This window comes from Mesoplodon mirus, assembly GCF_964341445.2.
Source record: "Mesoplodon mirus genome assembly, chromosome: 12".
NCBI lineage: Eukaryota > Metazoa > Chordata > Mammalia > Artiodactyla > Ziphiidae > Mesoplodon > Mesoplodon mirus.
Window position 1 is genome coordinate 78,594,820 of NC_138988.1, and position 288,358 is coordinate 78,883,177.

The 288,358-nt window shown below is 38.5% G+C and overlaps 3 protein-coding genes and 1 pseudogene across 5 annotated transcripts in view; all 4 read left to right on the forward strand.

Moving 5' to 3' along the window:
* Positions 1 to 2,782: 2,782 nt before the first annotated feature.
* On the forward strand, positions 2,783 to 3,890 carry LOC309813144 (CCA tRNA nucleotidyltransferase 1, mitochondrial-like; annotated as a pseudogene). The gene has a single exon. The product of its transcript is annotated as a CCA tRNA nucleotidyltransferase 1, mitochondrial-like (transcript).
* Positions 3,891 to 98,053: 94,163 nt separating this feature from the next.
* CD2AP (CD2 associated protein) lies at positions 98,054 to 211,438 on the forward strand. Of its 2 annotated transcripts, XM_082638836.1 has the most exons (19): positions 98,436 to 98,529; positions 130,272 to 130,334; positions 134,554 to 134,714; positions 142,810 to 142,963; positions 150,280 to 150,380; positions 153,664 to 153,784; positions 171,611 to 171,798; positions 173,958 to 174,036; positions 174,433 to 174,527; positions 177,218 to 177,322; positions 178,743 to 178,779; positions 179,931 to 179,993; positions 189,416 to 189,581; positions 190,165 to 190,307; positions 197,213 to 197,325; positions 198,062 to 198,163; positions 199,263 to 199,432; positions 201,976 to 202,039; positions 208,304 to 211,438. In XM_082638836.1, the coding sequence occupies exons 1-19, from the start codon at positions 98,526 to 98,528 to the stop codon at positions 208,343 to 208,345; spliced, it is 1,971 nt and encodes a 656-aa protein (XP_082494962.1). In that variant the 5' UTR covers positions 98,436 to 98,525; the 3' UTR covers positions 208,346 to 211,438. The 2 variants fall into 2 exon arrangements, with proteins under 2 accessions (XP_082494961.1, XP_082494962.1); XM_082638835.1 differs by lacking the exon at positions 130,272 to 130,334 and having other exon boundaries at positions 98,054 to 98,529; positions 208,304 to 211,435.
* Positions 211,439 to 230,779: 19,341 nt separating this feature from the next.
* Positions 230,780 to 241,925, forward strand: ADGRF4 (adhesion G protein-coupled receptor F4; the record flags this gene model as incomplete). Its single annotated transcript, XM_082639115.1, is given in 8 exon segments — positions 230,780 to 230,866; positions 231,772 to 231,826; positions 234,276 to 234,427; positions 235,630 to 235,881; positions 236,820 to 237,291; positions 237,294 to 238,198; positions 240,613 to 240,654; positions 241,309 to 241,925. Coding segments are annotated over 8 exon segments (2,121 nt in total). The 3' UTR covers positions 241,465 to 241,925.
* A 37,740-nt stretch (positions 241,926 to 279,665) lies between these two features.
* OPN5 (opsin 5) overlaps positions 279,666 to 288,358 on the forward strand; it is a gene marked incomplete at both ends in the record, with an annotated part of 24,413 nt that continues 15,720 nt past the window's right edge. Inside the window, 3 exons of the mRNA XM_082638944.1 lie at positions 279,666 to 279,795; positions 283,618 to 283,737; positions 287,058 to 287,228. Coding sequence (XP_082495070.1) covers positions 279,666 to 279,795; positions 283,618 to 283,737; positions 287,058 to 287,228 — 421 coding nt within the window. The remainder of the gene's footprint in view (positions 279,796 to 283,617; positions 283,738 to 287,057; positions 287,229 to 288,358) is intronic.

A 288,358-nucleotide genomic window follows, 5' to 3' on the forward strand; every position in this document is an offset into this window, starting at 1 on the left:
TTTCTAAGATGATTCTCAGTAAATTATTTTCTGCGACAGACGCCTTTCTGTTGCGTCTGGCTCAATGATTAAGGACAGCAAACGACCATAAAGCATTAGATCAACTGTATGCCATAAAGAGACCAGCAACTTGGTTCTCAAACGTAGCTGCGCTTTAGAATCAGCTGGAGAGTTTAAAACATAACGCGTTGATGCCTGGTCCTACCCCAGAGATTCTGCTTTACTTGGAACAGGATGTGGCCTGGGCATTGGGAATTTTTTTCAGTTCTCCAGGTGATTTGAGGAGATTATGGGGCAAAGTTTGAAATCCTCTGGGCTAATGAATGCAGTTAAGGAAATCCAGACTAAAGAATTCCAAACCCGGAGTCCGCGGAAGCTGGGTCCGTGGATGGTTTTCCAGGTCTTGGAGATCCTTGAAATACGTGGGCCGGTGCATTTTCCTAAATAAAGGATCCAAAGTTTTGAATCAGACTATCACAGAGATAAGAAACACCCTTCCCCTCAAAAAAAGTGTTAAAAATTTTTGAGCTGAGTTCCAAATGCCTTTGTGGGATGGGAGTGGGTAGAGAGGGAGGTAATATTCTGCCTCAGAAGTAAGAGCAACCAGAACATTCCCTTGGTTGGTTGGCATCTCCTGCATTTCTCAGTGTGAGAGAAGACCTGGCCTCCCTTTCTTTGTCTCTCCTGGGAGGAGGCAGAGTCTCCTGAGAACGGCCACCTTTTCTGGGACAGTGTCCATCTTCTAGGTTCTGCCAGCACAGGGCACACTGTACTGAAATTACCTCTTTGGCCATGTGGCTCATACCACTCATTTGTGAACCCTATGGTGCTGGGCTTCTTCTAGCTTTCCTTGACCCCTTCTACTTCAAGATAACACACTTTCTCAATTATTTGCTTCAAGACTCAATACAGTACTCCTGAAGGTAACTTAACCAAGGCAGAGGTGCCAGCTATTTATTTTCTTATTAAAATATTGTGCTTTGGCCTTTGTACTATACACACTTGGAAGATGCTAAAAATTAATCTAAGGATTAATTCCAATCTATTCTTTCAAACATCTGTCAGTAAAGAAAAGGGTTGTCCATAAGTACTGGAGCAGGCGGAGCCATAATATGTAACCGCTGGTGAAAGTCAAAGAAGTTCTAGAAAACATTACCAGTAAATATGGAGTTTGGGGGAAAGGATTATGTTTGGACTTGAATTTCTATAGCTAGTTCCAGAAGTTCAAAAGAGGGAGGGAGATGCATTGTGCCTCCATAGATAACAGCTTCAGTTATTTCTTCAAAAATTCAAATGACTGGTCAGTATCATCATAAGTCTTGTTTAGGGAATTCCCTGGCAGTCCAGTGGTTAGGATGTGGTGCTTTCACTGCAGGGGCCCGGGTTCGATCCCTGGTCAGGGAACTAAGATCCTACAAACCCCGTGGAGTGCCCCCCCAAAAAAATCTTATTGAAAAGAAGTTGCATAGGTGTAAAAAAAAAAAGAGAGAGAGAGAGCAGTTGTTTGTTAGTCCATTTAACTCCTTCCATCCAAACTTACATTTCTCAAAGTAGGTTCTGATTGATTCACTCCATGAAGTCCAGCAAATTTAGGGTTTAGAGTTTGGGTTCCTATGTAGGTAGAAGTCCTTTCTCAAGAGGTCATTTCTCAAAGAAGTCCTTTCAGAAGAGTCTGACAGAATTATCGTCAAAGAAAATCATGAACTAAGAATAGCTGGAAGAGGGCTTCCCTGGTGGCGCGGTGGTTGAGAGTCCGCCTGCCGATGCAGGGCACATGGGTTCGTGCCCTGGTCTGGGAAGATTCCACATGCCACGGAGCGGCTGGGCCCGTGAGCCATGGCCGCTGAGCCTGCGCGTCTGGAGCCTGTGCTCCGCAACCGGAGAGGCCACAGCAGTGCGAGGCCCGTGTATCGCAAAAAAAAAAAAAAAAGGATAGCAGGAAGAGCAGTGAGGGATTTATTAAGTGGAGTAAAGCCGCAGGATGCGGATTTTGTTACCCTTGCTCAAATGAAGGAGCTGTTTCAGTCGGTTGATATTCAGCATTCGTATGATCAACAGCAAAGGAAAAAAGCACAGGACGAATAGAATTACCAAACAACCCAGCAATCCCACTACTGGGCATATACCCTGAGAAAACCATAATTCAAAAAGAGTCATATACCAAAATGTTCATTGCAGTTCTATTTACAATAGCCAGGACATGGAAGCAACTTAAGTGTCCATCATTGGGTGAATGGATAAAGAAGATGTAGCACATATATACAATGGAATATTACTCAGCCATAAAAAGAAACGAAATTGAGATATTTGTAGTGAGGTGGATGGACCTAGAGTCTGTCATACAGAGTGAAGTAAGTCAGAAAGAGAGAAACAAACACGGTATGCTAACACATATATATGGAATCTAAGGAAAAAAAAAAAAAGGTCATGAAGAACCTAGGAGTAAGATGGGAATAAAGACACAGACCTACTAGAGAATGGACTTGAGGATATGGGGAGGGGGAAGGGTAAGCTGTGACAAAGTGAGAGAGTGGCATGGACATATATACACTACCGAACGTAAAATAGATAGCTAGTGGGAAGCAGCCGCATAGCACAGGGAGATCAGCTCGGTGCTCTGTGACCACCTAGAGGGGTGGAATAGGGAGGGTGGGAGGGAGGGAGATGCAAGAGGGAAGAGATATGGGAACATATGTATATGTATAACTGATAAGGAGAAACGAACACACCATTGTAAAGCAATTATACTCCAATAAAGATGTTAAAAAAAAAAAGAAATCAGATGTTCAAATTTGGAAAAAAAAAAAAAAAAGAGCACGGTACGATCACCGTCAGGCTTCATGAAGAAAATTTTAAGTTACTACGGATTGACGTTGCCACTGAGGGAAGACATGCTGAGGTCGAATTCACAACTGAGTGGCAGAAAGATGCCGAACGCAGAGATCTCACTATAAATTCTATGTTTTTAGGTTTTGATGGTACTGTATTTGACTACTTTAATGGTTATGAAGATTTAAAAAAATAAGAAAGTTAGATTTGTTGGACAAGCTAGACAGAGGATAAAAAAAGATTATCTTTGGTTTAAGATATTTCAGGTTTTATAGGAAAATTGTAGACACACCTGGTGACCACGATCCTGAGACTTTGGAAGCCACTGCAGAAAATGCAAAAGGCTTGGCTGGAATATCAGGAGAGAGGATTTGGGTGGACCTGAAAAAAATTCTTACTGGTAACCATGTAAATCATTTGATTCACCTCATCTATGATCTTGGTGTGGCTCCTTACATAGGCTTATCTGCTAATGAAAGTTTAGAAGAATTTAACAAAGTCAGTAAAAGTGTTGAAGGTTTTTCACCAAAGCCAATGACTCTCTTGACCTCACTGTTCAAAGTACAAGGTGACGTCACAAAATTGGATCGGAGGTTGAAGATTTCAAAAAAAGAGAAGAATCTTGGTTTATTTATAGTTAAAAACAGGAAAGATTTAATTAAAGCAACAGATAGTTCAGAACCATTGAAACCCTATCAAGACTTCATTATAGATTCTAGAGAATCTGATGCAACTGCTCGTGTGTGTGAACTCCTCAAATACCAAGGAGGGCACGGTCTTCTGAAGGAGATGCAGCAGTGGTCATTCCTCCATTTCCTATAAGTGGCCATGACAACAGAAAAGTGAGCATTTCTTCTGGAAAAGAAATTGGGACTCTCTTACAGCAGTTGCGAGAACAGTGGAAGAAAAGTGGTTACCAAATGGAAAAAGATAAACTGCTAAGTTACATAAAGAAGACCTAAAATTGATGAGAGCTGGCTACTAAAAAGCAGAAGATTTTTGCTAGTCATAGCATCTTTGTGTGCTACGGGCAAATAGCAATTTTGGACCTTGATAAAACAATTTTGAAAAGCATATTTGTATTAAAGCCCTGCTAAGAGAAAGTGTGACAAACAAACCCTCAGTATATTAACAGAGACTGTGTTGCAAGAAAGGGAGCCTCAGAAACGACTGCACACAGGTCAGTAATTAAATGTATTATAAAATAATCCACTGAAATATTTAAATACTATTAAGATATATATTTGGACCCAACACTGTAGAATTCCTACTATGCTATATAGGAAGTATGCAGATTTAGCTATTTGAGATCTGGTTTTGTCATGTATAAAAAGACTTTAAAAAGAAAAAAAAAAGAATGTAAGTACCCACTTTTTACAATGAAAATAACAGTTCACATTTTTAGTAGTGCCTGCTTTATGGTCAACATCCTGAGCTGATCCATGAAGGAATGAATGACAGGAATTTGATGGGAAGAGGTGTGAGCATACAAAAGGTACAAGAATCAGCTTAAAGCCACACTCACAGGGAAAAAGAGCATGAAATTCATCTAAGCAACAACAAGATTGTTTCATTTCGACACTTACTGAGTATCTCCTATGTGTCTGGCACTGTTGGGTACAGCAGAAACAATATTAAGAACTGATGATCCTGTCTGAGGAATTCACAGTCTCAGGAAAGAGAAAGGTTAAAAGATGACTAAAATAGTACAGCAGGTCTGGGTGTTAGAGATGGCTATTGTGCCCCATTATAGGTGCATACTTATTTCAACCAATCATGTGGCTGCCCAGAATAAAAGACTACTTTTCCCAGCCTCCAGTGCTCCTAGGTATGGCCATATGACTAAAATTCTGGCCAAGTAGAATTGCCATGTGTGTCTTCTGGGAAGCATTCCCATTGGCTAGACCTTAGTTATTCATCATCCCTCTCATCCAAGGTCATGAAGACCTGCTAATTCTATCTCAATTAATTCTAATCTAATTCTGTCTCTGTCATTTTTTTCCCCTTTGCTCCTCCTCTAAATCCCTTCTGCTCTGGTCAAGGCCTCTTGTCTAGACGATTACACAAACCTCATGACTGGCATCCCTGCCTCTAGTTTTGCCTGGACCTCCCAGTCCTGCAATAAATCTCTTCTTCACACCCTAAGGATAATGAACATTTTAGAACCTAAATCTGGTCATGTTCTTTCCTCACCAAAACCCCGACAAAGTTTCCTCATTATTCTCAATTTGAAGTTCAAAATCCTAACAAGACAATTCATTCTGATCTCTGTCTATGGTTCAACCCTCCCCACTGCTACAAGGTTGAGTAAACATGTACAAATATGGCACATAGAGCCTTTACTTCCTACATCTGGCTTAGTTTCATCCCCACTACCTGCCAGTCCCTACAAACCCCAGGTTCTACATACCAATCCCATTAGATCATTGTGTTTCTTAACTACCTTGTCCTTGTCATACTTCTGAGCCTTTGTTAGGTGTTGTTTTCTTTTCAATTCCCCTCCTCTGCTTATTGAATCCCTATGAATCTACCCTTTAAGACCAACCTCAAGTGGTACCTCATCTCCGAAGCCTTTCCTAATGTCCTCTCCTCACCTTCTCTACCCTCATATGGAAAGACAGTTGTTCCTCTAGTTTTATCCTACATGTCTCTGTTATAGCATGTATGACATTATACTATAGTTAGTTTACCTCTCTGTGTCACTGGCCAGATCTTGAGCTCTTTGGGTCCAAAGTTTATGTCTTAATCATCTTCTATCTCCATAGTGAAGATTCAAGATATTGACCTGGCTCAATAAATATTTGTTGAGTGAAACAAACTTGGAAAGTTTAGCAAACCATGGAACAGTTAACACACCTGATGTACCTTTTCCTTTTCCAAGCCTTAAATCAAACATCCTGAGTTGTGTTATACAAATAATAACAGGTTTAATCTTGTGTTTTGCTAAAGTGCTGTGTCGTGGACTTCGGTTAAGTGTTTTGTCCATAGCTTTGTTTCCTTAAGCTAGTTCATTTAAGAACTTGCCGTTCTCTGGCCTAAGAAGGAGTATCAGCCATTCTGCAACAGATTGCAAGATTAAGTGCATGGGCATGGTTTGATCAAGTCTCCATGATGACATTCTACAAAGAAGGCATTCTTGGATAAGATCAATTGGGAATAGGATTGCAAGGCAGGCATGGTTCTGGAAGCTTCCTTCTCTCTTGGACAGTAAAAGAGGGATGATTTGAAAAAATAAAATAGCCGATCATTTGAAGGTATGACATCTTTGTCTCACTCCCAGGAACAGTGAGGTGATTAAATTAGTTCCTTTTTCTTTTTCACCTGCAGTGCTCTGAAAAGTGGCCCTGACCTTGAATTGCCCATCATCCATATGCCTTAGGAGTTCACACCTGTAATGTTCTCATTATACCATAAGCTCTTCCATGCAGGGGAATGGACAGAGAAACAACTTCATTAGCAAGAGAAAATTGGAATTGGACCCAGAATCATTTAAGCAATGGAAATTTAGGCAGTATAATCACATACCCCCCAATTCACCATTCCACACACACCCTGCCTCACCCCATCAAGGGCCTTTAGGGTTTTTTTGATGATTGGTCTTTGGTGCCCTGCCTACATCAACTGATCTATGAAAAAAGGGATTTTTTTCTTTAGAGGGAATTTTCCCTTCTGATTCTATCTTTTTCACTTTTATTCTCCACAGCACTTACTATGTATAGTATTTGACAAAAGATGTCCCAAAGGTCTTACTGCAATTTTAAATGTTCATACTTTCAGAAGCATATACGTTACAAACTTTAAAAACCATTTGAAAGTTCAGTTTTTTTACTTCTTCATGCAATTACTACATTTTTTAATGTTTTAGGATAATTCATATTTAATTTTAATTTTTGTCTCTCTAATTGAAGTTAGCAAACATTGACCAAAACAAACAAACAAACAAAAATTAAAACATTAGTCATTCAAGGGAATTCCCTGGCTGTCCAGTGGTTAGGACTTGGCACTTTCACTCCCATGGCCCAGGTTCAACCCCTGGTCCTGGAATTAAGATCCCACAAGCCGCCTACAAGCCACATGGTACAGCCAAAAAAACAAACAAAAAACAAAGTCATTCAAAATGCACCAAAATGCATAAAGGTAAAGAAATTGAAATACTAACACTTTTAAATGATTTTGTTGTTGTTTGTAACATATATACTGTTGAAGTAATGAAAGCTTGAAACCACTTCAAGATTTTGGGGACATTCTGCTCACACTATGCCTTAAGCTCAATTGAAGTAACTTGCTTGTATCTGAAGTCACTTTTAAAGCAGCATGAACTTTGCTTGGAAAATAATCATTTTATGGAATTATCTGAAATATTCAAAAGCCTTAGAGTAAACGACAATGTGGTTGTCACTTTGTGAGATTTTCAGCCATCTCTCTTCACAGCACTAAAACTAATATTAAATAAAAGATTCATAATGATGAACACAATGGATATTTGTATCTTAATGTAGTCTTTTCTAGAACTGATTTATGAACGGGGTTGTTTGAAAACCCATCCTCCTCTTATGTCTTTTCCCAAATCAGTTAGACTCTGTTTTTAATATAGAAACATTTACTGCTTTTAAAATTAAGGATTGTAAATGAGTTGATTGGCTGCTAAAATGGTATTTTATGCAATTTTTCTCTTAGAAGTAAGTGTAAAAATGAGTTTCCTTTTAAGGCATTAAATTCTTGTTTCCCTAATAAAATAAGTATATCTGTTTACAAGCAATTTAAAAAAGTAACTGCACCCTAATTCCTATTGCTTTTTTTTTTTTGGCCGTGCCACACGGCTTGTGGGATCTTAGTTCCCCAACCAGGAATTGAATCCGAGCCCTTGGCAGTGAAAGCGCCAAGTCCTAACCACTGGACCACTAGGGAATTCCCTATTGCCTCTTTTTCCAAGTTCTCCTGTCAGGTGGGCTGAAGACAGAGGGATCTGCAAGGCAGAGAATAAAATTTAAGGATGGGGAAGCCACGGGTAGAAGGTTGAGTGTTATCTCTGTGGAACTCAGAGAAAGGTATAACTTGAAATTTCACAGGTCATAAGCTCTTAGTTTGAGTGATTACTATATGCCAGACATTTTCACAAATATCATCCTACATTAATCGTATGAGTCAAGAATCCTTAATCATATTTTACAGATGAGGAGACAAATTTTCAGAGAGGCAAGCGACTGGTCCAAGCTCACACAGCCAAGCAGTAAAGCTAGAATCCTACCCAGCTGCTTGGCGATGACTCCTGCTGGTGGCAGAAACTAAGACCCAGTTTGAGAAGTGCAACTTTATTCAGCTCAGATCAGGAAAGAACCTGAGATCCATGCTCCCTTTACCTCCGACCCTCGCTGAAGACAGATCTCTAAATTCACTATGTACACTGCCCCCAGCCATTATATATCCACACTATTGAAAGTTTTTCAAATTTGTTTGTTTGGCTTTTTTCTACCTTTTGACCCCGTTCACCCATTTCTCGCACCCCTACCTTCCACCTCTGGCAATTACCAATCTGTCCTCTGTATCTATATGCTTGTCTTTTGGGAGTTTTGTTTTGTTTTTTAATTTATTTTTGGCTGCGTTGGGTCTTTGTTGCTGCACGCAGGCTTTCTCTAGTTGCAGTGAGCGGGGGCTACTCTCCGTTGCAGTGCGCGGACTTCTCATTGCAGTGCCTTCTCTTATTGCGGAGCACGGGATCTAGGCACGCAGGCTTCAGTAGTTGTGGCGTGCAGGCTCAGTAGTTGTGGCCCACGGAGCTTAGTTGCTCTGTGGCATGTGGGATCTTCCCGGACCAGGGCTTGAACCCATGTCCCTTGCATTGGCAGGAGGATTCTTAACCACTGCGCCACCAGGGAAGTCCCTGTTTTGTTTTTTTAGATTCCATGTATAAGAGAGTCATGCGGTATTTGTCTTTTTCTGTCTGACTTATTTCACTTAGCATAATGCCCTCGAGTTCCATCCATGTTATTATATTGCAAATGGCAAGATTTCCTTCTTTTTTATGGTCCATGCATGTTACTGCAAACCACAAGCTTTACTTCGTTTTTACACACATACTAGAATTTCTTTATCCATTCATCCATTGATGGACACTTAGGCTGTTTCCATACCTTGGCTATTGTAAATAGTACTGCAGTGAACATGGGGGTGCAGATATCTTTTTGGATTAGTGTTTTCATTTTCTTTGGATAAATACCCAGAAGTGGGATTGCCAGTAGTTCTTATTTCTTATTCGTGTTTGTATTACCTCACAGCACTTGGAACAATACTCTTCAAACAGGGGTTGAGAAACATTTGCCTGCTTAATTCAAGATGAGCAGTAAATCCAAACTTTTTTCTGGGATACATTGACTTGAGCTGATATAAAAACAAGAGTATGTTTGGGAAACTTACCCCCCAGGTATTTATATTCCAAGAGAGAAAGGAAGGGGAGAAAGAGAATTATGTAGTCTTTTCCTTCCTTCCTTTTTTCCTTCCTTCTTACTTTCCTTCTCTTGTTTTTCTCCGTCTCTCTCTCCTTATTGTTTTTGGTTTGGTATGACACCTGTTATACACACTGAAACTTTTCCTTAGAAACATGTCAACATGTTTATTAAAATCTTTTTGGTATATCTGTACTTTCTAAATATCTTTAGACTGTCATAGCACTCTTTAAAAAATCAGAAGGAAGGGGTGAAGGGAGGGACCGAGGGAGGGAAAGCTAGAAAGGAAAGAGAAAGAGTGCTAACTACAGGCTAGGCAACTTGCTAGGTAGATCTCATTTGTTAATTTGTGCATTTGTGAGCTGGATAGTTTTATCCACATTTACACACGAGAAAAACTCAAGTGTGAAGAAATGTAACTTCTTACATTGTAAGAAGTAAATCTTCTTTCCCCATATAGGTCATTACTCCAACTCCTCTTTCTAAAATAGCAATCCTTGCTATTTTCCGTACTCTTCCCTGTTTTATTTTTATCAGCATTTTTCTTTACCCGGCATTGTATTTTATCTTTATGTGTTTACGTTATCGTGTTCTGTCTCCCTGATAAGAATTTAAGCCCTGTACTTACATCTTACAATGTACTTAGATACCTAAGTTACACAGGTGTGAAGTTTCAGAATCAAGACTTGAACCCAGGCTTGCCTAGCTGGCCTACTCTTTGGATTATTTTGTACAATAAACCGGAGTGGTGAGATTTGTCTCAAAAATTACATTCGGGGAGTTCCCTGGCGGTCCAGTAGTTAGGTCTCCATGCTTTCACCACCAGTGCCCAGGTTCAATCCCTTCTTGGGGAACTAAGATCCCAAAAGCTGCGCAGCAAGGCCAAAAAAAAAAAAAAATTACATTTGGTTTTTGTAATTATGTTGTTGTTAATATTGGGTTTTGCCTTTTCAGTCCTCAATTTTGACCAGTGTAATGACCAGATTTAAAACCTGTGGCCCATTTTTCATCCTCCACGTCCTCAAAGATGAGCTCCCCAACCCTCTGCCATTTCAGCTGCAAGAGCAGGCAGAGCTGAGCCACCTGGTAAGGACAGTCAAGGACGTCCCCCCTGGCCCCTGGACCAGGCAGAAGATGCGAGCAGCAGTGGTGTGGAAGCTGATTCCCAGGGGTGTCGGACTCCCCTTCTTTGCTCTGTTTTGTTTCTTTATCCTTCCTTGAATCACATGTCCTCAGCTTCACCTTCCAAGCTTTCTCCCACCTCCCCCTGACTCTACTTACCCTTTGGAGTCCTTCTTCATCCCCTATGTCCAAGATGCTAATCATGGAACAAAAGCAACAGTAGGTGAAGTAAACCAAGCCAGACAATGGAGAAGAAAGCCAAATATCTTTCCAAATATAAGAGGAAGAAGCAAATCCTCTGAAAGAGGCTGTCATGGGGTGATGACTTGGGTATCAGGGCTTGGGAAGGGATGGTTCCTTTCGACTCCCGCAGGAGGATTGAGCTGGTCCAATACAGAGGCTGGGATCTTGAGAAATAAAGACTTGCCCGAGGTGGGGACTCTCAGGACCACAGAAGGATGCAAACGGCCATGATCAGTTACACCTTCAGGGGATACAGGAGGGCTTCTCAGCAGAGATGACACATGAGGAGGGCTTTCCTGAAGGCAGCTTAGCTGTGCCATTCAGATGAGGAGAGGGGCATCTGTCTCCCCCACCAGAGGAGCAGCCAAGCAAAGACAGAAGGTCCTCTAAGACCCTCCAGGGTACAACCCCTGGAAACCTGTCCACTTTCACCTACCAGTCCTTTCCATGCTCACTCCTCTCCAGCCACACCCACCTCCCGGCAGGGTCTCAAACTCACTACCCAGATCCTGCCCCAGGGCTTTTGCACTTCCTCCCCTCCGCCCCCGCCTATCTCTTTCCTCCTCCCTCACTGCTCACATGCCCCTCCTCAGAGAAGCCCTCTCTAACTCCTCTTTCTTTTTTTTTTTTTTATTTTTATTGGAGTATAGGTGATTTACAATGTTATGTAGTTTCTGTTGTACAGCAAAGTGAATCAGTTACATGTATATATATATATCCCCTCTTTTTTTAGCTTCTTTCCCCATATAGGTCATTACTCCAACTCCTCGTTCTAAAATAACAATCCTTGTTATTTTCCGTACTCTTCCCTGCTTTATTTTTATCAGCACTTTTCTCTACCTGGCATTGTATTTTATCTTTATGTGTTTACGTTATCGTGTTCTTTCTCCCTGATAAGAATTTAAGCCCTGTACTTACACAACCTTTTCCTCTAGCTTCTTAGCAGACCTGGAAAGATTCCCCTTTTCTGCATTGGCCACATAACTTTCCCTCTGCCTTAGAATTCCATCACCCAGAGGGCTTTGCATAAAAACTCTTCCCACTCAGGGCAAATGGTTCTCACAATTCATTTGTGAATCCAAATGAGATTGCCTTATCCCCATTTAACCTTTGCTATCTTTTTTCCCTTGGACTTTATTATCTCAAAATGATACATTCTACCTCTCCCTTACCTGTCTGTGCCCTGGTCTGTGGCAAGCTGTCTGCTGTAATGCTGAGGGCCTGCTTCAGACCTGGGGCAAAAAACGTAAGGTGGAACCCGCTAGCACGGTTGTGTTTTTCTCCAGACTGGTCGAGCTGCTTGGATGCAGGCACATGGAGGCCTGGGTAAAGTTGTAGCTTACAACAGAAGGGAAAGGCAGGGTGTGGAGGGTGCCTGCCATGGGGGCCTCACAGAGATGGGTCCTGGAATCTACGCCGAGGAAGTGAGGACATGGGGACAGACGGCAGGTGATTGGAGGTAGGTGGGAGGAGCCTCTCCACCCCACCCAAAGCCACATCTTAAGTCCCAGAACCTGTGACGGTTACCTCATAAGGCAAAAGAAACTCTACAGATGTGATGAAGTTAAGGATCTTGAGATGGGGGGAGATTACTCGGGGTTGTCTGGTGAGTCATAAATGTGGTCACAAGGGTTTTTAGAAGAGGGAGGTAAAAAGGTCAAAGGATCGAGGAGGAAGTGTGACGGCAGAAGCAGAGGTTAGAGTGATGCGCTGTGAAGACGAACGAAGGCCATGAGCGCAGGAGTGTAGGTGGCTTCTAGATGCTAAAAAACACAAGGAAATGGATTCTCCCCTAGAGCTTCTAGGAGGAACCAACCATGCTGACACCTTGACTTTAGCTCAGTGAGACTGATTTAAAAATTCTGACTGCACCATTGTAAGAGAAGAAATTTGTGTCGTTTTAAGCATCCTCCCTCCAAAAAGAGTTCTGCCCTAAGGCTGTGTGAGAACTGTCAAGTCCCAGGGTGTCCCCTGAATTTAATCAGGAAGCCACTATCATTGCATCATCATCATCATCCTCATCCTCATCCTCATCCTTCTCACCATCCTCACCATTAGCATCTTCAGGCTTACCTTCACTGCCACCAACCTCAGCAACAGTTAATATTTACTGAGCTCTTGCCATATACTGGGTTCCTTGATAAGTGTTTTATATGCATTATTTAAACTTCCTATCTATAATAACCCTCCACGGAAGATACTATTATTACCCTTATTTGAGAGATGAAGAAAATGAGATTGAAAGTTAACTTATTGGACAGAGGTTTTATAGGCTGTCTACCAGGTAGAGAAATGCACATATTTCCTGTCTCATGGTTTGCCAAATTGTGCTAAACAGGGTTTGAGATTGGAAGTAGGGGAGCCAGTGGGGAAAAGAATCTGATCCCTTAGTATATCCCTTTCTTATATCTGCTTCCCTTTTGGAGATTTGGGGTGGGGGGAAAACACCCCATCCATTAGAACCAAGCTAAGATAGAGCCCTAGTCCCTGATCCATGACTCTGGCAATGGGTCCCTGGAAGACACTCCAGTAATAATAATAATCACCATTTGCAAACCTACTATGTCCTGGGCAGGCCATAAATGGAATTTCTAATCTTCACAACTATCCTGTATAGTAGGTGTTTTGACTGACATTTTATCGATGAGAAAACTAAATCTCAGCTAGGTTAAAGGACTGCCTGAGGTTACCTGGCTGTTTTACTTAGGAAGGGGCTAAGTCAAGATTCCAACCAAAGTGTAATATCACAGTCCATGTTGTTTCAATTGCATACTTTCTGTACTCAACTCCCACAAACAGGGTATATCTTGAGGTCCATTCAGGCTTACACTCACCTTTGGCTTCAGTATCTGGTCTTATCTTGGTTTACCTGGGGCCTCAGTGGGTGCTGTGACTACTGTAGTTCAGATTTCTGCTGAGTTGGACTCTGCATAGGTGGTGTTCTAGTTTTTGAACCCAGATCATAACTACCCCAACCTTGGGGTTGGTTGCTTGGCTGGCTGCTTGGCCAAGCAAACCTCAGTATTTCATTCTGAGATAGTCACATGTTCCAGGAATGCGGACATGGACATCTTTTATTAATTATTCAGCTACCACCAACGAGGGAAGGTGGGAGGGGGGTGATGAATTGGGAGACTGGGATTGACATATATACACTAATATGCATAAAATGGATAACTAATAAGAACCTGCTGTATAGCACAGGGAATTCCACTTTGCTGTACAGTAGAAACTAACACAACATTGTAACACAACTCTACCCCAATAAAAAAGAAAAAAAAAAGGAGAAAAGAAAATTATGCAGCTACCATGGCAGGTAATGCAGATCAACTCAACCTTGGACCTGGTGCCCAGGTCCCTGCTGTCCAAATGTGGCTCTGGAGTCCACATCTCATCTTACTGTACACTTTGTCCCCCTGTCACAACCGGCCAAACTCTCCAGAAATTCAACAGTAAATAGTTATAGAATGCCTACTACATGCCAGTCACTGCGAGAGGCTCCAGGGATTCCAGAGAACCTACTCTCCCATCACAGGTGGGAAGCAGAGGGTAAAAAACAAGTAAAAAGAGAATTAAGTAAAATAATTAGAAGTTTTAATAAGTTCTACAAAGTAGCAACATTCTGAGTGACATGGGCAAGAACTCTCTGAGGAGGTATGCTTAAAACTGAGTCCCAGGGCTTCTCTGGTGGCGCAGTGGTTGAGAGTCCTTCTGCCGATGCAAGGGACACGGGTTCGTGCCCCGGTCTGGGAAGATCCCACATGCCGCGGAGCGGCTGGGCCCGTGAGCCATGGCCGCTGAGCCTGCGCGTCCGGAGCCTGCGCTCCGCAATGGGAGAGGCCACAACAGTGAGAGGCCCGCGTACCACAAAACAAAACAAAACTGAGTCCCAAAGGAAGAAAAAGAGCAAGAGCACATAAAGAGTGTGGAGAAGAATATTCCAGACAGAGAGAAAAGGATGGACTAAAGCCTTTAAAGAACTTGGCCCCTTCAAGGCACAGAAGGAAGGGGAGAATGCCGAAGATGGCCAACAGGGTGGTGGGGGGCCAGATGCTGTGAGCCCCGACAGTCCACTGGACGTTATTCTCAGCAAAGTCCATTGAAAGGAGAGTACGGTTTAAGCTGAGAGAGGTTGTCAATGATTAAAGGACTTACTTGCCCTCCAAGCTCGGGCTGTACAATTCTCCAACAGGAAGATGGAGGACAAAATGCAAGCCACGCCTCAAAGCAGGCTCCCTTCCCTTGATGGAGGAAACTAAATGTTCACTCAAAGGCATTTCTCTGTACTTGGAAAGGGGTTCCTGGCCTTGTTCCCTTGTCTGACACTGCAGCTTCTTTACAACTCAGCCTCAAAGATAGCTTTTTTTGCCTTAAACATCATCATGCTCTTTCACTATTTCCCAATCTGGGAATCTATCCTAAGGAATAATCATCAATGCAAACAAGAATTTATGTAGGAGACTTATAGCATCATTGCAATAGTGAAAATTTGAAAACAACCTAAATATCCACCAGGAGGGATATATTTAAATTATACTATATATTAAAATAATGGAATAGTATGTAGTTATTACAATAAGATGTTTTGAGAATAATGTGTTTCCATATGTTTAGTTATGTAAAAATCTTTGTAATATAACATGAAATTAATGTAAATATTAGTTAAGAATATTGTACATATATGCATATACATACACACATCCTCAATTTTATTTGAGGTATTGAAACCAAGCAAGACCTTGTGGAGCCCTCCTGGGTACAAAAGCCTTCCCATGTCCCCCAGTTCTTGTTTCTGGAAAAAGGCTTTATTCCCCTAGGCCTTCCCTGGGTTCCAGAGAGCAAATTCAAGCAATTGTTAATTATAGAAGGAGTGAATGCAGAGACTGAGGAAAAGCAGTCAAGAAACAATAGTGTAACATAAAACCGATAAAACCTGAGTCCTAGTTCCTCCTCAAGGGATATCCATAACAATCTGATACTGTATCTTTGAGTTGTTCTGCAGGAACTAAGGCCCCCACCCAGGTGAAGGACACTAACTACCTGCAAAGATCCCATACCATTTGGAAGCAGAAGGTTGATGACTGAGATTCCCGGTAACCACCATTACCTCCCACCAACCAGTCAGAAGAAAGTCATGCCCCGCTGCAGCCTTCACCCCAAATGTTTCCTTTAAAAACTATTCCCAGAGCTTCCTTGGTGGTGCAGTGGTTAAGAATCTGCCTGCCAATGCAGGGGACATGGGTTTGAGCCCTGGTCCAGGAAGATCCCACATGCTGCAGAGCAACTAAGCCCATGCACCACAACTACTGAGCCTGTGCTCTAGACCCTGAGAGCCACAACTACTGAGCCCATGTGCCACAACTAATGAAGCCTGCGCACCTAGAACCCGTGCTCCACAACAAGAGAAGCCACCCCAATGAGAAGCCCATGTACCGCAACGAAGAGTAGCCCCCACTCGCCGCAACTAGAGAAAGCCCGTGCACAGCAATGATGACCCAACACAGCCAAAAATAAATAAATTTTTTTAAAAGTATTCTCTAAAAGCCATTGGGGAGTTTGTGTCTTTTGAATATGAGCCACCTGTTCTTCTGCTTGGCCCAGCAAAAAACCTTTCTCTGCCCCAAAACTCCGTTTCTGTTTGTTCGGCCTTATCATGTATCAGGCACATGGACTTGGGTTTGAAAACAATAAGGTAAAATGAATGTAAAAATAAAAATATTTACAGTGGATATGTAACTTGCATTTTAAAAATATCACCCAGTCCCTAATAGGCACTATAATAATATTTGTTGATTAAACAATAATGTTACCGAACAAAGTTCATGTCCCCGACACACAGTGAGGCCAAACAAACCAAAAAGTCAGAGTCTGGAGCAGAGAAAGGTTTAGTGCAGGGCCAAGCAAGGAGAATGGGTGACTCATGCTCAAAACCCCCAAACTCCCCACTGGTCTGGGGGAAGAGGTTTTTATAGGCAAGATTTGGGGTGAGGGCTGCAGGGTGTGTGACTTTCTTCTGATGGGTTGGTGGTGAGGTAGTGGGGAGCTGCTCCAGGAATCTTGTGCTCAGCCTAAAGTTGCCATCCTCCATCTGGGTGGGGGCCTTGGTTCTGCAGAGGGACTCAAAGATATTGTTATGTCTATTCCTTGAGGAGGAACCAGGACCCTGCCCCAAGGCTGCACTGTTGTTTCTTGACTGCTCCTCCCTTGTTTCTGCATCCCCTCTCTTCTCTGATCAGCAACTGTTCAAATCTGCCCTTTGGAACTCAGGGAAGGTCACAGAGGCTGAATGAAGCCTATTTCCTACAAACAAGAAACGGGCGACACGGAAAGGATTTGTACCCGGGAGCTGCACAGGGTCCTGCTCCGTTTCAATAACTCTACAGGAATACGAGAGAATTAACTTCAGGTCCGTGAATGACAACTTACCTCTCCCCTGCAGGAGAGTGCAATGGGTAATGGAAAGTTAGAGAATTCTTAAATTAGAAACTTTTTCCCTCATAAAAGGACCTTCCCATCCTTCACCTTGTGACTTCTGAGCCTCTTTTAGAGCATAAAATGTGCTTATTTGTGCCCATCTCAACATCCTTAATCTGGCTTATGCCCAGAAAAGTTATTCATTTCTTAATCTTCATCAGTGAAATAAAAGTGGTGACCGGGGAGATAATATATGTAAAAGAGGCTGGAAGCTATATTTACTGGCACACAGAATAAGTTGTTGTTTGTATGGTAATTGGAGTAGCCCTGGGAAATGTGCTCCCTCCCAAATCTTTCTTTCCTTCTAGCACAGTATGAAGTGCCGCATTAGAGGGTAATTTGTTCGGCTTAAGGCATCATTAAAATGTAAATACCCAGGATATAGACTAAGCCATTCTCAGTTAGAATTAGTTTATCACATCTTTTTCTATAATTCCAGGATCTGACCCTGGGTGCTGCTCTATGGGAGAGTGGATGCCACGAGGGGCGGGAGCTGGTGAGGAAGAAATACACAGGACCAGTGAGAACCAGGTGAGTTTGGCATGATGAGAAGGGCACGGAGCAAGGAGTCTGAACACCTGGATTTGAGCCCTACCTCAGCCACTAATAGTTATGGGAGAGGCTGCTTGGAGAGGGGGTTCAACACTGCCACCAGCACAGTCCTGTCTAACAAAAGCAAATTACTGTCACCCTGGGCACAGGCGATGAGTCCCAGGACAGCTGACCCCCAGGCCAGGTGGCAGTCTTCGAGAAGATCTGACACAAGAATATTGTCCACAAAGAATAACTATGAAACTAAAGGGGGACTTCCCTGGTGATGCAGTGGTTAAGAATCCGCCTGCCAATGCAGGGGACACGGGTTCCATCCCTGGTCCAGGAAGATCCCACATGCTGCGGAGCAGCTAAGCCCACGAGCCACAACTACTGAGCCCTTGTGCCACAACTACGGAAGCCCACATGCCTAGAGCCCATGCTCCGCAACAAGAGAAGCCACCACAGTGAGAAGTCTGCGCACAGCAATGGAGAGTAGCCCCCACTCGCCGCAACTAGAGAAAGCCCACACTCAGCAACAAAGACCCAACGCAGCCAAAAATAAAGGAAGGGAGGGAGGGAGGAAGGAAGGCAGGAAGGAAGGAGATAAAGGAGGAGGAAACTAAACGAACCAATCAGCCCCTCTCTCGGGAACTTTTTTTTTTTTTTTGGCAGCGCCATGCAGCTTACAGGATCTCAGTTCCTGACCAGGGACTGAACCCAGGCCACGGTAGTGAAAGCCCGGAATCCTAACAACTTGGCCACCAGGGAACTCCCTCTTGGAAACTTTAAAGGCTAGACTAAGAGGAAGACTTAGCAATGGGCAAAAGCCAATGATCCACAGAGACCCAGCAAGCAGAAACCACAATCAGGGGAGGCCAAGAGTCAGCATGAGCTATAAAGAAGACAGACGGGTTGGTTTTTTTCTTCTCAAGTTATTAACCTGTGGCAGCAGAAGTAGCAGGAATAGCAGAGGCAGAGATAAGAGGAGCGAGGCTGTCACCAGGTGTAACACTTGGGTGGAACTAAGAATTCCTTAATTCTGGGTATGTGGCCCGATGCCTGGTTTCTGTGCTGTATCAACCCCTGCAGAACCTTAGAACGTTCTAACATCCATAAAGCCTGGCTGTATGGCTGCTGGGATTGCATCTTACATTTTCCACTTGCCTGCATGGACCAGGGTCTCCTACCACACACTCTTCTCCAACACACACACGTACATACACACACACACGCACACACATGCATATCCCCCATCAGAGTAGGGAACCAAGATGTGCCTCTGTTGCTTTCAGCTCCAGAGTCTTGTTAGCTTGAGATAAATTCCCCTGATCTGTTTTTTTCTAAAATGAAGGAACTAGATTTCACTAGACGGTCTCTAAGATCCCATCCGGACCTTGCCTTTAGAATTGCATGAATCCAACAAAGATGTGAAGAGATTAGGATTGAAACATGTTTTTATTATAGTACCTTCACCCACATTAAGGGAGATGGTGTCTAAGAATTTACCCCTTCCTTGCTGTGGAAATCCAGTGACTGTCATGGCTTGCCATGACAAGAGTCAAGACAACAGGGGAGAGCCTAAGATGACTGAAGTGTGTGTGTGTGTGTGTGTGTGTGTGTGTGTGTGTTGGGGAAAAGGAGCTGACGAGTGGAGAGATGGAGAAGTAGAAATTAGTTCAGAAGACAGGCTGAGAAGCAGAGTGGGCTGAAGCAGTCAGGACTGAATTAAGAAAGCTTGAGGTTTGCTGCTTTCAAACTAGTCCTAATTACATTATTTGAGTGTATATAATGGGTCTGGTGCCTTTTCTTCAAAATAATGTTGACACATGTCTGCTCAAGTAAATCAGTGCCCCTATCTCTATGGACTCATTTGGTGGGAATGACAAGCACACATGCTGACTGGAATAGAGATGAGAAGAGGGCACAGCAGCAGGAAAAAGAAAGACAGGGACATTGTACAATTGATCAAACCTTCCCTTTGCCACCAGATAATATCCAAACTCCTAGCTGTATGCATGCCTGGCCCTGCCTCCATCTTTGCCTTCCCACTGCATATCCTATGAGCCAAGCATATTAAGTTTCCTAGTGCTTTAATTATATTTCATTTTCTTTCTTGCCTTTATGGCTTTATGTATCCTGTTCTCTCTGCTGGAAAAGTCTTGACTCCCTTACCTACGCAGTGAATGCTGCTTCTTCCTGCAAAACATGAATCAAAATTCATAGCCCCCAACTAGAATATAAACCCTGATAGGGCAGAGCCCTTGCTGTCTTGTTCATGACTATATCTCCAATGGCTAGAGCAGTATCTGGCACTTAAGCTGGCACTCAGTCAATGTTAGATGGATAGATGGATGGATGGATGGATGGATGGGTGGGAGGATGGATGGATGCATGCATGCATGCATGCAGGCATGCATGGACTATTCATAAAGCTTTCCCTTAATCCCCACAGGTCCCTTTGCATGCAAGTCTTTCCTTTCTTGATGTCCTTTCAGCACTTTGTACATATCTTTATTAGGTGTTATTCCCAAGTGATTAAAATCTCCTAAAGGGAAGATAACATGCAGTAGTAGAGACAGAGAGTAATGGGAGTCGGGGGAGGAGGAAACCTGCTATTTACAACCACAAATTTCCATTTACCAAGGCTGGATTCTGTTAAATAGAGATCCCCTACTGTGCTGTTGAGCTCTCAAATACCCCATTAGCCTGGGACCTGGGGCCTGGGTACCTTCTCAGAAAGCAAAGAGAAGAATTTAAGAGGCATGAGGAAGAGAGCAGGAAGGTGGCGTTACTGGGTGTCTGTGCTGGGACAGTGGAAAGTCACTGTTAGTGATAAGGCTGGATGACAGTAGATTTGAAGATATTGCCTTACTGCATTGTAAACCCTCCCTCTGTCCCCTTAAGTCTTCAGGAAGTCCTGTATCACATGCTTGGAGTGAAGGTTTCAGCAGGAAGAAGGGGCGGCACCTAGAATTTTGCCAGGTGATTCATCAACCTGTGAACTCAGGACAAACAGGAGCTCAGATCACAACAAACTCTAAGCTTCCTGGGAACGTGGTTATCTGAGGGTGGGCTTTGCGCTCCCATGGGGCATAGAATGGAGTTCAAGACAATCATGTCTAGATATTTGGGACCAGGGAAGATCCAGCTGATGGCTAACTTCTAGAAGGCTCTGAACAAATTTGTTGGGGGAAAAAAAAAAAGCAGGGATGAGAGGAAATGAGTATAGAGGAAAGGGAAAGATGCGAATATGTTTGCCTTGTTTTAAGAACGGAATCCCTTTTTTAGAGTCAGATCTTTATTTTAAAATCTGATCTAAAAAATAATAATTAATTAATTTTAAAAATCTGATCTGGCAATTTGACATTTTCCACCAACTCAGGAAGCAGAAACCTTCATGGGCTTCACAATATTTCTCTTAGGTGCTGCCTTTGAGGCAGGCTTAGCAGCAGCCTTTGCTATATTTTTAGATGCTTTCTTAGCCCTCTTTTGCTTCCTTGGCAGCCCTGTTAGGTTGTTCTAGTTGAGCCTTTCTGATTCCTCTTAGCCCTTATATCAGCAAGGCCACCACCACCCGTGGTGGCCTCTGGAATTTGACTATACTGTGGGTTCTTTTTAAAATTTCTTCAGCTCTCCCTTTTTGTGCTTTCTTCTGGAGAGAACAGTCCAGTTTACCTGCCAAGGATTCCTCTTGGAAAGGAATGCCAACTTGCAATTTGCATTATGAAGTTGGAAAACCTTCCAGTAGGTCCTGGTGTAGACCCTCCGGTGTCCAGGGTAGATTGTATACCCACCAAAACTGCAGAGCTCGACCCTCTTGTCTGCGGCTGCCAGGGAAGAGGAAGGATGGCAAAGAGAAGAACTGGGTCTTGATTATTTAGCGCAAATATGGAAATGAAGATAGTACCCTTGTAATAATAAGAGCTACTCAAAATTAGAATTTTCTCTCACAAACTGTCAGCAGAGTCTTTAGCAAAATTAAAAATGGGAGAACATTTGTCTTAACCTCTCATCCATTTCGTCCCAGATGTCAGGTGCTTTCCCAAAAGCATTTGCACTGCCAGAGGACAACTTTCTAACCCCAAAAGACCTCTAAAGGAAGGAGCTGAGTGTGTGGGAAAAGGGAGGGAAGGTTTTATGCATGAGAACTTTAGGATTCTCTTCCTTTTCTCTGGGTCAACAAAATTCCCCACTGAATCAAGGAGTAATTAGAGGTTCCACCTTGAGTCCTCATGCCCTTTCCCTCTATAAGTCCTCCTGCCCAGTGTTGGTGGACTTAATAACTAACTGATCACTGATCATCTTTTTGGGCTTCCCTCCAAAGGACTTTTTCTGCACTGGAAGCCTCTGCACCTACAGATCTTTATGCCACATGGGAATTTTTTTTTTTTTAAGAAAAATCTGTAGGTGAAAAATTACTAGTGAAACTGTGTGCGTATATGTGCATGCAACATGAAAGTATAGCAGCACCTAAGGAGCTCAAATCTTGGTTCCTGTAAAACTTCAAATTGATGTGGTATTAATAAAAAAAGAACACAGTGGAAAAAATGTAACTGTGTGTTTGCTGTGCCATCTGTCCCCACATTCCCTTCTCTGTGTTCACGGCTCTAACTTGGGATCCCTAGTATCTCCCATCTTGTTCCTGATTGACCTAACAATTTATCTCCTCTCCATCAATTTCCATCCTCCATCAACTTGTCTTAAAATGCTATTCTGATTCTGCTCTCACCTGTGCCCTATTATGAAGAATTAAGAATAGACTCTCTCGGGCTTCCCTGGAGGCACAGTGGTTGAGAGTCCACCTGCCGATGCAGGGGACACGGGTTCGTGCCCCAGTCCAGGAAGATCCCACATGCCGCGGAGCGGCTGGGCCCGTGAGCCATGGCTGCTGAGGCTGCGCGTCCAGAGCCTGTGCTCCACAATAGGAGAGGCCACAACAGTGAGAGGCCCGTGTACCGCAAAAAAAAAGAACTGAAATTGAAACTGTGATTTAAAATCTTCCAACGAACAAAAGCCCAGGACAAGATGGCTTCACTGGCGAATTCTATCAAACATTTACAGAAGAGCTAACACCTATCCTTCTCAAACTCTTCCAACATATAGCAGAGGGAGGAACACTCCCAAACTCATTCTATGAGGTCACCATCACCCTGATACCAAAACCAGACAAAAATGTCACAAAAAAGAAAACTACAGACCAATATCAGTGATGAACATAGATGCAAAAATCCTCAACAAAATACTAGCAAACAGAATCCAACAGCACATTAAAGGGATCATAAACCATGATCAAGTGGGGTTTATCCCAGGAATGCAAGGATTCTTCAATATATGCAAATCAATCAATGTGATACACCATATTTACAAACTGAAGGATAAAAATCATATGATCATTTCAGTAGATGAAGAAAAAGCATCTGACAAATTCAACACCCATTTATGATAAAAACCCTCCAGAAAGTAGGCATAGAGGGAACTTACCTCAAAATAATAAAGGCCATATATGACAAACCCACAGCCAGCATCGTTCTCAATGTTGAAAAACTGAAACCATTTCCACTAAGATCGGGAACAAGACAAGGTTGCCTACTCTCACCACTATTATTCAACATAGTTTTGGAAGTTTTAGCCACAGCAATCAGAGAAGAAAAAGAAATAAAAGGAATCCAAATCAGAAAAGAAGTAAAACTGTCACTGTTTGCAGATGACATGATACTATACACAGAGAATCCTAAAGATGCTACCAGAATACTACTAGAGCTAATCAATGAATTTGGTAAAGTAGCAGGATACAAAATTTATGCACAGAACTCTCTTGCATTCCTATACACTAATGACGAAAAATCCGAAAGAGAAATTAAGAAAACACTCCCATTTACTATTGCAACAAAAAGAATAAACTACCTGGGAATAAGCCTACCTAAGGAGAAAAAAAGACCTGTATGCAGAAAACTATAAGACACTGATGAAAGAAATTAAAGATGATACAAATAAATGGAGAGATATACCATGTTCTTCGATTGGAAGAATCAACATTGTGAAAATGACTATGCTAACCAAAGCAATCTACTGATTCAATGCAATCCCTATCAAACTACCAATGGCATTTTACACAGAATTAGAACAAAAAATTTCACAATTTGTATGGAAACACAAAAGACCCCGAATAGCCAAAGCAATCTTGAGAAAGAAAAATGGAGCTGGAAGAATCAGGCTCCCAGACTTCAGACTATATTACAAAGCTACAGTAATCAAGACAATATGGTACTGGCACAAAAACAGAAATATAGGTCAATGGAACAGGATAGAAAGCCCAGAGAAAAACCCACACACATATGGTCACCTATGTTTGATAAAGGAGGCAAGAATATACAATGGAGAAAAGACAACCTCTTCAATAAGTGGTGCTGGGAAAACTGGACAGCTACATGCAAAAGAATGAAATTAGAACACTCCCTAACACCATACACAAAAATAAACTCAAAATGGATTAAAGACCTACATGTAAGGCCAGACACTATCAAACTCTTAGAGGAAAATATAGGCAGAACACTCTATGCCATAAATCACAGCAAGATCCTTTTTGACCCACCTCCTAGAGAAATGGAAATAAAAATAAAAATAAACAAATGGGACCTAATGAAACTTAAAAGCTTTGCACAGCAAAGGAAACTATAAAAAGACAAAAAGACAGCCCTCACAATGGGAGAAAATATTTGCAAATGAAGCAACTGACAAAGGATTAATCTCCATAATTTACAAACAGCTCATGCAGCTCAATATCATAAAAACAAACAACCCAATCCAAAAACGGGCAGAAGAGCTAAATAGACATTTCTCCAAAGAAGACATACAGATTTCCAACAACCATTGGTACAGATTATCTTAGCTGCCCCTTTGGAAAAAGGGGAGCAGAGGCTGAGAAAGGACACCAGAAGAGACAGGGTCAGGACTTCCTTGACAGTCCAGTGGTTAAGACCCTACGCTTCCACTGCAGGGGGACATGAGTTTGATCCCTGGTTGGGGAACTAAGACCCTGCATGCCACACAGCACAGCCAAAAAAAAAAAAAAAAAAAGAGAGAGAGAGACAGGGTCGACTGTGGAAGGATGGAAGGATTGGAAGAGAGTGATATAGAATTATCTGAAAATTAAACTCTTCACAGAAAAGATAGGCAATGATGAAGCAGCTCAGTAAGGGATGACTTTATTAGTCGAGGCTCTTTAGGTCTCAAGAAACAGACACCCAAATCAAAGTAGTTTAAGAGGGGAAATAAAAAGGTAATGTATTGGCTCAGTTATCTGGGAAGGATACTGGGGCAATTCACATGACTGAGAAGGGAGCTACAGGAATCAGCTCTTAGGACAGAGGGACTCCCAGACACCAGGACTCATTATCTGTCCTTCCATCACCCATCACCCATCCCTGCTTGTTTCTCCTTGGTTTCATCCCACAAACAGGCTTGCTCCACTTAGTAGAGAAGCTGGCTTAGGGGACCCCTAACCTCAGGCCCAGACACAAAAAGGACTTCTTTTCTGTGCTCCTTATATGAATTTTAAATAGGACTCTGGTTGGCTCTGCATGGGTCATGTGACCATTACTGCATCTGGGGGGAGGGGAGCCCCATCAGAATAACAAGAAAAAAAGAGAACAATTACTCAAAGAAAAAGGGTGCTGTAACCTAAAGAAGAGGGATGAGAAAGTATGACAAGCAGATAAAACAATCAATAGCTGTCACCAGCCTCCCAAGGGGCCCTAGATGGTCTGAGAGCAGGAGGTACCCAGGAAGAGGGAGTGCTGACAGTGAGGCAGGGAAGGATGTACCCAAATCTTCGTTCACAGCTCTCTTTGGCTACAAATAATACTAAACATTTCTGAGAACAAAAAGCAACCACTAAAAGCAGATGATATCCGGCAGAGAGCAACATAAGCTCCTAAGGAGAGGGATAAGCAGGTTATGTAACCTAAAAGAGAGATGTCACTTAGGCCAGAGGGATGTCGTGTCTCAGTTCATCTTTGAATCTTTCAACTGCCTCAATGAAGGCACTCAATAGACAATTTTTGAATACGTGAATGACATCATATTTAATATTTTCACATGTAGCTCTCGAAGATGGATTACCCCAACCACTTCTGCCATGAATGTGAACCAAGAGATACGACTTGGAAAAGCCAATCCTTGTCTCACTGCAGATTTGTGCCTCTGTATACCTACCCAACTAACAACAAAACTTCAAATATTAATACTATATTTTCTGAATTTTTTAAAAATTACAAAACACTGGACAAAATTATCTTTTAAAGCAGTCTAATTTTTCATTATTTTAATCACACCATAGATGGATAGCTCTCTTTCTCTTTTCTTTTTATGACTATTCTCAAGCCCCAAATCATTCCAAGCTAAAATTGCAGGAAAATGCACTGGCTCCAAGAACCTTGTGAAAAAGTCTCCTAGAAACTCACTGGAAACTTCCCTGATGGCGCAGTAGTTAAGAATCTGCCTGCCAATGCAGGGGACCTGGGTTCGAGCCCTGTTCCGGGAAGATCCCACATGCTGTGGAACAACTAAGCCCGTGTGCCTGCGCTCTAGAGCCCGCGAGCCACAACTACTGAGCCCGCGCACCACAACTACAGAAGCCCGCACACCTAGAACCCGAGCTCTGCCACAAGAGAAGCCACCGCAACGAGAAGCTCGTGCACCGCAACGCAAGAGTAGTCCCCACTCACCACAACTAGAGAAAGTCCACACACAGCAACAAAAACCCAACGCAGCCAAAAATAAAAATAAATAGATAAATAAATAAATTTATTAAAAAGAAAAAGAAACTCATTGGTATGGAAAGGACAGATATTGAATGCCATGAAAGGAGTCACTTTGTGGAGTCCCAGGGGGTATAAATGCATAAACATAAGCCTTCTGATATGTTTGGGAACTACAACAGCCAGTATAAACAAATCATCTTTAAAACGGTAACTTGAAAAAAAAATACAAAAGGAGATAGGAAAATGAAGAAATTACTTTTGCCAAAATGCCTCTCAAACAATAAGAGGGAGGATGAGGGGATAAATAATAGATTGGATGGTTTTAAGAGGCCTTAGTAACCATTTAAGTACATTATTTGAAATTTCTGAATATTTACCACAGACAGCCTGTGGTAAACACAATCCATGTTGATTATTTGCCTACCATTAAAATTCACACACACACACACACACACACACACACACAAAATTTTTTCAGGCCAGGTCTTTTTAAAATATCCTCTTGAGAAGACTTACTCTATGGAAAACAACATTCATTATTGGATTACTTCATCCAAGCAATGGAAACCATGCAAAACACTCAACTTTTTGGTGCAGTCGTATTTCTGGAGTCATGCCCTCAACTTTGGATGCAATGACATTGATGCAGTTCTGTACACAAAATTGGAAACGCAGCCTAGGTGGTAGTATTTAACGAGCTGACTGCCTTTAACAGCAGCCTCAGAAATGGAGTAACATGGATATCATATCTATGATTTAAAAGTGAGATCATTGCTGTGTTTTCCAGTTTGGGAGAGAAATAGAAAAGTAGGAACCTGAATGCAGGAGGAGTATCCACGGAAGCTAAGAGGGCCATATTAACTTTTGGTTCTAAAGGGATACAGGTCAGGTGACGTTTTCTTCCTTCTTTCCTTCCTTCCCGTCTTCCCTCCTCCTTCCTCCCCTTCTCCTTCTTTCCATCTCACAAATTCCCTGTTTGTAAAGTTCAGGCAAGCTTTTAATTGTTTTCATGTAAAGTACCAGGAAGTTCCCCGTCTTTGAAACCTAGAGCAGTTAACCAATTTGAGGGAAGAATGGAATTCAACTTATTCCAAAGCCATCTGGAAAATCAGCAGTGTCCTTACACTGCTGTCCATACTGCTTTATGAGAAAATGAGACATGGTAATCAAATGGCCTTTTATTAAGCAGTCTATCTGTTTCCAAAATATTATCCTGATGGCTCAAGAAACCACTGAGAATAAGAAATGTCTTGCTTGAATCAAATGTAAGGGATATGAAAGCCACGTGCATCCTTCTCCTCTGGGATTGGTCCATGTGGCACATTAGAAGGGTATATTTTTTCTTGCCCTTTTAACTCATGTAGAGCTGCAGTGTCAGAACTGGTTGTAAGGGGTGTAATCCTGAAGAATCTATGCAGAAAAACAAGATGCTGAAGGGTCCGAAGGGTCAGACATCGTCTGGGATGCTCCAGAGATGCTTTTCTTTCCCTGTGATTCCCTTAGCTCTCAAAGTCAGTTTTTTTTTAACCAGTTTTAATCCAATTCCTTCTTTCCTTGTTCAAATTTACTATTTTTTTTCCTTTTTTTCTTTTTGGCTATTGGGTCTTCGTTGCTGAGTGTGAGCTTTCTCCAGTTGAGGCGAGCGGGGGCTACTCTTCATGGCGGTACACAGGTTTCTCGTCGCAGTGGCTTCCCTTGCTGTGGAGCACGGGCTCTAGGTGCATGGACTTCAGTAGTTGTGGCGTGCGGACTCAGTAGTTATGGCACACGGGCTTAGTTGCTTCGCGGCATGTGGGATCTTAGTTCCCTGACCAGGGATCGAACCCGTGTCCCCTGCATTGGCAGGCGGATTCTTAACCACTGCGCCACCAGGGACGTTCCCAAATTTACTCTTGACTAGGGTAGCCAGGCGCTTTAATTTCTTTCTCAAATTACCTCATGCTTTAAGAGTGTCTATAAAATCTCAAAAGATCTGCATGAACATCTAAATGTCTCTATTTCTATTTTGCAAACCTAGTAACAATGAGTCTCGATCAATGGCTCTGATCTTACAATGATCAATGTGGTCAGCAGAAGCAAAACCCAAATGCTTGACTAAGTGTTCCTAATAACATGAAATGTCACAGGACAGTGAGTCAGCGTGTAAGGCCACTCATACTTTGCACTTGGAAAGTATACTTAGTATCCTTAGTGCCTGCTTTTTTTTTTTTTTTTTTTTTTTGCGGTACGCGGGCCTCTCACCGTCGTGGCCTCTCCCGTTGCAGAGCACAGGCTCCGGACGCGCAGGCCCAGCGGCCATGGCTCACGGGCCCAGCCGCTCCGCGGCATGTGGGATCTTCCCGGACCGGAGCACGAACCCGCGTCCCCTGCATCAGCAGGCGGACTCTCAACCACTGCGCCACCAGGGAAGCCCAGTGCCTGCTTTTATTAACTAGATTTTTAATTACAAATGTGCTCTCATTTTAACAAGTAAAAGCATAGTGAAAGTACACTCTAAAAGTATAGTAAATGTTAGTAATCTCTCCCCTCATCACCTCATCCCCACTCCCCAAACTACACTCCCCACTTTCAGGTGAACCTTTTGAATGCCAATCAAGTCAAGGGCTCATGAGTACCTGCAAGCATCCTTTAGTGCAGGCTGCAACTCAGGGAAGAAAGGAAGTAATCACAGCGGTCCCTTCTCTTCTGTGGATGGAAAGATTGGGCTATAGATGCCACCAGACATACCATGGGGCTGTGCTCCAGAAGAAGGATCCCACCTCTCTGTGACTCTTCCTTTTTATGGGGCACGTATTGGGATGTGCTTGCAAGTAGGGAAAAAGAGCTTTGCGCTTGAGTACCAAAAGGGTGAACATGGGTGCCAGCTGTTCCCAGGCTTCTAGGACCATTATCTGCTAGCACCTGATAGCCTTGTGAGAAACTGAGTTGGAGTCTCACCTCCCCGACCCCAGGGAGGAGCAGTCCCTGACCCAGCCCACTTACTGCTACTGACGCTAAATGAGACTCAGGGGCCAAATATCCAAGCATTCTGCTTATCTCTTTAGAATAACTTATGTTAAAAGCTTTCTTTGTGTTTATCCATGTGTGCATATCTATATCTCTATGTAGATGTAGACATATATATTGTATGTATCAATGTATGTATATATATGCATCCTCCACGTATATCTATACAGTATATGTATGTTATGTATGTGACACATAATACATATATAAAGGGGGATTTTGTTATAAAGCAGAAACTAATAAAAAAAATTTTTTTAATAAAATAAAAAAAGAAAACCCTCCTTAAAAAAATAAATAAATAAAGGGGGATTTTTTGGTTAGGTTTTGTTTGTTTGTTTGTTTGTTTTTGGGCCGCATCGTGCAGCTTGTGAGATCTTAGTTCCCTGACCAGGGATTGAACCCGGGCCACTGCAGTGAAAGCACTGATTCCTAACTATTGGACCACCAGGGAATTCCCATAAAGGGTTTTTTAGTATCAAAACAGAAAAGGAAATGAAATCTTACTAGACACATTATTCTGCAACTTGTTTTTTGTTTTTTATTTTAATTCCGTGATTAAAGTTGAGGAAATTGAGGGCCAGAAAGGTTAAATGATTACAGTCCAGGACTAGGAACCATTTAGTGACTGAACAGAATTGAAATCTTTATGTCTTCATCCCCTACACTGCCTGGTCTCGATGCTACCCTCAAAGCAACACAGACCTTGCCTGAGATGGGATTGGTAGATGCAAGACCATTTGCTGGTGCAAAGCTGCACAATTTCTGCTCCTCTACAGAAGTGCAATTCATTCCAGATCCTGCAGAGCTGAAGCATCTGACTAGGCGAGTCTTCCTTTTTGTTCCTGTCTAATAAAGAGACAACAAGTCTCAGGGATGGTCCCCTGGGCCTGAAAGTGGCAGATGCCCTAGAGGCAGAGTAAATAAGTGACACAGAGAGATCAACACTAAAAATTCTGTCCCCTCTAATCCTTGTCACAAAGTCTGTTTGTATCTAATATATATTTATCTTGGTGGAAGATGGCAGCTTTGTTTCATTATGAGGACAATAAATTTGTCTCTTCTTGGCTCAATGCCATTTCTCAATTTAGGGGAGTGTTTTCTAAGTGTCTTTGTCTTGTTATTCTGTGTTATTTAGATGAAAAATTCCAGGGACCATTGTCAGATATTACATTGTATTTTTCGGGATTGTTTAAGAATAGAGAATGTGTATACCCGTAACACACTCCAGGTACATAACAGTAAATGGATAAATGATATTAATGTGTATACAAGCTCTTCTAAATGAACTGTCAAATATTATACTGTAACAATTGAGACGGTATTCATGGCAGTACACCATTTGATATAAGGGACTTGAGCATCCTCGGATTTTGGTACCCACAGGGTCTCCAATCCCCCAGGGGATACTGGGAACCTCTGTATAATGCTGGTAACGTTAAGTACTTGGAAGAAAAACAAAACTAGGATGGGGACAAGAGAGCAGTGGGATGTGGCATTTCAGGTAGAATCGTCAAAGAAGGCCTCGCTGGTAGATGACTTTGGAACTAAGCCTGAATCAAGTGAGGGAGTGAGATGGTGGATATATTAGGGCAGAAGGAAAGGCAGGATTTGAATACATAGCAGATAAATATCACTACCTCAATGACCTCCTTATAGAAATGTTCTTCTACGTAAATGAGCACAAAGTATTTTCACTTTCTAGACATTTAGCTATACCACTGTACCCTTCCTATCTGCTCATCAAATTTTTTATTAAATAAAAATGCCTATGTAACAGATGCCATGGACCCTCCATCTCCTTCAGAGTTAAGTGTCAAAGTATCATCCATGGCCCCAAAGTTCTACCTACTCTGACCTGCCTGTAACCTTCCCCCTCCCCTCTCCAATTCCCTTTCGGACCCTATTTCCTACTACTGTGCCTCTCCCTCCCTCAATTCAGCCACTCTGGCCTCCTTTGTGGCCTTGGAACTTTCCAGTCATACTTCAGCTTCAGGACTTTGGTACTTGCTTTTTTATTTGGCCAGGATGCTCTCCACCCACATGGCTTTTATGAATCACTCCCTCACCACTCCCTGGTCCTGACCCACATGCTGCCTCCTCGTGCGTCCTTTCTTGACTAGCCTTTCTACAATTGCAGCCTCACCCCACAAACAAATTCCTTATCCCTCTTCCCTGCCTTATTTTCTCCTTAGGGTTTAACATCAGCTAACACACTATAGTCTAAGGTCTTATCTAATTTTCTTGTGTGTCCATGAGGTCAAGGATTTGCGGGGGCTTGATTTGGGGGGAGGGGTTTTTGGGGGGGTTCTCACTGTTGTATTGCCAGCACCCAGGACAGAGCCAAGCAACCTGGTAGGCACTCAATAAATACTTGCTGAATGAATGAATGATTGACAACTTACTTGACAAAATGATCAGCTATTTCACACTGTTTAGCATTTCAAGAGGTCACATCAGAACCATAAAGACATAGTTAAACCTGGGCTTAATCTAGGACAGGTCAAACTCACTGTGCATTTCCTGTATCAGGGATAGTCAGGATCCAGGATTGAGATATGAAGCAAGCCAAATACTACCAGGGGAGCCAAGGTCAGCATAGACAAAGCCCTTGCACTGGGAGCTGTCTAGATGAAGGGCTGTTGTGATGCTGTGATTTATAAGAAGAAATATATATAATAAGAATATGTATATATATTCAAACTTCTTCCTGGCCCAGAGCTCCTAAAACCCTTGGAATTTCCCAAGTGAAGAGAGCAACAAAGGTGTCTTGTTATGTTGGTGGGTGACTTTTGGAAGGAACCTAAGGAGGCTAACTTGCCAGGAGAACCAACCACTTAATTAGAGGGTTGGAACATTCAGTCCCAATTTACACCTCCCTCCAACCTCTGGAAAGGGGGAGGGGCTGGAAGTTTAATCAATGACCAATGGCCAATGGTTTAATCAGTCATGCCTGTGTAATGAAGTCTCCATAAAACCCTAAAAAGACAGGGTTTGGAGAGCTTCCAGGCTGGTGAACATGTGGAGATTCAGGGAAAATTGTGTACTTGGGAACCATTGGTGCACATGGAAGCTCTGTGCCCTTTCCCCATATCTTGCCCTATGCATCTCTTCCACCTGGTTGTTCTTGAGTTATATCATTTTTTTTCAAAAATTGGTAATCTAGTAAGTAAAACGTTCTGAGTTCTGTGCGCTGGCAAATTAATCAACCCCCCAAGTAGGGGGTTGTGGGAATCTCTGATCTATAGCCTGTTGGTCAGAAGCCCAAGTGACTGCCTGGACTTGTAATTGGCATCTGAAGTAGGAGGGGAGACAGTCTTGTAGGACTGAGTCCTTAGCCTGTGGGATCTGATGCTATCTCCAAGTCATCCCTCTGTATCTGCAGGGGGATTGGTTCCAGGACCCCCTCGGATACCAAAATCTGAGGATATTCAAGTCTCCTGTATAAAATGGCATAGTATAGCAGGCCCTCCACATCCACGGATGCAGAAACCGAAGACAGAAAGGACCAACTGCAGCGTTAGAATTGGGTTGAATTGTAGGACATGCAGCTGGAGTCAGAGAATTACTTGGATGTACGGGATCCCCCTGCCCCCCCATGAACACACACATATATGTTGGAAAATCACTCCAGAACTTTAAGCTGTGTGACTCTCAGGACGGAGAAGCTGCCTCCAGCTACTCAATGGAAACTTGTTGGAGGAAGAACTGGACACTGTTTATGGCTTAGCTCCCCATGCATATAGCTGGTCTTTAAGCTGCCCATCCAAGAACTCCCATACCCGCTCTTTTCCCTTCTCTTCCATACCTGACAACCAGCATCCTCTCAACTCAGGGAACATGCTGCTGTCCCTCCAGTGGAAGGGTAGATAAGACCTATTTGTCTTCACTGAAATGTGAGCTAATCCTTATGGCTTCATCACTACTGGATGGGAAATGGACCCCACCAAGCCGCTGGGGGAATCCCTTGAGAAGTTTCACCACTTAGTTACCATCATGTGGTGTATCTAACACTCAGTAATGTTCAATGTGCTCAATAAATGCTGGCTCATGAATTAATTATCTATTATTTCTGTCTCTGGTCAATATAGAGCATTTACTCTAGAGTTCTCTACAAGACTGTGGGCATTGTGTACCTTGTTGGTAATTAGATGATGCCCTAGGGATCAGTAGATGAAAGTAAGCCTGTCCCAAATGTCATATTTCAGAGTCCTAAGTATAAAAATCCATCATCGGCTGCCTCTTTAAGAACAAAGAGACTGATGGCTTGTCTGCCCCGAGAAGGATATGCAAGATGGACACAAACAAAAGGTCGTTGCTGTAGGGACATGAGATTTTTAAATGACCTGGGAAAACCCGGTGGTATGGTGCCCTGGAGTAAACCCTGTGAATATAAAAACCAAGCTGGGAACAAGGCTCTCATCAGCACTTACGCAAATGCTCTCAGGAGAGAATGCTACGACTGATGTTGGGTCCCCCAGGATGCTGCGGAAGGTTGAAGATAATCACCTGTGACACTCAGGCTTTCCTTGGGACACAGTTTTAAACAACTGACCTTATTTCTGAGCTGAGTGGATGCCAAAATTGAATTTCTGCTCAGTTGGAACCAAATTCATTCCTAGCCATCTCTCAAGTGAGTTGGCAATACTTGCTTTGCATTCTTTGTCCTACTTATGCAGAATTAATTTGGGGTCATTTTGAAGTCTTTCTCCTTTGGGCTGGGAAGGGGGGAGGGAAGCAGCACGTGGCATTCCGGACTCACGTTAACCTCTGGTTGTGTGTGTCTGCTTTGTTTTCCACTTCCTGCAAAGTTTTGTTCAAGTAATATGGTGAGCAAGTCTACAATTAGGGTTCACATCAATTTCACAAATATTTGTTGACTAATCACCATAAGGTTGGATACCCTGTTAAATGCTGGGGTGGTTGGCCTGGAGGAGGAGTACGGTTTACAGAGAAATTGATGGAGGAAAGAATACAGCTCTGGAGTCAGACTCTGGCTTCTAACCCTGGCTCCGCTACAGACCAGCAGGGAGAACTTGGGCAAGTCGTACACACACCACATCCCCTCCACTGCAAAATGGGGTCATAATCCCAAATTTGAGGAAATTGTATTTGCAAACAAATTCAAATCATATATATCTTTAAAATAGCATAATACATAAACACACACACATACATACAACACGTAATAATAAAACCACGTATTATATTCTTTTCAGTGTATCATTAGTCCCTAATCTCTAGAAGTGGGCAACTGAGAAAGGGAAATAGGCCTCACACACTCAAAACAAGTACCGAGAATCACAGACGGCAAGAGACCAGATTCACATCACTGATACTGGGAACAGCCAAAGTAGGCACACGTTACAAAATGTACATTGGAGGAAATAAGTGCCATGAGCAATAAGGAAGCACATCACAATTCCTGCTTAGGGATTTTTTTCCCCCATCGTCTATCATCCAAGCCTCAGTGCTTATGTAATTAGAAAATGCAGGGTGTTTTGCTCTCGCTGTGGTGAGTGTGCCTAATTTAAATTCCATTGCATTCCAGTCCGGATCAACATATAAATTAAAAGCTGTTTGACTCTCTGAGATGAAATGCAACTTTTGACTTTTCTGCTTGAAGGAACAGTACCATTGCCACTCTACTAAATAACCGAAAAAAGAAAAGCTTTTTTTTCTCCCCTCACCCTCATGGACTATAAAATCAAAACGACAGGGAAGGGGCTTCCCTGGTGGCGCAGTGGTTGAGAGTCCGCCTGCCGATGCAGGGGACACGGGTTCGTGCCCCAGTCCGGGAAAATCCCACATGCCATGGAGCGGCTAGGCCCGTGAGCCATGGCCGCTGAGCCTGCGCATCCGGAGCCTGTGCTCCGCAACACGAGAGGCCACAACAGTGAGAGGCCCGCGTACCACAAATAAATAAATATATAAATAAATAAATAAGACAGGGAAAATCATGCCCAAAGTTTGACTGAGAAAGAGTCTGATTTATTAATAAAATTGCTCCCAATAGTTATAATAATGGATATATGTGCATGTAATAATAAAACATATTGTAATAATGTGTATGCATGTATATGTAATAGTGATGTGTATAGGTAATGATGTGTACGTTCACATAGGTATATGTAATAGTATAATTCATATATGTGTATGTGATGTTATAATAACATAACAATTATCATCAATGGCCAATCTATAACCTCTACAGAGGCTATAACTTTTTGCACATGTGAGATCTTTTAAGGTCAGTGACCCTCTAAGTATAAAAACAGAACGTGTGAAACCCCACCTATGGGTGTTCAGAGCTTCAGGAAACAGGTGACATGTGAGTCAAACAGATATTTAAGGCATTGACTGTCCTCCAGAAGTGAGCATTTCTGGTTTTCTGACTTGAAGATGTAGATATTTTCAACCTCTTAATTCTAGGCTGCCTTATTCTTGTCTCCTATGGTGGGGCACACACCCTACGAATAAGGCCTGTTTCATCCAAGAAAAACAGCCTTTGACAGGACACTTCTTCATCTCTCACCTGATGCAAAGCAGTTGGCCTATCTTTGCATGACATCAACACCTTGAAATGTGCACAAATGGTCACTTTACCAAAACGTCTAAAAGGTCCACTAAAAACGAATTCTATCTTCATTTAATAATGACAGTCTCTCTTTGAAAACCAGTTTCTGGTCATTGAGTCAAACGATTATGTGATCAAATTCTTCCCATATCCAGCTAACATAGCTTGATGATTTTAATTCATGATCATTTTTAACTATTTCATGCAGACAGGTTTTTCTTTTTCCCCTAAAGCATTCACGATGCCAAGATTTTAAATAGAAATGTATCCTTCCAGGCAGCTTTGGCAGACTATTCATTTTTTTTCCCTTCCCAGGTGAGCTTATGTTGGCTGGATTTCAGAGTATTACTGATACAGTGTTCCCTTTTTAAGGAGGTTCCCTAATTGAAGGTGGGGAAAAGTTGGTTGTGTGAAAGGAAAATATTCTCTTTTTATACAGTTAGTGAGTAATTTGGAAGACATTGTAGAGATCATCTAAGTCTCCTCTGTAAAATGCGGGGGGCTGAATCGAATTTCCTTGGTATCTCCTCCTGGTTTGAGCATTCTGTGAGTCTGTCACACACTCAGCTTTGAACTCCTGGGGAACAATCATCTCAGGATGTCCAAAGCCCCTCACAGGGCCTGGCCCACAGTAGGCCCCCATTACTGGTTTGTTAATAAATGAATTAATCACCTTGCTTTTTTTAATACTTCATTCTGTCGACTGAAAAAATGCACAACGTAAAATTTGAGAATTATGTTTTATTCAGTGGACTTGTGAGGACTTAAGCCCAGGAGACAGCCTCTCAGATGGCTCTGGGGGACTGCTCCAAAGAGGTGGGGGGGAGCCAGGATATATGAGGAGTTTTTCCAGGTAGTCAGAACCTCAAAAGATTACTGCTAATAAAAGAAAATCATACATCTCAAGTTAATGAATAATTTAGTGCTTTTCTCTATATGGGAAGATGCAAGAGTCTGTGTTCATTGAAATCATTCCTTTGATGTGCACCTTAACTATCTAAGGCCAGGATCCTGTTTTTTTGTTTTCGGGGTTTGGTATTTTTTTTCCCCATCCTGAATCCCCTCAGGGTGAACAGTCAGGAGGTGGCGTGGTGGCTGATGGTTTGATGGCCACAACATCCTGATATGGGAGGTGACATTTTTCATCCACAATTCCAATACCTTCTGAATATAGCAAGAATCATACTTTGCCATTAATGGCTCACAATTCTGTTCTTCAGGATCACAGAATCTTAAATTTTCCCATTTTATGTTTTGTTCTGTTGCTGTAGGGCACATACACATTCACTAACTACTTCTCAGTGCTGATGATTTTTGCTTGAGGTCCTTAATTCATTCAGTAAATATTTGCAGAGTGCCTCCTAGGCACTGGTAGGTATTACAGTGCTGAACTAGACACACTTCCCTCTAGCAAGGAACTTACAGTGCATGAAGGAGACAGACAAGTTAATATAAAATAACATAGCTACTATGAAGGGTAAACACAAGGGGCTGTGAAAATGGAGGAGTAGCTGACCTGGTCTGAAGAATTCAGGGAAGGTTTCCCAAAGGAAATAATTTTTTTTTTTTTGCGGTACGCGGGCCTCTCACTGCTGTGGCCTCTCCCGTTGCGGAGCTCAGGCTCCGGACGTGCAGGCTCAGCGGCCATGGCTCACAGGCCCAGCCACTCCACGTCTTGTGGGATCTTCCCGGACCGGGGCACGAACCCGTGTCCCCTGCATCGGCAGGCGGACTCTCAACCACTGCGCCACCAGGGAAGCCCCAAAGGAAATAATTTAAAAATTCAACCCTTAGAATTAGATAGGATTTAGCCAAGTGAAAGTGAGGAGGAGGTAAACAGCATTGAAGGCAATGAGAACTAAGATTGCTGCATTGGTGTTTATTTAAAGGGCAAAAGAAGATTCTAGAAAGAGTTTAAGCAGGGGAGTGATAACGATCTAAATTGTGTTTTAGAAAGATCTTTCTAGTTGCAGTTGGAAAATTGGAAAAGGACAAGATTAGAGGCCAGAAGTGTAGGCAGGCTTTTAGAGGGGCAGCGAAGATGAAGATAGTAGCAGCAGACGTGAAGGGAATTAGATGGATTCTGGATACACGGAGGAAGAGAGACAATGAGTGTATATGTGTGCATGTTGGAGATGCTGGAAGGAAGAAGTGAAGTGTGATGTTTCCTTGGAGAAATTGGATGGATGGTGTGTCACTCACCGAGATAAGAATCACCCTCCAAAGCAGCAATATTTTGGGAGGGGAGGGAAGTGATGACGAATTCCATAGGGTAGCCAAGAGACATCCAAGATGAGATGTCCAATAGCCAGATGATTACATGGATCTGGATCTCAGGAGACAGTTTGGGGTTAAAATGATAGAATTGATAGTCATCAACATATAAATAGAAACTGAAGCTACTAGAATGCATATCCTGGGGAGAAGAAGACTGAGGAAACCTAGGAAACACCAGTCCTTAAAGGTCATTTAAGGGAATCCCCCGGCAGTCCAGTGGTTCTGACTCTGCGCTTTCACTGCTAAGCATCCAGGTTTGATCCCTGGTCAGGGAGCTAAGATCCCACAAGCTGCGCAGCGTGGCAAAACAAACAAACAAACAAACAAACAAAAAAAGCCCACATCATTCATAATACTCAGCTTCCTAAGTGGGAGGTTGGTGTTAGCAGATGTAAGCTATTAGACATGGAATGGATAAACAACAAGGTCCTACTGTACAGCACAGGGAACTATATTCAGTGTCCTGTGGTAAAGGATAATGGGAAAGAATATATAAAAAAGAATGTATATGTATGTATAACTGAATCACTTTGCTCTACTGCAGGAATTCACACAACATTGAAAATCAACTATACTTCAATAGCTTCCTGATTGAGGTCACCTGCTCAGTCTCCATTGCTAAGGACCAGATTCACTCTAGGTGGTAAAGAATCTGACGAGGTACTTTCTCGTCCCAACCGGGAACTCCCTGGAGGACAGAGCCAGGCCCGAGGCACTTAAGGATGCCTCACATAAATGATTAATTACTCAGCCAAAAGGATGGGCAAATATTCCTTGGTCATATGGGTGTGGAGTGGAGGAAAATTATTGTAAAGTATGTGGGTGCAAAGGTATGCTCCTGAGATGAACGCAAGCATGTTTTCATAGATTGCCCTGAGCACTACGGGCATAAGATACAATATCATAAAAATCCATCTAGGAGGGATGTGTCTTGTGTTTGTCTCTAAGCCGTTACTGGGGCCAGGGCAGGGGCAGCACAGTTCTCTGCTTTCGCCATCTTCCCAAATCACAGACACAACCTGGAGAAGATGGCAGCCGTGAAGGTATCCGCAGAATGAAGTCTGTAAAGAGCTACAACTACAAAGAACACTTTTACCCCTGATAACAAACTGAAAGCAAGAGCTTTGGGCCCAAGACTTGAGTCACAGACATATGCTATCTGGGCGATCACAGAGGCTGGTCTCAGAAGTATTTCTGCAAACAGGGTTAGGCAGAAATCCGTAACTAAGCAAATCATAGTTTCTTTTATAATTTTATAAAGCCCTGGGAAGATTATAGTGATTTTTTATTTTGTTTTGTTTTGTTTCACATAATCCAGAGCTATTTGAGATCCCATCTGTTGAAAGCTTCCAAGCTTGTTGTCAATCTTAGAACAAATGTTTTGATTTACTTAGGAGCTTAAATCAGATAAGAGATTCTGGAGGATGTGGAACCATCCAAAAATTGTTGTCTTAAGAGATTTAGTTACTTCTTAATCATGCATCTGCTAAAAACTTCATGTTTTAAAAAGCTAACTTTCTGCCAGCGCCCCAGTTCTAAGAATATAATGAATCCCTAAGATTAGACCTCTTGGTAAAAATAGACTTGTGGATTAGTGGCAGATAATAGGGTACCCAAAATGGAATCGTATATACTGCTTAAAAGCCTCTCAAAGTTTTAAGCTATTTGAACTTTAACAGGAATCTGAATATACGTTGGCCCAAGATGATTTTGTAAATAAAAATCCATCACTTTTAATTTCCTTTGTAGTGGAATATTCTAATTAAAATGAAGCTCTGTGTTGTCATTGAATATTTTTTATTGAGATATAATTGACATATAACATTATACTAACTTCAAGTGTACAACATGATGATTCATTATTTGTGTATATTGTAAATGATCATCACAGTTAACATCCATCACCACGCACAGTTACAAAAAATTTTAACAAGAACTTGTAAGACCTACACTCTTAGCAACTTTCAAATATGCAATACAATATTATTAACTATAGTCACCATGCTGTATGTTACATTCCCATGATGTATTTATTTTATAACTGAGATTTTGTGCCTTTTGACCCCCTTCACACCCATTTTGCCCACCTCCAACCCCCGCCTCTGGCAACCAACCATCTGTTCTCCGTATTTATGAGTACTCAGTGTTTATTATATTTCAGGCACTTTGGTGGGATTTACTGAGCTGTTAGTGAATATCTGAAAGAAAGCCTGGTTTAAGTTCACCGGGCAGAAAGTCTTGCTTTTGACAGTTTCTCATATCGGCCACTAGGTGGCAGCATCCACCCAAGACAATGCTGCTCTTCTAAGAAAGGAGAAAGGAAAGCAGGGGTATAGGTAGGTGTACATACACAATAGCTGAACATACAGTTCATTTTTAAAAATAGACTTTATTATTTTTTACAGAAGTTTTAGGTTCACAGCGATTGTGAGCAGAAGGTACAGAGATTTCCCATGTATTCTGTGGCTCCACACATGCATCCCTCCTCTATCCTCAACATCTCCCACCAGCGTGGTACATTTGTTGCAGCTGATGAACCTACGTGGCCACAACATTATCACCCAAAGTCCTAATTTTACATTAGGGTTCACTCTTGGTGTTGTACATTCTATGGGTTTAGACAAATGTATAATGACATGTACCCACCATTAGAGTACCAGACAGGGTAATTTTGCTGCCCTCAAAATTCTCTGTCCCGGGCTTCCCTGGTGGCGCAGTGGTTGAGAGTCTGCCTGCCGATGCAGGGGACACAGGTTCGTGCCCCGGTCCGGGAAGATCCCACATGCCGCGGAGCGGCTGGGCCCATGAGCCACGGCTGTTGAGTCTGCGCGTCCGGAGCCTGTGCTCTGCAACGGGAGAGGCTACAACAGTGAGAGGCCCACATACCGCAAAAAAAAAAAAAAATTCTCTGTCCCTGGCAGCCAGTAATATTTTTACCATCGCCATAATTTTTCCTTTTCCAGAATGTCATATAGTTGGAATCATGCAATTTGTCGCCTTTTCAGATAGGCGTTTTTCACTTAGTAATATGCATTTAAGTTTTCTCCATGTCTGTTCATGGCTTGATAGCTCATATAGTACACTTTTTTAAGTTTAATTTTTATTTTATATTGGGGTATAGTTGACTTAAAATACTGCATTAGTTTCAGGTGTACAGCAAAGTGATACAGTTATACATATACATATATCCATTCTATATCAAGTTCTTTTCCCATATAGGTTATTACAGAATACTGAGTAGAGTTCCTTGTGTTATACAGTAGGTCCTTGTCATATAGTACACTTTTAACTCAAATATCCCTACCTCAGAAAGGGCATGTGTAAACCTATATGTGTATATATCTAAAAATACAAGCCAGGCAGGTAAGTGAAAGCAAAATCTCCTCAATGGTTAACATTAACTTTTCTTTTTACTAAATCTTCCAGTTGAGGAATTTCCTGACATGAAAATGGGTTTGGTCCCAAAAGTGAGAAATGGTAACTCATTATTGTCTTAAAACCACAAAACTTATTTAAGCTGTAATTTTGCTGTCAGCACTTCAGAACCTAACCATCACATCTAAAAATGTTTCCATGGGGAGTGTTTTGATTCAACTTAGTATGCCAAAAGACTGTCTTCCAGTCTTCCCACTCCCCCAGGTAGTGGGGATTTCTTCAGCTCCAAGCCAGAGTGTCAAGTTGTAGCTGGAGGTCAAAGATAAAAAGTTTGCTGGGCTCTTTTTTTCTTCCTGTCTCATCAGGGTGGGGTCATCAGCTTCATTTTCAATGGTGTTTCCATGGGGACGTTAGCCCTCCCAGTGTGCCACGCATCAAAGAATTCGATGTGACCCCATGACTGCCTTGAAACCACAGAACCTTTTTAAGATTTTCCAAGGACTTTTTGTTTGGTTAGATTTGGTTTCATTGTTTAATTATAACAGGAAACCCAAAAGGGGTCAAAATACCAAAGAGAAAGCTACAAAGTTTCAAACAATTCCTCAATAAATAGTCTCCCAATGAGAGTTGTCCCTGGTATTCATTGAAACGAAAGTGAAATTAAGCTTTGATGGTTCTCACTACTCTACAGTTTAGTTTAGTTCTTTTTTTTCTTTTTAAAATTTATTTATTTATATTTTATTTTTGGCTGTCTTGGGTCTTCTTTGTTGCGCACGGGCTTTCTCTAGTTGCAGAGAGCGGGGGCTACTCTTCGTTGCGGTGCGCCTGCTTCTCATTGCGGTGGCTTCTCTTGTTGCGGAGCATGGGCTTTAGGCACACAGGCTTCAGTAGTTGCAGCATGCGGGCTCAGTAGTTGTGGTACACGGGCTTAGTGGGTTTAGTTGCTCCGCAGCATGTGGGATCTTCCCAGATCAGGTCTTGAACCCTTGTCCCTTGCATAGTGATTCAGTGTTACACTTAACCACTGCGCCACCAGGGAATTCCTTAGTTTCGTTCTTGAGAGCCTTGCCCAGCTCTTGTCCTCCAAGACATTTCTCTGTCATCTTTGCCTCCCCTTCCTCCTTCATTTATTCAATACTTACAGGAAAAGCTGTAGATATATATAGCAGTTTGGGAATACAAAAATAACAAGATTTAATTACATTCAGAAGAAAACATTTTTCTTTCTTTCTTTTTTAAAACGAAGTATGGTTGATTTACAACATTGTGTTAGTTTCAGGTATACAGCATAGTGATTCAGTGTTATTGCAGATTATATCCCATTACAGATTATTACAAGATATTGGGTATATTTGAAGAAAACAGATGTTTTTGTCCAAGTTTTCCTTCTTTGGAAAAGAAGGTTGTTGTGTGTTTTTTCTTACTAGAGCAGGGGTTCAGGAGCAGATTGGGAAGCGAAGACTTGGACCCAAGCTGAGGATGCTGCAGAGCACACAGTTCAAAAACAGACAGTCACAAGAAAGGGGTGATGTGATGCCTAATGTATACTTCACCTCCAGTAAGTCCTACAGTACTTTATTCAGGATCTGCCTAATCAAGAAATCTCTTTCAGAGAAAGACAAATACCATATGCTAACACATATATATGGAATTTAAGAAAAAAAATGTCATGAAGAACCTAGGGGCAAGACAGGAATAAAGACACAGACCTACTAGAGAATGGACTTGAGGACACGGGGAGGGGGAAGGGTAAGCTGGGACAAAGTGAGAGAGTGGCATGGACATATATATACACTACCAAGTGTAAAATAGATAGCTAGTGGGAAGCAGCTGCATAATACAGGGAGATCAGCTCAGTGCTTTGTGACCACCTAGAGGGGTGGGATAGGGAGGGTGGGAGGGAGACGCAAGAGAGAGAGGATATGGGAACATATGTATATGTATAACTGATTCACTTTGTTGTAAAGCAGAAACTAACACACCATTGTAAAGCAATTATACTCCAATAAAGATATAAAAAAAAAAAGAAATCTCTTTCAATTTTAAATAATGTCATCCAGTTTGCTGCCAGCATTAGGGTCCCTTTGCCCAATGACTTTCTCTGGACACTGAAGTCCACTCTGCTGCACCTGGCTTAAAGGACTTAGACATCTGGGTAGTACCCCTTAAAAAGATGACTGATGGAGAATTCCAAATAACATATGAGGATACTCTCCTCTCTAGGAGGTGGAGCTTCATTCCCTCTCCTTTGTTGTAGACTGGTCTTAGTGACTCGACTTCCAAAGAACACAGAAAGAATTTCCAAAGAGTATAGAAAGGGGAAAAAAGGAACTTTACAGTGTTCGAGAAGCCTGGCAGATACCACATGAACCAGGTCACTAAGGGCAACATCACCAGCATTGCCATGTTGCTATCATGCGCCCTGTGATGTGATGTGCTGTGATGTGATGTGATGTGATGTGATGTGATATGAAGGGCACTTCACCTCTTCTCCAAAACCATTAACCCCAGTCTAACCAGAGGAGACACCAGACAAATGCAAACTGAGGGACATTCTACAAAATAACTTACCAGTACTGTTCAAATCTTTCAAGGTTATGAAAAACAAGGAAAGACTAAGGAACTGTCACAGATTAGAAGAGATTAAGAAGACATGATGACTAAATGTAATGTGGGATCTTGGATTGAATTCTGGAACAGAAAAAAGACATAAGTGAAAAAAACTGGTGAAATTTGAAGAAAGTTTATAGTTTGAGTGAAAAAAAATGACAGATGGGAACTAGTGGAGCAGTATCCCATTTCCTTCATCTGCAGGGCGTTAGCTCTGAGGTCTGTGCTGCACTGGATCCCAGAGTTCCCAGCTGGATTAAGTCTCAGTTGTTCATAGTGGTAACTGGCTTGATGACACACATCTTGGTTGCTTTCTCTTCCTTGCCTCTCCTCCCCACTCACCAATATTACTTGGGATCCCACAGAAACCGCTTCCTCTTAAATCCTTGTCCCACAAGGTCTGTTTTTGGGGGAAATCCAAATTAAGAGTATATAAACAAATGGATTTTTTAATTGTGGTAAAATATACATAACGCAATATTTACCACTTCAACCATTTTAAAGTGTGCAGTTCCATGGCATTACATCGCTGTGCAACCATCACAAACCATCCATCACCAGCACTTTTTCATACTCCCAAACTGAAACTCTGTACCCATTAACAATTCCCCATCACCTGCCCCTGCCACCGTCCCCGGACTTTCCAGCCCCTGGTAACCACTATTCTACTTTCTCTTCTATAAATTTGACTATTCAAGGTATATATAAGTATACCTTATATAAGTAGCATCATACACTATGTGTTATTTTGTATCTGGTTTATTTCACTTAACAGAATGTCTCCAGGGTTCATTCATGTTGTAGCGTGTATTAGAATTTCATCCCTTTTTAAAGCTGAATGATATTTCATTGTATGTATAGACCACATTTTGTTTATGCATCCATCCATTGATGGACATTCATTTCCATCTTTTGGCTCTTGTGGAAAATGCTGTTATGAACACTGGTGTACAGGAACCTCTTCCAGTGTCTGCTATCAATTCTCTTGGGTATATACTCAGAAGTGAATTTGCTGGATCACATGGTAATTCCATGTTTAATTTTTTGAGGAACCACCATACTGGTTTCCACAGTGATGGCACCATTTTGCATTCCCACCAGCTATACACAGGGGTCCAAGTTTTCCACCTCCTTGTCAACACTTGTTATTTTCTATTGTTATTGTTGTTTATAATAGCCATCCTAATGGACATGGGGTGGGATCTCATTGTGGGTTTAATTTGCATTTCTCTAATGATTAGTGATTTTGAGCATTTTTTCATGTGCTTACTGGCCATTTTTATATCATTTTTGAAGAAATGTCACTTCAAATCCTTTACCCATTTTTATAGTCAGCTAATCTGTATTTTTGTTATTGAGTGGTTAGGAGTAAATTCTTTATATATTCTGGATATTAACCCCTTATCAGATATATGATTTGAAAATATTTTCTTCCATTCTCTGGGTTGCCATTTCACTCTCTTGATAATTTTAAATTTTTATAAAGTCTAACTTATCTATTTTTCTTTTGTTCCCTGTGCTTTGGGTGTCATATCCAAGAAATCAGCATCAAATCTAATGCCAGAAAGCTTTTCCTCTATGTTTTCTTCTAAGAGTTTTATAGTTTTAAGTCTTATGTTTAGGTCTTTGATCCATTTTGTGTTAATTTTTATTTATGGTGTAAGGTAAGTGTCCAACTTCATTTTTTTGGTAAATAATGTGGTAAATTAATTTTTAAAATAAAGCCTCGGTTATTATGAATTAATATGAGTTGTTTTGCTAAAGACAAGGGGGAATAGTTTATTGTCTTTAATAGTCCTCCGAAATTCTTATGTACATTGTGGAGTTCTGGTCAATTATCCATGCCTTTATAAGAGAGTTAATTCAATGGCAGGTAAAGAATGATACTTCTGAAATCTGTGGGATCTGAAAAATGAGGTCTGACTGGTACACAAATGAGTGGTTTTAACTCAAGTATCTCTTTCCTGACTTTGGAGGGGCAAACTGACTTGTAATATTTAAGAGATAAGGATACCCCTCATAAAGAATATGAAGAAGCCACAAATTAGATGACATTCATTCCTAGTTCAAACATACATAACAATAGCTTGAGATCATTTAAAACATAATCATCCATGGACAGAACCTGTTTCATCCCATTACACACAAAAATTTATCAAACTTTACCCCCAATACAACTATTGCTGGCTACCAACAAAATCATTTTTCAAATACCTAAATGTCTTTACTATGTTGAAAAGCAAAATATTGTTTAAAAATGTAATCAAAATAGGGGGAAAATGTTTTTCTAAATCATGCTGGTCAAAGTCTTGCACTGAGGTCTGATTAGCAATAAAACTCAAGGCATTTTATTATTTTTTGATTTATTTTATTTTTATTGAAATATAGTTAATTCACAATGTTGTATTAGTTTCAAGTGCACAGCAAAGTGACTCAGTTATATATATATATATGTATGCGTGTGTGTATATATATATATATACATATATATTCTTTTTCAGATTCTTTCCCATTATATTTTATTACAAAATATTGAGTATAGTTCCCTGTGCTCAAGATATTTTATTTTTTAACCTCAAATCATTCTTAGGTTTTGAGAAAAACCTATAAAACACATTTAATTGTTTAGAACTTTGGAGCTGGAGCTTTAGAAAAACAGTTTGGGTTTTAAAACTCCTAAAGAAGGAAATGAAAAGAAAACTCTGCCTTTCAGCTTTAATAGGAAACACTGAAATGCGTTTTCTAAGCCTGAAGTTACCTTACAAAAAATTAGTATTGCAATGAGTCGATAGGAGAGAGATAACATTAAAAAACAAAAATGAATAGGAGTGAACATTCCAGAACCACACGTTTCTAGTTTAACTAAAGCCGTCCCCACACTGGCTTTTCTCTCCTCTCTAAAGTTTAAAAACAGTAATGTTTCCTGAAAAGGAAATAAGCAAAGGGACAGGTACACAGAGGCAATTCACTTTTTAAATGTCTTTCCTACATTAAGTACTATTATGCCTTGCATCCAATTAAAGAAGAGGAATTTCCCCCAATTATCAGGCTCCTGGGCTCTCCTTCTTGTCAAGAAATACTTTGGGTCTGAATAAGACTGGCAAACTCTCCTTGCCCATGGATAATCATTATCCAGCATGTCAAATCCCCATCATTTACAATTAGATCATATTGACTCTCCATTCCCAGAACTACAGCAAGACAAAAGAAGGGCGGAGCAATTAAAAAGCAAATTTAATTTCTTACAATTTTCTGTAACTGGATAACTTGGGCTTTCTTTCCTCATTTTTCCCAAGAAATAGCCCAAATGATTGTACAATTAGTTATCATATTATTTTTAAACAACAATAAGCTTCCCTTAGAGATCCTAAGTCCCCAATTAATAACAAATTGATGAAAGGCAGGAAAATGAAACAAAAAGTCAACAATAAACCAACACACATTTATTAGATGCAGTACTTATATGTTTAGCAATGATGCCAAAATTTTATATTTTGTTAGCTGAATTTGGCTCTAAGCTTCCTGCCATGGAGTTCAACTTCAATATCTCCTGCTTTTGATCTTGGCAAATATTTTATCAACATGCTGAGAAAACAAACAGCATCCTCTGCCTCCAGCCCCCTCTTTCTCCTTTGTGTTTTGTTTGTTATTCTCAGTCCTGTTAAAAAGCAAGCAGCCCAGATTCTTGACCGCTCCTTCCCCAAACTCCACCGGCTCTATAGCTGGTGGGCAGTTAGGAAGCAGTATGTGTTCAGGTGTTGTATCAGATGCTAAATTAATTGTCACATCAGGATTAAAATATTTGGAACTGCCCAGAAAACAGCTGTGGGTGGCTGAAGCACCAACCTTCTGAATTCTGAGTCATCTCCTTGGAATGGAATACAGTGTAAATATGTTCACGCCCACCCAATTTATCTCAACCTCTGGAAATTATCTTGAACCAAGCAGGGATTTCACTGCATTGGCCCTCGGGCTTGCCCTCCTGGAAACAAACCTTTCTCTGTGGGAAGAATCAGACATATTTGCTAAGAACTCTGAACCACCAGGAAGCTTTGAAGAAAGGTTTGTGCTTCTGTAGACCATCCTTTCTATCCTAAGGAAGGTTTTGCTAAAGCGCTAACTTAGAGTCTTCAACCTGTTCATCTGTATTGCAAAATGTAAGACATGTTTCTTTTTTTCTCTTTAATTTATATATTTTATTTTATTTGTTTATTTTTTTGGCTGCGTTGGGTCTTTGTTGCTGCACGTGGGCTTTCTCTAGTTGCGGCGAGCGGGGGCTACTCTTCATTGAGGTGCACAGGCTTCTCATTGCAGCGGCTTCGAGCACGGGCTCTAGACGCGTGAGCTTCAGTAGTTGTGGCATGAGGGCTCAGTAGTTGTGGTTCATGGGCTCTAGAGCGCAGGCTCTAGTAGTTGTGGCACACGGGTTTAGTTGCTCCACGGCATGTGGGATCTTCCTGGATCAGGGCTCGAACCCGTGTCCCCTGCATTGGCAGGCAGATTCTTAATGACTGCACCACCAGCTAAGCCCCAAGACGTGTTTCTTAATAAGGAATTTAAATACTGGCAGCTGGCACTGATAGCTAATACTACTCCATTATTTATGCACATAAATCAACTCTAAACTTTCCATAGCCACTTTCCTCTTGTGGTGCCATCCCTCTACCATTATATTTCTGGACTCACTCCTTATAGCATAACTTAACTTGTGCTCCAGGAATAAAACACATTACAATGTTAATATGAGTGAGTAAAATCACATAAATAGTAAAAATTATATTAAAATAAGATATTTGCATACCTATCATTATTGTTAATTTGTTTCCTCCACTGAGTTGATTGCCTGTCAATGTAAATATATATATATATGTATGTGTGTGTATATATATATACACACGCATACACATACTTAGCAAACATTGTTATTGGTTATTATCCTCAGTTTAGCATGACTATCTCAGTCCTAAGAGGTATTTGAAGGAAAAAAAATGTGTGTGTGTGTGGAGTGGGGAGCGGTTGAACAGATCAATGACATTATATGGATAATCAATAGTAGAAACATGACTGGAGTGCATTTTCTTCCCTCAGTTTGTTCCTTGACACACACTAATCAAAGTAACCCATTACCCAAAGTAAAATAAAACCAAACTCTCCATTCAAGGAGCATTTATTATTCACCACTGCTGATTTTTTTCCCCAGAATTCAACATCGTCCTCTGTCAATAATACAGCATTTCTTTGCACTTGAGAGCTGAGTCTAATTAGCTTTGCACAGGGATGGTTTCCTTTTCATGTCTATACAGTGGCAGCCTGCTGAAAAATCTTCTTATTGTTATTGCTATTAAACTACCCTCTAGCTTACCGCAAGGGGGATCTGAATCTGATGTTAAGTCTGTCCATCTTGTGTTCTCTACAAAGTTCTCATTGTCAGAAATCTCATGACCGGTGACTCAGTTTCACCAGTAACACTCTCCAGCGTTTGCCTAAAGACAGTATGAAAGAGAGTTTCCCTGTACTACCCTATAAACTCATTTTGAGAGCTGAATATGAACTACCCCAAACCTCTTCTAATATCATCATGGAAAGGGAAGCAAAACTTTTCTAGGTTGAAGTTCCCTTATTTGTCACATTAGGAAGCTGGGCTCAATGACCTAAGACAATTTGGGGCTCTGTGAATGCTGATTTTTACTTTCTGTAATGTTTTAAGAACTTACAGCCACAGAGATGGGACCCATCTTTAGAGATTTACTTCCACACTTGCTTCTAATGAGATTTCTCCCTTTCAGAAGAGGCTTCTAATGTTCCACATCCCTACCTTTTTACCCAGGGTAGTTAGAGATGGCTTTATACATATATATAATAATCCATGGAACAGCTCATTTCTTATAAAATAGAACAAGAATCCAGGTCCAGAAGTTAAATCTCTTTTGAGGAGATTCTAAAAGAGTCAGAGTTACAGTCCAAATTTACAATAAGTTTCCAAGTGCGATGTTAAATATTGTCCTTATTTGGAAATAACGCGGCTCAGGTGATCATTCTCCTTCCTTTACTTAGTGAATAGAGAACTAGATCTGCCTGGCTGTTTCTATTTCTTGTTAAATGAAAATGCAAGAATTGTGTCCCAGCATGAGTCAGTCTAATGATGTTTACTGAGTGAAAAATAGCTACACTTTCAAAAGGAGTATGAGGAAATATAATGGAAATTAAAAATGTATATCACCGGGCTTCCCTGGTGGCGCAGTGGTTGAGAGTCTGCCTGCCGATGCAGGGGACGCGGGTTCAAGCCCCGGTCCGGGAGGATCCCACATGCCGCGGAGCGGCTGGGCCCGTGAGCCATGGCTGCTGAGGCTGTGCGTCCGGAGCCTGTGTTCCGCAGCGGGAGGGGCCACAACAGTGAGAGGTCCGCGTACGGCAAAAAAAAAAAAAAAAAAAAATGTATATCACCCAGAGAAAGACAAATATCATATGATATCACTTATATGTGGAATCTAAAAAAAAAAAATGGTACAAATGAACTTACAAAACAGAAATAGAGTTACAGATGTAGAAAACAAACTTATGGTTACCAGGAGGGAAAGCTGTGGAAGGGGGGCGGGATGGGCAGATAAATTGGGAGATTAGGATTGAAGTATACATACTACTGTATTAAAAAATGATAATAAAGACCTACTGTATAGCACTGGGAACTCTTCTCAATACTCTGTATTGACCTAAATGTGAAAGAATCTAAAAAAGAGTGGATATATGTATATCTTTAACTAATTCACTTTGCTGTACATCAGAAACTAACACAACATTGTAAATCAACTATACTTCAATAAAATTCTTTTTAAAATTTATGTCCTTTCTGGGTAGCTTTCAATCTCATATAAAGAATAGAGATAAATACTTTTGTTTTCTCTAAACTGTTGAAATTCACAACTAAGCATAGTAGTTAGTGACACTGTACAAAGTTAATACTATGTAGCTGTGTGTGGTTAGTGGGGTAACTACAGCTGCTTGGGGTGAGAAAGAGGAAATCTTTTTGAACAGAGTGATGGTGTGTGTATGGCTCTGAGATAGCAAAGAATAAATAGGTAATTCAATTTAGAAAAGATCATAGAATTGCCTTTCATTGTTTGATGTCTATTAACTCTCATTCATTTACTCATACAGTAAACACTGTGTCTACTATGTAATGTTCTTTGGGCTTGATATTATGTACCTAGCTGTAAATATCATTTCTATGATGATGAATTCCAAATACATACCCTCTTTTTCTAACTCCATTCTTATCATCTCTTATCACCCATTGTTGTGCCACTTTATCATGGAAGGAAATCTTTAAGTTCAGTCTTCCAGAAATCAACATGTAGACTTCCCTCGTGGCACAGTGGTTAAGAATCCGCCTGCCAATGCAGGGGACACAGGTTCAAGCCCTGGTGTGGGAAGATCCCACATGCCGCAGAGCAACTAAGCCCGTGTGCCACAGCTACTGAGCCTGTGCTCTAGAGCCCGTGAGCCACAATTAATGAAGCCTGCGCACCTAGAGCCCGTGCTCCACAACAAGAGAAGCCACCGCAATGGGAAGCCTGCGCACCACAATGAAGGGTAACCCCCGCTCGCCGTGTGCAGCAATGGAGACGCAAAGCAGTCAAAAGTTAATTAATTAATTAATTAAAAAAGAAATCAGCATGACTGTTAGCTGGTCAGCCTATTGTTCTAACCGTTCTCCCCTGTCTGTCCACAAGTGTGAGGCTTGAATCTCAGGGTGTACCCCAAGGATATTCCCTATCTCAATAGATAGCATTCCTTCTTTTCCTCGTGTACCATTTCTCCCTTCTCACACATAGTCTCACAGTTCTTTTTAACCTGTTAGCTCCTACGTAAGTTAGGGGATGTGCTCAAATGTATAAAACAAAAGCCCAACTAGAGTTGATTGGGGAAATGGTTACCTAAAGCAATAAGAATCCAAGAGGTAAGCAATCCAAGGCTTGCTCTAAGGAAACAGGCATCTTTTATTCTCCTATTTCTTCACTCCTTACTGATGGCTTCAGTCCCAAGCATTCTATGCATTCCAAGTAAAAAGAAGCAGGAAAGAGATGATTTCTGTTTATCTATGTCTCATTGGCCAAATTTAGTCAAGTGGCCAACTACAAGGGAATCTGGGACGGCAAGGCTTTGGTAAAGGAAAGACTAGGTAGAAGGGGGCTGGAATGGGTGGTGAGTGTGCCCCTGCCACAGATTCTAGCTCCAAAGTCCTACATCCCCTTTATTATTCCTCTGCATGAGTTGTCAGTCATTATTAGACACGTCTGCAACTATAGTTGGATGGGTTGGATGTGTCTAATATGCACGTCTGCATATTAGACACGTCCCAACCATGTATTTGGGACGTGGAAGGGCTGCTTCTGATTAAGACTTGAAAAGAACCCTTGAGGTGATCAGGCCTCAGAACAGAACATCTAAGAAATACTCAAAACTCCCCCTGTGAAGATTTACCTCTTCCTAGCATTTCTGCTGTTCTTTATTATGCTAAAAATGTGTGTGTTGCCTTTTCAGCCTAAGCTACAGTAAAAAATGTCACTTGCTATCCCTTTAGTCTCAGTAGATGTCATACTCTACCAGAAGAGGAAGAGATTGGAAGTAGAATGACTCTTCCATGCTTAATATTTTCATTTGGATACATAGTCATCTCATCAAACTCAACAGGGGTAAAGCTTAAGTGCTTATATTATTTTTTTTAAAAAGTCTTTATTGAATTTGTTACAATATTGCTTCTGATTTTGGCTTTTTTTAGCCACAAGGCATGTGGGATCTTAGCTCCCCAACAAGGGATTGAACCCATACCCCCTGCACTGGAAGGCAAAGTCTTAACCACTGGACCACCAGCGAAGTCCCTCTTATTATTGCCTTAAGAATAAATCTGTATTCTTTTTACTTGTTTGCCCTCACACATGTTTCCCTCATCTGGTTTTCCTAATTTTGTTACTGCCACTATTTAGTCACTCAGTCCCCAAAGCTGAGAGTCATCTTGGCCATTTCTCCATCATATCCTTCCCGAAGCCAAAAGGTATACGGTCTGGCTGGTTCTTCTTTTTTAACGTCTCTTTTATCTTTCCATTCCCTTTGCTACCACACAGGGCAGGCGCACCCAATTTGTTGCTCCCTCTTTAAAACTTAAACCTAAAAACAAAATCAGAAACAATTCACCCATTTCTCCAACCCTCCACCACCTCACTCTGGCAACCACCAACCCTGTTCTCTTGCATTTAAGAGCTTGGTTTTATATATATATTTAGATTCCACATATAAGAGAGATTATATGGCATTTGTCTTTCTTGGTGTGCCTTATTTCACTTAGCACAATGCCCTCAAGGTCCATTCATGTGGATACAAATGGCAGATTTCCTTCTTTTTCATGGCTGAGTAATAATCCACTGGATGTATACATACCACATGGACACTTAAGTTGTTTCCATATCTTGACTATCATGAATAATGCTGCGGTGAACATGGAGGTGCAGATAACTTTCAAAATTAGTGTTTTTGGTTTCTTTGGATAAATATCCAGAAGTGGAATTGCTGGATCATATGGTAGTTCTATTTTTAATTTTTTGAGGAACCTTCACTCTGTTTTTCATAGTGGCTGTACCAATTTACATTCCTATCCACAGTGCATGGGGCTTCTTTTTCTTGGAGAGCCAAGACCTTTCAATTGAAGATGGATCTGCTAACTGGGGTTCTAAATTCTCTTTCTAGCACAAACATACCCATGAAGCATCATCTGTGGTTTCTTGGATATGATTTTTGTAAAGTGGAGTAAGAACTTATACACAGTTGTGAAACAAGTATATAGAACCCACCTAGATTTCAATTACTTTCCCTTAACCTTTTACTGTTGTTTACAGATTTGATAAGTTGTTGTTTTATTTCGTTTTGTTTTGTTTTTACCGACTTACCTCTATGGAGTCCCTTCAAAACATTCAAAAAACTATGAAAAACTTCAACCACTTTTGTTTCTGTACTCATATGATTTTGGTTCACACAATGTTTAATTAGACTCTATAGAGGTTCAAGTTCCAAATAAGAATAAGCACACTTCTCCCTGTCTCTTTCATTGATAGCAGCTATAAAATCTGGACAGAACGCATGGAGAAGCTATTTGTCTGAAAAGTAAATAATGGCAAACTGAAGGGAAGTTTTGGAATAATGGAAAATTGAACGGAAAAGCCCAGAATTTGAAGTACCTCTGACTGAAGCAGCATTGAATTTACTGCATTTTTTTCTCTGGTCCTCCCAAAGTTTAGCCCCACAAGTGGGAAAAGTTGCACTAGTTGGCAGCAGAATGGTTAAAAAGAGCCCCACCTTTCAGATGTGAGAACCAAAATGGGAGTTCAGGAAACTGGAAAGTACTGGGATGTCTGGGAGAGAGTACAGCTCAGGAAAGTGACCCCATAAAGTTATTTATGAATCCTGAGCTCACTCCAAAGTAGCACATACATGGATCTGACTCAAGTAAGCATTTAAATTTAACAGACAGACTACCTGCTCACATCTCAGGTTGGCCAATGGGGAGTGCACACATGGGACAGGTCCAAACAGCACTGCAAAGGCTAACTAACTAAACTGGCATTAAAAACATAGCCCACTAGAGGTGGGTTAGAGATTGTGACCTGAACCCAACCAGACTGATGGCCTACTAAAACAAAAATAGCAACATTCATTCTCCATAGAATTTAAACAAGACCCAGAATCTTATAATGTAATATTCAAAAAGTCCAGGATACAATCCAAAATTATTTGCTATCAAAGAACCAGGAAAATCTCAATCTGAATAGGAAAAGACAATTTATAGATGCCAAAGATGAGTGACATGGATGTTAGAATTACCTGGTAAAGACTTTAAAGAAGCTATTATAAAATGCTCCAAAAGCAATCACAAACACACTTGAATCAAACAGAAAACTAGAAAGTCTCTGCAAGGACAGAGAAGATACCACGAAGAACCAAAAGGGAATTTTAGAACTGAAAAATACAATAACCGAAGTAAACTCACGTGCTGGGCTCAAGAGCAGAATGGAGATAATAGAGCAGGAGCCAATGGACTCAAAGATAGATCAATAGAAATATCCAATTTGAACAACAGAGAAAAAGAATTGAAAAAAAATGGACTTAGCCTCAGGAAACTGTGGGATATTAACAAAAGGTTTAACCTTTGATTCACTGGAGTCCAAGAAGGAAAGAAGTGTGAGTGTGGTGCTAAAAATAGTTTTGAATGAATAATGGTTGACACTTAACCAAAAAAGTTATGTAGATGGCAAATGAGCACATGAAAAGATATTCAATATCTTTAGCCATTAGTGAGATGAAAACTAAACCATGATGGGATAACACCTCAAATCCATTAAAATGGCTTAAAAAAATACTGACAAGGCTTCCCTGGTGGCACAGTGGTTGAGAGTCCACCTGCCGATGCAGGGGACGCGGGTTCGTGCCCCAGTCCGGGAAGATCCCACGTGCCGCAGAGCGGCTGGGCCCGTGGGACATGGCCGCTGAGCCTGCGCATCCGGAGCCTGTGCTCCGCAACGGGAGAGGCCACAGCAGTGAGAGGCCCACGTACCGCAAAAAAAAAAAAAAAAAAAATACTGACAGTAGCAAGTGTTGATAAGAATGCAGTGCAGTTAGAACTCTCATACATTGCTGATGGGAATACAAAATGGGACAGCCATTCTGGAAAACAATTTGGCAGTTATTTATAAAGTTAAACATACCCTTACAACATGACACAACAATCCACTTCTGCTGTATTTACCCTACAAAAATGGAAGCTTATCTTCACGCAAAAATATGTACCTGAATGTTTTTAGTAGCTCTATTCATGGTAACCACAAACTGGAAACAATCCAAATGTCCTTTAGTGGGTGAATGGCTAAACAAGCTGTGGTACATCTATACAATAAAATCCTACATAGCAATATAGAGGAATATACCATTGATATGAGCAGCAATTTGGATGAATCTCAAAAGCATTATGCTGAATGAAAGGAGCCAGTCTCAAAAGCTCATGGTACTGTATAAATTAATTTATATCATTCCCAAGAGGACAAAACTGTAGGGTTGAAGAACAGATCAGTGATTACCAGCGTAAGGATGGAGAGACACTGTGGTCATGAAAGAATAGCGTGAGGGACTTTTGCGAGGGGACCATGGAATTTTTTTGTATCCTGATTGTGGTATACTAATCTATACAATAGGTCATACATACAATATGATATGTCAAAATTCATACAACTGTACCCCCCAAAAAGCAAATTTTAATATATGATCATTTGAAAAGGAAAAAATGTATAATTAAAATAACAAGTGCTCTTGGGACTTCCCTAGTGGTCCAGTCGTTAAGACTCTGTGCTCCCAATGCAGGGGGCCCAGGTTCGATCCCTGGTCAGGGAACTAGATCCCACATGCATACCACAACTAAGAGTTCCCATGCCACAACTAAGAGTTCGCATGCCACAACTAAGGAGCCCACCTGCTGCAACTAAGACCCGACATAACCAAATAAATAAATAAATATTAAAGATGATCAAACCAAAATAAAAACCAAAAACCAAACCAAGTGCTCTTAGCACAAGCAATTCAATAGATGGGAGTAGAAGAGAGCTAGAAAATAGTGAACTAGCTATGAGCAATTTTCATGACAGCACGCCATGGGCATCTGCCAGAACGTTACAGAGAGAAGGGAGAGGACTGGATAATCTGGAGATTCGATTAAATGGAGGTCTGTTAAGAGAGCTTCTACTATACTTTCAAAATTTTACTCTTTTTCAAAAACTTCATTCTGATTGTTTGCATTCTCTAGATTTAAAAAAAAATCTCTGTATAAATGTCTTTCATCTTTGATTACTGAAGATCAGTAACACTTTTTCAGGGCACATGAACTCACAGATACACTTCCCATATGGGCTGTTTCCAACTCTTACCCAACTCAAAGTTCTCGATTCCTCCTCACTGCCCTCACTTAAAGGTGATGACCTCTGTTACCCTCCTATAGGGGAATGGTGTGGAGGATAGCTTACGGAGTGCTAGGGTGGCTAAGCTCTCCATTGACTGGAAGCAAGCTGCCAGCTCTGACCTTCACTGTTTCAGGAGCTCACTGATTTCACAAAATGCACGACAGATGATGGAGTGGATTATGAGCCTCATAGGGCTATTTACTTGCACTGGGAAAATCATTTTGAATATGGGCTCTACTGAGGTCAGATCTTGAGAAAGTTCCTTTTGAGATCACGAGACACACACCATGGAAACTCTGGCTAACATACCACCTTCCTATTTCCCTGTTTCCATCATCTTTTCTTTCTCCAAAAGTCTCAGAGAAGAGTGGACCCTTCTCAAAGGCTAACAATCCTCCTGTGTTCTGAATTCTACCAACTTCTCAAAGTCAAAATCTCCTCTTGTCTGATGGAACCCATTTTCCTATGCTCCAATTTTCCTTTATCCTTGTGTAATCATTTCTGTGAACCTTTAGATCATTTTCAAATGGACAAAGAACTATGCGGACATATTTTCACACCTCATCTGTTTGTTAAAACATTCTTCAGCTACCTCTTTCAGAAGAAACAAATAATTTTATCTTTTCCAAGGAGATTTATTTCCTATCTCTTACTATTATTGCCTTACTCAGGAGCTTTTCTACTCAATATGTAGAAATTCCATCTAGGTATGATATGTTGTAAAAAGTATTTCTGTCTAGTTAAGTCAACGTATGGAATCTCATGCCATTTGAGGTATACAGAAGAAACACTAAAGAATGGAGTGTCCTTGAAGACCCTTGTATCGGAAGTTTCCCAGTATGACCATGGGCATTTATTTTTTTTAATTTTTTTTTTTAATTTTTTTAATTAATTTATTTATTTGTTTGTTTGTTTTTTTTTTTTTTTTTTCAGTACGCGGGCCTCTCACTGTTGTGGTCTCTCCCATTGCGGAGCACAGGCTCCGGACGCGCAGGCTCAGCGGCCATGGCTCACGGGCCCAGCCGCTCCGCGGCACGTGGGATCCTCCCGGACCGGGGCACGAACCCGCGTTCCCTGCATTGGCAGACTCTCAACCACTGCGCCACCAGGGAAGCCCTATTTATTTGTTTTTATTTTGGGCTGTGTTGGGTCTTCGTTGCTGTGCATGGGCTTTCTCTAGTTGCGGCGAGCGAGGGCTACTCTTCGTTGTGGTGCCCAGGCTTCTCATTGTCGTGGCTTCTCTTGTTGCGGAGCACAGGCTCTAGGCACACAGGCTTCAGTAGTTGTGGCATGCCGGCTCGAGAGCGCAGGCTCAGTATTTGTGGCACATGGGCTTAGTTGCTCCACGGCATGTGGGATCTTCCCGGGCCAGGGATCGAACCTGTGTCCCCTGCATTGGCAGGCAGATTCTTAACCACTGCACCACAAGGGAAGCCCGTCATGGGCCTTTAAAACATAGGGCTGAGGAGAAATAATTTAGCACCAGATCATGACTGTGGCATTTCTTCTGTTTCTGCAGAACCCTTTAAGGTTGGGATTTTTACTTCTTGAGAGGAAGCTGTAGGAGGAAGTCTTGGACTGGGGAATTAGAAAGAGACCACAAGAAATGCCCCACTGTCTCAGTTATCTTCAGCTGTCCCAACCCTGATCTAAAAGGAACCCAATATGAGTCTGTTAGGAGGCAGAGCATGGAGTCTGTCTGGTCAAGACTGGATACTGTGTGATGGCTGGAGCCATTGGATCTCCCTTCCCCAACACTTTACGCCCACTCACCTGCACTGCTTGGCAGTCTGGGCTTTGAGCTCACCAGATTCAAGTCTGGGCTAACGTGGAAGATATAACGATACCTAGCAAGGACTTTGGGCAAAGCATGAGAATGACAGCAAAGTTCTGATGGAAACTCTGTGTGCCCATTTTTAAATTAAGCATTTTGCCTGGAGATATCTAAAAGTCCACACTAGCTAATGGTGACAAAGTAGCTTTCTGAAAGAAATGGAGAAGTAACTTCACGTCTGAGTTGACACCTTGATAATTTTTATATATGTACTTTGCCTAGCTTCCTTCAGGGGAAAAAAAAAAGTTCCTCTACATAATTCCCTTTTCCCCACTCTCCTTCCCCCTCCTTTAAAGGAATGGCTCCATGTGGAACATGGTCTGTCATTAGCAAGGCAAATGAAGGGTTGATGCCTCAGAATATTTATTACACCCTTACTCTGTGCAAGACATTTCTAAACTTTGGGGCTACAATCTACAAGGATACTGCAGCTCCTGCCCTTCTGAAGCTCATTCCCTAGAATAGTCTTTCTCTACCCTTTCTCATGCTTGCCCCCTACCAAAGGAAATTTATTAGAAATGTTTTTTTCTAACTGGCTCCACTATGAAATTTTAATACTACAGATATACTGTATATCTGTTTATGTATTGTGTTTAATACTATGGATATATTGTATATCTGTTTATGTATTGTGTATATCTGTGCTTTAAACATAGAAAGATTAAGTTTTTTTGTCCCTCAAAGAACCAACTTTTACCCTTTGGGGTGATATTATCCCTGTGAAAAATGCATACTGTAGGGGAAAGACAGAAATCAGAAAATAAATAAGAAAAATAATTGTGATGAATAAAATGAAAGAAACTAAAGGGACCAAAAATTGGGGTGTGTTACTTTGCATAGAGATAACCAGTTGCTTGCACTGACTAAAAGAGGGAAAGGAAACAAGCTGCAGCCTCTGCTTATCTTTCTTTCTTCTCTACCTCAGTTGTACTGGGAATATAGGACTGTTTCATTAGCCCTGTGTAAGCAGTGGGTAGGGATGCTCGTAACTTCCTGGTCCCATTTTCCCTGAAGCCCAGTGTTTAAATCCCCCATCAGAAACTGAAAAGGAAAAGAAAGACTGACTGTAATCCACAATGTACAAATAATTTCTCTCTTCCTGTTTTTCAAACAGACTCACTTTGTCATGCTGCCTCTCTTAAACCACCTACACACCCTAAACAGCAAGGCTGCCAAAAGCCAGTCATTCGGGGAACCCAGTCTACCTGGTCATTTGTTTCTGTGCAGCTCTGAATGGACCACTGTTCCTTAGTATGGGTGTGAGATTATCAAAGATACTTTTAACTTGATATGTCTGTGGTGGAACAAAGCATGTATATTTGCATAATGCTCTCCACATAGGTGTATTCCAGCAAAATAATGAAGGCAAGGTAGCTGAATGCTGCAGAACAATATAGTGCTCTGGTTATATACTCTGGTACAGGTTTTAGAGTCAGACCACTGTTTGCAAATTGGCAGGTAATTTAACCACTCTAAAACTCAGTTTATCCATGTGTAAAATGAGAATAATGACACTACCATAATGGGTTGTTATAAGAAATAATGTAAGTTTTACATATATATATTTGTTTGTTTGTTTATTTGTTTGTTTGTTATTTAGTATAATACATGGAGCATAGAAAGCCCTCTATAAATACCCGCTGCTATTACAACTGTTTCTGCAAGACAACCATATTTTGTTTTGGTAATCCTACCTGGTTTTGCTATTTTTTAGCACAACAAGATTAAAATTTGCTTAACATCAAAGCAGGATCTCTAGTATTTAATCACGAGTAGCACTTTGCTTGATCTGCCTTTTAGTTACCCTTGCCCTTCAGTTACCTTTGTTGGTATTTTTCTAAACTAATCTGTTACTTTATTTTCTTTTGGCTGCCAAGTTACAGTTTATAACTGTCCTTGTTACTACCCTTCATTCAGGGCTATGAATGAGAGGGTTAATACTAGCAGATCTACTTTAGTCTTTATGGAGGCTTACACAATCTGAGTCCTAGAATATTCCAAAACAAACTCTGTCTTCCCAATTCCTCCCTGAATCTGAATCAGCTCTGAGCTCTCTATCCCAGCTATTAGCATCACCATCCTGATCACTATCTATGCTAATCCTCAGGGTCCTCTGGTGTCATGCACAATCTAACGTCTCACCATGTCTATGTAATATATCTGTTATGAGTTCGTGACTCTCCATTCCTTTTCCAAAACCTATTTCCTCAAAAGAGGTGCTCTTCCCACATTCCATACATATGCTCAAGCACAATGGAAAGGACATTCATCATGTTTAGGGCCATCTGGCATGTTTAAATATGCTTCCTGTGTCTGGGGAATTCCCCATAGTTTTCTTAACCTGCTTAGTTAGGGTTCAGGGATTTACCCAGGGGCAGATCTTGGTTTCATAGGGCTTGAAGCTATTGCAATTTGGGGGAAATTTCTTTCATATAAAAAGCAGCCAAATTTTGAATTTAAAATTCGGTTTAAAAATTAAGTACTTATTTAGAATGAGAAAAAAAATTTAAAAAACTGACCAGTACCATAAACATCACAAATCCAGAAAAAGAATGTAATTTTAAACTAATTGCCTAATGCACCTCTTTAATATTTTTCTTTATTATTCTTTTATATATTTATTATTATTTTAGCTGCATAGTCTTTGATTGCCTCTTCACATGCAGTGGCTTTATAATATATTTTTAATAAAGAATAGAAAGATACTTGAGACTGTCCTTTAGTAAGGTTGGTCAAAGTTTTTTTTAATATTGTCGATAGTTTAGAGAAGTTTCTTTACGCTTCACAACACATAGCTGATCATGTTGTGTAAATTTAGTAAGTGGGACCGGGAAGGCAGGGCTGCAGTTACAGTATCTTTCTTGTGTAAATTTTCCAAAACCTATGACCATCCTAAGACTCTCCCAGGGCCTTGGAAGGGGTCTGTGCAGATGAGAGGTCCTGAGGCTGAAGCTTCATTAGCTCTGTGGTGCATCCATCTCTGGAGACAGTTAGGTTTCACCCATCAGACATAATCATAAAGATTTCACTCCGGAAGTGAACAACCTTAGGAAGCCGGAGTCCTTGCAATCTACCATTTCACAAAAATGACAATAGAGGCATCAGCTCTTCCAGAACGTCTTTGGTGAAACTTGTTGTGTTGAGTCCCCAGAATCACTGGCTCCGTAGTCCCTGTGCCTAGCAGCAGTGAAGCCCGTTCCCCTTCAGCAGCCCTCACAGCATGATGTGGCATGTGGCTATGGATCCTGGCTGCATGGCCGATGGGCCAGCACTCAGAAATTCCATGAGGTACCAAACATCCTTTATTAAATTAAAAAAAACCTTTTGTCCTAAACTCACTAGAGTAGTTTCCATTTGCAGTCTTGAATCCTGACTCGTGTGCAAGGGAGGGCTAAGGCCAAGGCTGAGGCAGCGTGAACCTGCCCAAGGAGATGGCGTGATCCAAGGATGGAAAAGTGAATCAAAGCATAGCACATGGGTGAAAACTAGTGTCCAAATACCAGGAAAGTAAGAATGAAGATCAAACACATGGGGCCCAGAGTTGAAGGCAGAAGTCAGGGAGCCAAGATTCTTGATTAGTGGAAGGAGGTGAAGGCAAAGGAGATTGAGAAAAGGCAAAGAAGCGTAGGTCAAGAGTCCATCTGATGGGACAGCAGTTGGGTGGTATGAATGAAGGTTGGGTGGGCTTAAAAAGAAATGGAAGCAGACTCACAGATATAGAGAACAAACTAGTAGTTACCAGTGGGGAGAGAGGGGGATGGGGAAATATAGGGGGCGGGGGAATGGGAGATACAAACTATTGGGTATAAGATAGGTCAAGGATGAATTGTACAACAGGGGGAATATAGCCAATATTTTGTAATAACTGTAAATGGAAAGGAGCCTTTAAAAATTGTATAAAAATTTACTGCATAGCACAGGGAACTCTACTCAATACTCTGTAATGACCTATATGGGAAAAGAAATCTAAAAAAGGAGTGGATATATGTATATGGATAACTGATTCACTTTGCTGTACAGCAGAAACTAACACAACATTGTAAGTCAACTGTATGTCAATAAAAATTAATTAAAAATAAAAATTTTAAACTTGCATAAAATTTTAAAATTTCTAATAAAAATTAAATATCATAACTAAGTGAAAAGAATAAAATTTTGTCTTCAAGATATCATTAAAAAAACAAGAAATGGAAGAAGCCTGCACAGTACAATCACTCAGGCTCTCATTAGCTTGCATTGGGAAATAAAAGCCTTCCAACCTCTTCCCACCTTCTTTTCTACCCTGCAGTATGTTCTCTATGCAAAAAAACTGTTGAGGCCATTGTAATTGCCCTAATTAAAAAAAAAAAATCAATTGTGTCTCCCTGTTGCCTACAGAACATTACGGAACTCATTAGCCTGGCATTTCTTACACTCTCTCATCTAGGTCAATCCATCCCTCCAACTCATTCCTCGTTTATCTTCTCATACCTAATATTAGAGGCACACGAAACTATTTAATGTTTCCTAGACATGCATTGCATTTTCCCACGGTCATGTTATTCTTTCTGCCTGGGGTGCCCTCCCCGCCTTATCTCAGCACATCCAAATCCCTCTGTCTTCCAAAGCCCAGTTCAAATGCCATATCTCTTCTTCAGCAGCAATATTTCTTCCCCTGAAGCACATTGACTGCATTGCTCATGTTACTTTTTCCACCTTCCATTATTGTTATTGAGGCAAGTATTTTCTTTCCTCTAAGAAGCCAGAAGCTCACTTTGGGCAGAATTCTTGGCACGATGCCTCATATACTCAGGGGCCCAAATAGTGTTGAACAAAGGGTTTGAATGAAGTAACTCTTGACCTGTAATTTTCTCCAGAATCTAAAGCCTAAGTGACGGTGATGGTGGCCTAAGACATGAAAGGAAAAATGCAGGTTTTGATATCAGAAAAGCAGCAGATGGAGTCACAACTTTGTCACTGAATAATGAAGAATCTTGGGACAAGTTGCCTAATCACAAGAAGCCAGTGGGAATATGGAGATAATACACCCTATGGCATACGATTATTTTGAGAATTGAGCAAGGTGCTGGAAGGCACCTAATACAATTCCTGGCACAAAAGAGTTGCTGTTTGGATGTTAGTGGTTTTCTACCCCTTAGTCTTTTCTTTTTCAGCCTCAGCATCTCTCATTCCATACACTGTTCCTCACACAACTCAGTTTTCTGGTCTGCTCATCCACTTCATTTCATCAGTATTGCTCTTAAAACTTTGACTATTAAGATGTCCCAAGTGTTGGGACTTCCCTGGTGGCACAGTGGTTAAGAATGTGCCTGTCAATGCAAGGGACACGGGTTTGATCCCTGGTCTGGGAAGATCCCACATGCCGCAGAGCAACTAAGCCTGAGCACCCCAACTACTGCCTCTGCTCTAGAGCCCACGAGCCACAGCTACTGAGCCCGCGTGCCACAACTACTGAAGCCTGCGCACCTAGAGCCCATGCTCCATAACGAGAGAAGCCACTGCAATGAGAAGCCCACTCACTGCAACGAGAAGCCCCCGCTCGTCATAACTAGAGAAAACATACCCGCATCAATGAAGACCCAACGCAGCCAAAAATAAATAAATCAATCAATCAAAATTTATTTTTTAAAAAAAAAAAAGGATGCCCTAAGTGGGACCTGATTCATTCATAGAACAGTGGGGATGTTACTTGTCATGATCTAACATTCTATTTTTGCAATACAAGATAGTCATATCATACTTTGATTAATTTTAAGCTTTTTTTTCTCTTTTTTTTTCATATTTATTTATTTGGCTGTGCCGGATCTTTAGTTGTGGCATGCAGGCTCTTAGTTGCGGCACCTAGTTGCAGGATCTAGTTCCCTGACCAGGGATTGAACCCTGGCTCCCTGCATTGAGAACTTGGAGTCTTAACCACTGGACCACCAGGGAAGTCCCTAATCTTAAGCTTTAGATTAACTAAAATCTACAGATTTTTTTGGAACAACCTACCTCCAGGTCACATGTTCATTTCATACTTGAACCTAAATGCAAACGCTTACCCTTATTTCTGGTAAGTTTCAACTAATTTATATAAGCCCAGAATTTTACTTTACCAAAATCACATTCAGCCTTGATTTTAATCATCTTTAAAAAGGTGTGGGGGGAGGTTGGTGGGAGAGGCACTAAGCAATAACTTCAGAACATTCTTCTTACTCTCATTTAATTTCAGAATAAATACCTCCCACGGTGAGCTGTAATGCAGGCCAGCATTTGTGTCTGTGTGGAGGAAAAAGATGACTTTTGCCCTTTGGCTCTGACAATAAGAGCCACATAAGCAATTAAACTTCAACAAACTTAGTAACTGAATAACAGAAATGCATTTTTTAGAGATCACCTTAAGGAGAATGAAGAAGAAAAAGGTGGCATTCTTTAATTTCTCAAATAGAAAGGATTCTCCTGTGTTCTAATTAAACACTGTGTTGTTCTACCAACAGCATGGCCCCGAAACTTTGATTAGCAATGCTCTATTGCAAAAAATCTCAGAAATTTTCTTCTCAAATAAAATTATGCTTTTCTTTGAGAACATGTAAAATAAACAGAGCAATCTAAATGTAAAACCTTTTACTGAGAGTCTTCTGAATAACTTCTTCATAGAGGAGCCATAAGTGATGGGGTTTTTTTGTTTGTTTGTTTGTTTGTTTGTTTTGCGGTACGCGGGCCTCTCACTGCTGTGGCCTCTCCCATCGCGGAGCACAGGCTCCGGACACGCAGGTTCAGCGGCCATGGCTCACGGGCCCAGCCACTCCGCGGCATGTGGGATCCTCCCGGACCAGGGCACGAACCCGTGTCCGCTGCATCGGCAGGCGGACTCTCAAACACTGCGCCACCAGGGAAGCCCAGTGATATTTTTTTCATTATTGGAAATTTATAGGAAATGTTTTGGGGAGCTTTCCAATTTTTCCTTATCAATGTAAGTCCTAAACATATCAAACATCATTTTAAAGAGAGGGATATTAAATAATAAGGAGAAACTTCTTCAGCCTAAAATTTCTATAAAAGTAAAAGAACTTTAGTAAAGAAGAAATATTCTTTCTAAAAAATGTCTAAATATCTGCCCACACTTAGGGGAAAGAGAATAAGAAATAAGGTCTAAACCAAAAAATAATATTATAATAAGTCAGTGGGATTTACCTAGTCTGGGACCATTCTTTCTTTTCCATTAAGGACTGTCTGAGATCCAAACAAAACAAATGAGCCATCAAATAAGTTGAGATTTCAGTGCCAATACCGTTAGAAGAGAGGGAAGGTGGAAGGTAAGGTTAGGGGCCGGAATCATTCTTCTACTATTTATATAGAACTCAGAAAATCATATTTTCCCAGTTATAGCTGGGGATTCAGTTACTTATTATAAATAAGGAAAGATATCTAAGATAACCAAGACTAAAAAGTGCTACAATTTTTTTTAGTTGTTCAAATGCTTTTAGATGTATTCTGTATTCCCTAGATATAGGAAACAGACCATGTGAAATATACTTATGCTTTTTCTCTATCAGTTAAGATTGTCATTATCAACATTTTATATCGTTTTGTAAATGAAGTCTATTTGGGGAGAGTTATCACACTGAAAGGGAATTCATGTTCTGAAATATCTTTTCTTTCACAAATCCTTTATATTTGTTGATTTGTTTTAGAACACATATCTTTAAGGCCTACAGGAAAGGTCTTTATTAAGTTGAACCATGAAATTGTTGATATTTAATTATTTTTAACCTATAAAACATCAGTTTCTCTTGCTTTAACCTAACATAATCAAAGATTGAGTCTAAAGCTGTAGAACTTTTCTGTCAACTGTCTTTATCAGCATCCTTTGATATTTACAGAACTCTTACCATATCCACTATGATGAAATATAGGCTATGCTGGGCCATCTCTTCCCCTCCCCCGTATACAACCCCTGGAGTCATGGTCTTGTTCTCCATTGCCAGTATCCACAGACAAGAGAGCTACATCTCTAAGAGAATGTCATCTTGCCCTGCTGGCTTCTCTGGCAAAATAACTTTGGACCCGGTAGTTCTGGCCTGCTGTCATCAAAACTCCACCTATTGTTTTGTATTAGCTTTTAGTACATTGTGATGAAAACTACTTGAAATTTTCAGTCATTGAGTTTTAGAGTTAGAAGAGATCTCAGCAATCACTTAGCCTAACCCTCCTCTAGTTAACACTGCTGATTGCCAATTCCCTTTGTCAGCCCAATTTTCACCTAGTTTTTCACCCTCCCTGATGCTGCCAATGTGTTTTGGCCATGGGCTTGACTTCCCAGTGGGGATGATTGCACTGGTTTGGAATCTCGGCCTAAGGCAATCTGCTCACCCAAGTCCCCACTATTAGGATGGGTGTTATGGGCTGAATTGTGTCCTCCCAAAATTTATACATTGAAGTCCTAACCCCCAGTAACTCAAAACGTGACTGTACTTGGAGATAGGGCCTGTAATGAGGTCATTAAGTTCAAATCAGGTCATTAGAGTTGGCCTTAATTCAGTATGACTGGTGTCTTTTTTTTAAATATGTAAATTTATTTATTTTATTTTGGGGTGCATTTGGTCGTCGTTGCTGCGTGCGGGCTTTCTCTGGTTGTGGTGAGCAGGGGCTACTCTTCATTGTGGTGCATGGGCTTCTCACTGCGGTGGCTTCTCTTGTTGCAGAGCGCGGGCTCTAGGCTCGCAGGCTTCAGTAGTTGCAGCACGCAGGCTCAGTAGTTGTGGCTTGCAGGCTCTAGAGCGCAGGCTCAGTAGTCGTGGCGCACGGGCTTAGTTGCTCCATGGCATGTGGGATCTTCCTGGACCAGGGATTGAACCCTTGTCCCCTGCATTGGCAGGTGGATTCTTAACCACTGCACCACCACGGAAGTCCATGAGTGCTGTCTTAATAAGAGAAAATTTGGACACAGGCATGTACACAAGGAAGACAGTGTGAAGACATAGGGAGAAGATGACCATTTGCAAGCCGAGGAGAGAGCTCAGAAGAAACCAACCCTGCTGACACCTTGATCTCAGACTTCCAGTTTCCAGAACTGTGAGAAAATAATTTCTGTTGTTTAAGCCACCCAGTTTGCTAGGCAGCCCTAGCAAAATAATACAACGGAACTGGGCTTTGGAATGGAACCAAATTTGAGCCTAAAAGGAGAGACCCTTTTTGCAAACCACTAGGAAAACACTCCCTTGTTTAAAAGAGAATACCAGAAGAGATACTCTTTTTTCTTCTCAACATTGTGTGATAGGGATGTGAAGCTTGTAAATTCTGCCATGGTTTTGTCATCAAAAGGGATGCTACCCTGAGAATGAGCCAATACTCATTCTGGAGCTGGAACTGGAGTTACTTAATTAAAGCAACCTCAAACCCTGATCAATCTCTGGACTTCCAGTTAAGAGAGCCAATAAACCTCAGTTGTTTAAGCCAGCTAAGGCCAAGTTTTCTGTTACTTACAGTCTCTATTGTATTTGGTTATATTACCTATTCATTCATTTCACATAGAGATGCTCAGCCCTCTTCAAATTTAAATGACTTGTCTGATGTATCAGAACATAGATTAAATAACTCAAACCAATGCTCCTTCCTTAACACATCTAGGTTCAAGACTAAGGGTACACATAAGCCATGGGAATGTAATATACAGCACAAGAAATATGGTCAATAATATTGTAATAACTGTATGGGGACCGACGGTTACTAGATGTATCATAGTGATCATTTTATAATGTATGCAAATGACAAATCTCTGTGCAGTACACCTGAAACTAACATAATGTTATATTCAACTATGTTTCAATATTTTTTTTAAAAATAGCAAAAACTTTTTTAAAAAAAGAATATTAGTGGTATACCTAGGAAACAGAATCCATCCCTCTCCTTTGTTGGTGATAAGAGTTGCCCACTCTACTCAATCAGCAATATTTTTAAATGTGAATAAATAAAAAAGAATTAGAACCATAAAAAAAAGATTGAGAGTGCATACATAATTGGTAGGAATATTAAGAAAAGTACAAGTAAAGGGATTTATGAACACAATGAAGAAAATATTCACTCTTCTCTGAAAAATCCAGGAAGGCTAAAGAGAGAATTGGAAGTATTAGAAAAGAAGAAAAAGGAGGGACTTTCCTGGTGGTCCAGTGGTTAAGACGCTGCACTGGAGGGGACGTGGTTTCCACCCCTCGCAGGGGAAATAATATCCCACATGCTGTGCCATGCAGCCAAAAAAAAGGAGAAGAAAGATCCAAACCTAGCTTTTTATGTCAATAAGTCAATTTTTTTTGTCCTTTCCTGTAGCCTCATCTTTAGTCTCTTTAGAAGGGACTCTCCCCTCCAGAACATTCTTCCCCTTTATTTCTTTCATTGCCTTCCTGCTTATGTGCTGCTCCAAACATCCTTCCACCTGGGAGTAGCCTGCTTGCACCTCTGCCCAGTTTTGAATACCTGAGCTGTTAGGTATGCTCTCTCCCATGATCTGCAAAGCATGACTACATTTTCAAAACAGAGTCCATATTTGTTAAGTGGTTAAGACACGTGTTTTATGAGAATGTTGTTGATCCCCTACATAGAAAAATCATATTAACCATTTGGGGAAGTGGGAATTTTACCACATTTGGCCAATTTAAAACTTCTTGACAGCTTCAAGCCACTCTATCTCATTTACATTAACATTTTTGTTCCAGAAAGTGGAAAATGTCACACTGAGTTATTCTCACTTTATACATTCTAGGCCATGTTTTTGTAATGAATTCCTTCTTTTAAATCTTGGCGAGCTCAGCTATGACTAGAGATTATCAATCAAATTTAAATTTCGTTTATTAAAAAATTCTATAACTATAATGAAAGCAGGAAAATCTCCTCAGAGCTTAGTATTGTGCCTGGCATATAGTACATGATAAATAAATATTCATTAAATAAATACCTTAATGAATAATTCTGTTTCTTTTTTTTTTTTGCCCTTTTCCCACAAATGAATGCTTTCCGACACAACTCTGTGATATATTTGTGCATTGCTAGTTGTTGAGTTATTTTATTTTTTAAAGAATGACCTCTCGGGTCAGTTTAATATCAAATCTTCAAAATTTCAAAATAATATATATGATAGAAAATAATAAGCTGTGCTATCAAGTTGACGGGGCTGTACATGGGATGCTATTATTTGAACCTACCAATTATTGACAGAGTTGGACAAATGTCAGGCAAAGCCTTAACTTTTGGGGGATACCATTATGCAAGGAATCCATAGAAGGTATCCTTTTCTTCCTGGGGGTAGGAGAAGCAATTAGAGTTACAATTGACCTAAATTGCTACACTGTCCGCTTTTCACATGGGCACATCACTTTTCTGGTCTCCCTTTTGTATGCTGTGGCTCAAATCAATAAAACCAATCTGGGTTTTTACAGGATAGAGTACCACACCTATGTCTTCTGAATGTCTCCAAGTTTGCTGGGGGAGCCACACTAAGGAGTTAAGCAAAACAGAAGTTGAAAGACCTGTACAGTCTGTGCTACAAAATTCTAAGCAAGTTTGTTTTTTAATAAATTAGGCATAGTCAAAATACTGCTGCTCTTTTTGTTTTGATAGCTCATAATCTTCTCACAGTTAGCGCTCTTTTTGTCATTGTCCTTGTTTTCATGATTTCAAACTTTGAATTGTTTGGGGATTTAAGTTGCTTATTACCTTAAAGTACATTTAGTATTACATCAAAATGTATGACCATCCCCTCATTATAGTCAGGAGCTTGAAATGGGAGAATTATCATGTTATTAGTGTCAATCTACTTGACCACTCTATTTTTCTAGAAACCATAGTCTAGAAATTGGATATGAATATTCTAGAAACTGCAGTCCAGAATTTCTGCATTCTTGATTTAAGATCTTCAATATCCAGAACACCAACCTTTGAAGTTAGCCAAGAGCACTCGCTGATGCCCGGGTTGATTTTGTATGTTAATACACTCTGTGTCTCCTTTCTTCTTGCCAGAAACAAAACAATTCTTTTAAAAACTGTTGCCTACTTACTCAAAGACTGAAAAGGAAAATGCATTTAAGTTTCATTAACAACATTCATGCTTCACTGCCCCTAGTTCAGCTTTCTTTCCCTCATTTTGTGTATCTAGTGCCACTTTTTCACCCAGTTTTGAAGACAAGACAGAGTAAAAAGAATGTGTCCCGTTTTTTGTGTCTCCAGCAAGGACTAAAAAGTGTGCCACTTGGCGGCCAGTCAACCATAATTTTTTTTTCCCTTCACTCTCAGTGTTCACATAACAACAAGGTGAATTTGATCCTCTAACCAAGTTTTGCCAACTGTTACTCTGTCAGGAGAAGGCTTTCTCTGATCTCCACCATCCTAAGAACTATTGTCATTGAATAATTGCCATATTAAATTACATGGCAAACAGGTTATTTTTAGTTTTAGGCTATCAAGGAGACTTTGACAAAGTGTTATGCATTTCCATTTGTTTTCCCGGGACCAGTGTTTTCTGCTCAAACCACCACTGTCATTTCCAATCACTGAGCTCTAAGAACTTAATCGAGATGAGAACAGTTTCAATGTCATTTTGGCATCCAACAAGAAGCCATTAGAAATCCCTGAAAGTGCATAAACCTGCCCACAGATTCTAGGAAATAGAACATCAAATAAAACTTCTATCCAGGATCATTAAAAAAACAAACAACACAATAACAACAAAAATGAAAACAAATTAAAAAAAAAAAAAAACTACAGCTCTTCATTTAACCTCCCTATTGGCAGCAGATTTGAGATTCAGTTGAACATGCCAGAAGCAGCCGGCCAGGTCTTATGACTCACAGACAAATGATGCTTCTGCTGGGAGCACGGACAGGTGGATACAGACCTAATCTTTTCACCAACTTTGTTCTGGGATTTCAAATGTATCATCCACGAGTTGGTGAGAAATGATGTCATTTGCATTATTTCAACAAACGCTTATAGACTCAAGATCACTTTGAAAAAGGAAAGAAAATGAACATTCAAATCAAATAGGTTGTGTGGCAGCAGCTTCAGTGTGAAGGATTTGCTTTTAGGGGTGATCTAGGTGAGAGTTCTCACCCTCTTTGTGCCTCCAAATCACCGGGAAGTTCCCTACAACATCCTAGTGCCTGAGCTCCATCCTAGAGATCCTGAATTGTTGACCGAACAATTCCATTTCCAGAAGGGAAGCAGAAGATATTTTACTTTTTGTCTTGTAAAATGTATATCCTGTTTGAATTTTCCATGTTTTATATATCTTTTATTTTTAAAAATTAACTTGACAGGAATAAAGACGCAGATGTAGAGATTGGAGTTAAGGATACAGGGAGGGGGAAGGGTAAGCTGGGATGAAGTGAGAGAGTAGCATAGACATATATACACTACTAAATGTAAAATAGATAGCTAGTGGGAAGCAGCTGCATAGCACAGGGAAATCAGCTCGGTGCTTTGTGACCACCTAGAGGGGTGGGATAGGGAGGGTGAGAGGGAGATGCAAGAGGGAGGGGATATGGGGATATATGTACACGTATAGCTGATTCACTTTGTTATACAGCAGAAACTAACACAACAATGGAAAGCAATTATACTCCAATAAAGATGTTAAAAAATAAATTAACTTGAAAAGCATATGCCCTTAATATGGCCTTTCCTAAGTGCACCCCACTTGCTAGTGATTATAGTTCTTCTAGGTATTCAAAATACCAACCCCAAATCAAAACAGAAATCTATGTATAGATTTTAGTGTATTGGACCAATATTATGAAATTTTATGATAAAAAATGGATTGGAAACTCTGGTTCTGCCAATGCATAAATTTAGGCAAGGTCTATTACTTCTCTGAGTCTCAGATTCTTCAACTGTGAAATGGATATGTTAACCCTATACTAGTTTCTTGAGGTTGAGTGGAAATTAAATGATATCCACGTAAAGCAATTTTTATATAGCAGGTGTTCAATAATGGTTTGTATGCATTATCTACCCTAACCCCCATTCCTGCCCTGACATAAGGGGTAGTTTACAGTATGTTTAATTCATTTATTCATATCATCTTTTCATGCAAATACGTGAGTCATTCATTTACAAATGTAGAAAATATATGATCACTTCCTGAGCTGAACCCAAAGGCAAACAGTAGTTATTATACAGAAATTTTTTTTGGTTAGCAGGTGTTCTCTGATTCTTTTCTGAGAGCTTTTCCTTATCACCTGCCATTTGTATACCCATCTTTCTTCATTGGTGTTTGTTTATATATAGCCACAACTTTCACAGCTTCACAAAACTCAAATGACGTTTCAGAGACAGGTGTGTTTTTAGATAGGAGACAGATGGATTGGGGGTAGGCATGAGTCTTTATTGTTGTTGATGATCGCATTTCATGCTTGCCAGGTAGATACACACTCTGGGGACTGAAATGAGACAAGGAGCCAGATAGATTATATTAATATAGTGTGTGGCCTGTGTTTGGGGCTTTACAGTTTTCCCATATATTTTACCTCATTGAACAAAGTTCAATAACATTGTTATCTAGCTTTATCCTGTCAGCTCTGGAGAGGGTCTTGGAGTCCCTTGTGGCTGGACCAGCAGCATCAGCATCACCTGGAAACTTGTTAGAAATCCAGAATCTCAGCTGCCCCCTCCCCAAATACTGAATCAGAATCTGCATCTTCAATAACACCCATATGTGATTTGGGCGTACAGTACAGTTTGAGAAGCTGTGACCTAGGAAGCACATAAGTCTTTAACTCATCAGTTGCCTAGGACACCTGTCTCTCTCTTGAGATGTCTCAATTTAATTGAGATGGAAGTGAAGACCACAACATTCAGAATAGGTTTACTGCATCTTCTTGGTGGTGTACCATGTTAGTTACCTAGCAGCTGATTCTCAGTCGAAAAGGTAGGGTTGAATCATAGACCGAATTCTACTTGGCAAGGATACCTCAAGGACCAGATAGGCAATTGGACTCACTGCCTTTTATGGCCTCTTTTAGCAGTAGAACTCTGTACTTATACTCTTCTATTACAGAATCACAGGGATAGTTAAAATACTAGCAGTAGTTTAAAAAAATCAGAAGTAGAGGGCAGACAGCAGAAGCAAGAAGAACTACAATCCTGCAGCCTGTGGAACAAACACCACTTTCACAGAAAGATAGACAAGATGAAAAGGCAGAGGGCTACGTACCAGATGAAGGAACAAGATAAAACCCCAGAAAAACAACTAAATGAAGTGGAGATAGGCAACCTTCCAGAAAAAGAATTCAGAATAATGATAGTGAAGATGACCCAGGACCTCGGAAAAAGAATGGAGGCAAAGATCGAGAAGATGCAAGAAATGTTTAACAAAGAACTAGAAGAATTAAAGAATGAACAAACAAACATAGATGAACAATACAATAACTGAAATGAAAACTACACTAGAAGAAATCAATAGCAGAATAGCTGAGGCAGAAGAACGGATAAGTGGCCTGGAACACAGAATGGTGGAATTCACTGCTGCAGAACACAATAAAGAAAAGAGATTGAAAAGAAATGAAGACAGCCTAAGATACCTCTGGGACGACATTAAGCTCAACAACATTCGCATTATAGGGGTCCCAGAAGGAGAAGAGAGAGAGAAAGGACCCGAGAAAATATTTGAAGAGATTATAGTCGAAAACTTCCCTAACATGGGAAAGGAAATAGCCACCCAAGTCCAGGAAGCACAGAGAGTCCCATACAGGATAAACCCAAGGAGAAACACACCAAGACACATAGTAATCAAATTGGCAAAAATTAAAGACAAAGAAAAATTATTGAAAGTAGCAAGGGAAAATGACAAATAATATACAAGGGAACTCCCATAAGGTTAACAGCTGATTTCTCAGCAGAAACTCTCCAAGCCAGAAAGGAGTGGCATGATATACTTAAAGTGATGAAAGGGAAGAAACTACAACCAAGATTACTCTACCCAGCAAAGATCTCATTCAGATTCGATGGAGAAATCAAAAGCTTTACAGACAAGCAAAAGCTAAAAGAATTCAGCACCTCCAAACCAGCTACACAACAAATGCTAAAGGAACTTCTCTAAGAGGCAAACACAAGAGAAGAAAAGAACCTACAAAAACAAACCCAAAACTATTAAGAAAATGGTCATAGGAACATACACATCGATAATTACCTTAAACGTGAATGGATTAAATGCTCCAACCAAAAGACACAGGCTTGCTGAATGGATACAAAAACAAGACCCATATATATGCTGTCGACAAGAGACCCACTTCAGACCTAGGGACACATACAGACTGAAAGTGAGGGGATAGAAAAAGATATTCCATGCAAATGGAAATCAAAACAAAGCTGGAGTAGCAATACTCATATCAGAAAAGATAGACTTTAAAATAAAGAATGTTACAAGAGACAAGGAAGGACACTACATGATGATCAAGGGATCAATCCAAGAAGAAGATATAACAATTATAAATATATATGCACCCAACATAGGAGCACCTCAATACATAAGGCAACTACTAACAGCTATAAAACAGGAAATCGACAGTAACACAATAATAGTGGGGAACTTCAACACCTCGCTTATAACAGAGGACAGATCATCCAAAATGAAAATAAATAAGGAAACAGAAGCTTTAAATGACACAATAGACCAGATAAATTTAATTGATATTTATAGGACATTCCATCCAAAAACAGCAGATTACACTTTCTTCTCAAGTGCGCATGGAACATTCTCCAGGATACATCACATCACGGGTCACAAATCAAGCCTCAGTAAATTTAAGAAAATTGAAATCACATCAAGCATCTTTTCTGACCACAATGCTATGAGAGTAGAAATGAATTACAGGGGAAAAAACGTAAAAAACACAAACACATGGAGGCTAAACAATACATTACTAAATAACCAAGAGATCACTGAAGAAATCAAAGAGGATATCAAAAAATACCTAGAGAAAAATGACAATGAAAACACGATGATCCAAAACCTATGGGATGCAGCAAAAGCAGTTCTAAGAGGGAAGTTTGTAGCTATACAAGCCTACCTCAAGGAACAAGAAACATCTCAAATAAACAATCTAATGTTACACCTAAAGGAGCTAGAGAAAGAAGAACAAACAAAACCTAAAGTTAGCAGAAGGAAAGAAATCATAAAGATCAGAGCAGAAATAAATGAAATAGAAACAAAGAAAACAATAGCAAAGATCAATAAAACTAAAAGCTGGTTCTATGAGAAGTTAAACAAAATTGATAAACCATTAGCCAGACTCATCAAGAAAAAGAAGGAGAGGACTCAAATCAATAAAATTAGAAATGAGGGCTTCCCTGGTGGCGCAGTGGTCGAGAGTCCGCCTGCTGATGCAGGGGACACGAGTTCGTGCCCCAGTCCGGGAAGATCCCACATGCCACGGAGCGGCTGGGCCTGTGAGCCATGGCCACTGAGCCTGTGCGTCCAGAGCCTGTGCTCCGCAAGGGGAGAGGCCACAACAGTGAGAGGCCCACGTAAAAAAAAAAAAAAAAAATTAGAAATGGAAAAGGAGAAGTTACAACAGACACCGCAGAAATACAAAGCATCCTAAGAGACTACTACAAGCAACTCTATGCCAATAAAATGGACAACCTGGAAGAAATGAACAAATTCTTAGAAAGGTATAACCTTCCAAGACTGAACCAGGAAGAAATAGGAAATATGAACAGACCAATCACAAGTAATGAAATTGAAACTGTGATTAAAAATCTTCCAACAAACAAAAGCCCAGGACCAGATGGCTTCACAGGTGAATTCTATCAAACATTTAGAGAAGAGCTAACACCCATCCTTCTCAAACTCCTCCAAAAAATTTCAAAGGAAGGAACACTCCCAAACTCATTCTATGAGGCCACCATCACCCTGATACCAAAACCAGACAAAGATACTACAAAAAAAGAAAATTACAGACCAATATCACTAATGAATATACATGCAAAAATCCTCAACAAAATACTAGCAAACAGAATCCAACAACACATTAAAAGGATAATACACCATGATCAAGTGGGATTTATCCCAGGGATGCAAGGATTCTTCAATATGCACAAATCAATCAATGTGATACACCATATTAACAAATTGAAGAATAAAAACCATATGATCATCTCTATAGATGCAGAAAAAGCTATTGACAAAAGTTAGCACCAATTTATAATAAAAACTCTCCAGAAAGTGGGCAGAGAGGGAACCTACCTCAACATAATAAAGGGCATATACGACAAACCCACAGGAAACATCATTCTCAATGGTGAAAAACTGAAAGCATTTCCTCTAAGATCAGGAACAAGACAAGGATGTCCACTCTCACCACTATTATTCAACATAGTTTTGAAGTCCTATCCACAGCAATCAGAGAAGAAAAAGAAATAAAAGGAATACAATTTGGAAATAAAGAAGTAAAACCGTCACTGTTTGCCGACGACATGACACTATACATAGAGAATCCTAAAGATGCCACCAGAAAACTACTAGAGCTAGTCAATGAATTTGATAAAGTTGCAGGATACAAAACCAATGCACAGAAATCTCTTGCATTCCTATACACTAATGATGAAAAATCTGAAAGAGAAATTAAGGTAACACTCCCATTTACCATTGCAACAAAAAGAATAAAATACCTAGGAATAAACCTACCTAGGGAGACAAAAGACCTGTATGCAGAGAACTATAAGACACTGGTGAAAGAAATTAAAGATGATACCAGCAGATGGAGAGATATACTATGTCCTTGGATTGGAAGAATCAATACTGTGAAAATGACTATACTACCCAAAGCAATCTACAGATTCAGTGTAATCCCTATCTAATTACCAATGGCATTTTTTACAGAACTAGAACAAAAAATCTTAAAATTTGTATGGAGACACAAAAGACTCCAAATAGCCAAAGCAGTCTTGAGGGAAAAAACCGGAGCTGGAGGAATCAAACTCCTTGACTTCAGACTATACTACAAAGCTACAGTAATCAAAACAATATGGTACTGGCACAAAAACAGATACATAGATCAATGGAACAAGATGGAAAGCCCAGAGATAAACCCACGTACCTATGGTCAACTAATCTATGACAAAGGAGGCAAGGATATACAATGGAGAAAAGACAGTCTCTTCAATAAGTGGTGCTGGGAAAACTGGACAGCTACATGTAAAAGAATGCAATTAGAACACTCCCTAACACCATATACAAAAATAAACTCAAAATGGATTAAAGACCTAAATGTAGGACCAGACACTATAAAACTCTTAGAGGAAAACATTGGAAGAACACTCTTTGACATAAATCACAGCAAGATCTTTTTTGATTCACCTCCTAGAGTAATGGAAATAAAAACGAAAATAAACAAATGGGACCTAATGAAACTTCAAAGTTTTTGCACAGCAAAGGAAACCATAAACAAGACGAAAAGACAACCTTCAGAATGGGAGAAAATATTTGCAAATGAATCAATGGACAAAGGATTAATCTCCAAAATATATAAACAGCTCATTCAGCTCAATATTAAAAAAACAAACAACCCAATCCAAAAATGGGCAGAAGACCTAAATAGACATTTCTCCAAAGAAGACATACAGATGGCCAAGAAGCACATGAAAAGCTGCTCAACATCACTAATTATTAGAGAAATGCAAATCAAAACTACAATGAGGGGGCTTCCCTGGTGGCGCAGTGGTTGAGAGTCCGCCTGCCGATGCAGGGGACACGGGTTTGTGCCCCGATCCCGGAAGATCCCACATGCCGCAGAGCGGCTGGGCCCGCGAGCCATGGCCGCGGAGCCTGTGTGTCCGGAGCCTGTGCTCCGCAACGGGAGAGGCCACAGCAGTGAGAGGCCCGCGTACAGCAAAAAAAAAAAAAAAAAAAAAACTACAATGAGGTATCACCTCACACCAGTTAGAATGTGCATCATCAGAAAATCTACAAACAACAAATGCTGGAGAAGTTGTGGAGAAAAGGGAACCCTCTTGCACTGCTGGTGGGAATGTAAATTGATACAGCCACTGTGGAGAACAGTATGGAGGTTCCTTAGAAAACTAAAAATAGAATTACCATATGACCCAGCAATCCCACTACCGGGCATATACACAGAGAAAACCATAATTCAAAAAGATGCATGCACCCCAGTGTTCATTGCAGCACTGTTTACAATAGCCAGGTCATGGAAGCAACCTAAATGCCCATTGACAGATGACTGGATAAAGAAGATGTGGTATGTATATACAATGGAATATTACTCAGCCATAAAAAGGAACGAAATTGGGTCATTTGTAGAGACGTGGATGCATCTAGAGACTGTCATACAGAGTGAAGTAAGTCAGAAAGAGAAAAACAAATATCGTATATTAATGCATATATGTGGAACCTAGAAAATGGTACAGATGAACCAGCTTTCAGGGCAGAAATTGAGACAGAGTTGTAGAGAACAAACGTAGGGACACCAAGGGAGGAAAGCGGTGGGGGTGGGGGTGGGGGTGTGGTGAATTGGGAGATTGGAATTGACATGTATACACTGATGTGTATAAAATTGATGACTAATAAAACCTGCTATTTAAAAAAATAAATAAAACTCAATAAATAAATATAGCCCCAGGGGAGGCTGCCCCACTGCCCACCTCCATGGGAGGGCTCTCGGCTGCTGCCCCCACGGCTGGCCTGCAAATAAAATAATCAGAAGTAGTGAGTTTGCACAGCATCTCTGAATCTTAGGCCGCTTTCCCAATCACTGGCACAATACTCTGAAGTTTATTTGTAAAATCATTTTCTATTTCCAGAGCATCTGACTTAAAGTTTTGCTTCATTTTGGCAACTAGATACACTGGATCATTCTTTGCACTAGGATACTTTTTTTTTTTCAGGCCACGCTGTGTGGCTTGGGGGATCTTAGTTCCCCGACCAGGGATCAAGCCCAGCCCGGCAGTGAAAGCCCTGAGTCCTAACCACTGGACCGCCAGGGAAGTCCCAGGATTATTCTATTTGATACCTGGTCCCAACAGCCACATTCCCCGTGTCTTGGCTTCAAAGATTGTTGACAAAGCAAAACTTTAATGCTGGGCATTACCAGAACAGGAAAGTCACCAGCCACTTCTGTGCCTAATCCCACAGCAGCTTTCCTCCGGTTCCCCTTAGCAAAGGCCTGAGACCTCTGGGGGCCTGGACACCTCTCTCAGCCCCAGGCAAGGTGGCCCTTCATCCTCCCGCAGTTCTTCCTGCTACACGGCTAAGATTGCATCTGACTGAGTGTCTGCAGCGTTGTCCTTTGATGAAGTCAGATTTCTGGTCACGGGTCAGATCACTGCTTGAAGCAGTTTCTTCCTCCCCACCCAGTGAATTCTCCAGGGAATCGTGCGGGTTTATGCAGATTTCTACAGGCACTTGTTGGTAGTATTGGAAGCAGTCGAGAATGGTCCTCCTGGTTCTAGTTAGTGATTAACTTTTGAAGGTAATTCTTCTACAGCTAGTTTGATTGTGTGTGTGTGTCTGTGTGTGTCTGTGTGTGTGTGTGACACAGAGGACCTGTTTTGAGTGATTCCACACAAAGTTACACGCTGCTTTTCCTGATCAAGCAACAGCCCAATTCCTAAGGGTTGTCACCTTTATTGAGTCTGTTGTAATGAACATGAGTATGTTCCAGAGATCTGCTGTATAACACAGCGCCAATAGTTAACAATAAGGTATTATGTACTTAAAAATTTGTTGAGAAGGTAGATCTCATGTGACCACAAGAAAAAAAGGTGGGGAGGGGCCACGTAAGGAAGCTTTTGGAGGTGATGGATATGTTTATTACCTAGACTATAGTGATGGTAACAAGAATATAATCATATGTCCAAAATCACCAAATAGTGTACATGTGTTAAGTCCAGTTTTTTGCATACCAATTATACCTCCATAAAGCTGGGGGGAAAAAAAGAATAAAGTCCTATTCTCTTAGAAATCTCTCAACTACTATAGAAGGAAAATCAGCATGCTTTCTCCCAGATGCTGCTCTGTGGTCACCTACTGGCTGACTAAACTCTTTTCCATTTAAGTCCTTCAGTGTCTGGGAGTCCACAGGCCAATTCAGTGGTATGCCCAGAGGAATCAACAACCTGATTGCTGTGAGAGCTGTATACGCATTTCTCAGAGAGAAAGCCTCAGGTTACCACTTCTACTCAATCCCTACTGATTGATAGGTTTCATTTTATATTACTAAGAGTGAGACTCATTCATTATGTACAGTGGAAGCATCATGGTTTTAGCCTGAGGTAAAGCAGGTTTTGTCAAGACCTATATTTATAATCAAGGTTTTAGATGTGTTTGATGATTATTAAATGCGTATATCCAGCAGACTTGCCTTCTCTTAAATTTCAACTGACTGCTCAGACTCTGCTATTTGAAAGGACTTGTCCAACTACTAACCAAATGCTGTGTAAATCAACTTATTATCTTCCCCAGCCAAAATACCACTTCCTCTGGATTCCCCGTTTCTGTCCCCATTTCTTTAAACAAATCCTTTTTCTAGTCTCTCGAGCTCAGCATTATATTTAATTTACTCATCAAAATATTTTCATGGGTTTGACTTTTGCAAGACTATCTTACAGAACTGTTCCCTTTTTGGAATCATGCCTATAATTTGCAGGTGCCAACAGTGGAATTGTGGCTTCTGGCTATGGAATTCAGTCCAAGTGGTTAGCCTGACCCAAGTTATGGATAAGTGAAAGTCAGTCTTTTGTGTATATACTAGCTAACTAGTCACACCAGGAAATGGGAAAGTAGCAAATGAGAGCAAAATGCAAGATTAAGACAATATCTAAGTAATAGTTAATATTATTTTTTACACATAAATGATGTCAAAAATAATAAAAGTAATACGAAATTAAATTCCAACATTATCAATTAAGTTTCACCTAACTATGCTTTTCCTCACCTAGACCAGATAGAAAACACATTTATTTCAACGAGTATTAGTTGACAAGTTTACCTTGGTCTGTGGGCCAGCTATATCAGAATCATTGGAGATCTTTTTATATTGATTTTAGTTTACTTGGTTTTGTTTTGCCCTATCCTATTTAAAAAATTATTTAGCTGTGAATAACCAATACGTGTGCAAAGTACCAATTTAAATAGTTACAGAGGATAGTGCAATGAAAATAAACTGTCCTTCCCATCCCATCCTCCAACCATTCAGGTCCCTTCCCCAGCTGCCTCCACTGTATCAGTTTCTTGTATTTCCTTCCAGAACCATACCATGTGTGTTTCTAGGAGACATCTTGCTTAATTTGTTTAATATCCATTCTCAACCTCCTGCTAGTAATCCTTCCTGTGTTGCAGAGGCTAGAAAGCTAAAAATAAAATCTCCCAGCCTCCATTATAACCAGAGTTCTTGATGTGATTTACGTTCCTCTAATCAGATGCACTTGTATGACACTTGATTTTGAAACTGAGCTAAGTGAGGAGAGAGACAGGGCAGGGCATTCATTTTGCTGTGTGGATCCAGGCAGAGGCTGCATGATTCAGCAGTGTAGTACTGGATTCCCAATTTAGCAGAGGCAGCTTTCTGATTGTAGTGGAGGTGAGGTAGCTTTACAGACAACAGCCCTACCCACGGCTTCCAGATTCCATAGGCACATACCTGATTATATCAGAATTGTCAGCTCTCTGGTGGCCTCAGTCTGCACTGTATTCTTTGGAAATGACTTCTAGAAGCTTAGCTGAAGTCTAGTTAGTTAATCAGCCAACTGTTCTGAGGCTATTGAAACAGATTCTGCTTAAACTAGCTGGAGTAGATTATATTTTCTGCAACTGAATCTTGATTTATAAAATGTATGTAAGTACATATATGGCAGTAGGCAGAATAATGGCCCTCCAAAATGTCCATGTCTTAATCCTTGGAACCTATGAATAGGCTTAATTCCAAAGGAAATTAAGACAAAATTAATGCTGCTGATCAACTGTTTTTAAAATAGGGAGAGTATCTTAGATTATTCAATGTAATTATAAGGCTCTTTAAAAGTGGAAGAGAGAGGAAGAAAGGAGTCAGTCAGAGGAAGCTGTGACTTCTGATCAGAGAGATGCAAAGTGGCTGGCTTTGAGGGGAGAAAAAAGAGCCAGGAGGCAAGGAATCTGAGTGGCTTCTAGAAGCTGGAAAATGCAATGAACTACATTGAGTGTAAAAGTAAACATTGAGAAAGAGTTTGGGAAGGACATTGTATCATTTTTGTTCTGTAAATGTTTATAAAATTTAAAATAATACAACGAAGAAAAATAGAAATGTTTTCTCTCATTGCATTTTTTATATCGATAGAACCCTTGGTAATGTTGGCATTCATTGCATTAAAGAAAATGATGTTTATGAAGTTTATTTCATTTGTAATTATTTCTTTCCAATTAAACAATTGATCTTCCAGAATAAACATCTTAGGGACTTCCCTGGTGGCACTGTGATTAAGAATCCACCTCCCAATGCAGGGGACATGGGTTTGATCCCTTAGGGAACTAGATCCCACATGCATGCCACAACTAAGGAGCCTGCTGGCTGCAACTAAGGAGCACACATGCTGCAACTAATGGAGATGGCGAGCTGCAACTAAGACCCGGTACAACGAAAAATAAATTAAAAAAAAAAAAAGAAAAAACATCTTGTATGGGAATTCTTTCCATTGTGTGATGAGAAATTAAAGGCAGGATGTCAATTCCATTTCAATATTTCATAGAGAGGAAAAACTTCAAAATCACACACAATGATATCCATATTAAATCATCTTCATTCAGACAGAGTAAAGACTTTGAAGAAATGAAAAACAGAAAAAAGAAAAAAAATGAGAAACAACAACAAATTTTCTCACCAATCAAAGAACAAGGCAGGATTTAAAAAGAATGCTGTGATAATTCCATATAATTGTGAATCCACGGAGACATTTCTCTAGTCAATTACCAATGGAGAAGTAGGGAGGTGTGAAAATTTGGTGGCAATATTACAGCAGCATCCTATGTGGACAAGGCCAGTCTAAAAGTATATTGCTCACCCACTGTCTACTGTTTAAGATTTACAAAATATGCATAACAATGACCATAGGAGCAACCAAACAGATAAGAGTGCTAAGAAATTTTTGTTCCTGCTCTGTAATACCAAACAAAAATTCAACTTCTAAAAATTTAAATAAAATTGGAATAATACTTTTTAATGAAAAGTTCAGATTTATTCTTGTATGCCAGAATTTCAACCCACGATGGCGATATCTAGCTCTGATCATGAGTTCTTTTTTTGTTTGTTTGTTTTTTAATGAATTTATTTTTTATTTATTTATTTTTGGCTGTGTTGGGTCTTTGTTGCTGCGTGTGGGCTTTCTCTAGCTGTGGCAAGCGGTGGCTACTCTTCCTTGCTGTGTGCGGGCTTCTCATTGTGGTGGCTTCTCTCATTGTGGAGCACAGGTTCTAGGCACGTGGGCTTCAGTAGTTGTGGCACATGGGCTTAGTTGTCCCTTGGCACATGGGATCTTCCCGGACAAGGGATCAAACCAGTGTCCCCTGCATTGGCAGGCCGATTCTTAACCACTGCACCACAAGGGAAGTCTCTGATCATGAGTTCTGATGGAGATTAATTTTTAATACTCAATCAGTTGGAATTTAGTCAAAATGTGTGCTTGACATACTTTTAATGCTCAGTCAGGAACCACTTATTTACTGAATATTACATGTGCCAGGTCCTGGCTAACCTGGCAGCAGAAAGATAAATATCTACTCATGCTTACACAAGACAATTTTTTGACTATGTTTTCTGGCCTAGAGCTTTTTTAAAATTATTATTATTTTTATTTTTGGCTGCATTGGGTCTTCGTTGCTGTGCAGAGGCTGCTGCAAGCAAGGGCTACTCTTCGTTTTGGTGCACGTGCTTCTCATTACAGTGACTTCTCTTGTTGCGGAGCACAGGCTCTAGGCGCATGGACTTCAGTAGTTGTGGCAGGAGGGCTCAGTAGTTGTGGCTCGTGGGCTCTAGAGCACAGGCTCAGTAGTTGTGGAGCACGGGCTTAGGTGCTTCGTGGCATGTGGGATCTTCCTGGACCAGGGATGGAACCGGTGTCCCCTGTATTGGCAGGCGGATTCTTAACCACTGTGCCACCAGGGAAGTCCCAGATAGGTTATTTATTTTTTAAATTTTGGAGGAGAAAAGGCCTTTCAATGGTAACATAAAACTCAAATGTCATTACAAAAGATTGATGTTTAACTGCATGCAAGTTTAAACACTATTAAAACATTATCAGACATGAAATAAACACTATCAAAAGTAAAAAACAAACATCAGATTGGGAAAACATATTTGCAACACTTTGGACAGACTCTATCAGGCAGGGTCCATGCAGGAAAAGATATCCCTAAACATTGTAAACAGAAATTAATACAGGACTTGTCGTCATTGGTTATGGAAGGGGTGAGAAACCAAAAAGAGGTTGGCAAGAATAAATGCTGGAGAAGATGTGGAGAAAAGGGAACCCTCCTACACTGTGGGTGGGAATGTAAAGTGGTGCAGTCACTATGGAAAACAGTGTGGAAGTTCCTCAGAAAACTAAAAATAGAATTACCGTATGATCCAGCAATCCCAGTCCTGGGCACATATCCAGACAAAACTTTAATTCAAAAAGATACATGCACCCCTGTGTTCATAGCAGCACTATTCACAGTAACCAAGGCATGGAAACAACCTAAATGTCCATGAAACAGATGAATGGGTAAAGAAGGTGTGATATATATATATATATACAATGGAATACTACTCAGCCATAAAAAAGAATGAAAAAATGCCATTTGTAGCAACATGGATGCAGCTAGAGATTATCATACTAAGTGAAGTAAATCAGAAAGGGAAAGACAAATACCATATGATATCACTTATAGGTGGAATCTAAAATATGACACAAATGAACCTATCTACAAAACAGAAACAGACTCACAGACATAGAGAACAGACTTGTGGTTGCCAAGGGAGAGGGGGTTGGGAGGGGAATGGAGTGAGAGGTTGGGATTAACAGATGTAAGTTTTTATATATAGAATGTGCATATATATACAATAAGGTCCTACTGTATAGCACAGAGAACTATATTCAATATCCTATAATAAACCATAGTGGAAAAGAATATTAAAAATGTATATAGGGACTTCTCTGGTGGCACAGTGGTTAAGAATCTGCCTGCTAACGCAGGGGACATGGGTTCGAGCCCTGGTCCAGGAAGATCCCACATGCTGTGGAGCAACTAACCTCGTGTGCCACAACTACTGAGCCTGCTCTCTAGAGCCCGCAAGCCACAACTACTGAGCCCTCGTGCCACAACTACTAAAGCCCACATGCCTAGAGCCCATGCTCCACAACAAGAGAAGCCACGGCAATGAGAAGCCCTTCCACCACAACGAAGAGTAACCCCCTCTCACCGCAGCTAGAGAAAGCCCACATGCAGCAAAGAAGACCCAACGCAGCCAAAAAATATATAAATAAATAAAAATTTAAAAATGTATATACATGTATAACTGAATCACTTTTATGTACAACAGAAATTAACAAAACATTATAAATCAACTATACTTCTATTTTTTAAAGTTAAAGGGAAAAAGAAGAGGATGGTAAACACCTTGGTAGTTATCAACAGCAGGTAGCCTTCTAGCTCCTAAACTGGAGAGGGAAAAGGAAGATGTGGTGTTCCCAGAGCTCAGGGGCCAAGATCAACTAGCTGAAGCCAAAACCATGTCAGCGGACAGTAGTGGATGCTGGAGATGCTGCTTGAAGTAGGTGGTGAGGGTGGATTATCCCTTTCTCTGGCCCTCTGTATTAGTTTCCCATTGCTGCTATAACAAATCACTGCAAATTATGTGGCTTAAAATAGCACAAACTTATAATTTTACAGTTCTGGTGTTCAGAAGTCTGAAACAGTCCTCAGTGGGCTAAAAACAACTGTCAGCAGGGCTGTATTTCTTTCTGGAGGCTCCAGAAGAGAATCTGTTTCCTTGGCTTTTCTACCTTCTAGAGGCTAGAAGCCTTGGGTATGGCCCCTTCCTCATCTTCAAAGCCAGCAATGACTCCTCAAGTCCTTATACTACCGTCTCTCTGGTTCTCCTGCTCTGGCTCCCTCTTCCACTTTTAAGGATCCTTATGACTACATTGAACCCACGTGGATAACGCAGGATGCTCGCCTTATTTTAGGGTCAGCTGATTTTGCACACATAATGCCATCTGCAACTCAATTCCCTCTTGCCATGTAACATCACATGTTCGTAGGCTCCAGGGATTAGGACCTAGGCATCTTCGAGGGGCCATTATTCTGCCTTCCACACCATCCAACCACCCATCAGTGCCTCTCATTGTCCAAACTCAGCTGGAAGACAGTTGACTGGGAAAGAAGTATGCAGGGATCAACACTCCATACCTTTCCTTAGCCCACACACACCTAGGGGAAAAAGAGAAGTAGATCTAAGAGCAAATGGATACCCAGAAAAATGACAAACATCTCTAGAATAAAGAGCTTTTATAAAGCATTGAGAAAATAATAAATAAAAATAGGAAGATGAGCCAAGAATATGGGCTGGAGGGCTGGCAATTTTATTTTATTTATTTAGTTTTGGCTGTGCCGCTCAGCTTGAGGGATCTTAGTTCCCCGACCAGGGATCGAACCCATGGCTGCTGCAGTGGAAGCCTGGAGTCCTAACCACTGGACCACCAGGGAAGTCCCCGGGCTAGCAATTTTAGACAAAGAAATAAAAGTAGTCAATCTACAGAGATTCTCAGCCTCCCAAATATAAGTTGAAACAACAAGCTATAATATTTCTCCTACCATATGGACTAAATTCAAAAGATCGTTAAATACTCAGTTTTGGTGATAGTGTAAACTGTTGAAAATGAATCATTGGCACAACAGTTTTGGATGACCTTTGATCTAGCAATTGCACTTCTATGAAAAATTTCACACTAGTGTACAAAGATTTATACACAAAGATATTCACTGAGGCAGATTTATGGTACCAAAAAATACAAAAACCTGGAAGTAATTCAAATACTCATTAATATAAAATTGGTCATGAATCAGTAAAACAATGGAATGTATCATTTGAAGCAATGGCTTGATATGGAAATAAATGCATTGGCATGGAGACGCGTCCATTGATTAGATAGCAAAAGCACAGTTGCAGAGCAATATGTATAGTGTAATTATAAGCAATTTACATGTAAGAACATGAATAAAACTACTGGTTAATATAAACCGAACTGTTAATAGAGGTTGTTCTGAGACATGGGCTTCTTTGGGACTTTCCCCTTTTACTTTACACATTTCTGTATTGTGTGAATTTTGTACAGCAAGCATTTTTTACATAATCAGAAGAAAAGCATAAAAATGTGCATGTGATTAATATATGGATTTAAGAATAGGTCAAGTTTTCATTTGTACTGGATAAATTTGATTTCAATTTATCATTTCATAAAAAAAAAGCTCATCCTGAGTCATGATTAAAACATTCTCCTCCGAAAATGAATGGATGAATGAATGAAGGAATGAATCATTAAGAGAGATTTTCTCTCAGGCCTTTCGTCGTCTGATATTTCTGTCTCTGTCTCTGTCTCTCAAGAAATTTGTTTAAAGAGTTCCTCTTTCTCAGGCTTCTTCCCCTACAAATGAAACTGTCCTCACTGGCTTTTAATTCCTGTCTCTACAAGGTGTCTGCCATTAAGATCCTTTCCCTTTCATTATGGTTTAAGTAATATTCAAATAGACCCACTAACTAACACTTTCATTTGGGGAAGAGAGATCCTTAAGTGAACTTAATCAGAAGTGGAAATTCCTCTGAGGCTGTTTCTCTTGGCATATCATTTCCCTGGGCCTTAAAAAACTGATGGTCTTTTAAGAAAGCTCTGCTGTGTGGTGATCGCAACATCTTTCTGTTTTGTAAATGTTTTATTGAATTGTTTAATCTGATTCTGAAACATTGAGCACGTCTCCCAATCCTGGGTTCTCGTTTCCACCTGATGTGAGGTGACATTGCACACGGGTGGTGACTAATTTCTTAATCAGCAAGGCATGACTCTTTAACATGTTTGGAGCACAACCTTGTAGTGTCGTAATAGCTCAGATTTCTTCATCCTTTGTATACATTTTAGGGGTGAGAGGTAAGGTTTGAAGAAGAAGGTGATGATTCCACATAGGAAAGGGAATACCGCACGTGTGTAAATACAAATATGCGTTTGCTCAGAGACGGGGCTGATGAAACCCAGACTTCACCTGCAAGGAGTGGCTGCGCTGATGCAGACCACAGGGTAGATAAGATTTTTCCAGCATTTCTCTCACATTACCAGCATTTATTTCACTCCTTCCTCCCTCCCATAATTCTTAGAAAAAACTATGACCTTGTAATAAATAGAATGCATTTATTCTGAATATACATCTTCAGCTTTTTTGAAATAATATTTCTACCAAAATTCTGGTATGTAGAAATTAACTGAAAATTATGACAAGTGTTTAACAGGAACTGTCTTCACTACAAAAGATAAGGGACCACTTAGTCAAGCATATACCTAAGTAATCACATCTTGGCTAATCATCTCCAGGAAAAGTTTGCCACAGAATGGCAAATAATCCATTTATAAGACAGCATTCATAAGAAGAATCTGATCAAATCAGTGAAGTCATAACTCCTTGATTTGAAATCTTCAGGATGTAGAGACATAATTTTATGGTGTCCTTTCTATTGTTGACTTTAGTACACAGTTACTGAGAGCCTCCTTTGTGTTAGTGGTTGGCAAGAATGCAAAGAAAGGAAGGACAGAGTTGCAGCCTCAAGGCCATCACCATCATAACAGGAAATGCAAGTTGTAGGATAATAGCTGTACTACAAAAGAAAATATACCAAATGTTCCAGGAGAGGTATAAGCACCGTGTTTCTGAGGAAGGAGAGAACACATTTAAGAAAGAAGGGATCATGTGGGAGGTGGCACGTGAGAAATAATATAGATGACTTACATTGTGTACTTGGGAAATGCAACTTCTTCCCTTAGACCACAAGTTCCATGAGGGTAGGGCCCACGTCTCCTTTATCACTTCTCTACACCCATCTACATAAGCACCTTGTATACCTCCTGGCACAGAGTAGGTCCTCAATGAATGCATAAAGATGGCAAAAGAGATTAGCATCAAGTGCCTACTCTGTCCCAGGCCCTTTCCTGGTTGATCTTTATAACAAACCATGGAAGAAGGATTCCTTTGTATCCTCTTCCTACCCCTTTCTCTCTTTCCTCCTCTTTCTTTTTTTTTTTTTTTTGTGGTACGCGGCCTCTCACTGTTGTGGCCTCTCTCGTTGCGGAGCACAGGCTCTGGACGCGCAGGCTCAGCGGCCATGGCTCACGGGCCCAGCCGCTCCGAGGCATGTGGGATCCTCCCGGACCGGGGCACGAACCCTCGTCCCCTGCATCGGCAGGTGGACTCTCAACCACTGGGCCACCAGGGAAGCCCTCCTCCTCTTTCTTTTCTTTCTTTCTTTTTTTTTGTTTTTCCTTCTCTCTTTAAGCAAAAAAGGAAATCATGGGGCTTCCCTGGTGGCGCAGTGGTTGAGAATCTGCCTGCCAATGCAGAAGACACGGGTTCGAGCCCTGGTCTGGGAAGAGCCCACATGCCGCGGAGCAATTAGCCCCGTGAGCCACAATTACTGAGCCTGCGCGTCTGGAGCCTGTGCTCCGCAACAAGAGAGGCCACGATAGTGAGAGGCCTGCGCACCGCGATGAAGAGTGGCCCCCGCTTGCCACAACTAGAGAAAGCCCTCGCACAGAAACGAAGACCCAACACAGCCATAAATAAAAAAAAAAAAAAAAAAAAAAAAAAATCCTAAGAGCCCCTTCTAATTGTAGTCCTGAAACAAGCCTGCAGAACTGTGTGGCTGGGGGGAGGGGCGGCCCTTTAAAAAAAAAAAAAAAAGGAAATCATGGCTTAAGGAGCAAATTGACTTGAGATAAACTGAAACATTAGCTGTGGAGTTAGCTCTGCATTCAAGCATAGGCTCTGCCATTTAATAGTTATGTGATCTTAGGCAAGGTAATTACTGGTCTCAGTTTCCTGCTCTTTAAAATAGGGATGATAATACTATGATTCATAGCATTGTAGTGAGAACCGTACGAGGTGAGGGATATGAAGCGTGTAGGTAGGTCAGTGCCCGAGACTTAAAAATGGTCAGATGCTGTTAGCTGTTATTAATGCTACTTTTGTTGCTAATCCTGCAAAACAAGAAACAGCATCACCTAGTTCACTGATTTATTTTAAGGAATACATTGAGATTATGTGCTATTAATGTGTAAAAACTTCGTTACCTTAAAACTGTAACAATAAGGTCTCAATAAGGTCTAAGATTACTCTGTGAAAAGATATTTGGTGGCCAGGGAGGGTTAGGAGATCAGAAAGGTTACGTATGTAGAGTTTACTAGACCGGACAAACTGGATTGGCAATCAAAGATCAGTGTTAAGAGAGATATGGTATAAGATAGAAAGGGCGGGGAAGGAAGAGTGAAAATGGAGGGGGATTTCGTCTAGGAAATTAAGGGTAAAGAAAAGGTAGCTCAAATATAAAATTATGAGAGGCCACATCAGAGATATGACTGATGAGAGAAAAAAAGGGGACAGAGTCCTGTTAAAGCATCAGTCCTAGAATGAAGAAGGTAGGCATGGTGTGCAGGAGATCATTTTAGAAAGACTCGGGTTCCCTGCTTATAAGCTGGAGGTATTGATATAAGCTTCAGGAGTAAGGAGGTTGAGGTGTAGTATGTGTCACTGGAATTTACCCTCAGATATTTAAGCAGATGTGAGAAAAGGCAAATGCTGGGTGAGGAGGAGTGGGCTGACCAGGAGATGGAGGAGATCCGCTTAGGAGCCACATACAGCATGTGGTGCAATTGTGGGGGTGGTGACATGGCTCAGAAACCGGCAGAATGGTATGTGAATTCTCAGGAATATGCAGAGAGGAACGTATTGGTTTATGAGCTTCTTTTGCTTTGGCAGGTATTTAATCCTGGGTTTCCAAAGAATGTCAGAGCAGGCAGTTTAAACACTCCAGTCTCAGATGGGACATAACCCTCGTTGTCATCTGTGCCCTTAAGGAAGTTAAGTAGGGATTTCAAATAAAGTTTCCACTTCTTGTTTCAGAAACAATTCATGGTTAGATAAGCAGAAGCATAGACATAAAACAGTTTGATGAGTGCCTTTTAGTGTCACCTTAGGCAGACACAGAAATGGTATTGCCCAAGGGATAATGATTATAGATGGAGTCTTCTTCTGGATGTTCCTTTGGGTTATTTAAAAAAATAATAATAATTCCTTCTTTGTCATTTATAAAACCTCACAAGTAAAGAAAACATAGATCACTAATATTTTTGTTTTCAAAAATCTACTCTTTTTTGAAACTTGTGGTACAGTAACTTGTGATACATATAAATATCTTTTGATTTGGGGGAAACGAGTTATTTGCATTTACTGCTTAGAATTTGCAAAGAGATCTAAATAAGAATACTAATTCATTACTAAATTCATACTAAGACGAGAATGTGCCCAGTTTATTCATTTGTGCCATGTCTGCAAAAAAGGCAAATTTTATTTAAATAAATGTAAGTTCAAAACAGTTAAGCATCTCTTAGGTGGAAATCACAGTCCTTAAAGGCAGAGCTGCTGTTTTCACAGTGCCCAGCATTCATAGTGTCTTGTCTATTATGTTAGTTTAAATGTTTTTTTTAATATTAGTGAAAAACATATTTATTAATTGGTTGAGGGTAGTGGGGCTTAATCAATGCTTATAGAACCAAATTTTTTGTACCTAATTTTTTGAGACATGTGAATTTTTTTCTGTGGCTGAAAGAGCAAAGCAATTGCCTACTTAAAATCCTTCATTAACTACCTATAACTTCTAGGATAAGACCTCAAATCATTTCCACAACACATGAACTCTCTGTGTTTGACTATGGTTCTCCCAGCCTGGCCCCCCCGCCAGAGGTATCCCAGGCTTTCAATAGTATACCTGCCTGTTGTTCTGGCTGTCTAAATACACTTCCTTGTCCCTATTGAGCAACTCCAATGTACACCCCCAAAACTCCCCAATACTTGCTCTTTTAAGAGCAGGGACTATTGTGGGATGGGAGTGGTGGGATGAATTGGGAGATTGGGATTGACATATGTACACTAATATGTATAAAATAGATAACTAATAAGAACCTGCTGTATAAAAAATAAATTAAATTAAATTTTAAAAAGTTATGGAGGCAACCTAAGTGTAAAAAAAAAAAAAAGCAGGGACTATATTTTCTTTTTCTTTTTTTAAAGTATTTATTTATTTAGGCTGCACTGGGTCTTAGTTGCTGCATGTGGGATCTTCGCTGCGGCATGTTTTCTTTAATTAAAAAAAATTTTTTTTAGTTGCAGTATGCAGGCTCTTAGTTGCGGCATGCATGTGGGATCTAGTTTCCCCACCAGGGATCGAACCTGGGCCCCCTGAATTGGGAGCATGGATTCTTACCCACTGGCCCACCAGGGAAGTCCCTATATTTTCTCTCTATATATTTATGACAGAGCAGGTGCTGATCTATAATGGGTGGTCAGTAAATGTCTGTTGAGTTGAATGAATGTGTACTCATGGCCAGAAATTCTTCACATGATATTGTGTGTATAATTGAATTGCCTGATATTTGAAAGATGCAAATGTATTTGTCATTTGGAATTGCTTAAAATATCTGACCCTTCAAAGGAGACTAGCTTTAACATTTTGAAAAAGTAATGCTTCTTGAAAGAGACTCTCTTTGAGGACTTAGAACAAGGCTCTATGACTTACCTACCAACCACCAGCTCTGTAATGACACTACCATCCGAATAAAGTACAAATAACATTATTAAAAAGGTCCTTTCAGTTTGCAAAGTAGTGATTCATTTGGATGGGTTCACCATGTTTTTATTATTTATTTATTTATTTATTGGTAATAGTGCCTATTTTAAAAAATAATTAATTAATTAATTTTTGGCTGCATTGGGTCTTTGTTGCTGTGCACGGGCTTTTTCTAGTTGCGGCAAGAGGGGACTACTCTTTGTTGCGGGGTGCGGGCTTCTCATTGCGGTGGCTTCTCTTGTTGTGGAGCACGGGCTCTAGGCACGTGGGCTTTAGTAGTTGTGGCAGACGGGCTCAGTAGTTGTGGCTCACGGGCTCTAGAGCGTGGGCTCAGTAGTTGTGGTGCACGGGCTTAATTGCTCCGCGGCATGTGAGATCTTCCTGGACCAGGGCTTGAACCCGTGTCCGCTGCACTGGCAGGCGGATTCTTAACCACTGCCACCAGGGAAGTCCCTCATCATGTTTTTAACTAAATTTTTTCTTCTGTGCAATAATGAAAAGTGCTTAGAGAGACCATATGTTTGAGCACATGCCCCAAATTGCTAACAGAGTAGCAGGACTTTGTTAGAAGCTGATGGGTCCAGTTTGAGCAGGGACATTTTCTAGCTTCACTAACCTCACAGTATAGACATTGTGTTTGAGAGTATTATTTCCTTCAATTATTTTCTAAAGAATGATTTTTTAAAATTCAGGTTATACATTGATGTAATTTGTGCTTAAGTATACAGTAAACTACCCAAGGCAAAACAAAATAACAATAGGAATGCTGGCTAGGAAATCTAGCTCTGTGGAACTGAGAATAAAGAAAAGAATTAGTTGCCTCTAAGACTTGAGCTAACTCAGTGTTTTAAAAATAACACAATCAAGTTAATATTTAATTTTCTTTATAATAATCTTCCTGGTTAGAATAGTTTTCACCAGAAGGAAAGAAGATAGATGGTTTTTCCAATATAGATATCTTCTGATAAATTCCTAAGAAAACATTAGGAAGACATGATGGCAGTTTAGAATGAATTAGATTGGTGGAAATTATGTCATTCTCACAGAAATTGTAATATTCTCTTTCATATTCAGCAGAAAAAAAAAGAAACTGAGTGATTGGAATGGTATTAGTTCAGGACTTCCCTGGTGGTCCAGTGGTTAGGACTCAGCACTCTCACTGCCAAGGGCCTGGGTTCGATCCCTGGTCAGGGAACTAAGATCCCACAAGCTGCATGGCATGGCCAAAAAAATAAATAAAAGAAAAAAAGAATGATATTAGTTCATTTTTCTTAGAATACAAAGAAGGGTGAGGATAGATGGATAAATGAAACCTAATTCATTATAAGATAAAGGAAATAAAGACTAAAAGAAAAGGTAATTTGTTCTTAGCTGAAAGGAATTTGAGGTTAAATCTAAATATATGATGAGATTATCATCTCACCATATTTTTTTATCATCCAACTAATAGTTACTACTGAGGAAAGCAGTGTTTTGAGCTGAGCAATGTGCTAGTTCCATAAAAATGTATAAAACATAGTGCCACACTTTGAAGGCCTCATTGAGGGGGAAAGACTTATAAGATGAAAGGAGCTCCATGGAGTAATTAATAGCTAACATTTGCTCAGTACTCACAAATTTAGAACATAGTTTCACAAACCATTTTGTAAGTTTAAAAAATACATTTCTAGATTTCATTCTTCCATTGGGATGTCCTTTGTCTTCACCTCTGGAAGACAGCATTAACTCCGGGATTGTGATTACTTCCTAGCTTTAGTTCAGTTTTCTCAACCTTTCTTATTGTCCTATTCCCTGATCTTTCCAATTTCTTTTATGATCCAATATGTCAACGTCACCTCAATGAGGTATTGCCCTCTGAATTTGCAAAGTGATTTTGCTTATTTTAATTTTCAAACTTCTAAAATACATGGTTTATGGTGGAAATAATACAGATCCTGAGATTTCTAGGCTATAACTGATTGTACTGATAGATACTTTATCTTGTCAGATTATGTGACCTGACTTCTGGTTAAAATAGTATGTTCACCTTATCTACTTGTGGCCTCACTTCTTAATCGCTCATTTAGTCACTGAAACCTTTAACTAACTTTTAACTTTTCTATTCTATATATTCTGAATATATGCAGCTATATATATTATACATTCTGTCACGTATATTCTGAAGTTATACTTTCAAAGGTAACCTTATTGTCAAATCCAGAGTTCTTTTTTCCCTCCTTCTGTTTGTTTTCCTTACCCTCTCTTCATTTCTATTCATTGGCCTTTCTTCTTAAAATATCTAGGATCCTAGAGACCAAGGTATTTAGTTCTTTTCCAGTATCTTATATTTTTCTTTATATCCTTCCATGAATCCTTTTTTGCCTCCCATCAGCCTCATTCTTTCAAAGTTTAAATCGTTTGCTTTCTTATGGGTTGCAGGAGCCACACAGATTTCGGGGATATTCCGTTTGCATTTCCACTTTCACTCCTTACTTCTAGGACTCCTCCAGGTTGAAAATATTGCCTTCCTCCACACTTTAGTTCAATTTATACCTTCCCCCTGAAGCTTGCCTTGCCCATAGTAATTTTCCTTTAAATTTTCAGGAATTTGACTCTCTCTACCTCATACTGTTAATAAACTATCTGTTCATGTCTCACTTCCTGGTTAGAATTCAAAATCTTTGAGGGTAAGGGCTGGACTTCAGCTTTTTTGGTTTGTTTCTTTGTTTGCTTGGAAGGGGACAATTAACATAATACTCAGTAAATATTTGTTGACTGAAAAAAGTTACAATAGGTTTCATGGTTTCAGTACAACACAGCCAATATGTACATCTTTTTGGGTGTGCATATTTAATTTTTTTCCTTTTTGGTCTCTGATTGTAACTGACAATTCTTGTTAAAAAGGTACCCTATGTAATCTTTTTAGAAATAAAAGATTAAAGGATGTCAAATGCAGGCCTATAGGAGATAGTGGAAATGGATATTTATAAAGTTGCTACTATGTGCCAGACACTGTGCTTTGCACTATAAAGATTTCTTTCGACAGACTCAAGAAACTGAAATCCAGCGAGGTTAATTTATCCAAAGTCCCACAAAAAATAAATGGCTGTGCTGAGTTTCAGAAACCCGGGTTTGCTTGGATGATTGTGAGAATTAAATGACAAGATTGCTTTAAAAAGCACCAACAAATGTTGCTCTCACACGCATCTGTCCGGGAACTGGGTTTGCTTCAACAGTAGAGGAAAAAAGTTGGCTGAACTTTTTTTTTTTTTTTTTCTTTTTGAGCTGTTTGGCATGTGGGTTATATGGAACCCATGCCCCCTGCAATGGAAGCACAGAGTCTTAACCACTGGACCGCCAGGGAAGTCCCTGGCTGAATTAATTATATATATTTCTAACTCTAAGAAAGTGTCATATCTGATTACAATAATCCTATGCTCTTTTTCATATTCAGGCTAGAAAAAAATGCCAGGCAAGCTCTCAAATCATGACTATCCCAACCTGCTCCCCCCACCCCATCAGGTAACAATTTAAACTATACTTTCGAAGGAGAAAAGGGATTTAGAAAGTGGTCTTCAGCGGACAGAGACTAAAGGAACCCAATAATTTAATCCTGTAAAATAGAATTTACTCTGTGCCTAGGATTTTTTTCCGACTAAGAAATGCTTCTGATTCATGCGGAACTTTGCAAGGTAAACCGCGGGTTCTGATTGCAGCTGGACCTCTAAGGTTCGAAAGCAAACGGTTTTTCTCTCTACTTCTGTCCTCTTGCATCTCTCTCGCGCGGCCTCTTTTCTTTTAGGTCCCCCAAAGCCTGCTGCAGCAACACTGCAAAGTGGGGCAACCCAGGCTCAAGTTGCCTATCAGCAAAAACTCTTTGTATCCATCTGAAGCGACAAACCACACAACACGCCTGTCCCAGCAGCTTCGAACTTCGGGGCGGAGGGCTGGTCGCAGCTGTGCCGCACGGCTCCCCCATCCGCCCCGCGCACCTGGACGCGTGCGGCGAGCGACCCCTGGCTATGACGTCACCGCACCTGGCAGCCGCCGGGGGGCAGGCGGTGAGCCGGAACGCGGCGGGGGCGGGGCAGGGAGGACCGGGGATTCTCGCGAGATTTTCCTCCTCCCGGCCCAGCTCCCGGCCCAGCTCCCGGCACCTTCCCGGCCTCTGTCCCGGTCTCCACCTCAGTCTCTCGCGTCGCGTTAGAGGACTGCAGGCGCTGAGGGAGCGGCGGGGGGCGGGCTCCGGGGCTGGGCTGGCGCTCCGGGTTGGAGCCGGCGGCCACGACGAACCGGCAGGTCCCACCCCGTGGCGGGAGCGACCGGGGGTGGGGAAGCCGCCGGCTGGGCGGGCGGGGGAGGGCGCTCCAGCCGCCGCGAGTGAGGAGCGGCCGCCGCCTGTTCCTCACGGGCTGCGCGGACGGGACTGGCCGGGGAACGCCGCGGGCGGATGGAGGCGCCTTCTTGCCCCGCCTGAGCTCAGCCGGGCTAGAGCCGAGCAGAGGGCCCGCCTCCTGCCGCCGGAGCGGCCGCGCGAGCAGCCGGAGGAGGAGCGGCGGGCACCGGGCTGCTCCCCGCGGGAGCCCCCAGCATGGGTAAGGGACTCGAGGACGCTCCCGATTCGGGGAGGCGGTTCCCCTTCTCGATCTCGGCGGGGAGGGGGCGGGAGTCGGTCCCTGCGCGGCCGCACGGCTCGCTCCCCGCCGCCCTCCTCGTCCTGCCTTCCACCTTGCTCTTCTGGCGAAGAAGTGCTCCATCTCGTGCTTTTCTCTCTGCCTCTTTTCCTGGTCCCGGGAAAGGTGAGGGGATGGGGGGGCGCCCGATCACCTCGCCCCGCGCCTAGCTCCGCTCAGCCCCGAACCTCCCTTCTTCTCTAGCCCCTTCTTTCCTCCCCGATCCTGGTGGGATGGGGGAGGGTGATCGAAAAACTTGACAAACTAGCACTTTCAACTTCTTTATCTACTGTGAACCTTTGTATAGATTGGCCTTTTAAAGCATTTTGTAGTTTGTTCGTTAGAAAAGGCAATTTTTTTTTTCCCTGCTAAAACTTCCAAGGGGTGCCTCAGGGGCAGGGAAGCTTGAGTATTTACTCCGTTTCTACCTGGGCAAGTGTGTTGGCACTTAAATATTAAATCTCTTCCTGAGAACTGGACTGGCGTTTGGTAGGATTTCTGCGTTGAATCCTTTGAGAAGCAGTTTCCTGTTTGGAGTTAGACTTCCTCGCTAGAAGGGGAGAAAAGTACAAGGCCTTATATGTTATTTACTATGTGCTTTAAAGTTTTTGTTTGGAGCTAAGAGAAAGAATGTGTTGCAGCCTGGTTTGAAAGGGAGTTTTGTTGAGTAGTGTAACAATTTTTCTGATAACAAAGTTCGGTGTGGGCTAGGCACTATCTCCCTGAATCCTTTAAAAATGGAAAGCAGTTTAAAAGAACTTTTTTTTTTTTTAAATCAAATGTGTGCCACGGTAGGGCATATGCATGCTCTGTAAGAGTAATCCCAGTGTTGGTTTTGTAGAGCAATCAGAAGGACGCTATCCCTTCTTGCAGTTGAGGAAAGCGTTGGTACTGCTTCATCTCAACAAACTATTAACTGAAATTAATAATTCATGAAACTAACAAATGATTTAGGAGCAGGACAAATACAGAGTACTGCTGATGTGGCACCTACTGCCCACACACTGTTTTGTGGGAAATGCCTTAAGGATAGCGCGTTTATAGACAGTCGCCTAGCTCTTCTTTGTTTTCTTAGACTTTCTACTTCTGTGCTCTCCTGTCTCCCTTTTGCTTTCAGGTACCTTTTGTACACATAGTGCTCTTAAACTTAGAAACAGTGAAACCTTTGCTACTTGGAACTTTCCAAGGAATTTCTTTCTAATATATTAGTTGAGCTTACTGGGTAATTGAGGGTTTATCCTCTAAGCTTCAAATTATAAAACGACTTTGAGTGAAAATCATACTAAAATTAAATATGGTATTCTTTTCTGTTTTAAGTAGGATGCAGAATATAATTAAATCTTTTGATGACCTAGGGTCATCATTTGTGACCATCAGTTGCTGTGGTGCCATGAAGATCTGTTGGATTGTATATAGGACTGTAGATCAGATTTCTTTGCATTTTGAAGTTATTAAGTAAGCATTTTTCTGCTTCTCTGTTGGACGTGCTTGTCACTGTGATCAGTGTCCCCCTTCACCTTCCCACTGGTAATTTTTCTACGCCATTTTTTCCTCCGGAAATCAAATTTGTAATTCTGCATAAGGGTAAAAATGAGTTGACCCTTATTTAGTTGTGAGATCCTCTTTTGAGAAAAGTGAGTATCAATACTTGGACATTGGAGTATTTATCTTGATTGTTCGGAGGCCTTTTCTGAGTGCCTTTGCTGTGTTCTGGTTAGGTGAGTTGCCAGGTTACCTTGGTCAAGTGTGATGTTTGTACACTCTCAACTTGACTACCCAGAATGTGTTTTAAAGGTTGATTACTTGGGTGCATTTGCAGTTAATTTTTGAAAGGTATTTGTCAGATATTGTCATATGAATGTGTACTTTAAATTTATTGGTCATGTATTCATAATAAAATTATCAAAATCATTTAAAGGGAGTTTTTTCTTTAATATTAATCTAACATACTTGGTTTTGCTGTCAGAAGTCTTTATTTCTTATGACTTAAGACGATAGCTTAAAATATTTACATGGTATTTTATCTGGTTCATCACGAAATGAAAAATCTTTAATTTCTTCATTTCGAAATAACTTGGATACCTATTAAGTGATGGTTCTTAACATTTAGGTGGTACAGCTAGAGAGTTAGAGCGTGCTTGGGCTCTGAACTGGGACAGTTTAAGGTCAAATCCTGGCTCTTCTACCTACTAGCTGTTGTGACTGAGCTTCAGTTTCTTAATCTATAAATGGGATGAAACTATCAACCTTATAGGTTGTTAGGAGGATTGAATGAGTTAATACTTGTAAAGTGCTTAGAACAGCCAATGTTGGTTGCTATTATTTTCATTTTCAAATAAATTCCCCTAAATCTTGCATCAACTTGAAAAAACAATTCTCAATGTTTGACCTTTGTTAGAAGCATGATATTGTCTTTGAGGGACCAGCGGGATGAGATGATTTTGTATCAATGCAGAAACAGGAAGATAACTTTCAAAGTTCGATATACTGGGAGAAAGTTCATTATTGGTAGTAAGTTTAGTAGTTGAGGAAAAACTAAGTGGGATGGGTGTTAGTAGAGACTTATTTGAATTTTATCTTAAGCTAAAGCACTGTTTTTAGTTTCTGCATTTATTAAATGTGGAAGAATGCTTATCATAAGGAAATTTGAGGCCTTCCGTGTGGAAGAATTGGGGAGAGCTTGAAAAAGATGGAAAGGCAATACTTATATTTCTTATTCCAAAGTACAGATCTACATTTTGGGGTAGAATAAGACAGAAAGCACGAAGTGTTACTATATATAAATTTTTATTTCTGAAAAAGTAAGCAGATTTTAAGGATTGAATTTCTCTTAATTTTATATAAGGTTATGAACTTTTTAGTTTAAATTATTTTTTACCACCTCACATATAATAAGTCAACATGTTTAAATTATGAGGCAGTAATGGGCAGAAATATATACTTGGTTTAGAGATAATATGTGTACTTCTGTAATACAGTGATTTATTTCTTTTCTTTGATACACTCTTTGGATAAAATCTTGATGCATACAAATAAGTAGTGGCAACTGGAAATTGCCTCCTGGCGGCTCACCTTTCAATTTCAGGATTTACTTCAATTAAACTAATCCTGAACATGAAAGAGGAATATTAGGAAATTTTTGTTTCAAAGTTGGAATGGACTTCCCTGGTGGCGCCGTAGTTAAGAATCCATCTGCCAATGCAGGGGACACGGGTTTGAGCCCTGGTCCAGGAAGATCCCACATGCCACGGAGCAACTAAGCCCGTGCGCCACAACTACCGAGCCTGCGTGCCACGACCTCCGAAGCCCACGAGCCTAGAGTCCGTGTCTTTGCAACAAGAGAATACACCGCAATGGGAAGCCCCCGCTTGCTGCAACTAGAGAAAGTCCATGCGCAGCAACGAAGACCCAACGCAGCCAAAAAATTAATTAATTTAAAAAAGAAACAAAGTTGGATCACTAGCAAATCTAATGATCAGTTGTGTTCCTTAATTAGTAAGTACTCGTGATCAGATATTCCTAAGGGTTCAAATTTTGAATAGTTACAATTCCATAAAATCACATTTAGGGTGAAAATTCACATTCATAATATTTTATATTTTCCTATAGAAATTAGCCTGAAGTTTGCCATATATCTCTCTTAAATGAGGGGTTAGCAAAGTAAAATGATGTCTTATTCACTTAATAAGATGATCTAAATTTTAAGGCATTTAAGATAAGAAAGTTAAAAAAAGCATGAAGTGCCTTCTGTTCATTCCATATTGCCAATTGAAAACACCTTAAAATTTTTATTTACGAGTAATCCAATCTGTGATTTTTTTTCCCCTCCTCTCCTGTGTCATGGAATATTTTCCTCCATTAAGTGTATTTTAAGTATGATACCATTTTCTAATGTATTTAAAAAGTGGTGTCATGTCAAGAGGTTGAAGATAGACAAAGAAAGGTGTAATGATTCTTGATTTGTGTGAGAATAGGACAGCTGCAGAAGCAGTTCCTAGGTAAACTGGTACAAGTTGTGAAAGATCTGAAAGTTATCAGAGTTTCTGTTCAGAAAAGAAAGAGGGAATAAAACCTAATATGATGCGATTGAAATTTAGGTAAGTCGGTAATCATCATGATGGATCTGTGACTTGGTAGAATTTGATATCCAACTACTAGGCAGGTTTACCTCAAGCAGGATTAGTTCTTTCTAGATGGAGAGGCCAGAACACTGGCCTGGAAATCTGGTTGGAGGTGCTATAGTTAGCCTCTCAGCATGAGGGATAAGAGTAGCAAAAGACAGTGTGCAGACAGGTGGAGTTGGCCAGGTTGGTGTGGGAGTGGGATGGTGGTGGGTAGCAGGTACTAGGTAGAGTTTCAGGCTGGCATCTTGGAAAAGGGAGGAAATAGGTTTTAGCAGTAGGCCTTGAAGACCTAGGAACAGGGAAGCAGAACCAGACAGGGTCCAGATTTCTTATGAATACAAGGTAGCTATTTGTTCCCAGGAACAAAAGTGAGCTTGGTTATTGGAATTGTTTAGGATGTGGCAAGCAGTAATTTTGACAAGATACTGAGCTCCTAAGCTGTAGATCTTATATATTTTCTGCTTGGCACTGCATCGGTAGCTGGATCTATATGTGTGTTACAAGTGGTCCTGGGTAACTGGGGTGAAAGGAGATTCTCTATCTCAATGCTTGAGGATATTTCTTGCTCACAGTCTAGCGCTCCCTCTGTTTATTTGGTCTCAGGGATTTGATACATCTGCTCTTTGCAGCTATTTCTTTTTCACCTGTTCTCCTTTCACACCCAAGGCAAAGCAGATTACAAAGTTTCAGCATACCCTTCTGTTTCAGGAACAAGCGCACAATCCTTAACAGTGTTAAATACTCATAACTGCCAATATAATAATAAATGGGCAAGTAAGGCATAAGAAACTTGAAAGTACTACTAATTGTTGATCCCTGAACAATTTCACTGAAGTGGTGTTAGGCTAGTTATTAGGCTGGTTATTAGAGAGAGCTTTCTTAGTTGTTTTTTTGTTTGTTTGTTTTTTGTAGAGTATACCTGCCCTTTTCAGTCCTCCCGCATACTCCCCCCACACCATACTACCCACAGCTTTCTTTTAGATTTATGTTAGATAGATGTTCAGACTAGTTCACAGGGTCATTTATTGCTACTATTAAGCAGATAGAATTCCCTTCATAATCTTACTAGGGCTTTTCTGACCCAAGATTGTGCTTCCCTCCCTCCCTCCCTCCCTCCCTCCCTCCCTCCCTCGGGTCTTCGTTGCTGCATGCTTTGTTGCAGTGCGCAGGCTTCTCTTTGCGGTGGCTTCTCTTGTTTCGGAGCACAGGCTCTAGAGTGCGTGGGCTTCAGTAGCTGTGGTGCACGGGTGCACGGGCTTAGTTGCTCTGCAGCATGTGGGATCTTCCCGGACCAGGGCTCGAACCCATGTCCCCTGCATTGGCAGGTGGATTCTTAACCACTGTGCCACCAGGGAAGTCCCTGTGCTGTACTTTCAATTTTCAGTTCTAACCTTGGTTTTAGCCCCAAGTGAGTTAGGTATTTTCTTTCTGGGCTCCTAAATGTTTCCTCCTTTGGACTAAATTTAACTTTACTTTTTTGTTTTTTGGTTTTTGTTTGATAGTTTCTGAAGACCTCAGTTGCCTGGATGTTCTATCCTCATACTTACTCTTTTCTTTCAACTGAAAGTGTATTTATTGGTTGTTTGTACTTAAAGGAGCTTTTATTCTAATAAGAAACTCTGCTTTTTAAAAATTCATTATTCTAAATGGATATCTAGCCTAAAATGTTGATCTAGTGTCAGATATGGCCATGTTATGGACTCTTTTTTTCCTAGAACCTCTTTATATCACATCATTCCTTTCCAGTGCCTCCAGTAGACTTGCTTTTTTTTTTTTTTTTTTTTTTTTTTTTTTCCGTACGCGGGCCTCTCACTGTTGTGGCCTCTCCCGTTGCGGAGCACAGGCTCCAGATGCGCAGGCTCAGCGGCCATGGCTCACGGGCCCAGCCGCTCCGCGGCATATGGGATCCTCCCAGACCGGGGCACGAACCCGTATCCCCTGCATCGGCAGGCGGACTCTCAACCACTGCGCCACCAGGGAGGCCCTAGACTTGCATTTTTAATCTTTAAAATTTTGTATACTTTATTCAACTTTCCATCATGATCACATACTGTTTCTCCACTAATTTGCAAACCAGAGACGACTAAAATGGGCTCCTGAATTCCCGTATCTATTTTAGTGCCACATAGCTCAGGTTCTTTTTAATTTTATTTATTTCTGGCTGCGTTGGGTCTTCGTTGCTGCGCGCGGGCTTTCTCTAGTTACGGCGAGCAGGGGCTACTCTTTGTTGCCGTGCGCGGGCTTCTCATTGCGGTGGCTTCTCTTGTCACAGAACACAGGCTCTAGGCGCGTGGGCTTCAGTAGTTGTGGCACGTGGGCTCAGTAGTTGTGGCGCACGGGCTTAGTTGCTGTGTGGCATGTGGGATCTTCCTGCACCAGGGCTCAAACCCGTATCCCCTGCATTGGCAGGTGTATTCTTAACCATTGCGCCACCAGGGAAGTCCCTCAGGTTGTTTTTAATGATTCAGTGTCCAGGTAATTCTCAGAGGGTGACTGTGGCATCTAATCACTAGGAGTTTATAGGAGAAAAATACTTTAAGTATGGTAACAATAGCAGTTACCACCAACGTTAAGAGAAAGGTTCTATCACAAGGTCACATTGTCAAGGAAAGGAGCTTCAGATGAGAGATTAATCAAGAAGTATTTGCCTTAATGTGAGGAATGTGATTAATGCCATGCTAGGTGCTAGGAGAATTCGGACAAATACAAGTTTTGGTGCCTCAGGTAGTTTACAACAATGTTGCGGGTTGGGCATATTATTAGAATCATCTGGATGTTTAAAAATTTCACACGGGAGATTCTGATGTAGATGCTCCCATGTCTCCTTACCTACAGTTGTTGATGAGTGTCATTAGGGTGTTGGGATGGCTAAGAGTGTTGTGATAGGAATAAGAATTAACATGGTAGGAATAAAACTTAACATGTGAATCATCAGAAATCCAAAGAAGAAAACGGAACATAGTACATTAAGAAAATATATTCCAGTGTCAGAAATGTTAAAATGTAATAAGAGAAGTATAAGGAAGATCAGGATATAGATTCCTGCATTGGAAGGCAAATAGGATTTGTTCATCTCTAAGTTTGACCAATGACATAGTGAGTACTTGGCAGTAGCCAAGATATTTTTTTCTCTACTCCTGGTACTGTCTTTAGAGTGAAGCACACCTTCATTTGAACTGGTATCTTCAAGATCCTTTTACCTGAAGTATTCAAAGTGTCCTAACCTTCTTAGTGTCTATCAGTGCCCCAGTACTGAGGAGGCCAGAACTTTACCTAACATCTAGACTGACTTTATTAACTATAAGAGTGCCATTCCTAGAGTACTTGTATTTATCATGATTATCGTAATAATCAGGTGCCAAATTGTTTGTTTTGGATTATAAGTACAGAAGTTCATATATTTGTAAAATTGAGACCATACAGTCTTGGCTAAAGTAGCATGTAGTTTTTCGGAAACATATTTAAAGTTGGTCTTTCACATGTATATTCTTCTGCATGTTTTTTTCCCTAATTCTTTGTTACACTTTTAAGTAGTTAGAAATGTGTTTTACTATTAAAGTTTTTTTATTAGACTTTAATTAAAACTCCTGCTCTGCTGCAGCAGAATGTACCCTGATGAGTATTTTGCCTTGCTCTTTTGGGGTGTGTGTATGTGTGTGCATATGTGTGTGTGTGCAAGCTATTTAAGATGAAGACTGTATTTTTACTTACTTACTAATTAGACCATTCTTGTCAAACACATTTTATGAAGCAGTTAAAAAAATTACCTTAGTACAGCAGAAACTAACACAACTTTGTAAATCAACTATACTCCAAACCTTAAATGATGAAAATAAATCTGTTGAGAGTTCAGAATTTTCAGAATGAATGTCAAATGGAAACCTAAAGGCTATACTTTAAATTTCAAGATAACCTCTTTCCCACAAAAATTTCCTAAATTTCTTGTATTCTTTATATTCTATACAACCCAACTGAACTTATGATTAAATCTCACAGTTTAAAGCCTAAATAAAAATTCCTTTGTTATTCTTTTTTTTATATGTAATAACCTTACTTGCCCTGAGCTTATGAATGCCAGAGACCCCATCACTTATTTTATTCTAAAAAATTTAACACTTAGTAACTAGCAGAAAATTGGGAGCTTGCTGTGTGTCCACTAAGTCTGTGATTCAATAATGTTTTAATTTGGAGTAATTGGGGTGGATGAGGTCTAACTTTCTTTTTACAAGTACAGTTGACCATTGGATAACACAGGTTTGAACTTCACAGCTCCACCTATATGTGGATTTTTTTCAGTAGTAAATACCGTAGTACTATAGGATCTGTGGTTGGTTGAATTTGTGAATGCAGAACCGCTCGTCCGAAGGGCCGACTGTAAATTATATTTGAATTTTCAACTGTGAGGAGGGTTGGTGCCCCTAACTCCCACGTTGTTCAAGGGTCAACTGTGAACTCTTTAACCCTTTCTGTATGACTCACTGAGACTCTTTAGTCCCTTTAGTAGAGAATCAGTAATCTGGGATATTAAACGTCTTGTCAGGGGGATCTGCAGATTGCCTACTCCATGTATGTTACATTGATGTTACATACTTCTAATAAATAAAGGGGAAATTACTTATTTTGCATATGAGACAGTTCTTTATGATTCTCCAATTTATCCTGTTAAATAAATTGAGGCATAAATGCTTAATTTGCTCCAAAAAGTTTATTTAAAATAACTTGAACAATGTTGTTGAACTGTAAAATTATATGATATTAAATGGGTATCATGAAACAAGTATACATATGGTCTCTGAGGCATACTAAATTGATAAATTACATATATAAATAAAATTTTTCTATAGCCATGTTAAAAATACAGCAAAGGTGAAATTAATTTGAATATTATGGGTATGTTGTTTTAAAGAAAATACATTATTTCAACATGTTCAGTATAAAAACTTATTAATTAGTATACATTTTTTTCTGTTTTTGGAATCTGATGTGTGTTGTACATGTATATAAAACATCTTAGTTTGGACTAGCCATAATTCACATGCTCTGTAGTCACCTGTGGCTGGTGGTTACCAGCTGGGAAATGCAATTTTAGAATGTAAATCTTAAGGGTTTTTGTGAATCTGATGAGAGTATATATGAAAATATTTTTAAAGTATTATGCAGTTAAAATTGTTATGTAAGGAATTGAACTATTTTAGGGTTTGTTAATGGTAAATAAACTATTTTTGGCCTTATCTGATTAGTTTTGTATTAGATATTTAATTAGCGATAATTTATTGTAATTAAATAACAAGTATATTTTCTCATGGAAAAAAATGCTCAGTTTAATAGATTGCATGTAATAAGCTTGAAGTTTAGTTCTTCTAAATAAACTGCTTTTTTGGCAGTCGGCCTGTTGGTGTATTGGAGAATTTGAAGCTTTTGAATGACATTTGGTTTGACGTTTGAATGACTTGAGCGTATAATTTGGCCTTAGTAATAAGAGAGCTGTTCTTTCGGTTTATAATGCTTAACTTCAGAGATAAGTAAGATTTAAGTGTGATATTTCACAAAGACATGAATGCTGTTGGTAAGAGCTCAAAAGAAAAACACAGACATAATTATTGGGGAATAAGTTCTCAGAAATGACACGGGAAAAATATTTCAGAAGCCTGTCAGTTTTAAACATGTAAAATTTTGCATGGACCTGTGTGATGGCGTTGTTCTGGGTAAAGTGTCTGTATCTTTTGTTGGATTTTCAGTGAGGTCTGTGATCAGAAAAAAGTTCTGAAGGACTGTTAAATAGCTATTATGTGATTTTTTTACCCCACTACGTTCTAACATTTCTAGTTTTTTAATCATATTCCACACTAATTGTTTTTTCCATAATAATAATAATAAAATTCTATCTTGTCAGTAAATACTTTGGTTTAAATTTGACAGTGTTTCTTGTGATGTTTGTATCTATCAGCACAGACAGAAGCACTCAATAAGAAGGTGGGCAAGACCCTCGCACTCCTGTTGCTTAATCGTTAGTGGGGAGATTGTAGTAGTTAATATTTATTAGGTACTTCTGTTTAAGGCACAGTTTTAGGCACTTTATAAGCATCATCTCATTTAATTCTCACAACAAATCTATATACATTTTTGTGTACTGTTATTTTTCTCATTTTACAAATTAGGAAGCAAGCACAGAAGTAGAAAGTAATAAATACTGAATCCAGGTACTCTTAATCACTATAAAATGTAGAATGAATTCCTAACTGTTCCTCTGAGAGATGTCCTTTGGGTTATGGAAAATAGGTATTTCTGACCCTCCTTATCCTGCCCTGCTGGATGTATCCAGGTCCTAGAACAAGTGCCTTTTAGTAGCAGCCACTCCAATATTTGCTGAATGAATTTTTTTTTTTTTTTTTTTTTTGGCAGCGTTGGGTCTTTGTTGCTGCGCGTGGGCTTTCTCTAGTTGCGGTGAGCGGGGGCTACTCTTCATTGCGGTGGGCGGGCTTCTCATTGTAGTGGCTTCTCTTGTTGCGGAGCATGGGCGCCAGGCGCGTGGGCTTCCGTAGTTGCAGCACGTGGGCTCAGTAGTTGTGGCTCGCAGGCTTCAGAGTGCAGGCTCAGTAGTTGTGGCACAGGGGTTTAGTTGCTCCGCGGCATGTGGGATCTTCCCGGACCAGGGCTCGAACCTGTATCCCCTGCATTGGCAGATGGATTCTTAACCACTGCACCACCGGGGAAGTCCTGAATGAATGTTGAGTATGATTATACTTGTGCCTAAATAAGAGGTTGTTTTTTGAATATTCATTTATTTATTTGGGTGTACCAGGTCTTAGTTGCAACATGCAGGATCTAGTTCCCTGACCAGGGATCGAACCCGGGCCCCCTGCATTGGGAGCGCAGAGTCTTAACCACTGGACCACCAGGGAAGTCCCCAAATAAGAGTTTAAAATTTTAGACAATGTAATATCTTTCATTTCAATGCTCCAAATAGCTGTTGAGTACATACTGTATGTCAGGCATTGTGATGGGGTTTGGGAATACAAAGATGAGTGAAGCATAGTCCCCTGCTCTCAGTCCTGGCCAAATAGTGTTTGGGGATCATTTGCATTTAGCACTTCTTTGATTCTAAGAGTTTAAATTATTGTTTTTTGTATGCATGCATTTATTTTTGGTGAATGCTTAGAAACATAAGATGCTTAGAGATTTTGGTGGATGCATAGAGAAATTCAAATAATTACTTCAGATTTTTTCTTGATTCTGATTATTCTTATAGGTTCTTGCAGTTGTCTGTATAACTTAATTGTTTTTAAAGTCTGCTTAGAAAGTGAGTAAAATTGTCTTTTATAGCAACTTCCCACTTTTTGGTAAGCTTAAAATTTCTTTTTAGCTGATATTTTGCTAATTATTATCATTTAGGAAATGCTTCCAATGCTAGACATTTTCTTAAACATTTAATCCCACAAGAGCATTCTGGGGTAAAATACCATTGTTCCCATTCTTCAGATTCAGAAATTAAAGTTAAAGAGATTGTTACTCACCCAAGGTCAGACAGGATATGGAGAAGGCAGAATCAAACTTGCATTGATCAAAGCATTTCCTCTTAATTATTTTTTAAAACATTTTGGGAAAGGAGAAAAATGTTGAGCTAGACAGAGCAAGTAACATAAATTGAAATGATTATGTCCTAGTGTGGTTTAAATGAACCTTAAAATATTTATTACCTGAAAATTGTGAGTTGGTGTTACACATTGTTCATGTATCTGGGTAACTATTTTCTCTTAAAAGACAACAAATTTTAACTGTGTGTTACACATTGGTCTTTTACTCGTTTATCTTGTAGGGTATCATAGGATTTTCTTTTTTTTTGGTGAGTTCTATAAAACTTCATGACAAATATTCATTGGTATTTAAAAAAAATCTGGCTTGAAATGTGCTTAAAACTAATTTCTAGTGTTTTTTCAGAGTTAGTAGTGGATTAAAAATCTGAGGAATATTTAAGTTTTCCAACTTATTTGCTTTTTAGATAGATTTTGTATGTTTGTTGTTTTTAGGATTTATTATTTTGGGAGGAGACATTAATCACATGTATATGGTAATTTCTTTGTTTTGGCTAATTCTTAATCAGTTTTTGTGAGATTAAATCCTTTTTCATTTTTGAACTTTGCTTAAGGTATTTTTGTGGATATCTGTCACCTATTGATCTGATTTAGTAATGTTTAAAGGAATGTAATACTGTGTAAAAACTTCCTCATACCACATTTGCTTTTCTTCTTTTTGAATATGTGGTAAGAGTATATGGTACCTTGCAAACTTTCACACTCTATTTGAAACACAGAAAGGAGGGGTGTGTTTTCCATATGATATCTTAAGAATGACTGGATTTACTTATTTCTGCTGAAAAACATAAGAAATGTTATGCTTATCAGTTCTGTGTTTCACAAGCTTGAGGAAGTAAATGACAGAAATTCTAATATTATACATATAGCTAAAAGAACTTTAGGGATGATACTGTGCTTGTAATTAGTGTTTTGACTAATAGCTCTGGGTAACTATAGGGGACCTAAATAATGAAATGTCATTGGTTAATGACATTAAGCAATGCTCATCAGTTTTTCATTTCTCCATTTATGGTAAAGGTAGTCCTGGAAATAAATTTCTGGTAAAAATTTTTGGTTTATGGTAAAAAAATATTTAATCCTGAAAATAAAAAATAAAAATATAAAAAAAACCTTTTTTAACATAGGAAATAAGAAGTGGAAGCATTAAAGTGTTTTTTATCATATAACTACTTCTTTGGCAATAAAGCTTATATTAGAGTATATTTTTGTTAATTTTTGTATAAATTTCTATATTTTGACCTTTGCTATAATAAACAACGGTTATTCTCAGTGGTCTAATGTAACCAGTGCTATAATAGAAATAAGGTGAATTTGACACACCCAATTAGATGCCATTGTGCTATTTATCTGTATTGTATTGACCCAAACCAAAGTAAACATTCCCTAGTGACTGCTCATACAACTCAAACCTATTTGGAATTTGTGTAAATTGTTTACATTATTTTTTCATTAGGTGATATTTCATTATCCAAAAAATATGTTTATGAGGGCAGAACAGTCAAAACTTTTATTGTACTGCCATTAATATTTTTGTGCATAATCTTTTTTAAAAATTCTGAATTTTAAGATTTTTAAGCCTGGTATTCAGACATTTTTATTTTTAAAAAGATCACTATTTTTAAATTAAGTGTTTAACCATAATTCAAAAAGAGTCACGTACCACAATGTTCGTTGCAGCACTATTTACAATAGCCAGCACATGGAAGCAACCTAAGTGTCCATCGACAGATGAATGGATAAAGAAGATGTGGCACATATATACAATGGAATATTACTCAGCCATAAAAAGAAATGAAGTTGAGTTATTTGTAGTGAGGTGGATGGACCTAGAGTCTGTCATACAGAATGAAGTAAGTCAGAAAGAGAAAAACAAATACCGTATGCTAACACATATATATGGAATAAAAAAAAAAGGTTCTGATGAACCTAGGGGCAGGACAGGAGTAAAGATGCAGACATAGAGAATGGACTTGAGGGCATGGGGACGGGGAAGGGTAAGCTGGGACAAAGTGAGAGAGTAGCACTGAAATATGTACACTACCAAATGTAAAATAAACAGCTAGTGGGAAGCAGCTGCATAGCACAGGGAGATCAGCTCCATGCTTTGTGACCACCCACAGGGGTGGGATAGGGAGGGTGAGAGGGAGATGCAAGAGGGAGGGGATATGGGGATATATGTATACGTATAGCTGATTCACTTTGTTATACAGCAGCAACTAACACACCATTGTAAAGCAATTATATTCCAATAAAGATGTTGAAAAAAAATTGTGTTTAAAAAAAATACTCCACCGGCACTACCCCCCATCCCTTCCTGCAGCCAAGTTGTTAAGTAAAAATGTTTTTTTGTTTTGTTTTGTTTTAAAGTGAGGGTTAAGTTCTTAGAGTGGCTTAGTGTACTTTTTAAATACTTCACTTTCTTTTACTTGTTTTTTTTTTTTTTTTGCTGTTCGTGGGCCTCTCACTGTTGTGGCCTCTCCCGTCGCGGAGCACAGGCTCCGGATGTGCAGGCTCAGTGGCCATGGCCCACGGGCCCAGCCGCTCCACGGCATGTGGGATCCTCCAGGACCAGGGCACGAACCCGTGTCCCCTGCATCGGCAGGCGGACTCTCAACCACTGTGCCACCCGGGAAGCCCTCTTTCACTTGTTTTTCATTCTAGGTTTTCATGTTTTTCTTTTCGGTTCTAACAAATACTCTTAATTCTTTGTCTTGTTTGCTACAAATGTTTATTCCCAGTTTTCAACTTGTTTGCTTTGAAATTTCGTTTGCTTTAGTTTAGAAATTTCTTTTTTCTCCATAATTTTGATATTCACTTCCATTTCCTTCCCTCCCTCCTGTCCACTTCGTTCCTTTTGTTTGAAAGTGTGTGTGTGTTTGTGTGTGTGTGTATTGTGTTCTTTTTTATTCAATTAGAATTTGTGGGATATGGTATGAATTGAAAATCTGTATGTAACATGTTCCCCTTTTACACAGCTTTTCAACACTGGCAGTTTTGTGTTGACATTTTGGGCCAGAAATTACTTGTTGTTGAGGGGCTGTCCTGTGTTTTCATCGGTGCTTAGCAGCATCCCTAGACTCTACCCAGTAGATGCCAGTAGAATTCCCTGAGTTGTAACAAGCAAAAATGTCTCCAGACATTCCAGAGTGTCCCCTATGGGGCAGAATTATCTTGGTTGAGAACCATTACCCTAATATAAATTAGTTCTGAATTTACATGTTGTAAATCTAGTTATCTTGAGAGAAACTGAATTGCTATTTTAGCCTCAAAGCTTATGTTTTCTAGGGCAAAGCTTGAGGTTAAGACCTCATGCTATAGGCTTTTTACTGTGACGAGAGGGATCAGGTACACACACACAAAGGCTAATTTTTATTGAATGCTTATTTTAAAATCTGTGGATCATGTGGTTTTTCGTATTACATCTATTTATATGATAAATTAGATTTTCCAAGATTAAACCTATCCCATGATAGACCTTGCTTAGTTGTGGTAGCTAATTATCTAACTATGCATTTGAATTCCATTTGTTGACATTTTATTTAGAACCTTATCTATTTAAGAGTACATTTCTGGGTGCAATCTTTGGTCTTGATAACATTCAAATTGTTTCAAATACTGATTATTTTAAAATAGTGAAGCTTTGTGGGCTTGTTTTGTGTTCTATAGTAGTTTACAAAGAATTAACCTTTAAAACAAACTATTTTTGGTAACTTTTTTTGAGGTCATTTTTTTTAGACCACTTTCTGATTTTATTCCTGCGTTATTGATCTGTTGATTTTAAAAAATCTCTTGAGTAATTAGTTTTTCTTTAAAATAGAAATTTATCCATTTCATTGAGAGTTTTAGGCTTGGAACTTTATAGCCTCTCCAAGAACCAGCCTAGTTTCATAAGTTCTCGCTGCCTCTGGGCTGCTGAGTCTGACCCAACTCTGCAGCATCTCTTTTTAGAATGTTGAATTGGCAGATCTCTTTGTGTATTCTCTAATCTCTTGTGGCTCCAGTTGATTTTTCATTGCTCATCCTGATGAGGCTTCTTTGAAGTATTAAATCTTTTGAGATGCTTTGGAAATGGATTGCTGGATGAGTTAACCATGCAAGTGCTAGTGCCCTTTGAGATCACTTGGTAGAACTGATCAGTTAAATATATATAATTTCAGTCTTTGGTATTAGGATGGTTATTCATATATTGGCAAAAATAGCCCCAAATATCTAGGATGAATTTATTTTGAAGTTTACTGACTTCAGAAGGATCTGGTTTATTTAGCTCTAATAAATGAGATGTTAGTGTTTTTAAATATAGTTTGATTATCTAAGAAAAATTAAAAATAGAATGCTACTCTAACATGTACATAAAATTAGCTCTTACAACAAACTGATTTTTAATGAATAAGTTAATTTTACTGGAAAAAACATGGACTGTGTTGAAATGAAAGTTGGACTTCCGAATAAAGGTTTTGTTAAAATAAAGTGGATAAAATTTATGAAAGTTAACTCAGTATAATTCTGCAAGATGAGCAAAATAAAGAGTAATTTAATGTTGTTTAAGGAGGAATTCATTGTACTGAACTGACATTTACTGCTGGAACATATTTTTTGCCAAAACCTTTATAACTTACTCTAATATTTTGAGGAACATTTTGTATAATTTTTGTAGTATATATACATATTGTGTGTGAAGATATTATAAAATACACTGAAGTACTTAACAATTCTTCCATGTGAATATAGACATTATAATTAAATAGATGGCTAGGGGCAGATAGCACTTTTAAATTGAGCACATAGTCAGGAACTTGAAAAACAGTGCATTTGTAAGTCAGGATTTCTTGTTGCGTATGACTTGTTTTATGGAATCCGTGGTTTCTAAGATAATGTGATATTGGAAAATTGGTGTTAACTTTTTTGTATTGAGTTTGGTTTGGTAACAGAATTATAGAATTCTATCAGAGAGTAGGGCGGGTGGGATTTATGACTTTTTAATGATTCCTTTATGGTTGAAACATATCCCACATGGCTCTAACTGACTCTACAACTAGGTGAAATGTTTTGGTGTATATTGTGGGACAAAACATCAGATACCCTCCTGTATCACCTTGGAATGAAACCCTCACTGGGAAAGAGTGACATTACAATAAGGAACACTGTTTTGCATATTTGGGCTTCTGCCACAGTAACATTCTGTATATTCAGTCCACTATGGGATACTAACGTTAGTAACATCTTTCTGATTATAAAACTGTTCATCTTAGGAAGTTTAGAAAATACAGGGAGGATAAAGAATGACAAAAGTGACCCATAAACTTCTACAGAGTGAACAGTTATTTTGATGTGTTTTAGGTCTTAAAAAATAAGTATATTTTACAGATTTGGCTCATACTTCACATATACAGTTGACTCTTGAACAGTGCGGGGGTTAGGGGCGCTGACCCCCTGCAAAGTTGAAAATCTGCATATAACTTTTGACTCCCCCCAAACTTTACTAATAGCTTGCTTTTGACTGGGAGCTCTACAAATAACATAAAGTTTATTTTCACATATTTTGGATGTTATATGTGATACATACTGCATTTTTATAATAAAGTAAGCTAGGGAAAAGAAAATGTTATTAAGAAAATCATAAAGAAGAGAAAATACATTTATTAGTACTGTACTGTATTTATTGATATAAATTTATGTCATTGGCTTACAAGATGAATTGTCTATCAGTAGCTACATCAATATTATCTTATATGATACATAACACTGTAGATGTTATATGTATTACTAACACTAGACATCAAAAATGAAAAGATAACGTGAAAAATGAATTCGTATTTATTTATAGGTATAATGATTCATACATTGATAATAAAGAAGCAGCAATATTAATGCTTTATTGTAGCCTAGTATAATTGATATGGTTGCTTCATGGTAGCCTTGCCTTTACACTAGTGAATAAATTGTTATAAAATTATGGCATACAATATTGCAGTCATATTCACAATATAGTATGTAAATATTGTTACATTAAAAAAAAACACCTGTGATGATAGGCTAATGTACAGTTTCTCCAATTATGAGAGAGATAGGTGTACTGTATGGTAATGTAATTCTTTGAAAGCCAAGTTATAAAACAGTAAGAAAACTAAGACATTAACTTTATATTAAATATCACCCATGCCTATGTAAGGACTGGCTCTCTACTTCAATACAAGTCTTGCACACGATGTTCTACATGATGAATACTTAGGTGATGATGATGATGATGACACAGAAACGTCTCATACATTTCTTGCTGTACAGTTACAAGATTTTTCACATGAAGACACACACAACAGGCAAGTTTATTAACTGTAAGGCATGATGATTATTTACTGTTTATTAAGTGAAAGTGGATAATCATAAAGGTCCTCACCCTTCTTTTCATGTTGGGTAGGCTGTGAGGAGGTGGAGGAAGAGCAGTTGGTCTTGCTGGCTTGGGTGGCAGAGACGGAAGAGTTAGAAGGGGATGCAGGAGAGGCAGGAATGCTTGGTATAACATTACGGAAATATATATATATATTTTTTGCGGTATGCGGGCCTCTCACTGTTGTGGCCTCTCCCATTGCGGGGCACAGGCTCCTGACGCACAGGCTCAGCGGCCATGGCTCACGGGCCCAGCCGCTCCGCGGCATGTGGGATCTTCCCAGACTGGGGCACGAACCTGCATCCCCTGCATCGGCAGGCGGGCTCTCAACTACTGCACCACCAGGGAAGCCCCGGAAATATAATTTTTGTGTGACTTTTTTTGCTTTTTCATTTTTCTAAAAATGTTTCTGTAGGTACCAATCCTTCTTCCACAGTTTGCTTTAGTTTCAGTGCCTGTATCATAGAAGGATCCATCTTGTAAAAGAAGTCAAAAGCAGTCTTGAATAATCAGAACCCTTCTGCCAGATTATCAATAAACAAATTTGTCAGTTTGTTTTCTGGCACTGCTGTTTTTATGTCATCTTTCTCATTGTTTTCTTTGGAAGCGTTCATCTCCTTCAAGTCGTCTTCTGTTAATTCCTCTGGTGTGGTGTCTGTTAGTTCTTGAATTTCTGCAAGATTCGTACCTTGAAACCCTTCACCCTCCACCTTTTTTTTTTGCCATATCTATACTCTTTCATCATTTCCTTGACTGGCTCTGTTGTAAATGCTGTGAAGTCATGTACAACAACTGGACACAGTTTTCTCCAGTGGGAATTTATTGTTTTGGGCTTGATGGCTTTCACGGCTTTTTTTTTTTTTTTTTTTGCTGTACGCGGGCCTCTCACTGTTGTGGCCTCTCCCATTGCGGGGCACAGGCTCCTGACGCACAGGCTCAGCGGCCATGGCTCGCGGGCCCAGCCGCTCCGCGGCATGTGGGATCTTCCGGGATCGGGGCACGAACCCGTGTCCCCTGCATCGGCAGGCGGACTCTCAACCACTGCGCCACCAGGGAAGCCCGGCTTTTTTTTTTTTTTATAACAACAATGGCATCTTCATTGGTGCCATGACAGACTTTCATGATCTCTCTGTGGAGGTCCTCTTCGGTAAGTATTGACAGTCTTTTCTGTAGAGTACTATGTGCGATGAGCCTTTGACCCCCTGATCTAGAGGCTGAATTGGAGCCATTGTGTTCAGGGACAAGTAGGTAACTTTGATGCCTTTGTTGTTGAACTCATGGGGTTCTGGGTGGCCAGGGGACATTGTCCAATACCAAGAGAACTTTAAAAAGTAGTCCTTGCTTGGCACAGGGAGATCAGCTCAGTGCTTTGCCACCACCTAGAGGGGTGGGATAAGGAGGGTGGGAGGGAGACGCATGAGGGGGAGGGGATATGGGGATATACGTATGCATATATACGTATGTTAGTATATACGTTATTAACTAACGCAACACTGTAAAGCAATTATACTCCAATAAAGATGTTAAAAAAAAAAGTAGTCCTTTACTGGCAAGATTTCTTGCTTGCTTGCTTGCTTTCTTGCTTTCTCCCTCCCTCCCTCCCTCCCTCCTTCCCTCCCTCTCTTCCTTCCTTTCTTTCCTCTTTGTTGCTGCGCCCCGGCTTTCTCTAGTTGCAGCGAGCGGGGGCTACTCTTCGTTGCGGTGCACAGGCTTCTCATTGTGGTGGCTTCTCTCGTTGCGGAGCATGGGCTCTAGGCACGCGGGCTTCAGTAGTCGTGGCTTGCGGACTCTAGAGTGCAGGCTCAGTAGTTGTGGCACATGGACTTAGTTGCTCCGCGGCATGTGGGATCTTCCCGGATTAGGGCTCAAACCCATGTCCTCTGCATTGGCAGGTGGATTCTTAACCACTGCGCCACCAGGGAAGTCCCCAGTCCTTTTTCTGGATTGCACTCTTATCCAGGCCTTCTTGTTTTATAACCAAAAGATTGGCAGCTTGTGTTTAATCTTTTTCCTCAAGGCTCAGGAGTTAGCAGCTTTATAGATGAGAGTAATCCTGAGCATAAACCCGACTGCATTTGCACAAAACAGTAGTGTTAGCCTGTCCCTTCCTGCCTTAAATCTTGGTGGTCGCTTCTCTCTCTCTCTTTTTTTTCACTAATAAATGTCCTTTGTGACTTTTTTTTCCCCCAGAATAGGGCACCTTTGTCTGCATTAAAAACCTTTTCAGACAGATATCCTTTCTCCTAAATTATTTTCTTAATGGCATTTGGGAACTCTTCTGCTGTCTTTTGGTCAGCAGAAGCTGTTTCTCCTGTTATCTTGGCATTTTTAAAGCCAAACCTCTTTCTAAAATTAACAAACTATCCTTTGCTGGCATTAAATTCTCCAGCTTTCTATCCTTCACCTTCCTCTTGCTTTAAATTGTCATGTAATGACTTTGCTTTTTTTCTTGAATCTTATTAGAGTCTATAGTCTTATAGCAATCCTGAATTAAAACTTGTATTTTCAGGGCTTCCCTGGTGGCGCAGTGGTTGAGAGTCTGCCTGCCGATGCAGGGGACACGGGTTCGTGCCCCGGTCCGGGAAGATCCCACATGCCGCGGAGAGGCTAGGCCCGTGAGCCATGGCCACTGAGCCTGCGCGTCCGGAGCCTGTGCTCCACAACGGGAGAGGCCACAACAGTGAGAGGCCCGCATACCGCAAAAAAAAAAAAAAAAAAAAAAAAAAAAAAATTTCAGTATGAAATAAAAAGTTCATGGTTTTTGCTATGCTGGCACAGCTGCAGTGACAGCTTCACAAATTTCCTTTTTTTCTTTCTTTCTTTTTTCTTTATTAATTTAACAATAGTTCTTACCCTGGATTCAGTTATCTTGAAATGGCTGTCAACTGCAGCTGCAGACCTCAACCAGTGGTATTGATACCTATCAAGCAATTCAGCCTTTTCTCTGTTTCTTGGGAGCATTTCCAGCATTACCAGAGGCACTTCCTATGGGTAGTATTGCATTGTATGACTGTACCAGTTTTTTGTTTTTTTTTTTTAGTCCGTTTGTCCATTGAAGGGCATTGGGATTTTTCTAGTTTGTGGCAGTTGAGAACAGAGCCGCTGTAAACATTTGTGCATAGGTTTTTATGTCATCGTAAGTTTTACTTCTCCAGAGTATGTGTAGCTAGGAGTCATAGTGTATGTTTAACTTTATGTGAAACTGCCAAACTCTTTTCCTGAGTGTCTATACCTTTTTTTTTTTTTTGTCACTAGCAATATATTAGAATGTCAGTTGCTTCACATCTTCGTGGTATTTTAGTCATTCTAATAGGTGTATAGTAGTATCTCATCGTGTAGAATTGGCAGATTTCTTCTTTAAATGTTTGGTAGAATTTGCCAGGGAAAACATCTGGGCCTTGGGATTTCTTTTTTTGGAAGGTTTTTAAGCTACAAACTCAATTTAAAAAATAGTTATTCAGATTATATCAAACTACCAAACTACCAAAACTTTGAGGTTTTCTTCATGTGTATCTTTTTTTTTTTAATATTTATTTATTTGGTTGCACCAGGTCTTAGTTGCGGCACGTGGGCTCCTTAGTTGTGGCATGTGAACTCTTAGTCGCATCATGCATATGGGATCTAGTTCCCTGACCAGGGATCGAACCCAGGCCCCCTGCATTGGGAGGGTGGAGTCTCATCCACTGCGCCACCAGGGAAGTCCCCTTCATGTGTATCTTGTTTATAGTTTTCCCTTATTATTTTTAAAATTAATGTGAAGTCTCTAGTGATATTCCTTTTTTTGTTCTTCATATTGGTAATCTGGGTCTTTTTTTTTTTTTTTCTTGATCAGTCTTCCTAGAGATTTATAAATTTTATTGATCTTTTCAAATAACCAATTTTGATTTCATTGTTTTTTCCCTATTTTTCTGTTTTCTCTGGTTTCAGTTGAACATTTTATATGATTCCATTTTATGTCCTCTCTTTTTATACTTAAAAGTTTTTTTAGTAGTTGCCCTAGAGTTTGCTATATACATTTATTACTAATCTAAGTTCACCTTTAAATAACACTGCCCCACTTCATGTGTAAGGCAGGTACCATAGAGTATTCCCAACTCCCCCTTTGTCCTTTATGATATTGCTGTCATCCATTCACTTATCTATATGCTAAAAATCACCCAATACATTGTTACTATTATTATTTTAAACAGTGATCTTTTTGATCAATTAGGAATAAGAAAAGTGAAAGATTTTGTTCTGTCTTCATTTATTCCTTTGCCTTCACTCTTTATATAGGGTTGAGTTTTTGACCTGTATAATTTTCCTTCTATTTGAAGAACTTCTGTTATCATTTCTTTCATGGCAGGTCCATTGGCAATGAATTTTTGTTTTTTGTTTGTGTGAGAAAGTCTTTATCCTTTACTTTTGAAGGATAATTTCACTGAATATAGAACTTTAAGTTGGTAGTTTTTTTCTTTCAATACTTTAAGTAGTTTACTCTATTTCCTTCTTGCTCAATTGTTTCTGAAGAGAAGCCTGCTGTAATGCTTATCCCTTTTCCTCTGTTGGTAAGGTGTTTTGTTCTTATGGCTTCTTTCAAGATTTTTCTCTGTCTTTGGTTTGAATATGGTATGCATAGGTGTAGACTTTCCCGCATTCTTTGTGTTTGAGCTTCCTGAATGTGTGGTTTGGTATATGTTACTAATTTTGGAAAATTCTCCACCAATATTCATTTATTTCTTCTGTCTTGTTTCTTCCTTCTTCCTTATCTGATATTCCAATTATGTATATGTTATATCTTTTTAAAAAATATCTATTTATCTGGTTGCACTGGGTCTTAGTTGTGCCTCGCTGGCTCCTTAGTTGCAGCATGTGGGCTCCTTAGTTGCAGCAGGCGGGCTCCTTAGTTGCGACTTGTGGGATCCTTAGTTGTGGCTTGCCAGCTCCTTAGTTGTGGCACACAGTCTCCTTAGTTGTGGCATGTGAACTCTTAGTTGTGGCATGAATGTGGGATCTAGTTCCCTGACCAGGGATTGAACCCGGGCCCCCTGCATTGAGAGCGCAGAGTTTTATCCACTGCACCACCAGGGGAGTCCCTATATCTTCTGAAATTGTTCGACAGTTCTTGGATGTTCTGTTTTGTTTTTTCAAAAATTATTATTTTTGTATTTTAGTTCGAGAAGTTTCTGTTGACCTATCTTCAAGCTTCTTGAATCTGTCCTTTGTGGTGTCTAGTTGGTAGATGAGCCCACCAATGGCATCCTTTATTTCTGTTACAGTGTTTTTTGATTTCTAGCATTTCCTCTTGATTGTTTATCTTAGAGTCTCTATCTGCTTACCTTATACATCTGTTCTTGCATGTTATCTGTTTTTTCCATTATCACCCATAACATATATTATAGTTATTTACAATTCCCTGTTTGATTTCAAAATGCATGTATACTTGAGTCTGGCTCTGTGTTTTTCTTGCCTTCTAAAAGTGTGACATGTAATTTTTTGTTGAAAATTGGACATGATGTATTAGGTAAAAGGAGCTGAGATCAATAGGTCTTTAGTGTGAGGGGTTTTTTTAAATTTTTTTATTTGGCTGCATTGGGTCTTAGTTGCAGCATGCAGGATCTCTGTGTGGCATGCGGGCTTCTCTCTAGTTGTGGCATGCGGGCTCAGTAGTTGCGGCACGTAGGCCCTCTAGTTGTGGCACACGGGCTCTAGAGCCTGCGGGCTTTGTTGCCCTGCAGCATGTGAGGTCTTAGTTCCCTGACCAGGGATAGAACCTGCGTCCCCTGCATTGGAAGGCAGATTCTTAACCACTGGACCACCAGGGAAGTCCCTAGTATAAGGTTTTATATTAATCTGGCTAGGAGTGTACTGTTTTTAATATTTGTTCTAGCTGTAGGTGCCAGAGGCATCAAATTCCTTTAGTGTCCTTGTTTTTGTCTCCCCTGCTGTCTTTGGGTTTACCTAAGAACTTCTCAGATAGAATCTGCATCATGTAACTCTTTCAGTGGTAGTTAACTTATTATAATGGAGCCCCATGGGTATGGTTGTAAGGTGCTGGGAAGAGGAAGCATCCTATAATCTTACAATTAAATCTCAAACTACTGGTGGGTCTGTGTCCTGGGACTGTGATGTCTTTCTTATTTCCCCACCCCCCACCTCTCCATGTGAGACAGAAAGGTAAGAGGGGACTGGAATCAGAGAAATGCCCTTATACCCTTTCCACAGGTGGGATCAGGACCTGGTGGAGTCTTTTTCCTGGAGAGTAGGTCTGTGTTTTGGGTACTGGTTATTTCACAATGAATTACTTTCCCTTACCTCTCTGCCAGAACCACAAGGAGATCTTTATAGGCTCTTCATTGTGAGAACCTGGTGGGGTTCCTGGAAGTAAAACCCACAAAAGGGTGGGGGCTCCCCTGAGACTGTGGTCCCCAGAATTTTTCTACTCTCATGCTAGTCCATATTTAGCCTCCAGCAATTCATCAAAGGTTTTGTTTTCAGTTTTTGTAGTAGATTGACTTTTTGCCCCCAAAATGTTATGTCTAAGTTCTAAGTCCTGGTATGTATGAATGTGACGTTATTTGGAAATAGAGTCTTTGCAGATGTAGCTAAGGATCTTAAGATGATATCCTAGATTTAGGATTGGCCATAAATCCAGTGACTGGTGTACTTATGAAGAGTAAGGAGAAGGAGGTTTGAGACAGACACAGAAGGGGAGGGCCATGGAGGCAGAGGTTGGAATTATGCAAGCCAAGGAATGCCAGAGGTTGCTGGCAGCCCCTAGAAGCCAAGATAGAGGTGTGGAGCAATTCTATATCCGTCTTTAGAAAGATCCAACCCTGATGATACCTTGATTTTGTACTCTGGCCACCAAAGCTATAACTATGAGAGAATAAAATAGTTTCATTGTTTTAAGTCACCTAGTTTGTGATAGTTTGTTATGACAGCCCTGGGAAGCTAGTACAGTGTTCTTACCAGTTTATGACTCCAGTGGTTTCCACTCGAGATGATCTAGTAGATCTTAGCTGTGACTCTCTGGATATCCCTGTCTCTCCGTATCTTGAGGTGGTGGTTTGCCCTGTGTCCTCAATTCTCTGATGTGTCCAAGGAAAGTCACTGATTTTCCATTTGTTTAACTTTCTTCTTGTAAGGGTGGGAGTGACAGTTTCCAAGCTTCTTCCATGTTGGAGCTGAAACTGCAAGTCAGGTTTGTTTGTTTGTTTGTTTGTTTGTTTGTGTCTAGCATTTTTATACTGTATTATTTTAGTGATTACCACATGCCTTTTTCACTTTTAAAAATCTAATATTAATTGCTACCTTTACTCTCCTTCTGTACCATGCAGGGATCTTAGAATACTTTAACTCCTGATTTATATAGCTGTTGTTATTTTAATCTTCCTAATACTTAAAATTTCCACATCCTCCCCCTCCCTCTTCCTCCTCCTCCTTTTTCATCTTATTTATGTTTTTGTTGTTGTTGTTGGGGTGTAACTGTCATATAACAGTATATTAGTTTCAGGTGTACAACATAATGATTTGAAATTTATATGTTTTGAGAAATGATCACCACAGTAAGTCTAGTTAGCATCCGTCACCATACATAGTTACAAATTTTTTTTCTTTTGATGAGAACTTTTAAAAGATTTACTCTCTTAGCAACTTTGCAGTATGCAATATAGTTTTATTAACTATAGTCGCCATTACATCCCCAGGACTTATTTATTTTATAGCTGGAAGTTTTGATTTTCATTTGCCTGATGATTAGTGATGTTAAGTATCTTTTCATGTACCAGTTGACTATCCATATGGATTCTCTGGAAAAACGTTTATTCTGATTCTCTATTTTTAAATCAGACTGGTTTTTTCTTTTGCTATTAAGTTGTATGAGTTCTTACGAACCCCTTATAAGATATATGATTTGCAAATATATTCTCCCATTCTGTAGGTCATCTTTTCATTTTGTTGATGGGTTCCTTTCTGTGCAGAAGTTTTTAGTTTGATGTAGTTCCACTTGTTTATTTTTCCTTTTGTTGCCTTTCCTTTTGATGTCAAATCCAAAAAATCATCCCCAGGACCAATGACAAGGAGCTTACTGCCTATGTTTTCTTCTAGGAGTTTTGTGGTTTCAAGTTTTAAGTTTAAGTCTTTAATCCATTTTGAGTTAATTTTTTCTTATTTTACTCAGTGTTTATATACCTGTATATTTACCACTCTTCTGCTTTTCTTTCCTTTGTGCATCTCTTTCTGGATATTGGATGTGTTCCCCTTTTCCTGCTGTGCTCAGAAAACACCTTCAGAGTTTCTTTCAGTGTGGCAAACTCTGCTTTTAGCTTGTCTTTTTTTTTTTTTAATACAGCAGGTTGTTATTAGTTGTCTATTTTATACATGTTAGTGTATACATGTCAGTCCCAATCACTCAGTTCATCTCACCACCACCCCCCGCCGCCGTCACTTTCCCCACTTGGTGCCCATATGTTTGTTCTACATCTGTGTCTCTATTTCTGCCTTGAAAACTGGTTCATCTGTACCATTTTTCTAGATTGCACATATATACATTAATATACTATATTTGTTTTTCTCTTTCTGACTTACTTCACTCTGTATGACAGTCTCTAGATCCATCCACATCTCTACAAATGAACCAATTTCGTTCTTTCTTACGGCTGAGTAATATTCCATTGTATATATGTACCACATCTTCTTTATCCATTTGTCTGTCAATGGGCATTTAGTTTGCTTCCATGTCCTGGCTATTGTAAATAGTGCTGCAATGAACATTGTGGTGCATGTGTCTTTTTGAATTATGGTTTTCTCTGGGTATATGCCCAGTATTGGGATATCTGGGTCATATGGTAATTCCATTTTTAGTTTTTTAAGGAACTTCCATACTGTTCTCCATAGTGGCTGTATCAATTTACATTCCCATCAACAGTGCAAGAGGGTTCCCTTTTCTCCACACCCTCTCCAGCATTTGTTGTTTGTAGATTTTCTGATGATGCCCATGCTTATCTTTTTGCTTTTGTTTTGAAGAATATTTTCTCTGGTACAGACTTTACGATTTGCAGTTATTTTCTTTCTGCATTTTGAAAATACAAAACTGCTGCTTTCTGGCTCCTGCTGTTGCTGCTGAGAAGCCCATTTAAGTGTTGCTTCTTTGGTAACCTTTTAAAAATGTGTCTCTTCTAAGATATATTTTTTTCCCTCTTTGATATTTTGTGATTTTACTCTGTTGAGTGGCAGATTTCTTTTTATTTATTCCGTTTGGAATTGCTTAGACTTCTTGACTTCATGGATTGATGTCTTTTATCAGTTTGGTGAGTTCATAGCTATTAACTTTTCAGATAGTTTTTATTTTCTCCTTCTGGGACTCCAATTAAACATGGTAGACTGTTTTAGTATATCTGTTACATTCTCATCTATATTTTTGTCCCTCTTGACTGCATTTTGGTTAGTTTTTGTTGATATTTACCTGTCTGCCCTTTAGCTAGTTTTCTGAAGCTGTATGTAATATACTTTTAAACTCATCCACTGAGTTTCTTTTTTTGGTTATTGTCTTTCTCAGTTCTAGAATACCTATGTGGTTCAAGTTTGTTTTCTCACTATCTGCAGTACTGAGCTTTGTGTCAGTTTTTCAATCTGTAATTTATATCTTTGAACATGGTAAATGTTATTGTTTTAAAGTCTGTGTCTGATAAGTTCAGTATATGGAGTTCATTGAAATGTTTCTGTTGTTTCTTGTTTCTCTAGGTACTTATTTATGATGTTTTTGCATTTTACATGCCTGGTTATGTTTCCTTGTCTCTGGATGTTGTAGACTAAAAATATATCTTGACATAATTTTATGTCTAGGTTATCTTCTCCCAGAGAGGATTCTGGTTACTTCTCTTTTGTCTTGAACTACTTGAATGGTATGAGGTTTCCTGAGTCATCCACATAACATTAAACTGGGCTGCGGTGCTTGGGTGCAGTTATTTAGGGTCCTTTCCCAAAGTGTTCATGTAGATTCTCAGAGTTACCACCCTCGATAGTTCCTGAACTCCACTCTCAAATCCTACAACGGCAAAGCTGCTGAAAGTGCCGCTTAGCCTCTGTCATGTCTTTAGAATTGGAAAATACTTTCCAGAGTGAAAGTAGCCCCAGTATCGTAGTTACTTCTCTGGGTTCCAGTTCTCACTTCAGTTTCACCTGATAACATATATTTTTAGTAATTTAGTCTGTCTAAGAAGGTGATTTTTATATTTCGTCCTGCTTTTTTAGTTGTCTTCCTGTGAGGGTTGGTCCAAATTATCTAGTGTTCTTTTATTTTGAGTCTTTTTTGATGCCATATTTTAAAATCTTTATTACCCTGCAGATCACATAAATCCTAAAATGTGATATGTGATTAATTTGGGTTGCTTTCTTCACACTATAAAAATAAACTGTTAAGTAGCTAAAGTAATTTAAATTTTACTTTCTCTTTCATTGGTAGTCACATTTGAAATGAAAGATGAATAATCCACAAACAAAATGTGTAATCTTAAATGATCGGTTTCATAGAGAGTAGGTCAGGTAGAAAGAGCCATTAGTGATAGACAAGGGTCTGTATACCTTATACATCCTAGAGTGTTTTTCAGGATGTACACATTATCTTCTTTTTTTCTTTTTTCCTCCCAAATGTTTTTCGTCAACATTTATTTCTTCACTTTAAGCAAGCACTTAAAGTGAAGAGAATTAGTCAGTCAAACACAATTGTTTTAAATAGTGGAAGAGTTTTGTTTAGTTTGAAATATAAACGTTTAATTTGCTTTGCAATGTACCAGTTTTCAATGAAAGAATGAGTTTTTTGAGTTTGCACAATATGGAGGGTGATGATTCTTGGAATGATGGCCTGCATGCTAGTTTGTATAGCAAACTCATGAATTAAATGAGTTTTTATTTAAACAGTTTTAACTTTTCTGTAAATACAATTGTTACATACTGTCTAGTGAGCATCAGTGTTTTTAGTAACTTATTTTTACCCAATTATTATATGTTTATTGTAGAAAAATGCCAAGGTGTGGGTTATTGTTTATAAGAATGCCCTCACTTCTGACAACTGCAGATTTGGGGGGTTCCCACGACTGCCCTCATGTTTGGCAATTTGCTGGAAGGGCTTGCAGAACTCATTGAAAACTGTTATACTCTTGGGTATGGTTTATTATAGTAAAAGGATACAGATTAAAATTGGCCAAGGTGGGCTTCCCTGGTGGCTCAGTGGTTGAGGGTCCGCCTGCCGATGCAGGGGACATGGGTTCGTGCCCCGGTCCAGGAGGATCCCACATACCGCAGAGTGGCTGGGCCCGTGAGCCATGGCCGCTGAGCCTGCGCGTCCGGAGCCTGTGCTCCTCAACGGGAGAGGCCACAACAGTGAGAGGCCCGCGTACCGCAAGAAATTGGCCAAGGGGAGAGAAGCATGAGACAGAGTCCAGGAAGGTTCCAGGTGTGATGTCATTCTCTCTCTCTGAAGTCTTGAACAGCATTAACTCCTGGTGATGATGTATGACAACATGCAGAGTATTGCCAACCAGATAAGCTCACTTGAGTCTTGGTGTCCAGAGTTTTATAGAGAAGATGTAGTTGACTGCCCATGTGACTGACCTTTAGTGTCTAGCCCTTCCAGAGGTAGAACAGATGCTGCATGGTGTGAAGCCCCCAAGATAATGACCTTGTTTGGTAAAGTCCTCAGGTAAACAGAGGTGCCTAAGGAACTCCAGAGTCCTTAAATAAACAAAAACACTCTTCCTAGAGATCAGGATGAGGCCAATTCCTACCCTCTCTTTTGGCTGAGATTAATTCTTTTTTGTTTTAAATATTGGAGTATAGTTGATTAACAGTGTTGTGTTAGTTTCAGGTATACTGCAAAGTGATTCAGTATCTGTTCTTTTTCAGATACTTATCTCATTTAGGTTATTACAGAATACGGAGCAGATTCCTCTGTGCAGTAGGTCCTTGTTCGTTATCTATTTTAAATATAGCAGTGTATACATGTCAATCCCAAACTCCCAACCTACCCACCCCTTTTAATTCTTTACTAAAGATGAAAGAAAGGAGATAACAAACAGCATCTTAGATCCCTTCAGGCATCCATTAACATTTTGGAATGTAACTCTTTATATTTTTCTATGCATATTTTTGTTTCTTCCTTTTTTACAAAAATACGTTGTTACTATACCTATGTTTTATAACCTTTCTTATTTAACATTGTATTGCAAGCCTAATTATGAATGTTTAAAAGGGCAAGAATTTAACCTTATTTACCATATGGTGTTTTCTTTAGGAGAAATAAATTATCTTTGACTCAGTAAACTTTTTAATCATAACACATAGAATCATGAGTTATAAACATATTTGCAATAATATTGGACAAGCCACTTTAATACTTAGTGCTTTTTTTAAAAAAATAAAATCTTATCCAAATAGTATCTGCATATGCTATAAAAATACAAAAGTATTAAAAGACTTAAAATGAAAAAACAGCATTTCCTTGCCTCACTGTTCTCTACTTCTATTCCCATTCTTTAGAGGGAAACAACTTTGAACTATCTTATCTTTCAGTTTTAATTTTTTTGGCTTTTGTATTTCTAAATAACAAGTTTCCCAAGTTTCTATAGCTGTTTTTTGATTTGATACTTTCATTTTTTAACCTTCTGATATGATAGGTAACGATTTAGCTTATTGTAATCTCATATCTGTTTTCCATTTATCTCAATATGGTTTTATTTCTCTCTTGGTTACCTTTCTAAATTCTGAGTATATAGTTATACTCTTATTTTTCTTTTCAGCAAGTAAGATAGTATTTCTGGACTTAGCATTTTGTATGGTGAAGATATTAGTACCTCTATCCTTCTCTTTATCAACCTCCCTAATCTTTACTTTATACTATAATGTGAAGGCTTGTTAACATTTATATTTTCTTCTGTAACCATAGTTTAGTCTTTTTGTTTTGTTAGAGATTGATTTTCAATGTTAACTCAGAAACTAGTTATTATTTTTATTATGACCGTGGAAATATTTTTCACTGTGCAGCCAAGTAGTATATATGATGATTATATTTTCAACATTGTATAGCTCTTTGCCTTTACAGGAGTTAGTAATCATCTTTAGTTTTTCCTCTCCTTATCTAGCTGTATTGTCTCTTTGAGTTCTAGATTCTTCAGGATAGTATAAAATTTCACAGTCTGTCTCTCATTTCTTTTTGCCACCAAATACCTCCTAGAACTTTCTGTCTCCTGCTTAATCTAGACTGTTTGTTCCTTAGATTTGTTGCACAATTGCTATATTAGAACTTTTCTCACTCTAAGCCTGGCTCCACTATTTCTTGAATTTTGTATCCTCCTCTGTTTTGGTTCTTACTAGATAACATCATGTAATTGCATATGTAGGAGTTAATTTTCTTTGTCCTTGTCTGTGTGAAAATGCTATAACCTATACTTGTCTGTTGATTTGACTGAGTATGGAATTCATTTTCCTTCAGTACTTAAGTGGCTTTGCCTTTTTATTTTTCTTCTTCTAGAATCTGGTATTGCCAATGAGAAGTCTCCTAATATGATTCTCATTCTTTTGTAGATGGAACTCTCTCAGAGAGCTTTCTAGGATATGTTTATCTTTGTTGTGAAATTTCACCTAGATGTGAGTACTTACTTTTTTACTTGTTCATTGTACTGGACTCTCACAGACCTCTTTCTATTTGAAGTTATGTTTCATATAGCTTTGGAATATTTTCTTATATTATTTCATTGTCTATTCTCTATTTTTCTCTTTTTTTCCCCCCTAGAACTGTTAATTGAATGTTGGATTGTCTGGATTGATCATCTGTGTCATATTTGCTTTCATATTTTCTTTATGTCTCTTTCCTTTACCTTTTTTTGTAAAGGTTTTTGGGTTTGTCTCCCCCTCTGCAAAAAAAAAAAAAAAAGACATTTTGGAAGATGTATTTCCAAATGCTTTTTATTTTCTCATTTCTTTTTTCATAGCATTCTGTTCTGATTTTATGAACTTTATTACATCTCTTGAAGATAAAAATTTGTACGTGTTTAAATCCTTTTTAATTTTTAAACATTAAGGTGTAGAAATGTTTAAAGTACAGTACAAAGAATTTTTTCCTGACTTATGCCTTTCTCCTGAATATTTTAGTATTTTCTACAAATCAGGATCTTCTCCTACTTAATCACAAGTCAGTTATAAAATTTAAGAAGTTAACATTTATTTTTGGTTTCTTACTTTATTCAGTGGGGTATATTCTATTACAGTCATTATTTACTTTGATGCTCAGATTGTCCTGATTTGGTGAGTAGGAGCCGTTCTGATATCACTTCTCTGTGTCCTTTGGCATCACCTTATCTTTTTTGAGAACTTGTTTGCTTTCTGCCACAACACCATGTTTCAGGCTTATTTTGTACTTTTCCTGCCTTAGCCCTGGAATTGCCTATCTTCCCAAGGATTTCTGGTTCCTTTCAGTAGAAAATGGTTTTTCGAAGATCTCGGCATTAGGTTTGCTCATTGCCATTGGAATGTTGTAGTTTCAGGCCCTTTCAGTGGACAGAGCTTGTGTGTGTGTGGTGTGTGTGTGTGTGTTTTATATATATGTGAATGTCTACGTATTGAAAACCATGAGTTCATGATGATACTTCTCATTCCCGTTTAATATCACAGGATCAAATGAAGCCTTTTCCCTTTATATTTGTAACTCCCTTTCATAGAGAAACTTGGCTTCCATTATCCTTAATATATTTACTTATTTGATTAATTCCCCTGGATGTAATCAGTCTTCCATCTCTGCTGTCACCCCACCCTTATATGGACACTCTTTTCTTCTGTGTGGGCTGTTAGTCCCCACTCTAGGTTGCCTCCACCCTCCCACATCTCTGCATGGAAATCTGGCCCTACCCCCAACACCATTTGGCCTCTGATATTTCTCATTAAGCTGCCATCAGCTTGGATGCCCTCACCACTGTGATTGGGTGCTGGCACACCATATCATGTTGCCTCTGCATGAATGCCTTCCTCACCCTACCTTAGAGTTCTGATAGGCTGCACTAGGGGAGGCTGCATAGATGGACACCCTTCTCACCCTACTTTGGCTCTGATAGCATCACTACCACCCCTCCCCCAGCTTTGGATACCTTCTTTGCTCTTTTTGGCCCCGTCTTCTCACACCTTCTCAGACTCCTTCCCAACCTTGGCCTCTTCTCCCTGCACTATGCTTTTCTACACCTAATAACTTTAAGACTGAATAATTCTGGAAGGGGAGAGGTGGGTGTATATTTCATCCAGGAGTAATTTTTCAATTTATCATGGTCTTTCATGATTAACTATTGTGTACTATTCATATTTATGAATAAACAATAAATAAAAAACCAATTGGGAACTCTGTTTATGTAGGTAGGACTTAAGTTTTATTTCAGAATTAGTAAGTTGGGAGCTGCCCATTGGTCTGGAGACCTCTAAATTCTGGAAATCAGTAGTCATTTTTCTAAGAAACCATCACATTTTCTAAGAAACCATACTAGTTTCCCCAAACTATTTTGTGTGTGTGTGTGTGTGTGTGTGTTTGTCTGAGATGAACCCTTTAGTTTTTTACCTTTGAAAAAAATACCTGCCTGTATAGCATTATTGTCTCAGAGTTATTGTGATTGATAATGAGTGTCAGCTCTTCCATACAGGTATTAATTTCCCTGTTTTCAGTTCTACATTTCCTATGAGCACTCCTTTTCTATATTTCTAGCCTTTCTGGGGTTCTGGAGAGCAGTTTGATGTCTCAGTTATAGTTTCCTTAAGTTCTCTGGGCTTCTGGCTTTATCAGTTATGGATCCATTTTCACAAATTTAAAAAATTTCTCACTAGTTCCCTTCTCAGGTTGGGATGTTTTCAGCTGCAAATACAATCCCATCTAGAATTTATTTAAAAGTTAAGAAAAAACTACTTCTATACAAGAAATCTAAAGGTATTGGAGATAAAGGGTTGGTTAACTTAGCAGTTTAATGAATCTAGCAAAGATTCAGGCCATTTTCATCTTTCTTCTCTTCTAATCAGATCTGCTGGTTTTCTTGTCTCAACTAGTTGTAGCAGTTTTGTCCATTACATTCTCACTGAAGAACATCCAGAGTCTGCAGGAGTACATTCCTTCCTTGTGTTTTGTTTATAAGGTCAAATGAAACCTTCCCAGAACCCCTGGTTACATTGTATTGGTCAGTCGATCCATCACATGTGTATTTGAAAACCAGTCTCTGTGTATGTGTCTGTGTGTGTGTGTGTGTGAGAGAGAGAGAATATGAATGGAATTAACTGTCTATTAACTAACTATTTCAACTATCTTTAGACCTTTGCCTCTTTGACCTGCAGCGTTAGGTATCCTGGGACCTACTCAGTCAGTCTGCATTTAAGCAAGATTCCCAAGTCAGCAGGATGACTTGATTGTACATTAGTATTTGAGAAGTCCTGGTCTAGAATAGTTAAGATTTAACCCCCTAGGACTGAGAGAGAAGCCTCATTTGTAAAAGTACAGGGTCTCCATATACCTGAACAAAATCAAGGTTCAGTGATAAAGGAAGAAGGGAGAGGAGTCAGTGTGGGAATGGCTGTTGGTTTGGCAGCCAGCAGTGTCTGCCCATACTCCCTTTCCTTTTTTTTGGTTGTAGTGTGTGTGTGTGTGTGTGTGTGTGTGTGTGTGAGTGAGCTTTTTTCTTATCATTTTTATAGGAGGAAGAAAAGATGAATGGAGGTATGGCTAGTGAAAATGTTAATGCTATGTGTATATGATGTCCTGTAACCTAAAATCTTATACTTAAAAGAGGTGAAATGGATCCTTAAGAGTCTTCATTTCAGGGCGTATTCATTTTCTACTGTTCTGTGAAAAATATTGCCACAAACTTAGTAACTTAAAACAATATACATTTATCATCTCACAGTTTTTGTGATTCACCAGTCTGGGCATGGCTGAGTCCTTCACAAGGCTGCAGTCAGTGTATTGATCAGGGCTGGGTTCTCAACTGGGGAAGGATCTGCTTCCAAGCTCACGTGGTTGTTGGCATCATTCAGTTCCCTGTGGGCTGTTGGACTGAGGGCCTCAGTTTTTTGCTGGCTGTCAGGCAGAGACCTCCTCAGTTGCTTGCATGCGGCCCTCTCCGTAGGCCAGCTCAATAAAGCATCTTGTATCTTCAGAGCCAGCAAGTGACAGAGTTTCCTAGCAAGGTGGATGTTACAGTCTTATGTAATCACATACAGATCCATCCTCTTTGTCATATTCTGTTGGTTAGAAGTCAGTCATAGGTCATGTCCACACTTAAGAAGAGAGAATTACATAAGGACATGAATATCAAGAGATGGGGGGCTTCCATGGTGGCACAGTGGTTGAGAGTCCGCCTGCCGATGCAGGGGACACGGGTTTGTGCCCCGGTCCGGGAAGATCCCACATGCCGCGGAGCGGCTAGGCCCATGAGCCATGGCCACTGGGCATGTGCGTCCGGAGCCTGTGCTCTGCAACGGGAGAGCCACAGCAGTAAGAGGCCCGCGTAATGCAAAAAAAAAAAAAAAAAAAAACAAAGAAGAGATGGGGATCGTGGGAACCACCTTAGAGTTTGTCACAAAGGATCTCTAGCTGACTGGAAAAATAAGTGACGATGTAAAGTGCACGTTGTGTTGAGGTTCCTGCTTAAAACTGGTACTGTGCATTATACTCAGGCAATCAAGAAATCTGCTGACATAGCCAAATATTTAAAACTGAGGTAAGCTTTGATAGTACCTTTGTAATATTATCATTGCTAAACAGTTTCCTTAGTTTTAAGTTTATTAACATGGTTAATAGTATTTCATGAATTAAACTTTAGATGTTTATTTCTTTTTTTTTTAGTTGACTATATTGTGGAGTATGACTATGATGCTATACATGATGATGAGTTAACTATTCGAGTTGGGGAAATCATCAGGAATGTGAGAAAACTACAGGAGGAAGGATGGCTAGAAGGAGAACTAAATGGGAGAAGAGGAATGTTTCCTGATAATTTTGTTAAGGTAAGCATTCTCAGTTAAATTCCTAGCTGTTGCTTCACAGGATTCATTCATTCATTCATTCATTCATTCATTTATCTATCTATCTATCTATTTATTTATTCATGCCTGTGTTGGGTCGTTGGGTCTTCGTTGCTGTGCACGGGCTTTCTCTAGTTGCGGCGAGCGGGGGCTACTCTTCATTGCGGTGTGCGGGCTTCTCATTGTGGTGGCCTCTCTTGTTGCAGAGCACGGGCTCTAGGCGCAGGGGCTTCAGTAGTTGCAGCATGCGGGCTCAGTAGTTGTGGCTTGCAGGCTGTAGAGCACAGGCTCAGTAGTTGTGGTGCACGGGCTTAGTTATTCCACGGCATGTGGAATCTTCCTGGACCAGGGCTTGAACCTGTGTCCCCCCGCATTGGCAGGCAGATTCTTAACCACTGTGCCACCAGGGAAGCCCAATGTTTGAGCTTTGAAGCAGCTTTTTTATGAGCTTTATACTGATTCTGGAGGTGCTACAGGTTATTATATGATCTGTTATTGTTACAGTGTTTTTACTTTAGTGCTTTAAAAAATAAGTGAGTATGTTTACAGAAGATGTCTCAGGTGCTGGTAAGTGAATTGCTGTTCCTTATATTTTTAAATTTAAAGTGGAATTTTGGTCCCTTTTCAAGAGTTCTCGGAGCTTGATAATGTGTTTTAGGCTTTTTGATATAATAAGGAACAAGGAAACAAAAGTTATCACACTTAATCTGATAAGTGAATAAAAATCATTTGGTTGTTTTTTCTTTGTTTTGACTTAAATTTCTAGCAGTTTTTTTACTCGTTTAGAAAAAAATTTAAATCATTGCACCTCTTTTTTCTTAAATATTACGCAGTTTGACAACTTATCTTGCATTCAAAATGTTTGTTTTCATTTTATTTCTAGATTTCATAGGTTAAATGGTTAAGTAGACATTAAATCTTTAAACTTATATAACATCTTTTAAAAGGTACTTTTAAAGAAAACTTAAGTAGTAATATGGGGAATAAGATGATGATGAGATGGCTACCTTGGAATGGTCTCAGTGATTCTTTTTTGTTTGTTTTTTAAATATCACATTCTGATTAGTTTTAAAATCTTATTCCACTATCTCCGTATAAAGGATATTATTTGAATGAAGGAAATGACAATTTGATTTTATGTAAATTCCTTACTTTATGAAAACTGTTAGTTTGCTTAGATAAACCTCAGTGATGTTTTCAAGTATTAGGAGATGTATTGGTGACTCTAGTAGAACAGTTCAGGAAGCTAGCTTTATATCAGAAGAACGTTTGGTGCTTGATTTACTTTCATTAATTGGAAACACGTTAGAGGAGAAACAACTCTTGCTGATATCAGAATACTAAATGGAAGATAACTTATTGGGAATTACAACAAAAACAATACATGAAACATCGAAGTTGTCTATAGTTATTTGTGATACATCTTAGTACCTTTTTTATTACATACTGTCAGACATTAACTGTACACACTGATTAACAGCAATTTGTTCTGAGGTTTGGGTTATTTTTGATAATATTTTGAATCCCATGTAGACTATATTGATTGAGTTAGAGAAATAGTTCAATACAGGTAATGCTAGAAAAGACATGTAAGGATTTAGATTTAGTGTGTACTCACACAACTAACACCTTTCTCTAAATGCCCTAGGACAATTTGTGGGCGCATCAAATTCTTTATTAAAAAAAAAAATCAGTGAAGTAATACAGGTTGAAACAAAATTCAAACAGTATAGAAAGTATCTACTGTGAGAAGTACATTTCTTTCCTATAACTCTTTCCTAACTGCCTTCCACTTTTAGGGATTTGGTAGATATTTTAAAGACTGTTTTCTATAGAAAATGATTTAAACTGAATTATTTGTACCCCCTCTTCCCTTTACATCCTGTTTTTCATACCACAAATTTAAATTCGAGGCATTATTATATACATCATGTTAATGTTTACCTTGGACTTACCTGGAAAGTTAAATTTTAATTTTTGCCCTTAAAGAGTTAATAAATTTCTTTCTGCTAAGATATTTTAAGTTGTAGAAATAATTTAAGCCAGGAAACCTTGAGTGTCAGAAGTTAGACTTCTGGGATATCTCCTGGTTTTGCTTTGTGGATCAGTACTTATTACCTGCTTGTCAGTGTCAGCTGTGACCTCAAGGAGTCTAGCAGCTTTGAGAGAAGGGTCTCCATGTAGGCCTGATGTCTTTTGAGTCATAGATACTCTAGCCCTCATTCCCTGCAATTCTTATCCTAAAACTCTTTCATCCTAGGGCTGAAAGCTCAAATAACATTCTTGAATTACCAAAACTAGTATGAAAAGTATGACCATCATAAACTTTGGGGGCATTTTCAGTCCACTTCAGTATGTGTTGTGTGTCTGAAAGAATATGGTTAAGAGAAGGGTTCTTTATTTAGTGTTTTTCCCACTCTACTTCACTTGGCTCTCATTACCATTCTTGTGACAGAAAAAGGAAAGGAGTAGGATGCCATTGACAATGAATGTGCATAACTCCCCCCTCCTTTCCTATTTTTGCCTTTTCCAAATTGGGGAGGGGCTGCTGAAATAGGGAGGCCCTTTGTTAAAATTAGAGAGACAGCAATTATGTGGAGAATAGCATATTTGAGGGAGAGAATAAGTTGAGAAACTTGCAAAATAGCCCTGGTATATTATATCTGTCATTGTTTTCCTTGCAAATTTTGATATGTTGGCGCTCAGAAGGTACATATTGATTTCATATTATGGAGATTTTCTCCTGTTGGTCATTTCTCTTTAGACTTAAGGGTTTTTTGTGGATATCTATTTAATTTAATTGTAATAAAAATGGAAATCTAGTGACTCAAGGTAGTTCCTCTGGATCATACCTTATATACTATCACTTATATTCTGAAAAACAAAATGAAAATTTTAGGAATGAGGTAAACCACTTTGTTATGTTGGAAACCTAATTTTTCAATTGTGGGTCTAATATTGACTCAGTCAAAGCTAAAACAGTGGGCATGTATCAAATAAATATTTAATCCTGCTTATTTTTCTTTTCTTTAGTAATATCACTCTTCCATATCTTCTGATTTATGCTTCTGTAAAGTGGAAGCACTAGTTTTATATAACACTTCTAGAAATCCTGAATGTTAAATTAAAAATAAGTGTAGTCCCCCTCACCCACCCATGGTTTTGCTTTCCGAAGCCTTACCCACAGTCAACTGTGGCCCGAAAATATTAAAACAGAAAATTCCAGAAATAATTCATAAGTTTTAAATTGCGTGCCCTTCTGCCTAGGATGTGAATCATCCCTTTGTCCAGCATATCCTACCCATCACTTAGTAGTAGCCCTCTTGATTATCAAATCAACTGTCACAGTATTGCAGTGCTTACATTCAGGTAACCCTTATTTTACTTAATAATGGCCCCAAAGCTTAAGAGTAGTGATGCTGACCTTTCAGATATGTGAACGGAAGCCGTAAAGTGCTTCCTTTAAGTGAAAAGATGAAAGCTTAATAAGGAAAGAAAAAAAATATCATGTGCTGAGGTTGCTACAATCTATGGTAAGAGTGAACCTTCTGTCTGTGAAAATGTGAAGAAGAAAAAAGGAATTCATACTAGTTTTGCTGTCTCACCTCAAACTGGAAAAGTTATGGTCACGGTGTGTGATAGATGCTTAGTTAAGATGGAAAAGGCATTATATTTGTAAGATTTTTCGAAAGAGAGACAGAAATGACATTCACATAACTTTTATTAGAGTATATTGTTATAATTGTTCTATTTTATTATCAGTTGTTAATCTCTTACTGTGTCTAATTTATAAATTAAACTTTATCTTAGGTATGTATATATAGGGAAAACCATAGTATATGTAAGACTTAGTACTGTCTGCATTTCCAGGCATCCACTGGGGGTCTTGGGACTCTGTGGATAAGGAGGGACTACTGTGTTCCTCAGATTTTAATTAGCATAAGCAGGACTGTAACTCTGTTTAGGGATTTGGTGATTAAGATATCTGTCTATTCCATTTGAGAAGTAAAAGGAAGCTTTTGCCATCTAATCTGGTTTTTATTATTCTTTGTGACCTTTGCTTCTATGTTGTAGAGGGTAATTGCTTTCTATTTTCTGATCATGGTCATGTACTGGCCATGATCAGATAACCAAATTGTAAAATAGATATATTTCAACATGAAGGAGTGGTTTGTGAATCTTGTTGATTGGTTTTTTTTATCTGTTTTTGGTTAGTGTAATCAGAATTATGTATATTTGATTACCTTAGTGGATGGAGAGTAACTATATCTTCTCCAACCTTTTTAAAGCTACCCCTCATTTGCTTATATTTCTCGTCTTTTCCTTTAATTTGCTACTTCATACTCCTTATCCTACTTTCTTATCCTTATGAAACCAAGCAAATCAATATAGTACATTCTTATCTATATGGAGATTATCCACATTGTATTTTTTTCTTTGCCAATTTTGTATTGACATTACCTGTTGCGTAGGAGGCTTCCCTCATTTGTAGAATGAGATTTAGGTTTTTTGAGTTTGCTTTCTCAATACATGATACTTTCTCAAGTGAAGACACCTCTTTTACTGCATCTCCTGAAGTCATTTTCAAAGTCAGTAAAGGAAGCAAAGTTTATAGGAAAGAGATGCTATAATGTTAATATGTATTTTATTTACTGGCTGATTAGTTAAAAGGAAACAAAGGGCAGAAGAAGGAAGAAACACTGGAAGCCTTAGTAACACCTCATAGATACTCAATATAATTGCTATTTAAGATGATAGCCAAAGAGTAATTTAGAGGTAATATGTGTCCAGGAACGAGGGAAGAGAATAGGTTGATGAGACAGAGAGAGAGAGACAGAGAGACAGAGAGACAGAGAGAGAGTTCGTGTGTGTGTGTGTGTGTGTGTGTGTGTGTGTGTGTGTGTGTGTATCTGGTGGTAGTAGATTGTAGCAGGGAGAGTTTCCAGAGGCGGAGGGGGTGGAGCCTAAAGCAGACTTTACCTTATTTGTAATTCTGCTTAGAGCTGAAAGTCGCTTGATACTTTTGATAACATCTTAGTTGGCACTATGTATTTGGAAGGCTGTAAACCTGAGTTTTCCCTATTCAGTGTAGACTGTATATATTTTAATTTTGTTTTCCTTCCCCTGTTGTGTTTTTTGTCCCCAGAAGATTTATTATACCTAATATTCATGGATTTGGTTATGTCTCAGTGAATATTGAAGGTCCTCAAAATGTTTCTAGATCTTGAGCAATATGTTGTATATTAATATTTTTAGAAGCGGGAGACATTGTCATTGTCTTAGTATATCATACTTGTTTATGTGGTTAATTTTTATTAAAAGATAACAAATACCTAGTTATTTAGCTAGCAAACAGGATAGAACCAAGATTTATACCCAGGTTGTCTTGTCTCTTGAACCTGTCTGCTGTCTCACATTTGGTCAGATTGGAATTCTTTTCCTAGAGGAATAAGATTTGAACATCAAGCCAAGTTCTTGGTCTCCTGTACCAACAATAGCTTTCAGCTTTTTTAGTTTTTATTTAATCTTTTTAAAATGTAGGTAGCCCAGTAGTGGGATTGCTGGGCCATATAGTAGTTCTATTTTTAGTTTTTTAAGGAACCTCCATACTGTTCTCCATGGTGGCTGTATCACTTTACATTCCCACCAACAGTGCAAGAGGGCATATACCCTGAGAAAACCATAATTCAAAAAGAGTCAAGTATCACAGTGTTCATTGCAGCTCTATTTACAATAGCCAGCACATGGAAGCAACCTAAGTGTCCATCGACAGATGAATGGATAAAGAAGATGTGGCACATATATACAATGGAATATTACTCAGCCATAAAAAGAAATGGAATTGAGTCATTTGTAGTGAGGTGGATGGACCTAGAGTCTGTCATCAGAGTGAAGTAAGTCAGAAAGAGGAAAACAAATACTGTATACTAACACATATATATGGAATCTAAAAAAAAAAAGTTTCTGAAGAACCTAGGGGCAGGACAGGAATAAAGATGCAGACATAGAGAATGGACTTGAGGACAAGGGGAGGGGGAAGGGTAAGCTGGGACGAAGTGAGAGAGTGGCATGGACATATATACACTACCAAATACAGAACAGATAGCTAGTGGAAAGCAGCCACATAGCACAGGGAGATCAGCTCCGTGCTTTGTGACCACCTAGAGGGGTGGGATAGGGAGGGTGGGAGACACAAGAGGGAAGGGATTTGGGGATATATATGTACATATAGCTGATTCACTTTGCTGTACGGCAGAAACTAACACAACATTGTAAAGCAATTATACTCCAATAAAGATGTTAAAAATAAATAAATAAATAAAATGTAGGTGGTTCATGAGATGTTCAGGAGAATCCAAAATGAATACTCCTTGGCATGTTGAGGTTGTAAGTACCAGTTTTTACATAGATTTCATATTTTCATTAGATTGAAAAATATTTAGTGCAGTCTGAAAACCGTGAGGTTTTCATATGGTGTATCTTGTATTAATAGCAAATTGAAGTGTTTTTCCTTAAGTACATTACCAATAAAAATGAAGCAGTCACTATAGTGTGAAATGTTTTGTGTGTCTTCTATGATTTGTACTTTAATAATTTTCAGAATTTTTTACCAACTTAACAGTTTTCCCAAAATGGAGAACTTTTTTTTCTGTTTGCAAAATGACATGCCTTGTTAAAAAACACAAACAAAGCAAGCATCAAACACTTCTGAACAGTATAAAGAAGTCAAAGTAATCTGAAATCCTACCAGCTAGAGAGTAACAACTAGTTAACATTGCAGTAGACATAATCACCTGGAGATACAGATTCTTTGTTAACTTTATATGTGAAAAATACCTCCTGGTTAGTGATTTGCTTTATTTTCAATGGTTACTTTTAATGAACAGAAACTTAATTTTAATATCAAATGTGTGAAGTAAGAATCCAGTTTCATTCCCTACTCCCTAAATGTGGAGCATTATAAGCACCATGTATTTTAAGATTCAGTTTTTTCCCCCTCACTTTTTGCCTGTTGTAAATCAAGTTTGTCTGTTTATGGACTCTTTATTTTGTTTCATTATCAGTATGTCTGTTTTTATGCCAGTATACACTAATTTATAGTATCATACAGGTTTTCTTTATATCTTGGTTAAAAAAAAAAGTCCCCTCACTTGCTTTTCACTGAAGTATTTTGGCTGTTCTTGGTCTTTTGTTCTCTACAAATTTAGAACCAGTTTATTTAATTGCTCTCCCAAATCTGTGATATATGTATTTAGTTGCATTGCATCATTGCATCAGTTTTAGGGGAAAATGCTATCTTTATGATAATGAGTTTTCAATCACTGAACATGGCATGACTTCTCTTTCATATGTCTTCTTTTATGTCTTCCAATAAAACTTCATACTTCTTTTCATGAAGATTCACCTATCTTCTGTTAGACCTATGACTTAGGGTTTATCAAACTATAGCCCATGGGCCAAATCTAAACACCACCTGTTTTTATAGTGTCCATGAGCTGAGGATGCTAGCTAAGAATTATACAAATAGTTGGAAAAATTCGAATGAAGAACAGTATTTAATGACATGTGAAAAATTATTTGAAATTGAAATTTTAGTGTTCATAAATAAAATTTTGTTGGAGCATAGCTCTGTTCATTCATTTAAGCATATGACTGCTTTTGCACTACAAATGGCAGAGTTCATTGTTGCAACAGAGATTGTATGGCTTGCAAATTCTAAAATATTTTACTAGCTAGCCCATTATAGGAAAAGTTTGCCCACCCTGACTTAGAATTGCTGTTTGTCTTATTGTTTGCTTATGATTGCAGGGTTTCTTTGTGTGTTGGGATAGAGATGGTGTTTCAGCCTCACTTTGTTTACCTCTATTTCTAGTTCTGATAAGACTTAAACTCCTAATAAGTCATTGTTACCAAAGTGTGTTATATTCTTTAGATATGTATGGGCAGAGAAAAACGTTGAAAACTGTTGATACTTTGTTTTATATAATAATCACTGTACCTGGTTTTGGTATTTTACATTTGAGAATTTAATAAAATACAACTTTATTTGCCTATTTGCTGATTTCCCCTTTTGTAGGAAATTAAGAGAGAGACAGAATCCAAGGATGACAATTTGCCCATCAAACGGGAAAGGCAAGGGAATGTAGCAAGTCTTGTACAACGAATAAGCACCTATGGACTTCCAGCCGGAGGAATTCAACCACATCCACAAACCAAAAACATTAAGAAGAGTATGTAAATAATTTTTTTCCTGTTTATTTCAATCAAAATAGAATGTTGTTTTATAACAGTCCATGAGTTATAGTAAGAAAAATTAGCTCAACCTTTTGTAGCAGATTACAAAAACTTCCTGCTTATTCTCATGTTACTACTTATTGGCCCATGTATTCAGTCTTCATCTGGTAATCCAGCGTGAGCTGCTGACAACCGTCTGTAGGGATTGTAAATTCAGATATAAGGCATTGTTTTCTTATTAGTCTTACTCTATTAAATAGTTAACACTTTGCCTTAAATTTACTTTAATATCATTTATTTAATGGGATGCTAAAATGTCTGCTCATCCTTAAGCAGTATAGATGTAAGCATTTGATAAAACGTTTTCTTTAGTGGCTAGCCATCTGAACATGTACATTCAGTTTTCCAAGGTAGGTTGGCCCAGCAGAGTGCTTTTTAAGTATTCAGTGTAAATATGTTAAGAGAACAGTTTAGCATAGAGAGAGAGCACCATGTTTAAAATCAGGCATGAGCTTGAGTCTGTCTTACAACCTTAGATCACGTAAACTCTTGAGTTTTATTTTACTGCTGGTGAGAAAGTTGTAAGAAAAAAAGACTGGTAATATGGCTGTTCTCAAAAACTTAGTCTTGGAAAGACTTACTCAAAAAAGCATTAAATATATACAAAGAAGTACTACATTTATGGGAGCGGATAGTAACATAGTAAACCTGAAGCCCCTTGAGAGACTGAATACTGACTACTATGTTCAGTTTGATTTAATAAGTTATAAATGAGTATTTAACCACATTTATCTTCGATCAGTGTCTTTGATGTTGTGGTCCCTTGTGCTTGACGCTGGTACTAAAATGCCTTATGTACCAAGTAGTCTATAATATAAAGAAATTTTGTTTACATACATTTCACAAATGTAAGACTATTTATGATTTTTATAGTCTCCTCATATCTCAACCTGTTACTTTCTATGCTACTGTCTATGAATTTGGGGAAACGTCCACTTTCTGGGTTATATCACCCTTTGATTATTTTCATAAAATGGAAACAGATTTTCATAAAAAACAGGTTTCATGACACTGAGACAGACCAATAAAGGGTTATACATGTTCTTTGTTTCCCAGTAAATGCATTGTACAAACAATATTTAGATATTACCCATACTGCTTTCACCCTACTGCCTGAGGGTGGACAGTTTACTAGTTCTAGTTGTCCTCGACTCTTTAACTCTGTTTGGGGATTGAGGGATAGATAACAGAGTATTTCCACATCCTACAGGTGAATCTCTATATAGAATTTCTATGCACAAGGAGAATTTTAGACCCACAAAAGGGTTATTTGTGACCTCTGTTGTAAAACTTATTTACTACTTTCTTTAGGTTTACTGAGCTATAAAGGGACAAATTTCATCTTAAGTAGAGGCTGGACAAACGACATCAAGGTTATTTTGTCTCCTAATGGGAAAGGACTCTAAATTTTACCTTCCTTGAGAACCCTGGTCATAATTCATTTTCCTGTAAGAAGGAGAAACCATTATATAGTTGGTGCCAGGAGGCTTAGGCTTTTTCCTAAGGATCCTCCATAATTTGTTTTTAAGTACATGTGCTGCAAAGACTAAATTGGTCATTTGGTGCTAGCTAGCATTTAAAACAGGATGCAGGTTGTTTTTGCTTTCAGATTACTTTTCCAGGAAAAGCAGCTCATGTTGTTTTTTTTTCTTTTCTTTATCAGATTTTTTTTGTTGTTACTGTTAGTTTGAATCATATCCTTAATTTATGGAATAGATCAGTTATTCAAAAGCCATTCATTGTAATGTTAAATAGTAGTATATACCCTTTTAATTAATACCATTAATATTAAAAAAAACCATTTTAAAGGTTGGTAATGATAAAGCCTGCATTGTGAAGGTTCACTTCAAATCTTTGTGTGCCAAGGCAGGTGAATCTGCATGTGTGTTGAATTTTGTCTAAGCAACTAAAAGGAGAAGTTCAAATAGATAGTATGATATATGGAGACTGGAATTGTTAGCTATTTTTCTCTAGTCTCCAAAGCCAAAAAGTGTTGGCCTTTTTGCAAAGTCTAGTCACAAAACCATTGAAACTTTTGCTATTGCGTGTAAGTTAAGCATGATATCTTCTTTAGTAAGACAGGTGTTTTCTAGAGTGAGCACAGAAAATTTTCCAGGATAAAGTTGATTGCAATAAGTTGCTAAAGTTACAGAAAAGAACCAATTTACACTTCTCATAGCAAAAACATGTACAAATGACATTACTACTGAGACCCTTGTAAAATCGGGCACAAAGATAATGGTGTAGAGTAGTTTACTTGCACTAAAGAAATGACATCTTTCAGCATCACAATTCTATATAACATACAGTGTGGAATATTAGTAGATATTTCACTTTACATTTGGAAAAAAATTGATGCCAGATATGAATCTACTTAAGACATGTGTGAGGGAAGACATCAGTGCTTGTAACTTTGTATTCCTTATTGTGGGAACTCATGCTACAGAAGTGATTTTTCACCTAGTTAATAATTATTTTGAATGTAAAAGATACATTTAGATTGATACTGATAGATCACTAGTAGTTATACAGAAAGAAATGATACATGAAAGATTAGTTGACTAAAATGCTAATCTACACAGTGTTTCATTCTCAGAGAACAATTGGTAGCATGCCTCCCAATTTTGCGTTATTTTTGAAGAAGATAATGAAAGTTCTGAATATCATCAAAATGTGGTCACTGACTATACATCTTTACAGCATACATTAAAAAGGGGGGGGTATATTATTTCAGGCTTTGCTCTTTGACATTAAAATATTCTGACTTATATGGGGAAATGACTCACTCAAATGACTCCTCTCCAGCTGTGGCCTCTCAAATGAACGGGGTAGGGTGTTTTGATTTTGTATTTTATTTTGAAAAACTTTAAATTTTACAGAAAAGTTGAAATAATAATTGTACACTAAACATGGTATATTCTTCACCTAAGCTTGCTGTTAACATTTCGTTATATTGGCTCTATCTCTATATACATGTATAAATACATTTTTAAACTAAATCAGTTGAAAGTATGTTGTAGACATGATACTTCATCCCTAAGCACATGAGTTTTTTTTATTCGTGACTGTGACGATAATGTTTTCTAAGATTTTGATTATCTTAAGTGGTATATCTCAGCAGTATAGCTGGAATCTTGAATAGCTTGAATTTTTCACTTAATGGCCTAAGTAATATGATTTTTTTATTGCTGAGGATAAGAAAGAAATTTTAAAGAAGATTTAGCCATGTAGCAAATGGCTCAGTCTTAATGTTTCTTAACTCTTGATGATTATCTTTGCTTACTGGAGAACAAAATTGATAAAAAAATTTTTTTATATTAGAACATTTTAAATGCTATAATAAAATCTGAAGATATACTTTCCAGAACCAAATGGAACCAAAAATGGATCAGAAATCTTTTTGTTGCTATCTCTGAAATTTTAGCATTCAACCTCCCAGCTTCTGAGTGTGGTATGCTTTTTATTTTAGCATTTGCTGGAAAAATTAAAACAATATTCTTCAATAAGAAATAGTTCCACAATTTAAGGACTCTGTTTGATCTGAGTTTTAAAAAACCCAGAAAACAAAAAAGACAGGGACATATTTTTGTCTTTTATGTACCAGTGTACCAGTACCACTCCAAGTCCTTCACAAACATCTCCCACGCAAAAGGTCATAAAAACTTGTTATACATATCATTTTACCAATGAGAAACAGGAACTCAGCAGTAATGGTCCAAGACTGTAAGAAAGAGGCAAAACTAGAAGACACCCACTTCTGACTCCTAAGCCTTTTATCTTCCCACTGTATCAGGCTGTCTCCTTTACAGATTAGAGTGCTTTAACAAAGCTCATGCACTCTAGTCACGTTGGATCCTTACTCCCTGAAAATACCATGGACTTACTTATCTCCATGGGTCTTCCAAGGGCTGCAATTCTAACTACAATAGAATGCCATATTCCCCAATCTTTACGTAAATGATATGTCCTACCTAAAGAAGAGCTTAAATACACCTTGCTCAATGACTCCAGTATAGAACTGCCCTTTCATTTGAATCTTAACTGCACATTATATATATATATATATATATATATATATATATATAGTATGGTTCTTAATAGTATAAAACACTGTAATAATAATTATAAACATTTATTGAGCACTTCTTATAATATTCACTTAACGTGTTAATACCTCTAAAACCCTATGAGGTATAATCATTACTATCACCCCTGTGTTACAGTAACTTGATGTTTTCCTCTGTTAAACTGTGAGTTTTGAATCATTATCCATACCCAGCTTTATTTGGCAGATTTGACTGTCCACACTAACATTGCTCTATGGTCTTCATACCCACAGGTATTATGGTATTCAACACATAAATGTCAAATAACTTCAGAAAAACCTTTTAGAAATATTTTATATTTTTTGAAAAACAAAACCAAATTGTGTGAAATTACACAGTAAAGTGACCTTCCTTGTTGTTTCTACTAAAACAGAAAATCCTGTATTTTCAAATGTAGGTCATCAAAAATGGCAAATATTTCATGGTTCTAAAAAATAGATCTAACCACTCTCAACCACTGCGCCACCAGGGAAGCCCTGTCCCTGTCTTTGTCGTACTTTGTTTATCCTCTTCCTTGTTAATGGGTTTATTTATAAAATACTGATTAAAAAAAAAAAACTTTAGGGCTTCCCTCGTGGCGCAGTGGTTGAGAGTCCGCCTGCCGATGCAGGGGTCGCGGGTTCATGCCCCGGTCCGGGAAGATCCCACATGCCATGGAGCGGCTGGGCCCGTGAGCCATGGCCGCTGAGGCTGTGCGTCCGGAGCCTGTGCTCTGCAACGGGAGAGGCCACAACAGTGAGAGGCCCGCGTACCGCAAAAAACAAAACAAAAAACTTTATCATTATTTTCTTTGTAGATCCGAAAAGCTTATAGAGGTTACTTAAGAAAATACTCGTTATAGTTATTTTAAAAAATTGAATTTTGCCTATCCTTTTATTGACAGTTCTACTCTTACATGCATTTTCTTTTCTGCTTAGTAAAGGTTCTGATACATTTTAGAAATTCAGTAAATATTTATTGACCAATATGTATGGGTAGACATTGTATGTGCCATTTGAAATGTGAAGAATCCCCAAATTCCTTTAATTGTGCTGCCAATTCATAGATAAGTTTAATATAGGCACTCACCTTAACTTATGAGTGAACCATATAAAAATATGGAATCATATGAAAACTTTTTCTTTTTTAAATAAATACATTTTGTAGCAATAGTAGGGGCTGTTTAGATGTTTTTATCCAATGTGGATTTTCCTTTGAAAAATGAAAAATTCCTTTGCAGATAATTTTGCACACTCTTTTGGAAGAAGACACTCTGGAGAATTATGCTAGTGTGAAAGGAAAAACAACAAAAACAAAGCTTTTGATTAAACTGTAACTAAGTTTTAAGTGGAAAAGAGCATTGATAGGACATGACTCTTGGCACTGCCCCCAAGATCTTTATTCTTTTTATACATCAGAAAGCACAGGTGCCCAAGTTTGTGTATGTCCCAGGTATAAACTGCCACCTAAATGAGAGGTAAACTCTGTTGTCAACTGTTGTGTCCCGTGAGCAGGCGTGGATCACCCTCTGGCTCTCAATTTCCTCCTCTGTAAAATAAGACGTTCGGCTCCTTGTGGGGCCTCACCTGACCTCAGGGGCCTAGAGCGCTGCTGGGCGGGGTCAGGCCGCTGTCCTCTGGTGGGAGGATGCAGCATCCAGCCTGGACAGCTGCCAGGAGCATGTCCTTGCTGCTGCTGTGACTCCCGTGGGTTAACTGGCAGGTGTCCGATTGGCACATAAAGTGTACAGGGAGTGATTTTCCTTTTTCTTGGCTAAATAGGGCAGGCTCTTTGGGAAGTGTGAAGTTCTGGTGTCTTTGCTGGCAAAGGTTCTGATTCTGCAAAGCTCTTTTAATGTCCTCATCCGGTGTCCATTTCTGTAGATACAGCTTTTGCTTCCACTGGTGGGGGGACTTTGGCTCGGCGGCCAAAAGCCGCCTTTTACGAAAGTCTCTTTCGTAAAACATAGCACATAATAATAGCAAGTAAAAGAGCTGCTCAAGTGTGTGTTGCCCACGTACAAATGGTGGGGGACCTGGCTCTCAGAGAAGATTTAATACTGATTCTCTTGTGTGGTTCACTAACAGCTTAAATGAAAGTATTGGGCAGAGGAGGGTACATGTTTAAATTTCAATTTCTTTTTTCAGACATTTACATTTACTATTATTTGAAGTTCTGAATAGCATTTTATAAGACATAGGACACTGGCTTGTGAAATGGAACCAATTACGAATTACTTTTCTTGTTCTGTACTATTAATATGTACTGATTTCACATTTTGGGGAAATTTCTGAAATGCATGGTAAAAGTACTTTCGTCTCTATGCTTCTAAAATTGCTCACATACTTAGTAAATTTGGGTGTGAATGTCTTTTGCAGTATATCAGTAAAATTTCAGTGTTTTCACAGAAAAAAAATATAACTAGGTTGCTCAAAGCTAATTGATATATATGCTTGGGGGCGGGAGGGCTAATTAATATTCTTTCTTCACTTTAAATCATTTAAAAAGTTACTCATACTCATTAAAAAGAATCGTTACATTTTTTAAAGGCCTACATTTCCTAAACATTACTTGTCTGAATAAATAAAGCTTGTTTGAAAAGCTAAAGTAAAATTATTTTTACCTTCACCTGAGTTTGATTTTTATGTCAGAAAATAGAGCTTAAAGAAGATAAAATACATTTTAGATTTGTGCATTTTGTCTTTTTTTTTTTTTTTTTTTGACACAGCTACTCTTAAATTAGTGCATTTAAGGTATCCGTAGCTTTGATCAGGAAGTAGTCTGAAAATCACTGGCTTGGAGGACTTGACTGTGATAAATTTCTTGTGCCAACAGTGTCTTTTATTGTCTCTGTTTCCAGTCTCAAAATTAGCAGTGGATATTTTACTTTTGTATAATCAGTGGGATCAGATACATAAATAGATTTCACTGCTGGGAGCCCACCTTATTTGTAGTTGGTGTGAATTTATTTTAGGATGAAGAGATTGTAGCGTGGGGACAAGGTGGAAAGCCAGCCAGAGTAGATTGTGGTTAGTTGTTGAGAGTGCTTCCACGTACTGTTTTTATTCATACATGCAAATCCTATGACAATAAGCAGAGTATGTAAATAAAGGTGCTACTGTTTATTTTCATAATTTTTCTTAATTTTTTTATGTTACCTCCTTTAGAGACCAAGAAGCGTCAGTGTAAAGTTCTCTTTGAATACATTCCACAAAATGAGGATGAACTGGAGCTGAAAGTGGGAGATACTATTGATATTAGCGAAGAGGTAAGGCAAAAACGTGTTTTAGAGATAAAGCAGCAATTGGAATTGATGCTCTGGGGATTAGAAAAATGTTTTGTAAGAATATTAATTTGTTAAATTTATTTTTCCAGTTTCTTTTTTTTTTTAATTTTAAGATACAGACTTTAAAATGGATCTTTAATGACTTAAAGTAAGGCTGTCTTATCTGTAGAAATAAAGCTTTATTCATCCTTGCTATGCCTGTATTTGTGTACTGAATTTGTATCTGTTGACTTTAAGAATAAAATAAGGTTTTTTTAGCTCAAATTAATATAATCTAAGTAGCTAAGAATTTAAACCTTTTCTTTGATTCTTAATTCACTTTAGGTACAAGCCATAAAAATAGGATTTTTACCTTTTGCATAGCAAAGGTATACGAAAGCAGAATGTTTTAAAAGGCTTTGTCTTGTTTGAATTATCACATTCAAATATTAACCCAAAAGCACTTTCCCTCATCTTAATATCTTAGAATGAGATTTTAAAATATTAAAAAAATAACTTTTCATATCTCTGCTTTTACCATTAAAGAAATATTAAAGTTTTATTTAGCAGCTAAAGATGCCATTTTCAAAGTATATGTTTTGATATCATGTATTGCCACTGAGATTGATTTTGTGTGCCAATATGTAATTTATCACTTGTTATGTTAAACTCCAATGTGTTTAGACAAAAGGCAGTTCTGGTTTATTTCTACCAGGTGGCAATAATAATAGTGTTTAGCGAGCCTATATTATGTCTGAAGCACCATTCTAAGTGTTTCACACTTATTAGTTCCTTTAAGTTTCTAAACAACCTAAGGAGATAGGAATTTTTACCCCTATTTTACAAGCAAGAGATTGAATCACAGAGATAAGTGTTTGGCTTATCTACTGTTGCTACATGACACGCCATTCCAAATTTTGTGGCAAAAAACAACTGTTTCATTAGGTTTGTTGGATGTGTGGGTCCAGAATTCAGATAGGGCACAGAGGGATGGCTTGTCTCTGTTCTGTGATGTCTGGGGGCCTCAACTGGAAAGGTTCAAAGTTGGGTACTGGTAGAATCATAGGAAGGCTCCTTCACTGACATGTCTAGTGTCTAGAAGCCTCAAAGACCAGGACTCCCTATGGAAAGCCATTATGTAGCCTCTCCATTTGGCTTGGCCTTCTCACTGTATTAGGCTCTCAGGTGTCTCAGGATAGTAGGACTTATTACATGGCAGTTCGGGGCTCTAAGTGTAAGTAAGCATTTCAATGAACACAGTGATAGCCTTTTATAATCCAACCTGGGAAGTGATAGTATCACTTTCACCACATTCTGTTGGTTACAAGAAAGTCATAAGCCAGCAAGATTGAAGGGGGTGGGGACAAAGCCTGCCATTTAATCGGTGGGAGGCCTGTCAAGATTACGTGTAGACGAGCATGTGGGTTAGGTGATCTTGTTTCAGGTATTTTTGTGCAAGTTCATATGCTTGGCGGGCAGAGCACCAGAATCTGAACCCACACAATTTGTTTTTGAGTCGGTGCTCTTTACCACTATACTACCCTGCCTTTTAAGAAGTCCTCAATTAATAGGAATTTTATAGACTTATTCACCCTAACTACCCAATTGCTGTCAATTTGGGATTTCAGATGTAGTTAACAGTTTGATGATCTTCTCTGTTGTACCTGTTCCAGTTTGGTCTACGTATTTCCATCACACCTGGTTTGAAGAACTCTCAATCCTTTGGTGCCTCCTTAAGTCTGCTAAAAATTCTGAACTCTTCATATTTACCACCTTGTATTTCTCTCTTAAATAGCATGTATTCTAGGCACCTTGTATTTCAGCTATATATTCCATTAATAAGTCCTTTATTTTTATGGTACCGTATTTTTCACATGCTTTGTGTCTGGTAAACTCTCATTTAGCCTTAACTGTCCAGCTCTTTTGTCATTTCCTTTTAGGGGAGCGTTTTTTGATTCGTATATGCCTTTCCTTTGTGCTCCTACAGCATTTTGTTCACACTTTTGTTATAACACCTCTCACATTGTATTGTAACTATCTGCTTATTGTTTGTTTTCTTCTGTAGATTGTTTTATTCAAGGACAGAGATTTCTCATGTGCAAATTTGAATATTTTCCTATCAGTTAACACCATGACTTGTACATAGTGCCTGTAAGATGAATAACTTATTAAAGTTTCCTTTGTAACTGAAAAAGTTTTTAAAAATATTTTAAACAGAAAACAGAGCCTTTTCTAGCTATGATATTGAATGTACTGCTGTCAAGTGAATTTTGATAGTAAATAGTTTACTCTTTAAAAAAATATTTTTTCTTATTAAGACCTCTTAGCATCCTTAGAAGAAATTATACATTTTTAAACAGTTATTATTAATATTATTAAATAACTTTATAACTTATTATTATTAAATAATAATAAGCCTCATTATTTGTGAATGTAAACATTTTTCTAAGGAGTTTGGTTCCTGAGAATATTTCTGGTTGGGGTTGGGAGGGAGTGTTCAGTTGAGCCTGGCATCTGGACTTTTAAAAATAAGTGATTCTTTTTCATACTTGGGTTAAGACTCACTGTTCAAGCAAAATAGATAAATTACCTAGTAACTTTTTGTGCCATTTAGGAAGTTATATTCTTATATTCATAAAACTTTTTCCAAATCAGAAATTTCCAAATGCTTAAATAATGTATGCCATAAATACAGACAGAGGCTCCATAGTATTTAAAACAGTGACATTCCTGAAGAGAGCTATCTCCTTGTTTCTGTTAATACATTATTCTTGGTTATCTGATACTTTCATGAAAATTACTTGCTTCATAGATTACAGTTGATCATAAATTCTCGTTGTTAAGTGTTGCAAAGTGCTATTGATATATGATTAATCCCATCCACACAGATTTAATCTACTCAAAATATATTTTTTCCCTTTGTGTTTTCTTGTAGATTTAAAGGGATTATTATTATTTTTTTTTTTTTTTTTTGCGGTACGCGGGCCTCTCACTCTTGTGGCCTCTCCCGTTGCGGAGCACAGGCTCCGGACGTGCAGGCTCAGCGGCCATGGCTCACGGGCCCAGCCGCTCTGCGGCATGTGGGATCCTCCCGGACTGGGGCACGAACCCATGTCCCCTGCATTGGCAGGCGGATTCTCAACCACTGCACCACCAGGGAAGCCCTAAAGGGATTATTTTGCATCACTAACTTTGTGCTCATTCACTTCTATAGCTCAGTTTTTCTGTGGGGGAAGTGAAATCTTAAGAGAAGTTTTTATTATCTTTGAGTTGTGAACTCTTTCAGGTAGAAGAAGGCTGGTGGAGTGGAACCCTGAACAACAAGTTGGGACTGTTTCCCTCAAATTTTGTGAAAGAATTAGAGGTAACAGATGATGGTGAAGCTCATGAAGCCCAGGATGATTCAGGTAGACTATTTAAAAAATTTGAATAGATTTAAATAAACTTTATATTTGATCTAGTGTTTATTTTGTATTTTTCAAAACTCTAGTCTTACTTTTGAACTAAGAGCTTTATCTTATCTACCTTAAAAAAGCACTTTATGACAGGGACTTTAAGTGAATATTTGCCTAAATAGCTAGGCAAATAATTTACTATTTTTCCTTCCAATGTCTGCTTTAACCTGAAGTAAACGTATAGTACCCTTATTATGAAATAATACTACTTATGTTATCTGATTTCTTTCCACTTAAGACCTACTTATATACAATTTTGCCCAGAGTTTGCAAATGGCTGAACTACTTCAGAAATAGTAGAAGTTTTAAAAAAATCTTCCTTTGGTTGTTTTCTATATTCACATAATAGATTTTGTTTTCCATGTGCAGCCAGAATGTCATTTAATTATTTTGTGATCTCTGTCATTTAGAGACTCACCTGTAAATTAATCTTAAATTTGTTCACTATTCAAAAGTACGATTGAAAAAGATTTTATCCCAAAGCTAGATTTAATTTTTTTACGTCTGTGAATTGCTGTGGGATTTAGAAGAATTTTTTTTTTATAAGAGAAACTAAATACATAAGTGGTAGTGTAGGGATAAGTAGATCTTTTTCTTTATGGAAAAGTATGTATAATGAGAATGTTCAGGGTTTTGTGCTTGCACTAACTAGTATTATTTGGCAGTTTTATGATGGTTAGATAGATTCAGATATTGAGGTATAGACATACAACCTTAAGGTTGCCAGTATCGCCGTTTTTTTCAAAGACAGTGTAATGTCAAGATATGAAGACTATTGTTTTAGTCCATTAGGGCGGCTATAACAAAACACCACAGACTGGGTAGCATAAACAACAGAAATTTATTTCTCACAGTTCTGGAGGCTGGGAAGTCCAAGATCAAGGCGAGCCAGCATAGTTGAGTTCTAGTGAGGCCCTCTTCCTGATGCATGGTTGGTGACTTCTCACTTTGTTCTCACATGGTGGAAGAGGCAAGGGATCTCTCTGAAGCCTCTTTTGTAAGGCACTAATCCCATCCCTGAGGGTTCTGCCCTCATGACCTAATCACCTCTCAAAAGCCCCACCTCTTAATTTGTGGGGTTAGGATTTCAACATAGGAATTTCGCAGGGACACAAATTTGCAGACCATAGCAACTATATGTCATTCAAAACAATGAGATGAAGTCTTAAGGTTGTCCAGACTGCTTCTGTACCTAGTACTTCATATTGCATTCCAGTGGACACTTCTGGTTTTTAATCTATCTAGGATGTTGGGCTCCATGAGGGAGTGTGGTTTGGTCATCTTTGCTTAACTGTAGTTTCTTAGTGTGCAAAATGGGAATAATAATTTTTACCTAAGAGGACTGTTCTGTGAACTAGCAAGATAGTTTCTAAGCATAATGCTTGCAACATTGCAGATTGTTTTGAACCTAGTTTCTTTTGCTTCTTTTTTTCAGTACCTTCAGTATTTTAAAATTAAGTAGGAAAGTATTATAAGGTTGTTATGTGTAGGAAATGCATTTGTAAGCCTCACTGTCCTCAATGGTGAGGGAATAAATTTTAGAGAAAAAAATTAAATAATTTTACATTTAATAGATGGTAATATTAAACGTAATTTATAAAAGGTATCTAGAAATCATTGTTGAGATAATTCCTAAAGTTTCTGTGATGCAGTTTTAGTTCTACCATTTTAAACCTTATTAAGAACGTTCTCTGAAATTTTTATCCTCATCCATAATTATGGTTTGTTTGCACATGAAAGATTTATGCAGTTTTTTCCTCCTTCTTCTCAAGAAAGTGTTGAGCTTTGAAAAAAGTCAAGTAATGAAATGGTAGAATAGGGCATGAAATGATAGAGCAAGCTCACAGACATCTAGGTTTAGAGCTACGAAGTCCTAGTACCACCCCCTCATTCTGTAACAGAGAAACCTAAACTTTTAGAAATTACCACTTAATATTATTCTACATACATATTCTTAGAAGACTCAAGACTTCTAAGAATTTTCTGTTTCTGATCTCATTCCTGTGTACTTTTGCTCACTACCTCTCACTTTATGGGTCCATCCTTTAAACTGCAGTACAGTGATTTTTTTTTTTTTGAAACTCTTTTTTTTTTTAAACTTGGAGCAACATTGCAAAAATAGAGAGGTCCCATATACCCTTCATCCAGATTCACCACCAATTGTTAACATTTTGCCTCATTTGCTAATTTATTACTCAATTTCTATTTAAAAATCTGGGGGTCTTTTTTTCCTTTACCTTTAAGGACTTCAGTGTGTATTTCCTAAGAACAAGGGCAGTCTCTTATAACTACAGTACAGTTATCAAAATCAAGATATTTAATATTACCAATACTGTTTAATTCACAGTCCATATACAGAATTCTTAATTGTTCTAGTATACTTTACATAGCTATTTTTTTCTCCTAGACAAGACCATGCAGAGAATTTGTTTAAGCTTCTTTTGTTTAGAATAGATCCCCAACCTTTCTCTGTTTTTCTTGACCTTGACATTTTTAAAGAGTTCAGGCTGGTTATTTTGTATAATGGATCCCAGTTTGGATTTTTCTTCTGATTCTTCATGAATAGTTTCAGGTTATATTTTACTGATAGGGCTACAGAATGATGATGTCTCATTGTATTGTATGGAGGACACATGTGCTTTGTGTCTTTTATTATTGGTGATATTAAATTTGATTACTTGGTTAAAGCTGTGCTGCTACTGTAAGTTTACTGGTTTTTTCCTTCTAATTGGTAAGTGTCTTGTGGGGAGGTACTTTGAGACTATGTAAGTATCTTATTCCTCATCAAACTTTCACTCAGCAGTTAAAGCATCCACAGCTAAATTTTGCCTGAATCAGTTATTACTGTGATAGTTGCAAAATGATGATTTTCTAATTCCATCATCCCATCTGTTTATTATTTGACATTCTTCTATAGAGAAGAATTTTGCTTTCTCCCTAGTTTTTTTTTTTTTTTAAATCAGCGTGGACTCATCAGTTGTTTCTTTTTTATTCACTAGGTATTAATCTATTATTGCCATTATTATTTATTTTGATACTGCCAGGTTTGGCCAGTGAGAGAGCCTTCAAACTAGTTTCTGTGACATTAAAAAAAATTAACCTTATTGAAATATAATTTACATACAGTAAACTGTGTATATGTAAAATACACAATTTGATGATTTTGGCAACTGTATACATCCATGAAAACCACTACCACAATAAATGTACAGGACATTTCTATCATCTTTATGATGCCTTGTAAACTGAGCCCTTAAAATATGTACAAAATTTAAAGTCCATATGGAGCCACTAGCAAAAGACATTTAAATTTGGATGTAGTTCATTACTTTCATAATTATAAATACTTTGGGCATTCCTTGCAGTACTCAGCCTTCTTTTAATTTTAGTAACCTTACAGAATCATATCTGTTAAAAATGTACTTCCTTGCTTGCTTAACCCCTTTCCAATAGCAGTGCATTCTAAATGTGGAGCTTTGTGATTATGGGGTGGGAAGTCAGTGGTTGAAGTACACTATAATTCCTTTTTTTTTTTTAACTCTAATTTTTAGGCAGAAAGTTTTTGCATATTGATGTAAATGCCAGGAAGTGAGTGCTTTATAAGGTCTTTAGAACTTTAGTGATAAAGGCATAGAGTCCTTTAAGTTTTAATTTAAGAGTTTGATATCTTATGCATTATGACTTAGAGAATTCATGTCCACTATTCCTGTGTCCTAACAAAATATAACATCTTCTACGTATAACTGGTGTTTTGATAGTCTTTTTTTACTCAGTAAAATGGTGTATGTTTCTGGTAACTGTTATAAGAATTACCAACTGTACATAATAAATTTTTTAATTTGTTTTTTGCTTTTAGTATTAGAATGCTATATCCACTGCATTTGTTTATTTTACATAGTTTCTTCTTACACTCCTTTACATTTAGTAGAGCTCTTCTCTTTTTTTAATAAATAAACTGAAGTATATAGGATGATGTTCATGGTTTGACCAGTTAAATTCTAGCTATTACTGCTAAGAAGATAATTCTGACTCTAGACAGTAGATTGACAGTATTACCTGAGCCTTAGGGTAATTTATTTTTATGCCCTCAGTTTTCATTGAAGAACGGTGCTATAAAAGCTATTTTAAAAAGCCCCTATTATATTTAGGAATGTGGTAAACTTATAATCTATTCTATTACTCAGTGGTTTCTATATAAAATCTCAAGATTAGTATCTTTTTAGTAGTCAATTTCAGGAAAAGCTTTGCTTCTCTAGGGAAGTGTGATGTTTCTGTTTTTATAATGAAATGACTACCCTTTCATTCTGTCAAATATTCTTAGCCTTTCTTGTTTAGGGTGTCTTTTTGTCACCTTTCAGATTCCACTTATTTCCTAAGTAGGACTTGCTTTCAATTTTCCTTCTTTTTAATAAAGCCAGTGACTATATCTACTTGTATTTTATCCCTTGTTAAGTCTTCTCCCCACATTAAGCCTATAAAAATCTCCATTTTGGGACTTCGCTGGTGGTGCAGTGGTTAAGAATCCACCTGCCAATGCAGGGGACACGGGTTCAAGCCCTGGTCCAGGAAGATCCCACATGCCACGGAGCAACTAAGCCAGTGCTCCACAACTACTGAGCCCGCGCACCACAACTACTAAAGTCTGTGTGCCAGAGCCCGTGCTCTGCAACAAGGAGAAGCCACCACAATGAGAAGCCCGTGTACCGCATCGAAGAGTAGCCCCCGCTCACCGCAAACAGAGAAACCTGCTCGCAGCAACGAAGACCCAACACAGCCAAAAATAAATAAATAATTTTTTTTTTTTTAATTTCCATTTTGATGTTTAAATAGGCATCTTGAACTAAGATGGTCAAAACTGATCTTCTTGGGCTTCCCTGGTGGCACAGTGGTTGAGAGTCCGCCTGCCGATGCAGGGGACACGGGTTCGTGCCCTGGTCCGGGAAGATCCCACATGCCGCGGAGCGGCTGGGCCCATGAGCCATGGCCGCTGAGCCTGCGCGTCCGGAGCCTGTGCTCCGCAGTGGGAGAGGCCACAACAGTGAGAGGCCCGCGTACCGGAAAAAAAAAAACAAAAAAAAAAAACACTGATCTTTTTTTCTCTGTACCCAAATTTGCTCTGTACAGTCTTCTTCATCTGAGCTAATGGCAACTCCATCCTTCTTTTACTTAGACCAAAGAATTGAATTCACCTTTACTCTTCTTTATAATACCACACTCTATACTTGATTCAGTAACAGACTTTGTCACCTACTAAATAAGTGTACAGAATCTGTTTTCTTTTACCACCTCAACAGCTGCTACCCTGGTGTAAGTTATCTTTTCCTGTATAATTGCAATAGTCTGTTATTTGCCATTACCTCCCTACTGAATGTTAAAGTGCTTACCCTCCAGTAGCTGTCCATTTTACTTAGAGTAAAAGCCAAAGTCTTCTTAAATTGGCTATAGAACCCTCCAAGATCTGGCACCACCAAATGTCTACCCCCGCCTCTCTGACTTTATCTCCTACTCAACCATCCCCTTTGTTCTCATTAGTCTTCTTACTGTTTTTAAAGATGTCAGGAACATTTCTGTCTCACAGCCTTTGTACTTGCTATATACATTTGCCCTGAATGTTCTTTGAAATATCCTTAATGGTTTTCAGTTTGATTTCAGGATTCTCCTCAGAAATCACTTTTTCAGTGAGGCCTTTCCTAATAGCTCTGTATAAAACAGCAAAAAGCTTCTATCTTCCGTTCTTTTATTCCCTTATCTTCTTTGATACATTTGTTACTATTTCTTATTTATTTTCTTATTGTCTGTCTACCCCCACATTAGAATATATATTTTGTTCACTGCTGCATACCTAGTTTCTAAAACAGTGTCACAGTGTTGCTCAGTGGATGAATGAATGCATAGTGGTTTTAGGTGTACAGAGAACTTGTCAAATACTTTGTCATGTTAAATCCTCATAATTTTTGAAGTTAGTGCCACATCCACTTTAAAGGTGAAGAAATTATAACTCAGATTATTTAACCACTGAGTGGTAAAATCACAACTGGAATTCTCTTTTTCTGATCTTTTTACTTTACTATTTTATTTAACATATGGGGGTGAGGCTGTTAGGCAGTTTCACTGTTTTAGCTCATTTGTTTGCATGTCAGTCATGGCTGTAGAACTGTCTTTTCATGTACTTTCACCCCTGTGAGAAATATGAGCAGTAATATGTGGGTTCGATGGCATTTCCCATGGACTCATTGCATTCCCAGGTCTGAAGTTTAAAAGTTGAAGTGAGTGAAGGGAAATTCTAAATATAAATACTATTACTTAGTGAATTCAACATTCATATGTTTGTTCATTCAGTATATTGAGTGCTTATTTTTGAGCATATTGTGCATGTTTATGGGAATGATGTGATGAGCAACATAGTCATGATTATTCCCCATGTTTGAAGCTTTTGGTCCATGGAGAAAGAAAAGAATATTAGACAAGTGATTATAATTCAGCATGAGAAATATTTGTGGCAGGAAGATTCAGGGTGCTATAGATGTGTAAAGAGCTAACTCAGACTGGGAAGGATGTAAGGGAATGCGCCCCATAGGAAGTTAAAGATTGAGATCTCAGAATGGGTAGGAAATCCCTAGGCAGGTTTGTGGCACAGGGTAAAAGAATGAGCAGAGCAGTTTCAAGATCCTGAAAGAGATTCAATTCAGAGGGATTATAGAGTGTATAGTTGGATATGGTAAGTTTTGAGGCTAGAGAAATTGTTGGGTCAGGCTTAAGAAGGCATTACAGGACTGGTAGTCAAGTCACAGAGAAGCCTTAGAGGGGAGAGAAATGATCAGATTACTTTATTTACTTATTTAAATTTATTTATTTATTTTTTGGTTGCTTTGGGTCTTTGTTGCTGCGCATGGGCTTTTCTCTAGTTGTGGCGAGCGGGGGCTATTCTTCGTTGCAGTGGGCAGGCTTCTCATTGCGGTGGCTTCTTTTTTTGTGGAGCATGGGCTCTAGACATGTGGGCTCAGTAGTTGTGGCTCATGGGCTCTGGAGTGCAGGCTCAGTAGTTGTGGCACACAGGCTTAGTTGCTCTGGGGCTTGTGGCATCTTCCTGGACCAGGGCTCGAACCCATGTCCCATGCATTGGCAGGCGGATTCTCAACCACTGTGCCACCAGGGAAGCCCCAGATTACCTTTTAGATAGAGTGGTTTCGTTGCAGTGTCAAGAGTGGATTGGAGGAGAATAAGATTGGGGTAGCAAGACCAGTTGAGAATGTTTTGATAATTTAGGTAGAAATAGTATTAACCTAAACTAGAGGAGTGATCATGGGAATGGAGAAACATGGGTAGCATTCCTGTGCTAAATAGGCGGTATAAAGAACTGCACCTTGTGATGATGGGATGATGGGGAATGACTGAGAAAGAAAAGTCAATGGCTGCCAGATCTTTGGTCAGTAAGCTGGGTAGATGATGTCATTTGCAGAGAAGGGATAAGTTTTGGGAGAAGATGATGAATTCACTTTTGGAGATGTTGACTTTGAGTCCTGTGGAGGTGTCAGGGCATACAAGTGAAGATATTTGTAGTCAGTTGTATGTGTGTGTCTGAAACCTTGAAAAGAAATTTGGGGTGGATGTCCAAAATTGAGGCTTGAAAATATGTTAGGTGGTACAAGAAACCATGGAGTTGGATGAGATTACCTAGGGAGAATGTCTAGGGTGAAAAAGGAATACAGCCTAAGATAGAATCCTACGTAGCAACATTTATGGTCTAGGCCAAGACAGAGTAACTAAAAAGAAGACCAAGAAGGCACAGAGAGAGCCAGGAGGCAACCTGTGAGTGAGTGGTCATCATGGGAAGGGAGTGTTTCAGGGAGGACATGGACAGTAGTGTCAGATGCTGCTGCAAGGTTAAATAAGATAAGTAAGGTAAGAAATAAAATGTAATCCTGATTTAGGGTTGAAGAAATCATTAATGACCTGACAAAAGCAGTGAAGAGAGGTGATTGGTAAGTGTGAAGCAGTGTAGCAACATATACTCCAGAATGTTTTCCTTCTTTTCCTAAGAAGGAAAAGTCTTGATCATTTTCAAATGCTAATGGCAGAGGACAAGTAGAGAGGGAGAAGCTGAAGATGCAAATTCAGAAGAATGGGATTTATCAGCAGAACAGGATTTACCCAGGAGGTGGGAGGAAATGAGATTTACATTATAGGTATCATGATTAGTTTCAATTTACTGGAGGTACTTCAGAGTTAGTGCCCAGAAGCTGAGGGCGAGATAATCTGACTTTTAATTTCTTCTATAAGAAAGGAGAGAAGCGAAGAATGAGGTGCAGAGTGAAGAGGTCAGAATTTTGAGGAGATTAAAAAGGTCCCAACAGGGATTGTTAAATGTTTTGAGCCATGTATCCCTCTGGGCTTTACCGGGCTACTAGAAGGATACATTGCACAAAATGTTTAAGAAACTCTGATAGATTGTTCTTCAGGAGTTCTCGTGTCTTATGTTCATTCTCTTCGGAGGAGTCAATCTGAGGTTTTATTTCATTATTCAGGCTCTGAAAAGGAAGATGATGCTTATTGCTAGTGGGGCACAGGATCCTTGTAGAATGGTGATGGACCCTGGGTGTGCCAAAGGTGGTGGATAGAAATTTGGTGATCTGCAGCCTAGTCTCCAGGAGTTAAAATGGTACACAATTTACTTTGGTGTCTAATCTCACATTAGCTTTCACCTTGAACTCCTTCTCCTGGTGAGCAGCTTTGTAAGGAAGAATGTACTGGGGCTTCAGTGCTTTTACTGGTAATATGTTATATGAGTCTTTACAAGTTGTTGTTAGAGCCAGATGCTCTTTCTAAATGATTCTTTTTAGGAACTAAGGAATACAGATTTTAAGTCCATAACACACAAACACAACATTTTCTTAGGAAATGTAGGAGTATCATAAAAATCTTTGAATGATGGTGAAAGATATTCTCTGGAGTAAAAAGAGGGGGAATTTATGCCAGCAACTAAAGTAGATTCCAAGTTCTTCTCCTTGGTTTACATGTTTTACCTTAATGTAAGACACATTCACTTTAATAGTGAACTTGGATTTCTTGCATTAAGTGCTTTGTATTTTCATCAGGTTTCTTTATATTATTTTTCTTTAGCACTCAGTGCAGTTCACATAATGATTCTTGTTTGTTTTTTCAAAAAGTAGTTGTATTTTGGGGCTCTTGATGGTTTTAAGTCATTTTATATGGAGGTGCAAGTCATCAAGTAGTTTTTGCTGTAGAGATTTCATGAGAAAGGGAGGAAGGGAGAGTTTTAGGTTTAATAGGAAGATTTGCTGTTAGGTTTTATGACTGACAGTGCCATACATAAAATGCAAATATAATTTTTTTTAAAGCTTAGCAATATAAGGACAATCTCTGATGGATAAAACATTGGCATAAAACTATTAGAAATACCATATAGGGTAAGATTTCTGTTTTGTCTGATTATGAGACCTTCTGTTTACCCTTTCTCTCCATTCTTTTGTTCTTTTCTCCCTTTGTCCCTGCCTTCTCCCCCGACCAGCTGCTTTCTTCCTTCTAGTGTCTACATTGCCCTTTTATTTTTTGCTCCTTCTATGCGATCATGCTCTTTCCTACTTGAATAGTTTTCAATAATACATCTTTAAATTTATTAAAAGTAATAGGCCCTGAGCCAGGCACTGTTGTAAGTGCTTTACAGGAATCAACTGATTTAATTCTCATAGCAGTCCTATGAAGTATCCCATTTTACAGGTGAAGAAACTGGGCATATACAGTGGAAGAGGTGAGATATGGATGGAGAAGCTTTAACTCTAGGGTTCAAAAGCAATTAGCCTATCCATTAGTACTAGATAATTGAAATATCTATGCATTTATTTTAATGATATATGCTTTAATGACTGTAGTAAAGTTTAGAATCACTAAATCTAAAAGAAACTTTATTTTATGGCTATAATCAAATACTCAAACTGATAATTGCCCCTTAGAATCATCTGCTGATTCATAATTGAATTCATTATCAAAAATCTTCACACAGGAGGTGTAGTCAAGATGGCATACTAGGAGGACGTGGAATTCGCGTCTCCTCACAACTAGGGCACCTACCAGGCACCCGTGGTAGACCACAGACACCTAAGGGTATGGGAGGAAACCCCAGCGACTGGTGATCTCTCCTTTTGGCTTGTCCTCCCCTCCCCACCTCCACCTTTTTTTCTTTTTTCTGCTGTGGTTTTATTTTACCTTCTTGCAGTTGTTTCAATTATAGTTTTATTTTTCCTAATATATTTTTTATCTTTCTAATTTTATTGTTTTTTATACTTTGAAACTCTACTGCTCCTTTTTTACTTTCTTCCCTTTTTTTTTTTTTTTTAACGGCACAACGAAGCTTGCAGTATCTTGGTTCCCAGGCCAGAGGTCAGGCCCGAGCTCCTGTGGTGGGAGCTCCAAGTCCAAACCACTGGACTAACAGAGAACCTCAGATCCCAGGGAATACCAATTGGAGTGAGGTCTCCCAGAGGTCCTCATCTCAGCACCAAGATCCATCTCTATCTAACTGCCTGCAAACTCCAGTGCTGGACGTCTCAGGCCAAACAACCAGTAAGATAGGAATACAGCAACACTCATCCAAAAAAAAAAAAAAAATGAAATGACAGAAAAATATGTTACAGACGAAGGAGCAAGGTAAAAACCTGCAAGACCAAATAAATGAAGACAAAATAGGCAACCTACCTGAAAAAGAATTCAGAGTAATGATAGTAAAGATGATCCAAAATCTCAGAAAGAGAATGGAGAAAATACAAGAAACATTTAACAAGGATCTAGAAGAACTAAAGAGCAAACAAACAGTGGTGAACCACACAATTACTGAAGTTAAAAATACTCTAGAAGGAATGAATAACAGAATAACTGAAGCAGAAGAAAGGATAAGCGAGCTGGAAGATAAAATGGTAGAAATAACTACCAGGGAGCACAATAAAGAAAAAAAGAATGAAAAGAATTGAGGATAGTTTCAGAGACCTCTGGGAAAACTAAATGCACCAACATTCGAATTATAGGGGTCTCAGAAGAATAAGAGAAAAAAAAAGGGTCTGAGAAAATATGTGAAGAGATTATAGTTGAAAACTTCCCTAACGTGGGAAGGGAAATAAGTCCAGGAAGCACAGAGAGTACCATACAGGATAAACCCAAAGAGAAACATGCCGAGACACACAGTAATCAAACTATCAAAAATTAATTACAAAGAAAAAGTATTAAATGCAGCAAGGGAAAAGCAACAAGGGAATCCCCATAGGTTAACAGCTGATTTTTCAGCAGAAACTCTGCAAACCAGAAGGGAGTGGCAGGACATATTTAAAGTGATGAAACGGAAAAACCTACAACCAAGATTACTCTACCCAGCAAAGATCTCATTCAGATTCGATGGAGAAATTTACAGATAAGCAAAAGCTAAGAGAATTCAGTACCACCAAACTAGCTTTACAACAAATGGTAAAGGAACTTCTCTAGGCAGGAAACACAAGAGAAGGAAAAGACCTACAAAAACAAACCCCCAGGGCCTCCCTGGTGGCGCAGTGGTTGAGAGTCCGCCTGCCGATGCAGGGGATACGGGTTCGTGCCCCGGTCTGGGAGGATCCCATATGCCACGGAGTGGCTGGGCCCGTGAGCCATGGCCGCTGAGCCTGCGCGTCCGGAGCCTGTGCTCCGCAACGGGAGAGGCCACAACAGTGAGAGGCCCGCATACCGCAAAAAGAAAAAAAAAACAAAAAAAAACAAACCCCCCAAAATTAAGAAAATGGTCATAGGAACATACATATTGATAATTACCTTAACTGTAAATGGATCAAATGCTCCAGCCAAGAGACATAGACTGGCTGAATGGATACAAAAACAAGACCCGTACAAATGCTGTCTACAAGAGACCCACTTCAGACCTAGGGACACATACAGACTGAAAGTGAGGGGATGGAAAAAGATACTCCATGCAAATGGAAATCAAAAGAAAGCTGGAGTAGCAATTCTCATATCAGAAAAAATAGACTTTAAAATAAAGAATATTACAAGAGACAAAAAAGGACACTACATGATGATCAAGGGGTCAATCCAAGAAGAAGATATAACAATTGTAAATACTTATGCACCCAACATAGGAGCACCTCCATACATAAGGCAAATGCTAACCGCCATAAAAGGGGAAATCGACAGTAACACAATAATAGTAGGGGACTTTAACATCCCACTTTCACCAATGGACAGATCAGCCAAAATGAAAATAAATAAGGAAACGCAAGCTTTAAAAGACACATTAAACAAATGGACTTAATTGATATTTATAGGACATTCCATCCAAAAACAACAGAATACACTTTCTTCTCAAGTGCTCATGGAACATTCTCCAGGATAGATCATATCTTGGGTCACTAATCAAGCCTTGGTAAATTTAAGAAAATTGAAATTGTATCAAGTATCCTTTCTGACCACAATGATATGAGACTACATACCAATTACAGGCAAAAATCTTTAAAATTACAAACACATGGAGGCTAAACAATGCACTACTGAATAACAAAGAGATCACTGAAGAAATCAAAGAAGAAATTTAAAAATACCTAGAAACAAATGACAATGAAAACACGATGACCCAAAACCCGTAGGATGCAGCAAAAGCAGTTCTAAGAGGGAAGTTTATAGCAATACAATCCTACCTCAAGAAACAAGAAACATCTCAAATAAATAACCTAACCTTACACCTAAAGCAATTAGAGAAAGAAGAACCAAAAAACCCCAAAGTTGCAGAAGGAAAGAAATCATAAAGATCAGATCAGAAATAAATGAAAAAGAAATGAAGGAAACAGTAGCAAAGATCAATAAAACTAAAAGCTGGTTCTTTGAGAAGATAAACAAAATTGATAAACCATTAGCCAGATTCACCAAGAAAAAAAGCGAGAAGAGTCAAATCAATAGAATAAGAAATGAAAAAGGAGAAGTAACAACTGACACTGAAGAAATACAAAGGATAATGAGAGATTACTACAAGCCAATATGCCAATAAAATGGACAACATGGAAGAAAGGGACAAAGTCTTAGAAAAGCACAACCTTCCAAGACTGAACCAGGAAGAAATAGAAAGTATAAACAGACCAATCACAAGCACTGAAATTGAAACTGTGATTAAAAATCTTCCAACAAACAAAAGCCCAGGACCAGATGGCTTCACAGGTGAATTCTATCAAACATTTAGAGAAGAGCTAACACCTATCCTTCTCAAACTCTTCCAAAGTACAGCAGAGGGAGGAACACTCCCAAACTCATTCTACGAGGCCACCATCACCCTGATACCAAAACCAGACAAAGATGTCACATAAAAAGAAGACTACAGGCCAATATCTCTGATGAACATAGATGCAAAAATCCTCAACAAAATACTAGCAAACAGAATCCAACAGCACATTAAAAGGGTCATACACCATGATCAAGTGGGGTTTATCCCAAGAATGCAAGGATTCTTCAATATAGGCAAATCAATCGATGTGATACACCATATAAACAAATTGAAGGAGAAAAATCATATGATAATCTCAATAGATGCAGTAAAAGCTTTTGACAAAATTCAATACCCATTTATGATAAAAAACTCTCCAAAAGTAGGCATAGAGGAAACTTACCTCAACATAATAAAGGCCTTATATGACACACCCACAGCCAACATCATTCTCAATGGTGAAAAACTGAAACCATTTCCTCTAAGATCAGGAACAAGACAAGGTTGTCCACTTTCACCGCTATTATTCAACATAGTTTGGGACGTTTCAGCCACAGCACTCAGAGAAGAAAAAGAAATAATAGGAAACCAAATCGGAAAAGAAGTAAAGCTGTCACTGTTTGCAGATGACATGATACTATTCATAGAGAATCCTAAAGATGCTACCAGGTAACTACTAGAGCTAATCAATGAATTTGGTAAAGTAGCAGGGTACAAAATTATTGCACAGAAATCTCTTGCATTCCTATATACTAATGATGAAAAATCTGAACAAGAAATTAAGGAAACACTCCCATTTACCATTGCAACAAAAAGAATAAAATACCTAGGAATAAACCTACCTAAGGAGACAAAAGACCTGTATGCAGAAAACTATAAGACACTGATGAAAGAAATTGAAGATGATACAAACAGATGGAGAGATATACCATGTTCTTGGATTGGAAGAATCAACATTGTAAAAATGACTGTACTAACCAAAGCAATCTACAGATTCAGTGCAATCCCTATCAAACTACCAATGGCATTTTTCACAGAATTAGAACAAAAAATTTCACAATTTGTATGGAAACACAAAAGACACCTAATAGCCAAAACAATCTTGAGAAAGAAAAATGGAACTGGAGGAATCAGGCTCCTGGACTTCAGACTATACTACAAAGCTACAGTAATCAAGACACAGAAACAGAAATATAGATCAGTGGAACAGGATAGAAAGCCCAGAGATAACTCCATGTACATATGGTCACCTTATTTTTGATAAAGGAGGCAAGAATATACAACGGAGAAAAGGCAGCCTCTTCAGTAAGTGGTGCTGAGAAAACTGGACAGCTACATGTAAAAGAATGAAATTGGAACACTCCCTAACACCACACACAAAAATAAACTCAAAATGGATTAAAGACCTAAATGTAAGGCCAGACACTGTCAAACTCTGAGAGGAAAGCATAGGCAGAACACTCTATGACATAAATCACAGCAAGATCCTTTTTGACCCACCTCCTAGAGAAATGGAAATAAAAATAAGCAAATGGGACCTAATGAAACTTAAAAGCTTTTACACAGCAAAGGGCACCATAAAAAGACAGAAAAAAACCCCTCAGAATGGGAGGAAATATTTGCAAACAAAGCAACTGACAAAGGATTAATCTTAAATATACAAGCAGCTCATGCAACTCAATATCAAAAAAACAAACAATACAGTGCAAAAATGGGCAGAATACCTAAAGAGACATTTCTCTAAAGAAGATATACAGATTGCCGATAAACACATGGAAAGATGATCAACATCACTAATCATTAGAGAAATGCAAATCAGAACTACAATGAGGTATCACCTCACAGTGGTCAGAATGGCTATCATCAAAAAATGTACAAACAATAAATGTTGGAGAAGGTGTGGAGAAAAGGGAACCCTCTTGTACTGTTGGTGGGAATGTAAATTGATAAAGCCACTATGGAGAACAACATGGAGGTTCCTTAAAAAACTAAAAATAGAACTACCATATGACCCCGCAATCCCACTACTGTGCATATATGCTGAGAAAACCATAATTCAAAAAGAGTCATGTACCACAATGTTCTTTGCAGCACGATTTACAATAGCCAGCACATGGAAGCAACCTAAGTGTCTATCAACAGATGAATGGATAAAGAATATGTGATACATATATACAATGGAATATACTCAGCCATAAAAAGAAACGAAATTTAGTTATTTGTAGGGAGGTAGATGGACCTAGAGTCTTTCATATAGAGTGAAGTAAGTCCAGAAAGAGAAAAACAAATACCGTATGCTAATATATATATGGAATCTTAAAAAAAATGGTTCTGATGAATCTAGGGGCAGGATAGGAATAAAGACACAGACGTAGAGAATGAACTTGAGGACACAGGGAGGCGGAAGGGTAAGCTGGGATGAAGTGAGAGAGTAGCAGTGACACATATACACTACGAAATGTAAAATAGGTAGCTAGTGGGAAGCAGCTGCATGGCCCAGGGAGATCAGCTCGGTGCTTTGCGACCACCTAGAGGGGTGGGATAAGGAGGATTTGAGGGAGGGGATATGGGGGTATACGTATGCATATGGTTGATTCATTTTGTTATACAGCAGAAACTAACACAACACTGTAAAGAAATTATACTCCAATAAAGATGTTTAAAAAAATCTTCACACAAAGAAAATTCCCTATGTGGTTTCACTCGTGAATTCTGTCAAGCATTTAATCTTCCACAAATTCTTTCAGATTTCTTAGGTCTGTATGACTTTAGGAATTATAACACTTTATCTCATGAAGATAAACACAGACATCCTCAACAAAATATTAGCACATCAAATCTAGCAAAATATGTAAATGTTAATACATTATGACTAATGCGGTTTATTCTGTGCATTCAAAAGTTAATATAATCTAACATATTAAAAAGTTTAAAGGAGAAAAACCATATGGTCATCTCAGTAGATGCAGAAGGATTTTTATGTATTCAACACTTACGATAAAAACTCTTCATAACAGCAACAGAAGGGAACTTTCTAAATTGGATAAAGTTCATCTATGAAGAACCAGCTAACGTTCTTAATGGTAGGTAAATAGTGATATACCTGTCTGATGGAATACCTATTAGTGATAAAAAGGAATGATGTGTGGATGCATAGAACACATATTTCGCAAAAGAAGGAGACACAAAAGACTTATGTGCTGTATGTTTAATTTATATGAAACTTTTAAAAAGGACATATCTATACTGACAGAATGAAGATCAGAAGTTTCTTGAGACTTGAGGGTAGGAAGAATTGACTGGGATCGTGTGTAAGTGTCCTTTTCAGGGTGACAGGGATATTCTGTATCTGGATTATTGTGGTTACATGGTGCATACATTTGTCAAAAATTATTGTAATATCCATTTAAAATGGGTTTGTTTTATTGTATGTAAACTTTCTTTGAGTAAAATTTATTTAAAAATATATCACCAAAAATATATGCGGCTTGGGCTAACGTTGCAAGTGGTTAGGGTAGATCACTGTACTCGTTAGCATTACATTTCTTAAGTTCATAAAAATTGTTCTGTTAACTTCTTCTCAGATAGTTTCAAATGTGTGATTAGAGGCTTTTGTTGTCTGAGTCATTATGTTAAAATATTTAGGACTGGTTTTGGGGTCATCTGGAATTCAGTTCAAATGTTGGCTTTGTTACTACTTGTATGGCCTTGGGAAAGTTCTGAATAACTGCCCATTTTACTTATTTTGAAAATGAAGAATAATAGTGCTTAGTGTTAAGCCTGTAGGTGATTATGTAAATTAGATATAATTCATTTATAGTGCTCAACAAATAGCTGGCACAGATTAAGCCCTGAATAAATGGTAACTACCATTTTTATTATTACCTCTGTTGTTCTTAACCATTAAACTTCAACAGACTGCTTAATTAAATGAACTGAAATCATGTATTTTTCCCTACCCCTCAGCCCTCATTCTGAAATGTTTCTGGAATCTTCTTGGATGATTACTCTAGAACTTTTTTCTTCGATTATTAATTACTTCATCCCTGAGTTAAAATGACAGGCCTTGAACTGTGGACTTTTTAAAATAAAAACTTGCTAATATTACCAGTTTTTATATTCAGAAAATCACCCTAATTTTGATCAGTTTGGGTCATGTAACTTTTTAAAATGATTAACTTTATCTCTTTAATGTTTCTGTCTTACATTATTTCATGTTTGTGCAAGAGCTGTAAATTTTGATATGCTCTTCTTAAGGACCTGGTATATTATGCTTTCCTGGATTTCCGATTAGCATTTTACTAATTAGGAATACCTAAGTTTGTATTAAACATTTAAAAAAAATATCCCAAAGAATAAGATGTATAAAGTGCATCTATTCTTTGGGATATTTTAATACTCAGTCATTTTATTATTTTTATACCATTTTATACCATTTTTTATTAGGAGGTATAGAATATAAATACTGTGGAAGGGGAATGTCAAGGTTTTTGTGATTTTAGGTGTCATTCTTTAAAAACAAATTATCCTTTCAGAAACTGTTTTGACTGGGTCTACCTCACCTTTACCTTCTCCGGGAAATGGGAACGAAACTGCACCTGGATCAGTTACACAGCCAAAGAAAATCCGAGGAGTTGGATTTGGAGATATATTTAAAGAAGGCTCTGTGAAACTTAGGACAAGAACATCCAGTAGTGAAACAGAAGAGAAAAAAACAGAGAAGGTAGTAATGATGAGCTTTCCTTAGATTAACCTCATTCATTCTCTCATTAACCATTTTTTAAAATGTAAAAGTTCGCAACTCTGTTACCTTTTCTTTTTTGAGATTGCCAATAATAGATTATGAATGAAAAGACTGTGAGAAACTGTTTTCAAGTTTAAATGACTTACTTTAATGTTTATGTTTGATTCTTATAAAATTGGATTTTGGGGGGTAAATTTAACACAAACTTTTCTTAGTGGAAACTTTAGAGTTTTTAGTTATCATAGTGTAAAAATAGAAAAGGCAAGTTTTTGTTTTCCTTTTAAAGCTAAAATTATATGTTTTTCTTTCAATTTGAAGTAGGCTTAAAATGGACCATTTTAAGGTGAATTCTCAGTGAGATATTAAGTTAATTAGGCACTGCTTAACTTTACTCTGGATTGTCAGCAATGGTGAAATCTAATTGCTAGCCCTAGATGTATGGAGAACTTTATTTTTTATTAGTGTTGCACTGGCATTGTGAAGTAAATTAAAGTGAATGTACCATACTAATAAGAGATTTTAAAATAAACTGTTAAGTTTCTATTTTGTGGGGGAAATAGCTACAATCTTTAGAATATAGTCTTCCTAGTGTTAACACCTTGGAGATTAGATTGAGTACTTCACATAGGTGGCTTGTCCCTTGACTTTTAAAGCATTGTTTCCCTTGTAGTGCTCATTTGTATGTCTTATTTAACTCGTAAGATTTTAAAATATTTTAGTATTTACTTGCCTTTTTTAGTTACATTTCACTTAGAAGACTGTTTTGGTTGGTGAAATATATTCTGATGTTTTCTCCTAAAATGGTTAGTTTCAACATTTTTTTTCCTTTCCCAGCTTGTTACATATTTTCTCATGTAATAATGATTTGGGTTCAGGAAAGAGAACTTGTACTTTCTGTCCTGCCCTCTCCTAGCTCTGTGACTGTCTGGCATTAAGATTATTAATTAATTCTTGGTTTTAAAGGTAAAGATTAGAGTTCTTGTTGTTGGAATAGTGCTGTATAGTCATGTAATAGCTAGGAATGTCTAGAAGCAATGTCTGCATTATGAGGGCCATTAAGCTAGATGATCTGGGGTCGCTTTCTAACTCTGAAGCTTATGATTATATTGAATAACTTTATTTGATTAATGATTACACCGGTAATCTTTCATTTGCCATTTTTAATGTCCACTAAAGAGTTGTTGTTAATGAGAGTAGTCTCAGGGTTACCATATAGGGTGGCCTTGGAAGGCTTTCTTTGATCACTGATCTAGGAATTGATAAAGTAGGGAGCACATTTGCTATGTTTGTAGGACCAGATTGGAAGATATGATGGTTAAAATTAGGAGAAATTAAAGTGAGCATCTTAAAAGATAACTAGAACACACAATGATAGGTAAATTAGCAGTATGTTCAGATTTTTAACTAATGAAATCCAGGGTCAAATGTAGTATTACTTCTAAGGACAGAACTCAAGGAAACACTAGTACAAGATGAAGGACTTACTGTAGTCAATTACAATGGAAAATTGCCTACTAGACTATATATTGTTACAAAGGGTTGTAACATTACCTAAATGTTTTCATTCTGATAGCAGCAGTAAGTATAAAGACTTTATTTTATACTCTGTCTCATTGTAAGGAAGTTTAATGCAGTTGTTTTAAGAGCCCACCTTCTGGAGTCAGACTTTCTAGGTTCAAATCTGGGCTCCACTACTAAACTATTTTTATTATGGGCAAGTTACCTAACTGCCTCCTAACCCATGAAAGGAGTGGATGATAGTGCCTACTTTATGCAGATTGTTCTAAGGATTAAGTTACAATGTATCTAAAGTGCTTATTAGCTCAGAGATTGGTACATGGTAAATTTTCAAATGCTATTTTTATTTATTTTAGAGGTTCTAAAATAAATCACAGTATTATGGGTATCAGAGTATGTTTATTATCCTGAAGATAGGGAGTTTCAAAAACTAGATGTTCTAGGCTATCATTTAAGTAGCTTTTCAGATATTTATCTTTTTCATGGCAGTTTTCAGTCACATTACTAACCTGGCTATAAGTACCATTAGGGGGAGCTAGATAACTGTTAATGGAAATTTTGTTTAACATTATTAGCTTTGTTCTAACTTAAAGTAATTGACACCATCCTTTTTATTCTAGCCCTTAATCACACAGTCACTAGGATCCAAAACTCAGAGTGTGGAGATAACAAAAACAGACACTGAAAGTAAAATTAAAGGTAAGTGTTTGAATGAAATTTTCATATTAGGAATGAAGCATGCTCAAATATATTATTAGATTTGTTGAAGACATTTGTCACATTGTACTACTTCATCAGAGTGTTAAATCCTCCTAGATGTAAGCACCATGAGGTCAAGGATTTTTGTATGCTTTGTACACTGATGTATCTGATACAGTTAGAACTGTGCCTAGAACATAATAGGCATGTAGTAACTATTTGAATGAATGATTAATGAAATTGTTGCTTAATTCAACATATAGTATTGGCCAAAATTATTGAAATCATCTCTAGAAGCTTCTAGTGTACATTTCTTTAGATAAAATAGAGGCTTAATAAGTATTTGCTGAAATAACCAATTTATAGAAGCTTCATTATTTACATTTTTCATTTTAGCTAAAGAATATTGTAGAACGTTGTTTGCCTATGCAGGTACTAATGAAGATGAACTTACTTTTAAAGAAGGGGAGATAATACAGTTGATAAGTAAGGTAAGACTTTTCTCAGTTTTCAGTGAATCACTTAATTTATTCATAGAAATATTTTTCAGTAGTCTTGCATTCCCACTAGAATGTAAGCTCTGGAAGGGCTGTGACTTTGTCTTGTTTATTTCTGTGACCCGAGAACCTGGCACGTAGTAAGTGATCAGAAAGGTTTTTTAAGCAAATGTTTATTGTCTGTCTTTGTTATAATTGATGTATTGGAAATTATTTTTACCATGAAGTTGTGTTTTTTCTCTAACCACACCACCCCCCGCTCCCCCAGGGTTCTGTTCTCATTTCCTATTTTACCTCATTGAATTTTTTGCCCCATCTAATGTTTGTTGTAGTGTTTGTAATATAAAAAGAAAAAGAAGAAAAAAAGGGAAACAACTTAAATGTCCATCAATATATAAATAGTTATGAAGTGTCATGCTATGGAAAATGATGCAGCTATTGCAAAGAATGAGGTAGTTTTATAACTTGGAATGAATTAAGGAAAAAGAAAACCCTACAGTATTGGGGTGTGGGCAGAGTCCTGTAATAGAGAAATATTAAAGTATTTGTTTTTGCTATATCCCTTTAAAGTAATTTTTGAAATTTCTCCCATTGTTTTAAATTGACTTAACAGATTGTTTAGTGTATGTAATTAAAAGAAGTTTTTTGGGCTTCCCTGGTGACACAGTGGTTGAGAGTCCGCCTGCCGATGCAGGGGACGCGGGTTCGTGCCCCGGTCTGGGAAGATCTACATGCCGCGGAGCGGCTGGGCGCGTGAGCCATGGCCGCTGAGCCTGCGCGTCTGGAGCCTGTGCTCCGCAATGGGAGAGGCCACAACAGTGAGAGGCCCGTGTACTGCAAAAAAAAAAAAAGTTTTTTCACTGAAGTATAATTGACCTACCACACTATGTTAGTTCCAAGTGTACAGCATAGTGGTTTGATATTTCTATACATCTGTTATTTCTAGTTACCATCTGTCACCAAAGTTATTGCAATATTATTGACTATGCTCCCAATGTTGTACATTTCATCCCTGTGACTCATTTATTTTGTAACTGGAAATTTGTACCTCTTAAGCTCCCTCACCTTTTTTACTCATCCCTCCCAATCTCTTCTCCTCTGCCAACCACCGGTATGTTTTCTGTATCTGTGAGCCTGTTTCTGTTTTATTATGTTTGTTCATTCCTTTTGTTTTATAGATTCCACGTATAAGTGAGATGGTATTTGTCTTTCTGTCTTATTTCACTTAGCATAATACCCTTGAGGTCCATGCATGTTGTCACAAATGGCAACATTTTATTCTTTTTTGTGGCAGAGTCATATTACATTGTAATATACATTATATATATATAAAACATATATATGCATATATATATATACATGGTAATGTACATTATATATATATATATATATATATATATATATATATATATATGAAACACATCTTTATTTAAGATGCTGATGGATATTTAAGTTGCTTACATATCTGGGCTATTGTAAAGAATGCTGCCGTGAACATAAAGGTGCATATCTTTTTGAATTAGTGTTTTTGTTTTTGGAAAAATACCAAGAATTAGAGTTCCTGGATCATGCACGAGGGTTCTCTTTTCTCCACATCTTCCCCAACACTTGTTATGTGTTGCAGTTGTGATTATCCTGACCTTTGTGCAGGACCTCCCCAGGGGTGTGGGTCTTGATTATACTGTCTCTCTACCCCTCCAGCCTGTTTCATTGTGGTTCCTTCTTTATATCTTTAATTGTGGAAATTGTTCTCTGCTGGTCATTCACATTGATAGTTGCTCTACTGTAAGTAGTTCTAATTTTGGAGAGGGTGAGCTCAGGGTCTGCTTACTCTGTCATCTTGACCAGTCCCCCCCAGTGCATGTAATTTTTAATACACATGGAGATTGGATTGATAACAACTGATTTCTCATGGAAGGGTATTTGGAAGGAATTGTAGAAGATACTGTAAACTTCTAAAGCAAATGAATAATGTGATTAATTTTTGGTGTATAAAGTGTTGAAAAGAATGTTAAGATACAGTTTGGAAATTTATATTCTGTCACCACCCTCCTCTTCTACTTCCTTTCCTTTTCCCTTTCTCTTCCCTCTCTTTTTTACCCTTGTAAACTGAATTTTTTAAAAAATTATTTGTTTGTTTGTTTATTTATTTATTTATGGCTGCCCTGGGTCTTAGTTGTGGCACACGGGATCTTCGTTGCAGCATGCAGGATCTTCATTGCGGCACATGGGATCTTTAGTTGTGGTTTATGGCTGCCCTGGGTCTTAGTTGTGGCACACGGGATCTTCGTTGCAGCATGCAGGATCTTCATTGCGGCACATGGGATCTTTAGTTGTGGCATGCAGACTCTTAGTTGCAGCATGCTTGTGGGATCTAGTTCCCTGACCAGGGATTGAACCCAGGCCCCCTGCATTGGGAGCATGGAATCTTACCGACTGAACCACTGGGGAAGTCACCTGAATTTTTAAATTATTTGACTAATTAAGAAATTAAACTTAATTTTATAACTGCTACTTAAAGTAATGTGTGGGCAATATATTTTTTTAGCAGGACCTCAAAGTCTGTTAGGTCTTTATTTTTCCTTGTAGCAACAATGGAATTCAGTATTTTCCTATTTTGTTGCTAACTTTTTTCTTATTTAGAGATAACCCCTATTATCTTTATTCTTCATTTTGCGGTTTAGGAGACTGGAGAAGCTGGCTGGTGGAAGGGTGAACTTAATGGTAAAGAAGGAGTATTTCCAGACAATTTTGCTGTTCAGATAAATGAACTGGATAAGGACTTTCCTGTAAGCTTTTCTTTTTCAGTGATGATAATAATTTTAAAAACCTTTTGCCAATATTTCTTAAAAAACAAGTTTTTTACATAGTAACAATAATTTTCTGAGGGGATTTCAGATTTATATAATCAGGTGAAAGTTATCTGAATTATGGTAAAAGAAAACAATGTATCAGTTCTGTGCTTTATTCCTGTTTTCCTTTCCCCCTAACTAAAAATTAACTTAGACTTTATTATAATTAAAAGAAAAAAGGCTGCCCATACTATTTAGACAAATTAGCACTTGACTGTGAGAAAAATTGTATTTTTATTTAATTTTGTTGAAAATTTTTATTTTAAGGTACTATTGATTACTATTACTCTGTCACTGCATTTTTGGGAGAGTGAGAAGAAGGCTTTGCCTCCTTACAGGATTTAATGTATCTATCTCACGTCTCACAGTGAATAAAGTGAGACTGAGTCATTCATCAGTGATCTTTTGCTTTTCTACAGCTTGATCACCTATGGAGGGATGAATCTAATTGAGTTTTTAAATTAGAGGGAAAGAGTTATACAGAGAACAGACACACCCCAGCAAGACAGTCTACTGTATTTGATTTAAGTCAGTGTAGAAATCTCTAACCTTTGCAGTCTTTCATTTAAAGTAAATTACAAGAGGATAATGTATGAAGGCTTACACTGTCTGAGATTCTTCCTTTGCTAGATTTCATTCAGTATTAATTCAACAGCCTTCGGGTATGCTTTATTTTTATACTCTTGTTAATGAACACATTTTCTTTTTTTGGTTTTTATTAGGTGTTTATGCAATATTGATTATCAGTTATTTTTTAATTTGGAAAAACCAAATTCACTTACTTAGAAATGTGTCTCAAGTTTCTTAAGGCAAAAATGAGTGAATGTTTATAAACCCAAGAGAATTTTAATAAACTGAAAAACAGACCTTTGCCTTTAATCTTCTTTTTGAGAGTTCTGAATAACCAAGGGTGAAAGCTAGATATATTTATTAGCTACTCCTATTCTTTTTAAACAAAGTCTCTTTCTCTCTCCCTTTCCCTGCCACCCCTCCTTCCCCCCCCAAAAAAAACCTCAGCTGTTAAAGAGTGGTAAAATGGTGCATAGGAATCTTAAAATAGGGGAGGCAGGAGAGAATATTTTTGCTCATCATTAAGATGTTTTTTAATTTATCTAACTCAGTGATACTTTTGAAATATTTGAATTTTGATCAAAGAGGCATTTGTTCTAATAGAATATATTTTTCATCTGTGACCTTTTGTGGAGTTGTTTGAATCTTATGATTTTAAAATTTTTGACAGGGATGGGATGAGGAGAGATGTTTATGTAACTTAGATCATTTACGATCAGAGTTTACTTTAACTATAAATATTTAATATGTAAGTGTTTTACTGTTTTCACAATTATTATTTTAATAGAAACCAAAGAAACCACCACCACCTGCGAAGGGTCCAGGTAAGTACAAAACAGATTATTCAGATGGCTATTTTTCATATTTTTAAGTTCTAAAATGGTGAAATTGGGTCTCCTGTAAATCATTTATTTTCTTTTAGCAAAAATTAAATATTATGGTGCTATATATAATTTTTTTTAATATATAAAAATTGAATGTTCACGTGTATTAATATCTGTCAGTATTTTTTTTAAAGTACAAACTGTATAAAATAGGAATCTTGAAAATAATTTGGATATTTTTGTTATATGGCATTTTGAGTTAAGAAAATTGACTAAACTTAAATCTATAGAAAACAATATATTAAAAAAGAAGACAATAATTTACCTGGTTAATAAGTTATTCTACCTTTTCAGATGCAATCCATTTTTTAATGCCGCAAACAAATACTGATTTTTTTATATACTCTTCCTTCAGAGAGTGTGATAAGGCTTAAACAAACTAGAAGAGTTTAGTTTTTCCTTTTTAAGCAGTGGAATAAATGATGGAGTACTTAGAAGAGGTTTCCAGAGTTAGAGTTTTGTAATCTGACTCTATTTCTGTAAGTTTTAGCCCTTAATTTCTGATTTTTAAATGTGCTGTCCAATTTTTTTTTCCTTGAAAGATTTACTCCTTTTTTAGAATAATGCAAGTCCTTCCCTCCTCCATAGTTTCAGCTTTGTGCTTGCTAACCTTATATGAGAGCAAGGATAAGTTAAAAGTAATTTTTATGGAAGTTGGTATTGGAGCCTTTTTAGCCACTAGTCATACTAGGCTTTTAAAATTAATTAAAATTAAATAAAATAAAAAAGTTAATTCTGTAGTTGCAGTAGCAGCATTTCAAGTCTCAATGGACAGTATTGAACCACACAAAAACAGAATATTTCCATCATCACAGAAAGTTCTACTGGACAGCAGTATTGTAGGGGATGTGAACTCCTTTGTTTGATCAGGAAGGAACTGAGACCACAGAGCTATCACTTACTGAGGTGATCGTGGCAGGTGCAGGATTATATATTGAGCTCAGTGATTCTGGTATATTGTTCATTCTTTTAAACCATATTTTCATCTGATGTTATTTTTTAAACCTTTGCTTTTTAGGAGTATAATTATCTTTGTGCTCTAAAACTTTTTTTTTTTTTTTTTTAATGTATTAACCTTTTTTTTCCCTCAGCTCCAAAGCCTGAGCTGACAGGTGCAGAGAAGAAGTATTTTCCTACAAAGCCTGAAGAAAAAGGTGAGGCAGATTCTTCTACTTTCAGAAAAATAATTCCTTTCATTGTCAGTGTAAAGAAAAACATATCTCCACACTGAGTCATTCACACTGATTTTTAACAAGTGTTCATTATTTACTATGTAATGCTTGGGGATTTTGAAGAGGGAGTTTGTCAAGATCAATAGGAAATAAAGATTTTTACTCAAACTGATACCAGTTTACATTCATGAAAAAGTTATACCATCAGCTCAGTAAGGATGTAGTATTAATGTTATTTCAAATAATGTGTAAGAAAACTAAGCATTAAACAGTTATACTCTTATTATTTTCATAGTGTCCAAGTTGAAATACATTTAAAATTTTTTCTTAGGTATAAGAGTGAGTTCTTACTTAAAACATGTAAGTGATTTATTATTTATTATTTATGTATTATTTAATTTTCACTGCATATATTTGTCATATAAACTTGGAAACGTATTCCAACATACCATATGTATTTTGTTTAAAAACATTACTTGTTATTGTTAACACCTCCTTCTCTTTGTACACAAAGATCTGCAGTGGCTGTATCTAGTAGATTGGGGTATATATTCTTGCAAAAACTTGAATACTGTTGCAGAATACTTTTGTTTCTCCTGCCTGTGTTGTTTCTACTTCCTATCCTTGTCTCTTGCTTAAAGTGCTACTGTATCCTCTTAACTGATTTCTCTCATTTTAGTTCCTTGTCTGGCTTCTATTTCAGATTCATTTTTTAAAGTCTGTTTTTCAGAAGTTTCAGATTCACAGCAAAATTGAGCAGAAAGTACAGAGTTCCCATATTCTTGCTGCCCCACACATGCACAGCCTCCCCCACCGTCAGCATCCTGCACAATAATGGTGCACTTATTACAGTCAGCGTACCTCCATTGACACATCATTACCATTCAGAGTCCATAGTGTACATTAGGGGTGACTTCTAGGGTTGTACATTTCATGAGTTTGGACAAATGTATAATTGTAATATCATACAGAATAGTCTCATCTCTTTAAAATTCCTCTGGGTTCTGTGCTTTCATCCCTCTCTTTCCCCAACCCCTGACAGCCACTGATCTTTTTATTTTCTCCATAGTTTTGCTTTTTCAGAATGTCATAGAGTTGGAGTCATACACTATGTAGCTTTTACACATTGTCTTCTTTCACTTTGTAATATGCATTTAAGGTTTATCCATGTATTTTCATGGCTTAATAGCTCATTTCTTTTCAGTGTTGATTAATATTCCAGTGTCCAGATGTATCACAGTTTATCCATTCACTTACTGAAGGACATCTTGGTTGCTTTCAGGCTTTGGCAGTTACGAATAATGCTGCTATAAACCTTGCATACTTTTTGTGTGTACATAAGTTTTCAGTTCACTTGGGTAAATACCAAGGAATGTAATTGCTTGTTCATATGTTAAGGGTATGTTTAGTTTTGTAAGAAATTGCTAAATTGTCTTCCAAGGTGTCTGCACCATTTTTCATTCCCACCAGCAATGAATGAGAGTTCCTGTTGCTCCACGTCCTGGTCAGCATTTGGTGTTGTCGGAAACTGATCCCAAATTATTCAGTACATTTTTGGTATCATCTTCTACTCTTTTCATTCACTAAATGTAGCAACTACACTCTTGACTCTGAATATCATACACCTTCATAGCTTTATCTCTCTCATGATCTGTGCTCAGCATGGAAAGTTTTTATATCCCCAACTCCCCTTGTTTTTGCATTTGAGATTTTTAAATTTAGATGCAAAAACAATTTATATTTAATAATGGTATTTCTTAATCTCAGATTAGTCCTTTGTGATATAGCTGTTGTTAGCTCCAAGTCTTGGATCAGTTTATTTTGGTACTTGGTTATAATATCTCCTACAAGAAAAACTCATCATACAAAGATACATAGAACCAAATGTAAGAAGTATGTTGCTGGCTTTATTATCTTCATTATGATATTTCTTTTATACTCCCCTTCATCAAGTAGGTAAGGGTTTTGTTAAAATTAAGAATATGACTTCTTATATTCCCTGAAATCAATCAGTTGATCTTATAAATAAAATAGAAGGTAATGCATTTGTATTACATTTATTTGCTCAAAATCCTGGCCATGATGAAGTGTCAGGGACTGAATTTGTCCCCCTGAGTTAGACAACTAGAAAACTGGACAAAATACATACAACAGTGGTTTTAGACATCGGATAACAGGTAGCATAGGACTGTTATCACTGAAACCAATGAGGCAAACCCTAAAATTACCCCTAGCTTATTGTCTAGAAGCAGTTTTCAGGCAGCAGAAAGGAGAAAGCCATACAGAGCCCAGTATTCATGGAGAGCTGAGGTAATAGGAGTTTAGGGAGGCCAAGGCAGCCATAGTTTGTGGGACAGAGTGCCAGAATGGAAGGAACTGCATAGAGTACAGGGCTTACCATGAGGCTTTGGCCAAGTACTGAATTACATACATGTGAAAGGAAAATTTCCATAGCTGGAGAAATAACTGCTGGAAGACATTTGATGAAACAGTTTCTGGAACTCACAAATAGTTCATGTTCCCATGAGCCACAGGACCTCATAATGCATTGAAGTCCATAAAAGGGTGTATCAACTTAGACTAAAGCCCTACCTTGGAAACTGATCAATCTAATTCCAGAATGCTTTACATTATAATCTAACAAAATCTAGCACCCAAGAGGATAGAATTCACAATGCCCATTATCTGATCAAAAATTACCAGACATGGGGGCTTCCCTGGTGGCACAGTGGTTGAGAATCTGCCTGCTAATGTAGGGAACACGGGTTCGAGCCCTGGTCTGGGAAGATCCCACATGCCGTGGACCAACTAAGCCTGTGAGCCACAACTACTGAGCCTGCGCATCTGGAGCCTGTGCTCCGCAACAAGAGAGGCCGCGATAGTGAGAGGCCTGCACACCGCGATGAAGAGTGGCCCCTGCTTGCCACAACTAGAGAAATCCCAGACACAGGAACAAAGACCCAACACAGCAAAAATTAATTAATTAATTAATAAACTACCCCCAACATCTTCTTAAAAAAAAAAAAAATTATCAGACATGGAAAGAAGCAAGAAAATGGCAACCAAAAGAGAAGTCAGTCAATTTAAACAGACCCAGAAATATCAAGAGATGATGGAAATAGCAGAAAGAACATTAAAATAGCTATTATAAATGTAGCCCATGTGTTCAGTAAAGTAGAAGAAAACACAAACATGATGGTGAGAGAAATGGAAAATACAAAAAAGACCCAAATTGAAATTTTGCAGATGAAGAATACAGCATCTGAAATGAAAGACACTGGATGGAATTACCAGCAGTTTGGAGACTACAGAAGGAAATATTAGTGAACTGGAAGACATAGCAGTAGAAGCTATCTAAAATATATAGAAAAAAGACTAGAAAAAAATGAACAACGCATCAGTGACCTCAGTGATAATATCAAGCGGTTTTACTTATGTGTAAATGGAGTCCCTGAGGAAATGAAGAGAGAGGACAGAAAAAATATGTGAAGAAATAATGGTTGAAAAATCTTTAGATTTGGTGCAAATTTTAAGCCCACAGATCCAAGGAGCTCAGTGAACTCCAAGCAGGAAAAACGTAAAGGAAATCACCTTAAGGCACATCATCATAAATTCTATGTGATAAAGAGAAAAACATAAAGTCTGCAAGAAAATAGTTGTCAACCTTGAATTCTATACCTGGCAAAAATACTTTTCAGGCAGTGGAGGCAAAACTAAAACTTTCAGATACAATCTGAGAGAATTCTTTGCTAGTACTACACAGGGAATGTTAACAGAGGTTCTTTTTGGCAGAAGGAAAATGATGCTGTTTTGGCATTTGGATGTACACAAAGTAATGAAGAATGCCAGAAGTGGTAAATATGTGAGTAAATAGAAAAGACCTTTTTCCCCTTATTTCTAAATCTTAACACCACCACCAAAACTCTTCACTGGAAAGATCTTAAAATTTACTATAAAGTGTTGATTTCGAAGTTCAGGGGTGCAAGTGTAAGCATTTTTTAAATAAGTGAAACAAGACAAATATAACAAGGGAAGCAATTCTTAATATTGTCAAAATGTTCTCATTAGCCTGACATGGCTTTAATAGATCTGGTGCAAGAAATAAGAAAAGTGTCAGGCATTGCCTATTAATGGGCATCGGGGGAGAGAGCCACTGTCAGTTCAGAGGGTCTGAATATTATTGACATAGATTAAATTATTTCTTTAAAAATAAACATAAGTTTATCTCTCTCTTGTTCCAGAGTCAACAGAGAGAGCTTTTTCAAACCATGGCTAGGGCCACTTTGAGGAGCCTTAAGCCTTCTTACAGGAGAAATGGTGTATGTCACCAGTGTGTGCGTTCATTACTTTTATCTCTCTTTTGACCTCAGTTTCACAGAGTATGTCCTTTGAAAAGCCCTGCCATATTGAGGAGGATTAAAAAAGAGCTAGTAGGGCTTCCCTGGTGGCGCAGTGGTTGAGAGTCCACCTGCCGATGCAGGGGACATGGGTTCGTGCCCCGGTCCAGGAAGATCCCACATGCCGCGGAGCGGCTGGGCCCATGAGCCATGGCCGCGGAGCCTGCGCGTCCGGAGCCTGTGCTCCACAACGGGAGAGGCCACAACAGTGAGAGGCCCGCGTACAGCAAAAAAAAAAAAAAAAAAAACACTAGTAGAAAACGTGAAACGAATCACCCTATTGCCCTTGATTCTTAGGTGACGCCCCATTATTTCATGGGATACTTTCCCAAATCATAAGAATGGAGTTTAAATCCTTACTGTCTACTCGCTGCCCAAACCACCACATGGGTTTTCTCAAATCTGCTTAGCAGTGTCGTTCTCACTGTTTCCTCAGAGGTACCTCGAGTGCTTGCCATGCACGTTGCCCCTCAGGAGAGTAATGAGAGCAACAGTTTGGAGCACAAGTTTTTCTCCTGCTTTTGGGGAAGACTTTCTTGGACATACCTTTTAGTAGCCTGCTTCATTCTTACCAATGTATGAAAAAGTTTTTCAGATTCATTACTCAGCAAGGGAATATAATTTTAAACCAAAGTAAGATTCTCACCAAAATGGGTGAAATTTTTAAAAAGACTAACAGTACGAAATGTTGGTGGGGATACAGATTCTCAGAACTCTTATACACTGTAGGTGGGAATGTAAACCGTTACATCTACTCTTGAGAACTAAAGTTGAATAAATCTATATACCCTGTTACCCAGCACTTTTACTCCTAATTATATACTCACAAGAAATGTGTGTTCCATATGTACACCAAAAGACTTAAATAAGAAAGTTTATCATAGCATTATTTACACTGACTGTCAATTGGAAACAACACAAACGTCCATCAGTAGTTGAATGGATAAAAAAATTGAAGTATATTCATATGCCAGGATACTATATATATAGCATAGAAACAAATGAATGAGACAGAGTTTCACACAGCAGCATATGATTTCAGTGGTGTAAAATTAAAATATTCAAAAGTGATCTATGGTGTTAGAAGATACCTTTGGATGGGAGCATTGAGGTAGTGACTGGGAAGAGGCATGAGGGGAAGGAACTTAATGTGGCTAAGGTTCAGTTCTTTACTGGAGTGGTGGTTACTCAGGTGTGTTCCTGTGATGATAACTTCTTGAACTTTGTACTTAGCTTTTGAAAATACATTATATTCCAGTTTAAGTCACTTCAGTGAGATAAATATGGGTAGATTTTTTTTTGTCCTGAATTTTTCTAAAATATTAGGAAAATAGATTCAGTTAAGAACATACTTGCTACTTTTTGCATAGTACTGTGTTTTTCTCTAATGCATCTCCAAACGACCAGTGATAAAGAATGGAATATTTGACTTTTTAGTCAGAATTTATGGACTTGTGATCATTCATGCTTTAGTACCAGTATTATTACTTATTTTTAAATTCTTATTCATGCAGTAAGGAACTAACCCTAATCTGAATTAATGAATGGATTAACCTAGTATGTATAGTGTTAGTAATGTATTGCTATATTCTGTAGTAAATAAGATAGGGCATATTTGTTATTTTGCTGTATTTTGTTAACTGTCATATATTTTAGTTGTTTTAATAAAAAGTTTCTTTATATGCTTATAATTTTCTGTATGTTAAGTTATCATAACATCTATATCTTACATATGTCTTCTTTTGGGCATTTGGATAGCTAACATAAGAATGTTTTCCTTAAATCCAAATTTCCTTTTGTTTTTTTGGCCAATCTCTAGCTAAACTTAAATTCTATGCACAGTGGATATCCACATGCAAAAGAAAAAAGTTGGGGCTTCCCTGGTGGCACAGTGGTTGGGAGTCCGCCTGCCAATGCAGGGGACACGGGTTCGTGCCCCGGTCCGGGAGGATCCCACATGCTGTGGAGCAGCTGGGCCCGTGAGCCATGGCCGCTGGGCCTGTGTGTCCGGAGTCCGTGCTCTGCAACGGGAGAGGCCACAGCAGTGAGAGGCCCGCGTACCACAAAAAAAAAAAGAAAAAGAAAAGAAAAAGAAAAAAGTTGAACCCCTGCCTCATACCATGTACAAAATTTGACTAAAAATGGATCATCCACCTAAATATAAGAGGTATAAAACTAAGACTTTCAGGAGAAAATATAGGGGTAATTCTTCATGGTCTTGGGTTTGGCAGTGGGTTCTTAGCTATGACACCAAAAACACAGAAACAAAAGAAAAAATAGTTAAATTAGATTTTATTAAAAACTAAAAACTTTTGTGCAGCAAAGGATATTATCAAGGAAGTAAAAAGACAAACTACAGAATGGGAGAAAATATTTACAAGCCCTATATCCAATATCTGAAGTATGAAGAGGGTCCAGTATCTGGAATATATAAAGAACTATTATAGCTCACCAACAGAAAGATAAACAATCCAATCAAAAAATGTGCAAAGAACTGAAATAGAATTTTTCTAAGTGAGATATACAAATGACTAACAAGCATATGGCAAGATGTTCATCATTAGTCATTAGAAATGCAAACCAGGACCACATTGAGCTACCACTTCACACCCACTAGGATGGCTGTAATAATAATAAAAACTGAAAATAACAGGTATTGGCAAAGATGTGGAGAAATTGGACCCCTTGTGGCCCTGGTAGAGGAGGGAATGGGGAGTAGCTGATTAATGGGAACAGAATTTCCTTTTGGGGTGATGAAAGGGTTTTGGAACTAGATAGAGGTGGTGATTGCATAACATTGTGAATGTACTAAATGGCACTGAGTTGTTCACTTTAAAATGGTTAATTTTATGTTAGGTCAATGTAACCTCAATAAAAATAAATAAATCTAGTACTCAAGCACATTGCCATCATATATTAGTTATATAATAAATCAACATATAGTAGTAGTTGGTCTAGTTATGGATATACCTAGAATGGTGAATCTTATTTTTGTCACCTTTGATTTCCAGCAATATTGAATGTGTTCTTTTGTTTTAGACTAACCTATAGGAATTGAATTTATTTCAAGCTGTTATTTATTTATTTGGCTGCAACTCACAGTATGCTGGATCTTAGCTCCCAGACCAGGGATCGAACCCTTGCCCTCTGCAGTGGGAAACAGAGTCCTAACCATTGGCCCACCAGGGAATTCCACAAGCTGTTATTTACATATCTGTTAAAAGAAGTATATTCATTTAATCAGTGAACTTCTTTTTAATTTATCATTTAACATTTTCCCTGATGTTTTATCTAAAATATCTTTCTTTTAATATTTTCTAGAAATAATTTTGGCTGACTGTTGTAACTCTGATCATGATGGCTCTATCGGCTTATAGTTAGAATCGGGGAGTTGGCTTTCACTTCTGGTGGTGTAATTACATGATGTGCTTGTACAGTTTGAAGCCATATAGAGATGGATTTTTGTACCAAATGATGACGAGGGTTTAAAAGACTAAGCTATATTTTCAAATGATCCAAGGAAGCTGTATATAAATGATAAAACTGAAACAGCAGCATTTTGTATTTTCATTGTTGTTAGATGAAATCAGATATTTTTAACAAGGGGTTTACCCCTGGCCTTCAGTGTTTTTGTTTTTGTTTTTGTTTTAATTTGGCCTTTTATCAGTTTTGACTGCTGTTTGGTTTTTGCCAGGTACTTCCTTTTTTTCTAATTTATTTTATTTATTTGTTTGTTTGTTTGGCTGCTGTTGGGTCTTGGTTGCTGCGCGCGGGCTTTCTCTAGTTGCAGCAAGCAGGGACTACTCTTTGTTGCGGTGCTCAGGCTTCTCATTGTGGTGGCTTCTCTTGTTGTGGAGCACGGGCTCTAGACGCGTGGGCTTCATTAGTTGCATGCAGGCTCAGTTAGTTGTGGCTCACAGGCTCTAGAGCACAGACTCAGTAGTTGTGGCGCACGGGCTTAGTTGCTCCGTGGCATGTGAGATCTTCCCAGACCAGGGCTCGAACCCGTGTCCTTTGCATTGGCAGGTGGATTCTTAACCACTGTGCCACCAGGGAAGCCCCTGGCCTTCAGTGTTTTGTTCAAGATTCATAATTACTGGTTTCTGATTGATAAAAAATCTCATGAAATTATTTGTGGTCCTGTGATAGACATTCTTTTCAAAGACCTACTAAATCTTGAAAAGTACTCAGTATTGCTCTTGGGAGCTTTCTTATTTTTGCATATATGCCTTATAATATATTTTTGCTGACTGCTGTATCATGAATATCTCATATGTGTGCACATGTGTCAAATTTAATACCCATTCTTAGTACCTGAAAGATCAGGAACTAAGTATGTCATTATGTATAGAACTATGCCTTTTTGGTGATAAAACTGTTTTTATTAACATGGCATGACATTGTCCTTAATGTTTTTTTCCCAGCATATTTTCTTATCTATTTCATAGAATTATTAAATGAAATGTTACTAATAAAATTCCTAATACAATGATAAGAGTTATAAATATAAGCCTGTAATTTTTTCATCTGTGAGTAATCAATCTAGCCTCAGTTTCTCTTAAAATTTTTTTGTCATCATGATTATTTTTAAATAAGTACATTAAATGGCACTAGAGTTCCTACTCATTTTTAGTTCTCTATACTTCAGTTTCAGAAAGTGATCTAGATATAAGTCTAGATAATATTGTTCTCTGCTTAGAGTAAAATCATACATGATTATATTTGAGTAGAATACCAGCCTTAAAAGCAAAGGGTGTTGGGAAGACAGTAAGAAGCAGGCATTATTTGTTGATCAGAAGCTTATTAGTGGTCCTCCTTCCCACCAAAGTAGAGTTTTTTTAAAGGATAGTTAGGATTATTAAATTATAATTTTAAAACAGTGCACATATACACGAATAGTGTCTCTTTCTGTTTCACACCTTTCCAGCCTGACATTAGCTTTAAGAAATAGGAAAACCTAAACAGTTCTGATTGTTAGTAACCTACTAAATATTTTTAAATAATCAGATGAAAAGTCAGTGCTGGAACAGAAGCCTTCTAAACCAGCTGCTCCGCAAGTCCCACCCAAGAAGCCTACTCCACCTGCCAAAGCCAATAATTTACTGCGATCTCCTGGAACAGTGTACCCAAAGCGACCTGAAAAACCGGTTCCTCCACCACCTCCTGTAGCCAAGTAAGTTTTATCTAATTTGAAGTTAGTTTATTGATTTACCTGCCTTTGACATAATTGTCCCTACTGCCTTTCTAAATGTTAAAGTAATTTTTAAAGTATTTGCTTTTCATATTTTTTGTAGAGACTGTAATCTGTGTTAAATGTTAACCTTATATTCATACTAGGTGAATATACTCATGTTAAGCTGTTTTACATTTCTTATTTTATTATGATTGGTCTTAGGGTAAAGGTTTATGTTTATGGAAATAATTTTATAGACAAGAAAGAAAATCAGTATTATGGTATAACATCTTTAGTATCATTATTGTTTTTAAAAAAATTATTTATTTATTTGGCTGTGCCAGGTCTTAGTTGCGACATATGGGATCTTTTAGTGGCGGCATGCGGGCTCTTAGTTGCAGCATGCGGGATCTAGCTCCCTGACCAGGGATCGAACCCAGGCCCCCTGCATTGGGAGTGTGGAGTCTAAACCACTGGACCACCAGGGAAGTCCCTCTTTAGTGTCATTAAATCACAGTGTTAAAAGATGGTCATGCTTTACATACAAATGATTTTTGCATATGTTTGATTTTTCTCATTTTAGGATTAATGGAGACGTTTCTACCATTTTATCAAAATTTGAAACTGAGCCAGTATCAAAACCAAAGCTAGATTCTGAACAGTTACCACTTAGACCAAAATCAGTAGACCTAGATACATTTACAGTTAGAAGCTCTAAAGAAACAGGTAAGTTAACATGTGGAAAGGTGGTGCATAAAAAGAAGTTGCAAATGTAGTTTTCAGAAACTATTTAAAATAAGAAACTTGTGTATGTAATTTGTGTGTGGATAGATACAGTGGAAATTTATTAAAATTTTTAAAAACCTCTGAAGTCGAAATAGAAAAATGAAACTGAAAGAATATAAATGGGCAGGGTATTTATGGTTCACATAAACTTTCTCACTGGTCAGAGAACTGAGATGGATATTAACAGATCAGTCATTTATCATTCTATCCCTTTATAATGGAATGACCATACCATTTAACTTAAGCAGATGTGAGTGAGTGACATAGACTTTCAGTGCCCACACTAGAGTATATTTAAGAAGACTATTTTTATTTTTCCACTTAAATCTCAAGATACTTTTGTTTCCAATTCTGGAAAATAGGCTTTCTTATGACTCTCTCTCTCTGTATATATGTCTATTATGACTCTTTCTCTCTCTCTGTCTCTGTATGTATCTGTCTATCTCAGCAGGCTTTACTTCTTTAGCTAAATATTATTCCTTAAGTTTTAGGACTGATTTTTCAGCCCATTAATCATCTTTGTCTCCTGGTTTTTTATACTTCTCAGTTGTAAAATGGAATACTTGAAACAGAAAAGTCTTTTTTTTTTTTTTTGCTTCAGAGAAGTCTTGATACAAGGTCTCACTGTTAAAGGCATTGCACCATCATTACTTTGTGGTAATGGTTATTTTATAGCACTTTGCATTCGTTTTTAGTTTTTTAACATTTTAAAAGCATTTTCTCATATATATTCTTATTTTATCTTAACACTGACTCTAAGAGGTAGATGCCATTTTCCCCTATTTTGCATCTAAACAAAGTAAGCTAAAGACACAGCAAGTGTTCAAGATCATGTAAACCAGAAGAGAACTCTTTAAATCCCCTTTATATAAAGTTCTCTGTGATTTTCTTTTAAAAAAAAATTAATGACAACATACTTTTTAGCTTCAGGTTAACAGTTCTTTACATTTAAACTTGAAGGCCAGTTACACTAAGATTTTTTTTGTCACTCTATTGTAAAATGTGCTACGTATTACCTTTCAAATTTTTTAGGTGATTTTATTTTTCTTCATTCTCTTTAGTTTGTCAGTACAAAAGCTCTAACCTAAGCATAGTCTCCTTCAGTTTTTTAATTGGAATGTCTTATAGATCTTTCATCATGTATTTGGAGCCTACCTGATCTGGATGAAGCCATAGTCATCAATAATTTCTGGAAATTGAGATGTTGATTGTATTTTAGAGACAGTTACTCAAATATATTCAGTATGTTTTTGGTGAAAATTGTTCTGATTTACTGTTAGTTAAATAAAAAACAAAACTTCGTGTTTTTTAAAAATATCCTTTAATTTTTTTAAAATTGAGTTTAGTGGTAAAAAATGTAATTCTATTATTTCTTACTGTTTTCTTGTTTGATTTAAAATGTAGCTAGAAATGTGTTTTCAAAAGTAATAGAGAAAAAAAATTTAAGCACACACTTTTAACTCTGGATATCAAAAATCCATAGGTATTATCTTTTGAATTTCCACAATTTTCTGCAATCTTTCTTTATCAGAAGTCTTAAATTTTGATGAGTCTCTTTGGGAGCTGAAAGGGTAATATTTAGAGCTTTTTTTTTCTGTATTTTTGTTACTTTTATCATTCTTCAACATTTGCTTTATTTAGTTTTATCAAAGTCGTGGAAATTACCAAAAAAATTTAAGTCAGTTAAAAGAAATTTTCACTTTTTTTCCAAACTTTATCTATATATGATTACCAGCAAGCTTTATTTTCTTTGGTACATTTCTAAATACCATGTAACAATGTCAGACTATTGGTGGTTGAAAAGTTCTTTTTCCTTTGTATTTTAGTCCCATTTCTTGTCTTATATCCATAGCTATTATTTATTCTTCATTAGAAATGAGAGGCTTTGTGGAACAGAGTTTGAAAATTTCTAACTTCTAGTTTGCTTTTTTGTTGAAATAAATAAGGAAGTAATTTAGAGGTGCCAAGACACATATACCGTCAAAAAACTAACAGCTGACTTCCAAGTTTCAGTCTTTATATCTTCCACTATCACACTGCCTTTGGTGTACTGCACTTACACCCTTTAAAGTTCAGAAAATATAAATTTTGGAAATTGAGTTCATATTAAGTAGCAAATATTTACTGAGCAGCTGTGTATTTGCAGTAGTGTTTTGGGCACAAATAGTATGCTAAGATAAAAGGCATAGCTGCTGACAGCAAGTAGCTTATGTCTCCAACCTCAACTCAGACTATTCCGTATTTCCTTTTTTTAAAATTAGAATATCATGTCCTTAGTACTTGTAGTATAAAAGTGTTTTACCTCTTCTTTGAGTTGTTGGTACCTTATAAAAAAAATTGTGTTCTGTATTAGATACAGCCTCAAATTTGGCATTAGATTGAGGCATGTTTTAATTTACATATATGGCTCAGTTTGAGGTTTTAAATTTTTTAAATGACACATGAAACTAGCCCTTTAATGTAAGTTTCAGAAAGTTTAAAACATACATGAAAATCTCCTTAGAGTTTAATTATTTTGTAAAAGAGTAATCTGAGGCGAAATGATATAGCAGAATTTGCTGTTTAAAAAATGTGAGTTTTAAATTATTAGCTAATTGGTCATTGGCATGTTTCTTCTCTTATTTTCTCACTTAACTAACAGTTGAATGATCCATTATATCTATGATACCTATTAGAAAACCTGACATGGAAGTTGTTATAAAATGTAATTTCCCTTCTTCCCCTCCTCCACTGTTAATCACTTCTTACTCTGTTTCTATTCTTATCTATTAAGGATGTAAATTCCTTTCGTTACTCTCTGATATGATTTTATACAAACCCATATATAAACGTATATATTCATGTATATAAATACAGTCTTTTTGTTCATATAAGAAAAACATTCCTAGAATACTCAATTTGTTTCATTTATTTTTAAGATTTTTCATAAATATTCTCATATATGATACAAGATAGTACTACAAATTGCAGAGCTATCAGACCATGTTTTACTTTTTTTCTCTTTTTTCCAACACTTCATCAAAAATTGGTTTAGGATAGTCTCATTGCTACTACAGGTTAATTGTAAAGTTCACATAGTCTAAGTATTTCTAAAATAGTAAATTTTCCAGGAAGTAAAATTGGTTTACAATTAGTTTTAAACTACAAGATAGAAAACGTAGTGGAAACATAGCTATTTCATTAAGAAAGCACAGTTGATGAAGTATTCTTAGAGTGTAGTACCTTACCCTTTTTCATTATCTTTTGTGATAAATTCTTCTTGGATTAAAGGAAATTTTAGAGATACATTATTTGATCTGAAAACCTTCATGGTTAAATAGGGCAACATTCTTTCTCTTCAGTTCTATTTCATAATTGATCTATTTTGTTTGAATTAATTTCCCAATATTTATTCATTTATTTCTTCCAGAAAGAATTTATGGTGAGATTTTTTGAATACCTGTTGAGTGGTAGACACTATAAAAAGCGAGCCTGTATCTAATCTAGTATTAAAACAAAACAAAACACCATACCCCAAACGGTAGAATTTACCTGGGAAATAAGAGCAGTAATTAAAATTTTTATTTTCTAATAATAATTTCCTTGATAATATCATTATAGATATTATAGATATAGAGATATATCTATATAGATATAGAGAGTATCACTTAAGGCACTACTGTATTTTTATAGTGGGATATTTAAAAATAATATTTGGCATATTTTTTTTCCTATTATACCATACCAGAATTTAAAAATTGCCTCTTTTATTGTAACTCCTATCATGTGCTGAGAACCAAAACTTTGACTAAAAGGTGGTTTAATTTCAGTTATAACTATATCAATGAGTTGTTAATATGTTGATTTATTACTCTGACCTCTAATTTTAGTACTAAAACATTCTTTTAGAAGTTGTCTTGGTGTTCAGTGAGTAATTTAAAAAAGACTTCTTTCTAGTTTAATGTATATTGAAATTAACACTAATCATAATTTTTCCTTTTGAAAGACAAAAGAATAAATCTAAAATCTAATACACATCTTAATGTAAGTTTAGATAAACTGCAATATCTGCTAAACATTAAAATGGTTCTATTCATTCTACAACTGTTCCTTTTTCCTGCTTTGTAAAATAATTTTTTTGGTTTAGTCTTTTTTCTAGACATTCCTATCCTTGACTTTTCTTTCCAGATTTTGTTTCCTAGCCTGTTTGCCATGTTTCCCTTCTTACGTGTCAGGAAATTATCCTACCTTTCTCCATTTTGGTAAGATGACAATTTATAAAAGAAATAAAAATAATATAGTCAATATGAATAGGTGGTGCACATTGATTTTTCTTTGTAATTTTACTAAAGTGTACGTGTTTGTCTGTCTATTCTAACCCTTTTGGTTTTCCATTTTAAAATAAAATGAAATTCATATTGGAAATTTTTTCTTGATAGTTAGTTTAAAATATTCTTTTGATAAAAGGTTTTTTTAGTTGACAACCATAAAAGTCCGTTTTTTTCTCTCCCAAAATTTTATGTTTATTTTGATATTTTAAAATTCCATGTCTTAGGCAATGTTAGACATGTAAATGGCTGGCAGAGTGACAGTGTGACGGCAAGAGTTAAGTGACTGTCATGCCTTTTATGCTGTGTGTAAAATATAAATCCACTGATACCACTCTTAGGTAAATTGAAAAGCATTCAAGTATATCATGAGTCAGAAATGTGCACTATTTCATTTTACTAACCTAATGACTTAAATGGAGGACCTGAGAGAGTTTTAGAATAGTGAAGTTACTTGTCTTGGTGTTGTGGCCCAAAACTGGACATACAGAAGACATTTTTACATGAGCATGGTGTATAATTTTGTAAATCTTCCTTTCATTTACCCTTTTAATTTATCTTCATCTCTTCCTTTGTTTTTGTTTGTTTCTTTTTCTTTTTAAAAGTTGCTTAAATATGCATTTGAAAATAATCTCCACAGGCCAAAATGGATTGTACTTTTCAGGGGTTTTTTTGTAGGTTGTCAGTACATACTTATTGATGTAAAAACAATTTTTAACCCTTCAAACTACAGCATATTTTTAACATCTTTTAAAATATTGTTTTCTTTATTTATGAAATTAACAAATGAGATATTTAAATATATGTTTAAGCTCAAGGTCTTTCACATTATATAATGCATTCTCCATTAAAGCCACTGTGCTTCTTACTGTGGTTTGTTGTATATTATAATTATTGATAGACAATTATTGAACAACTCAACACAAAAATTAATCCAAGCCCATTAGATTGCCTGTTGTGGTGTATTAGCCTAGTGACTAGATCCAAGATAGAACATACAAAGTAATCCCAGAATATGAAGATGGAAAAGAATTAACAGAGGTCAACAAATACTTACAGTTGTCACAGAATGTATATTGCCAGTTAGTGGTAACCTCTTCCTGTTTTACCTTTGTGTCCTCCATCCCTTTAAAAAAATTTCTCTAAATAAATTACTTTGAATATGAAATTTGATGAGTAAGCTTTAAGGGCAGTAATAAGTATCTTTAGATTTCTTTTAAGAAATAACAGTTCTTGGGCTTCCCTGGTGGCGCAGTGGTTGAGAGTCTGCCTGCCGATGCAGGGGATGCGGGTTCGTGCCCCGGTCCGGGAAGATCCCACATGCCGCGGAGCGGCTGGGCCCGTGAGCCATGGCCACTGAGCCTGCGCGTCCGGAGCCTGTGCTCCGCAACGGGAGAGGCCACAACAGTGAGAGGCCCGCGTACCGCAAAAAAAAAAAAAAGAAATAACAGTTCTCTGAGTTTGGACATCTAAATATTTGACAGAAAGCATTATAAACTTCCAGGCAATGGCAACGTGAAGAATGATTCCATACCTGGAAGACAAGGCAAAAGATACCTGCTGCCATAATGAGTGATGGCGTATTGACTGTGATTAATATTCTTAGTTTGGAATCTGGGCCAAAGGAAAATTATAATGATAGTGGAATTGCCAGGAATTAACCTTAGGGTTCTTATTATCACTTATAGATATCTGGGCTTCAAAATTAAAGACCATCTCCTTCAGCAAGGTTTTCTGGACCATCTAGAAAAAGGGAAGGTATTATATACCATTGTTTCAGAGATAGAAATTACCTAGATTTGTCCTTAAACTCAAGTTATTGGATCAAAGGTCAACCAGCCTTTGATGGTGGGGAAGCAAATGGATGATTTATGTAGCATTTTCCCTTAGTATCTGATTTGCCTTAGATTTATAACTATTGTCTGATTCCTACACATGATAATGTCTAAGCAGAAGTACAGTGAACTATAAACAGGTCGAGTCCCAGCTACAGTATACTATGCACATACATATATGAAGACACATTAAATTACACTTTTCACTTTACATTAAGAAATGCAATTGGAAAGCAGCAGGGTCCCAGATAAAATTGAGTTTAAAAAATTTTAATATTAGGATATTACTTGAACTTTAAAACACATTTCATAAGTTAGTTTTTTGATATGTTGTAATTAATTCTGAGTTGAAGAAGTAGATCATGTTTTTTTTTATAAGCAAGAACTTAAGATGACTGCTTTTTCAGACTACTACAACTTGTGGTACAGATTTATATCTTTCAGTAAGAACTTTTGTTGAGGTCTAAGTCTCTATTAAAAACATGAACTTTATATTGTTAATATATAAAATGTATCAGGTAAAGAGGATGTTAGTTTTTGAGGGTGAGTGTTGTTTTCCAAATGCATATGAAAAGCACAGGTCAACTTGTGAGTCTTGGTGGTGTTTTTAATTTTATAGTTTGTTAAAAATCAGAGACGTTCTTTTTTGCTTTTTAAAATGTGCAGTTATCTCTTAATAGATATGTTTACTTTTATTCTCCAGATCTTGTAAATTTTGATGACATAGCTTCCTCAGAAAACTTGCTACATCTCACTGCAAATAGACCGAAGATGCCTGGAAGAAGATTGCCTGGCCGCTTCAATGGTGGACATTCTGTGAGTTACATTTAGTATTATAAAACACAGAGAATTTAGTAAATCCAGAGTCCTTCTGAAGATAAGAATGAGGGAGGATTTATAGCTCCACTGAAGTTTAAAAATCAGGAGGATAGCTATACTCAAGTGGCCAAGGGTTGTATTTAAGAGATATGGGGGAAGAGATCTGTTCATTTCCACAGGACATAGAATGGAAGGTTACAGAATCAGAAGCAGAGTTGTCCTAAGACTATAACCACAGAGCACAGTGTCGAGAGGGGACAGGGGACCTGTGCAATATACTTGTCCAAAAGCAGTAATTAGAATTGAGTGGTACACATTCACTTCAGGAAAGAATGAGAACATTTTTTTTCCCCCTGAAATAGTCAGTGTTTTTTGTAGGACTAATCCTGGTCTCTAAATGTGTAACTTCTTTTTATGCTCTCAGTATGTTGCCTGGGATACTGGTAGTACTTTAGTGTTAATACACTAGCTCTTAAGTACTATTGTGCTTTTAAATTACCTAAGTAGGGAAAATTTTTGTTGCTAATAGGCAAGCTGTTTCTCCACCCTCAAGATATGCAAGTGTGTTATTCAGCATGAAATTATGTAAAATCCTGTTAACAATAATGGAATATCTGGAACAGTATCTGCTGAAAACAGTGATAAAAGTTACTTACTTTATTATCCAGATGCTTACTGCCTTTTCTTTCTTTGGTGTTTTCTGTTTCTTGATTTAAAATTAAAAATCATTCAGCCAACTCAAAGCCCAGAAAAAATCCTGAAGTTACCAAAAGAAGATGATAGTGCCAACCTAAAGCCATCTGAATTTAAGAAGGATTCATGCTACTCTCCAAAGGTAAGGTGCATTGTGGTCTAAGATTTGTATCATGTGTAGGGTTCTTTGTGAACATCAAAATTGTGGAATTTAACGTGTCCTTCAGGAAGAATTATTTCTTCTGCCAGGAAATAAAATAATTCCTACTAAAACTAAATAAAATAAAATAATTACTGTTAAACTTAAGTTACATTATTCTCTGTAGATCTTTTTTAGGAGAGTCACATTATTTTAAATGAGTAATACAAATGTTACATGTTTCATATTTTTTAAGGCATAGATCTATATACATTTGTTTCATTTGCCGTTAAACATGCACTCCTTAGGCAGAAGCCATCACTCTTTTACTCCTTATGTAACTTGGTGCTTGGCACCATAATAAGCACTGAATACACGCTGGAATGAATGGTAGAATACATGGATTCTTCTGTCTATTACGTGGTGTTAAGAGTCTTTGCTAAACCCTTGCCATTTTAATTTAAGATAGTATTACCACAACTGACACACATCTTATATTTGAGAAGATCATGCCTGTTCCTCAAATTCATTTCAAGGCATTTGACTGCTCTTCAGTTGATCAGATACACTTAATCTGAATTCTCTCAGCTGTTAGCAGTCTATTGAAATTTTACTTGCTGTTACCTAAGTGAAATGGTAAAAGAATGTCAGGCCATGGATCCATTTTAATGCCTCTTCTATGGACTTACTAAGTCCTTCATAATTGCTTTTAATTGGATCTCTCTGGATATTCTAAATAATAACTAATATGAAGGATCAAAGCAGTACCTTAATAATGCTTTTATATTCTTGCTTCTAGATGTTCCACTAGGTAAACCATAAGATAAATCTGATGGATCTTCTTTTCGCTCTTTTATTTTTTTAAATAAAGCCCTTGACATTTCTCACAAAAACCCTTAGTAATTACAAGTTTATTCTTTGGTCGTTTAGTGGTTTTTCCAGTTATGAACGTCAAACTGCTTTTTGGATTTTCAGGTTTTTTATTTATCTTGGAAGTATTGCTTCAGTTATTTATCTCCTTGCAGTAAAAATCTTTTGAATTTATAATGTAATATTAAATGTAAGTACAAATAAAAATTTTCTGTTTATTATATGTTTTCAGCCGTCTGTTTACCTTTCAACACCTTCAAGTGCTTCTAAACCAAATACAGCTGCTTTTCTAACTCCGTTAGAAATCAAAGCTAAGCTAGAAACAGAAAATTCCTTGGATGAACTTAAAGCTCAGATTGTTGAATTGCTGTGTGTTGTGGAAGCACTAAAAAAGGATCATGGGTAAGTAGCCCTTACTTTCTTCTTTGAGAACTACTTAACTCATATGTAAAGAATTCTTTCAAATTATATCAAGTAAAGAAGTAATCTGCCAAGTTCCTAGAATGAGCAAGTTTGTTTTCAAAGAAATTTTTATTGATAGTGTCTCTCTAGGCAAAAAAGCTTGAATTAGAAAACATAATAATTAGAAACTCTATTAATTCTAGTTATTCTAATTAGGAATTGGAAAGCTTGCATAAGAAAACCCAGCCCAATTATGAAAAAGGTAAATCAGAAAGTAGTAGCTTGATTATAGAATTGGTTCTAGTAGCTTGATTATAGAAAAATGGCCAATAGGCACATGAAAAGATGTTCAACATCATTAGTCATTAGCACATGCAAATCAAAACCACAATGAAATACTACTTCGCACCCACTAGGATGGCTATAATAAAAAATTGAACAATACAAGTGTTGGCAAGGATGTGAGAAATTGGAACCCTCGTGCCTTGCTGGTGGGCATGTAAAATGGTACAGCTACTCTGGAAAACAGTCTGGCAGTTACTCCAAAAGTTAAATTTCATGTTCCCATATGACCCAGCAATTCCTCGCCAAGGTATAGTACTGCCCAAGAGAATTGAAAACAAGTGTTCAAACAAAACTTGTACACAGATGTTTATCGTATTATTCATAATAGCCAAAAAGTGCAAACAGCCCAACTGTCCATCAACTGATGAATAGATAAACAAGATGTGGTACATCCATACAATGGAATGTTATTCAGCCGTAAAAAGAAATGAAGTACTAATACATGTTATATCATAGATGAACCTTAAACACATAATTTGAGGCTAGAAATGTCAAACATGGGTTAATTAGTCTTAAAAGTATTAGGAAAAGCCATTTGATTTTGGATCTGTGGTGTATCTGTATATACATTTGGTTTTCTTCTCAGAGGACTTTGATCACTGTTTCTGCTGGGATTGAGTTGGATGTTTATAAAACAAATGGGTTGGGATAGATGATTTGTAAGGCCTTTCTCTTAACTCTGAAAGTTTTTGATAATGGTATATGGTGAGGCATGCCTAAGTAAAAGTTAGGGACTTTTTAGAGCTAAAATAAATTTAAAAGATCACCTGCTGTAGTCCCCTCCCTTCTTTTAAATGAAGAAATAAAGGTTTAGAGAGGTAAAGCTAATTATGTAAGATCACACAGCTCTTAAGTGGCAGAGCTAGAACTCAAACTTGGATCTTCTATTGATTTAGAGATCTTTTCTTGTAAACATTATTATTTGAATTTTAAAATGTGTTAACATTTTAAACATACTTCTGCAAAAGCCCAGTAGCTAAAATAGATCAAAGATCAGCTAATCTAACTAAACTGAGGGTGAGGGTTCCGGTGCTCCTCCCCTATTCCAGCTTCTTCTCTGGCCTCTAAGAGTATATCATGGAATATGGAATCTGGTATAACAGTCATCGCCAGAGACCGTGTTACCACTGATTTTGAATTCACTGTTTCTCTTCCAATTCTTTGTTGACATTGGATTATTTATTTTAAAAAATATTGAGATTAACAACATGACGTATTTGTAGTTTGCAGAGCACTTCTACAGACATCTCTTAGATAGAAACATAAAGTTATCTTGAATGCCTACTGAAAAATATATATTGTGCACATTTATATCCTATAGAGAGAGAAAATTTGATACATGATATTTCTTGAATTCTTCAGTTTATCTTGGTTTAAGTTTGGCAGGTTTATCCACAGTTTCTGCAATAAGCACATTATAAACTATAAGTTCATTTATCTAGTAAATATTTATTGGGCACCTCTCAGGTACCAGTTAGAGAGCAATCTGATTTGTTAATTTTGACATATGAAATAATAAATCCACGTACAAATTGCCCATAGGTTCTCTTAAATAAGCTGTAGAATGAATAAAAATATTAATGACTTACATATATTATTTATCAGATATTTTAGAAGTCTTTCCAAAGAGTATTTTAAAAGTCTGGAGTTCCTCTTGGAAAATGAAATGGAGGGGAAAATGACTATATAAAAATATACAAGGGAACCTAGAAAAATGAAAACATGAGTTACAGAAGAGGGATTGTTGGCTGCAGTTTTTTGTTTATTGGTTTGGATTTTGGATTTTAATGTCATAGTTAATTTAAAACAAAAACAGAGAAAGAGGTATGTAAAGTCCAGGTTATTGTATTAAAAATTATAATTTACCTTGCACTGTGACATATTTTCACATTCATTTTCCCGAATTATTTGGGCTGTGTGTCCTGCCTTGGAAATGGATCATAACTGAATATGGAAAATTACCTGTATTCACTTAAAAATTTCTTTATCTCAGGTTTGCCAGGATTTTGCTTTGTTTTTTAACTGTTGTATTGAATCATTTCAACTAGAGAACTTGAATTTTTTCTCAGTCAATACGGCTGTTTCCTTTCAAAGTTTTCCCTGTGTTCTGGGATATCAGACAACAGATGCTATTAACCTTAGTCAAATATATATTGTTTAATCAAAAGACTTAACAGTAATAAATACTTTGTTTTTAGCAAAGAACTGGAAAAACTACGAAAAGATTTGGAAGAAGAGAAGGCAATGAGAAGTAATCTAGAGGTAATTCATCTCTTCCAGCTTTGAGATTGTAGTCAGCATAAACTAGACATGTTTTTTCCAACCCAACTGGGTGATTGGTTCTGCCACAAATTATGCTATCCTGCTTTAGTTGGACACTCCCTACAGCTTGGTCACCATTTAATTAATCTCCTGTTGACTCCCTGCCACATTCCATTCATTCATTCAGCAAATGTTTGTTTTTGTTTTTTTTTTTATTAGTTTCTGCTTTATAACGAAGTGAATCAGTCATACATATACATCTGTTCCCACATCCCTTCCCTCCTGCGTCTCCCTCCCTCCCACCCTCCCCATCACACCCCTCCAGGCGGTCCCAAAGCACCGAGCCGATCTCCCTGTGCTATGCGGCTGCTTCCCACTATCTGTCTACCTTACGTTTGGTACTGTATATATGTCCATGCCTCTCTTTCGCTTTGTCACAGCTTACCCTTCCCCCTCCCCATATCCTCAAGTCCATTCTCAAGTAGGTCTGTGTCTTTATTCCTGTTTTACCCCTAGGTTCTTCATGACATTTTTTTTCTTAAATTCCATATATATATGTGTTAGCATACGGTATTTGTCTTTCTCTTTCTGGCTTACTTCACTCTGTATGACAGACTCTAGGTCTATCCACCTCATTACAAATAGCTCAGTTTCGTTTCTTTTCATGGCTGAGTAATATTCCATCGTATATATGTGCCACATCTTCTTTATCCATTCATCCGATGATGGACACTTAGGTTGTTTCCATCTCCAGGCTATTGTGAATAGAGCTGCTATGAACATTTTGGTACATGACTCTTTTTGAATTATGGTTTTCTCAGGGTATATACCTAGTAGTGGGATTGCTGGGTCATATGGTAGTTCTATTTGTAGTTTTTTAAGGAACCTCCATAGTGGCTGTACCAATTCACATTCCCACCAGCAGTGCAAGAGTGTTCCCTTTTCTCCACACCCTCTCCAGCATTTATTGTTTCTAGATTTCTTGATGATAGCCATTCTGACTGGTGTGAGATGATATCTCATTGTAGTTTTGATTTGCATTTCTCTAATGATTAATGATGTTGAGCATTCTTTCATGTGTTTGTTGGCAGTCTGTATATCTTCTTTGGAGAAATGCCTATTTAAGTCTTCTGCCCATTTTTGGATTGGGTTGTTTGTTTTTTTGCTATTGAGCTGCATGAGCTGCTTATAAATTTTGGAGATTAATCCTTTGTCAGTTGCTTCATTTGCAAATATTTTCTCCCATTCTGAGGGTTGTCTTTTGGTCTTGTTTATGGTTTCCTTTGCTGTGCAAAAGCTTTGAAGTTTCATTAGGTCCCATTTGTTTATCTTTGTTTTTATTTCCATTTCTCTAGGAAGTGTGTCAAAAAGAATCTGGCTGTGATTTATGTCATAGAGTGTTCTGCCTATGTTTTCCTCTAAGAGTTTGATAGTTTCTGGCCTTACATTTAGGTCTTTAATCCATTTTGAGCTTATTTTTGTGTATGGTGTCAGGGAATGATCTAATCTCATACTTTTACATGTCCCTGTCCAGTTTTCCCAGCACCACTTATTGAAGAGGCTGTCCTTTCTCCACTGTACATTCCTGCCTCCTTTATCAAAGATAAGTTGACCATATGTGCGTGGGTTTATCTCTGAGCTTTCTATCCTGTTCCATTGATCTATCTTTCTGTTTTTGTGCCAGTACCACACTGTCTTGATTACTGTAGCTTTGTAGTATAGTCTGAAGTCAGGGAGCCTGATTCCTCCAGCTCTGTTTTTCGTTCTCAAGATTGCTTTGGCTATTCGGGGTCTTTTGTTTTTCCAAACAAATTTTGAAATTTTTTGTTCTAGTTCTGTGAAAAATGCCAGTGGTAGTTTGATAGGGATTGCATTGAATCTCAGCAAATGTTTTTTGAGCACTCACTCTCATAGACACGGGGCACAAGGTATGCACTCATGAATAAAGCAAACATGGTTGTTGCCTCTTAAAAGTGTCTAGTTTTAGATCTTTTGCACTCAACTCTCCTTCTTTCTTGAGCTATAGTTCTCTTTTCTTCACAGTTAAACTTTTTTTTTCTTTTTTTTGCCTGGGGGCAGGGGTGGTGATGGTAATGGGATGGCTATAGATTTACTGACTTTAATTTCTCACTGAATTGAGTTTACTTTGTAGCTAATGTCATCATCTTCACTCTCTGCTGATGACTGACAGTTTCATTTATTTTCTTTATCTTCCCTACTTTTTTCCATCCTCACTGACTTTGGTCTTCATTTGTATTTTTTTTTATTTGTATTTTTTTCTGCATACCTCAGAGAAAGTGTTTCCTGCCTTTTTTAAGAGACTCTTCCCATTCTGTGTTTAAGTATTGCATCCTCCTCCCTATTTTTACCTTGCTTCATTACTTACCCTGTTTCTTTTGTTAGCACTGTGAAACAGAGAACGTGGGACTTGCCCTTAAAAAGCTTGAGCTCCTCTTCTGACTTACCCTCGTAACTTTCAGTTCAGAACTACATATTTGTCAGGCTTAGCACTTTCTGAACACTGTCTCATTGGATACATAACAACTTGTAAGCATTATTGTTCCTATTTTAAGAGTGAGGAAACTAGGGTTTAGAATGATTAAGTCAGCAGTGGGGCTAACATTTTTAATAGAAGCAGCCAGACTCCATCCAGAACCTTTGCTCTTAGGGATTAAGTTACACCAGTTTGAAGGAGGAAGTCACTTAACCTCATTTAACTTTAGTTGTTGAGATAATATATGTAAAGGTATTTGGCAGATTATCAAAACTCCATTTTTCGGGCCTCCCTGGTGGCGCAGTGGTTGAGAGTCCGCCTGCCGATGCAGGGGATACGGGTTCGTGCCCCGGTCTGGGAGGATCCCATATGCCGCGGAGCGGCTGGGCCCGTGAGCCATGGCCGCTGGGCCTGCGCATCCGGAGCCTGTGCTCCGCAACGGGAGAGGCCACAACAGTGAGAGGCCCGCATACCGCAAAAAGAAAAAAAAAAAAAAAAAAAAAAAAAAAAAAAAAAAAAAAAAAAAAAAACTCCATTTTTCCTCTTATATCTGACACATAACCTTTATTGGCGCTCTCCTTTCTTTCCCTGAAAATACTCAATTTTCCCCTTTATTCAAAAAATAAAAAGCCCCCTTTTAGGTCTAGCTGCCCTCTTGATCTGTATTCTCTTTTCATTTGCAGTTCATTTGTTGCAAAAAATAAAACAAACAAACAGAAAACAAGAAAAGCATACATTTACAGTCACTAATTCTTCACTTTTAGTTCAGTCCTTAACCCCTTGCATTTTGGGTTTACTGATGGCAACTCCTATGTCTCTTCGGTTTCTACAGCACTTCACATTTTTCCCATCACCACCTTTCCAAAGTATGTCTTGGTTTATGTGACCCTGCATTCTTCTGTCTGACTTCTCCATCTCTCCTCACCTAAGTGAGGTGTTTCTTCAGTGTTGTGCTTAGCCCTCTTCTCTGTGCATCCACTCTTTGCTTGCCTGTGTCCAGGAGTATCATAATTAGCTCTGGTGCATTTGCCATTGAAATCCAGCTCTTCTTTTCCCAGCTTCTGTCCTGAGTTTCCAGCTCTTAGACTCCCTGGATGTTCCACTGTGAACTTAGACTTAGCATGTCCCCTGTCACACGTAGCACCTTCTTTTCAGATTCTGATTTTCTGTCTGTGTTGAAAGTTTGTTGCGCTTCTAGTCATGCAGATGTGGGACTTCTGTCTCTTCTAATTCCACTAACTTCTGGGCCTACTGGCTGTGCTCCCTAACCTTTTTCTCTTTATTCTCACTGTTTCTGTCCTTTTCTCATGCTCTTATCTTCTGTTTAGCTTGTTTGTTTCTCTCATTCTTATCTTGTCTTCCCTTGCTCAGTATTTTCGAAAACTTTCTATTACTTGTTGAATGAAGTTCAAATTTCTTGACTTGGCAAATGAGGTCTCTTATGTCCTGGTCCTAGTTTATCTTTCTTTCCTCACTTGCTAGTCCTCAATTGTCCCTTACAGTTAATTTGTCTGAATTTTTACTCTTACTGTGTTTTCATGGATTTTCCTTTTGTCTCACTTATCATGCCCAAGTTCTGTAGATTCTCAAGGCCCTGCTCAGTCACATTCACTGAGTTGGCCACCAGTCTTCTGATTAAAAGCAGTTTTTCTTATTTCAAATTCATGTTGTTTAGTTTTGTAAGAGATGAGTAAGTAATAATTTTCTGTCGTATCACTATTCACATTATGTACTTATTTTGCCCATCTTCTATACTGTTCAAGGTGAGATCTTTTTCTGTTTCATCTTTGCCCATAGCTCCTAGCACAGTGCTATATACATATTAGATTGCTAACAAATTTTTGTCAAACTAATAAATGTTAGAAGATAGATATTAAAAATATATCTTCTAAATAAATGATAAATTCCCAGTGTGCAACATGGTAGAAATTGAAGAATTAAAAACAAATGTTTCTTGACTTTCATTCCTTATATTTTATACATAACACATATTCATATATGAAAATAATAAGGTTAGCAAGAGGAACTAATATAATACTAAATTTGTATATATGACTTAATTTATCATAAAAATCATGGAAAGAGTCAAATGAATTATTTGTTTCTTTTTTTGAAGAATTTCATTTGATTATATTTTCCCAGCAAAATCAGCTGTTACTTATCCTCTCACTGACCTGTATTATAAATTTTTTTTTTTTTTGGTGGGAAAAGTTCGATACTTAATACACTTAATAAGGCATTAGAGTCTTAGGATCATATGTTTAAAAGAGAAATTATATTTCCCCCCAAATTAAAAGTAATACTTTGAACTACTATAACTTAACATTATATAGTATTAAATTATACTGAGGAGTGGTACAAAGGACTAATGATGAACAATGAACATAAACGTGCTAGAAGAGAAACTCCAGCAATGCAAGTATTTGCCAGATACCTAAATTTATGTGGCCAGCAGCAGTCTGTGAGGAGTATTACTGACTGCGTGCAGGGTTTTTCTCCACTCTGACCCTCACCCCACCCGCACTCCCTCTTCTACCAATTTTTTTTTCTTTCTGTTTTCTGTGCATCCTTGCGCATTAAAATTCATGCAGTGGTTAATGTATCTTTGGAATAGAGATGGTAATAGCTCATCAGGCTGAAGATTGAAGGTATTTTGTCTCAATCCAATGCTACTAACATGTTTGGCTAATAATCATATTAGTCAAAGAATAATATCAGGAAAGATCCTGGAATTAGCAAACCATTCTTGAATGGTTAGGATCCCTTAGGAGATTGTGGTCTTATTGAAATTATACTTTTTGACTGTGTAGCAAAATGCTCATCATTTAGTAGTGATCTATTTGTCAGAAGTTAGCCATAACATGTATTATTTGTATGCATTGTTGGGGAGAGGGATGATGCTATCAGGAGAAGGTAAGGCCTAAATGTTTCTACATGTAATGCAAGGTCAGAGATGATCAAAATACTATATAATTGGGAAGAAAGTACAAAAACTGTGGCCTTTAAAGCCTTAGACCTTACCAGTACAAGTTCTGCATGGAACCACTCGCATGGTGTTTAATCTCTTTGATCCTCAACTTAGTTATTTGTAATATGTCAAAGTTAAATAACTCTGTAGTTATTGTGAAAATTTAATGAATTTTTCTAATTTTCTTCTAACGTTTCTTAAATTGTGAACTTCTGTTAAGTGAAGAAGTTAAGTCTTTTATCTAACAGTGGAACTATTTTTAACACATTGACTGCATTTTATATATATTCCTGGGCTTTAAAGGCAATTTAATCTAGGACATACTGTTTATAGTTGAGGAAGTTGATACTAAGTGAGGTTAAGTGGTTTACTGATATCACCTAAGCAGTAAGTGAAAAACATAGAACTAAACTGGTCCTTTTTAAAAAAAAAAACAACATTCTGTATTGCCCCCTTTTTTTAATTATAGGTACGGGTACGTTTCTTAGTTTGGTTTCAAGGATACTTTTGTTTTTTGTAGGGCTGATTTTCTTACAGATCTTTCAGATGCTCACATTATTTAACATTGTTCTGGGTGAAACAACTGTAGCTGCTTTTTTGTTGTTGTCACCTGTCATTTAGGAACTTGCATTGTGACATTTTCATCTGTTGAACTTTTTAAATATTTATTACACCATTGGAAATTGGATTTTAGAATGGAAATCAAAATCTGGAGGCTTGAAATTATGATCAGATCTTCATGACATAGGATAAAATAAATAAACTTTTCTAAAGTAAAGATATTTTATCTGTTGCCATTTAGGTGGAAATAGAGAAGCTGAAAAAAGCAGTCATGTCTTCTTGAAGTGACGTGCACCCAGTGTTCTCAGTGTTCCAGGGATTCAGAAGCAACACTATGAACTTCAACTGACTTGTTACTTTAAAATAACAAATGCTGATGTCATGATAAAGAAATATGCGTATATGAGCTATTATATCTATAGAAAAATGTAGGGGGAGGGTGAATTTTTTTTATATATATTTTGTTTTGCCAATATGAAAAAAAGAGGCCTTATTTCTTATGTGCTGGGATTGCAAACTCTTTTGTTTAGTTTGCTTGAAAATACTACTGAATCTGTATAAAAAGGAAAGAAAATTCACAATAGTTTTTTTAATTGAAACTTGTAGTATTATTTTTAAAGAGATCTATACTATAAATATGGTGATATCTTTACGAATAATCTGTAAAATATACCATTTGAGAGGGACAGTTTAGCTTTATAGTAACTATAGTCACTACTTTTCCCATAAAACATAAGGGATATAAACTTTGTATATATATATTTTTTATGTTTAGCTTCTTACCCAGGATTACACTGTTGTGCCTGTTTGTTTGCAGTTTGTGATACTCTGGGTGATGAAATAGGAGTTTCCTAGCTACAAACCAGATTACTCACCCGTGCATATAGTAATAACTATAATGAACTAATCAAAATAATTTCTTCAACTTTTGGAATTTTTTTTATTGCTTGCACTATAGGATTCATAAAGGAATTTAGTTAAAATGTATTGGATTGTTAAATATATTGGGGAAAATATCAGCTATATTTTAAATTCATTAGGTCTAAGGAACTAAAAATGTCAATTTAACCCTTAACTTGTTGTGCCTAGAAACTACAGCACATATAATATGCAAACACCAGCCTTATTGCTGTACTTTTCTGCTTATTTTACAGGCTCAAATATTATTCATTTCATAATCTTGTGACTTAATTCTTCATGCCCCTCCATTTGATTTTTAATAATGGTAATGTTAGAAAAACAAAACTCCAGAACTTTCAGAACTTCAGTATGCAGTTTCATACTTTGACAAGTTATCATTATGTAAATACTCAGGTTTTACATTGTGTAATTTACCTACTAGACTAAACTAACTGGTGGAGATATTTGGGGCTGTCATTTAGGTAACCAGCTTTATAAAGAGTGTTTAGTAGGTCATAAAACGTAACATCACAGCTTATTTAAAACCAAATAGTTGGCCATATTCAAAATGCATTTTCACAAAGTGGGTGAATAGCAGTTTCTTCATGGTCACTTATGAACACTTGAACTTTTAAAAATGTTATCTACAGATAATATGTCTCAAAATATGTGGGTTTATATTGAAAGTAGAAAATTTGATCTTTTTTTGCAAAAAAAAATAGATTTTAAGCTTTATTGTAGCAAATGACTTTCAGATTTTGAGTACCATCTATCATGCTTCTATTTTGTGTTCTTTAAACCCCCAAACCAATATTTTTCCTTTAAGTTTTAGTTTTATAATACTGAAATCTTGTGTTAATGAAATTTTGTCATATTGTTTCAAATAAAAGTGAAATAGAAAATAATAGAAATTCCAATACATAATTACTTAATGTTAAATTCACAACTTAAATTAGTGCTTTTGGGGAAATCTGTGCATTAAGTATGTACGTTCTAACTTCTTAAAGTCCTTGGGCTCTTCTGATGAGGTCACTGCTGAACAAAATTGTTTATTCTTGTTCTAGTGTTTTTAAATGACTTGTCAAATGAATGATTTCCTTCTTTTTAAATAAATTAGGTCTTATTTTCTTTTAATATGAAAGTCTTCAGGTAGAAATAAAAACAATGTACCCTGGAAATCACCCTCCAGCTTTATGACTGGAAGATCTGATTAAGTGCTCCCTCCCCACCCTAATAATGGGGTAGGGGAAGTTACCAGCAGATTTCAGGCTGTTCTTAAAGTTTTTGTTGGTCATTTTCTCACCAGTGCATAAAATCAAGATGGTCATGAGTACTGAGAGACATTTAAAGTGTTTGCTTGTATACTCCTCAGTCAGAATTGAAAAGTAATTCAAGTACTGTGTCTCTATTTTCTTGCCCTTGACCAAATAGTAAAGAAAAGAAAACCAAAATCAAAGGGAAAAACGATTACTTTAATCTAGCAATTTACCAGTATTTGCTCTTGATATAGGAATTTTATTAATTCCTGTTTATAAAGTTCATATCATAAAATGCTATGTAATTATATAGCTTTTACTTGGGGTAAATCTTTTTTTTTTTTTTTTTTTTTAGTGAGTGAGTATAAATTACAGAGTAGAAGTGAACAGCATGGCATCTGTCATTGCCAAATTGGTAGTGAATGTTTGCTATTCTTTAAAAAACATAATATTACTAATTTTCCTAATTATATTTCAATATTAGGAGTATTGTGTGTGTGTGTGTGTGACCACCAAGCTTTGGTCCTACTATAAAGCTGTTACCTCTTTACAAAATCTAAGTCTGAAGATAGGAAGAGAGAATGGGCCTGGTGTAACAGAGGATTCTCTTTTTATGCTTCTTACTGTGATCACAGAAAAAAATAAACCCAAGTGCTCTCTAGATGTGTTGGTAAACATCTTATGCTTGCATTTAAACTTGAAATGTATGAACAGAATGAGACAATCAGTTCAAATCAGAAATGAGAAGTGTTAAAATTTAATGGCCTTGTTTTGCTGTAGCAATAAAATGACCAAGTGCAATGACTTGATTTAATAAAATCATCTTTTAAAAGTTGCTGCTATGAATATTTTTAGCCATAAAATTTTATCCTTGCTGTAGCCTGACTTGCCTTCAGTAACTGTTATGTAATGCAGTTGGTGTTGTGGTATTCTAACATTCCAAAAAAATAATAATATATATTTATGGAGAAACTCAAAACAGTATACTTCACTGACTTGTTTACAGGTGCTGTAAAACATGCTTCTCCCTCAAAAAGAAAATAAAGAATAGTGTTGCCAGTTGTGTCAGTCTTTATTGGTTATTTTTCATTAACTTCAGCATATTCTGATTTGCAGAGTATGATGAAAATTATTTTATATTGCTTTGAGTTTTCCAAATAAGAGAAACAATGTAAATAGTAAAATAAAAGCATTCAAAGTTCTAGACCTATGTGACATTTACTGAACCTCTGTGAGTCTTTTCTTTCTACCTGGAACTGTGAGATGATAATTCCTACCTCACAGGATTATTGGGACGATTTGAAATGATTTATATAAAGTACCTTATCTTGCCATAGAGATTTTTTTTAAATGGAAGCTGCTGATTTAACTCTTCTCAAAAGCATCTTGCGGTGATAGATATGATGTAAATTAGGCAGATAAGACTAAGAGAAAAGGCATAGTATGTCCTCTCCCCTTGTTTTTGAATACAGCATCCCTTTCTTTGGAGGAGATACTGCTTTCATTTGTATGATATTCGAAACGGAGCTGAGAGTACTTTGCCCAAATTGAATTAATGACTCAGACACTGAGATTTTAAACATTTGAAACAAAGAGCTAGTCTCAGCATGGGAGCTCTCCACAGTTACATTTTTCTGTCATCTGGAAAAAGCTGATTTGGAAGAACTAAATAGAGTATAAAGATATGGAGACAGAATTCAGAAGGGTTTTAAGACTGATTACAGTCATTCCCGAAGCCCCACTACCCACCCATTGCTTGCTTCCTTAAGCATAAACTTGCACGTAAACTTTTTGGTTTCTGAACTCGCGACTGGATGTCCTGGTAAATATAATACAAAAAACAAGATGCAGTCATCCCCCCCCTTATCCACGGCACATTCCAAGGTACATTCCAAGACCCCCAGAGGATGCCCGGAACCGCAGGCAGTACTGAGCCTCACGTAATACTATGTTTTCTCCTATACATACCTGTGATGAAGTTTATAAATAAGACACAGAGATGAACAACTAATAATAGAACAATTATAACAATATACTATAGTAAAAGTTATGTGAATGTGGTTTCAAAGTATTTTACAAATATAATGCCTTTTCCATCCTAACTAAGCACTTGCCACACACCGTGGCCCTAACTTTTGCAGCTTGAGGTGCGACGGCACAACTAGCCCAAATTTGTTTTCTTCCCAATTTCGTGGATAGAAGATTCTTGCCATAGGTCTTAGCAACCTCAGCATGTGATTTTTTTTCTTATTGTCGAGAGCTTTCACCTTTTCACTTGAAGCACTGTTTGTCATACTTGAATTGCCAACATCACTACTCTTGTGCTCTGGGACCATTATTAAGTAAAACAAGGGTTACTTAACACAAGCACTGTGATTCTGCTAGTCTCCTAAGTGACTAATGGGCGGGACACGCTGGACAAAGGGGTGATTCACGTCCAGAGCTGGACGGCGTGGGATCATCATGCTACTCCAAACGGCATACACTGTAAAGGTTATGAGTTGTTTGTTTCTGGAAATTTTCATTTAATACTTTTGGACTGCAATTGACTGCGCGTAACTGAAACTGCAGAAAGCAAAACCGCGCATAAGGGGGCAACACTGTAGAGTCTGGAAGACATCAAGGCCCATGTACTCTTCCTGAGCACATACATGACTCCAGGCTTTCTAGAGATCTGGAAGATTTGAATCATGGAATAAGACAGCACTATGAAGCAATATGGAAAAGAAGTGTGGCAAGTCGTTTAAGTTAAAAAAAATGTAATTTGAAAATTTCTACTTGCTTTTTATTGGCTTTTACAAACACTGGGCATGAATTAAGCCTTGCAGGCAAATGATGGTAAAGTTTTGGATTGTAGAGTTTTAGTGTTTGAAGGGACGTTAGAGATTGTCTAATGCCTGTGCAGATGGTTTTGTCTGAAGGAACAATTTTCAGATTTAGCCCCATTGTAGGAGGTAAAAGCTGAATTCACATGGGTCTATTCGACTTTATTACTTGCCAATCAAGGTTCAAGAGACTAGACTGTGTTGGGGTGTGAAAATTTTTTTCTGAATCCTAACAATTATTGATTTTATTTTTACCACTAACACCTTTATTGTGAATATGCTTGTATAAAAGGAAAATAAATTTAGAAATAGGCAACAATATTTTTTGTATAGAGCCTTTTTTTTTTTATCACAGAAGGTGTTGTGGTTTTCATTTTGCGACTATTGGGTGGTATTCTTTCCTATCAGCTTATAAGTGGTCTTTATTAGCTACATTACAGTTCCTAGAAAATTGTGTGAATAAAGTTATGAAAAGTAAAACTATATTTTAAGTGCACTGAGTAACTTAATTCTTTAATAAGGGCAATTGTTAACATTTCATGGTATAGTGCATTTTTAGAAATATTACTAAACATTAACAGAATGCAAATACAATCTGACATGACATTTTTACTCTTATCCTCTCACTTGAAACTGATTAAAGACAATAAATAGAATGAAAAATCGACTTGATAGATTGAAAGAGATGTAAGGAAATCTGTTTCTCAAATAAGGAAACAACAACAACAATTTATAATAAAAATACCTCCCAGATGCTTTGAGATTTGGAACAAAATGAGGACAGCCTGAAGTCTGACACAAGGCTCCCCAGACCTCATTCCAGATGCTGATTCTCTGAAATGTCCATCTGATGGTCTTAGACCCGAATCCTCTACAACAGAATGGCTGGAGCTGTGGAACTGAAAGGGAAACCACACCAGCTGTAAGCCCTACCAACTTGAAGGCTGAAAACCGAGGGGCTCCCAGGAAAGATAACAGGTTTGATGAGAGGGTGTTTTAGGTAATGGTCCTGAATTAAAGCTATCGTTATCTCCTCTCCTCTCTGCTCTGGTCAGCAAATAACTGACACCAGTCAAAGGGGAGCAATCAAGCACCACACACAAGCATCTTTATAGGTGCATGTGTTATAGTTAAATGTATTTTTTAAAAATTGTCCTGGGGCTTCCCTGGTGGCGCAGTGGTTGAGAGTCCGCCTGCCGATGCAGGGGACACGGGTTCATGCCCCGGTCCGGGAAGATCCCACATGCCACGGAGTGGCTGGGCCCGTGAGCCATGGCCGCTGGGCCTGTGCGTCCGGAGGCTGTGCTCCGCAACGGGAGAGGCCACAGCAGTGAGAGGCCCGTGTACCGCAAAAAAAAAAAAAAAAAAGAAAAAAGAAAGAAAAAGAAATTGTCCTGAAATAAAGGCTTGATTTTGCAAATAGAAATCCCTATGTCCTGGGAGTGGGGAGGGGGGGAGGATTGACAAGATTTATAACACCAAGACACATTTTTGTTAAGTTATGAAACTTTAGGATAAAGAATGAATATTTGCCCAAAAAGAAATAGAAAATTTAATTGACTAATTCCACCATAAATAGGAAATGTCATTAAGGCTCTACCACGAAAAAAGACAGCAAGGCCAGAGGGGATCATAGCTGTGTTTTAACTGCTTGATGTAAACTAGTCAAAACTGTAGGTGGAAACTTTCCCAATGTATTTTATGAATCTAGTGTAACCTTAATATCTAAACCTGATCACTACAGACCAATCTCACTTGTAAAGATTTGGTGTGAGGAGATTTATCAACCTTAATGCATTAAATGAAATGATGAGTTAAAAATGGTCATACTGGGACTTCCCTGGTGGTGCAGTGGTTGGGACTCCGTGCTCCCAATGCAGGGGGTCCTGGCCAGGGAAGATCCCACATGCATGCCACAGCTAGGGAGCCGACGCAACAAAATAAAATAAATTAATTTTTTACAGAATGGTCATACTGACAGAGCAGGGCGGGGTAGGGCTGAGCATGTCCTTTGCTGGGAGTGCGGTGCAGGGAATACAAAGATAGTTTGGTACCACTGCCTTGATCCATGGGACACACCAACAGTTCTACTCACATACCATCAGTACAAATGCCAACAGTGAAAAAAAGTAGCTGACATCTTAGTAGTAGTATGAGAGTGGTTTTGACCTTGTGGAACACATTTAAGAACCACTGACCTGAAATAACCTGGTATGGTCCCTAGGATATAGTAGACAGTGAATGTTGAGTGGATGAATCAATAAATGAATGACAAAGAGGTTGTGGTCCCTCTTCATTACCCCTTGTCTTTACCCTCTCCTCCTGCCTTTTCTTTCTTCTTCAACTATTTAAGGATTCAAGTTGAAATAGCTTCCCAGGACTAACCACTATCATGTCAATTATAAAATAACCATGCTTCCAGAGGCTCTGTATTATGCTCTTAAAATGCTTTTAACACATTTGTTATACTGGGCTTTAAGTAGTCAGTTTAATTACCCTAAGGTTTATAATAAACATCTTTAGTCTAAAAATAAACATGTTTGTATTGTGCTTACCATGTACCAAGCACTGTTGCAAGTAATCTCCATCTAAATCTACCTGTGTATCTATATATCTAACTATCTCAACAATTTGATGTCATAGATACTATTATTATCTTTTGTTACTGAGTCCAAGCTTGTACTGCTCCCCACAAAACAGGCCAATAAATCAGGAGTGATGAGGTGTTGGGACAAGGAATAGAGACTTTATTCAGAAAGCCAGCAGACAGAGAAATGGTGGACTAGTGTTCCAAAGAACCATCTTACCTGAGTTAGAATTCAGGCTTCTTTTATACTAAAAGGGGAGGGGGTGTGGCTGGTAGCTGCAAACTTCTTGGTGCTGGAATCTTTTGTCCTAGCAGCTGTGCACATAGGTCTGGTCACAATGATCCTATAAACCTCCAACAAGACAAATATTATTCTCTGTTCTGCAAATGTTTAATGGAAAAGTGTTATACCTTTAAAGGTCAGAGCCCTGAGACTAGGCTATCCTGTATATTTCAGGCTATAGGCAACATTCTTTTACAAAAGGTGCAAAGCCAACATGAGTAAGCACAGGCTACAGAGCACAAGGGTTAGAGCTAAAGGAATAGATCCAATATGGAGTCAGGTTTGTTCTTCTCTGTTACCCTTTCACATATGAGGAAACAGGCTCAGAGAGGTTAAGCAACTTGGCCAAGGCCACCCAACTGATAAGGAATGGAGCTAAACCTAGGCAGGCCAATTCTGAAGCCTGTGCTCTTGATCATATGCTCTCTTTACCTAGATAATGTGTAGAGAACATTCTTTGTAATCCTTTATGTTTCTTTTGAGTATCAAATTTTCCTATCAGTAAAAGAGTTAGACTAAATAATTTACAAAGTTCATTTTCAGTGATCTCATAGTCTGTTTAGATTTCTCTGTGTGACATAAGTTAAGATTTGAGGGAACATTCTTTGTTTCTTGATGTACGTCTTTGCAAATTTAAATGATTTTCATGGCTCTCCAGCAGACATGAGAAACAAAAACTCTACTTAGCTTCCCTACAGAGATTAAATGACCACTAGATGGCAGTCAAATGAAGCTCAGCTTCTCAGGAGCAGCTGGAGTAAACCTCAAATACAGGTAGAAGCAGCAAATAACAATTGCAGAAAGTTCCAACCCACTGAATTCACCCAGAACTGGGACACAGCCACTGCACTCCCTTAGCTCCCTCCCCGCTAAGTTCCACATGACAGACTGAAAAGAGTTGACGCTTTGGAATCCGACAGATCTGGCTTTGAAAACTGGCTCTTAAAGTTAGTAGCCATGTGAACTTGGCAAGTCACTCAAATCTTGTCACTTCCCTTATCTATAAGAGATCTAAAAAAAAAAAAATCATTGCTACAATTTAAAGCCTTTCCCGTGACTTCCCTGGTGGCGCAGTAGATAAGACTCCACGCTCCCAACACAGGGGACCCAGGTTCGATCCCTGGTCAGGGAACTAGATCCCACACGCATGCCGCAACTAAGAGTTCGCATGCCATGACTAAGGAGCCCACCTGCTGCAACTAAGGAGCCCGCCTGCCACAGCTAAGCCCCGGCACAACCAAATAAATAAATAAATAAAGGCTTTCCCTCTGATCGTGTACTCAGAGAAGAGAAAGAAAGGGGGCACCAGGTGCTTCACATTTTTTTCCTCTAAGAGAATAATCACAACAGCAGCAAGAAAACCATCCTGCTCTGTTTGTCATTCCTTGTTGGATGGTGATGCTCCTTTGACCCCAGGTTGCTGCCATATCCTTGGCCCTTCCTCAAACCTGATTTGCCATTTCCTGCCCTTGGTTCTCTGGGAACTGCTCCTGTTTCTCCATTTTTTCCTGCAATGTGTTCTGATATCTACCAGATCATATTCCCTCTAGGGTCACTTATGTAACAAGCTCACAAAATAGTGAGCTTGTGCTGTGGGCTTCTTAAAGACATTATGGTACAATCTCTCTCATTTTGCCACCTGTCTTCTCCCCAGGGGTCTCGTACAATTCACATAGAGTTGAGGTCCGACACGACAGCTCAGAGCAGGTGGTCAGTGGGGAGTCCATGGTGCCATGACCCTGACTGAAAAAGCAAATCCAGATTCAGCTCAAATTCTAAGCAGAAAATGACTTTTCTCTCCAAAAGGGAGTCAAAATGTCCATCTTGTGGTTGATGACATGACTACAGGGTCACAGAAGCAGGGCACAGTACTACCCCAGAAAGGGCACAGTCATCTGAAGGACTTGAAGATGCAGAACATGCGGTGTAGGAGGCCAGGGTGGGACAGCATCACACAGCTCTTCCCACCAACCAGTCACAGAGCAGCCGCCCCCTGCAGCGCGCTTTCGGGAGAAGCAAAACGTTCCACATCGGCTGGTATCAGCCGGGAAAGGCTCAGGGCTTATTTTGAGCAGGTGAGAACTAGTGATTATCTATGATGCTTAATGGCAACAAAGGTCCTGGATTATGAAACAAAACAACCCCCTGGGGGCCTGAATGGCAGTAAATTGAATTAATAAGAATTAAGTCTTCTTTTTCTTATAAAATAAATTTTTGTAACAGAGGGTCTATAGACAATGCCAAGGGCAAAGGAAAGTTGCATTTCAGTATTTTTATTCACTATTGAGTAGTTTTTTCCACTCTTGAACTAGGGGGAAAGAGTTGAGATTTGGATTCTAACCTGGGCTTGCATTCCCCCTCTCAGGAAACTTGGGTAAATTTCATCACATCTCTGGGTCTGTTTTTTCAACTGAAAAATTAGGATCTTGAACTTTAATAGTAGTTCTAACATTCTAGATACAGATGACAAAAGCAGTGTGTTTAGTGTTACACCTTCTTGTCCTTGGTGCCACGTACATGAACAGTCGGTAGTTTCTCCTCTTTAGGGGGTTACTGTTGTCTAAGCCTGGAGAGGGCTTCTACTACGAGGCCACCAGCTCTCGCAAAGGCAGGGAAGTAGGTGCGTCTGGAGCCCTTCACCTGAGACCAAAAACCACAGGGGTCCAGGAGAACGATAGCATCCACACTGAATAAAGGTGCTGGGACATACATCTGGAAGTGAAATAGAATTGGAGCGGCCAGTAAATTGTTTAAAATTAATTTTATTGGAGTATAGTTGATTTTCAATGTTGTGTTAGTTTCTGGTGTACAGCAAAGTGGATCAGTTATCCACATACATATATCCACTCTTTTTTAGATTCTTTTCCCATATAGGTCATTACAGAGTATTGAGTAGAGTTCCCTGGGCTACACAGTAGGTTCTTATTAGTTACCTATTTTATATACAGGAGTGTATATATGTCAATCCCAATCTCCCAATTTATCCCTCCCCCCTTGCCCCCTTGATAACCATAAGTTTGTTTTCTACATCTGTGACTCTATTTCTGTTTTGTAAATAAGTTCTTTTGTACCATTTTTTAGACTCCACATATAAACAATATCATATGATATTTGTCTTTGACTTACTTCACTCAGTATGACAATCTCCAGATCCATCCATGTTGCTGCAAATGGCATTATTTCATTCTTTTTTATGGCTAAGTAATATTCCATTGTATATATGTACCACATCTTCCTTAACCATTCCTCTGTTGATGGGCATTTAGGTTGCTTCCATGACCTGGCTACTGTAAATAGTGATGCAATGAACATTGGGGTGCATGTATCTTTTCGAATTATGGTTTTCTTCCAGATACATGTCCAGGAGTGGGATTGCTGAGTTATGTGGTAGTTCTTTTTTTATTTTTTTAAGCAACCTCCATACTGTTCTCCATAGTGGCTCTACCAATTTACATTCCCACCAACAGTGTAGGAGGTTCCCTCTTTTCTCCACAGGAGGGGCCAATAAATATTAAACCACACAGTGATGGAAGAAATGTTCACATATTGAGATATGGAGAAGTCATTCTGGCTTACACATGATTTGACTTGAATTTTATGCAAATTAGAACAGCCTGTCTTATGGCCTGTTAAACAATATGCATTGTACATCTGCTTTAACCATTCAAGAAGAGAATACACTGAAAATCAAAATGGACTAACTATGGTTCAGGCATTCAAAATGGAGCCGGATGGCCTTTGTGGATGTGATTTCAGACACATTCCTGCATCACTGAGAACTTGAATTTTCTGAACTCTTTCAGAATCAAGGACACCACCAGCCATTCTGGAAACAATGTCTGCTAGCAGCTGCCAGCTACAACCTTATGGTCTCAAGTTCTCCCCTTGTAACTACACAACCATTTTGGACTCCAACCAATCCTTACTTAACAAGCATCTTGTCAGTTCCAGTGCTAATTCTTGACAGTTTATGTAACTTCGTGGTTTTTGCGTATATACGCCTCCCCTATTTTGTAGTCCAGCAGAACACAATTCAAGTGCTTCTTGAATCTGTGTCTCCTGGGCTATAGTCCCCAGTTTGGTTTGAATAAAATTCTTTTCTATTCCTATTATAGATTGTTTATTGATTATTTCCCGTCAACCACAGGAACTGAGCTGAAAGGACTAGTCCTTTAAAAAAGAAAGCAGGAAGTGGCTTGAGGTAAATTGATGAATACAATGAAAAGGAAATACTTTGCTCCTGGGAGTAATTCACCATCACAGTCTGTTCCAGCAATCAGACTCTTAGAGTTAGCCAGCTGGCTTATTCTGGGATGGAGAATAACACTGGAAGAGAAAGATAACAAGATCGCCTGCAGATCAAATTTGAGCCTAAAAGACTATTTAGTGATTAAGATGGGAAATGAAGTTGTTGACTACTTAAATGACGGAATTGAGCAAAGGTGAGGGGTGGCCAAGGAAGAGGGGATGTAAGTGAAAACTGGGAGGGTGAGATTTAGAACTTTACAAGTAAGTTTTTTGTTGTTGTTTTTGGTTTTGGCCACACTGTGCAGCTTGTGGGACTTTAGTTCCCCGACCGGGGATTGAACCTGGTCCACTGCAATGAAAATGTGGAATCCTAACCACTGGACTGCCAGGGAGTTCCCAGATGGCTGAGAATTCAAAGCAACATACTTTCCCATGTTAAACAATACTGGAACTGAGCATTCCTTCCTGTCCTGATGTGAAATAACTCAGAAAATACACAAAAATAGATTAAGACCTTGCTCTCCCGGCAATATTTATTCCTGGAAAATAAGCCCTGAACCATGTAAAAGAGCTTATTATCAAGAGTAACCTCCTGCTCTTCAAGACTTGCTGAAGACTTTGGTCTTGTCCATCTAGCCAAGCCATTAGACTACAAACTCTGCCCACTCTCAACCAGTTCCTAAATTTTTTAAAGACCTAACAGCCCTATAAATATCCTCCCCTGACTTCCTTCTTTTGACACCTATGAAGACCATCAAAGTGGTGTTCTCTTACTATGTATAATGGGTGCAATTGTCTTAGCGCTGCTTGATCAATGGAGTTTTCTGGTGGTCTTTTGGGCAGTTGTCAAAAATGAAATGTTGCTCTAAGCTACGAAACAAAAGTTTTATTGTAACTTGTCAGAAATGAGGCCACTATGTCATACCAAATTGCCTTTACATTTTGAATCTTGTGTTAATTGTCAAGATTTCTTTGGATCCTTCCAAAAATTTTGGATCTAGTAATACTTGAATTCTTTTCACCCTTGAAAATTCAAAAAGCTCAGAAGCTTTATTTCCCATATCAGTCCTGTGGCAACTCTTACTCTCCTTCCTTCTTCCCTCTCCTCCCACCCCCAGAAGGCAGAAGAAGGTGACCAGGGACTGATTTGAATTTGAGGCCATGCACCTTCAAGGATGGTTGAAGTACCTATGGCTATTAAACGCATTCAAAAACAAACATTTACTGCGTATTGTTGTTGAAAACAAGCACAGTGCTTGTTTTCCTGGAGGAGGAGGAACAGACAACCTCCAAATCAATGAATAGATAGATTTAGATAATTATAATTGTAGATAATATGGACACAACCTGGCATTTTACCCACTGCGTTCTAATTACCCCAGTGCAGTAGGTGCAGCGGAGTCTCATGTGATCATCTGAGATAAAGAGGAGGAATGAAAAGACAAACAAGTGACTCATTTTAATGAATTTGCTTCAGACGAGAGAAACCTGTAATTTCTCTTAGACTTGTTTGACGGACCCACTGTGCAGCGAATCACAGACTTACACAAGCCTTGAAACTCAGGGCAGGTTTACAGTTCTCCCATCGGCTTCTCACTGCGGTGGGTGGTTTACACTGGGGCCTCCTGGACTTCCTTTCAAATATGGAGAAGACAGATCCCAGCCACTGACGGGGACCTTGGGAGGTTCCAGAGCCAGCACAGTGATGGTGGGGCATAGTGGTGGGGAGCCCAGCACCGACCCTCCTGCAGGGCTGCTGGATCTCCTGAATGCTGTGAGTACACACGCCATGCCAACACCTTTTCCTACTGAAGGCAGGATTGTTGTTAAACATATTCCAGAATGGGGAAAATGTGTGATTTATGATGCTATTTTCTGGAATGCTTGCTTCTGCAGGAACCTTCCCTACCATTATTTAGATTGGCTAACTCAAGTTTGGAGTATTTCCTCAGTCTCTTTTACATTTGTTTTTCTTTAAAAAGTCATTTGTCAGGCTCTAAATTGCTCGCTTCTAGGGTTGAAAATGCAAAGCACTTTGTTAGGCAATTAGATTCTCTGTTCTCCAATAGTCCCACTTACTTAATAAACTGCATGAGCAAACTAGTTTTCAATCCCTTCCTTTAGGCTGAGCATAAAGCTAGATTTTTTTTTATGAAGCATGCTTTAATAGTCTCTTCTTGGGCTTCCCTGGTGGCTCAGTGGTTGAGAGTCCGCCTGCTGATGCAGGGGACACGGGTTCGTGCCCCAGTCCGGGAAGATCCCACATGTCACGGAGCGGCTGGGCCCCTGAGCCATGACCGCTGGGCCTGTGCTTCCAGAGCCTGCGCTCCGCAGCGGGGGAGGCCACAGCGGTGAGGGGCCCGCGTACTGAAAAAAAAAAAAAAGTCTCTTCTTTTAGTGGGGTTGACAAAGCTGTCTTTATATCAACTTAAAGGGAAACATTTCCTCCACTGAGTGCTGAAACCTCTCTCCCCTCATTTTGAGTAGCCAATTTTATGCCATTTGATGGTCTATGTTCCTTAAACTCTGAGGACAATTGTGGGAGCCCTAAAATGTGCATTTTAAGATGCTATTTTTTTTTAGTGTCAGCCCTCCAGAGAGCTTTCTTCATGGAGCAGGGCAATTGTCTGTCATATCAATTTCTTTAACTTCATATAAGTATCAAGATAGTTGGTGACATGCTGGAAGCTTTCCAACTCTGAGGTGATGTGATGATTCAGACTTATCAGAATTTGAATCCAGACTGCAATTCTCAGAGAAGATATTGAGCTACAAAGACACTGGCTGGATGCCATCTAAAATAACTGAGGATGAGATGTTTCTGATTATAGAAGATCTTTCATATCTTTCTTTTCCCCCAAGGCTCTTTATGAAATAGCTCATCCATGGCAAGGGAGAGAACCCGTAAGAGAGACTGAATACATTCTATTATCGAGGCCAGAATCACACAAACAACTTGTTCGGCCATCTGGCTGTATAATCTGTCCTAATTACACTAGTGGGGTAGACAGGAAATTAGGCTGAGGAGAGCAAAAGACACACACACACACCCTCCAAAACATGGGTCACCTAACTCTTAACTTCCTCACCCTCCAGTTAACCTTTCTGAATTGGTCCTTCCCATCAGTGGGATTGGCCAAGGAGTATGCCGTGAGGTGCTGTCTAAATATGTATAACTGATTCACTTTGTTATAAAGCAGAAACTAACACACCATTGTAAAGCAATTATACTCCAATAAAGATGTAAAAAAAAAAAAGAAAAAAAAAGAATTAATGGTAAACAAGTAAGCATAAATAAAAAACAAAATACATCAAAAACAAAAAAAAAGATTAGCAAACAAGTGAGAATAGGTCCTCCCTCTCACCTTGGGGTGAAGTTCAGTGAGACGGAACACGGGGAAAGTATCCACCTTATTTACAAGCATTCGCATCCAGCTCACCTCAGAGTGTTCTGCATGAAGACATTTGAGAAGTCATACTTCTCCATGCATTCCTTTCTGCCTGACTGTGGCTACAGTTCCCAGGCTGTATTTCCTCTTATTTTATTTGAGAGTCCTGATACGAGCCCTTACTCAGTGTGTTCAGACAGGTGGGGAGGGCCTCAGTCTGCGGGAGTCACCTGCCCCAACTCCACCTAGCATCTAGTATCAGAAGTATGTTCCAGGACCCAGGAAGCCTAACTGTAGTTTTGAATTCCAACTCAGAAACTCAGCTCCAGGTACAAAGATGGGACAACTAGAAGATGGTGTTTAAGAACAGCCAGCATCTTCTGGGTCTGTCCAGGGAAGCAGTGTTTTGTGATTTCCGACTTTGTGGAGACAGCGTGGAAAGACACTTGCACTGTCATGTCTGTGGCAGACGTCACTCATCTGGCAGTAGGCTGTTTCCTGCTGAATCTAGATGAGACCTCACAATCCTTTTTTACATAAGGATGTAGTATAACAAAGAGGAGGTCCATTAGGCTGGGTGCATTTCTACTTAATTTACCAGGTTCCAGAATGATCTAGCATTGCAAATATGCTCATGTGCTCTCCTAAATTAAGAAAGTTGCCTTGTGATTTTAAAACAGAAAGTTCAGAGGCTGGCATCATTCACACCTTTATTCATTTATCCAACAAATGTTTACTGAGTGTCTATTATACGTCTTATGCTCTGCTGGATGCTGGGGACAGAGAAATGTCCTTCTGTGTCCACCTCCTAGTTAATGAGAACCTGATCTTTCCACTAAGTGCAGCCTACTTTCTCTGGGGCTCTGGGACTCAAAGCACGAAGCCCAGTGTTCTGTTGACCCCTTGTCATTAGGTCTCAGAGCACAGGCAGTGTTATGGAAGGTACTCATTGCTGTGACTTCTCCACAGAGCTAAATCCTGAGATGCAGCCCCTCTGGGACTTTTGGGTGTAGCTATATTTTCCTTTAAGCCTCTGAAGCCAGAAAACACTATTTTCTCTCTCTCTCTTTGACATAATCACCATGTTAGAGCAGGGAGACTGGTTTCCATTCAGCTACCTAGAATAGCTGCTTATTATTAAATGAAAAACAGAAGTGTATGGTAGGAGGTAATTCACACCTTTGTGAGGATGCACAAAGAGAGGCGGGTTGTGGAAATAAGAAGGAGTGATTGGCACTTCTTTAGTTCCTGAGAAGCTGCCATTCCAGATTGCTTGTTGCTTTTATCTCTGAAATAATTCTTCTTGAATAAGATGCAGCGTGACTTTATTGGATGACTAGTGTACAAGTTGGAGAGAGTTTCTTTGTAAATGTCAGATAGCTATTTATTTACCTAATTACCATAGAGAGCTTCAGGTGAGAGTTCTTTTGCATGTTGTTTCTTTTCCTCTTTTTTATTCTCCATTTCTGAGTCTGTCTTGCCCTCCCTTGTGATCATCCCATACTTCTGACTGCCATGCATAGGTGCCTGTCTTCCCTCCAGCTTTACTCTGAGCATGATGTCAAGTTTCAGGATAATTCTTACGTGTTTCATGGATTAAAGATTGCCTTCCCACTGCCACCTTCTTTCAGGATGCACTAAGGCCAGGACTATTACTCTCTGCTGGGCTACTTTGGATCATGATGTGAGTGAATGAAAGGAGATCCCAGGAAGGTGTTAGCACAGGACTGGCATGGCGTAGGGTCCAACAAAGGCATGTGAAGCTAGAATCTGGAGAGATTAATGTGTTCCAAAATAGCATACTGTCTTTGGATAGCAGCCTTCAACTCTCCCAAAGCACTTTTGATGATCAAGTAAATTTGGTAAAATCTGTGTGACAGTCTTGTCTCTTCAACAACTCTCAGAACTTTGCTATGCAAATGTATGTGTGTGGGGGGAGGGCGGGGGTGGTGGTGATACTGGTACACAATGTTTCCCAAACTGATCTGACCATGGAACCCCTTAGTCTTTCATAAGACCAGTGATCCACAGAAAACCACGTCAGGACATGATGCCTTGGCCAAATCCAATAGACACCAAATTGTTTGCCCGCTAAGAGTAAAGCAGGCAGATTTCCTGAATTCATAGAACATTTATACAAATGTCTTCAGTGTTGTTTTTCTTCCACCCTTTTTTTCTTTACCTTTTGATGCCTGGGACAAATTGTTGCCAAACAGGTGGTGGTTAATGTGCGTATCCCAGGATAAATATGCATTTTTGCAACGTTATTCTGTCAGGATTACTGCTTACTCTTCATTTTCCCCCAGCTGGGTATTAGGATCTTGATTTAAATAGCCAGTGATGGGGCTTCCCTGGTAGCGCAGTGGTTGAGAGTCCGCCTGCCGATGCAGGGGTCGTGGGTTTGTGCCCCGGTCTGGGAAGATCCCACATGCCACAGAGTGGCTGGGCCCGTGAGCCATGGCCGCTGAGCCTGCGCATCCGGAGCCTGTGCTCTGCAGTGGGAGAGGCCACAACAGTGAGAGGCCCGCGTACCGAAAAAAAAACAAAAAACATAAATAGCCAGTGACAGTTCTTCCCACCAAAGTGTTTTTCTGCCACCATCTCCAGGGGGTTTGTAGAACTAGGGATTTTATAAAGACACACGATTTCATTGATAAACTGAACACTCTGTAGAACCAGAAGTCAGTACATGGTATAAAGGTAATTTAAGCATCCTGGACAGAGAGAAACTCTGGATTCTCCATGTAGGATGGATTCTCCATCCTGGACCTGGCATGGACTCCGGCCACTCTTCGCAAGGAACTAGTAAACCCCTCGTCCAGGTGAGTGTCCAGGTGAGCTGGCTTTGGTTACGTTCACATCTGAAAGCTTTTCCTTTCAGTACTGCCTGTGTGTTGCTGATGCTCTTCTAGACAATTTAGTTTATGTTTAGATTTTGTGTCTTTGTTCTTCTCTTTTCCTCATTCGAAACCTAGGTTTCTTTTCCTTGTTCATTGGTACTGCCATCTAAATGCCAGTGCCGATGGGACAGTGAGAAGCTGAGAGCAGGGTCTGGGTGAAGGCGAGACCCTGGGGCAGGCATGAGGCAGTGCTGTGCTGGAGCTGGCTTGTACTGGCTCAAGAGAGCTGACTGTTATATTTTCAGGAATTAAATTATATAAATATACCCTTTGAAAGAATTTTCCATATCAGTTGTATTTCAACTTGACATTTTGACCATTGAGATGAAACAGTATGAACCCAGAACCATAGATTCATAAAATGCCAGAACTGGGAAATAAGACATGCATTAGAAATGAGATTCTAGTCCAACCTAGTCATTTTCATAATTAAGGAGACCCAGAGTACATGTGAGATTTGCCCAAAGCCACCCAACTAATCATGAAAATTAGCCTTCTCCTTGCTTTGGAATTTTTCAGCAAACCACACTCCCTTGAATTCAAGTATCTGTGTATTTATAGATCTTGAAGATGACTTTTGACCTAGCTATCTGTTTTTTCAAGCACCAACTGAAATTGCCATCATTGTTATATTAATTAGAAAGAAGTCATTTATTCAACCAACAGTTTCTCAATAAGAGCTACTTTTAAAATAAACAAAACGTTTTCTGGACACATTGAGAGTCAGAATTTATGGTCAGCTAGTACTGAGTGTGACATTTAGTGCCACAGTTCATCAGCTCTATGATAAGCATTTTTTATTCACCTCTGAACATTTTTGAAATTGGAATGTATTGTACAGTTAGTGGCATGTCATGGTTTCATTGGCAAGTTCTTTTCTTTTTCTTTCTTAGTGGACATAAAAATAATAATGTTGCTTACAATGTTGGGTTCAGTGAAATATGGTAATTTAATTCTGTGTAACGGTGTCAATTTGGGTACTTTCCTTCATGTTTTCATTTTTACACATTTATCTCTAGTCAGGCATAGACATGAATATAAATCTATGTGCATTTTGGTCGATGTCATTCCTCATTGACTTCACTGTTATTTTTTCCCCATTTAGAATGCATCGTTAAGCCCAGCCAAAGGATCTACATTGATGAATCGTTGAGGATAAGATGTGAGTATTAAAAACTCAAGGAGAACCTTACTGTATGTAGACATTGTGTTACGTCTTGAAGAGGCATTTTATTTGTACTTGCAGAAATTTTTCAGTTTGGAATTATGCAAAACTCAAAGTTCACTCTAGTTATTGTTTTTATCAATGGTTCATCTAAGAAAGAGTGCTTCCTCCATTCTGTTCTACATAATATCAACTTCTGTTTAAGGATTATGCTGGCAATGCTTCTTTTTATTTTTTAAATTCCTCATTCTCCACGCTCTTAAGCTTTCCTCATTCTCTGCTCTGCAGATCACTCTGGCTTTTGGCCTCAGCCAACATCTGAACTCTGGTATGGGAGGGATCCCATTCAACTCTTTCTGGTGAGAAGAAAAACAACTCATTTGAAAACATCTATCCATCTGACTAATCCCCACCAGTGAAACTGGGCAAAAATAAGAATGCTATGACTCCTCTTGGGTTATATTATTAAATAGTCTCTCCCCAGCATTTGTGTTAACTGAAGGAAATTTACCATATAATTATCATGCCAAGTGGTATGTGGGTTACATACACCAGACTATAATAACGTGAATGATCAAGTAGCAAATTGACCCCAAACTAGCCAGTTGTGTTTAGTTCAACGTTTGTGTTTCTTATGCTCACGCTTATGATTTCATATTGCATATATATATTTCTGCTAGTAAAATTGTTCTTAGTTTATATGAATACATGAAATGTATCATTATTTCATAATGTTCCACAAAGAGCATAATGATCTACAGAAAATGCCATGGCTATTGGATTAAATATGCTCTGAACATTTTTAGGGACTGTGGACTTAGAGGCCCTAGCATTGGTTGCAGAACATTTTTGGACTCCATAAATCACATCACATCACATCACTATGCCAAACACTTGACTTTCTTCCAGCGAGATTAGCTTTAAGCAAAGTTCTTATAATGAAAACAATGGAGAATAAGAGTGGCCCTTCTCCTGAAGCCTTAGATAGCAGGCATTATTATTTATAAATGTGATGTCCTCCAGGTGGAGGAGGATTGCACTTACCCATCAGTCCTATTATTTGGTCCTGAATGTAGGCATCTTTTCTCCCTGATACATGTACCTGGGCAAGGGGACTGCAATAGAATTGTGAAGAATAGCAAAGAGAAAGGATCAATATGACCAATTTAGCAGAAGAAGTGAATAATTTTCAACTTGACAATGGTAATGAATCATACTCTATATTTCTGTTTTTCAAATTGCAGGTTACCATCCATTAGAGGGTTGTGAATTAGTTTAGTGGGTGGCAACCAATTTTTGAGAGAATGTCAGATAGAATAAAGTGGAATACAAGATAAAAATCATGGATTTACCAGAGTGTCCTGCTTGCAGGTAGGAAGAATAGTATTTTAACATATAAGTTTTTAAAATATAAAAATTATGTGCTTTTTTAGTTTTATATGTGGATCACTATATACATACATATTTTTGTCTGTACACACTGAGTCACAATGTAAGATCTGTTTCTTACTGTGTCAGGGTCAAAAATTATTGAAAGCTACATGTATATGTGAAACATAAGGATACTTTTAAGGCAGCTCACACTGGTTCTTCTGTTATTTCCCTTTATTAGGATCAGTTAAAAATATATCCTAGGGAACTTCCTTGGTGGTCCAGTGGTTAAGACTCCAAGCTCCCAATGCAGGGGGCCCAGGTTCGATCCCTGGTCAGGAAACTAGATCCCACGTGCTGCAACTAAGACCCGGCGCAGCCAAATAAATAAATAAATAAATAAATAAAATATATATCCTAAACAATAGTAATATTGCAAATTTCCTAGTGTGCCCATCCACCATGTGGCTGCATATGTGAGAACTCCTTTCTACCCACACTGTCAGATCGTGAATTTCGCACGTATATCTCAACACCTATGCAAATCCATTACCACACTTTGCCTGTCATTCTGCCATGCTCCCTTTCCCCTGCTCAGATTTGGTTTACAAGATAATGGTATAAGTCAAAATACTTTCCTCCTGTTCATTGGTTAGGAACTCAAAGACAATTTTTTTTTAACTTTTTCTTCATGGGTGCTTTGTTTATTAATTTATTTTTTTCTTAAAATTTTTATTGGAGTATAATTGCTTTACAATGATGTGTTAGTTTCTGCTTTATAACAAAGTGAATCAGTTATACATATACATATGTTCCCATATCTCTTCCTTCTTTCGTCTCCCTCCCTCCCACCCTCCCTATCCCACTCTTCTAGCTGGTCACAAAGCACCGAGCTGATCTCCCTGATCTCCCTCCCACTAGCTATCTATTTTACAGTTGGTAGTGTATATAAGTCCATGACACTCTCTCACTTTGTCCCAGCTTACCCTTCCCCCTCCCCTTGTCCTCAAGTCCATTCTCTCGTAGGTCTGTGTCTTTATTCCCATCTTGCCCCTAGGTTCTTCATGACCTTTTTTTAGATTCCATATATATGTTTTAGCATAAGGTATTTGTTTTTCTCTTTCTGACTTACTTCACTCTGTATGACAGACTCTAGGTCCATCCACCTCACTACAAATAACTCAATTTCGTTTCTTTTTATGGCTTAGTAATATTCCATTGTATATATGTGCCACATCTTCTTTATCCATTCATCTTTCAATGGACACTTAGGTTGCTTCCATGTCCTGGCTATTGTGAATAGTGCTTCAATGAACATTGTGGTACATGACTCTTTTTGAATTATGGTTTTCTCAGGGTATATGCCCAGTAGTGGGATTGCTGGGTCATATGGTAGTTCTATTTTTAGTTTTTTAAGGAACCTCCATACTTAGGAACTCAAAGACAATTTTAAACTCAAAGACAATTTGGAAGCCTTCCTGTAAGTGCCCGTGGATTGTCATCTCAGCAGAAGACTCAGTGGAGCTGTGAAAGTCCCTCTTAGTCTTGACTCCAACCAGGAAGCCTTTGAGCCAAGATCAGTGAGTTTTGTCTGCTTCCTGGTCACAGTTTGTCCCATGAGCCTAAGTGGATCAGAGTGAGTTCATCTCCATTACAGCATAAGGAAATTTATGTTTGCTGAAGACTAAGTGGTTGGTTAGTTGGCTAAGTATTGTACTAGCTATGTGCTGTCATCACCTTCAGCTGGATCCAACTTTGTTTTATATTGCAGGTGAAGAGCCTCATGTGTGAAAATGAAGTCCCAGGCAATCACGATTTACTGTTTAATGTTATTTCTGGGCACAGAATGTTCTCATCCTAGATCCAAGACCCACATAAAAGTAAGTCTGATCCATTCTTAGGTGGTCCCATTAGAAATCAGTCAGTTCTTTGAGATGACTAGAGTTATGATAAATAACATGTCATTTAAAAGAAATTTTCAGATGACTACGATTTTACCCTTACTGATGGCAGCTTTCTAAAGAAAGGAATAAAGAAAAGACAGTACAGTATTGTTGTGACAGGGTGCAACAGTATTACAGAAAAAGCCACGGGGTATGTAGACAGGCAGCTGATGAGAGGAGGAACCACTAGCCTGGCAGCTGAGCAATTTAGGTTCAAACCTTAACTTTGCTTGTTAGTTGTACAAGTTGCTTCACTTCTCTGAGTCCTTAATTTCCTTACCTATAACATGAAGAGTGTTTTTTTTTCTTTTAGATCTTTACAGACTTTCATAGCTACAGGGAGTTTGTGATTCTATTATTGCAACGTAGCACTCATTCCTAGTACCCGCTCACTTCTTCCTCTCTGAGGATACACAGTATCGGGTGGACCACTCATTCCTAGTACCCGCTCACTTCTTCCTCTCTGAGGATACACAGTATCGGGTGGACCATATTAGTTTCATTTCACAGTTTCAGTTAATCCAGGCAGAGAACAGCTTAGTGCTATAACTGTCATCACTGTGTTCTCCAATGATACTTAAACTTTCCAAAAGTTGCATCCAATCCACTGGTCTTCAGAGCTCAAGTGAGCACTGTCAAGTATCTAACCTTCATCAGGGGGCAGCATGTTCTCAGTCGGTGCTCACATGCCTGTTTCCTTCAGCAGTTCCTGCCTTATCAGCTGCAGTCTTCTTCCTAGTCTTCAACACATTTTCTTTTCATATCCACATGGAGCCTCTAAGTTGAGATGAGAGACGAGAGGCCCACAGTAAAGAAGACGTTTGGGAATTTATGTTTTACAGGATGGAGATAAACTTCAAGGTCCTGAAGGAAAACCCAAGACTGGAAGGATGCATGGTGTGTGGCTATAGAATAGTTTTCTTCCATTTGAAGACTGGGCAGAATAAAGGAAGGGCATGGATATTGCAAGCCTGTCCCCAGACCACAAGCTTTCACATAGAATAACAATCTTTAATAAATTCTTAATGTTTACCAGCATTGATAGATTTTTTTAAAAATAATTATACTATTATTCATGCCATAGTCAATGAAGCAAGTTGGCAAATATTCACAGTTGTTCTAGAATAGTAGACAAGAGTCCCTTTCAAAACTCAAAAGGGAAATCTGTGTGAACTAATGGCATAACAAGAGGCATAAGAGGGAAGGGGACAGGAGTCATTCATTCCTTCATTCAAAGATATTTTCAGGATGCTTAAATGTATGTAACACTCTGAGGCCAAGAGGTCTATTGAAGTGATATAAGAGGTATTGTGTTGGCAAGACTGGTCACTCTTGAGAAGTGAAAAACAAACTATGGAGGCATCATGAGTAGTAAGATAGTGAAATCATGTGGTTCTCACCCACATAGTAGTGATAACTGGATTCTGCACAGTCATGGCCAAGTACATTTCTGGTGGCAAATACATCTCTACACAGATGTGGAGTTAAGAAAGGAAAGAGGAGAGAAAGGTAGCTAGTATTCATTGAGCATTTATGACAACACTGATCTAAGTGCTGTACAAGGTGCTGTCTCACTCAATGTTTGTAACAAGACTATGGCATTACCTCCAAACTATATTTATGAATGAAGAAATTGAGAAGCACTCAGCTTAAATAAATTGCAAAATTGATACACTTGGGTAGATGTCAAAGAAGGATGCAAAACCACTTGTTTCCTTTCTCCATAAATGGAGTCATCCACAGAGCTGTCCAAACCATAAATACCAGAGCAGCCTCTGACTCACAGTTGATAGGGCCCTTCATCGCATTTATTTCAATACCTTATTAGCTCTCAGCATCATCTGCGTCTTTCCATTGCACTGCCACTATCCAAAGGCAATTCTTCCTGGGAATACTTCAACAGCTTCATCAAGTCAATGCACTCTATTCATGCCTCAAATTAGGCCACCACCAGTTTTTATAAATAAAGTTTTGTTGAAACACAGCCATGCCCAATTATTTACATATTGTCTTTGACTGCTTTTATGCTACAAAAGCAGAGCTGAGTCATTATGACAGACCATATGGCCCACAAAGCTGAAAATATTTACTCTCTGGCTAGCCTTGACATATTTAGCAAATAAAAACATAGGAAGTGTGGTGAAATTTAAATTTCAGGTAAACCATGATTAATATTTCATGGATCATACATATACGAAAAAAATATCCATTGTTTTACTGAACATTTTTAGTCAGTCTTCTTTATTTATGGATTCTGCATCTGCAACTTCTCCTACTCATAAAAATTTATTTTCAACCCCCAAATCAATACTCACACTGCTTTCTGAATCATTCACAGACATGCACAGAATAGCAGAAAAATTGAGTTGGCCAAGGTGCTTGTTCACAGCTGAACGAGATGGCTCTTGGCCTTCTTGTTTCAGCTCTCCTACTATAAACAAGTGTTCTTTTTGTGGCCTATGTAGTGCCACATGTTTTGCTTTTTGTGCTTTTTGTTGATGATTTCACTGCTTAAAATGGTCCCCAGGTAGAGCTCTGAAATGCTGTTTAGCGTTCCTAGGAAGGTTATGATGTGCCTTGTGGAGAGAATACATATGTGAGATAAGCTTTGCTCATATGCTGTCATGGGTTATAGTGCTATTGGTCGTGAATTCAATGTCAGCGATTCAACAACATATGTTAAATGGAAACACAAAACAAGCTTATATATTGATATATTGATTGGTTGATGAAAATGTTGTGAGCAGAAGCTTGCAGGAACCTAACCTTGTATTTCTCCTAGGAGCGATGGTTATGTTTTTGCTAATTCAGTGTTTGTGGCAGTGACTTTATAGAATTTAACTGCTGCAAATCATGGGAATTGGCTGTATCAGAAAATAAAATTAATAGTTAACTGGCACTTAACCTGTATTTTATCTGGCAACTCTATTTACCTGGTCCTTTACAGAAAAGTTTACTGACACCTGCTCCATGCTATGGTTAATCATCTTTCAAACACAAATCCAATCATGTTTTCTGGTAATCCCCATATTAGCACAGGATCCAAGATCCTTCATGACTTGAGATGTTTTCTTCCCCACCCTCATCTCTTGCCACTCTCCCTTCAGACGCTCTGAATCAGCCTTTATGATAATACAGCCTTTACCTGTGATCCCTCCTTTCCACATGCTCTTCACTCTGCCTAGACATCAGCTTCACAACCTGCCTGGCAGCTCTTGTTGTTAAGAACCCAGTTCAATGTCACCTCCTCTGGGAAGCAAGACCCAAGGCCCCAGAATGAGTTAGATGCCCCAGTCAGAGTGCAGAAATGCTAATTAGGCTTCTCTCTCTCTCTTCTCCTTTTAAGAAAAATGCCATGGACCTTGCACCACTTCTTCCAACCATAGTCAGCCTTGTGTTCAGCACTTTTGTGGAGAAATAGGATCTATCTGTAATGGAAACAAGTGCCAAAAATCAACTGAAACATGTACAAGCCTTTCTGTGGAAACACTCTTTATGGTGATGCATTTGCATATTTGCATCTTATTTGCATATTCTACAGGAACCAATCCCCCGGAGGCGGTAGAGACATTTTTAATGTTCTCTGTTCAGCATGACTATAAGTCTCAGATCTGGACTTGAGAAATTCTACAGAGCAGATTCAAGTTTGTCTATTCCTTTCTCACCCAAACTCTCAGCTACTCTCTCCTCTCCCTACTCTATTTCTCCCTCTCAAAATCCTTTCTCAAAAAAGATCTGAAATTTATCTATACAATGATAAACACTTAGAGATTAAAATTTTAGCTATAAAGGTGGATTTGCATACCTCTTATGCTAATCAGTCAAGCAACTAAATGTGTCTAGAATCAAAATAAGTTTGATATCTTTTTCAAATACTTTCAATCACTTGACCAAAAGAAGAGAGAGACGTGTGTCCCAGAAGGAATAGAAATCCAATGAATACAACAATTCTCAATTAAAATATTTTATCTTATATCCTTTCACTTAGTGACTGTTTCCTTCTGCACCACCCCGCCCCCAATCCTGTAGAAACACATTGATCTCTGCATCTCCTAAAATGTCAACAGTGTTTCTATAAAGGGAGTATCAATGCAGTGTCACTTAGCATAGGTAATCACATAGATGTCCCTGCAAGTACAGTGGCATTCAAAAGAGAGTTAAATGAAGTAAGCGATTGTTTTGGCCTATCCTAAGTCATATTCTGGGAAATTCTAGGTAAAAAGTATGAGGAAATGAGCAAATAACCTCTTCTATTTAATGAACTCTAAACTTTAAAAAATTACAATGCCTTAGCATTCTGTGTTTAACTGCCAATCTCCAAAAACCATTCCCCTCTGAAGTTCCATGTGGCTCCTCTTTAAAAAAAATAAAATAAAATAATTAGACAAATTTTGTTTCTAGAATTTCTCCATATCTCTGGAGAAAACTGTCTTGTTATAATACTTGAGTTAAAAATCGCTGTCCTGAAAGCAGATTCCAATAAGAAAGGTCAGCATCCTGATCTCTGTGGGAATTCTGATGGAATCAGAAGGTAAGTGAGCCCACTTACCTTCTCCATACTTTTCAGGATCTAAACCACTTTTCAGGACCACTTACTTCTGTGTCTGTTTTTCCCATGTGGATTATTTGTGCCTTTAACCCCTTTAGTCTGACACGTTAGGTACTTAATCATTTTTGAAAGAAACTTTTTTTTTTAACAGGAATTAAATAACGCATCATGCTTTTCCGTGGCAGCACCATTTATACCTCTGCACGTTGTTGACTACCAAGCCCCAGAGCCAATTGAGAGTGTAGCTCAAGTCATCCAAAGGAACTGCCCACTTGATTATGCCTGCATAACTGATGTTGTGAAATCATCAGAAGCCACATCTGGAAATATTGCATTTATAGTGAAGTTACTAAAAAATATTTCTACACACTTGTCTGATAATGTTACCCAAGGGAAAATGAAGGTATTATTTGTTAATTTCATTTTAAAAACTGACAATATTTTTTTTCAAAATCTTGCATTTTAATAGTTTTAAATGTATTTTCAGGGTAAAAACTACGATAACCACAGCTATCAGAACAGTTCAGTTCAGTTTTTCATATTGATTTATCCCAGTTTATGGACATTTTCAAGAAGTTAGAACATTTTTTATACATGTTTTTGTACAGACTGACTATTTTCAAGAAACTCTCACATAGTGATGGCTGTGGGGAAGACTGTTCCTACTCTAGTGTTTCCCAAATTTTATTCTTGTAGAATGTAATTGTCCTGAGGAATCTTAGCAGAGCTTCCATTTTTAAAAGAGAGATCTGTAGCACAGAAGATATAGGAACTCTGGGTTAAACAAAGCCAAATAGGTCTCCTTATGGCAGGACTTTTTAGAGCTTTTCATGTGTTAATGAACCTTGGCACTCTTTATAAGAGTGGGGGGTATAAGGATATGGTATGCTGTACTTCTCAAACTTGGATTGCCATAGAATCTACTTCCAATCTCCTTCTTAAATAGTCATTAATATCTCATGGGAAACTTGGGTTAGACAAGTTGCAGTGTGGAAATGCTGCCCTGGGCATATAATAAAGCAGATAACTCTGATCTGTGATTCGTTTTATTTTATTTATTTTATTTCATTTTATCTTATTTTATTTCATTTCATTTTATCTTATTTATTTTATTTCATTTCATTTTACCTTATTTTATTTTGTTTTCTTTTTAACATTCTTTTACTTTTCTCCCCTCTCTGCAGGCCTACTAGCATGAGATTCTAATAAACAGTGCATTTGAAGAGAAATATGTCAAATAATTTCAAATCATTTGATCTTTAGATATTTCAGGTTTTAGAAATCAACTTTGTACAACACTGTGTAAATCCCCAGTATAATATCCACTTTTCTCCACTGCAGAGCTACTGCAAAGTGGCCAACCACATCCTCGACAAAGCAGTCATTCCAAATTGGGCTTTCATTCCTGACAAAAATGCCAGCTCGGATTTGTTGCAGTCAGTGAATTGGTTTGGGAGGCGACTCCACATCCAGAACGAACCAGAGCACATAGCGGATGAACTCTTCATTCAGACAAAAGGGCGTCACATCAACCACAATACTTCAGAGCGAAGTTTCAGTTTCTCCATGAATGTGAGCGATACAATGGAGGGTATCCTAAGAATGATAGAAGTTCCCAGGCAAGAGCTGTGGAAGCTGCCACCAAATGCATCCGAAGCCATCGACATAGCTTTCCCCACCTTGGGGGCTGTTCTGAAAGAAGCCCACTTGCAAAATGCCAGTCTTCCCAGGCAGGTAAATGGGCTGGTCATTTCGGTGATTTTACCAGAAAGATTGAAGCAAATCTTATTCACCTTTGAGAAGATCAATAAATCCCGAATGCCAGGGCCCAGTGTGTTGGCTGGCACTCCAGGAAAAGGAGGTGGGATGAGAAGGTCTGTGAAACAACATTGGATACAGCCAGCAAAGTGAAATGCTGGTGTAACTACACCAACGTGGTGATGTCTTTTTCCATTCTCATGTCCCCCATATCTGTAGACAACAAGGTCCTGGCCTATATCACCTGCATTGGGCTCAGTGTCTCCATCCTTAGCTTGATTCTTTGCCTGATCACTGAAGCCACAGTTTGGTCCCAAGTGGTCGTGACAGAGATATCATACATGCGACATGTATGCATTGTGAACATAGCTGTGTCTCTCCTGACCGCCAATGTGTGGTTCATCCTAGGCTCTAACTTTAACAAAAAGGCCCAGAACTACAACTGGTGTGTTGCGGTGACATTTTTCAGCCCCTTTTTCTACCTCTCTCTGTTTTCCTGGATGCTCTTCAAAGCACTGCTCATCATCTATGGACTATTGGTCGTTTTCCGGAGGATGATGAAGTCCTGCATGATGGCCATTGGCTTTGCCATTGGCTATGGGTGCCCGTTGGTCATTGCTGTCACCACAGTTGCTATCACAGTGCCAGGGAAAGGCTACATGAGACATGGTGCCTGTTGGCTTAACTGGGACAATACCAAAGCCCTTTTAGCATTTGCCATCCCAGCCTTGCTTATTGTGGCTGTGAATGTTGTTGTGGTTTTGGCTGTTGCTGTAAACACTCAGAGGCCCTCTATTGGCAGTTCCAGGTCTCAGGATGTGGCCATTATTATGAGGATCAGCAAAAATGTCGCCATCCTCACCCCATTGCTAGGACTGACCTGGGGTTTTGGAATAGCTACCCTCATAGAAGGCACTTCCTTGATATTTCATATAATCTTTGCCCTGCTCAATGTTTTCCAGGTAAGTTCCAGAAGGGAGATGTATTTTATTAATTAATATTTTATTTATAAAACATTATTATTATCTTATAATTTGTTATTCTGGCTTTACAATAAAACATGACTATAGTTTTAAAATATAGAACACCACATATTCCTCCCATTTCCTTCTATATCTTAGAGACATTTATCTGTGGTATCTCTCACTCTATTGATTGTCCAGTTGGATTTAGATGATCAGGCTGGTTGGGTAGGAATCTCCTCTCTCCTCTCCTCACTGGTTTACCTGTATCCCTCCTAAAGTTTCAACGTCAAAAGAAGTTGACCTTCACTTATGGAGGACCAGTCTTTGGTCAGGGATGTGTGAGGCTATACTTAATATGTTATGCCTCAAAACAAGCACAATTTTTATCCTTTCTCAAGTAGTTTGGGTGCTCCATAAAATAATAGCCATTTTTCACAGTATGAAGGGATGGCCCTTGCCACTCACTTTGGATGTTAACTAGTCAGGGGTTCTCATACCTCTTCCCTGCTGTTCTCTGTGAAATAAATGTAGGTTGTTATTCACAGAAATGGATCTTGACACATGGTACTTGATCCCAGGAATGTCACTTTCTCTGGTCCTCAGACTTCTCCTCTATAAGATAAGGATGGACCTAAAATGATCTCTATTTTCTTTTCTTGCTTAGCATGCTTGGTTTGACAAGATTATCCATTGAAAAGTTGTTTTACTTCATCTTGGCTACTAAGCCATTTTCAGGAAGCTGTCATTAGTCAGGCTGCTTTCCATATCCATGAGTAATAGAAAATTTGACAAATTCATATTTTTAAAATGTTTTAAATCAGGGGCTGGCAAACTATGGCCTTCTGCCTGTTTTTGTAAATAGTTTTACTGAAATACAGCATTATTCATTGGTTTACATTTTGCCTATGGCTGCTTTAGTGTCACAATGGCAAAGATAAGGTAGTTGCTACAGAGGCTGTAGAGCTTGTAAAGCCTAAAATATTTATTATCTGCTTCTTTGCAGAAAAATATTTTCAAAAAAAAGTTTGACCACTGCTTTAAATAAAACAAATATAACTGTTTAAATAAAGCCACAAAGTATTCCATGTCACTGTTACTCTATTTCAAAACTTGATACAAAATAATAAAGCCTACTTTAAAGAAATGCCAACTCAGTTCAAGTATATATCTTACTCATAATTCTTTAATAACTATGGAGAATATTTATTTCACTTTTTCCTTTGCATTGCTTTAAAGAGAAGCCTTTTACTTAAGGATTTCTTGGGGCAGGGGGCAGGAAATCAAAAGCTCTTGGACTCACATAAATCTCCCCAACTCTTGAAGTTACTCTGGTTACTAACGATCCCATCCTATTTTTACTTTGCAACTTAATTAAACCCCAGGAAATTTTGTCCTGCATTTCTTTTTCAGATCATTTCTCTTTCTATTTTCTTTTTTTTTTTTTGGTGATACGTGGGCCTCTCACTGTTGTGGCCTCTCCCATGACGGAGCACAGGCTCCGGACGCGCAGGCTCAGCGGCCATGGCTCACGGGCCCAGCCGCTCCATGGCATGTGGGATCCTCCCGGACCGGGGCACGAACCCATGTCCCCTGCATCGGCAGACGGACTCTCAACCACTGTGCCACCAGGGAAGCCACTCTCTTTCTATTTTCTTGATGGAAAGAAAAATTCTAAACCCCCTTTAGTTACACACACTCCATTTTTCTAAGCAAGCTTTTCCTGTGACTCACATTTAAAAATTTCAGTCTTCTGATCAGTGTTTCTTCTTCATGAAACCATCCTTAGAAACCAGGCTTCCCTTCACTCTCATGGCAGGATCCAGATTTTTCTTGGACCTCAACTCCCACCACATAAAAGGGCTGACTGTCAATTATTGTGACTTTATAGGTGACCAGATAATTTAAACTTGAAGAGACCCTGGCCTTACAGGTCTCTGTAACCTTCTCTTTCTTTTATGCAGAAACTTCTCCCACCACCTCAGAGGCTCTAGCTGCCTATTTCTTCCAAAGTAGACTAGAATACGTTTCTTTTTCTCAAGACACCTTCCCTGATTGCGACTTCAAATGACAAGATTTTATGTCACATGTTACTGTCATCATAAGTAAGAACAGCTATCTTAATATTGGGGAAGAAAGTAAAGAGATTTAATAAGGTTGCAAACTCTATCCTACATCTGAAGCCATTCAATACATATCAATAACTCTCGTGCACAAACATGAAGGTGGTCCTCTCTCTTTGTGATGCACTCAAAGAAAATACTCATTAACTCATGTTTATCGGAATCAGTGGAAATTGAAGTTTCTAATGTCTGATAAGTATCTTTGAAGGAATCTAGAAGAGTGGTATTAAAATAACAGCTGAGATACAGTCTGCACAACTGTCCCTCATACTTCGTTGAATTTTGCCACAAGGGTTCTTCATCTTGCTGTTTGGAACTGTTACTGATCACAAGGTAATTTGAGTTTGTTTCACTCGTTGTAAATGACCTCCATGTAGTTGACAGGAGCAGGTGGATGAAGCAGCTTTGATCGGAGAGTACAGTCCGGAAGAGTTGAGTCTGTGGGGTAGTTCAAGACATCAGCTTTTTTTTTTTTTTTTTTTTTTTTTTCCGTACGTGGGCCTCTCACTGTTGTGGCCTCTCCCGTTGCGGAGCACAGGCTCCGGACGCGCAGGCCCAGCGGCCATGGCTCACGGGCCCAGCCGCTCCGCGGCATATGGGATCCTCCCAGACCGGGGCACGAACCCGTATCCCCTGCATCGGCAGGCGGACTCTCAACCACTGCGCCACCAGGGAGGCCCAAGACATCAGCTTTGAGGGGGAAAGGAACTAACTATACTCTTTCATGTCCTGTTCTTTATCAAGTCAACTGGAGGCTATGTTTGAACATAGCTGGTGCAAAGAATAGAAACCATGACCAGAATTTTAATCTTAATCCTAAATTCAGTTGTAACTAAACCTCAACTTTTATCCAAGTCTTATTATTTTCCAAGCACCGTGCTAAACCATTTGATGCCGCTTCTAGCAGGGCTGCTGGCCTCAGAGTTTCACGACACAGGTCTGGGCCCTGGGGATGTTGTCATTTCTTCACTGTCATTGCTTCTTTAGATTAGAGATGCTTTGAGGATGAGGATGTCTTCACTGAAGGGGCGGTCAAAGGCAGCAGAGGTAAGCCTCTCCTTTTCAGTCTCAATATTGGAGGATCAGTGTCCTCAGCAGAGTCATGATGAGACATATTATTGCTTAGTGTTCAGGATTTGTTAGCAAACAGAATCATGAGGGCATACTTTCCTTCATTCATTTCTTCATTCAAGAAATTTGGACTATCCTACTAGAGCTTAAGGTCAATGGAATACAGACCTCAAGAAAAGTTTCCAGGGAATCCCCTGGCAGTCCAGTGGTTAGGATTCGGTGCTTTCAGTCCCAGGTCCTGGGTTCAATCCCTGGTCAGGGAACTAAAATCCTGCAAGCCCCTCAGAGCAGCCAAAAAAAAAAAAGAGAGAAAGAAAGAAAAGTTTCCATACCGGTTGCATTTCAACTAAATACATTTAGACCATTGAGATGAGACAACATGAACCCAGAACCTTAAATTCTAAAAAAATGCTAAAGCTGGGAAATAAGACAAGAGTTAGAAATGAGATTTTAGTCCAACCTAGTCATGCCATAGGTAAGGAAAGTAAGGCCCAGAGTACTTGTGAGATTTGCCCAAAGCCACCCAACTAATCATGAAAATTAGCCTTCTCCTTGCTTTGGGTTTTTCCAGTGAGCCACACTGCCTTGAATTGAAGTGTTTGTATATTTATAGATCTTGAAGATGACTTTTGACCTAGCTATCTGTCTTTTCAAGCACCAACTGAAATTGCCATCATTGTTATATTAATTAGAAAGAAGTCATTTATTCAACCAACAGTTTCTCAATAAGAGCTACTTTTAAAATAAACAAATAAAAAGCTTTCTGGACACACTGAGAGTCAGAATTTATGGTCAGCTAGTACTGAGTCTGACTTTAATGCCACAGTTCATCAGCTCTATGATAGACATTTTTTATTCACCTCTGAACATTTCTGAAATTGAAATGTTTTGTACAGTCAGTGACAAGTCATGATTTAATTGGCAAGTTATTTTTTCCTTTTCTTCCTTGTAAAAATAATGTAAAAATAATGATGTTGCTTACAATGTTAGATTCAGTGAAATATGAAAATTTAATTCTGTGTAGCTGTGTCAACTTGGGTACCTCATGTTTCCATTTTTACATGTTTATCTCTAGTCAGGCACAGACATAAATATAAATCTATGTGCATTTTGGTCAATGCCATTCATCATTGACATCACTGTTATTTTTTCCCCATTTAGAATGCATCATTAAGCCCAACGTATGGATCTAAATTAATGAATTGTTGAGGATAAGATGTGAGTATTAAAAACTCAAGGAGAAGCTTCACTTGTAAGCTGTGACAAACTCCTCAGTGCCCCCTGGGAGCACACTATTGCCTACTATGTGATGCTGGAGGGAGGTGGGAAGGAAACAGGGGGATATCTTTCAGAGAATGGAAACGTCTTTATTGCCCAGCACATAGACGAAAATATGCACACCTTTAAAACCTACGTCATCTCAGTTTACATGACCAAATCTTAAGAATACTTTTTCTTTCTGTCCTCAGTGAGAGGATGCTGTCATCATACCTGCTCTGATACAGGAGACATCTTGCTGTTTACACACACCTTAATTCCATTTTGCCACTGAGTGTTGACACTTAGAAGAGCCCCATTGTTGAGAAGGAAGACAATTGATTGGAATCACAAAGCAACAAGTCCATCTCTCCCTAATGAAGTTGGGGCTCAGAATCATTCTTAAGGGGGTATGTGTGGAGTTGTGGTAAATTAGCTGCCTACTCACAGCCAACATCTGACACATACTTCTACACAGGCGAAATCAGGGGAAAACAAATATTAGGCAGCCGTGAAGGGGAGAATAAGTCACAAAGTGGCAGCCAGAAGCCTGAGAGGTAGCAGGGGCATGTGGGCAGGGCAATCAATCTTGGTATGTTCTTGTCTTGGAGAGTTTTTGTGGCCTTTCTGCATGGATATAGATGAGTCTCAGATTTTATGCTTCAACACCACCTGGCAACAGGCACATCCTCTTTTACATTCCTTTCATTTCTGAGTCATGGCCCATATATTGAGCAATGGGGCAAAGCAAAGGGTTGAAACAATCTCATGGAATCAAAGATGCTCTGAGTTTGAAGAAACTTTAAGGGACCTCCTGGGTTACAGATTATGAAAACCTGATGTTGTGGTGCTGTGGACATGGGCTCATGGTCCCAGGAAGCAGGAGGGGAGGGAGAGGGGGCTCTGTCATATACATTGACCAGCATGTATGGGGTGCTGTGAAAACAGAGAAGAAAACACTGGCATATCATTCTTTTTTTTTTTTTTTTTTTTGCAGTACACGGGCCTCTCACTGTTGTGGCCTCTCCCATTGCGGAGCACAGGCTCTGGACGCACAGGCTCAGCGGCCATGGCTCACGGGCCCAGCCGCTCCGCAGCATGTGGGATCTTCCCGGACTGGGGCACGAACCCGTGTCCCCTGCATCAGCAAGCGGACTCTCAACCACTGTGCCACCAGGGAAGCCCTGGCATATTATTCTTAATTAATCACCTTCACGTTTGGGTTTTTAGAACATTAAAGCGGAGGAAATAGTAGAACTTTAAAAAATTAACCCTCCCAACTTCTGCCCATTTCCTACTCCACAGGGATCTTCCATGGTGGAGCATCACTATAGCATTTCTTGATTAGTCACTAAGGGGAGGTAGTTCAGATGGTTTAGTAAAGCTGATCTTTCCATTAAGGTTCTAATTTGACCTGTTTGGGGAAGCTTATTAGACTAAGCCGGGTGGAGGAGGCCCTGCATCCTGGGGATACTGTCTACCCATTCTAGAGAAGAGAGGCGTGGCTGAAGTCTTCTCTCTAGCTAGCTGGGCATACCTGGTTGGCTGTATGAAAAGTTGGTGACAACCAGTAGAAGCCAAGATCAGGGACTACACCACTTACTAGAATCAGGGGGGTGCTCAAAGTTTGACCAGTATCAGGAGGAAGTGGAGGAAGGAGGTGGAAACACACTAACAACTCTCCCCAGAGAAATCCTCACCACCTATTTCTTCAACTTTCAACTTCTACTTTTTTTTTTTTTTTTTTTTTTTTTTTTGCGGTACGCGGGCCTCTCACTGCCGCGGCCTCTCCCATCGCGGAGCACAGGCTCCAGACGCGCAGGCCCAGCGGCCATGGCCCACAGGCCCAGCCGCTCTGCGGCATGCGGGATCCTCCCGGACCGGGGCACGAACCCGTGTCCCCTGCATCGGCAGGCGGACTCCCAACAACTGCGCCACCAGGGAAGCCCTCAACTTCTACTTTTGAACCTGTGAAGTGGGGGACGGATGAGGATTGCATTCTTTCAGCATATCTTCTGCGGGTGGCCCTGACCCTGTTGAATTTTCTCAGTAATTGGGGTCCTCCGCTTTTTACATCGGTACCCAGGAGGAATCAGAAGGTCTCAGAAGCAGCAGCTGGCACCATGTTGGGGGTGCAACAAACTCAGAGGACAGGACTGGAAATTCATGATCAGTGATCCTCCCAAGTCCAGAATGGAGAGCTGGCAGCACCGGGAAGGTCTTTCAGCAGAAAGCAGGGCTCCAACCACACGGTTGAGAGCAGAATTACAGCTCAAGGACACAGGTGTCTGGGAAGCACAAGGCCGGGTCACGGCCCAGGCTAGGGGTCAACCACAGAGCACAGGCAGTATTTCAGACCTTAAACCAGAACACAGAATCTTAGACTGACGGGGTCTGGGGAGGGAGGCCGAATTCCAAGAGCCAGAAAGGGGGCAGGAGACCAGAATTGGACTTGCCCAGATTTGGGGCCCTTGTGGTTGGAAACTCCACATGTTCCAGTGACCTCAGGTCAGATTATTTTTAGGAACAAGGTCGGGACAGGTGTACAGGGAGGTCCCGGAACCATGGAAGGAGAGCAGAGGTGAGAAAACTGGGCAGTTTTCTCCATGTATAGATCCTAACTGGGGATTCCCATCCTGGGAAGCATGGGAGGGAGGGGAACAGCATTCTTAATACGAGGCCACGGCTGCACAGCGCCCTCTACTGTTCATATGAAGGGCGGACCTTTATATGACCCAGTAGAGTCTGTGTTACCCAGTGTGATTTCAGGGTCACCAGGACGGCTTCTCCATTCCTCTGAAATCTCTTCCACTTATTTGTTCATGCCTAAAATTCACTTAAAAGAGCTCCTCATTCCACAGTGAGAAATGGGACAGATAGAATAGATACCCGGAGAGAAGCAACACGGTTTTCCTAGTAAAGCTGCAAATTCAGAGCCGCTGAGTCATTCTAGAGACCAAGCTTAGAGGAGGGGGAGAAAGGGCATTGCAAGTTTAGGCTTGAGCCCTTGTCCGGGGAAGATCCCACATGCCGTGGAGCAACTAAGCCCGCGAGCCGCAACTACTGAAGCCCGCGCGCCTAGAGCCCGTGCTCCGCAACAAGAGAAGCCACTGCAATGAGAAGCCCGCGCACCATAACGAAGAGTATCCCCTGCTCGCCGCAACTAGAGAAAGCCTACATGCAGCAACGAAGACCCAACGCAGCCAAAAATAAATAAATTTAAAAAGATACAGGCAGGCTCTAAAAGCTGGAAAAGACAAGGAAACGAATTCTCCCTTAGAGCTTGCAGGAGGAATGTAGCCCTCCTGATGCTTTGATTTGAATGTAGTGAGACCCACTTTGGACCTCTGACAGGCAGAGCTGTAAGATAATATATTGTATTGTTTTAAGCCAATGAATCTATAGTAATTTGTTACAGCACTGATAGGAAGCTAATAGAGTAGCTGTAGCTACATAATCATAAATAATTCACAAGCAAATTAGTTTAAAACTTGGCAAACCAACAGTGAAAAATGATTGATTTGTATAAATTAAACACTTCAGTGCCACCTGGTGGCTGAAATTTTACAGCGAATGACTTGAAATGACATAAACCTCTAGCTAGTCCCTAAAAAGAGAAGTATTATCCTCCAAACATGGCATGAGGCTAATTGTGATCAAATGACTAAACAAAGGTTGAAATTGTTCATAGGGATTACCAAATAATACAGTGGAAAAAAGAACTCCACGGGGCCTCCCTGGTGGCGCAGTGGTTGAGAGTCCGCCTGCCGATGCAGGGGATACGGGTTCGTGCCCCGGTCCGGGAGGATCCCATATGCCGCGGAGCGGCTGGGCCCGTGAGCCATGGCCGCTGAGCCTGCGCATCCGGAGCCTGTGCTCCGCAGCGGGGGAGGCCACAACAGTGAGAGGCCCGCGTACCGCAAAAAAAAAAAAAAAAAAAAAAAAAAAAGAACTCCACGAATAAACATTCAGGAAGACAGCATTTTATTACACGGACCTATGATAGAAAACAGGTAACCAGTAAGACCTGCCTAGGAATCATTAGCCAGGGATGGTGCAACAGGTGGCTGGGGGAACCGTCACTGCATTCAAGCCTTACCCCGTCAAATTTCTCGGACCTCTACTCTCCCCATGTTAGCTATGGACAAGTGACATTTCCCAACCTCATATTGAGTATAGTAGCATTGCTTTAACCAGATAGCACTGCTAGACCTTTCTACAGAGAAAATCTGAACCTGTCTGGACATACATGATCTAGTCAAAAGTGCAAGGTACCTCACACCCATTGGGATGGCTGCTATCAAAAGAAAACAGAATGTAACAAATGTTGCTGGGAATGTGGAGAAACTGGAGCCCGGTGCACTGTTGCTGGAATTGTAAAATGATGCAATGGCTATGGAAAACAGTATGGAGGTTCATCAAAAATTAAAAATAAAAGTTCCATATGAACAGCAATCCCTCTTCTGGGTATATATCCTAAAGAATCAAAAACAGGATCTCAAAGAGATATTCGTACACCCATGTTTATAACAGTGGTATTCACAGTAGTCAAGAGATGGAAACAACCCAGATATTCATTGATGGATAAATGGGTAAGCAAAATGTGATAGATACACACAAAGGAATACTATACAGCCTTGAAATGGAAGGAAATCCTGTCACATGTGAAAACATGGATGAATCTTGAGGACATCATGCTAAATGAAGTAAACCAGTTGCAAAAATCGAACACTGTATGATTCCACTTATATGAGGTATTTAAAGTAGTAAAATTCTTAGAAATAGAAAGTAGAGAGATGGCTCTCATGGGCTGGGGAAGGGGAAAGGGGAGTTGTTATTTAATGGGCATAGAGGTTCAGCTACAAGATGAAAACATTGTTGTTTCACAACAATGTAAATATGCTTAACCTTACCGAACTGTATACTTAAAAAGGTTAAGATGATATATTTTATGCTATGTGGGTTTTACTACAATAAAAAAAATTGGCAAGGTAATGAAGCATGCACAGTATAGAAAAAAGGATGGCAAGCCCACCCTCCACAGTTCATGTAGTTCTCTGGCTGAGGCTCCACAGAAGTCCCTGGACACTGGAGGGGCAGGTTGGTTGCTATGGCATTTGAACAGGGGCCGCATCTCAGATAGTGGGCCCTGTTCAGATGGTCCCAAGAGCTGCCTCTCTCTTGCTGTTGTTATATGACTCAACTACAAAAGCACAGCTTCAACTTTCTCATCCTCTAACCTGATTTTCTGCTGGTCATTGAGGAAGTCCAATTCTCTCATCAGCCACGGGTCACTTCCTCTTGGCATAAAAATGTGACCACATTGTGCTCAGATTTTTCCATCCATATTTCCGTCCATATTATCTGTAACTTTAAAATACCTCTGAGTTGGGCTTCCCTGGTGGCGCAGTGGTTGAGAGTCTGCCTGCCGATGCAGGGGACACGGGTTCGTGCCCCGGTCCGGGAAGATCCCACATGCCGCGGAGCAGCTGAGCCCGTGAGCCATGGCCGCTGGGCCTGCGCGTCCGGAGCCTGTGCTCCACAACGGGAGAGGGTACAACAGTGAGAGGCCCGCGTACCGCAAAAAAAAAAAAAAAAAAAAAAAAAAAATCTCTGAGTCTAGAGGCTCAACTTAATCTCATTACCTATTTCAAGGGAAGTTGACAGGGGCCTGAGCTAACTTAATTCTCTTAGGCCTTTCACCAGCCTACAACCTTTCTTACGTTAACTCTCCAGAAACATAGCAAGTAGAGGTAAAGAACATGTGTATAAAATAAGACAACACAGATCTGAATTCTGGTCCCCTGCTGTGTGACCTTGGGCACCTCAGTTAAAGAACTACCTAATCAGTTCTTCTGATTTGGTTCTTGTCCCATTTCAGTCCAATTGTCAACAAAGTAACCTGAGTGAGGTAATGAAATTCATCAATATTTTGCTTTATGTTTTTGTTTTTGAAGTTTTGTTTAAAGAAATTCTTTTGTACCCCGGTCACAAAGATATTCCCTTACTTTCAGGTATTTATTCAATTTGTAGAAATGATTCTCAACTGGGGGGTAACTTTGTCTCTGAGGGACATTTGCAATGACTTAGAAACATTTTCATTGTCATGACTTGCAGGAATGGGTTTCTTCTGGCATCTAGTGAGTAGTACAGGCCAGCCCCCAGAACAAAGAATAATCTGGCCCCAAATGTCAAGAGTACTAAGGTTGAGAAACCCTGATCTATAACCCCTTCTTGGACACTGTGGTATTAGGCAGACATCCAGTTTTATGAGTTTTTGCCCATAGCAATCTAATTTTTCCAATACTTATTCTTCAATGTCCATGTACCCTCTAGTTAATAAAACTAATGATAACTGCTAACATTTACTTAGAGCTTAATACATACCAGGATCTTGTAAGCACTGACGTAAACATGAATGTCTTCATACATTCTCTCCCAAATCATACAGATCAATAAGGAGACCAAATGCAATCACCCCTAGCTAACAATTATATTTAGAGACAGTACTGCAAACCTCAGTTTACCTGTCAGTAAGGAAATATTCAATCAAGTCTATCAAAGTGTCCTCCAGAGCCTGCCTTAGGGTAAACGGTGAGGAGGGATTTGCACAGAAGACAGAGGAGGGCAGTGGGATCCCAGTAGCGGAAGGGCACAGATCACGTCAACTAGGACTTAATCCCAAAAGGATGGGGATCAGCCTGAAGCCCAGTGAAACAGAGAACTGGTCCTTTGGGTATCAGTCAAGGGAAGGGTCTATGAGGTGTGCTGGAGCAGAGACGACGGTCTTGGGAAAGCCCTGGCTCTGGGGAGAGAGAGATCAGTAGAGGGAGAAGAGTCTCTTGGAGGCCTGAAAGTAAAGGAAAAAAGGAATCAGTTGAACAAAAGTCCCTACTGAAACAAGCGAGCATAACAGAATCAGAAGAAGATAAAAAGGGTGTGGTTTATTTTTAAAATGGCACTTCACTGAAGCAGTAGAAGATAGCTCTGTTCAAGGCTCCCTTACATAAAAGAATTTTTAAAAATTAAGAAAAAAAAATTTTAACTATGTAAAGATATAAAAATACTCACAGATAAAAACATTTACAGTCCTTAAACATATGAAAAATAGGCTTACGGTCACTCATAATAAGGGAAATGAAAATTAAAAACCACACTAAGAAACCATTTCCCAGCTATTAGATTGGCAAAAATACAAATGTTTGACAACACAGGTTTTTGGAGAGGCTGTGAAGAAATAGCTACTAGTGTATATTGCTGGTTGCAGTGAAAAGTAGTGTGACCTCTATGGAGGGGATTTGGCACTATTTAACAAAAGGACACATGCTTTTACTATTTTCCCTGTAGGGAAATATTTCTAGGAATCTAGTGTGATAAAGCACCTCCCTAAATATTAGACACCGTATTCATAAAGTTACTCATTGAAGCTCTATTCTTATTAGCAAAGTTTGGAATCCACCCAAATGTTGACCATTAAGAACTGGTTGGGCTTCCCTGGTGGCGCAGTGGTTGAGAGTCCGCCTACCGATGCAGGGGACATGGGTTCGTGCCCCAGTCTGGGAAGATCCCACATGCTGTGGAGCGGCTGGGCCCGTGAGCCATGGCCGCTGAGCCTGCACGTCCCGAGCCTGTGCTCCGCAACAGGAGAGGCCACAACAGTGAGAGGCCTGCGTACCGCAAAAAAAAAAAAAAAAAAAAAAAAATAGAACTGGTTGAATGAGTTATGGAACATTCTCACCATGGAGTCCTGTGCAGGGGTAACAAGGAACAAGAATGTAAGCTGTTAAGTAAAAAAAAAAAGCCAGGGGTAGAGTTTGTATATTGTAAGGAATCTCTTGCATAAACAAGAAAGAAAAATTAGATATATATGTATTTGTTAAAAACATATACACAAGAAGCAGAAAGTAGGAAATATGCTCACTGATAGCAGCAGGGCTGGGTAGGGATGAAAGATGGGCTGGACTTGATAGGCATGCAGGTCAGTTATCTAAAGTTGCCACAAATTTAGTGGCTTAAAACAACAGAACTTTATATATTGTAGTTCTGGAGGTCAGAGGTCTCAAATGAATGCCACGGAGCTAAAGTCAAATGTCAGCAGGACGGGGTCCCTTTTTGGAAGCCTAGGGAAGAATACATTTCCTTACCTTACCTTTTCTAGCTTCCTCAAGATGCCCGCATTCTTTTTTTTTTTTTTTTTTTTTTTTTGCGGTACGCAGGCTTCTCACTCTTGTGGCCTCTCCCGTTGTGGAGCACAGGCTCCAGACGCGCATGCTTAGCGGTCATAGCTCACGGGCCCAGCCATTCCGCGGCATGTAGGATTTTCCCGGACTGGAGCACGAACCCGCGTCGCCTGCAACAGCAAGCGGACTCTCAACCACTGAGCCACCAGGGAAGCCCAAGATGGGCGCCTTCTTAAGCCCTCTTCTCTTTGCCTCCGAAGATGGGAATAGGTAGGTAGAAGGCTAAAGGAGGTATGTTCTTAAACCAAGTGTGTCAGTTCTTCCTTACTCCAGTGGGGGCTAGGCATTACCCCAAGGGTGTGGGTTCCATCTGGACCCCTTACTGATGTCCTGGAAGATTTCTGGAGAAACAGGTGTGATGTCAATTGCACCTGTCTTCACCCGTAATGATGAGGGCTGAAGACATCCCCTTGTTTCTACGACAGTAAAGCATGAAGTTCAAAAAGCCGAGGGCAAACTGAACTGATTGTATTTGCCGAAGTACTAACGTTTACATTACTGTCATAGGGAAGCCTTCAGTGACACTGAGAACAATAGGGTCCCGAGTTCTTTCTTCTCAGTTGATATTGGGTGTTTACTACGGCCTAGCTCTGTTCAGGAGCTACAGGACACTCAACAAAGGAATGAAACCCAGTCTGCCCTCGAAGCTGACTCAATGAGAAAACCGTGGAAAATATCATTATACATAAAGCCAGCGCTGTCCTGAGGGATATAGGCTTTGATGGAGATTGTTGAAATTTATCTTCTGTTATTCTTCTTGAGTTTGACTTTCATAAAGTATCAGCAAATCTGAAGCCAAAAACAGAGATTGATTTCTGGTGCCTTGTATTGTTTTCCTATAGGCATTTTGGATTTTTAAATGTATTCTTATTGTTTTTATGCAGATTATATACACATGGCAGTCAGAAATGCCAATGGCCAATAATGGAAGTTCTTTCCTGCATTCTTAAGATTCAGATATTGAGAATTTAGTGTCTGTATTTTATATTTCCCTTTTTGTAGATAATCACAGATAGCTAAAAAGTGATAGATTAGGGATTTATATTGACTGATGTCAAAACCCATATGGCCTATTTGGTTTCTTCTATGATTTTTTTTCTTTTTTCATCTAGGTCTTGCCCTGTACCACCATCTCTCTGGATTCCAATTATACTGCTGAATCACTCTCAGAAATAGGGACTCATATGAGTGGGTCATCTGGAAACGTTTGTCCTATTTTAAGAACAAATTAAAAGTTGCCTCAGTTGGTGGTGTCTTGACTCTTTAACTTAGATGAGAGAAAATATTAATAGGAATCAACTCTGCTTATTTAACAGGTCGGGTTGGTCTGTGGTGTCCTAGGGATGCTTGAGGAGAAGCCAATTAACATTGAGATGTGTGGAAACAGGATCAATAGTTTTCAGTAACTGAGGAAGATTACCAGAAGTCAAGGAAGTCTTTATCAGGGGCCGTGCAGCCCTGTGCCCAGGCCTGTCAAGCACTTGGCAGGCGATTGAGAAAGTCTAATTGTGGCTGATGATCAGTCATTTTACACTATTGTCACACCTCCATTCTCCAGGTTTCATTTTAGAAACAGCATAACTTGTCCAGCCAGAAATTGCCTAATTTAAACCCTGACTCTTACCTGTATGAATCAAAATGACTCAGAAAGTGCAAATAAAATATTCATTTTATTTCTCTCATAGCTTCTCTTCTCAGAACTGAGTCCATGTGTACAAAAGAAACACAAGTACTAGAGAACTGAATTTGGGTGGCCAAGGGAAGAAGAAAAGTCTCACAGGACAATAAATTGGAACCTACATTTTTTCCCTGACAAGAGGATACAGGGTAGGCAGTTTTACAGTTTATGATCAAAGTTTTAATTACACAAAAAATAGAGTACTGATTCTTTAAAAGGAGAATTGCTGCCTTTTTAATATAATTAAAACGTTGATAATAAACAAAAATAGAGGGTGTATGTGTGTGTATATATACATATATCTATGTGTGTGTGTATATTTTGCTCCTTTTATATTTATTTAATAATCACAGCTTAGACTCTAAAAAGAAGACTCCAGAACTCACAAAAGCATGGTATATTGCCCTACAAAGTGAGGAATATGTAGCACTGAGGAGTTGGACGATTCACAAGGTATCAGTTATTCCAGCATCCAACAAATATTGATGTTTACGACAATAGCCCTGGATCACCTAGAATATAGTAGCTAACATTTCTTATTTTTGTACAGTACTTTCCAGTTTTGAAGATGCTTTAACATATATATCTCATTTGACCCTCACAAATACCTTGTGTGCAGCGAGAGTATAAATCTTTATTTCCAGTTTATAGGTAAGGATCAGAAATACAAAAAGCTCCAGTAGGGGCTTCCCTGGTGGCGCAGTGGTTGAGAGTCCGCCTGCCGATGCAGAGGACACGGGTTCGGGCCCCGGTCTGGGAAGATCCCACATGCCGCGGAGCGGCTGGGCCCATGAGCCATGGCTGCTGAGCCTGCGCTTCCGGAGCCTGTGCTCCACAACGGGAAAGGCCGTAACAGTGAGAGGCCCGCGTACCGCAAAAAAAAAAAAGCTCCAGTGATGTGCCTAATGTCAAATTATCCTACAAATCATGCATATTGACTTCTAATCTAATGATGGGTAGAACTATATAATACATGATCCACAAATTTCCACCATAAAAAATGAAGATCTCTGAAATAGCGAGGATATAAAATGAATGGCTTCAATTACTCGGAAGCATTACATATGTGAAACATACCGTTTCCCCTGACTGATTAGGTATCACTATATTTTGAAAATATGTTGTAATTCCTAATGTGCAGATGATTATTCCTTGATTCCTTTTATTTCGTTTTATTTTATTAGTAAAGTTAGGTTGTTTATTTGAGATCTTCCTTTTTTTGTTGTTGAGATCTTTTTTCTTAATGTAGGCATTTGTCACTTTAAACTTTTCTCTTAGAACTACTTTTGCTGTATTGCATAAGTTTTGGTATGTTTTGTTTCCATTTTCATTTGTCTCAAGATATTTTTTGATTTCTCTTTTGATTTATTCTTTGGCCCATTGGTTGTTCAGGAGCATGTTATTTACTCTCCACATATTTGGGGATTTTCCAGTTTTCTTCTTGTGATTGTGATTGTCTTCTTTATCTTTGTATCACTGTGATCAGAAAAGATGCTTCATATGATTCCAGTCTTCTTAAACTTACTAATACTTGTTTTGTAGACTAATATTTGACCTATCCTGGCGAATGCTCCACTTGTGCTTGAGAAGAATGTACATTCTGCTGCAGTTGATGGAATGTTCTGTGTATATCTATGAAAGCAATCTGATCTAACATGCAGTTTAAGTCCAATTTTTTTTTAACTAATTTTTCTGTCTGGATGTTCTAACCATTGTTGAAAGTGGGTGCTAAAGTCCTCTATTATTATTGTATTGCTGTCTATTTCTCCCTTCAGATCTGTTAATGTTTGCTTTATATATTGAGGTGCTCCAATGTTGGGTGCATAAAGCTTTACAATTGTTATATCCTGTTGATGAATTGACCCCTTATCATTATATAATGACCTCCTTTGTCTCCTGTTACAGTTTTTGGCTTAAAGTCTACTTTGTCTGATATAAATATAGCTACCTCTACTTTGTTGGTTTCCACTTGCATCCCTTCACTTTGAACCTACATGTATCCTTAAACCTGAAGCAAGTCTTTTGTAGCATATAATTGGGTCTTGTATATTATCCTCATAGTCATTCTAACTTTTGATTGGGAAATTTTGTCCATTTACCTTTAAAATAATTATTGATAGATATGAATTCACTATTGCCATTTTGTCAATTGTTTTCTGGCTGTTTTATATTGAATAATTCCTTTGTTCCTTTGCTCCTCTCTTGCTCTCTTCCTTTGTGATTCGATGATTTTCTGTAGTTACGTGCTTAGATTCCTTTCTCTTTCTTTTTTATGTACTTACTACAGGTTTTGCTTTGTGGTCACCATGAGACTTACATAAAACACCTTATAATTATAATAGTTTATTTTAAGCTGATAACAACTTAACACTGAATGCACACAAATGCTCTACGCTTTTATACTCTCCCTTCCACATTTGTTTTTGATGTCACAATTTAAATCTTTTAATATTGCATTGCCATTAACAAATTAGTGTAGTTATAGTTAATTTTAGTACTTCTCTATTTTAACTTCTATACTAGAGTTATAAGTATAATGTACCACCATTGCAATATTAGATGTTCTAAATTTAACTATATATTTGTCTCTACTAGTGAGTTTTATACTTTCATAGGTTTTCATGTTATTAATAAGCATCATCTTGTTTCAGTTGAAGAGATCCCTTTAACATTTCTTGTATGGCATGTCTAATGGTAATAAACTCATTCAGCTTTTGTTTTTCTGGAAAATTCTTTCTCTCTCCTTCAATTCTGAAGGACATCTTTGGTCAAGTAGATTATTCCTGGTTGGCAGTTTTTTCCTTTTTAGCACTTTTCATATATCATCCCACCCCCTTCTACTCTGCAGAATTTCTGCTGAAAAATCTGATGATAGTCTTATAGAGGTTCTCTTGTAACAAATTGTTTTTCTCTTGCTGCTTTTAAGATCTCTCTTTGTCTTTAACTTTTGACAAATTAATTATAATGTGTCTTGGTCTTCATGTTAATTTTATTTGGTATTCCTTGTGCTTCAGGGAGTTCCTTTCAGGGAGTAACTGGGAGATGGGCATTCATGCTTGCTGCTTGCTTGCTCGACCCAGGTGTATAGCCACAGGGGGTGCTTCTGCTCCTGTTTAAAAACTGCTTCTTTGTTTGTTATAGTCTTGTGGGACCCATGAATGGAAGCCCTATTTGCTGTTAGAGCTGGGTGATTTGATGATCTGTCCTGGGGCAGCAGCGTAAAAGTTGCGATGCTAGGTGTGTAGACAAGCTCCTTCTAGGGAGATACTGGCAACTTGGGTTTATTGTTGGAGCAAGCAGGAGGGAGAAGGTGATGGAAATACCCATTGGCTCCCCTGGGCTCCAGGGAGGATCACAGCCAGCCCTTCGATGTATGCTAATTAGAAGTCGGACTCTCAGTCAGCAGCATGTAAAGTGTGCAATCAAGCCCCTTTCAGGGAAAAACTGAGAGATCTGTGTTTTTGCCTGTTCCCATTACGCTGAGCCCCAGGGGCATAGCCTCTGCAAGTGCTTGTACGTGCACCAATTAAGAACTGCTTCTATGTTTACTTACTATGTTTACTTACTATGTTTCAGTCCTGTGGGACTTGTGAATACCAGCCCCATTGGCTATCAGGGCCAGGCAGTCCGGAGACCCATCCATCAAGCAGCAGCTGCAGAAGCTGGGGTATCAAGCATGTGCACCCTCCTTCCAGAGAGATGTTGGGGACCTGGTTTTATTGTTGGAGTGAACCCCTTTGATTCCTTTTAGAGTGACTGTTTCCTCTTATATGTTAGAGGGTCCCTTTCTCATTAGTAATCTGTTTCCATATCGAATTGTGGTGTGGGTTAACAACATAGTGTATTTTTTTCTTTTTACTAATTGTAAACATAATACATGCTCATTATGGAAAATTTGGGAAATGTACAAAGATATGAGTTTGAAAAGTTAAATTACTCATCTAGAGAATGATCATTCTCTAAGTTTTACTTTATTTTCTATTGATTGTCATTTTACTCCAATAGAGACATTTTTAAAACAATGCAGTGAGGATGTACTGCACATGTAAGTTGTGTATTATTACTATTTTTCTTATTATTCCATAATGATTTTCCTATGTCATTAACATTTCTTCGAATATATTTTAAATTGCTGTGTAATGTTTCATAGATAATTCACATGCTACATAATTTATGTAACCACACCCTTATCACTGGACATTTATGCTATTTCAAATTTTGTTTTTGTAATTATGAATAATACCAGGATGAACATTGTCTAAATTTGTGGTTATTTCTTTGGAATAGAGTCTTAGAAGAGGTACCGCTAGATCAAATTATGCGAACACTTTCAGTCTGTTGACATATATTGCCAACTGCTTTCCAAAAAATTTAACTACCAGCTGTGTAGAATGCTGCATCACCCAATGTGAGATTATTTGAGTGGAATTAGTGTTGAAAAATATATTGCTGCTGTGACAATGCCACAAACTTAGTGGTTTAGAAGAACACAAATGTATTATCTTATAGTTTGGATGGCAGAAGTCCTAAAATCAAGGTGTTAGCAGAGATGTATTCCTTCTGGATGCTCTACAGGAGGATTGTTTCCTTGCCTTTTCAAGCATATAGAGGCTGCCTGCATTCCTTAGCTCCTTTCCTCCATCTTCAAAGCCAGGAGTGAAGAATCTTCACATTTTCTTCTCTTTGATCTCTGCTTCTAACAGCATATCTTCTCTGTCTATGATCCTCCTGCCTCCCTCTATAAGAAGCCTTGTGATTACATTGGTTCTTCCTGGATAATCCAGGATACTGTTTCCAGCTCAAGATCCTTAACTTAATGACATCTGCAAAATGTCTTTTGCCATGTAAGGTAATATATTCACAGGTTCTTGGCTTTAGGACATGGGCATCTTTGGGAAGCCATTATTCAGTCTAACACAAAAGGTAAAACAAAATTTGACTTACTATTCCAACATGCAGTTTGCAGAACTGCTAATGAGTATACTGGTCTTCATGTCCTGATAGTTCAGAAAACTTTTCATCAGGATTTTTGCATGGTTGAAGAAATAAAACATAAAGGAATGTATTTAAGTCCCTAATGAGGAAACTGAGATTCAGTGAGGTCATGAAACCTCTCCAAAGTCAAATGGCTAGAAGGTGAAAGATCTACATTACCTTTTTTTGGTTGTTTATTTCTTTTTGATTATATTATCTTCAGTTAAAAAAACTAAAGATGTGTGTATCAAATCATCATGTTGTACATCTTAAACTTACACGATGTTATATACAGTTATATCTCAATAAAGGTGAAAAAAACCCTAACAATATCAATACCAAAATGTATAGCAAGTTTCTGCCTATAAAAAGTTAGTTACCAATTCTATAATATCATTACTGTTATAAAAGTGGCCTATTTTCATGTCAGCAATATTGGCACAGTACAGAAACAATTGTGGGAGGGTGTCCAGGCTTGCTGCTTCTCTGTAGAAGGGTGTCAGTGGCACCATCTGTGGCTGCCAGAGTTGATATATATTTTGGCCCATTTATCTTTAGAAATCATATACCTTTCAGGATTTTTATACATTTAAACTTCAAGAAGAAATATGTGTTAGTTAGAGGAAAGCAGATTTTAGTGGACTTCATGTGTCAGGAACAAGAGAGTGTTTTATAAATCCTTTCCATGGGTTTAGCTACTTCTGGGAAGGTGTAAGTCCATCTAAGTATATAAACCATGGAGCATCCTTTGGAAAACCTTATAGAGGCCTTATAAGGACAATCAATCCACTCCTATTCCTTCAAAATATGTTTTTCCTTTGAAGTATTAAAGACAAAAATTAATAGTTGGCCATGACTTTAGTAAGCATGTTTCAGAGAAAAAAAACATGAATAATTATCTTTAGCATTTTGGACCAGATGAAATTATTGTTTTATATCTTCTGGGTCTGTGATTTGGTATAATTATGCATCTTTGCATTAAGCTGTTCTTGCTAATATTAATTCATACTATTTATATTAATTTTGGTATTTTACTTTGTGTAAGGATTTATATTACACTTTAGAAAAAAATCCAGCTAGTGTTCAGTATATATGTCTGGAGCACTAAAAGGCAACTTCTGATCTCCTCCCAAGTATGACAGTTTTTAGCCAGGTTACTAACTATGAAGATGATAACCAAAGATGTAAGAGAAGTGTTGGTGCCTTTCAATGAATGAGCATATGTTGGAGCATCTTGTCAATTTACTTGACACTGTTATCAATACTTTTATGTGCTTGGCTTTCTTCAGGGAGCAGTCCAGTTGATTTGTTTGCCTTCATAGAAAGTTTTATGGAAATCCAAGAAGGCAAAGATGAGAGTATTGACACTATGATAAAGTGGATCCGGTATCTGCTGATTCAGGAATGCAAGATTACTGTTCTAACTGTAGACTCACAAATGCCTTTGAAGAGAGGTTAAAAAGTTGGCTTTTGACGGGAATAAAGACACAGACCTACTTGAGAATGGACTTGAGGATATGGGGAGGGGGAAGGGTAAGCTGTGACAAAGCGAAAGAGAGGCATGGACATATATACACTACCAAACGTAAGGTAGATAGATAGTGGGAAGCAGCCGCAGAGCACAGAGAGATCAGCTCGGTGCTTTGTGACCACCTGGAGGGGTGGGATGGGGAGGGTGGGAGGGAGGGAGATGCATGAGGGAAGGGATGTGGGAACAGATGTATATGTATGACTGATTCACTTTGTTATAAAGCAGAAACTAATAAAAAATGTTAAAAAAAAAAGTTGGCTTTTGAAACTTAGTCAACCTTGAGGCCATAAAGAAAGGCACAGCACACTGCAAAAAGATGTCCTTGCTTCTATACTCTGCCTGGAATCACAAGAAGAGAAGTCTACAAACGTCTTGGCTGCAGAATAGACAGTAATTAGTGAAACTGTGTACATGTCACTAGCAGAGAGATGTTCAGAATTGCCCTTTAGACCTTTTTACCATGCCAGGCAGCACTGAGTTTGCCATCTTATAAATAGAAACACTATTATTATTTATCACTTTCTTGATGGTGTTGTGCAAGTCAGGGATATCTAAAAATTATTCAGGCACTCATATGACATTCCCCTATTCTTTATTAGAATACTAATTTCCAGTCATTATCTTCCGAATCAAAGTCAACGACAATGAGTCTCGTCTCCACTTTGATTTTTTTTTTCTGTTATTTCACTGGAAATCTGGTTCAGTTGATCTTGTGACGTGCTGTAAGCATACCTTCGTTCTACTCTTTGTTAACTCTGCTACATAAGGTGTCCAATCTCACCAGTCTACGCGTGATGACTGCTTATTCAGTGAGCTCCCGCCTGACTCTCCCCTCCTCACCTAATGCTCAGACCCCAAGAGCAGTGAAGAATGAATAAGGGATGCATAGAGCCCAGAGGTGATAGCGCTGATACCCTCCCAGTACAGGAGGCCAGTGGCCAGGATGGTACTCTTCATGGCTTTCAACTAAGCCTCCTACATTTGTGAATAAATATGAATGAATGAATTCAGGAGGAGGCGTCAACAGTTATAGTGAAGATCACCATATTCATTAACTTGTACTGTAAATTACAAGTTAAGAAGAGAGAAAATGAAGAAGAGTTTAGTGAGAAGCAGCATTAATAAGTTATGTTACAGGATATTGACAATCACGTAGGCAAATTCAATAATTTGACCTATTTATTTTGAATTTTTTCTTCACCAATGATCATGCTATTTCACAAAGGATTTGAGGTAGCTTAAAGGAAGAAGACAACAAAATAAAAATATAAATTAAAAAATAAGGCTAGGTAAAATATTGATAAAAAAGCAAGGCCAGACAGAGGAGAATTTAGAAAATAGAGCAATCTGTGATCTTCATCATTCTGAAGTTACAGGGAGAGAAGAAAAGTGTTCTTTGGTTGTTGCTTCAAAGTCTCTTCCAATGCGCTAATGGGAGCCAGGTGATCTGGGGAAGTTTACTGTAATTCACTTTACTCTCCATAGTAAGTCAATTTAATCTTTGCTCTTTAAATAAATATAGCTTTTTGATGGCTCCTTGCTTATTATCCTTTTTACTTATAATATTGAACTTCCTGATTACTGCAAAGGTTATTTTTTTTAGCGTCCAATTAAAAGTCTAGGCTACTAGGGACTTTGTAGAGTACAGCTCTTCTAAATCAGCCAACTGGTGGACAATATTCACACATTCTTGGTCTTTGTGAAACAAGTACTGAACGTGCAAATATAAAGGAAAGTGTCATTTTCTAAAATGGCTTGTTTCCTATCCTATTTCTGCATGTAATGAACCCAAATGAACCGGAATGGTTCATTTTTCTTTTTCTAAAAGTAGCTCCTATTTTATTTTCTAAAAAAGAAACAAAGAAATAAAAAAGGAAGAAAAAGAGAAGATCCCTTTCAACTCTCCACCAATTGGCCCAGAAATTAAAGAAAATATATTTTATCATTTTATGAATCATAACAGTTACTTAATGGATTTCTTATAAAGCAAATCCCATTATTAGATTCCAGTGGTAAAAATTCTGTTTTTTTGCAAGCAAATACTGAATGATCATTTCAGAAATCCCACCTGTGTAAATTAGCAATTAAGTTGAGCCTTAAAAAAATCTAATTGTAAAGTTCAAATTATAGTGCTATTCATCATGGTATAGGTCTTTCAATTCTTTACTTTTTTTTTTGTACTTCAGAAATACCATTAAGTAAGATCTCATTCTTCCAAGATAATAAAAAACATGTTTAAAAAATGTTAAAAATATAGTCTTTAACAATTCTACTGCAAATAGTGTCTAAAATACCCCCGAAGTTCCTTTTGCATATGTTTATTTTTAAAATACATACCTTTTACATGTGTGTGAGTACGTATATTTCTTTGAGTTCTACGTTTTTATGCAACATTTATTTCTCACATGTAGCTTTTGTTCTTTATACTTTCCATTTTAATGACTACATAATATGTACATCTGGGATATTTTTGTTTCTTTGAGTATTATATTAACATTGGATATTTGTATTTCTCCTGTCTGTTTTCACTATTATAAATGTATGGCAAATGTACTCATAAGCTTTAGAACATTCTTTTGATAATTTAAATTGTTTGAAAATTATTGATACTATCTTTAGGGCCCAGCATGTGATCAATTTTGGTAAATATTCCATGTGCACATGAAAATATGTGTGTTCCACAGTTGTTAAATTCAGCATTCTATACATGTTAATTAGAATGTTGATCATTCTTGCTGTTCAGATTATCTTCAATATCAGCATAGCCCAATAGAAATATAACGCTATCCACATATGTAATTCTCATTTTAAGTTTTCTAGCAGCCTCATTACAAAGTAAAAGAGCAGGTGATATTTATTTTAGTCATATATTATTTCAATGTGTAATTAGCATAAAATTATTAATGAGTTTTTAAAATTTAGCCTTTAACATATGATGTATGTTTTATACTTAACAGCACATCTCAATGCAAGTGCTCTATTTGATCCCTACTTAAATTTCATAAAATTTACTACTGAAAAAGTAAACACAGACTCACATATCCAGACTGTTCCAACTAAATTTGAAAGTTTTCAATACTTAGATCAAGTGCCAAAAAATCATTTTCCTTTAATATTTATATTCACATTGACAAAATTGTTTTATCTGTTTTAGAATACTTGATCTAACTTTTGAAGCAAAAGCATATAATTTTCAAAAATATGTCTTTCAAGTTTAATAAATTGACTAATTTTTGTGCCAACTCAGTACTATTAATATCAATTTCAAGGGCATATTGTTGAAGTTGAAAAGCAATTTTAAATTTATCAACGTTAAGAAAGCATCGTTCAAATTTTCCTGTAGTGTCTGTAGCCAATTCATATAATATTGTCAATTACAATTAAAATCTTTTTTATGTTGATTCATGTTAGAAAAATGTGTAAAAATAAGTATTACAAAACTTGTAAGTTTTGATGTTAACGTAAGTTATCTTACCTGTCTAGCTAGGTTACAATAAGCTTTTTCTTTCCTTGGAACTTGAAAATTTAGCTTGTTCATATGCAGTGTGATACCAGTGAGGAAACATAAATCAAACTCCTCAGGTTTTTCTTTGATTATTGGATATTAGAAAGGCATTTCTTTTGTTTCAAGAAAGTCTTGAATTGGAGTTAACAATACAATAAATACTTGTAAGAATCTTCCACAATTCAGCCAATGAACATTGGCAAAGAACACAAGATAATTAAACTCACTGTTTATTATTTCTTTCAGGAAGTCCATGAATTGGTGACGAATTCTAGCATTTGCACATATATATATGCAATATATATATTTTTTATACATATAACAATTTTAATAACTGTATGCATGACACTTTTCATAGAGACTCTTTCTGAAAGGTGAGCAAAAATATATTCAGTATGTATCACACACTGGAATGAAGTAATGAGGAAAGCATGAGTATCTTGTTTAAAGTCTAATAAATATGGATTTTGATCTAAAGCAACCAGAGCACCATCTGCTGTGGCAAAAAACTATTTTTTTCCTATCTGGTAGAAATTTTTCTTTGACAGATATAAAAGATTTGAGAATATCTATGCCATCAGTTCAAATTTTTAGGCTGTGAATTTCCAATATTTTTAGGTAATTGGTAACTCTTTTGAGACAATACATACCCAAAATATTAATTGGGCAGAGTCTGTTATACTATACGACTCATCTAAAGCTAAAGAGAAGTATTGCATTTCCATGATGTTGGTGTACCATTGTTTAACAAATAATTCACCTCCTGTTGAATTTATGTTACCCCTTTTTTTGGTAGGGTACTGAGCTTGCAAAACAATGATTTAAAAAAGATCTTTATAGTTTAGAATAACAACTAGAAACAAAGAAAATTTAGTAAGGATATATTATAGTCTTTTTAATAATTTATATTTTAGTTTCAAAAGAATAAAAACTGCCAATAAGATACCAGGAGAGCTGATGTTAAAAAAGACTCAGACACTTAATTTAACTTGACTCTCATTAAAATGATAGTTGTGACTTGTGATATTGTGATTTATACTAAGAAATATGTATTTGGTCTTCTTCCCCATTTCTGGTACAGTACTCCTAAAACCCTTGGAATTTCCTAAGTGGTAAGCGCAATAAAAGTGCCTTTTGTTACGTTAATGAGTGACTTTGGGAAAACACCTAAGGATGGGGGCTGGTTGCCAGTGGAGCCAACCTGTGATTAGATGGTTGGTCCTTTCAGTCCCACCCCCCAACCTCTGGGTAGGGGAGATGGGCTAGAGGTTGAATCACTTGCCAGTGGCCAATGATTCAATCAATCATGCCTGTGTAATGAAGGCTCCATAAAAATCCCCCAAAAGGACAGGGTTTGGAGAACTTCGGTTTGGTGACCACGTGGAGATTTGGGGAGAGTGGCAAGCTTACCCTATGCATCTCTTCCACTTCCATGATTTAGTAAGTAAAATGTTCCTCTGAGCTCTGAGTGCTGCTCTAGCAAATTAATCCAACCTGAAAGGGGGGTAATTGGAATCTTAATTTATAGGCAGTTGGTCAGAAGTACAGGTAACAACCTGGGCTTGCAGTTGGCATTCTGAACTGGAGGGGGTCCAGAGCCTGCAGTTTGTAGCTTATTGATCAGAAACAGATAACAACCTGGGCTTGCAGCTGGCTGGTGTTTGTAGTGGTGGGTGGAGGATAAACAGTCTTATCCTTGACCTGTGCAATCTGATGCCATCTCCAGATGGATAGTGTCAGACTTGAGTTGAATTGCAGGACACCCTTTTGGTGTCTGGAGAATTGTTGCTGGTGTTGAGGGGAAAATCCTCCCCCTACACACACACACACACACCCCACATGCATGCGTGTGCGCACTGGAATTTGTCACTAATGTGATCTTAGGTTTTTAGTGTAAAGTCCCTCTAAACCCTGATAAGTTTCTTTAGGAAAAAAGAATTATTTGAGAATGAATGAGGACAGTGCAGTCAATACTTCCCAAGGTGATTGCCCACATACATAATAACGAGCTTCAGATTTCAACCCTTAAATGCAGATCGGTGATGAGAATGAGTAATATTACTTTCCAGAAATGTTTCCTCCGTGACATCATGCTAATAGTTAACTCAGGGGTCTAAGCGTTTTAAATTAAAGATGCTGTTGGACAACAAATGCTAACTTCCAGTTTTGCACATTTGATGAATCAGAAAAATGAATCAGAGTAAAACTCTTTAAATGAAACTTAACCAATCTAGGCCTTGAAGTTTTTATTCTGACCATGTATTTCTAATATACATACAATATGTAGATGTCAGTAATGAAGACTCACAGATTGGGTGAAATAGAAATAAAGACCCTGGTGTTTTACGTAGTATGAAACGTTCAGTTCCAATTACTGTTTTACTATGTGCTTTTTTAAAAATTGGGGTATAGTTGCTTTACAATGTTGTGTTAGTTTCTGCTGTACAGCAAAGTGAATCAGCTATATGTATATATATGTCCTCCTTTTTTGGATTTCCTTCCCATTTAGGTCACCACAGAGCACTGAGTAGAGTTCCCTGTGCTGTACAGGAGGTTCTCATTAGTTATCTATTGTATACATAGTAATGGATATATGTCAATCCCAATCTCCCATCTCATCTCACCCCTCCTTTCCCCCCTTGGTGTCCATACATTTGTTCTCTATGTTCTATGTCTCTATTTCTGCTTTGCAAATAGGTTCATCTGTACCATTTTTCTAGATTCCACATATATGCGTTAATACACGATATTTTTTTTTCTCTTTCTGACTTACTTCACTCTGTATGACAGTCTCCAGGTCCATCCATGTCTCTACAAATGACCCAGTTTTGTTCCTTTTTATGGCTGAGTAATATTCCACTGTATGTCTGTACCACATCTTCTTTATCCATTCATCTGTCAGTGGACATTCAGGTTGCTTCCATGTCCTGGCTATTATAAATAGTGCTGCAGTGAATATTGGGGTGCATGTGTCTTTTTGAATTATCGTTTTCTCAGGGTATATGCCCAGTAGTGGGATTGCTGGATCATACGGTAGTTCTATTTTTAGTTTTTTAAGGAACCTCCATACTGTTCTCCATAGTGGCTGTATCAATTTACATTCCCTCCAACAGTGTGTGAAGGTTCCCTTTTCTCCACACCCTCTCCAGCATTTATTGTTTGTAGGTTTTTTGATGATGGCCATTCTGACTGGTGTGAGGTGATACCTCACTGTAGTTTTGATTTGTATTTCTCTTATAATTAGTGATGTTGAGCATCTTTTCATGTGCCTCTTGACCATCTGTATGTCTTCTTTGGAGAAGTGCCTATTTTGCCGATCCCCTCTGTACAATTCTTAAATACAGAGACTGTGCTTTGTTCATCATCTTTGTATACCTCACACCTTCACCTAGCCTGCCTTGTAGTAAACATTCCAAAACAACATGTTGAGGACGTAATAAACATTTTGAAATGTTTACAATGAGACAGGCAAGATGAAGGTGTGAGGTGTACAAGGATGATGAACAAAACACAGTCTGTATTTAAGAATTACACAGAGGGGATCGGCAAGGGGATTAACTAAGGTACAATGAGATGTGTGCTATAATAGGCAGTATAATAGTGGTCAGTATAAGGAAATATGGGAACTGAAGTGACTGAGGAATAAGTGGTTCTCTGTATTGGAGTGTGATGGTGAGAATGGAGTGATACATACAGGTGACATTTAGCTGATCTTGGAGGACAGAGGATAAGTGTTCCAGAAAGCAAGGCAGCATATGAAGAGGCAGAGAAAGACCATCTCTTTGACAAAAGTCATCTTCTAGCTAGACAACAAGCCATGAGGGTTACAAGTCTATGAAGACTTGAAAGCAGATAAATATAGTTCAAAAGTCTTTTTAATAAAGTGGTTGCAATCAAAGAAGTTTTCTTCCTTTAGTTAGCCAAAAAATTCTTAATAATTTTGTCAAGAAGTGTGTGTTACAGGCCATATCTCATTTATTTTTCACAACAATTCTTTAACATAGGCATTATATTTGTATCTCCATTTTGCTTCTGGAAAAATGAGATTTAGAGAGTTTCAGTGTCTTAAGATGGCTTGGCCACACCTGGTGCTTGAACCCATGTGTTTGTCTGTAAGAACATTCCCTCAACTGCTATTTGGTTTCTAACCATTCAGTTTGTGAGCGTTCCCCTGTACTCTTAGACTTATTTTTAGCCTACTGACATGGGTGGGTGAATGCACATATATACTGCAGTTGTTTATTATTGCCTGACCACATGGATCACATTGCTCATTTTCTGCACATCTTTTGGACTCATTACCCCTCATTCCTCTCCTATTTAATTTCTGACAGCAAACCTTTCTTGCACTGTTCTCAACACTTTGCCTGTTTTCACTCATTTAATCTTTAGTAACTTGCCCAAAGGCATACAACTAGCAAGTAGTGGAGCTGGGATTTGAACCCAGGAATTAGAACTCCAGAAGCTATGCTCATAATTACTATAGTACACTTAATTTCAATCTTAGTTACCTTTCAACTTCCCACACTTGAGACAGACTGTCTCTGTCTCAGGCTGAGCTCCCAAGCTCCATATACACCTAACTTATGGCACTGGAATTTTCTAACTTTTTGTGCATGACTGCACTGCACATCTTAATTTTTCTACTCCTACCAGAAGAAAAGCCCAGAGTTACATAAGCATCTATGGCCAACATCATCATAAACCACATCTCCTCTCCCTTCAATGTTTGTCACCTGGAAAAAGCTTAATAAATATTTGTGTATTGACTAAGGTCATAATTATGAATATTGATTATTCATTATTACATTGTGATAGAAAACATTGATACCCCCCAGTGCTGTCACCATATGCAGAGCTGATTATCTTGGCCCTCTAGATTTTAATTTTTTAATGAATTCTTTATTTTCATATATATATATATATATATATATTTGACTTTCCCTTGCTGGCTGGTGGCCTGCAATCACCTCTTTCTTTAATTCATAAACTTTATTTTTTACAGAAGTTTCAGGTTCACAGCAAAATTGAGCAGAAATCACAGAGTTAGTTCTTTTTTTTTTTTTTTTTTTTTTTTGCGGTATGCAGGCCTCTCACTGTTGTGGCCTCTCCCGTTGCAGAGCACAGGCTCCGGACACGCAGGCTCAGCAGCCATGGCTCACAGGCGCAGCCGCTCCGCGGCATGTGGGATCTTCCCGGACCGGGGCACGAACCCGTGTCCCCTGCATCGGCAGGCGGACTCTCAACCACTGCTCCACCAGGGAAGCCCACAGAGTTAGTTCTTATATACCTTCTGTCCCTACATGTGCCCAACCTCCAGCACTATTCACATCCCTCACCAGAGAGGTCCATTTGTTAAAATCGATGAACCTACCTTAACACATCAGCAACAGCTAAAGCCCATAGTTTACATTAGGGTTCACTCTTGCTGTTGTACATTCTATGGATTTTGACAAATGTATAATGACACCTATCCACCATTTTAGTACTCTACAGAATAGTTTTAATCCTCTGTGCTTTGCCTACTCACCCCTCCTTCCCCTCTAGCCCCTGACCACCGCTAATCTTTTTCCTATCTCCATAGCTTTGCCTTTTCCAGAATGCCCTATATTTGGAATCATTCAGTATGTATTTTTCTTTAAGAAGGGCTTATTTCACTCTGTAATATGCATTTAAATGTCCTCCATGTCTTTTCATGGCTAGATAGCTCATTTCTTTTTAGCGCTGAGTAATATTCCATTATCTGGATTTATCCATTCACCTACTGAGGAATATCTTGGCTGCTTCTAAGTTTCAGCATTTGTGAATAAAGCTGCTATAAACATCCGTGTGCAGGCTTTTGTGTGGACATAAGTTTTAACTCATTTGGGTAAATACCAAAAAGCGTGAATGCTGGATCATATGCTAAGACTATCTTTAGTTTTGTAAGAAACTGCCAAGCTGTCTTCCCAAGTGGCTCTTGCAATCACTTCTTGCTTTTATCCCTGGCATCTCTAGTTTTCCTCCGTACTTTTTTTTATTGTGGTAAAAAACACATAACATGAGATTACCCTCTTAACAATATTTTAAGTGTACAGAGCAGTACTGTTAACTATGTGCATTGTTGTACAGAAAATCTCTAGAGCTTTTCATCTCACATGATTGACAGTCTATATCCATTGAACAGCAACTTCTCACTTTCCCCTCCCCCAGCCCCTGGCAACCACCATTGTACTTTCTGCTTTTTTTGAGTTTGACTACTTTAGATCCTCATATGAGTGATCACGCCGTATTTGTTCTTAAAACTATATTATCCAGCAATCCCACTTTTTAGTATTTATCTAAAAGAATTTACAGTAGGATCTCAAAGAGGTATTTGCACTCCCATGTTTATTGCAGCATTATTCACAACAACCAAGAGGTGGAAACAACCTAAATGCCCATTAGTGGATGAATGAATAAAGAGAACGTGGTATATACATACAGGGGGATATTATTCAACCTTAAAAAAGAAGGAAATTCTGTCTTATGTTACAACATGTATGAACTTTGAGGAAATTATGCTACCTCTGTATTTTTTTTTAAGTATGTACACAGGAAGCCTGCTGTGGCTGATATCTGTCTTGGGGGGTTTTTGGAGGGTTTTTTTGGTCACACCACGTGGCTTGCGGGGATCTTAGCTCCCCAACCTGGGCCACAGCAGTGAAAGTGCCAAGTCCTAACCACTGGACCGCCAGGGAACTCCCACTACCTCTGTACTTTTAATCTCTTCTTTTCAACACTCTGTAGTCAGGGAAGCCAAGTCACTAAGCTTGTTAGAATTGTGTCTAAAGTAAGAGTAAATAGATATGTGAATCTGATCAAATAAATTCTGTGATGCACACACCCACATCTATATGTATGTGCTTAGAGACTTTTCTTGATTATTCCCGTTTTCTATTTTTATTATTCATGATATACATTATTACATGATTGCAGTCAATATAAAGAATATAACTAGGAAACAGGAATAAGCAAAAAAATGTTTGCATAAACTGCATGGGATTGAAAATGTGTAATGAACAGCAATAACAGTTTATATAAAATTTGTAAATGATATCTATTGTTCAGATATCATTATGTAGAGGTTCTTGACACCCACTGCTACTAGCTGACAAGCTGTCCTATTTATGCCTCTGATTGACATGAGAGAGAACGGGAGAATTTTGTTTGCTTTTAAACTAAACTTTGAGGGATAATAAATTTTAAAAATTCTATCATAGTATTTTTTCACTGCATGAAAGTGTCACATGAGGGGTTCTCAAATTATGTCTACATGGAAATTTCAGTTGGTGCCAAAATAACTATGTCTTAAGAGATCATTTCCTCTGTCTCTTATACTTTTTTCTTCTTTGAAACCCTGTGAAGGGAAGAAAGTATTTCTCCACTTTGCTCCCTGTAAATCTTCAGAAAGCCAATTTGATGAGAACTTTTATAAATTCCCTTCCAAACATACACCCACACAGCTCCTTTTCAACATGCTTCATGCTTCATTTAATCACAACATTCAGCATTTACTCACTTACCAGGGACTTGCATTAGCACTTAGGAGTGTGCCCAGGAAAACGTCAGCTGGTTTGGCTGTCTGTCTTCCTCACTGCCTCATTTGGGCAAGAAGATTTGCAGAGTGAAGACAGGCAGCTTATTTATGTGCCAGCAACTTTTACTTCACTTTCTTTGAGTGCTTTCGGAAGCTCCTCTTTGGGATTGCTGGACAGAAGATGTAAATACCACTCCCCACATTTGGGTCTTCAACTGACAAGCCAGGATAGTTCACGAAATTTTAAGGGGTTCAAACAGGGGATAATAACTTTTAATAACCTAAAATATTGTTGTGATTGGCATGATTGATTTGTTTGTCTAGGATCAAAAATTCTTGTAAACTTAGCTTTTGGGACTGTTTACTTACACAGACTTACAAGGGAATCACCACTGTTTTAGGCAAATTCAGTCTTTCCCTCCTTCTACACACACACACTCACACACACAAATAAGTATAGGTTGGCATATAGAAGCCATTCAATAAATGGTAGGAATTATTATTATTACCGTCATCACCATTATTTTTTAACTATCATCTTAGTCATCAGGTGAACAAAATTTCCTTTAGATAGAAACAAATTTCCCCATGGAGTACTGTTTAATCTTTCTCTTGATGACAAATTTGTCCTTTTCTCATTATTTTATTATATACCCTTGCTGATGTTTTATAATGCAGGTAGCTGCTTTCATGTTTAGATGTGTTTTATATTCCATCTTGTTTGGAGCGATTACCTGGAGGACATCAAGCTGCCATGTTGAGCTGTCATGGATGGCATCTTGCACTATGGTTGGGGGTATGTTGTGATGTGGAAGGGAATGATCTAGGGCTTTCCCATTTCCCATTCTCCTGATGTTTTGTCACCACACACACACATTCACTTCTGAGGAATGCTTTACTTTAGGAGAACTCTGTGTCATTACCTCTTCATATCAATATGAAAATAAATCAAGGACAAACAGAGTCTCATATCATATGTCATAAGTCAAGAGCTCTTAAGCGTGGAGGTATGTCCATCAGTCACTAGAGGGGTTTTATATATGCATAACAAGACCTGAACCAGAATTTCCAGTGAGACCCAGACACATGCATTTTAACAAGCTTGATAAGTAATTCTAATATCCAGTTAAAATTTCAAATCACTGATCTAAACCCACAGAATTATAAATATACTCCCATTGCTCAATCATTCACTGAGGCAAATAGTATTACCCATATATCTGTTCATGCTTATTGGATAAGCACTTATCTCAATTGTAACTAAATAAATTTTGTGTTGTGACCTTGCACCTCCATTAAAATGGAAACTCTATGAAGGAAGAAACAAATTTTGTCATTTTGCATGGACATATATACACTACCAAACGTAAAATAGATAGCTAGTGGGAAGCAGCCACATAGCACAGGGAGATCAGCTCGGTGCTTTGTGACCACCTAGAGGGGTGGGATAGGGAGGGTGGGAGGGAGGGAGATGCAAGAGGGAAGAGATATGGGAACATATGTATATGTATAACTGATTCACTTTGTTATAAAGCAGAAACTAATACACCATTGTAAAGCAATTATACTCCAATAAAGATGTAAAAAAAAAAAATTGTCATTTTACTGTTATTCCCAGAACCCAGTAGATTTGCTGGCTCATGGTAGAAAAACTGATATTCTTTATTTTAAGAAATAAATAGTATTACCCATATAGTCCTATGGACACTATTATATTGCATAGATGATGATGTCCTCTTCCAAACCATTGATGTCTTCCTTCTTGGAATTCCAGGATTTGAGCCTCTCTTTGGACACTTAACTCTGAATTTCTGTGGCCATTAGTTATCTTTTCATATCCTGGAACTTGGGTCTATGAATCTGCACTCAGAGATTTCATTTTGTGGCAAGCATGAATCTGTGCACAAAGCATGGTCTGGCATTAGTAGAGAATCCATATGCAAAATTTAAAAGTCAGTGTTGGGCCTCCCTGGTGGCGCAGTGGTTGAGAGTCCGCCTGCCGATGCAGGGGATGCGGGTTCGTGCCCCGGTCTGGGAGGATCCCATATGCCGCGGAGCGGCTGGGCCCGTGAGCCATGGCCGCTGGGCCTGCGCGTCCGGAGCCTGTGCTCCGCAACGGGAGAGGCCACAACAGTGAGAGGCCCGCATACCGCAAAAAGAAAAAAAAAAAAAAAAAAAAAAAAAAAAAAAAAAAAGTCAGTGTTCTTTGTACTCTTTCTCCCCTCCCTCCATTTAAGCATCTTTTCATTACTTTTCTCATTTCAACATCTTTCTTTGGAAAGACATAATGATTTTTAAGTTTTAAAAAATAAATCACACACCTCCAGGAAGGAGAAATTTGTGCTCCAAATCCAGGCTTTGAAAAACAAGGTATCTGATCTCCAGAGGGAGGGTAAGTGGGTGATGGGAGATTAATTGGGGCATGATTTATGGTGAGAAGATTTTCAAAAATGAGATCATATCAGTAGCCAAGAGACGGAAACAACCTAAGTATCCATCAAAAGATGAATGGATAAAAAAGATGTGTATATGTGTACAGTAGAATGTTATTTGGCCATGAGAAAGAAGGAAGTCCTTTTGTGACAACATGGTTGGACCTTGAGGGCATTCTGCTAAGTGAAATAAGCCAGACAAAGACAAATACTGCATGGTATCACTTATATGTGGAATATTAAAGGGAAAAAGTCAAACTCATAGAAGCAGAGAGTAGAGAAGAGTTTGCCAGGGCTGAAGGTTGGGGGAAATAGGGAGAGGTTGGTAAAAGGGTACAAACTTTCAGCTATAAGATGAATAAGGTCTGAGGATCTAATGTATAACATGGTGACTGTAATTGAAACTTAACACTGTATTGTATAATTGAAATTTGCTAAGAGAGTAGAACTTAAATGTTCTCACCAAAAAAAAAAAAAAAGATAAATATGTGAGGTGATGAATGTGTTAATTAACTCAGTGGAGGGGAATCCTTTAACAATGTATATGTTTATCAAATAACCATGATGTACACTTTAAATATCTTAAAACTTTGTACGTCAATTATACCTCAATAAATCTGAAATTTACAAAATGGTATTATTTGATTGGAAAAGCACAGTTATAGTGTTGATAGGATAGAATATTTAAAATCGAGATCATATAGGAAAATCTGGGAATATTTCTTTTGGGGGTGATCTGAAATAATCTTATCTTTTAGGAGGCTTGTCTGAAATGACTGTGTTTATTGACACATACCATTTTTTCTTCTCTAAAATAAATGCAATTTGCCCCTTTTGTCCATGAAAACACATTTGAAATAGTGTTATGTGTGGGTTAAGGGCTTGTTCATTGATTTAGTCCACAAGCTTTTAATGACATTCTACTAGGAGCTAAGTAGTGTAACATCATGTGAGCTGCTGAATTTCTCTAAATCTCAGTATTCTTATTGACAAAATGGTGATAATAACAACAACCTATTTTGTAGCATTATTGTCATAGGGTTTTAATGGAACAACGCATGTGAAACGTTAAACATAGTGCCAGTTATGGGAAGAGTATCTGATCAATGCTAGATGTTAGATCCTGTGGATGCTTAATGTCAAAGAGCAAGAACCTCACTTTCAATTCTGATAAATATTTAGAGCTGTAAACCAGGTTAGGACAAAATGTTAACATTTATGCTTTAAAAATTACGTGTGAGCTTCTCTTTCTATTTTTGTGCTCTTTCTCAGGCAGTTATGTTAGGTAACTGAAGAGAGTATGTTTTGATATTTAAAAAAAGCCTAAGAAGATAAACAATTAATAAAAAGCTTTAGGATTTAATTCTCGATCATAAAGAGTAACCTGAGACGTAAAAATCTGGAAAAAAAAAAAAAAGCAAGCATATGGTATCTTAAAATACCGTATTCTAGTTTCTGATCAATATCAGGGCCCAGTAGGTGCTGCTGGGTTTTTAATCAGCAATAAGTTAAGCTTCCAAAAATTGCATCTCTTCTCAATAATTCAATAAGATGAGGTTATTTTTTCCAAGGATATGATTGGTCCTTTCAGCAGGGGGGTGGAGAGAGCAGGAAAGCCTAGAAAATGAACACCTTTCACTGGGTACTGTTTAAAATCAGCTGAAGTACAGAGTAACTAGTGTTGCTTTTGGAAGAGCCAATAGGAAGGCATCAAAAGATCTGAGCAAACCCAGCCTGAGAAGCCCAGGGAAAGACATTTCTTTCTGGCAGGTCCTTAAATTGGTGAGTTTTAATAAGGGGACAAAATAACAAAGAAACAACAAATTCTAAGATGATTGTCGGGAAAATAGAACTTTGAGTTGAATGGTCAGTTAAAGGGTATGATGACGATTGCCAAGGCATGACTCGTGGGGCACACAGACAGCAGTTCTTAATTCACTTTTAGGGGATTTCCCCCTCTTCTGTGTGACTGTAAGAACGAGGAACAAGGTAGAGCTGAATTTTTCTGAAGATTCTGTCTGAATCTTTATTCTGAATGCCACTGTGTAATTGACGAAGCAAGTTGGATTTTTTTTCCTCCTGTTGAGTTTAGGGTGAAATCTATCAACTAATGCTTATCAACTTATGCTTAAAAGGCAGGGCAGAAACAGAATTTCAGATCAGGAATAAAACAAGAAGGCACCCAGCAGTAGGACAATGAGAGACTGTAAAATTGCAGTTTGGGATCTGTCTGAAGTACTCTGAGTTTTCTGCCAAAGTAACTGTGTGTCTAGCCGGTTTGTTCCTCCCAGTTTTTTTTAAAACCTCATGTGGTATGGTTTATTCCTTCTCAAAGGAATGAATAGACTCAGTTGTTGAAGATCCTGCATGTGCTTCATGTTGGCCATTATTATTACTGAGGGCAACTTCATAACTAGGAATCACAGCAAACACGATCTGACCTGAAGAGAGGGAGGAGCTCAGGCCCCGCAGGAAGTGAATTGGGGAAGGAAGTAGGGGATTTCGTACCCTTTTTTCAAAGTTATTTTATTTTGCCCAAGTTTCTTTTTACACTAGAATTTGAGGGCAGGGGGAGAAAATGAAATGTCGACCATGAGGTTGCAGACAAAAGTATTTCCAACTTGAGAAGGGTTTGCAGGTCTGGTGTTCTGTCATGATGCTGGTAGGGGTCCTAAGGTTCCAGCATCATCTCTGGGGTTTGCATTTTCCCATATGTTCTTGAGACAATCTCTAGGCGAGGGGCTACCTTGATGATCTGCAGAGGTTTGGGCTATTTGATTGCTTCCTTAGGAAAGGATCCTAAGGTATATGGTACAGGAAGACCCCTGGGAGAGAAAGAGGAAAAGGTGCCCCATGCCAGAGGTGGGCAGTATTGTCTGGTAGGTGAATTGGGGTGAGTGCTCAGGCCCTTGTTCTAGGAGTGAAAAGTACTGAGGGCTGGGAATTAAAATCGTAATTATTATATGAAATGTGTACCTCATCTTTTTTGCCTAGGAAAAGTGGTTTGGAGAGAATGTGGGATAAATTAATTTGAAACTCATTTCTCAGAAGTTCAGAGAAGGAGAAATGGTTGAAATAGGAGTTACGTGACAGTTGACACTTAAAAAAAGTATCACGAACGATTTAAGACAATATTAAAGCAGACCTCTCTTGCTTACTATGCCTGGGACTTGTCAATTTGCTTCAAGCAGAATTGCTTAGGAATAAATTGACTCGAAGGTTATTATTCTCAAGAGACAGTTCAGCCCCTTTTTACATGGCTTAGAAGCCTGAATTGAATTGATTGCTCTCTTGCTGGCTTGGTTCTGCAACAGAAAATATTCTTTCCTTCCTTTTTCCCTCCTTCACTTCCTCTCTCTTTTCTTCCAGCCCTCTCTTCCTCCCCATGTTTCCTGTCTTGTTAAGTGGATCAAAAAAACAGGACTTTTATTTTCTTCTCTAGCATCATATTGAACCACAGCGGAAAAACCTGAAGGGTGTTAATGTGCATTTCTGTTTGACAGCCAACGTCAGCTGAGCACTAGTTTTCTTTGTGGCTGTGAACATTTCCCCTGTAGAGAAGGCAAGGATCTCATTAGCACTAACTGACAGATAAAGGTTACCTCTCTGGAGACCTGGATTGCAGGTATTTGGGCTCCCAAATTATTTTTTTTTTCTTGATTGCCACTTTGTTGAAACAAAGTTTTTTATCCATTTTTATGTATAAAAGAAAAATACTATATCCTTATATAAGCCAAAATCATCCAAATCGCTTCACTAGGATATAGATCTGTTTTACAACATATTAGCATGAATATTATTACTGCTTGATGCACATTAAGCCCCGGCAGCTTCTAACACAGTAAAACATCGTCATGAAGAGCACGGTTTATGCTTATTGAATTTACACAACACTCAGTGAGCAAGAAGAGGCTCAAGAATGGGAGAGAAAATTCCCTGTGTCTGACACACATCCAAGGCAGTGTTTGGTGCACGATCCGGGGCACAGATGTGACCTGCACCATGCGTGGTGAGATTTCATGGCTATGAGTAGAGTCTTTTGCAGAAAAATCTCCTAACTCAGCTCCTGTGAAGCACCCCATTAGTGGCAAAGCCCTAAGGGAAGGAACTCAGGAACTCAGCAGAGGTCTGCCACATAACTTGTAGTCTGTAAATACTTATACGAATGAATGAATGGATGGGTATAAAATTTTCACGAATGTTATAAATAATCTGTAACAACTGCTTTATGGAAATACAGATGATAAATATTATAAAAGTAATATACCCTTGCTACATAATTAGAAAATGGATATATCACCAAATGCCCCAAATAAAAAGTAAAGAAAAAATAACTCTTAACATCACTATACATAATAACTAGGCTATCAAGATTTATAATGAAAATTTTTAACCCCTTGACATAAATCGTTCTATATATTTCTCTACATTTTTTTTTCTCTTAAAAAATGTTTCCTAACTCTTTGATAGTTTTTTTCTCACCAAATATATTGTGAACATCCTCCTGTGTCAACAAAATGTATCAACTCCATTTTTTAGAGAAGAATTTGACAGGAAAGGATGGGGTGGGGGTGATGGGGTGAGGCTCCATGGTTCTCCAACAGGAAAGGCAGAGCCTGAGGTTGAAGAGGACAGGAGAGAGACTAGAACAAAGACAAAGAAAACTCCACCCCCTGGTCTTTAGTAATGGTCTTGCTGCTCACGATGATGGGCCTCAGCTGGCTGGTCTTTGGAGTTGAGGTGCAAGGAAGTTTGGTCCTGAGTTGTTGGCCTCTCCCCATAAAACTCCAGCTTAGCAAGGGGCACACATTTCTGGAGTTGATGTCAAAGTGAATCTAACTGCAGACCCTTTCTCTTCTAGGCTTATTGTGGGTAACCTTGAAGACAGTAGTAAAAATGGGCCAACTTGACAAAGTTGTCAACCCACTTGACAAAGACCTAGATAAGCCCTCCATGGGACTTGTGAAATTTAAAAAATTTCCTTGCTTGCCTTGTATCAGGCTTAATGCTAAGAAATTTTACCTCTAGAGGTTGAATGTTTTCAATTCTTCCTGTTCTTCTTTCTTTGGACCACCTTTCCCTAGCTCTTGGGTGCTTCTTTGTTAACTTTCTGGCTATTGCATGGCCTTCCAGGTTCTTTCAAGGATCCCCATGGGCTACAATGTTTCCACCCTCCTCTGTGTCGTAACTGATGTTACCTGTATCCCACTATTTTCAGCTCCACTGGATGCTGCTGGGTACCAAGTAACTCATTTCATAAACTCCTCAGTGTTAAAGTTTTCATGGGTGCTGACAGATTCATATCTTATGTTCTCAGATAATATATACCTAGAAATAAATTTGGGGGTGATAAAGCCTTCAGGCAAAAAATGGTAAAAGTTTCAGAGGCCAGAGAAGCCTAGTGGGGAAGCTCATTTTTGGGCAGAACACTTTCAGACCCTTTGTATAAGAAATTATCTATTTACAATGCCCATGCTTTTTGCTAACTCCTGCCCTAAACCAGTGACAATTTAGCAGGTCAGAGGGAAAATTTGTTGCCTAACATTTTTTGAAGATAATTCTAAGACTGGATAAAGTTGAACAGAATTAGACTCTCATCCTTGATACTAACTGATGCTGTTGATTTCATCTTAGGAGGTGATGCTTTTCCATTCTCTTTTCCATATCTGCTAAATAGCCATTTGAAAGTCCATTCAATTTAGACAGGAGGCCTTGGGTCTGGCTATACCTCAAGTTACCTCTTAATTTTTATGGTGAAACCATAGAAAAAATTTTTTCCAGTGAATCCTTGTAACTCAAAAAATACTTAAAACTTTTATGGGTGGTGAGGAGTGGGGATGTTTTTAGATTTTTCTATGATAAGCTGTTACGAGAACAGTTTCAAGAAGCATTATTCATGGTCAAAAAGATCATTAACTAGCAAATGTGAGGGCACAAGAATATATTTTATTGCTTGAAGGATTATGCTAACATGAATAATGTGACTAATCACATATAATTTCCTCCAAAAGGTTTATTTTATATGTTTGCGTAGAATCATAGATCCAGGGGGGATCTCGAGCAGTCATTTATTTTATGCTCCACTTTTAGATGGGATGCTTCTCTTGCAACCCTCTGGCACCTTCCCTGAAATATTAGACTCTTCAAAGAAGCATTTGTACCGTTATGCAGTATTTCTACAGCAAACAATAGATTTAGAGAATGGATTTGAAGGGGGAGTGGTGGGAAATAATGGAGTTGCTTTCTGCTTTAAGAAACTTGAAACCCAAATCGGCCTGTGGCTGAGCCTTGTGAGTTACATCCAAGATGGAGCTCATTTCTAAACGGCCCAACATTTCAAGATGTTCTTAACAATCTCCTAGTTCTTAACTTCATTTAGTGAAGATTATATGTTCCTTTGTATTCAATGCTCTAATAACTAATGACTATTTTTTCTTTTAGAAAAACTCTGAAGCTCACTGGATATATAACTGACAGAGATGCTCTTCTGGGCAATTTGGATAATTTAAAAAAACACCATATTCTGGCAAATTAAAAATATTTTATACATTTGTAATATATTAAAAATATTGATGAAATCTCTCATCAATGTATTTATCTCCATACATCTTCTCTTAGCTCAGACCTTTACAAAAATTGCGAGAAGCAGGAAAATGGGTGGGGTTTGGTTTTCAACTTGTTATTCACCCAAGGGAGGTGTGAGGTGTCACGAAGGGGGTGCCATGATAAAAAAATGAGATAAAGGACATCCTTGACTGTCCAGTGGTTAAGACTAGATGCTTCCGCTGCAGGGGGCACAGGTTCGATCGCTCAGGGAGCTAAGATCCAATGTGGCCAAAAAAAAAAAAGAAAAGAAATGAGATAACATAGGCTTGGCTAATCTACACATTGAAGAATTGAATATTGACATATTTGGATCATGGAAGAAAAACGTTCAAGTGTTCACCAGTTATTCATTAGAGACTCAAGCATGACTCTGGGAACGTGCTTTTCATTTTAAAGCACGGGGCGTGGTTATGAGATGGGTCGCGCTGGCTTCTTCAGTTCTGCTGTGACCTCCACGTATCTGCCTTTCAGACCCTGGCGCTGGAGGAGGGCATGGCTTTGAACCACACGGCTCCGGCCCTGGATGAGCGCCTGCCGTTCTACCTTCGGGAGGGGGATCCCTTTGCTTCCAAACTTTCCTGGGAAGCGGATTTAGTGGCTGGCTTTTACTTAACAATCATTGGTAAGTTTCCTTGCCTTTTCAGTGCAAAGGCTGCATCTAGAAAATTCATGGGCTGCTATGTTAATTTTGCACAAAGATTCCAACACTTGAGTGGATATTTTGAGATGGAGAGCGGGGGGAAGCAGGAAGAAGGGGTGACATCACAGAGTTCATACATGTTTCATAGAAACAGCTCTATTACCTCTATTATTAGGGATAAATATTCCCTCGATAATCCAAAGAAGTTTTACAGCAAAATAATTTACCTTGAGACTATATTTCATTTTGGTTGCTTTGATCGTAGGCTTGTCTACCGAATGACAAAATTAATGATCATGAGCTTATTTAAATAGAATGCTTTTACTTTTTTAAAAATACTTTTGATATAAGGATAAGAGTATAGTCTCAGAATGGACCTTAGAACTCATTTAGTTTAGCTTCTGCTTTTCACAATGGAGAGAACTCTGTCCCAATGCTGTAGTCAGGATAGATACACTGTGTTTACTTCACCTAAAGTCAAGTTCCACCATGATAGCATCACTAAGTGATTTTGATGAGAGTTGAAAAAAAATGTATGAATAATAAATGGAAGTCAGTTCAGGGTCAAAAGTTTTCCTGCCTGATCCAGAGCATGGTACATCTGCTTCCAGACTCTGGTATCCAATGTGGTGGCCACGTGTGGCTCCTGAGTCCTTGAACTGTGACTTTTCCAAATTGAGATGTGCTGTAGTATAAATAGACACCAGATACTGAAAACATAGGACCAGAAAAAATAATGTAAAATAGCTCATTAATAATTTTAAACAATCGACTACACGTCTAACCTATAACATTTGGGGCCTATTAGGTTAAATAAATATATTCTCAAAATTAATTTAGTAATATTTTTACTTTGTTTAATATGACAACCAGAAAAAATTTAAATACGTATGTGGCTCACATTTCTGGTTTCCATGACATTTCTATTGGACAGCACTAGTCTAGGTAATTAGATTCAACCACAGTACTTTTCTTACATTGAAAATCATTGTTTTAAATTTGGGTAACCAGTGTGCAGGTGGGTTATGTCTTTAGGTGTGTCTGCCTTTAATCTTTTCAGTTGTTGGGTCAAGCTTTCTCTCTCTCCTTCTCTCTTTCTCTCCCCCTCCTTCCCTCTCTCTCTTTCTCATCTACTTATTACGGGCTAAGACTTTCATTTAACCTCCTGAAATTAGCCAAACTCATTAGAAAAGTCTGGAGACCCCTCTATGGTCAGTGCTTGAGGCAAAAGGAATCCATGAAATTGAATCAGAAATTCCACTGCAAAGGGATTCCCTGGGTCCTTGGCTTTGTTATTAGTTATTATGGTACTGATTTAAATTCTGTTTCTTATCAATGGACCTCCATGTCCTTTCAAACACAAATATATATCGAGTGCCTATTCTTTGCCACTGTTTAAGTTGCTGGGAATACAGAAGTGAACAAAATGGGCAAACTACTCTCTCCCCGCACAAGGACTACCTGGTAGTAAAATCCACATTGCATTTTTATTAAACATAAGTACTTTCAATGATCAGAAAAGACAGAAAAATAGACGTCTTATAAATTGAATTTGTCGCAGTCAATTGCAAGGAATTAATTACGAAGTAGCATCTGTAACCTGACAGCTTTCTCCAGATGACACAAAATAGGGAGGACGATTAAGGGGTGAAAGGAAAATCTACAATCATATTCAAATGGGAGTGCTGCAGAGGCACCAGATAAAGAGGTCCAAAAAGAGTCCCGGAACAAAGGGAGCCTCAGATCACTCAGCGAGTTGGGGATGGGGCCAAATGTGTGTTCCAGAGCAGTCGTTCGTTCAAGATGAGGCCAGGGTCAGCTGGTGGGGGCTGGACTCATCCTCGACCCAGTCTTGGGCTTGGTGCTGTGTCTGGTTCCCTCCCTCCTGGGGATGTGCCCAGATTCCTTTTAAGGAACCAGAGTGGAATGATATTCTTGGTGAGCTTTGTTCAATACTAGAAGTCTTAGGGAAAACTGGAAGATGAAAAGATAATGTGAGTTTGTAATAGAGGAGAAATAAACTAGAGACCCATTTCCATCCTTTACTCTTTTACTAGAAATATGTAGCTCATTAACGGTCTATATACGAGATTTAAATTTTTTGTATTCATAGAAAGAGTCAAGATTTTGGTCATCAAAAAATATCCCCCTCACTTTAGCTTTTACCTTCTTAATCTTCTTTTCCTCTAACTCTCATTAAAAATAAGTTTGCATTCTCCTGATACTCCCCTACGGGAGATTGCCTGTGGGAATAATCAACATGCAGCTCGCAGAGAGTTGACTATTTTTTGATAAGCTTTGGGCACTGGGTGAAGCCTTATGAATCATTAGTAAAGATAATATAGGAAAGGAAAGATAAGAAAATCAATATTCTCAAAAGAGAAGTAAAAAGACAAAGGATGTTTAAATGAGCTTTGTGTATCAAATGCCTATGCATAGTTACTGTTTTTCTAATCTTTTTGGATACGAAGTAGAAGGCATGTGTTTATAATTTTTCTAGCCATGTTTTCACATTTTAGTTTCCCAGTGTGCCTTGTTAGCTGGTTTCCTTTAATGCGACATGGGTTTCATTTTAGTTGGTTTAGAATCTCCACCACCTCTTCTATTTTTTTCCTCCTCTGTCTTAAGAAAGCTAAAGAGGTTTAAATAGACCACGAGGCAGCACTGACTCCTGGGATTCAGAATTTCCTAAGAGCACAATGCAGTTAGTGCCTGGTGGTTTCATACCATCAGCTGAAACACACATTTTTCCCCCTTGCCCCCCCAAATGAATTGTGGTGGAGAAGTAGAAGTTAAGATAGAAAAATCTGGGTTTCTCCTGTTAATACTCTCCTTATTCCTTACTACTAAAGGCAGCTGTACCAGATTCTCATTTATACACAGCTACACTATGAAGCAAGAATTCCTGAAGAAATCTACTCTACATGTTAAGCTATGGAAGTAGGTGTATTCTTTTCTTAACTAAAGTCAGTAGGGATTGGGTCTTTTTGGATTTAAACTGGGTTTGTAAGAACTTTTGAACAGTATCATTGTAATGTCAAAGCCAGTCATTAATAAAAGGATATAAAAAATGGGAACACATTTATATCATTGTTGGTAGGTTGGTGAGTTGACGGCCACTTTCTCTCCCTTTGGTGGGAGTGGGAGAGTCCATGTTATCAATTGTCACCCACTTCCCCTTTATACCGAGTCCAGTAGCAGTGGCAGATATCCAGCGTCCATGTCCTCAGGATGCAAAAAAGTCCTGGATGTGTGTCCAGGAGATGACCCTGTCCTTGCAGGGGGTCATGCCAGCCTAATCTGGCCTCTGCTTCTCCTGAATGCTGGCCCCCCCTCAGGAGTCCACAAGAAGAGTGAAAGCACCTCATTTGGTTTGGGTCACTTCGTCTTCAGAATTTATTGATAGCCAAGGGGTTAACCCTTCTCATCAGAGGGGAGGAGTTCTATAAAGCTAATACTCTAAAAATGGCTGAGGAGATGCTCCATCCTGGGGATTAGTCCAAGAACCGACCGTGAGGATTCCCACACCCTACTGAGCTTCACTGGGAAATTAGTGGTTCTTTTCCTGGGTAAGTGCCGTTTGACAATCCCTGACTCCTATCCCTTTGGAGGTAAACCATCCCTCGCCTGTCACTCACAACTCATGCTTTTTATTTCATCTTCTTAACTTAGATTTTTATTTAGAATCCTCTCGCTACCCTCTAAATCTATGGTGTCCATTTTTTTGAAATTGAGAAGTGTTTCATATCTGAGTGAGCTCTAAATCCTAGTTTTAACAATGAAAATTTATATTTTTCCTTGTAGGGGTTCTGTCCACACTTGGAAATGGGTATGTCCTTTATATGTCTTCTAGACGAAAAAAGAAGCTGAAACCTGCGGAAATAATGACTATCAATTTAGCAATCTGTGATCTGGGGATTTCAGGTAACACAGCCATGGCATTTCTTCTTTAGGGGTTTGAAAGTCCCGTTATAAAGTCCTCACTGGCTCACAGATCACCCTACCCCCAGCTTCTTTTGCTCCTCCTTTCACAAATCATCCTTACAGTGTTTGTGGTAAGTCAGCAGAGTGTTGTTTGGCTAAAGAGGTCATCCATTTAACATAGATGGAGTCCATTCCATGTGCTGGGCATGTTAGATGCTGAGGATACAATTTGAAATGATACATGAGACTTTGGATACCTCACAGTAGAGTGGGCTAAATGATTCAGAAAACAGAAGCTTACAGACAGGATTTAGATCACTGTTTTGAGCTCTGTTACATCCCTCACTCCCTTATGGAAATCTGTTAAAATAAACATCAAGGGGGTAAGGTCTTAAGGGTAAATGATGGGTCAGAAAGGTGAGCCAAGGAAGGGGGAAGGGTTGCCCTTGTAATGACTTATTTAAGTGTGGCTTAGGGACTGACTGCAAGTATAGGAAGCTTCTAGTTCAGTGGTTCTTGACCTTGGCTGCACAAAAAAGTCACTTGGGGAACTTAAAAACAAAAACAAAACAAAAACAACTCACGGTTGGGTTTCATACCCAGAAATTTTGCTTTTAATTAGTTGAGAATGTTACCTGGGCATCAGGTTATTTAAAATTAGAATTTCCAGGTAAATTTATTGTGCAGCCAAAATTTTGAACCACTGGTTTATTTCTTGCTTCTTTGGCATCTCTGGTATCCCAGCAAGGAGGAATTGGAATAAAATTTCTCTTTAACTGTAATTCATTTTTACAAATATGAACAATTTTGGGTCAGTCACTTCCCTTTACATTCATCTATAAAATTCCAGGGTTGCTTAGATACACTCAAATATGCCTCTGGATCCCCACTTTCTGCTACACAGCGTATGGTTTTAAGTTACTAGAATTAGGGAAATTGAGTTTGAATAGAACACATCAACTCGTCTTTCCACTGGAAATCTTTTAGCAGGGTCTCATCCAAAGCATCCCTTCTAAAATGTTTCCCGGTATTTGTTTCTCTCTTCATAAGTGGATTTTTCTCCCACTACCATTCGCTGAAAACAAGTCTTGGTGATGTGTCTACTTACTGAGTCACTGTTTATTACACAGCAATGGATGTGCTGCCCTCTCACTGAGTTTGCATGATCTTGGTTATTTGGGAAGACTTTACTCAGTATGGACAGACCGAAATATCATGACCTCTTTTGGGAAATACACATGCACATTAAGAGGAAAGTGACATATCCGGCCCCTTCCTGTGAAAATAGTCGCGATATGCCTCAGAATTTGCGAGGCTGAAAAGTGACTGCCATTTTCATTTTGGCCACGCGATGGCGGTGTCGCAACATGAATGATGGCTCTCCGGTCAGCTCACCATGCTGCCCCCTAGTGGTTCTCTCACTGGTACTGAACGTAAAATGCTTGAATGAAACCTGCCATTTCAGTCACGTCCTTCCCTTATAGCCGACTGATGCTTAAGGCTGAATTAGACTAGGCTTGAATAAAAATGTCCTTAGTTGGTCAGATACATTGAAAATGCTTTCAACCAAGCAAGTCTGCTGTAGAATTGCATAAACCACCTTATTACTCTGTATATATCTTTAGAGTAATTCATCAGAAAGCATTTTCTGCCATGGGTTAGTTTTCTCTGATCAACACAGATCATTTCTTGCAACCTCTGGTTATCTCTTAAATACATTTTTTCCTTCCAATAAACCTTAAAATTTTTTATGTCTTTTTAATTTTTTTCTTGCTTCACTATATTCCATTATAAGCACCTTGAAGAAACACATCCTAGAGACCAGATGTATTTCATCTATACAACTAATATTTATTGTTTAAATATCAATGGCTCTCAATCATGTATATGTATAAGAATCACCTGGGGAGCTAAAAACACTATATTATGATGGCCCAGCCAGATAAATGAAGTCAGGTAAATTAAATCCAGATAAATTAAATCAGATTATCTGGGGGTTGGAGCTCTGGACACTGATATTTAAAATTAAGCAAAGCAAAGCAAAACAAAACAAAACTCCTCCAGTGATTTTAATGTGCAGCTGGGTTTAGAACCATTCTACCTAGTGGAGGAGGGAGAGACCTTTCCAAGAGGTTCATCAAAACCCTTTGGCATCCCGAAGGTTCTAGATGACATCCCATAGGTTCATCAAAATCTCCACTCCAGAAAGAAGCCTAAAATACCTTTTGCTGATGGATCCCAGGCACAACAGACACAAATTTTGCTCCATCGGAGTCACATTCAATTGTCTTTTTTGCTGTCTTTAGCACCCACCCAGCAGACACTCAATTCAAGCTCTGAGTTTGCTGTCTCCCCTGCCTAGAATATTTTCCCTCTAGATGTTTGCTCGAGTCCTCAACCACTGATTTAGCATCTACCTAAACATCACATGTGCAGAGAGGTCTTCCCTGATCTCCTGATATAAAACAACCATTTCTGTCTATTTCTTTCCTCTGCTTCATTTTTTTTCCCGGAACTCATCATGACCCATCATTCCATCATATTGTATCTTATATTACAAATTATTTGTTTCTTTTGCTCCCTGTACCTATTAAAAATGAATCTGTTAATCTTAATCTCCACTTTGTCCTCTGGCACCTTGTTGCATAATGGGCACTAAATAGTTCATTTGTTAAACAAAAAAGTAATTCTTTTACACTGGGTTTCCTCGCTGACAATGGGGTGTAGACCCAACAGGACAGGGAAGCTCTGATATGAGGGTGCCCAGTATAGCCAGTTAGAGTATGAGACCAGCTGTGTAGACCACTAGAGGCGATGTGTGTCTAACTTAGAAAAGCACCCAATAAATATGTGTTATTTGACTGAACTAACAGTATACCAGGTACGGGGCCCACCTGGGAGGGGTGGGGCAGGCTGGCACCTGCAGGCTGCCAATGTCAGTTACTTGGTTCTTCTAATGCATTAAGGTTGGGGAACCCTCTTTTGATAGATGGATCAGATACAGATTTTGGAAAGCTTCCTCAGCCATTTCCTTCAAAGAGGGGGAAGATTGAATGCACAGCTGGATAAGGCGGGTGCAGGGCATGAATTAAAGTAGAAGATTACTTTCTAGAAAGTAAAAAAACAAACAAACAAAACGAACTGATGAAGCCTGAAGGAATAAATAGTTTAAATCCCAGAAATCTGGGTCTGGCTGTAAACAAACTGGACCTAAGAGCACTCTGTTGTCTGCATGGGATAAAACTCAACAGCGAGTTGAGGTAGGCGAGGTAAATTTTAACTGAAGGGAACTTCCCTTGACAAGTTGCTTGGCACTCTAGTTGTAGGCAAACCGTTCACCATCATCTCTTGCTTCTGTCACCGCTGGGTGTTTGGCTGGATTGGCTGCCGCTGGTACGGATGGGCTGGATTTTTCTTCGGCTGTGGAAGTCTTATCACCATGACTGCTGTCAGCCTGGACCGGTACTTGAAAATCTGCTATTTATCGTATGGTAAGTAGGAAGGTTTCTATTCCCTGAGAGTCAAATCTAGGTGGATTGTCAAAGCGGTACATGTTTTACGCAGAGGTAATAAGGATCATGAATAACCTCAGAGACCAGGAGTATTTCTACTTAGAGCTTATCTTGTTCTAACCTATGTTTAAAGATTTGAACCTGTGTCAATGTAGGTTTCTTTAAATACTACTTCTATAGGCATGTCTGGTGTTTGGCTATGATGCTTTTAAAAGTATCATTTTTCTGTCTAAAGTGTGTAAGCTTTTACCGTGTTATGCCATACAAGCAAAAGTATGCATTTTATACATTGAAAGGATGTTGGGTCCAAGATGTTTAGCTGGTTCCCCAAGTAGTAAATATAATTGTATGGAAAGATGTTTCTGGTTCTCCTTTAGCACTCAGGATCCCTATGACTGCAGAGAAGAGGAATTCTCCTCCAGGTTAGAGAGCCGTGCCTGCAGGAAAGGACACACATACAGAAATACCGCCCAACATTCTTTTTGTGGTCTTGGTAGGTAGAAAGATGAGTAGCTAAGAGAACAGGTCAGGGGTGAGCCAGCAATAAACAAATTTTCAGAGGCTAAAGATTTTTCTTTAATGATAAACCGATTCTACATGTGAAAAATAAACTTTTCGTACTTTGGCTTCTTGGGGCTCTGGAAATCTATTGAACCCAAAAGAGAAGGATTTGGCCCTTTAAATTTAATACTGAGAACCAGGTGCAACCAGGGAATAATATTGGTTCCCACCACACTGCTTTGTTTGTTCATCTCAATCAGCTTGATTGTTGTGACCATGGGGACAGACTATGGCCTGGAGCCTGAAATGGGAAGGTTCAAGTTGACGTGACACTCTCAATGGGGTGGAATTTCTCTTTATATTTTAAAAGTTTAAGGTCCTAAATTAAAAAAACAAAAAACATGCAGGGGGTCAGGGCAGGGGAAGGGTCATGGCCCAATGTCTGCACCATCCAGGCTCACCTTTAAAAAAAATTTGCATCTCTTTTTCTAAACAGCTTAAAAATTGCAATAGAAATAGTTTGAATCAAAAATTCCAATAAAATACAAAAAATACAATTATAACTATTCTGGATGATTTCAGAGTCAATATTTTTCTATAAACTTATT

What these genes read in the sequence shown, in the direction of transcription:
- CD2AP (XM_082638836.1), top strand. An exon ending in TTCCTGATAATTTTGTTAAG is followed by an intron (nt 134,715 to 142,809) that starts GTAAGCATTCTC and finishes CCCCTTTTGTAG; the next exon opens with GAAATTAAGAGAGAGACAGA. An exon ending in TAGAAGCTCTAAAGAAACAG is followed by an intron (nt 190,308 to 197,212) that starts GTAAGTTAACAT and finishes TTTATTCTCCAG; the next exon opens with ATCTTGTAAATTTTGATGAC.